Source organism: Pagrus pagrus, assembly GCF_965226575.1.
Source record: "Pagrus pagrus genome assembly, chromosome: 23".
Lineage (NCBI taxonomy): Eukaryota > Metazoa > Chordata > Actinopteri > Spariformes > Sparidae > Pagrus > Pagrus pagrus.
In genome coordinates, this window is record NC_140205.1 from 5,892,944 (window position 1) to 6,162,740 (window position 269,797).

Genomic DNA, 269,797 nt, shown 5'->3' on the forward strand with positions numbered 1-269,797 from the left:
TTTCACTTTTATTCCGTCATTCAGCCGAGATAAAGACCCCACTTCCCGTTCGATTACTTAATGGGCAATCTGCTTTCGCTCTACCTCTTCCATTTACAGACATTGGCACTTGCTCTGTGGAAAAACACAGAAAGGGAGTCGGTGAATATAATGAGATATATGTGATATGATCAAAAGCTCCAGAACAGCTACCGAGCTGACCGCAGAAATAATCTTTCCTCAACTTTTGACCCAGCTTTGAAAGGAAAATGATGAAATTCAGAGTCATTACATCATTCAGAGAGTTAGCCTGACCCCCAGGCAAAATCTGCGAGGTCAAAGTTTCATTTGCTCTGACAGATGCATCTGACCCATGGATGTAAAAAGGGAAATGTGGATACAGCATCGGAGACAGAAAGTTCAACTTCCTTGGTGTAAAATTACCGGGATTTTCTGCATAGCTCCTGTACTGTGTGGCTCATAGACGTACGCCAACCAAGCAGATAACTTCTGGTAAAGCCCTTCATTAACTTGAATGTTAATTAAACTTTTTTTCCCACAAACAAATTTCAGGCAGAGATTCACACTAATCTTTGTATTAACAGTAGTAGCTAGCTAGCTTTGCTAATCTACGATTAAATGGGAGCTGCTGTTCACGTCCTGCTGTCACGTTAACTAGCTCAGCGCTACGTCACACCCTTCGTTGCTCTTTGGTCCGTACCCTTTGATACGCCCCTTGCAAAATAAAGTTCTTGTCTCAGAAACTTGCAATTTGCTTGTAACTACTTCACTGTTTTCCCTCCAGCAGTTGCAACTTGGTAAAAAAACAAGAGCTGAGACTCCGACTCGTCTCAATCGAACCTTACTTACAAACCGCTCTGGTGAGAAGATCTGAGTATGAACACCGGGCACAAAGTTGACCATTGGGGACCATTAATGCTAATGTTTGTCCCTCTCTTTGAATTCATAATGTTGAGTCTCCATCACACTAATGGTTTTTGAATGTGCTTCTGCCTATAAATGACCATTAAAGTATTGAAATGGCGCATTATAATCACATTGTGAGCGGCTCTGAATAGCACCTTAACAATGGGCCCTGGCACTTAAATGGGTTATCTAATAATTATGAGCTTAAGAGCAGAGTTTTTGGCACCATGAGTATTTTTTGTTGTATAAAGTGAATTTGTGCCAGGCCGAGCCAGGAAAGAGCGGCCTTATAAAGTGAAATATACGGCCATTTCTCTGTGTGTGGACTACAGAGAGTTTACAGAGGCGGTCCGACATCAGTATTGTACACAAGGCTTTGTGGACAGAACTAATGGTACTCTTTATTGATCCTGTGTGCTGTAATCTGTCAATCCCGACTCGTCCAGCCGCGGCAGAGTGCCAGGCTGCTCTATAGGGTCATCTCCAGCCATCTGCCACTCCAAACACCCTGAGAGTATCCACAACTTATTACCACACTCCCTCTAAAAGGATATCTGGCCACAAATGAGAGCAAAAATGGATCAAACCAGAACCACGAGAGGAAGAGACAGCCTAACCGGCAGATAGCTGTCCAAATGAGTCTCAGGTTTAATTATTTAAATTCAAGTTTGACGATTAAAAAAGAAGCCTGATTTTTTAAAAAGTTAACGGTTACTGCTGGTTTCTAAAAGTTTTCAGCATTTTTCTGCTGACAAATGAGCCACTCAGGTTTATAATCGAGGGGGAACTGTGGTGTTTTGTTCGGGGGCTGAAAACGATTGGCCAGGTAATCAATTAGCTGAACAAGAAAATCAGTATCGGGCAAGTTATTTACCAAATGCAATCAATCAATGTAATCAATTAAACTAATGGGGTATTCATTGAAAAAAGTAATTACCAAATAATCATCAGCAAAAGTAATTAGTTACTTTGATTACATAACTAGATACTCAACCCAGTCCAAACAAAGGTGCCTTTGAACAACTCCAGAGCCTCCTCGCCCCCAAAACATCTGCTGATTACTGATTGTAGTTCTTCACCAGTGGCTAACATTAGCAAGCCAGCTAGCACACAGCATGGTTTACTTTTCACTATTTTGGAACATTTTTATCTAAATGTTCAATCTAATAACAGATTAATCAACAGTGGAAATAATGGGCATCAGTCCATTAGTCCATCATTTTCAGATAAACTCTGTTAGCAGAGCGGAGAGAGGAACTGAAATGAGGCACTCGAGAACGTGCATAAAGTCAAATCTTTTGGACTGTCATGGAAAATCTGACCTTCACACAGAAATCCAACAGGCTGGCAGCATTAAACAACTTAAAGAAAGACGGGGAAGGTCTCAGTTATTATGTCGTGTTACAATCCGCTCACAAATGACCAATAAAAGAGGTAAATACATTTAAATTGCTAAAAAAATTATTTTAAGTTGTCATAAAAACAAGTTATCTTTGTGATTTGCATGTATAAACTTAGACAACCATTCAATCAACACTTAGTAAAACAATTAAAAGACCACATCATATGATCAGATGTCATTCACTGCACACAGGACGCATGTTTTTGCAGTGCTGTCCATGCACAAAGCTGAAAAACAAATCCAGTGCCCAGCTGGTGCGTGTCAATACTCTATCGATTGACTGTGGCCACACTCGCTTTTCCATGGATCAACATGATATTTTATATAACTCTGTGGTGTGACCGGGCTGCTGCTCACTCTGTGGGCTCATGCGAGGCTCCTACAGCCGCACTTTGTTGTCGTGTTCGCTTGCACCTCCTGAATATCTCCCTCTCTGTTGGCATTTGGATCAGTGTCTCTCACTGTCTCCCTTGTCTTGCTGTTTATATGTATTTGTGCCTCTCCTTTTTTCTCTCTCAGCTCTTTCTCCTCGTCCCCAAGGATCTCCCAGGCACTTTGGCTCTTTACTGCTCTCTCTCTCTCTCTCTCTCTCTGTCTCTCTCATTCTCTTTCTCTCACACTCTTCATCGTCCATCTCACATCTTCTCTCTGGTGTCTCGGTGAGTGCCAGGCAGGGCGTCCCTGGAGTGACCTTGCGGGTAATGAGCTCCTGATCACGAGTCAGGAAACCCGGCATTCAACACCCACCCCACCGCCACCACCACCACCCTCCCCTCACCCCATGCAACACACACCAAAAGGGAAAAAAAAAAAAAAGAAACTACACAGCTATCGTATGCTCAGCCCACAAAGAGAAATAGTATTGGAGAGGCAGGGCAGCGGGGCAGAGGTGCAGATGAAAAGTGTCTAGAGAAACTTCTCCGAGCTCTGATATACAACTACCAGACCTCCAAAATAAAGTAAGTGGATTTTTCTTCTTCTTCTTCTGGGTGCACACTTACTGATGCATGGCTTTTCGTGGGGTAGGTGTGATGTGATGGTGAGGTGGTCACTTGAGCAGCCAGGCAGGCAGAAAAGTTTGGAGCCGAGCGCAGAATTGACTCAGATGGTACGAAGGCCATTTTTTTGATGTGTTTCTTCGTGTGTGTATCTGAGATCCGGAGCTGCAAGTATCAACCCTTGTCGTGCTGAATATAAGTAAACTTTAAGGTAAAGTTGCAAAAGAAAGAAGAAGTTTTTAATCTTTCTTTTTTTTTTTTTTTTGCATTTGTTTTCCTGACAATTTGCCTTTTTTTCGCTTTACTGTTTCATATTTCACCAAAACACTTCTGTAGACATGGTCCTAATCGCTTCTTTGTTGCTCTTCCCATTCTGAGCAGATTTTCCCCCCGGGGCTGTTGATAGGAGATAATAAACATATGAAAACATAAAAGACTATTAAGCTTAAAAATGCTGAGAATTATGAGCGCAGATGGAAAAGTGGCTTGTAGACATATTGGGTAAACAATCGGAAAGTCACAATAATCCAGCAGCCATGGGCTACGGACTGCGGTGTTAAATCATTAACAGGGCCGTTTCCTCAGTGATTAGACTTCAAACATCCATATGTTTTGTTTATTATAGCTATCAGCCAAATATATGCAAGCCCAATTAAGCATGTCTGTGCATGTGCGCTGGTTGAAGTGGGCCACTTTTTGCCCAGGATGTCGTAATTTGGGTCAGGCCTGACTGGAATGACAAACCCCGAGCAGCCGTATTGTATCAGCGCTATGTGGTCCGGCAGACCTTCTTGCTTGCGTTGCCATGGCTTTCTTCAGCACTGGTATAGCAACCCGAGTCAGACCAAACACTGTTCCTCTCTGTCTTATGGGCATTCCTGCTGCGGACAAAAGCCTTCTCCGGCTCATTCTTGCTCGAAATGAGGTGTCCGCTTCATTTCTTTAGAATCAACACATGGTGTGGTCCTAATGAAAGAGCTGGGGGAGATTAAACATGAGGTGGAGATGAGCTTGAGAAACCAGCTTTGGTCCGTAGGAAGTCAGAACACAATGTGGATTAAGCTGGAGGACGGCCAGCGGGGCCAAACTCATAAAACTACTTCATTTCCAAACAGAACCTGGCATTTTCCTTTCCAAGATGGCCACTTGGAGGCCTTTAGTGGAGAGACATTTTACACATTCTGCCCTTTTCTCTTGTTAAACGCTTGCCCCACGGACTTCACCACGTGATTCCAGCCTATATGTCAAGACTAAGCACAAAGCCGGTTCATTTCCGTCCGTGTCTTCACAAATTCTTTGACGAGACTGTTCTCCATGGAGGAGCCGGAGCAATAAGGCATAGAAATGCGCTGTTAGGGCCCTGAGAAGTCCGCTCCAGGGGGGAGGGAAGAGCTGTGAATGGGACCAATTCTGGTCTATAGGGCACAAGTAAGTGAGAGAGGGAGAGAGAGGGAGAAAGAGGGTTTGGGGGGGGGGGGATGAGGACATACACAAAGATCCTCACATTGAGTGGCTGGTTTATTCTTGTGGGGTACGCACTGACCCCTCACATGTGGGATGAACAGACTGAGCCTTGATGGGGTCCGGAGGGCCTCCAAAGAAAAGGGTGGACAGGATAAAGAGAGGAACAGAAGAAAGGAGGAGGGGAGGGATGCCAGGAGAGAGGCCTGTCAAGGAACCGTCCTTCATTGCATCCACTTGTAGACGTCATAGCGCCGGAGTTGCATTAAGCGGAGCTGGATTCTGATGTGTTGCAACATGGGTCTTGTGTTTTTGGTTTTATTGGCCACCATTGCTTTTGGTAGCAGCTTAATTACTGAGATCTGGGAACACGGTGAAGTTTTAACTCACACGTGACAGGTTTCCTGAAATAATTGTCAAAGCAGCAGAAGCTGAGGCGCCAAAAACACTGGATCCTACACGTCCCATAATGCAACTCATAAGTGTTTTTTTGCTGTGTCAACAAGCAGGTGCAACATATGGATATGCTGACACAATTTTATGTTCTGATAGTGTTGTACTTACGCTCTGTTTAGGTTTAGGCACTAAAACCACTTGGTTAGGGTCAGGAAAAGATGGAGGAAGATATATTGGCTTACCTGCTTGTGTCACCGCAAACACAGTTGCAGGAGCAGCTTCATTCGCCAGGCCGCAAGACTCCTGAACTCATCCTCAACACTCCATTGTTTTCGAACCCTCGTTTAAAAAATGACAGCTACATTTACCTTGCACCCTGCAGCTTGTGAGTACAAATGTTGAAACGTCGTCCTGAACAGTGGTCACTGGCTTGAATTGTAGAAGACCGTCCATTTTGTATCCATTCAGCTGAATGTCCTCATATTCATAATGTTAATAGAAGAAAGAAAGACAGCAGAGGACCTGATACGGCTCTTTTCACAGGTCAAGTAAAACTCAATTTGGTGCATAAAATCAGTAGAGTGCCCTCAGGTCGCTCAAACTGCAAACATCAATGAAAAATTGGATTTCCTTGTTCAACTTTGACCTTTCTTTCTTGCCACAGTTGTTTGCACACCCATTTTTCCTGTGCGATGAGGGATTGTGACCTCCATCTTGTTGCCTCCAGTTTCAGTCTTACCCCTGATTTAAGTATTTCAGGTATTCTGGTCAAATTATTGGCTTGTTCACAATCTTAATGATCCTTTTTTCGTGCTTTGCTTTAGAAACGTTATCTCAGGTGAGTGCAGTCTACAAATAATGATAGAGACTTCAAAATAGTGGAATTATCCTTTAACTACAGCTCTTCAGGAGACTCATAGTTGCTCCTAATCTCAGTACCTGAGCTCGCCACTGATATCTCACCTAATCTTTTATTCAGTTGTGGAGATGAGCGGGGACTGCAAGGGGACCGGCACCTGAGGCTGTTGGGTTAATAGTCCTGTGTGGAAATGCAGACGTTCTCATGGAGACGTCAAGCGAGCAGCTATCTCATTATAGGCGAGGGCGAGACAATCAAAGCTGTCTGCAAAACCTCTAAGCCGCTGATGAGAGAATGTTCCTCTTGTGTGGTGTCGGTCCCCATTGTCTGAGCGAGCCCATTGATGGGGCTACTAATGCCTTTTATGGCTGAAGTCGGGGTTTGTGTTCGTGCGTAAGTGTCGAGGCACGTTGCGAGTCCCTCAGTCGCTTTTTTTGATCAGAATCAAAACCTCCACCGTCTCGCCGGCGCCGTGAAAAAGGTGCTCATTTCTTTCCTTCCTTAAACTCACAAGGATTTTTCTACATTTCCCGTGGAAAAACAAATATCTAATTGTGGCTCGCATCTCGCTGCCCTGCTGTTGGCTTGATCTGGTGTTTGATCCTCGGCGAGCTAATGATAACCCGAGGCTTCCCACTGTAATCAGTCCGCTCATTAGTGTCCCACTCGGGCACACAGCCGCCCACACAAACATACACAGACTGTCCCCAGGCCGGCCGATAGGTGACTGAAAGAAGAGAGGGCAGAGGTCACGGGGCTGGAACACAAGTTCAGTATCTACTGAAGAAGTAGAGTGATCCCAGACTGGACTCTGACATTTAATTGGGAGTGTTTGATTGTATTTCTGTGTTCGTCAGTACACACTAGAGGTTTTGCAAGTAACAAAATGTGATCATTCACAGCTATAACTAATCCCATTTGACATATATTCAATTGAAAACAGTACACAGACAATGTATTTAATATTATATAGTACAATATGTATATGCCAGAGCTGGCCCACTCAGCAGGAGAGAGTCGGGTGCAGATCCTCAGACCTCCAGGAGGACTAAACACCCTGAGTCACATCCGATTCTGCTCTGATCTGGAGCCGTTTACCGACGGGAGGAGAGCTCAGGAGTTACTTCTGAACTTTTGAGATTTAAAAAGGTGGATTTATCGTCACTCCCATTTATCCACCTGACAGCCGCAGTGGTCCAGGGAGGTGATCTACGCAGTCGGGTGGTTAAGTGCTGTAATGTCGACTGCCTGCCAGACCTGGAGGGGAAAATGTACTTTCATTCATGAATGTAACTTTACAGAGAGGAGAGAGAACCAGAGTGAAACACATGATCGCATTAAGGATGTTACTACATGGGCTCAGGCACAGGAAATCTGTTTTAAACAGCGACCCAACTTTTTTAGGTTTGGAGTTGTAACATTGTTTTGAAATGTCGACTTATTTGCTCTCCGATTCCACACATCAATTGTGAGATGTGAAAATATTGAAGAGGCAACTAATTAATCCCATTGTAACACAGACAAATATTGATGTAGACTTGACATTTACTGGCGGATAAGCAGGGTTTAATGGTCTGCCAACTGATTTTCTTACCACGCAGACATAAATGTAAATCAAATGCCTGTTAGAGTTGTACAAATACTGTGCAGCTGTTTTGTATTAATTCAAAAATGTTGTCGGGGGCCACTTGGGGGCAGAACAACAAGCTGAAATCACCACATTGAAACATCACCAGCTTATATAGCAAGCAAATGTGCAAGAATAAATAAAACTGTAATGGAATAAAGCTAGCAAACAGTGGTTTATTCACACGCACCAAGCAGAACAGGAGCAACATTAGCATTCATTTTGGGTCATGCTTGTGTACACCTGATGTATGACGGTCTAATATTCATTCTCCTTGGGCTCTGTCAAAGACAACAACAACATCTTAACAACCCCCGAGGGAAATATCTGGCTGTTTAGTTGCAATATGCTGCACTATGTGCTGTCGCTTCCAACTCCAGCATCTTACTGATTGTTGTTGGGCAGGGAGGGTGCAGGGTTTTCGTTTGTTTTCAACATGTTGTTGCTGCTGCAAAAGTTGACGATGAAGCTGAAACCAAAACAAGAGGTAAAAGAGGCTAAAAAGCTCTGAGTGCCGAGGGATTACACGCAGTCATTTGACCGAGGCTTAACGTGATAATATTGATCAGGACAGCTTTAAGCACGCGTGTAAACACAGCGTTAATAAGGAGCTTGCAAATGTGTGTATTAGCTTGTGTGTCAGTCTTTTTTATCCCACAAGCAGCTTAAACAAATCCTGCAGTGTGCAGGATTCTGGACACAGATGCAGTACTTGTGTTTGGCAAACATCATACAGGGAATACAGGTTCTCAGGGTGCTCCCTCGGCCCTGGTTTGTGTGTGCAGGCTTCAGAGTGTGAAGCACGAGGGAGTGGGGAGTGTTTGTATTCCTCTAATGAACTGAGGGACGATCTTGCCGCTCTCACGTACCATGGCATGAATGGAAGAGAGAGAAAGCTGGAAACTCAAAGAGGAGACACACAGTGCAGTTTCAGGAGTACATACTGTAAAAAGGAGGCTAACGCTAGCTAGCATACTACTGTTGACAGAAAAGTACAAATCTTACCTGCAGTTTTCACTGAAGGAGAGAAAGCCTGTGTTGACCGTGTCTCCCCGATCATCCAGACTCATTTAACCTTCTGCTTTTGTTTTTATCTCACAGTTGTTGCTACACGCTAATCTCCATTCTGTTTTCCAGCCCCTGAGGCTAACGTTAGCTAGCATACTTCTGTTGACAGAAATTTAAAATCTCCCCTCCAGCTCACGCCGAAAAATAGAAAACCCATTGGCCTACTCAACCATTACTGCTCCTTTAACCTTCTGCTTTTGTCGCACCACGCTAATCTCCATTTTGTTTATGTCTGCTTCCCCATTAGATCACATGAGAGGGATCAGGATCAGGGCTAATATCAGGGTGAAAAGCCCTCCAGACAGACACAGACTCTTTGCTTTCTTGTTAGATGCAGTATTAGTTAACAGTCTTGTTAAAATCGACCATCTGGTCATTCTTCCATTAGTCCTTCTCTCGGTGAGAACAGGTGCAGCAGAAACAAAAGTAAGTCACATTACAGACTTGTAAAACTTTCCCCCTAATGCAGAGCCCTGCTCAATGGCTCAGAGGCAAACTCTGAGGGGACTATTAAATAACACACAGCCAATATGCCGCCAAAGCTTCAACTAAATGTGGAAATCTATTGTCTCAATCAATGCAATCTCATTTTATTTAGAGCCGCTCTTTGGCTGCCTCGTAGCCGGGAGTGGATTGAAGCCGGCCGGTAGAGTTATTAGCGATATTATGATCATTTTCTACAGAGAGATTTTGATTCTTGCAGCCTGTAAAGCTTGTGTAGGTTATAAAAAAAGGGGGGAAATGTGATTCAGAGACGCGTGGCAGCAGGTCGTTCTTACTCACGGGGATTCGTTGTGATGTGGCCAGTGATGTTGAATGGAAAGTTAAATTGATCGTGAGCCTCGCTGTGGAACACCGTCTACCACTTAGCGTCTCCCTTCCAATCCTGCTGCTAATTGGATTGCTAATGGTACCGTTACGCCGAGGTGACAAACTTCTCTGATTAGAGGGGGTTTGCATAGCGTATCACGAAATTAAATCGCAATTTAAGTGCAGTGATCACCTGAAAGAGGAGATCTGATTTCCTTAGCTCTTCGACTGACACGATTAAAATTTATGTTGCGGATAAAAAATGTCTGCAACTCTTTTTTATTAGGCCAAACAGTGGTTGCCAGGCTGCTTGAAGGGCCAAATCTTCAATACTTAATACCAAAATAAATTTAAACAGTTTATACAGCCTCCTAATGCCAAAGGGGGTGTCTAATCCTTGGTTGCATCTCAGCAGGTTTTAATCTGGCCCAGTGGAGAGTTTCTGCAAACTCTGGGACGCCTTCCTGTTCCTCCCTCGAGGCACGGCGTTCTGGAAAAAAAAGTATGATCTGGAAAGTTAAACACCTCAGATGGATGCGCAGAGGATTAGACAGGCCCACTCTATGGTCACAAACACCAAGGGATGGTCTTATGTCCACCCACCAATAAGTGATTAGAAACCGGGATCAGTCGGGTGGGGGTGTGTTCGACAAAGCCCAGAGGGAGAAAACGTTCTGCCAGACACTCCTCACGTGCATTTAAAAAAAAAGGAAAAAAAAAGGTATTTATGTCACAGCCTTCCTTTGAGTTGTAGCTGAATCCCAGACTCGAGAGTTTCATTCGCATGGAGAAGGAGGGGTGAGAGAAGAGAGTCGAGTAGGAAGGAATCGGCAGAAAGGGAGAAAGGCGAGAGAGAATCATTAGTCATATCCATTAGTATTCCATCCACAGCTTGTGCTGTGAGACAGCCGGTCTGTCCAAACAAACAACCAGCAGAGGGGGGATGCCTCATTATTACTTCCCCTCTTTTCTCTCACCCGGAGTTCACATTCCATCTGACCACAAACACCAGGCCAGGGCTGTGGCCTTGCCCTCTGTCTCCGCTGGAGTTTAGAGATGTTAGCGGGGCTAGTAAAGCAACAATTCACATGCTGTTCAGTACATGACGAGGACAGGACGGTACAAGGCAGCGTCCAGGGAGGGAGGAGGGGGGGGGGGGGAGAAAAACACAATGTGAATTCATGATGTTTCATCCTCCGAGCATTTCAGGTTGCCGCCCTCTACAGCCTGGATGCATTGTGAGGCGGAGGGGGGGCGGCTTTCTACCCTTGAGACGTCCGCTCTTCACACGCCTGCCACCTTCCCCTTCCCGACAGTTTATCACCGAGAGATCCCAGCGCTCCCAGAAGGAGGCGTTTGCACTCAGCTGGCAGAGAAACTGAAACTATAGAGGCTCTGGCAGAAGCCACGCTTCCATTATAATGTTGCGAAAAATCTAAGTCAGTGCACGTTTGCTTTATGTGAAAATATTCATGAGGACATGACAAGATTACATAATAGCGAGAGCATGAGTAAGGCTGATACATGAGGGCATTTCACTGCTGCTTCCCACCTAAGATGGTGTTTGTGTCTTCATCTCTTCTGACCCAGATGTACGCGCTGGTGTTTCTTTTCTCAGCCTTTATGGTTTATGGAGAGCGAGGTGACACGCCGACAAGCCCCCCCTCTGGACTTGAACCGGGGGTTTCTTTCCTCTTTTTGGGCTGAGTGGAGGCATATAAAAGTGAGCCGCAGCACGACATTAATGCGGCAGAAAAAGCAGAAGCGAGAACCGCAGCGGGAATGTGCGTTTGAAAAATCTCTTGCCGTCAGTCTTTGTTGCATATTCCAACTTTTCCACCTCAGCGAAACACTTTTTTTTGGCAGATTTTTGGGCTCTTTTTCCTTTTAATCTTTGCCATTTTCTCACAAATTGGGAAAAATAGGCAGAAATACAGATAGAAAAAGTACAGCGGGATGTCCTCAGACACCAGCTGACCTCTATGCTCTTATAAAAACGCACACTGTTTTAGCACAAAAGCATGTCCCTCAGGCAGCACCCTGAACAAGTGAATTAAAATACACTTTTCATGCAAGTCAGATTGTGAACCCCGAGTGACCTTTCAACATAATCATCAGGGAATATAGAGAAAATCAGTGCGCTGCCTTAATTTAAATGGATAATTCACCCTGCACTGCAGTCCTTGATGCCTCCATCCCGAACTCTTGGCTCGGGGGAGGCTGCAGACTGAACAGTGCCGCAACAAGGATTGATCCATCACCAGCTGCCCACCCACCAGCACTGTCAATTGGAGGTCGAGCAGTGCTGCCAGGGAGTTTAATCCCGGTGTATGCTCTCCTGCATCATCGTGATGAGACCAGAGGAGGTGGACCCAAATGTAGACGAAGATTTATTCAGGATAAACGGCAACGTTAGGACGAGGCAAACGGCAGGATCAGGGAAACTCGGCGGCAGGATCAGGGAAGCAACAGATGACCCGACAGAGACTGGACTCAAATACAAACTAACGAGGGGGTGAGAGGAGAGCAACGAGTGGAAAAACACTAGGAACAGGGAAGGGCTAATGAGACGGATGCAAGACAGGTGTGGAGCCAACGCAGAGTTAAAAAACTCCACAAAAACAGATAAAAACCCAGAAATGAAAGAAGTTCTGAGCGCTGCTTTAACCGGCTTCAATAACATGACTTTTAATAACCTAGTCACTTTTTAATTCAGGTGGAATTCGGCACAAAGTTCTAATCTAAAAGTATTTGAACTACTTTGCCCCTCGTGGTCGATCAAAAGGCCCACGGCTGCTCTCTCGAGAGCCTATTAATTCAAAATCTAATATCTGGGATCAGATTTTTTTTCTCCTGACTCCTGTCATATAAAGGGTGAGAGGATCACAATGGAAATGAAGCTGACTTTTTGTCAACTTTATGGCGCTATCCTCGATAATTGGTGCATTAACTTCTCTAATGTCTATTCAAGTTTTTCCTTTGATTTGTCTGCCATCTTTATGATATTTGTAGAAAACCTAACTGACTAACGATCTGCCAATCATGCTGCATTTCTACCTTTTAGTGTGAAACAGTGATTCCTAAAGCGTGGCCTGCGTCCTTACGGGTGGACCGTAGACGTAACACATTTAAAAAAAGTCTTGACCACTTCAGCGTTCGGTGTTGCAGAGATATCGACTGAAGTTAGGATGCTAACCAGCTCGCCCCTTGCCACCTTGCACCGTACAACAAATGTTAATTTGCTTTGCATTGCCTAAGGCTCACGTTCACAGAGAACTGTTCTGTTTATGATTTTATTCCTTTAGGGATGTACTAGTTGATCAGAGCTGTAATTAAAAGTTCGGGTGGGCCCTAGAAGATTACAAAAAAGGCGGCGTCATTCTTAAGTTTGGGAAATTGTACTTCCTCCTGTCGTTCCTTCGACTGTTTACGCTCTGCAAGGCTCTGCACTTGAGTTACTGAATCGACTGGATGTCAGTTTTGGACACAGGGTGAAGGTGCCTCGACTGCAGTGGCTCGTGTGACACACATTTAAGGAAAAAAAAAAGAGGGCGCCAGCTGAGGCAGAAGCCCCGCCACGCTCTGCAGTGTTCCTACACGAGGACTCGCTGTCTCCTCTGACTGTTCTAATGCTCAGTGGCAAGTTGAAAGGTCTTGTTTAAAGCCCTGGGCTGTGACTGGAGGCAAGTACCACTTCCCCCGCCACCTTACACCCACCTCCCTCTGCTCACCCCTTAACCCTTCATGCACCCGGCCCCACAGCTGAGCACAGCCCGTGTCGTAAAAGGGGCCGCTGGCACTCGCACGGCGGCTCTGAGTTGTGTTTTCATTTTGAAACGGGTATGATTGGATGTGTCCACGCGGCAAAATGGGCTCCCCTTATTTATTTGTAAATCGTGCCGACGCGCATAGTGTCGCCACATTTATGGTTTGGCAAATAAAGCCGGAGCGAGGAGTGTTTTGTGCAGATGAATGTAGACAATGACAGCAGCGGGGACGCGGAAAATCTGGTGGGTTTGCGTTCCTGATGGATGGAAATAGCTTGCCGCAGAGGCAGGAGCGCCGGTGAATAGGATGGATCTGTGAGGTGGACATCAGCATGCACCGTACTGTAAGACTAAATGAGTATGTTCGGGAAATGGGCCGTGTTTTGAAGGGAGTGAATATCTGGGGCCATTCTTGCTCCTTGTTATCACACAGTGCCTACCTTTAGAGCAAAAATAGATCTTTCAACACTCTTAAGTGAGTGTGGCTTATTGTAATATTGGATTTTTCAATGTTCAATTACATAACACCACTGCAGCAGGCAACACAGGAAACGAACCGGCCTTTAGAGGGTAATCCTTTATTCTGCTCTTGTTTTAGCTGCTTAACAAAGAAGCGAACAGAGATTTCTCAGAAGCCTCTTTTCGCTGAAGAATCGGCGTTGAACTTCAGTGACGTTCATCGGCCCCAGCCGTCAACGGAGCCGCAGACAAACAAGCTGCAGCCCATTTTATTGTGGAATAAATTAGTCGGTGTGGATGCTGGGTATTGAATTCCCATCAGCCTCTCCGAGCTGACGTCAGAGGACCTCAGGCGGTGGATCTCTGCGGGGATGCACGTGCCCTCATCGGTGACTGCTCTCCACTTAAAACTCCAACTCTCTCTCATGCACACAGATACACACTGTTTGGTTACCTCCCGGGACCTGGATGCCAATTACATGCCAATTACTACCTTTTTTTCCCCTATTTTTTCGCTTTTCAAGTCAAGGACATCACATATACAAAGTTATTTACATATTTATTAAGTTTGGTGTTAAGCTTTCTTTGGGAAAACAGGTGTTCAATTAACTTCCAGCCAGCTGCTATCAGAGATGTTTTAAAAAGCTGATTGCTTAAGTTGTTATCCTGCCTTTTTTTTTGTTGTGACGCCCATCGGCCTAATGAATGTTAGTCTCAGATCCAAGGCCACGCTCTGAAGGATCGCTCAAGCGTTTTCCGAAACTCTACAGGTTACACGCCGGACTTCATCTCCGTCCAGGAAAATCTAGCAGCGGAGGACAGTGCTAGATGGAGGCAATGCGCCACGTTAGCCTCCCAATTCCATCTCCTCGTGCCAAATGGCCCCAAAGACAATGCAATAAAAATGAAGGATTCGCTTCGGCCAAAAGTCGTGTCCTTGACAGATCTGGGATGTCCAATCTTCCTCTGTCCACCGTTCTCAGTAAATAACTTTCCCCCTGCTTCCTCGATGGCTGGAAATAAGACTGTCACTGGGTCCTGGAATATAGTGCGTCGCGAGCTATGTTTGATTCATTGAGGGTCGCACAGAGCCTGGCAGAGCAGGGGCTGAGTGACACTATCATTGCAAACTGGAGTAAACAAGTTAAAAATAGCAGTGTTTTCTTGTCGTAGAAGGGCTTCAACATGACATTTTCTACAAATTTTTTTTATTATAGAGAAGCAAGATAAACAGCTTAGTTCATTCTAACCACAAGTAATGAACAAAACATTAGGAAAACATCCCGTTAATGATTTGTATCCCCTTAATTATATCCAATTATTCTCTAACTCGTCTTCCTCTTTACAACTCCTCTTTTGTTATTGCTACTGGGGAATTAATAATGGATCATTCGGTTTTTTCCTGATCTGTGTAGCAATAATAAAAAAAGAAGAAGACGAAAGCATAAATAATACAAAATAAATGCTATATTTATACGTGTTAGCTTACAGAGATGATCATAAATTTGAAAAGAAGTTGAATTGAAGGCAGTATAAAGTATATTTTTCTTGCCTTTAGGGGCAGCAAAACAAGCTAGCCTACCCGTTAGCAAACAGTTTACACATCCAGCAAACACAGAGTAACATTTAGACTTGTGGTTCTGTTCACTTGATGGATGTGAGTCCAGTATTCACTCTGGTTTTGTTCTCCACCAGCTCCTGAGGGAAACATCTGGCTCTTAAGATGCTAAACGCTCCATCCTGTTCGCCAGCTAGCAGCTAACGTCCTTTGGCGCTGAGCAGCATAGCATTCATAGCAGGTGTCGTGGTTGTACGTTCCTGATAAACACAAGTCCTACATTTGCTCTCGTTTTTACACTGTTGTGCGCCACACCAACCCCCTAATTAGCTGCCAAAAGCTCCAGTATGTTCACGAGTTAGCTGCTAACATTTTATGTTTGCAATATCGTGCTAAGCATTAATTTGGTGTCTTGTTTGTATAAACCTGACGAACATAAGTGCTATATTTGCTCTCTTTTTAGCATTGTTTCGCTAAATGCTCCACCATGTTCACCAGCTAGTTGCTAACGTTGTGTGTCTGCTGTTTTGGTGCTGGGCAGCCAGTGCAGAGAGGATTTCTCAGAACTTTTTGGCAGATAATAGCTGCCCGCCGGAAACAACGCTGATTAAAGCAACGGAGAACTCAAACTGAAACTCAAAAACTCAAGCAATTAGCTTCAAAGACGGTAACTCTCCATTGAACTAGAGGGCAACAACGGAGTGTGGTGATAAATCTGCGTAGTTTGTCACTTAGAGCAAACCCCTTTCACCTTACAAGTAGTCATTTGACCCGTTGTTAAAATTAAAAGTATTGGTTAGAGCAGCTTTAACTTGAGATAGACAAAAAATAAACAAATCACTTAAAATGACTCATCTCACTAAATGTCTGTGAGGTGTTTGTTGACAACAGACTTGCAGAGAATATATTTATTGGTTTATGTTTGAGCAGGAGAAGAAGACGGCTTCGTGTCTTATATGCGAGCATCTCCCTGTTTTGACACCATATTCTCTGCGAGACAGAAGTGGAGTTTTGACATGTTTGAGAGGCGCTTGCAGTCGGCGGGTATTTCATGCCTGTTTCACTGAATGAATTTTGATGGGCTGCTATGGTCCAGGCGTCTTTAACAGTCCCGACAAGCCTTTGTTCTTTCCCTGTTTTCATGTCTGATCCCCAACAGCCCACAGGGGGAAGCTCTGTCGGCCGTGCGCTCTGAAAAGCCTTTCTGTTTGATCAACTTCTAACATATTTGAACAATTTAGGCAGGGGATGAGTGCAGGTAATTCAAAGCCTGCCAAGAAAGTGTTTTGGGGAGATGAGAAGACGCGCGGGTTCACAAGGAGTAGCGGAGAAAACTCGGCTCGGCTCATTCCGGCGCCGCTGCATACTCCAAAACTACCCATCAACATGAACACGAATGCCTAATGCGGCTGACATCTTCCATCTACAAAAAAGCTTTTGAAATTATCCTATCTCCCCCAAAAAACCACCTCTATCTACCCTTTCTCCTGCTTCCCCCCTTCTTCAGGCAATAACTTATCTCACCCAGTAGAGGCCAGTGTGCAGCTTATGAGGTCATCCTCACAATATGACAGCTGCACTGCCATCAGGGAAAAAAAAAAACAGGCTTTTGAACACCTTCAGTGGAGGTCAGAGTGGAGACGGGTGGTGGTGGTGGGGGGGCTGGGATATCAAATGTGTCTAAACAGGACTGCAAGAGGGAATCAATGAGGCATCGAGCAGCAGGACACAAAGAGACACATGTTTGACTGTGATGTAAGGTAAACGCTGAAGCCATCTCCGCCATTGTTTGAGGTAGAAAACCCGGGAGAAGAGCTCTGTTCGATACTGCCATGAAAGGACATCGACGGCGGGTTGCCATTAAATACAGTTACTGCAGATGAGAGGTCAGGGCCATTGTGGACGGACCGTGAGAGCCCTCTGCTGACAGTTAAATCAAAAAGAAACCAATACCTCCGTCAAAACAAAGCCCCCTGCTTCCAATTTCTAGCACCCGCATTAAGAAGAAAAATAGACTTTGCTGAATAGGTGTGATTATTCTCCGTGGTTGAGTCATCAGAAATAAGCTGCTTTTTTCTCCTCCCCCCCCCCCTTCATGTGGAGAATCGAAGTGGGTCTGGGAAATTGTAATCATCATCATTTAGCACTAAAATCTTATTTCAGACACCCACCTACTGCTGGAGAAGAAATGGAGAAATGATTTAGTGATCAGAGGGGAGGTGTGGAGGAGATGGAGATAACAGTGTGAATATGCTGAAAACTGTTAACAGAGTGACCAGTGATTTATTTTCACATTTTCTGATGAAGCTGTGCAGCCTTGTTTTATTTTACTGGCGCGAGCCGGCACTTCATTTTCGACTAGAAAGAAATCAAATCACTTATTTCTGACTGTTTCTGAACTATTTCGAAATGTGTCGAAACAAGACGGAGTAGAAAACTTTGAGGAAGTATCTTCAAGAGTGAACTTTTCACCCCGTATTGGCGGATTCCTTTCACCTCACTAAAGACAAACGAGATTCAGATATTTAAATTAAGGATTTCAGTTACTTATTCATATTTTTTTCTGCTGAATATCACATGGAGAACCATTTTAATCCATACTCACTGCTGGAAAAGAAATGAAGAAATTGATTAAGCGGTCAAAGGGGAGGCGTGGAGGAGACGGAGTGACCAGTGATTTTCTTTAGCTGTTCAGCCTCATTTTGCAGGTGCGAGAAAAAAATTATGCTCTTTATTCTACAGAAAATATCCCCCACATGGCTTTGAACGTAATTTTTACTCAAATTGTGACAGAGTTTTGACAAGAATGAAGTAAGATCACATATGATACTCATTTCCATGTTCATAATTTTAGGTTGAGTTACTACTAGAATAGGTTTACATGCTTTAATGCTCAAAAAACACATCAGTTTTCTCATACTGTCCAGTGCTGCAGCCCCTCTGTCTGTTTTAGCTCCTGTCTCTTTAAGACCCGCCCCTCCTGAATGACCAGTCTCCTCTGATTGGTCAGCTCACACACACCTGAGTCAGCACCGCTCGTGCCAAACTAGTCACGAGGAATAAATGATGCAAATGTGTGACATGGTGACGTAGTGTGATGTCACACAGTCACGGAATTAAAGGCGGGACTACTGATGAGGCGTTTGAGGAGCGGTGTTTTCTGTCGGAGAGAAGAGCTTCTGTTGCACAACAAACGAAAAAGCACAATAGGTTTCATTAAAAGTTCACACTGTAATTCACAAATGAGATTCAGATAGTTAAATTAACGAGAAATTACTTATTCATGTTTTTTTCTGCTCAATTTCCCAACCTGAGCCATTTTTATATAAAGGAACAAGAGCTTTAAAATGATTCATTATTTCGTCTCATGAGGAAATAAAATCCATTTCACATTTGATATTCCGCCTCAGATTTAGCAAATAATGCGAAGAAGGGCAAAACAAAAACAGCAACTTCACTTCTCACTCGAAGTTCATCTCGACCCCGTCTGGTTATTTTTCAGTTTGAGACAGGCTGCCGGGCGTGTTTGAGTCGGAAAAAGTGCAGGCAGAGAAACAAATCCCCAAACCGAAGCTGCAGAGAAACATCATTATCGAACAGCGCACCTAAAACTCCCGTCTCTCCGCGGGTCGTCCACCTGGGAGCGGCGCGCGAGTGAATAATAATCAGGCAAATATTTCAAACTTGAGTCTAAACGGGGAGTTTGGATGCGGAGGCACTAATTGACAGGGAGTCCACATGAGTCGGGGGGAACATGTAGTGCAGACTGAAGGGTCACTGACTGATGTCCTTGGGAGAAAATAGTTGAAAACGACCACTGATGATTGCCTCCCTCCAAATCGCACAGGTTAGTGATTAAAAGGCCCAAACTCGCTCGGTTGCAGTCATCCCTGAAATTGGACGGATATCGAGGTAATGCCGCGACTCACAGAGCTGTAGGGAGCGACTATTATTATTATTTCAAAATCAATAGGCTTTTTTTTGTGTGTGTGAGTGGGGGGGCCCGACTGGTCGAATCGAGGGGCAGCGTGACTTGCGTCTCGGAAGATGTTGAACTGTAACTACTTCTCTCCGGCGCTGCTGCTGCTGCTGCTGCTGCTGCTGTGTGATCTGAGGTGAGCCCCAGCCTGGAGGGAAATGTACAACTGTTTGCCTTTGTGAGGCTTTCGTAATCTGTAGTCGAGCTTTGTTCCGCTGCCACACCGGCTACAGGGGCACCAACGGGGCCGCGGTGCTTCAGCTATACAAAGACACCATACTGTATCTTTGTTATTCCACTTTGGAGACCCTATAGACCCGCCGCCTTTAATACCTATTTCAAGAAGGCAGAAGGAAACGCACATTAAAGCGCCTCTGATTCACAGCATGTGGGCTCAGGAGAGCTGCAGTTTAAAAAGTGATAGGTAAATATATATATATATAGCGTATACTGTATATATTCTTCAGTATCCATGCCTGCAGTGTGACACTAATACTGTAAACACAACATCACATCTCCACAAAATGGTGGGAAGAGCTGTCAAAACTGTCCACCACGATTTGTTTTGCTAAAGTGAGTAAACACGATCCGCCCACGCTTTCTTCTCAGTTTATTGTCTTGCGTCAATGTCAGACAGTCAGAACTTCTCATCTCCGGCGCGTCTCGGCGACAGCGCAGCTTAGCGCGCGCCGCGCAAGCTAATGCCGGCGCGCCACTGTCGCCGAGGCTTCCCCCCTTTTCTCGAGATGCAAGATCTGCAAGCAGAGCGCGAGAGGAGGAGGAGGAGGAGGAGGAGGAGGAGGGAGAGGAGCATTAATGATGCCTCTCTCACATCTTCCCTCTCAACTTGCACACAAAAACTCTCTGGATAATAAAACTAATTCAATTAAGTGGATTATTTTGTCTTTGAATCTGCCTCGAACCACAAACATATTTTAGGTAACAGAAAACAACCTCCTGCGTCACATTCTTTAACATTATCGTGCACGAAAACGATGCATAAACCCGTTTTTAATCACCCCGCCTGGCAGAATGTGGTTGTTACCGTGCTGAAATACACTTTGGATAAAAATATCCTCAAATGACGTAGGTTATATTATGTTCTGACTGCAGGGAGCAGCACACGTCCTGCATCCACAGGCTTCTTGGCACTTGTCAATCTCCAGCCACTGACCTTGAAGCTCCATGTACTTTAATAAGTGAACAGTGGCGGCTGGTTTTTAATTGACACAGATCTTTAGACGACGTGGGCGTCGCACCGCAGAGCAGGCTTTCCCTTCACGCTGACAGAAACATCTGGCTTCTGAGGATGGTTATACTTTCCTGAATATACCGCGGCTGTGCATATTTCCAGCTTCTGTCATTAACCACATTTTAATGCGTCTTATTCTCATGCAGGATTTTATATTGCAAAGTACCGACTGCTGTTATTTTGCACTGCACTATTTGTACATCTCATTCCTACTTCTAAATGTTACCATCATGTAAGTATCATAACTGCGGTTGGAATAAAGGTCACGTAAATTACATGCACTGTGTGTGACCTGATTTTCATATCAGGAGGCGGAGAGGATGGTGGTGGAGTCAGTGGCCGCTGCTCAAGACCGTGTCTCAACATTTGTGTATAGAGTTTTTGTTTGTGGCAACAAATATCAGATACATCAGGACGTCTTCAGCCACGTATGTGGCAACAGAACCAGGTGTTTTCTAGTGAGATCTGAGGACATGTGACCATCACAACAGGTATCTTAAGCCAAGTTTGTGACGTTTTCCAAACCCTTACCAGACCATTGTCACAAGATATCATAGAAAATTGAACCTAAAGAAACAAATTCATTTAGATTTAGCTCTTTATCTCATTATGAGCTCATAAAAGCACATATATGCCACTCCCAACAGCAGATGTCTATTGCAGTAGTTCTTCAGGTCTGCAGAGCAAATGAAAGTCACCTGCAGGAGCTCAAACTTCAAGAGGAAATGAAGAAGAGAAAAAAAAAAAGCATCTGTGAGAAGTGAACAGCTTCTACAACTGTCGTATTCCTACTGTATGTGGCTCTTACAGCACACGCTCTCATTCTGGTGTAAATCCCGGTCATGTGCTCTGCTGTTGGGCGTGTTGCTGTGTGTGAGAAGCTGGTGTGGGATTACAGGTAACTGAAGGCTTTATCTCTCCACCGGCAGCTGCAGTCGTGCTCCCTCTCAGCTCCGCCGTGTGACGCCTGGTTTGGGGAAAGTGGGTGGCGAACCTCTGTTGGGAAATGTTGGCGTGTGTGTAGGCGGCGCATGTAGGTTATCTGAGACCGGAATCATGTTTAAATCCAGGGGATGAGCAACATCTTGCTTTGGTGTGAGGTGCACAATATAGACTCCTAAGCTGAATCCGAGGTCGTACAAAACACTGAGCCTTTTTCAGCCTGCTGTGATTATTATTCAAATCAGCGCCAGAGTCAGCCAAAGGAAACACGTTGTTTCTTAGTGTCCCACAGCCACCAGTGGGCTCCCATAATCCGATTATCCCTTTGTTCTGTTTTTTTGTCATAATTTCAGTTTGCCCAGATTTGCCTTGTTTTGCTGGGCCAGCAAATATTTATTTTTTTAATATGAGATTATAACAAATCACTTTAATTTGGGGTGCAGTAGTAGTAACAAACAAGAAAGTTAGTGCGTGTGTTATACAATTTGGGGGTTTTGTACACAATAATAAACATTTAGAGACTAAAAAAAAAAAAAAAAAATGGATGTCACCATACCAAAATTGGGGATTTGTGCCAGAACATTACAAATTTTGGACCATCGGGGTCCACAGGAGGAACGTGTACGACTTCCATGCTAAATGAAAGGTTTGTGGGCACCATAATGACATTTTTAGATAAAAAAATAGACCCAAAAACGTTTTATGGTCGCCTTGACAAATTTTAGAAGTTGTGGGAGCTGTACCAATTTATACCGCCATACTAAATGATGAGGTTTGGCAGCTTCTCAGAGTCGGCCTGCACTGGTTGTTTACTCCTCCAGAAAGTCTGACTCTGCACCCAACTTCTTCTTCTGCAGAGTCACCTTGGATTTTGCTCTGATCCGGAGCCATTTACCGACGGGAGGAGAGCTCAGGCGTTACTTTTTACGTTGTGGGATTAAAAAGTGGATTTATCTTCACTCCTGTTTATCAACCTCACTGCAGCTGCAATTCGTGGAGGTGACCCCTATGCGGGTGTTCATGCTCTGTAATGTTGGGTGACGACTGAAGCTGGGGTGGGAAATGTACTTTACTACATGAAGGACATTGCAGAGAGCAGAGGGGAAAATGAAGAGAGAGAACCGGAGTCTCTGGTGAGTGCTGAATTCAGTGAGAGTGGACCGCTGCTGACTAGCTTACAGCTAATGTACAGCAAAGTAATTGGGCTGTAGGAAGTGTTGGAAGCATTTGGGATAATGCAAGTACACAACTCCACTCATATATAAGAGAAGTCTAGTTGTCTTTAGGCATTTTAATGCAGAATTCTTACATAACATATCCTTAAAGCCTTTCTAGCTACTTTAAATTATAAATGTTGGGACTCGCTACAGGACATTGATGTATGCGCCAATTAGTGTGCAGTATGACACGGCCGAGATGCTTCATGAACACGTCTTGAAGTAAACCTTCAAACATCCCTTTAGGCTATGTAACTTTGTAAATCAAAATGATATTCATATATTTTGTTTTTACTGTCTTATTCAAAGCGCACGACTCATGACTGGCAGGGATATCTGCTCCCGCGTTATTTACCTTAATCCACGGCACATTAAGCACATTCTCACTTTCAAGAAGACTGTGGTTTCTGGGCTCTTTAATAAGCTGTCACTGCCATTCCACTCCAAATATGAAAATCCACAGTCTGTTTACAAGCAAAATTAAATACACAGAGATACGAGCGGCAGCGCTGGAGTGGACAGAAATACAACTTCTCTGCGTATCTCTCGGCTAAACACTTCTGAATAAGAAGAGGAGAAAGAAGCAGATGGCGGAGAGAGGCAGACATGATGGTAAAGAGAAAGAGGATGGCTTAATACAAAGGCAGACAAAACTGCCCACGCTCTGTGCAAAGGCTTTCTCATCCAGCATACTTTAATGAACAAGTGACTCAAGGTGCTTTCAGCGGGTTCCTGAGAGGAACACACACACTCACATAAAGATAAATGTTGCCTATTCAATTAGACAGACACCTCTGAATTGGCGCCTTTGGAGAGGGAGGCAGGAGAGCGAGTCTGAGAGGGAGAGGGGAGAGAGGGGAGACGGTGGCCGTTGATGCTAACAGCGTCGGGCTTGAGGGACGGTGCCTCGTTTCTGGCCTGTCAGCGGCTGCCAGCGGGTTTCAGACTGCACGGGTCCGGTGTGTAGACGGCCCGGATCTAAAGGGAACAGCTATTTCTGGCCATCAAAATGCTCCCAAACTGAGAGGGAAGCACGAGGATGAGGGGAGGCGATAAGACGTCCTCTGCAGCCGGGCTGTACACGGGTGATTCAGCTGTAGCTATCTTCAGCGAGAGGAGCGGAGATGAATGGTCGGGATCAAAAGAGGCGACTGTATGAATACAGCGTGCCAGCAAGATCTGAAATTGATCAAACTCCTGACTCAACGCTGCACACTGTGAAGCCCTTTTTAGCATGTTCTGTAAACGTGAGGCATCGATCAGTTTTTAGCCTGCAAACCCTTTTAGCTCTGACATTTCATACATAGGGAAGACACTATTCAAAGTGGAAATAGTTTGAAATGTCTTCTTTATACCTTTGTTAAGCTTTACGTGTTAGCGCCTAACTATAAAGCAAGGCATCTCTGTCAGTCTGTCTGTGATTTGCATATCTCAAGAACCTATAACCCAATCTATTTCACACTCGGCAGGTTTGTAGATGAGTATTCACTGAAGTGCAGTGTTGAATTTAGTGCAATTTGGAGACACAACACATTCAATATTAATAGGCTAAGTTTTGAATAAACAGCGGACTTCACTTCGTGCACATTCGGAGACATTGCTCCATGGGGAAGCAGACATAAACAAAATGGAGATTAGCGTGGTGCAACAACTTGCTGTAGAAACCTCTTGCAGTGAGAAGTGCGGTTTGTTTGGTTTGGTTTAGGAAGACATCATGCTTTGGGTTAGAATAGCTGTTCAGCTTACATAACGTAAGTTTCATGCATGTACATTAACTTACTTACATAACTTCTCCTAAAAACAAATCACCCCTGACTCTTGGTCACAAACAGGAAATTAATTCCGGTCTGTGGAGGGAAAGTTCACTGTATGACCCATCCAACCACCCACTGACTCATACTATTGCACCAGAGGGGCGCTTCGAGAAGCTGCTGTAGCCTATGTGACTCGTTGTGACTGAGACCAGGCCGTAACTGAACTGAACTGTATTGAGTTCCACTTGTTAAAGCCGAGAAAACTTTAAAAATAACTGCAAACATTGGCAATCTTTCAAACTTTTCTGCCATCGTTCACAGCGTCCTGAAGTCGAACACTCTCTAATATTTGTTTGAAATGTTTACCCCCTGAGCCAGCGCTCACAACATGTTGTTTTTTTAGTATTTATCAACCTGTCTCCACTGAAAAGAAACCCTTAGTGAAAGTTTAATCCACTTGTGTGGCCCCCCTGGCTCTCTTTTTGCAGCCTTCTTTTCATGTGAACACATGGCCAAAAAAATTACAAAGCTGAATACACTCTGATATAAAGAGAGCGAGGGAGCGGAGCAGCGTTTGCAAAGAGAGCTGAATACTTCATTTGTGGCATTGCAGTTTTATAATCCTGAAAAAGGAGGGTAGTTGATAGCTACTGGAGTCTGTCACACCAGCATGGGACCTCGTATGAGTGCTAATAATGAAGAAAAAAAGGGGGCACGGAGATGAGCGGGAGGATAAGCGACGGAGTGGGTGTTTTGGAGGCGTAGATATAATATGATCAGCGTAATGGAGGCATTCATGCATAAACTCAAGTCTTCAATTTCAGCCGTTTCAGCTCCGATGCTCTCACTGAGCCATTGTTTGTCATCGTTATTATTGTGTTTTTATCATTAAACAAGAGCGTCATTCTGCACCGCTGTTCAAACTGAGCTCTGTTTTCAGGACTTGGCCTCAAACTCAACACACACACACACACTGACACACACACAGTGCCACACATGCTGTTTTTGCTCCGGAGCACGGCTCCCTGGGGGCTCCTCTGGGGCTGTTCTCAGAGATAGCAGGGACCCCTCTCCACACACTCTCCCCCCCTCTACTGCCTGACCTTTACAAAACACAAGTCAGAAAATGTGTGGCATTTCCCTCTAATCATCTTCACCTAAACGCACCGGAAACGGCGGCGCACTTCAATTAAAGGAAATCCGACGACCCCGTTAGAGATGATTCACTTTTCTTCAATGGGCGTCGCTATCGGACCCGCAGGTATTATTGCTCCGAGCGGCTTCTTCTTATATGACTTAACATATATTTATCTACACTCCTCCTCCTGTGAGCCTTCACTCAAGTGTTTATGCTTTTCTCCCCCTGTAATCTTGTTTTTGTTGTTTTTTTGTGGCTGCTATATGGTCGACTTTACATGCTTGTCTGCTTGTCTCTCTCCTCCGAAAGCCCTTCTTTGTCCTGCAGTCAATACACTCCTCATTTCATCTGTGCTGGAAACCTCTCAAAAGCTCAGCTCAAGGAACACGCGGACCGAGAAACTCCTAAATAAATCCTTTCAATATGCCCTGTGTCTAGGTGAGGCATTCGCTTCTCTTCTGAATCACAGCCACTGAGATGGGAAAGCCACTCAGAAGTGGATTTTTTTCGTCCTGACTTTTCCCAAGGACATACTGCTGTATTCTCTGTCTGCTGCTAAAGATAAACAAACAGTGAACCGTACAGAGAACCTGTCAATAAAAATAAAAATGTGTTTTCTTCTGTTTTCTCATTTTCTAAACATCCGAGGAACGGAACAGAAATGATCCTCCAAGTACAGACGTTGCTGTGTGAGATCATTTAAATTCAATTTCTGTATAAATTTGAGCTTTTTTTTTTTATTCTTAGCAGGTAAGGGTCATCAATTTTGCAAGAAAATGGACCGGCACAGCTCATGTGTGTGAACACACAGTGAGAACTTTCCAAACGGCAACAACAACAACACTACCCACACCAAAAATAGTTACAAAACTGGAACAAAAGCAGCAAGATCGATGATGTAAAGTCTATTTAAAGTAAACCTGTAACCGGGCCCAGCAGTGATGTCACAGTGCACTGATCACACCCTGAGCACATCACCCTGGGTTAAGCCTGAAGTTTATGAACAGGTTAAGAAAGTGTATCAACGATAGAAACACTTCAGCTGCATCCACACACGTCCTGTAGTGTTGAGAGTACAGCGACAGTGAGCAGCTTCCTTGCCTGTTTTATGGACTGTGTCTGTTGTTTGGTGAACTCCTGCCTCAGCAGAGCTTCATTTACATAACTGTTATGTCCTTACCTCAGCTGTGTGTGTTTCTGTTTTCCTTCCGGGCCTGTGCTTCATACTGGGACAAAGACCTGTGAGTCAGATGCTTTCCCTCAAAGAGAAGGGATAGGTGGAGATCACTTCTTTCTTCTCAAGGTCCATGTTTGCACTTAAAATAGACCTATGCGCCCGGGGTGACTTTTTCCACACGGGACCAGTGTTTACCACTTGAAAAAGAGAGCTGTGGGTGGAAGACTTTAGATACTTTCCTTCCGATTACCTCCAAAACTGAAAGAGGCTATGAAAAGACGGAAAGACCGGGGGGAGAATTGTGGGGGAAAAGCTTATTGCACAGGACAAAACGTGCTTATTGCAGCATGTTTTGTCTTTAACTTTCTTCTTTGCACAGAGTGCACATGGGGTCGTGTTTTTTTCACGTTGTTCGGCGTTGTGCCATCGATCAGCATTGCGTCATGGAACATGTTTGGCTGCCATCCCTCTCCTCACTTTGCAGATGAGACGGGAGGAAAACGTGTCGACTTGTCCCCGTCCGACCAGGCTGTGTGAAACAGAACATTAGTTATGTATTGTAAGTCTGATCAGTGCTCAACCCATTACATGTTTACCTGCCACTCCATTAGTCACTGAAGATGTAATGAATTCATGCGCGCTTTATGATTGGCTGACCATGTATATATGCAAATCCTGACACTGAGAGGTGAGCGACTAAGCCCTGAGAGCACTTGAAGAGGGCTCCACTTGTAATCGAACTAGAGCAAGAAAAATATGGCTATTGTCAAACCCAAGATTTGAATATGCACCACACTTCAAGAGGTGGGATGTATGTATGGAAGCGTCTCAGTGCTTATCTAAAGAAAACATGTTTATATAACCGTCTGGAGGTCAGGTTCGTTTGGCATATTCATTTTTCTTTCAGCACCAATTCAGCTGACTTCTAATTTAAAATGTACAGTACACATCTTCAGGAATAATAACTCACTTTGCACACGATAATTTGCATTTATGAAAAATGTATTTTCTGAAACATTTCTATGGTGTACAGACATACGTGAGTCAGTTTGTGAAAACCCCACAGCAGCACTTGTGACGGGGTTTCTCAGCTTGTACATGGGGTTATGAGAAGTTAGTAAAGTACTATAAAGAAAATATGTTCACCAATGAACAGACAGACTCCAAAGGGTTAAAATGATTTAAGATTGATTTAAGTTTAGACATCATTTTTTACTTCTCGGCCACATGGGGGCAGCAAAAACATGTTGTTACAAATCATATCATCACCTTTTAAGTTTATAGTATATGACAAACTTTCTTGGGAAACAGTTTTGCACATCATTTACATCATCCAGCAGTTACGTGGGGCGACATTATCATTCATTTGTAGTTGATGATCTGGCAAATGTGAGTCCAATGTTCATTCCTCTTTTAGCTCCGTTTTTGGTCTCCACCGACTCCTGAGAGTGAACCAATAGTAAAGTTGCAGGTTGAGCAGCTAAACAATGAGCTAAAACTTGCTATTAAACTACATGAAACCAAAGCGAGCTGCAGATTCAGGTGATAATTCTCTGTAGGTTCATCCCTACGAGCTCTTACATCGTCACATTTTATAGTTAGAATAAAAATATAGATAAGAGGCGTCTCCTAAAACCATATATGCATATTTATGTATTTTAAATAACGTAGGCAGCTTCGTTACATTGCTGGAAGTGTGTGTTAATGCACCATATGAATTAAGCCAGCTAAAATATATACTTTCATAATCACACAGCTCTATGTATTGCGTGATAAAGTCAGAGAGTCTGGAGAGACTTGCCTTGGGAAACTACATTCTTTGATTTGTTACCCCCAGGGGCAAAGAGTTATTAAAAAACATGTATAATTCATGTGCGACTAAGTGATATTAAAAGCATACATGTGTGTTATGATAATATTTGTGTTCATCATTAACACGCCACAGAGGGGCTGTTGCATATTTTACATGCTCCCCATATGCATTAAGACAAGTTCCCCAATTAAAAACTGGGTTTTGGAAGGTTAATGGTTTAAATGAAAGAAACTCAGTAGTGGAAATCGTTTTCGCTCAGCCAGCACAGCTAATAACCCAAGTAATTCACCTTTTCGCGGACCTTAAAATTGATTCATTAAAGTGCTCTCTCTTTTATTCCTGCACTGTCGACTCCATCGCCTCACTGCCTTTGTATCAGATGCAAACGAAGGGGACCTGATATGTAAACACATTCTCCTTCATGCACTCGGCAGGGATTACGTCAGCCCTAATGAGACCGAGAAGAGAGAGCATTTGTCTGCGCTCCAGAGTGGTGGAGTGTCTTGTGTTTATTCGCTGGAACACACAAGGAGTCACTGAAGGTCCATCGATTTGTGGCCAGTATTGGCTTTCCTCCTCCATTCCTTTCGCCAGGAACCCGCAGCTCAGTCTGGATCAATGGGGCAAATTGAGGGTTTGATAAGACTAATTCTCACTGGCTCACGAGCCACATTGGCCACTGGATGCTACTGATGTTCCAGCTCAAGTGACCCCCTCCGTGTGAGGTTTGCAAACATTCAGTTCTCCTGTTCCCGTCGACGCTCAGTGGGGAACTCTATTAGATTTCTACATTTGGACTTCTACTGTGGTTCTGACTTTAATTGCAGTTGCTAAATGTGATCTCATTTGGATCACAGTTCAATCTTTTTTTCTTGTTCTCTCTCTCTCCCAGCATGCTTTCATTGCCTTTGTTGGCGCCTGTAAAGAGACAGAAAATTAATTTGGCAACTATTTTGATCATCTATGAATTTGTCCAATCATTTATCAAGCAAACATACCAAACAGTCTCTGGTTTCAGTCTAAAAGTAGTTTTTGAATGTGTGGTGGGCTATTTCTTTTGTAATTGATATGTATGTTCAAAAAAGACCTAACAGCCCCAGAACCAAACCTTTCATCTTCATTTTCACAATGAGTACCGTGTATTTAATAACCAATTTAAGAGCCAGTTATAAAGTTTAAGAAAAAAAAAGTCTTTCTACAACTCGTGACACATTTAATGGCTTTCTTTTATTTGAATTTCACTTCACATAGCAATATCCTGCATGAAATATCCAGCTTAGAATCTGGGGACAAGTTGAACAATGATGGATGGCTCTTTTTCTCTTGTGTCCGGCCGTGTGGGCATCAGCTTTAGCAGAACATCGAAATATGTCCAATAATTTTACAAAATTCATCAGCCATACTGTGTAAGGAAAAATGACACATCCTCGAAAACATGACACCACAGCTGCTTTCCAAATTGCATACTTTTTCTTTTTACTTTTGCTGCAGCTACCCTTACAAAGTACATACTGTTGCATGCAGTGAAAGCATACGATTGGGACACTATGACTTCTTTGTCATAACATTGTCTCTTGAATTTTGACCTTCTTGGGTTGTACATCTGTTACAGGCTGTATCATATCCAAACAAGAGAAAAGGTAGATTGCCAGTGGTTGGTTGGGTCATACAGTGGACTTTCTCTCGGTAGACTGGGCTCACGGTGACCTCCATCACTTATGTTACATGTGAGTTACGTCACTTACATCTGTGACATTAAGAGAACGAATGTAGTTATTTACTCCAAAGTATGATCTCTTCTTAAACCTAACCAAGTGGATTTGTGCCTAAACCTAACCAAGTAGCTTTTGTGCCTAAACCTAACCGATTGGTTTTTGTGCCTAAACCTAACCGATTGGTTTTTGTGCCTAAACCTAACCAAGTAGTTTTGTACCTAAACCTAACCGATTGGTTTTTGTGCCTAAACCTAACCAAGTGGTTTTTGTGCCTAAACCTAACCCAGTGGTTTTGTATGCCTAAAACTAACCAAGTGGTTTTGTATGCCTTAACCCAACCAAGTGGTCTTTGTACGTAAACCAAGCCAAGTTGTTTTTGTGTCTAAACCTAACCAAGTTGTTTTTGTGTCTAAACCTAACCAAGTTGTTTTTGTGTCTAAACCTAACTAAGTAGTTTTTGTGCCTAAACCGAATCGAGTTGTTTTTGTTCCTAAGCCTAACCAACATGTATTTGATGAGTTGGGTGAGAGAACGTGTTGGTAATGGTACAGACTACATGTTTGTCTGGCATTTTAACGGTTTGGTAGTGTGGGTATTACTGTACAACACAGCCCACCTCTTTGAAGTGTGCCGGGGGATGGTGATGAATTGAAGCAATATAAAACCTCCACTTCTTACGTCAAATTATAGGGGTCTGAGTAATGAGAGTAAGTGACAAGCCGCGGTCAGGTTGACAGGGGCCGAGACTTGGAAGGAAAAATTGTCAGTTGGTGAGTTCTTTTATCCTCTCCTCCCTGTCACGAAGTGTCTCGCTGTAAAAGTGGGGAAGAGAATTTATGGAAAAGCACAAGTAGACATCCTTTAAGTTGGAAATCCCCAGCGCTTCTTATCAAACCCTTACACAGGCAGCGCACACGCCTGCCGAATGACAGTCAAACGCTCCGATCCACCCGGCCATCCATCATAGGTGCCGTCATTCTCTGGAAATAGGAGCTACATGGTTGGGAGAGACTTCCATTTAATTTATTGACCTCAGGAGGAGGAGATAGTTGTCGTCTCAGAGGATTCTCCAGCTACACAGGAAATGGTTAATTCAGTTTAATTCCCGAGACTTATTTCTTCCTTTAACCTACTGTATGGAGTGCTCAGTCAAAGTCATCCCACCGTCTCCTTTCAATGCCCGCACTGCACCAAGAGCCCATCACTCTGCGTGTGACTAACTGAGGAAAAGTCTTTCTTATCTCTTAAAAGGCCACAATGCCTTTCTCTTGGAAAAAAATGATCTTTATCAGGAAAGCTTTCATTGTTTGTTTTTTTTTTTCTCCGAAACTCTTAGAACTCATTGTATGCACTTCTTACAGTTTGGATTCAATGACTTTTTTTCTTTCTTTTTTGGGTTATGGAGATGAATAGTTTGGAGAAAAAAAAAGATTTGACATGAGAAAAAGAAAACTGGGAGACGGGAGTCTGAAGTATTTAATCAAAACGGGGTTTGTCTGCGTGCTGCCACAGTCGGAAATGTATAAAATCAAATCATGTGAAGGATTCAGGCGACTTTTCCTGGCAGGCAGATTACATGCGCTGCCAGTAGGCTCGTTATGAAAGCGGGGAGACATTAAATCCTAGGTGAAATGCACTACAATAACATCCAATAATTAAATATAAAGTTTGAATACCTGATTTAAATTTCAGAGGCTTTCGCCGTCCTTGAAATCAGTGATTCCCAACCAGGGGTACTTGTACCCCAGGGGGTATTTCTTCTGTTTTCAAAGGGGGATGTGGAGAGACTGGAGAGCAGCTCAGCTAATATATAAAAAACTTGAATTATTATCTGATGGCAACAATACACCCACAAATTGAAACAGATATTTTAAAGTGGAAATAACTAACTTTTCAACTTTCCCTGTGGTATTACTGGTGGTCACAGCACGAGCAACACGGCTACCGCTAATGGCCGGGCTACTGTCCTAAGCAAGAAACAACCGATTTGACCTAGAAACCCCCGATCTCAGGGTTTGTTACCTACTGACTTGTAGAAAGGATGCCGGTTTTGAACATTCCTGGGTCCCGCTGGTAAGGTGGAACATATATCAGCGGGGGAACAGACTTTGACACGACACCTGCGCTCTCCTTTGAGCGAATGTCCATTCGTTTTCACTCTTAACTCTCCCTCTTCATCCGTCGGCATTTTCTTTTGCAGTGTAGAGTTTCCACGGTTGTTTCAGTTCTTCCAACGTAACCTGTGGATAGCGACCAGGGAAAACAATGCCTCTTCCTGTTCTGGTTGCGCAGTGGCAGACCTTGCTTCCTTTGGGCCGTAATTGGTCCATCTGGGAAGGCATGTTATTTAAAAAAATACGTGGCAGGTGATCGGACAAACTGTCTGTCTATCTCGGGCTAAAAGAGCGATACCAACAGCGGAGCCATCGAGAAAAGTCTTCAGTGCTGTTCTTTGCTCTTCTTTCAGTCAAATATACTTTACAGTTCTGGTATAACTGATCCTATAACAGCTACGCTAACCATTTTAGGGAGCCGTCGTTGAACAGTTGCTTCTATCCCTGGTCACCACACCAGTCAGCAGTACTTCCTTGTAGGACGCTGATTGGTTCGAACCACTGTGATTCGGTCCCAAGAGCATCGCCTGAAGCGAGATTGTGTGCGAACTCTCAAACCATCTGCTTGCATAGTAATCTATTATCTCCACTTTGATATGGTTGTCATCCAACATCAAGTTTGAAATGAATTCAACTGAACACATGGAAGATAATTAGTGGTGCTGAAGAGTTCATCGGAGAGGGCTTTCGGAGCACAACTTACAGAAAAGGTTGGAAACTTCTGACTGAGACTTAACTTGTGTGAAGAGTGAAACAAAAGTTGGGAATGTATGTTCATCCCGCAACTGGGCGAGGTGCTCGGAGCAAGCTCGTGATTAATTAAAAATGCCAGACTGAATCTTTCAACGGGAATTTGAGTGCAGGAGCGTTTTTTCTTTTTTTTTGGCATCAGCGAGGTAATTGCCTTGGACTCATGCTGTCTCTCCTCTCGGAGAGCGCTGAGAAAAAGAGGGAGAACGCAGGAAAGTGGAAGAGAGGTGGGTTTTCTGCAATAATTTCATCACAGCGCATTAGGCAGGTGATAGTGACAGTGGCAGCTTTCTGCTGTTCGAGAACCAGCTGGAGGATCAAACAATAAAAGGAAGTTCAGATTCTGATAATAAAGAGTGCTTTTGGGATTTTTTCAAACAAACATTAAGCACATAAAAAAGTCACAGCAGCTCTGTGGAAACAAGAGAGGACAAAGAAACAGAAGACCAGTGTTTTTTAATAGAGATCTCCCTGCTCTTTTCTTGCTTTTTTGCAGCAGGTGTAATCCTGAGCAACTGCCTCAGATTAGTACAAGTCTCTTTATCTTCTGGCAGCTTAAAGTGTGTACTGATGTTGGAATAGCCGTTATTTACTTGTGACTTCATATACAGCCGAGTATAACTTCCTTAAGGAAAGAATCCCACCAATCCACCTAAATTACTCTTCAAACATTTGTTTTTCCAACGTCACAGGTGCCAAGATCCAACGTTTCCTCTCCTGATCCACACAGCATTGATCTAATACCCCATACTCTCTTTTTCCAAATTAAAATCTACTCTAGTGAAGTCATTTTTGTCGAAGGCAACATGAGCCGAGCGATTACTGTGGTATTCAGGCTGCCATTGGTAAATTAATTCAATTCACCATGACAGTTATGTAGAAAATATGACCAATACCCTTAAAAATGCCCTGTTGGATGCACACAAAGCTTGTTGCTAAGTAGCAAACGTGCTGGATAGTTTTCCTTCCTCGTAAATCATTAGAAAAGATGATGTTTTTGAACATTTTAAAACTTTTTTGCACCCATGTTCACTTCAGCGCAGTCTTCTTATTTTCCTTTTCTGGGCCCATGCTACTTTTCTTGGGTCTGTTACTGCCACCTGTCGATTGGTTGAAAATTGTGAAACCATGCGTCCCTTTCTGTCGATAAAACAATAATTAACACACTTTCTCCTAAATGATTAGGATGATCACGATACTAATTTTGAATCTGTCAGACCTCTTGCTCCGGACCACAGGGGGGCAGAGAGTATTGAGCGTTGTCAAGTCAAGCCTGTACGGCGGCTGTATCTACCAGTGACAAGCTTTCACAGAGATTGACAGCAAACGCGGCGGTGACTGACAGCGTACTGGCAGCGCAGACAATCAAAAGGTTGATATTGGAATCCGGCTCTGTAGAAACGACACCAGATGAGGAATGGGAATTCCCCAGGCTATTCCTTCGTCTCGGAGGACAATTATTGCCTTTTTTCTCTTTTCCTCCAACAAACAGCTCAATGCGTCAAGTTCAGAAAAGTCACGAGTTCTTCTCTCACGTCTCGTCTCTCTTTCAGAATGAATGGACAGAAGCAGTGGACACGAGTGGTCGTGATGGCGCTCCTGATGCTAACGGTGATGGCAGCTGAAGGAGGCAAAGCAGAGAAACAAGGTGAATCTTATAAAGCTCAGGGAAGATTAATCAGCTATAGAAAAATCTATAGCGTTATATAGTTAATCTATCGAGACCCCTATGCTGTTTAGTATGAAATGAAATCCATATTAAATATTAAGTTTAACATACCAAGAAGACAGAAATGCATAAAATGGAGCTGATGCTCCCCCTGATGTCAAAGTATGACTTTTCTTTAGTGATGGGGAAGCAATGTGTTTCTCCAATGAAGTGACATACAGTACACTGCCATCACTCCCCAAAAGGCTGCACTGTGAGAAAGATGTCCCTTTAACAACTTATTTAGTCGGACACAACTCTTAAAAATGGATTAAAAAAAAAAAAAAAGCCTTTGGGGCTAATGCAATTTGTCTCCTTTGAGAGTTACAAACAGCCATATCTTGCAAAGGAGGCAAAATAAGTCAGATAACTCCCACTTGGGTAAAGAAAACAAGATTTATCCTCATTTAAATTCAAGGGGAAAAAGTTCATTTGCATTGGAAATTAGCGCAAGCACCTAAACCCATTACATCTGAAATAATTTGAAAAAGCCCAAGAGGGACTAAATACTTTCACACAGTAAACACTGCAAGTTGCAATTCCCACTTCTTGTTTTTCACAAAGACGACAATTTGAAGACGTTTCATATAATCAGATCTGCTGATGTAAGACGATCGTGTCTCGTCGGACCTCAAACTCGACTCCTGAAACACAGAACGCAACACTTTTAGGCAACAAACTTGAAGTCAGAAATTCTGACCTGTTTAAAAATCCTCGCATGGCCACAACTCTGTCTCTAACTTCAACTGTGGTGAAAACCTTGGTGTGTTTTTGGTCCTGTAGGAAAGAAGGAGCGCAAGTCGGACTGCGGGGAGTGGCAGTGGAGTGTGTGTGTAGCCAACGAAGGCGACTGTGGACTGGGTACCAGGGAGGGAACACGCACCGGCACCGACTGCAAGCAGACCATCAAGACCCAACGCTGCAAGATCCCCTGCAACTGGAAGAAGAAGTTTGGAGGTGAGGGAGGACAGTTGAGAATTCACCACGTATTTCTTATTACCAATCTCAAAGTGATAGTCCAACTCTGTATCACCGGGCAGAAGGAAGCGTGCAATTACTCAGTGACAGTGTCTAAGCTAGCTAACACCACGGCATCTCGTGCTGTCATGACTTCGAGCCTCTCGTCCATGAGGAGATGCACACAATAGTTATTACATGAGACTGCTCATACCGAGGTTCGTGGGTTATCTTGGGTAACTAGGTCATGATTTCTGGAAAGAAAACCCAGCAACTCGCATCAAAACACTCTAGATGGATAAATAGCACTACAGGTAAGGTCATTTTGGGGTGAACTGTCCCTTTAAATATCTACTTATGGAAAGCATGTAAATAATCTATGACCACTGAAAGATCAGGAGAACTTCCCTCTATTTGTACAGTTGCATGGCTCCCAACTCTCTCCACCCCACACCCTCCCCCCTCCCCCATGATGTATGCCGACCTGTCACTCAAATGAACAATGGTCCCATTTTCACAATAGGAATGAGTAAGCAAGCTAATTAGAGGTACAACAGAAATGTCTGCTGCGGACGTGATGCATCGTCATGGAAAACACAGGAATAATCATTCCGCTTTGTCATTTGCTTTTTTGGGATTGAGACTGTGCAGCCCTTCACAGCTGAAACGTCGTACAGTGACAAGCCTCGGGGAGTTGCGCTCCCCCAGCAAGGCCTGTCAGGCAGGAACCTGGTGCTCTGCAATGAGCCTGTCACGAGTGATGAACACACTGCAGGAAATAATGGTGCTGCTAACTGGCTATATAGATTATAGCAGCCAAAGTTTTGGGGACATGGCAATAAGTCACATGCCTCTGGCCTTTAAATCGTAGAGAGATATTTGAGGGAAACGACAGAAAATAGCCCCTCATGTGTTGCAGAGGCTGCAGACTGAGCCAGAGTCTATTTCATTTTGGGTATTTTTGCAAATGAATAAATAAATGAATACTGTAACATTTGGTGCCTACGCAAAGTGCGTCAGAATTGGTGTGAAAAGACCCTGTAATCTAACCCTGGCAGCCATATCCTGGTACTGCTCATTTAAAATGTCTGCCATTGATGTAAAGACCATTTTGAGTTGTAGGTTAAGTACTGGTACATAACATATTGCATGAAGGAAAAACATTATGTGGCCTTATGTACTATTAGAGGAACCTTGTATAACAGCCTAACCTTGGATTACTGCCAGTCGTTGCAGGAGAAAGAATTGGCATCCCGCTTGGCAAAACTGTTACGTCTGATCACAATATTAAACTCTCAAAAGATCCTTAAAAATATGAGGGGAAAACTAGGTTAACAGTCAGTCTGCAGCACATGGCCCAAATAGGTTTGTAACTCACAGGAGTGCGACACAACAAAGCGAGGAGAGAATAAATGTGCACAATAGTGTCGAGTCGCGGTTGCCAGAAGCGTGACCCCAAAAAAAAAAGAGGACAACAGTGTACGGCAGGTGATGTGGGTAACCAGCGCTACAGCTAATGGGCGTCTGTCCAATAGACCATAGAAGTATTCGCACAGTGAATGCGTACAAAGCCCGGAACAGGAGTGATGTTGAAAAGGGAACACTATTAAATCTGACAGATTTTATCTGTTTCTTCAACACTTTGAAGTCCAGATCCCTCAGTGAAGGGCCACATCACCTGTTCTACACATCAAAGTCAGTCCACGTGTCATGACAAGCGCTGCTCAGTTTGTCAGAACAGTTTTATGACGTCTTCAGTGGATTTTGGAGGAGCTTTCACGAGTCTGTAAATATGGTGAAACAGTGTTGTATTAGCTTGGGCGAGGAGACAACAAATTTGAAAAGCTATACTCTTATTATGTGTCTGGTCCAGGGGCGTAAAGAGTGTTTGCTGGAGGTGGGGGGGGGGGGAGCATCTTCAAACTCGGCCTTCATTTCGATCCAAGCGACTCACCTGTAAAGTTTCATGACAGACAGATTGACAAGGAGGGATCTGATCTGGGTTATAGTGATCTGCCGGGGCTGTGGAGAGGGCCTCTTTCCTTCTTCCTACCCCCACCTTCCAGCACCCTCGCTCTGATGACACCCACCTTCGAACTCTGCCTTCATTTTATCAAACTAAACTGCACCCCATCAAGTTTTTAAGACAGACACATAACACCTGGCAAAAACACTCGCTCCCGCGTTAGCTCATGCGACAAAAGGTGTCTACCAGTGTCAAAATGCAATGAGTTTTCACTTGGCCCGTGCTACCTTCCACTAACTTTCACGAAATCAGGCCAGTAGTTTTTCCATCATTCTGCTGAAAAACAGAAAAACAAACTAAAAACATAACCTACAACCCCATAATCCTTCGGGGAGATCATTATAGTAATAAAGCTGTGTCATCTTTGCACAAACTGGCGCTGTTGCAGTCTTGTGGACATCTTTTCCATCCTGAAAATATTGCAAATGATCTCACTAGAATTCCCAATTTTCAGCTCACCCACCGCTACACACATATCTGCTGCCTGATTTTAAGATTCTTGATCAAACTTCTTCCAATCAATCTGACATCTCATCGCACGTACAGGGCTCAGGTTGCATGTAGGGCTACTGACGAGTAGGCGTGCACAACCAGTTTTTCTTTGCCACCTTGAATGTGACACCTTAAAGGAGGACGTGGGCTGCCTGCCCAACTCCCATGAGCCGGCGAGGAAGCCCTCTCTCTCTTTCTCGGAGACAAATTATGGAGGCGCTGGGTTTTTAAAGTTGGATGCTCGGAAAGTCCCTGTAGGATTCTTGCAACAATGGCCCTGTCACTCCCCTCTCTCCGCTCGCAGTCCCTCCTCTCCTCACCCCTTCTCTCCCCTCTCCCCTCCTCTGATGAGCACCCTGGGATCTCGGAGGCAGTGACAAGAGGGTCCGACGCTTTCATGTGAGAGGAAGCCGAGGAATGAGTGTCACGGCCTCGAGGGAGCCCGGCTAGAGTGGCAACAAAATAATGGAGGGAGATATGAGAGACACGGACATACAGTTACACAAACACACACTCGCGGGCACACACATGGCGCTTCTTCAAACACATTTCTATAATAAACACCGAGCACTGCTGCTATTTTCCCGGAAGCAATCTCGCATCCGCTGGGGCTTGAGTTTAAGGTGGGTTAAATTTGATATCAAATGAAAACACGTATGTGAAATTTATTTGAGGTGCTGCTGAGAGTGCTTTCACTTCCACGCTGCTCAGATTGTATCTGTTCATTATTTCCAGGATGAACAGGAGCCCGGCTGTTTTTGATTACATTCATCTGTCAGCGGGCTTCATCATATAGGAAAATATAAGGTCAGAGCTGTGAAGCATCTGCTCCTCTTAGCAAAGAGGTTAAAGCACCTTCTATTTTGTTGTTAATAAGAGCGTCTGGTGACAAGCTCACTCTGTAATCTCGGACACTTTCTATTGATAGAAAGGAGACAATAGCCAAGTAAATTAAAACCGCTCATCAAACAGCCATTCTCCTCAACCTCAAGGGGCTTGTTTCCATGACTGATTGCGAGCGACTGTCTTTTAAAACAAATATCGGCGCTGCATTGTGTCATTTTTTTTAACCGGGGTGTCTGCTCGATCGCTCCCGGTACGAAGCCACCTCGGAGCCACTTCACCAAACAAAGGCGTCTAATTAAGTATCTGATTTCTTTGTGTGCGCTGTAGGGGAATGCAAGTACGACTTCCAGGCTTGGGGGGAGTGCGATCTGGCGACGGGCAAGAAGAACAGGACGGGCGTGCTGAAGCGAGCGCTTATGGATGCGACCTGCGCCACCACCGTCACAGCCACCAAGCCCTGTGGGAAAGTCCCCAAGACCAAGCTGCAAGGTAAGCCGAGAGGAATTTATCATCGCTAGATAAAGTGTAACTCTCGCTGGACGCGCCGAGCCTGCGGGCAGCAGCGGGGTACGCTGAAGTCCTGTTGATGGATCACCAGGTGAAGATACATTTTACCGGTCGGTCTCAGAGGCATAAACAATATGTGAATTTTAAACAGGCACTTCAAGCACTCAGGGCTTCCTTTGTCTTACTCCTTACTGTACACATACATCATATATGATTAGTTTATAATTTTGATAAGAATTTGCAAAAAAAACCCTTTAATGTCAAAGTATTGTCAATTAATTATAAATATATGATGTAAAATAAGGGGGTGTATACTTTTTATAGACACTGTAAGCGCTAACTCCTTGGAAATATGTCATTTTCTAAAATTCCTTTAACAATGTGAAGTTTGTCAACACATTTGAGAGCTCTGACCCCTTTTATGAGTGCGAGGAAGAGGACCTTTTCTTCTAAACCAGCTAAAGTTGTTGAACAAATGAATGAAATATCTGTTTTTTTTACTAAAACCTTGATTCAATTCAGCCCAGACAAAGTCAAGTCTTTTATGAGACTTGTTCAGGGACTTTAATCTCGACAGGACTGTTGAAACACACCACCCAATGTGTACTACGGTAGCTTGTTTAAAAGACGGAAATGTTATTTACTTTCCAGAGAAATCCCGCGTCATGCGGTCGGCTTGGATCAAAAAGCGAGGCCCGTGCAGAAACAAACTCGTGATTTAGGAGAAGCATCGTTCCAGTTCTGTCTCGCACCGTCGAATCACTGTAAACAGTTACGGGGAATGTTAGATCAGTCGGTTTGTTTAATTAACTATAGCTGAAGGGATGTTTACCAGTTCTGTGTCTCTGTTTCTTCAGCCGAACTGCTGATGTTCCTCCTGACAAGCTTGTGTATTTCTGTGCCGTTTTTGGAAGATCGCCGTGTTTCAGCTGCAACAGCGCAGGTCAAAACCTGAAATAAAGGTTCCTGCGTTTCATTTTAATGATGATAAATTAGCGTCGGTATACATCAAGGTGTATTTTGAACCTCCGCTATCCTCTTTGTGATAATTACCGTGTAAGTTTGACGTATCTTGTCTCGTGGCAGATGTCAGGCTGATTGCATCATTGCTAAACGGCAAATGATTTTTTTCTTTTTTCTCAGGCAAATCCAGCTCTAATTCACATTCACAGTCAATCCACCACCGGCGTGATGGAAATCCAACCTACTTAAGTGCTAAGTTGAAGCTGTGAGTGACAGTGTTAAAGCAGGGGTGAATAGGTTAACTCACTATTCAGCTGTAATTACATGCTTTTAAGCTTTTGCTTCACTCACGTCAAAGCCGGGGAGCTCGTTCTGCTCCTACACTTCCCACAATCTATGGAAATGGCCAGACATCGGGGGAAAAAAACTCAAGTTGGCGCAAGATTCGAAGTCATCGGAGAGCATTAATGTGGACGCATGGAGAATATATTATCATCCTCTCGGAGAGATGGGTGTAAAGCTGCCGATAAGAAAGCGCCCGATCCGTTCCAAGTGAGTCCGTGCCCTTTTGTTAATTATGTAAACAAGGATGTAACTGACCCACTGTGGATGTCCCATTGTCCAAACAGGATTATAATGAGTGCAGAATCGCTGCCAACGGTCGTAAACTGCGCCCTTATCACGCTCAGCAGATGACATGTGTGCACACAAGGTTTGCACGCGGAGTTTGCTTAACCTTAACGTCACTCCGATCGAACGGCCAGTCAGGTGCGGTTCGTATTGACGTAAGACAATGTGAGCACTTCTGAGACGGTTTGCTGCAGCTGTAACACATCTGTCTGCTTGTCTGTTTGGCTTTCAGCGGAAGGAATCTGTTAAACTTTTCTCTCGGTAGTGAATCATTAATGCATTGTTGACAGGAAGTTTCTTGAGGAGCTACTGTACTCGCTATCAGTGTTCTTCCATGTTTTCCTGTGAATATATGGTACCGGACGCCACTGTTAAACATACAGGGATGTATGGATTTATAGTAGGAAGGTGTGTAGAAGTGTGGGTGATTTTTTTTTTCATTTATTTTGTGAGATGATTCATTTTCACTGTAAATAAGTGACTTTAATTTGAAAAAAATCGAGGAAACTATTACCTCAAAATGACCAAGTAGACTAATAATTTTAAGGTGTTAAAACTTTTTAGCTCTTACAACTTAAATTAAATATACTTTACTTTACTTCCTGACTTTTTTAAAGTAAAGTCAACTTAAAAATTCAGTGTTTCAAGGCAAAACAACAGCAGCCGTCGTTTCAGCAAATGCCCAATAATGACACGGTTATGCTAAAATGATAAAGACCTCTTGAATTATCACTCTTGTCCGTTACAAATGACTTCTTCTTCTGACCTGAACTCGACTCAAGCCTGACACGGGTAATGTAAGCTGAAGTATTGAGTTTGTGCTACGATGTCACACCTACCTGCTGCAGCCAGAGGCGTCCATGTGTCACTACAAGGCTGAATTCCTAGTTTTCTTGCTGTTGTAGAGTCACACAAGTTTTTATATAACCAACAACTTTGTTATCATTCGCAATGACATCTCCCCGCCAGGGTTTTCAGTGGTCGGTCCATCACTTAATATCAGTTCTCACTTGCCAAGGAGATTATGTCTTCACACGTGTCAGTTTGTTGGTTGGTTTGTTGGTTTGTGATCAGGATTACACAAAAACTACTGAACACATTTCTACGAAACTTGGATGGAGGATGGGCCCCGGCCTAGAATGGACCCCATTAACTTTTGGTGGTGGTCCTGGAGTTTTTTCTCACTTTATTTAACTTTGTTACAGGGTGTTTTTGTCATTTTCTTCAATTTCTTATAGGGAATAATGTAGAGATGTTGATGAAAAAAATCATGCATATTTAGGTGGTGGAGTACAAAAGGGGAGTGTTGGGCCTTGGAGGAGGTATGCGCTCTACTGGGTGTCATTGTAGTTTACACTATATTTTCACTAAAAGAACTTGAAAGCACCACGTCAGCTATCATGACTGAGCCTAAACCTTTGCTTTTGCTATCTTGTTATCAAATGTTATTTATGTAAATATAAAGAACCTGACACCGAACTGATTAACTTAATCACTAGATCCTTTCAGGTGCTATTGTACAGCGTAGAAATTCAGGAAAAACCTAAATAAAAGTGTAAAATCAAAATGTAAATACCTGTAGAAGATGCATGAATGCATTCACATTACACTTTGATTATTCTGCTTCGCAAATGTAATCCATCACGCTCCATTATGCAAAAGTATCGATGTGAAGATTCATTTTTAACGTTATGAAATGCAAATTAAAATGTATATATTCAGGTGCATTCCTGTGGACGTGTGTGAATGCAAAGGGGAAAATGTGTTTGGTTTCCAGCCATGTGTACCTGCGTACCTGCGCACATCCATTCCAATGAAGGCCAGATGTGTGGATGTGGAGTGACAGCCTAAGAGGTGTGAGAGCTGTGGGCAACAGAGAAGCGGTGCGAGGTTGACAGTGGCCAAGATGAAGGGAGACAGTCGGGAAGAGAGACCTCGCCATGTGATTGCAGGATGTGCGGTGCGATTTCCCATGTCTGCCAGTTGGAAGATAAGCCCTGGGAAGCAGAGAGGTTACTGGGAAAAAGAAAGAGGGGCTGCTGTGCACAATGAGGTGTGTACGGGAAGGGAAACTGTGGATGCCTTTCTGTGTCAGGGGATGGCAGAGATACAGTCCACAGCAGCGGGATCAGAGGGCTTATGGAAAAAAACCAAAAAAAAAACCATAAATGTTTGGCTTCGGAGTGACTGAGATGGAGAGAGGGGAGGCTATCTAACCCCCCCGGCTGGGAGCAGAGATCTGCCTGGCCGAATCTGCAATTCTGAACAGCCACCTTGGGTATGGGAGATAGGTTTCCCCTGACTGCGGCAGGTTCCTGTGACGGAGGTAGCATCTGTCATTTGCAGATTCTGGAGGAGACAATGCTAAGAGGCGCCTTGGGAGCGATCTGAGATTCAGAGTTGCGTGTCTTTGCTGTCTAGCCCAGGTGAAACACAGACCCTGCGGAGCGAAAGAGAGAACAAAGAGTGACAGAAATGAAACATTATGAATGCCTGTAGAAACCTCAAGGTCCCCGCCTTCTCTTTTGAGCAGAACAGGAGTGAGAAGCTGCGTGAGGGAGTGTTTGGACGCCAGAGTTGATTTCAGGCTCAACAAAAGGCTCTGTTGAGATATTTCTGGCGTGTCTGAATTTGGTCCGAGCCGTTTTTGTTTGTGCTATTGTTTCTGGACGGACAGGCGGTGTTCTGGGGTTTAAACGAATTTTAATCAAAGACATTCATTCAGAGACACACTGAGTGTAATATTATTACACTCACTCCATATTTCTGTGACACAAAGGCTGACAGTAATTGCAGAAACTGTAAATTTAAGACAGGGAGGTTGAAAGTTTTCAGGCTGGCCAGCCAAACTACGTGCCCTCACGCCAGGTTATGTCTTTTTAGGCTGATTTGTCCGACCTTAAATATACCTGACACACCATCAATCTCCGTCTGATGACCTCCTTGAAATTATCCAAAGACATTTTTGGGATTTAATGACAAAGTGGAAGGAAAATGCAGTACTTTTTTTTTTTGTTCCAACTAATTTATTAGTATAATAAATGAGTATATGAATCCTATAATTGAGATTAAAACACCTCTCTTGTATTAAATGTGTAAGTGGCTGTCTCCTTGTGACAGCTTTTAATGCAGTTTGCTGCAAATATGACTTTTTTTATTTTTTATTACATATTTAAAAAGAAAAAAAATATTTTTGGGGGCATTAATTCTGTAATTAGACAGATGACAGTCAAGAAATGACAGTAAATTAACGTAGAAAGAGAAGGTTAGGACATTGATAGCTGGTGGCTTCACTCTAATTCCAATATAGGGTGACGTAATTATATATGTATAGGCCTATATGGTAAAAACAATGTAGAGATAGAAGAAGTTTTACTGTAGATATTTAATTAATTATTAATTGCTCCATTACAAATAAAAATACATTTGACATTATCTTAGTAATACCTAAAGTATAAAAAGTAAAAGTACTTAATGGTCAATGGCCCTTGTCATTGCTGTATTATTTATTATTATTATTATTATTATTATTATTATTATTATTATTATATATTATTGGGTTATTCATGTGGTGTGCAGTGTTCTGATGTTGCAGCTAATTGAGATGGAGATGTAATTTAGGTTTGGCTGCACCAACAAGAATTTAAAATGAAACCCAAACCTTCACTGATGTTGCATCAAACATTTAAAATGAGCTTAAATTAAGAAAGTTTATATTTAAACCTCAGTTTAATGTTTACTCTAAATCTTAATTCAAATTTAATTCTATTGCACCAAAACCGTAAAAACTACGATGCAGCATTTAAACTGACATCTGAGGAAGCGTAATATAAAACGGCTGCTCCTTGGGGATAGATTGAACAAAAATAATTAACTTCCTTGAATAAAGCTAAGAGACGGACTCAACCCAATTAAGTTTCAATCGAGCTGGAGCCGAAAGCGAAGATTGAACCAACTGTCAAACATGGACCTGAAAGAAATGCAGCTGTGCTCCAACTCCTGGTGGCCTTGGATTGCTTGCCACCAGATGTTTCGAGAAGGTGGATGGGGACAAGTTTGGCCCGCACAGCTCCACTGTCTACTGAATTGTTACCAGAGTTAGAAACCAGAGCCTCTGCTGAGCCAACATGCGTAGAGCTAACTTTTTATATAAGGTTTTGTTAAGGAATAGCAGCTGTGTGGTTTCTGCCTTAGCTCCTGACAGGAGGCACATTTATTCTCAGTTTATTTCCTTTTTGACTGTGGGTAAGCAAGCATCTCCATGTTGATTGAACTGGGATTAATTTTGTTTAAGTTCGGAATTAAACTAAATGGAGATTAGTTTTTAAATGTGCAACAGAGCTCTGCTTATTTCTTAAATCTGGATTTACTCACTTTAAACCTGGATAATATGCCAAATTCTGATTAGAACTAATCTTAGATTAAATTAATCTTTGTTGCTGCGACTCCGTCTTAATATGTTTTTGTGTCGGATATTAGTTACTTTAAGTGTCAAATATATTCAGCGCACACTTAATTTTGCCGTTAACTCAGTTTTGGCCCGATACATTCCCCACTGTGGTTTGAGCTCAGGGCAGCTTTGAGCTGGAGGAGACAGAAACAGGACTGATTATGAGTCTGTGTCAGAAGCAGAGAGGAGAGCGAGCGAGTGGCGGCATGTAATGTGCAAATGCAGCAGAAAGCACTCCTGGTATGAGAGTCCCCATCTCACATATGGAGCAGATACAACAGGGCGAGAGTGAATCCTTTTCCTCCATCTCTCTCCCAGGAGAGCAGAATGTGCTGACAAAAACACCAGGAGGGAGGTAGGAAAAACAGAAGAAGGGAGAGAAATATTAAAACAAATGAAAACAGCGAAAAACAGAAGGAATTGGAAGAGCAATATCTGTATTTGCATGGGCGAGAGTGCTTTGCACCTCAAAATCTTTAATGCCCGTTGAAGTTTGCGACCGAGATGACAAGAACAGATTTCTAAGAAGTTTTCCTTTCAGCGCACATGCAGAATGTTAAAAAGGCTGAAACTCGACACCTTTCCACTGTTCAGAGCTACTTGCCGGCAAGTCATTAGAGGATTTGTGAGTCGTGGATGTGTCCTCTCAAGATAATCCATTCACACTAAAAACTAATGCAGGATTTAAGTATTGACAGTCTTTTCATATATTATCACACTTTCATTTCTTTCGAGATGCACCAAGATGCTGTTTTCCATTCATTACTTATCTGTTATTGGATTTTTTCAGGCGTGTTAATCGAATCTGCTTTGATAATGCAATTTTATAGTAGTTTGCCTCTGAAATGGCACCGCTATGAAACTATGCGCTGGTTTTTTATTTCTCGTTTGACACAAATCTCCATTTATATAAAGCTGGTCGAGTTGTGAAATCTAAATAAAAGCGACGTGGGAGGATTTATATTTAGTGTGGGAACTTGATTTGGATTAGGTACATGGCCCAAACAAAAGAGGTGTGGATTAGCTCGGGATGATACCTCTGTTCAACACGTCACAAGCTGAAAAGGTTGCTAGAAAACACCGCTTACAGGGGGAAGATTAGTAGTGCCAAGTGTTGAGGAATACAAACAGATGCATATATTTTGAAAAAGATGATCAAACACACTGAAAAAAACAAAAAATAGTGGGTATATTCACAATTTTTTGAAACATAGGCGAAGTCCCTCCCCTTCCATTGGGCCACCATGAAAAAATATGTATGTCAGTTAATGCGAAAGACAATTTTTGATCCTGTTACAGTTTTTAATAAAACTGTTGAAGGTATAAGACTGTGAAAATACAAAATTAGAAAGACCACAAACCCAACAGACGCGAAAGTGACGTTGTCTCGTTACCCAAAGCCTCGTAGAGCAGGTTCCCCACATTAGTTATCTCACAGAACTGACTTACACTCATTTCATATGGCTGTAGCTGTCAATATGACCAGACTTGTTCTGATTTTCACCTTTTTTGGTAAGCAAGTGAATAAGCTCACCATCAACTTGCGGTTGCTGGTGCTAGCTGTAGGCTCGTAAACACAAGCCGACTGCCGCAAAGGGTGCTTTGTCAAAGTTGGAAACACACGCTGATATTTTTGAGGAAGTCAGATGGTCTGACGTCACCACATCCACCACAGATATCAGATCGAAAAGACAATCTGGTGTTGCAGCAGCAGTTTGATGTTTCTGTGGTGAAACATTTAAAGAGCTCTGATGCTGAACTAATTAGCGCGATGACATGGAAGCTCTTCTCGGCAATGTGATGAAAAAATCATCACAGTCATTATGATTAAAAACATTCGTGAAATAATGACTTACTTATCTTGAAATAATGACTTAGTATTACAAACTAATGACTAAAGCTGGGCTCAGACGAAATCACAACTACTGTGTCGTTAGTTCAAGAAAGTTTCTCATGAATACTCCAGAGGTTTTTTCCTTTTTTTTCCCCATCACGCCGGCAGAAAGGGCATCCACACAATGATGCATGTTATTAAATGATTAACTTCACTCGCATCACTCGTGAGAAAAACCAGCTAAAAATTTGGTCTGGACGTCGATTTAGAAACATGAATACAAATGTGAGTTATAACCCAACTCTGTAATTTATAATAGCTTATCTTTAATGTAAAAAATAATATAAAACCACATCACGGCCACTGTTACTGAACCTTACAATAACATATGGTGTGATTTCCTATAACAAGTGTGGCAGAGTTTTGATTTGAGCCTCTGTGCAGACTGGTAGTGAAAGACAAAACAACTGAAACGGAGCACGTCCTTATGCTGAGAGCCATAAATTAAACACCAGGACCCTGAAATGGAATCCAACCATAGTTAATTTATACAGCTGTGTTTTCCCTGCTGCAAATGTTCGAACTGCCTCCCATGAAAAGGGGCCTATTTGGCCGGGAATCATCTCATTTCACGACGAAAAGCTCTTTCAAAAACGTTGATTTCCATGTAAACCGTATCTATAACAGGCATATGTTCAGAAGAGGAAAAAAAGACGCGAAGAGACGGTGGCGGGTGAGACGGACACGCATGCATACAGACCAGCAAATACACAGAAATAGCTCGGGTGATTGACAGTCCAACAAACAGCTAGCCAGGAGCTAGGTAGCCAAATCGCTGCAGGTTGTGCTCTCTTCCGGTTCACCAGAGCGGAGAGGCCGCAAAGCAGAAAAGGGGAAGCCGTGGACTGTGGCTTCTGTCATGGCTGCCAGGTACCAATGCACTCTTGCGGGAAGTTGATAAAGCTGGTTTTTCATGGGGCACAGACACAGCCACCAAATCAATCCCCAGGAGAGAGCGGGAGGAGGGACCGCATACAGTGTCACGGCACTAAACCTGCACTCTGGCAAATAAAAACTAATTAAAAAGTCCTACGGTTGATTATTGCAATCTGAAGCGGAGCATCTGTGCTCTTCATGGACACAATGGGATTTGTTTATTTTTCAAAAAACATCACCCCGGGCAGAGAGAAAAATGTCTGAGTAAACACTGAGGGTTGTAACTTTTTTTTTTTTTTGTCTCTGGTGTGCTTTTTGCAGATGCAAAGAAGCAGAAGAAGGAAGGCAAGAAGCGAGAGCGCGCCCAAATGGACTGACGAGGTTTGTTTGCACCGAGGAGGGAGGAAGAAGAGGGTGGAAGAGAAGACGTCCACTGCCCTGTTGTCAACACGGTTCCTCTTTATATGTCCTGTAGGTTGACCGTAGGGAGCCTATAGAGCTTTTACAAAAACCAGTGGAAATAAGACTTTTAGAGATGTTTTACTTTTTCTTCTTTCTAGCACCTGATAAGAAACAACTCGTATGTTGCGATAGAAGATATAATACTCAGCCATAGGGGACGAATAATGAATATGGAAGAGATCTGTGTACTAGCGTTCTTACCTAATGATGTTACTTCTAGGATTATTTTCTTCAGAACCAATTGGATAGGATTTGTGATACAGCTGCATAGCCTAACTCTTAATTTGGAAAAGTCTTTGGTCCATGCCCCGACTTAATGAAGCTGTTTGTTCTAAACATTCTTAATTAATTTGAGCAAAAAATCTAAAGTTATGCATTTTGCACTCTGGGCTCAAGTTAATGGTCAGACTTTACCCCATTTACTCTGTGCTATGATATTTCTCCTTTTATTTCTTGTGAGAATAAACGTAAAGCTTGTTCTTTCCTGGGGGGGGGGGGGGGGGCTGCATGAATTAGATATCGTCCAAGTGTGCAAAGCGGTTACTGTTTTTAGTTTGTTTTTCCTCCTGCTGCTCTGTTGTACCTCAATTTATACCCACTGATTTGTATTCTCCAGCTCTTGGCTGTAAAAAAAAAGAAATAAATAAAAAATTAAAGTGCTCAGTATTGTAATCCTCAGTTGGATTTAACATTCCCCTTTGTGTCCTGTTAAGTTTCTGAAAATAAAAATGAATAAAAAATACACTTAGAGGCATGTTTCTCTTTGACGTTGTGCATCTCATCCACTGACATATATACAGTAGGTGGACAATGCAATTGCCATACTGCGTTTGTGAAATCGTTTGGAGACACAGTCTGGGCAGCAGTAATCGGGTGGTGGAGCCACAGTATGGAGTTCCTGCCCATACATCCGCCTGCTCAAGCTGTTGATCATGACGTCACACCCCCTCTTATTGCATCAAATAACTAATTAAAACCAAAAGGATCAGAAATATTGACACTTGACATACGTAAGTGTGAAATGAACTACCTGAAATACATTTTTAGTTCGGCTCGTGACCCATTCAACATGAATTATTGTTGAGTAAGTCACATTAGTGATGTGCCGTCATTTACGTACTTACTTGTCATGTAACTTGTCATGTAACTTGTAATGTCTCATTTCTCATTCTACAAGTTCTCTTTCCCAACTTGTCAAATACGGTAGCTTGGTCAGTGGCCTTAAATTTCAGACTATGACGCTCTCCACAACTAGCATTGGTTTTGCACATGGAGGGCTCCGAGGTCGAGCTAGCAACAAAACTTCATATCCAACATCCAATTAGACAAGAAAACGACTTGGTTAGGTTAAGGCAAGGAGACTAGCTGATTACATTTGGCACCAAAAATACTTGGTTAGGTGGAAAAGCCCAGTGTGTGACCCATCCAACCACCTCAACCGACCCCTGACTTGGACTTTTGGATGTGAGAGGGGTAACTACAGCGTCAAACGTAGCAGCACTGGACCACTGACCGGGCATGAAGATGGGCTGGTCCCATCTGCTAACATGGAGGAGGGCAGGATTTATGACCTGCATCACAGCCAACCACCAGGGGGCGATCGAGAGACGTCGCTGTCACGTCATCCATCGACAGTCCCGACAGTCAAAAACTCTCTTGAACCTTTCAAACACATTTTGATATATATTTATTTGAATTTCATTCTGAGAGAATATGGCACAATGCAACCACTTGACGCAGTTCATCTTACAGTGTTGTAGGTGGCCAGTGATAGTAACACTCAGATTTCATTGTCCAGAACAAATAATCAATCAAGAACGCATCAAAAAGGAAAAATCAATACCATTGTTACTGTACAGGAAGTATCATAGTGGGGGGAGGGGGGGGAGGAGAATAAATGAGGGACTCTTGGGAGAGGGGGAGGGGGGACATTCAGATAGTAGCTATTAAAGACGTGTATGTACATTGCAAATGTACCACATCCCAATTACATATAATGTATTATATAGATATATACAATGCAAACAATAGACTCTTAAATGTATTTTTCCTATTGCAAGAGAAGCCACAAGCCACAGTGAGTGATACACAATGAACATCTACATACAGAATCAAATGAAAAATGAACACTCGTATGTACATTTAACACTTGCAGCAGGCTACTGAGTTTTTTTGTTCTTTTTTTTTGTTGTTTTTTTTTTTGTTTGTTTGCTGATTTCGTTTTAAATCCACACGACCCCGCAAGTTCAGATCGGGTCAAACAGCTCAACGCTTTGGTTGCTCCACGAAAAAAGAAAAAAAGAAAAAGAGGAAAAAAAAAAAAAAAAGAGAAACATCTTTTTCCCCAGGATGTTAAAATTGCAAAAGTTATAAAGTGTGTCCAGTAATATAGCAGACGGGCCAGCTTCTTTGCCAAGGTGAGTGTGAAGCCTTATGAATTTACAGGTGAAAAATCGAAATGAAGCCCTTCCCTCCGGGCCTCTGGGTCACATTGAAACTAGGCTTAGCTTTTGTCCACCTCTAGGTCTTCCAGGTTTGCTCTTTTATTTTTTTCATATACCTCTCTGGCTGCAAAAAGTCACTCTTGAAATCCCCTGGAACGATGCTCCCGAGTTCAGAAGTTTGGATCCGGTCGCTCATTTTGCAAGGCAGGAATCCATTTCATCCGTCCATCGTGCCCCCAGAAATGCACATATATATTTATACCTTCTACTTTTATAATCATATTCTCTTTGAAACTCTTCCATAAACCAAGCTATTCATATTCTTATGGATTTTAAACAACATTTTTAATCTCAAACCAAGAAGAAGAAACTCTGTCTGTACACGGATCATATTCTAATTTTGCAATACTCACATCTGTACTTTGTACAATGATAAACAGATTTTTATAAAATGTGATAGAAAATGTACAATATAATGTATTTATATGTGTTCCAGTACCACGCAAAGCTGTGTCTAAGTGAGTCTTTGGAAGCCTGTTGCTATTGAAAGACTGTTGAAAGAGGAAGGAGTGATGACAGAGAGATAGACAATCACACCGTGTGCATCTTCCCTGATGTGTGCCGTGATATTTTGTCCAATCGGATGTCTTCATGCAGAGAAAAATAAAACGCTGCACACATGCAAGCCGCATGCACACGCACACCCACACCCACACTTACACTCAAACGACAGAGCTGATCTCGATGTAATGGCAGACACGCAGGGTTTGCACAGCAAAGCACAATTTCCCATATGACAACTGTGAATGCACACACCCGACACAAACACACAAACACATACTCGATGGAAAATCAACCAAAACAGCCCGCTGTGCCTTCAGGATATATTGAAATATGTCACTGCCGTGAGTGTGTACTGTACAGTTGTTGATTATTTCAGAAGGCATCGGGATGATGATTTTAGATTGTTCAGTCCAAACTCTCATCGCCTACTGCAATCATGCAGTGACTGTTAAGATGGAAATTATAGTAATGGGAGCTCAGAGCCGAGGAAAACAACATCCTCACCAGAAAAAAAGTAAAAAAGTTCATTCGGGAGGCTGAATAACATGCTGTTAAAGGAGACCTATTATGCTTTTTTCCCGTTATTTTCCTTGTGCATGTAAAAGGCCTTGAAACTTAAAAATCCCAAAGCCTGCACCAACAGGAGCTCCTCTTACCCACGGAAAACACTGCTCCTGAACGCCTCGTCAGTAGCCCCGCCTATAATCCCATGACCTTGTGACATCACACTACGTCACCATATCGCACACTTGAATAATCCACGCCGATATTTACTTTAGAAGTGAAGATTACTTGAAGCTGAAAACACACAACCGAGCGGACCGGAGACAAGGTGAGTGGTGCTGGCTCAGGCATGTTTGAGCTGACCAATCAGAGCAGACCGGGTACTCAGGAGGAGTAAACTTTTCTTTTAGCAGTGGTAACCCAAAATAAAATTATAAACCTGAAAATGAGCATAATACGTCTCCTTTACATGTAGCACCATACACACCTTCCAGCACACACGCACATATGATACAACAGGTTTTACGATAAAGGAGCAATTTGTTTATGTCACTCTGGATAAGGCACTTCAAATTGCTCCGTACAATCTGGCGATATATATGTGTTTTTCCCGATAAAAATCTCGCAGCGTGCACACGTGCTGCTGCGTCTTTTTCTTTTCTGCATGGCTGCACGAGACCGCAGAGATTACTCTCAGCACGAGCGAAGCCAGAGAAACCTTAGATTTTTGAAGTCGTCTCTGATAAACGTTTCATGTCACATGTACTCCGTAAAAGGAGTTTAGCCCTTTGACATAAGCCGTATGAAGAGGAGCCCAGCTAGCTCTGACGGCACATTATGATCTGTTGACTTACAATTGAGACAATGTTTATGCTAGTCATACTAGGACGGATGAACATCAGAATATATGCTCACGAGCACTGATGTGTTACAATGAACTCATGGAGATGGGAAGGTCATAATAACCCTCGAAGCGAGGGGACGGTGGATCGTGTTTGCACAACATGGGAATGAGATGCAATAAAAGCACAGGAGGGATGGTAAACAGCGCCGCATCACACTGTGTTTACACCAGGCGGCAGGTTTCGTCTGGGACGCTCAAATTCCTGCAGCAGAACCCTTGGCTGACCCGCCCAGAACGGCTGTGACTTCTCCAAACATGGTTCCACATGCAGCGTGATCCTCTCGCTGTGGATTTTGTCATTGACAACCCTCCCATCCTTCCCCCCCTTCCTTCTCCCCCCCTCTCTCTCAACCTCCTGTAACCATGACTACAAAGGCAAGCTTATCTGTTTCAAACGTACAGAGTGTACACCTTGGGGGCTATCAGTCGCTTTTTCTCCCTCCCATGCGTGACAGCCGTTCTCTTTCACTGTCACCCAGCGACGCTTTCACGTTCTATCGCATGCCCACGTTCTCTCACATCATCCACTCTCCCCGCCTCACAAAGGGGCTGATACAAGAAGGTTGTTTTGTTCTCGTCTGCTCAACTACTTGGCAACAGGAGCAAGGGGGGGGGGGAGTAAAACGGTTTATGAGAACTTTGCTCCTGGTGTTTGAAGTGCCGGGCGCGGTGATAACTGCAGTGAGCAGCACTGTTTTTTTTTTTTTTAGATCCATCCCGGGCCATCTCCCAGCTCCGGGAGGTGATAAACTGCCATCACCTTCCATCAAACACCCAAGCAGCAGCTCAAACCGGGACCCCTGGACCTCGGCTTGAGCTGCGAGCCACTTACTCTCCTGCTGGTATCACTCAAACGACAGCTTAGCACAGATTAATCAGATATTCCGGACGGCTCTTTACCCACTACTGAGATGTGTGACAGATGTCAGACAGACGTGGCTCGATTTATCACCGTGACGGATGGTTGGATGTTGAACTTGGATGGATGCCTCAGTTCCTGCTTAAACTGCTCGGATAGATCAACACGGACCATCCATGTATGTGCAGCAGTGGTGGAAAGCACATTCACTTGAATACTTTATAGCTTTACTGCCGCATTTAAGAAGAAAGTAAAGTACCTTTTACTTATTTTGACAGCAGCTAGTTAGTTCATAGTATATTTTTCATATTAGGCATTTTACAAGCTCACCACATGATGCATCGCTAGCTGCTTAATTATTATCCCTCAGTAATAACAAATCAATGATAAAATCCTGAATATTCAGCATGTACAGAAGAGTACAATTTGCAAATACCTCGGTCTATTTCACTGTCAACAGTCAAACAAACAGCGAAAACGGACAAAAATTCACATTTAGGGGGCTGGAACCAAAATATTTCTGCCATATTTGCTTAAACTTTTCTTGAATTATTGTTTTTCTGTTTGGTTTTTTAGCGAAGTGTCTGTTCTTCAGCCCATTTTCTGCACGTGTTAGATGCATAAATACACATTTGCAGCTCATTAAGATAAAGTAAAAGATTCTCTGTGGCTGTACATAAACTGAAATCACAGCACAGCTATACTGCTGTTCAACATATTACGAGTGATCACAATTTCCTACAGTGATAAATACTGTAGTCTTCGAGTATAATACCGAGACTTCGCCGGAGCTACAGACCATGTGAGCGGTAAATTAACATGTCGAGTAAAATTCTGAATGCTGGATTTGTTTTGTCTTTTTACGTTGTGATATTGCAATTTTAATTCAAGTTAAGGATCCTTTCACCACTGACGTACGGCTACACGCTGGAGATGCATCCTGAGGTTTGCTCCTGGCATGTTTAAATAGCATTTCACCGTATTGCTTGAGGTTGCGAGCAAAGAAATGTAAATGTCAGCGTGCTGGCTCAATGCAAAAAATGTGATTTATTTCTGTAACTCTGAAATTTGAAAAGCAAGTGAAAGGATGTTTATCCTGCGGTGTCTCTGCACATAAAGGAGCTGAGATACGGCAGGAAGGGAGGCTATAACAAGCGGAGGAAAGAAATGAATGGTAGAGCAAGTTAATGAATGTATACGTGATATTTACATTACATTCATGACCTCGTATATGAGGTAGAGACTATAACAGGATCAGGGCTGAGTGGAGCACTAAGTGGGGCAATGGGCGCGCAGCAAGTGAGCACAAGCTGAGCGTGTAATGGGCAATCTTTAATCTCAAATGTAGGTGTTCCACATTGTCCCGTAATCTGATCAGCCTCATGGTGAGTTTTCATTATAGCATCTGTCCCAGATCTCTCTTTAAGGAGACAGCCTCGAGGAGCTGCTCGGTTTGCGGGCGTAATACCGCGCCGTGCCCCCCTACCAGCAACCGTGGCAGCCTCCTGATGGCAAACGCTCATGCATATTCATCAACTCCTACAGCAGCATACATTAATGTAACTGAGGATTGTCTAATAGGTTGAAATGATGGATGACATGCATGAGTACACAGAACACGTCTTACAGTAAATTGATATTTTCTCATTTCTATTGTAATTAAAATGAGCACAACTATTTATTACTTTAATGATTTACATAGAATTAAATAACTTGTTAATTTTTTTTTTTTAAATAAAGAAGGAGATGGGTTACAAAATGTGTACGGCGAAGACGCAAAATTAGCCCTTGTTTAAATCACGAGGTCGCAACCTGTGATCAGAAGTAAACTCCACTCCTGGAGCGAACACACACGTCGGCACATATACCCACAAGCACCTCACACAAGATAATCCACACACACACACTCTCTCACACACACCCAGGTTTTCACATCGTCAGTACAGTACGTACAGTACACACTCATCAATCCACGAATCAGCAAGATCGAGTGACGTCTCCCACTCATCCACACACACCAAAGATCAAATCAAAAAACACACACCACACAATGCCTTCCCACAGCTCTGAGCTCCGGCCACCTGTTTCACTCGAGGAGTAGGACGGATCCTCGCAGTCGTGAATAACTTTAACATCTTCACAGCAACATCTTTGCCATGAAACATACATCAAACACCTCGTCAGCGGTTGTGAAAGCTGACGTGATGCGATGCGATAAGAGCGGCTGGCGAATCAAAGAGTGCGACTGAACAATCACAGGCCACGTTTTCTTTTTGTGTTGAGTCATAACTCTTGTGTGGTCTTCGAGCTATTTGGTTATTCTTTTATGATGATACATTGCAGGTTATATTCATCGAGTTTTCTCTGATAAAAATCAGAAAGATATGGTTTTTACACGGGTCACGTGAGGGACTATTTCTTGGCCGGGTGCAGCGACTACAAGACTTCAGGATTTTTTTACTCCCTAACAAAAAATAGTACCACACATAAAAACACTTTTTCAATTTTGACTTTGTACGCAGATGGAGGAAATATAAGATGTTAGACGCTGACAGTATTTCTGCTAAGCTAAGCTAAATGTATCCTGGCCTCACCAAGACAGAGGATAAGCATATTTACGAAGTATTTATGTGGAGCTTTTTGGTTATCCTTTAAAATGACACATGGCAGGTTGTATTTAGTGAGTTTTCTTTGATAAAAATCCAAAATGTCAAAACAAGTTGTGGTTTTTACGGAGGTTATGTGAGGGACTATTTCTTGGCCGGGGGCAGTGACTTCCACACAGTGACGACAAGACTTTAGGAAATGATTGCAACCAACCGAAAAAAATAAAATAAACAAAAAATTTAAAAATAGTCTCACACATAAAAAACTTGTAAAACCAGAACTTGGTTTTTGTTTTTGTTCGCATTAAATAAAGGAGATTTAACGTGTTAGATGCTCACAGTATTTTTGCTAAGCTAAGCTAATTGTAGCTTTGTCTAGTGGGATTGTTGATTGATTTGAATGGTTCAAATTAGCGACTGAGTTTGTGTTTATATGTCGGGTGAATGTTTTTCTATTTTATGGTACAAAATAGGTCAACATTCTGCAAAAGAGTTCATGAAAATTACAAAAAAGCACATCACTTCTGCAAAGCTTGCATATGCAAAATTGTAATCACCTCCATTGTTTTGGAGTGGAGGCCAAAAAACTCATATTTCAGTACCTGGCCAAGTAAAACCGCCAGTAGAGGGAAGTGAGAAAATGTTTTTTTGTGATTTGGCTGAACTGATTCTTTAAGTCCTCGATGATTTCTTGCCACTGCTTGGCAAGTTGACAAGTGCGGCGTTAATATATTTATATACCTATTATGTATTAATGGTAACTCATTCCCACAGGGGCTCATGGGTAGATGGGAATCGCATCCGACCCTGATGTGACCATTTCGGAGGCAATCTAACACAAGCTGCCCCACTTTACTCTACATGTTGCTGGTTGGAAGTGCCATGATGAGGATCACAGACGGATAGAAAGAAGGCAGGCAGAGGGGCACACATGGGTGTACGCACATACTCCGAGCCAGCACACACCCAAGTGTGCACTCACATAAATATTGAGTATACACTGATATGTACAGTTATCTACAGGTATCTTCACTGAACTTCAAACTTCTGAGGTTTGTAAATTCAGACAGCCCTATTTTCCCATTTTGAAGTTTTCTTGTGTCTTCGTACAGCACAGATCCTCCGCCGCTCTTTATCTTTTTTTTGTTGTTGTTGTTGTTGTTTTTTCCATTTTTTATCAGCTCAGTGTCACTCCTAAGTGCTCCCTGCTTTACAACCTCGCTCTTTTATTTAATTTTTTTTTTTTCGGCTCACAACACTGAATGAATCTGAATTTTTCACAACCCTCCTTATCTATGCTGCTTCTGCACAACACATCTCGACGCAACTGGCATCATTTGAACTCGTGTAAAGTGCTACAACCGGTTATTGAGAGAGAAATTGAAAAAAAGAAATGATAAAATGATTTAAAAGCAATTCAAAATGTGCTCTTGCGGTCTTTGTCATGCTCACACACCTCTTTCACAGACACGCTAACACACACACACACACACACACACACGGATGGCACACACACACACACACACACACACACACACACACACACACACACACACAAACACACACACTGGCAACTCTTTCTCATAAGTGACCCATATTTATCTGGCTGACCTAATGTTTTTATACTGGCAGAGGAGAAGATGTTTGAATGTCTTTTTAAATGTGACGTTGCACAGAGCGTAGCAGGCCGGGTTGATGGTGCTGTTGATGTAGCACAGCCAGTAGCCAATAGTCCACACTGTGTTGGGGATGCAGCTGGAGCAGAAGGTGTTAATAAGCACCATCACATTATAAGGAGTCCAGGTGGCTACAAAAGCTACCAGGATGGCCATTATGGTGCGGGTCACTTTTTTCTCCCGTGACGGCGGCGCTTTCTTCTTCTTGTTGGGAGGTTGCTTTGTCATCTTCACAATCTTCCGCGCAACGTGGTTCTGCCGCTCTGTGGCCGGGACGATCTCTACGGTGGCGTTGGACGGTGTGTAGCAGTCACCCTTGGGCGATTTCGTCTTGATCTTGATGCAGGTCAGCTTGGAGCCCCCTGCCTTGGCTCGCTGGCGCGGCAGTGGCTGGCTCGTCTCTGCGCTGGAGTTCGCGGTAGAGGGTACCGCCTCATCCTCTTTCTGATTGGACGCAGCCACGCTGCCGGATGTTGAATCATTGGAGCTCTCCTTCTCTTCTCCCGGAGTGCAGTTCTCCTTCGCCATGTCGTCGCCTTCAGTTTCTCCCTCGGCAGTGGTCGAGGAAGGTCCTTTGCCATTTTGCAGTTTTCCATCATGCTGGTTAGCTCCATCCTCAGCATTCTGGCACTGGGAATGTCCTGTGTCTTCCCCTGGTACGTTGTTATTGTTGGGTTTTGGTGTGTTGTTCCTCCTCTGGCCGGGCGACAGGGGCTCTGGATTGGCGCCCGATGGCTTGCGGTTATCCTTCTTCACGCGGCTCTTGCTCGCTCTGGAGATCTGCCAGTACAGCTGAATCATGATGATGACAGGCAGGTAAAAGGCGGCAATGGCGGTGCCAAAAGTGACTGCGGCATTAGAGAAGAACTGGATGTAGCACTCCCTTTCAGGCACTGTCCGCCCACCAACAATGAACTGCCAGAAGAGGATGGCTGGTGCCCAGAGGATGAAAGACAGGACCCAGGCTGCAGCAATCATCATTCCTGCCATCTTGGTGGTCCTTTTGACAGGGTAGCTGAGGGGCTTGGTGACACAGAAATATCTGTCAAAGCTTATGATGAGAAGATTCATGACAGATGCATTGCTGACAACGTAGTCCAAGGCTAACCACAGGTCACACACCACCGGCCCCAGAGGCCAGTACCCGATCACTATGTAGACTGTGTACAAGTTCATAGAGCACAGTCCAATAATTAGGTCAGCACATGCGAGGCTGAATAAAAAATAGTTGTTGACAGTCTGTAAGTTCCGATTAACTTTGATGGAAAGCATGACCAGGATATTTCCAATAACTGTGACCAAACTGAGGGAGCCGGCCACCAACACGATGAACACCACCTCCACAGTCTTGTAGGCGCTCTCTTTCTCTTCCACAACTTCTGTGTCATTGCCTTCGGAGGCATTCCAGTAGGTGAAATTTAATACATCCATGGCATTTGGTCTTGTGTTGCCACCTCCTACTCAGATGGTACCTACAAAAGAGAACAGAGGAGAAGAGAGGATTTGTGATGAGGTGCAAGAGATGATGTATCACCTTCAGCTTTAGCATTTTCAAGACTTTTGAATTGAATATAAACACAGGGTCATGGTTAAAAGTCTGTTATACTATGCTACGTAGTTTGACTCTTCAGGAATACTTTTATTCTTTACAACTCAGAAATAACTCTCTTTTCTTAAAGGCACACACAACATTCAAGGACATTTAGCAATTTCAACATCTGCAAAGCAACAAACTCCACTATATCTTTATATAGCACATAGTTGTTTTCTGCTATATTCTCTCATCTCATCTTTTTTTGTATTACACGTTTTCTGAAAATGAATCTTACAAAAGTCTAAATAAGCCAAAACAAAAAATGCCCATGAATCTAAATTGAAATACCAAATACCATGTGGTACAGTAGCAGCACTTTAACATTCAACATGCAGTTATTTGTTTCAGTCACATCCAGTGTAAATACATTTAATATTACGATTCCATCTTTTTAATGTGTACTGTTTGAGGGGAGAGTGATGATGATCCAGATTATAAAATATAATTAAATATATGTTTCCCTTAACCATCTGCATGTGACCTTTTCTGCCTTCCAGCTTTCAGCTCGTCTAAAAGCAATTCATCAAACAGCGCTGACAATTTTGGCTGTACGCCAATTAAATTGGTAATTACAAGCACGGATATCTGGCACAGATATTTTTCATAATCAGCGCGTAAATAACATCTCCCCATTAGGCACCTGTTTCATTATTGAGAGGAGAGGGGGGGGGAAAAACCCACTAAAAATGGACTGCACAGTGTATATGCACATGAATGACTGATGAAAAATGAGATGAGAGGAAATGAGGCAACGAGTCAAATGAGGATATCGCACAGAAAGCCTTGGCATGGTGGCGAAGCACCGAGCCTGATTCACTTCAACCGAGTGAGGAGAAGAAAGAGGCTGTTTACTCACTGGACAACAGCGTGTCTGAAGGTGGTGGTCAGAACTTTTACTTGTGTATAAGAAGCAATACTACAGTGCAACAGGACTTTACAAGTGAAAGTCCTGCATTCAAAATTTTAATTTACCATCAAAATACACTTAAAGCAGCATCACGTATGAGAACTCATTATGCAGAGTGGCCCATTTCAGAAAAATATATTATCATTGTTTCATAAATATCGATGCATTAATGTACTTATCAATTAAGTATGTGGATGGGGCTGATTTGACCCGCTTCATTAACTATTGGGTATCTTAATGTATAATAATATATCATCTTTTGTTTATAATATTATGCATTGATGATCTGAAAGTAAATTGTACGTATATTGACGTGTGTATAGCAGCAGCAGCATTTTTCTGATTGTGGGAATCAGCCTTTTTTTCTTTTAATTCGATAGCCAATAAAACAAATGAATTGTAAAGCTTTGGCTCTGATGCAGCAGGTTCCTGCAAAGTAACTAGTGACTAAAGTTATCAAATAAATGTAGTGCCTCCAAAATGTGGTGAGGTGGAAGTATAAAGAAGGAAGCATGCAAAGGAATAACTCCAGTACAATGCCGAAAAATTCTAATTTAATAAGTGTGTAGTATCAGAAAATGGAAATACTCAAGTAAAGTACAAGTACCTCAAAATGAACTTCATAACATTCCATAACTTAAGTTTTAAATTAAATGTAGTGGAGAAAGAAGTATAAAGTAGCAAGCAAAGTACCTAAAAAGTGTACTTTAGTACAGTACTTAAGTAAATATACTCTGTTACTTTCCACTTTCTGTTTTTTTAAATGTCTAATCTTGTATAAGTGTTTTCAAATACTGAATTTAAGGTAAACCAGCGTTAACAGATCTCCATGGACACCAAAATAAAACTGGCAACAAACACAGAAATCCATCCATTTTCTGTCCTTTCAAAGCGTGCGTCTGTACTGTTATCAACTCCATATTTATTTTTTATCACGCAGAGTCCTCACAGCTGTTTATTTTTTTTTTCCTCCAGGCTTTTGTCTGCCTGCCCACTCTGATGGATGCATTTTTCCGACCGCACAATGCCTGATAACTACGAATTATTAACAGCTTCAATTACTGTCCTCTAATTTCTTCAGTCTTCTGAATGTGTTCCCCAACCTCTCTACTTGCCGTGGATGTAATAGTTTTTTAAACTGTGCAACGTTAGCGCGTGCATGCTTTAAAAGGCGAGGGAAAAGTGTAATTACACACCACACACACACAGTCCACGCTACCAAGAGTTCAATAAAAACTTTAAAAGGAATTATTGACAAAATTGGCGCCGACGTTTTATCTTCAAAGGTCCAATTTCAAGTCTCACTGAAAAATTCTCTTCATACAGCACTATAAAATTCTTTTGATCCTCAAGTGACCCACTAGTTCTCGCTTCTAACCTTAGACATTTGCCTGCGTTGTAGACCTTGCCTTGATTTATACACTGTTCAGTTCTGTGTTTCACAGGCCTTTGATATGAGGAGTGATGTGGTTTGTCTGCGCACATTTCCGGGTGCAGCGGGTCAGATTTTATGGCCCGCTCGGTCGCTTATCACTTCTCAGTTTGACATAAATATCATCAGGCTGGACGGAGAAGTGCTTCATTTTTTTTTTCCCTCAAGCCTCTTTTTCACGCAGGTAAAAGAAACCAATCAAACTTTATTCAACCTGTGGTGTCCTGCTAGTAAATCAAAAGCTTTTTTCAAAGCAGCCTTCTGTTGTTACTTAAAAGAAAGATCAATATGCTTTCCAATAGGTTTCTTGGCACTGCAGTGGATACAAATCTAGAGCAATCCAACTTAAACCCACCAAGAAAACCACGCACATTCATCATTTTTCAGACAGAAGCTGGGGTTTAATCACCCGCGAAGGAATCAAACTGTCTGTACCTTTAAGCAAGATCAATGATAAAGTTGAAAAGTGTAGACATACTGCAAGTAAATCTGACTCATTTGTCCAGGAACACCTCTGACGATATTTTTCTTTTCTTTTGTCTTCTTTGGACATCACACTCAACATACTGCGTCTAAGTCACTCACTTGATTTGAACTTGATGGTGACGGTACATTGGTCATTGACCATCTGATGAAGTAAAACAAAGTGAATCTGATGTATCACGCTGCAGCCAAAGTTAATGAAGTGTTATGGCTGACGCACCACTGCAGCTGGAGAGCAGTCCTGTCCAAGACTTTGCCATTTCGGCTTAAAGTCTTTAACCGTTGAGCACAGTTGCTGAGTAACTAGTGAACATTCATTTATCTGCTTTGCCAGAAATCCCTAATCATTGCATTAGCCATGGAGCTAAGCTGGCCTAATCCCCATAAAATGTTTAAGTCCACCGATTTATATTCAAAAACACCAACAATACAAATGGGACACACTTGTGGCACGCTTGAGACAAGTGGATTAGAGAAGTAAAGTGGATCAGTATAGATGGTCATAGCACAGTGGAGGCAGTCAAACTCCCCTAGCTGCTCTTAGTCCATCTCCAGCTGCTGTAAAGCCAGCCCCAACACCTGAAATCTCTGCCACAACACAGCGGGAGCTAGAGTCAAATAAAGATGTACAAATCCCTTTCAGCTCAATTTGGACAGCCGTGGTTTTCTGAAAAGGGCTCAGGGGAGCCTCGACTTTGTCTAAAAGCTTCCATCCACATGTTGTGAGTCATGTTAGCATCATCCTACTGAGAAAAGCCTCTCCTGTTTCCAAAGAAAACCAATGGTGTGCTTACGTTCACCCATCAATAAGATGTTTTACAGTCAAGGAAGGATTCCCTACGGCACGCTCATGTGTTTCACAAGGCGGTGGACCTCGCCCCATCCTTGACTGGGAACGACCGAGCCTTTCGACGATGCCCCTTCATACCCAATCATGATACAGCCCATCCTCATCAAAAACTACCATATAGGTCGACAATAAAAGCAGCTTATTCCAACCGGTATTGACATTTGTTGTAAGGTGGAAGCCCTCTAGCCAATGTAGTAATTATTGTGGCAGCAAAGGAGGAAGTCAGGTGGAGTAAAAAATAAATCTGCATAGGGAGGTGGACCAGGTGGATGGTTGGGATAAAGGATCACAGGACTGTCATCCATGAGAGACCAAATGTCAACAGTGACCCAAACCACAATGTTTCCTAACCAACCGTGAAACAAAGGTCCGGTACACCTGTCTCTGCAACGATCATGATGTTTTGGGAGTCGCTAGCATTCGACGTATTCAGTCGTTTATGTATGAGGATGTCATGATACTAGCACCTGTTACCAATTAACCTGTCCCAACTTGTCTGATTGCTGGCATCAAATTCAGAATAAACATATACAGTACCTCAAAGCACCATGTTTTATCTCATCAACTTCATTGATTTGTTTATGGTCTTTGTTCTGTTTTCAGCTGAATATACTGTTCGTCTTTTTTACACAGGGTTCCAACTTTTTTGGGCTCAGGGTTGCATTTTTATCTCGTCTCCCCTGGATGCAGCGAGCAAAAGTCGGGAAGTTGTACTGAACTGAAGGAAAAACATCTTTTCTTTAGTGTTGACTGTTCGAAAATGCTGGCATCGCAGCCCGCTGAGCATGAGTGCAGTTGCCATCGCCTGGGGAGAGCAGCAGTGGCACTCTTAGCATAGCTATCAATCATGGAGCTTACCTGCAAGTCTCAGTACTACTACAGTCAGCACCAGAGCAGCTGACAGAGCCCAATCAGAAAATGAGTGACACATTCATTATTATCCTGAGAGAGATGAATATTCAGATTTTTCTCCTTAATCCATTAAGAAGTGTGATGAGATAAACACTCTCACTGTAGTTGAAGCAAAATATAAGATAGGCTTGGAGTCAAGTTTTATCTGCACCATCTTCATCCAATGCACTGAGTGCATGTCAGTGGAGTGTGGGTCAGTGGACGCCACATGCTAAATTTGCCCTTTCTGTTTAGTATATTAGAAAAAAAAAATGAGACAAGGCAGTTGCTGCCATGGGAGGACGTGAATAAATGAGCTTGAGTATTGTTCTGTGTTCAGATTTAGGTATTCCCAGAGCTGGCTCACTAGAGCTGAAAATTGCTTATGCCCTCTGGGAGGCAGAAAGGGCCGACCTCACCGTTCTGTCTGCAGTGTCTTTTGTAGTGGACGTCAGGATGGTCAGATGACAACTGAGTAAACTCAAATAACTACTGAAGAAACAATTGTAGCATTTTTGTTACGAGGATGCCTGCTTTGCCTTAAATTCAAAGCTAAATAACTACTTACACAGGTCACCGGTTTTGTCAGGGACACACAACAGGTTCCAGCTTTCTGTTGAAGTAGCTCCGAGCAGAAATCTAGGACACATTGCCTCCGAATGTGGCAGCTGCGAGGCTGCTTTTAACCCGATGCATTTGACTGCCTCCCTAGTGTCCAGATTCCTATTCCCCATCTTTGAGTGCTGATCCAAGGTAAAGCCCAGGGCACTTGCCCCCTGCTTTCAATGATTACATGCATTTTCATTGCAGGCCCTCTCCAAGGAAGCGTGCAGGGTTAGGCCTTCGTTTACTTGCTGTTTGCAGGGAAGCATGACTGGAATGCAAAAGCTATCATTGCTGCAGTACGGCGGCTCCGCGGGGGGTGTAGATCCATTCAGCTCTCCTCCCAAAGGTATTACAGTTAATGGATATGAGCAAGTTTGAAAAAAGAAAAAAAAAACAAAAAACGTGCTCGTCTAAAGGCTTCCCCATTGCAGACAAGCATACTTTACAGTTTTCAGACAAGTTAAAGGATAACTGCACCAATTTTACACACATGTGAAAGAAGTATTTAAAGCCCCTTTGTATCTCTAGAGGAAGCTGCATTGAATCTGATAAATAAGGTTTTGAAAAGGTCTTTGGTCTATCATTGGACTCATATAACACTGTTTACAGTTTATGAGCAAATTATCAAAACTGATACAACAGATGTCGTCTTTTTTAATTCACACATTGTTCTTCCTTTTCAAAACCTGGTGCCTACATTACCCACAATGCCACCTAGCCTCTGAGTGACATCACTGGTGGAAATTAGGGTTCGGGGTTAGGGTTAGAGATTACATACAACTTCCTCTGGACCCACAAAAGGTAACTTTTTCCTGTAAACACACTTTAATGTGTAAAACGGGGGAATTGCCCTTTAAGAGAGATGTATTATGACAATCCGGGAAGGTTCCAACTGGTTCATATCAGTGGTGACTGGAAAACACAGAGTGGAAGTAATTTTTCTTCCACTGAGACAATTTCCTTCATCTTTCTGGACTCTACTGTGAGGTTAAGTTCCTGCTTAGGTAAATATTGGCTCATTTTCTCCCAACTGTGCGCAAACTACCCTCCAGTCGAGCTGTCATTCAGCCAGGGAAACTGACAAAGCACTGAGAGACACACTGACACACTTGCATGCAAATATTTGAAGAAATGTTTAGCAGGAAATGAAAAAGGTCCCGATAACCATCCAAACCAACACGCCATCTCTGTGTTCTGATCAAACATGGCGACAGAACAATTCGAATCTTGAGCTGGTGAAGTATAATTACAAATTTGCATTCATTTCCTCAAGCTCTTTCCGCTGTCTCAGGGATATCAGACTGTTCAGGAAAGATCTTGACAGATGCCTTTAGGGATTCAATGTAAATATTTATACAGAGAACGATCAAAGCCATTTATTTGGGTACTGGATCATGGTGTCAGTGGGCTAAATTACGTAGGCCAGACTTCCTCTTCCCACAGCTGCAACCTTCAGCTCTACCTTGGTAATCTTGGGGTGTTCCCTGCCCAGAAAAGATATTTAATTCCTCCAGGAAATTCTGTGAAAGAACTCTTCTCGATCTCCACCTGGCAGGAGACCCAGGGGGATACCACCTCGGGGAGTTCCTGACCATTTCATTCAACTTAAAAGGTTATGTTTAATGCTCCCCTTGGATATCTTGGCTTTTCACCCTGTCCCTGTTGCTCTTTACAGGTGAACCCTGACACCCTCCAAGGAGAGCCAATTTCAATCATATTGCTCGACTCTTAACCACAAGAGGGCCAGGTTATGCTAGAAATGAACTGGTTTGTAAGGCATGTCAGCTGACTGCATCAGAAACTTGTTCTTAACCAGAGATGGGTCACATGACTAGACTTGAGTCACAAATTAAAGGATTTGAATCTTGCCTGACTATCAGAGATATAAGACTCGACTCAAACTGGAGACAGATTACTTTTTGAAATTAAAAATGTGCATTTTCTAGATATTGATAAGTTAAGTTTTGTTTTTTGAAACATGATTGGGCGATTCTAGAGCAACGCACACAAACCTGGCACTTTATCAGGATGCGACAGACCAGTCGAGGCTACCACCACAACATTGGAAACTTGTTCAACAATCCAGCAAACACATCTGAAAAAGTCTACTGGCACCTGTCAGCATGTTGAAGACCACAACATACAAGAAACCCCGAGCCAGCCAACTGACCAGCAGCGAATGGTGATGTCTTTGAAGGTCACAGACAGACATCATCAGCAAAAACGAGGGGGTTTCCTGGTTTCCCTATTCTTTGGAGGCCATTCTTCCCTATTGCAGCTGATTCAAGGGCAACAAATGTTGCGTCCCTACCAGGTGCTCTTGCCCCCTGACATTAGTTGGAGTATCAAACCCCTTTTGATATAACTTGACACTGGCCTTTCATTAGAAGTTAGACAGTGACATTATGCATGAGAGGATGTAATTACAGGAAAAAACCTCTTCTTCACAAAGGTGTGACAAAGCCTCTCAAACCCAAACCTCTCTGGCTGTGCTTGTGTTAAGTGGACCTGAAGCAAGAGACGTTAATGAAGAGTAAACGAGCAGGAAATGACATTCAAGCGGGTGGGAAAAACAAGCTGTGATAATCTGCAAACAGTCAACTACCCGGAGATTCCCCAGAGAAACTGAAGGTGGCCATGTGTCACTGTACGCCAAGTGAGGGGAATGAGATTTAAATGTACACTGGAGAATTTGCCCGCTTTGTGTGTGCACAAAAATAAAGAGAGCGGGAGTATGAATGCAGTTCTTGGCAGGAGTCGCCTCCATCTTTGAGTCCTAATGCAGTCAACCAAATCAAAACCAAGTGACTGCTCCGCTCCCTCTTTATTTCTGTTGATGAATTGTCTGGAGACTTGACGGCAAGAGGCTCATAATTCTTTCACTGTGACCTTTAGATGCCACTTCATAGAAATTATATTCATACTGATTTACTGAATTTATCTTCAGCATTGCAGGAATGTCATTTTAAGGTGCCCTCTATCCAGCTACACCCCCTCCTCCTTACCTCGTCGGAGACTGCTCAGAGATCAGCCTATTGATATTCCAGCTACTTTGCTATAGCAGCCTCTACACCATCTGTGAAAAATGACAGTGTCACATACGACCTCTGTTGTTCCCGCCAGGCGGCCCAGCCAACACGCAACCCAAAAATCTGTTACATACACATTTTGAGGAAAAAAATTACTGGACGCTTGGTTTCGCCTTCTGCTGAGCATAGATTAAAAAAACCTCCAAGAGCCAAGTCTTTTCGTATCGTCAAGTCCTGTTTTGAGCAGATGTAGGTCAATGGAAAGATCTTCTATAGTCCTAACCATAGTTGACAGATCAGAAGCCGCACTTGTCTGGAAAATATCACAAGCCTTCTGGGATGCAAAAACACTGGAGCTCAGCCAGTAATGAATGAAATAAGTCCTGGAGCGAGCTCGGAAGGTGAGGGAGACGAGTCAATTTTCTCCTGTCATACAGGGAGCTGCTACGACCTGACAAACGCCGTCACGCTACGTACTCCAACGCTCGCTATCTGGCTGCTCTCACTTCACATTAAACGTTTTATTTCATACAAATAAAATACCCAGGACTGCAAAAGCCTGCACCATGTATCCTCTGTTGATTTGGCTCTAATTAGCAGATTTCCATATTTCTAATCATAATTGCTTCTCAAGAGTAAAAGCAGTGGTATGAGCTCTTACAATTTCATTAGCACGAATCTCAATGGAGAGTTTTAGTGGCTTATTATAGTTTAAGGAACATCAGCTGCGCTTCAGGTATCAGCACAAATACCCCCTGTTATCAGCAACCTTGATCTAAAAATACCCCGAGCACTATACAGCTAAACCCTAATGCAGATCGTAAAGGAAACGCTCCATGTCGAAGTTTGAGAGTCGCTTATTCTCCGAAGAGTTACAGACTCATTGTGATGAATCAGATCTCTTTTAATTCATGCGGCATGGAGAGAAGACCCACAGCGTTCTCTCCAGACTTGTATACCGTCAGGTAACAACAGGACAACAGACCTCATGGCTTCATCAGTCACACATTCAGGTGCTGATCACGTCTTCCCCAGAACAATGGCCCTTTCATGTTATGCAAGAGAGTGACTGTCAGCTGACTCTCATCCGACTTCCTCACAGAAGAGAATCAGGCAGACGTCACCGAATCTTTGCCATGATTCCTGAATTTCTTAATCTAAAATATTAAATTTTAGGTCCCATGGGGTCCAGCGGAAGGGGGGTGACATTGCATATATATGGGAATTACATATATCTCACTTAATGCTTCCTGTAAACCAAGACGATATATAATGGCTCAAATACTCAGATAAGTATATGTAAGAGAGGTCTTCTCTGGTGAAATGCTGCAGGACTCTGCCGGCCGACAGACAGCCCGCATGTTTGTGCAAGGCCGACACTATGGATGGAATAATGTTAAATATGTGCAGTGATCTAACGCCGTGCATGGAGAAATCCTTTGAGCTGGAATAAGTGTATTGACATTTCCATTCCTTCCGCTGTAAAAATATGCCCATTTTTGATTATCTAATCTGTATCTCGTGTGGGCAGAAATAGAACATCGATGATCGTTCTCGCAAGATACAGTGCATGCCTTTCTCCACGGCTCGTCTTCGACAGACCTGCCGCATTATCAGGCTGTGATTCAGATAAATCCCAGGAAATGGAGCCTCTGCTCAGCTTTACTTGGCCAGGGACACCATCATGTGCAACATTATAGCATGCGGCGATGTGGCGTCTTACCCTATTGTGGATATCAGCTAAGAGCATCTCCCATGTAATGTACACAGCCATTAGAATGACAGTAAAGCCTGTTTCCTTTTCTATATTGCCTCCGGGACTCCCCCGCTGTCCCTGCTTCTTCATACTCTGCATGGCAATGAGCTGGCCTTCTATTCTCTCCTGGCAGTTGCTGGCTCATTACTGATTTCACATGGAGCACAGACATGGATGCACTCTCCACCGGGCCACTACGTTTATGTGGACGCTCAGTAATCGTCTCACGCAGGTGAAGCAGAGCCCTGCTGGTGATGCTCTGGGGCTTCCTCTCCCCGGCTTTGTTCAATTAAAGCCTGCTCTTAGCCGTCGCCACCGAACGAGTGCATGGCTTCACATTGCCCGGTATGGAAATTTAGAGGAAAGGAACGGATGAGTGTGACAGAAATATACACTTCACTTTTGATTTGTTGAAGAGTCCGAGACAGCGCAGACTAAGAGGGGTAAAAATAAAATACGACGCAGCGTCTGCTGCAAACAGAATGGAAAGGTCACCTTCTATTAATGCGGTGCAACGCTGCCTTTGAATAATGAGATTGTGTTATGCAAGCGAGCTCTCAGACTTTGTACAGTGAGTGGCTCCGAGCGTGCCACCGGCTCGCAGTGAAGACTGACTTTATGACCAGACATTTTAAACTCAGGCCGCTGAGCAATTATAACTCACCCTTTGACTAGAGTGTGCTTAGTGGGAAGAACATAATGTCACTCTCAATGTGACACTCTTAAAGGTTTAACTGCTTCTCAAAAGGTGTCGAGCACATAGTTAGTATTCAGCGGTTGAGGATCAGTCAAGAGAAGTTGTGTGATATTACATGAAGCTGGCCTGTAGTACCCGAGTCTCATTATGGCTTGGAGGCCAGTCTCGAGTGCACCTTTTTGAATTACCATTTACTGGAAGTTGACCTTACTTTTTATTCCCTTTTGAAAACATAAAATTGGTAGTTTTATTGACGATTGCGGGGTTTTGTTAAATAGAAATTCCCCCTGTGAAAACCCATTGAAAGCCACTATATTCACAATTTTTATGTTAGGTTTTTTTTATGTAATCGTTGCCGCTTTCAAATTTTACTGGAATTGCTGCTTCCAGCCCGTTTCGTCTCAGTTTCCATGGGTTGGATTTGTGAGTGGAAGGTGGTAATAGCATGAATTTAGGTGTCTTTTTCTGTACTGCCAGTGGAGGATGCTGGAAAAAACTAAATTCAAAATCCCACACGATGGTTTGTACTTCAGTATGTACTCAAAACTTCAAAGTGGAAAGACACAACTTTTTGCCTGAATGTATGATGAAGTAAATATCACACAGTGAAGTGGCTTTGAAGAGATGACACCATCTGCATTCAGACTGGCTCCCTGTAAGCCTACCTTCCACTGTGCTGTTTGGATCTTGCTGGAAAAATTAAAGCTGTATTTATGGCACAAAGAAGGCCATTGTCCCTGCCTACCTGCCTACTTATTGACATAACCATATGTTTTGCTCTACCTGTATCGGGTAGAGATCAGGGTTTTAACATGAAATTGGGATTCTGACGGTTGTTTCTTGCTTTGAGTAGCTAGGCTGCTAGTGGTAGCCATGTTGCTAAAATTTGCAGCCATAAAATGGACCAAGGGCTGCAGAGGCCAGAAACAAAGATCTTGTTTGTTTCTGGCTGCTACCATTGGCAAAGAAGTTGTCTTTATGACAGCCGAAGTAGATGGGGACTCAAAAACAACCCAAAAGACATTAAATGGCCCCACACAGCTTGTCTGGCATAATCCAAGTCTCCTGGAAGCCCAGAGATCCCAAATTGATTTGAAAAGATGTTATTTACAACCTTTATAGAGCCAAAGTCTTCACAGTGGCAGCCAAGCTAAAAGCGTTAGCATACTGAGGCGGGAACATGAGCACGCCGAAGGAGTAAATAACGTCTTTTCAAATTAATTCGGTTTCTCTGGGCTTCCTGGAGACTTGGATTATGTCAGACGACCTATATGGAGCCATTTCATGTTTTTTTGAAGGTTGTTTTTTGAGGTTTTAAAACAAGTCTCCATTTACTTCAGCTGTTTAGGCGAATATCACAACGCTGTTTTGCTGTGAAGCTCCAGAAATGTTTTGTGGACTACAAAACTTCGCCTATATTTCCATCGGCATGGGTGTGAGTAGACAATGACTGAATTTTCATTTTTGGGTGAACTGCTCCTTTAATGCACTGATTGCAGGTAGATTTTAAACCTTCTAATCATCACTTTTTCATTTAAAAATACTATTTAGGCAATAAAACTGAATTTTCACTGGTATTTGTCTCACCCCTTTCTGTCCTGACTCAAACTCAACTGGACTTGGGACATACACAAGTTACACAACATGAAGTCCTTATTATATTTCCATCTCTGGGAGATAAAGAGCGCCTCTGCCATTTTTTCCTGAGCAGGATGTGATGGTGCTCTTTTGCTCACACTCTGAATCAGCATGCCTGTCTAAGCACTCCTAATCGCTCTGCCAGCATCGCTGTCACCCTGCTACTGTCCTGTCCTCGTTCCCCTGTATGTGTCCTGCCTGTGATGTATCACACTGGCACCATCCCTCGATAGAAAGCTGTGGTGCTCATTAAGATAGGGAAAGATAGCAAAAATGGAAAAAAGGCAGGCAAGGCGAAGGGAACGAGATAAAGCATGTGCCTGTTGGATTTGTTCCACTTCATTGTTTCTGTATTTCGTTGCCCTCCCCCCCTCCTCTCGTACACTGTCTTTCTCCTGTGATTCAGAGTTTAGTGATAAAAAGCAGAGCTATGTTGCCCTTGGAGAACTTGCTCTATTTACAGGACCTGTTTTCCATCAGACTATACATTAATGTAAAGCAGCACTGAGTGCGGAGAATGTCCGGCTCGAGTTTGAGTGCTGTACTGTCTGTAAAGTTCGTAAGAGTGATGTCTCCTATCCAAACTCTAGTTTCCAGCGTTCTTTAAATGCAACAGCCAAACCAAAAGCCTGGAGACTCTAACAAACTGTCTACTTCAGTGGAGCGTTATGGGACTTGCGGTCCAAGAACCACTGATGCATGAAGGTTCTCTGTGGTTGTTCACTTGCAGAGGGATCTGTCTCACACTTGTAGAGAGGCAGCTTCAGCGAAGCCAGATAAGACAGGAACACAATGTGCCTCAGCCAGTCACAAGTGGCCATCAGCATCCTTGGCAGTAATCTCCGAAAGCCTACGGTGTCGCTGTAAATACAGCTGACGGATGCTAATCCACGGAAGTCAACCTTGATCCAAATGAAAGATGCGCCATGACCAGAACTCAAAGCGCTCAAACGTGATGGCCTGTCAGGCTCGTGCTGTCACGCAGACAGGCGGTTCTGACAGGACACACTTATGTGGCTCTCCCGAATTGATTACCTTGTCACTGCCTCTCGTTTATCCGCTGATGAAAAGAGATTCAGTAGTGGAGTTATGTGATTCCTGGATTGCAAATTTTGGTAATATCCTTTTCTAGAGTGGCTGCTTTTGACAATTTTCACATAACTTCTACTGAGATGATTTTACAGCCTGGATTTGCACAAACACTCAAAGTGAAAAACTACTGGAGGCCACTTCTTGGCTTCTTTCAACAGTAAAATGATAATAAGCTTCCACTCCTCAAATCTACACTGTACTTCACAGCCGTTATCAATTATACATGTTGTGTACTCCACTTATTTGCATTTGCCTCCAGAGACCATCCATAACGGTGACTGCTTAGTTAAACGGTGAAGTTTAAAAAGATAAATAATGATCACAGGGTTTTCATTTTTCTGAAAAGTGGACCACACAGGAGGAGCTGCGGGGCCGCGCGCCGTGAGATGCATTTTGATTCAGCTGCCGGAGAATGCGTGAAGCGCTCTGAAAGACAAGAGGCATGCTCCTGCATCATGTTTGATTTATTTGAGCCATCTGTCTTCCTAGTAGGCCTCGACACGCAGGATTGATAGCGCTGACACGCGCTGTTCTCAGCACTGCAACGGGTATAACACAAATGGCGAACATTGTGCTTTTTTCTCGCCACATATGTCACATCACTTCTGTCCATCTAATAAAGCAACATAATGAATAAACACATGCTGACAGCGATGCACACCCAAACACGGCCGTCGTCGTGAAATTACCGTGAAATTGTGAGAAAAAAAAAAATGCGATGCAAAAGGATGTTTGAAGGCAAGAGGTGTCAGCTATGTAATTAGCCCTTCTTAGTCTGTCCTCCCCTTGCTTTCAGTATCTCATTCCCCGGTGCTCTTGACTGACAGCTTTATATTTCAGGGAGAGCACGCCACCGGACTTTTGTGCTCGAAAAAACACTCTCCACTGTTCAGACGCGGCTAATTGGTGTTTCACATTTGCTGGAGCAACACGAGCGCACCTAACCTAACATCTCATCAAAACATTGTGCCTGGAGCCAATCACGTCCGTCCAACTAAACATTCATTAGCAGGCCTGACACTAATGACGGCCATGCTGTTGACATCAGAGCACGCAAAGGAAAGCGACCCTCAGGAAACTCGCTGTCATTTCTGATTCTGTTAATTGGAAAATTTTGATGCTGTGTCGCCTCTGGCCAAAATCCATTGAAAAGGCCAAACTTTGACCTATTTTCACCAATGAGAACATCTGCCATTGACCTAGGTTTTTTTTTTTTTATTTAATAATGTGCTAATTATAGGAGAAACTTATAGGAATAAATACACACTGTTACAAATACAAGACAGTATATCCAGTAAATACAGTATAATACTGTAAATGTTGATGTCTTTGATAAACACAGGTTACTTTAAATGTGTTTAAATCATTAGCTTCTAGCAGTGTTATACTGTAAAATTCATATTATAAGCCACTGAAATAGATTTTACAGTAAAAAACAATTTATGGACATTATAGTAGGAGCAATATGGAAAACATGTATACAGCACAGTACTGTAATTCCTTTACAGTAATAAACTGCTGTTGTAGATTACAGTAGGAAAACTAAAATAACAGTTTCATGATAGCAACTGTAGCTTCCAGTATTTTACTGTAATACATATATTCTGTACAGTATTGTCCTGTACTTTCTTTACAGTAATAAACTGTTGTTGTAGATTACAGTTGGTAAACTGTAAAATAACAGTTTCATGCTCACAGCTGTAATTTAAAGTATAAGTAGTAGTAGTAACAGTTTATCATTTAAAACCCTTGTCTTTCTACTCAGGGTTTGGTTTTGTGGGTATTTTTTATACGGTATATTCATCATGCTTGACACATCCCCCCCAGCCACCTCTGTGTATGTCTGTCCATATCAGTGTGATGATTACCTGTTGTTTGTGTGTGCCTGGTTATCTCCTGGTGGGAATTACATTTATGACACCACTGTGGCTGTGACGAATACAGCCCCTCAAACAGCTGCCTGCACTGAAACCTATTTACACACAACATACGATCCACCGACACATGTAATTGATCTGGGATTGCATTCAACAGATACAGTCCATACATGAATGACCGGCAGCGGACTTAATAAAACTAACAATAAGGGTGATAACATGAGCCGTGTAAGCATATTCCGCTGTTGTAAGGGCAAAATCATTTTAAGAGTGGAGTACCTCAAGGTACCTGTCTTGATCCTTGTCTATTTTCACTCACGACGTGCTTTAATTGAAATGCGTCATTTAATGCTCCTATGGTGCACTGCAGGTATCAGATATCACACCACAGAATCAAAACCAAACCTCTGCCTCTGTCTTTACATCACTGACAGCCTCCTCTGCTTGTGCCTCCTCACACCTGCGACAGCAAATTATTACACTGACCTCACTATCACGGGTAAGTATTCAAAATAGCTGAATTTGGTGATGAGAGACTTCACAGCAGTGTGTCCTCACAGGGCGCAGCACCTCAGCTGTGATATCTGTCTCCAGCTCACTTACCACAGCTGCGGACAAGCAGCTACGGTCGCTGGGTCCTCATTTGAGCCTCCGAAATCAAAATGAGGTCGGGGGTACGAGCATCAAAGCAGTTTCAGCCATTTTAAAAAAACAATAGGTGTGCTTCAAAACACTCGTTCAGATGCTTTCAGTGCGTTTGGCCCCTTAACGCTTTGGTAATGTGAGCTCATGGCTGTACTTTACAGATGTCTAACTACTGATCAGTCAGTTACAAAAGTTATTGAACTGGTTAGATTAAAATAGATGGCATTGAAAGTATATTAAAAAAAAAAAAAAAGCAGAAATCATGGTTAAAATCATGTTATATTCTAAATTACAGTTAAATCTCTTCAATAAAGTTCCTGCATTTGACCCCCAACTATGAACTGCTTCAGGCAAATCATATCGATGGAAGTAGAAAGCCCACTGGTTGAGATGCAAGACAAATTTAAAGCAATAAGATACCTCTATTTCATCAAAAAAGAGCAGTTTGCCTTGCTTTTCATACAAGGTAACAAAAAGCATGAGCCTGGACTGATTTTAATTGTGCGTGCTGATTACTGCCTGTTTTGTTGGATTTGGACGAACCCCAGGAATAAACTGCTGCATGAATGCACAGCTACTGGGGACCCCACCGAACCACACACACACACACACACACACACACACACACACACACACACACACACACCAGTATGATTGTAATTTAGAGAATTATGCCCACATTCACCCAAATTATGCTAATTGTGTCAGCCGCTGAGTATTTCAGAGCCTTTCAGCTCTCACTGAATTAACTTTTCTGTCAGTCGAGCTCCAAAAAAAAGAAAAAAAAAGAGATCATGGCACATTACTAGACTCAATCTGCTCTTAATACGGACCGACTGACGCGCAGAGTTTCAGCTCAATTGGTGGCTAAGTTTCAACTTGCTGAGTTATGTGACACCGGAGTTACATTTTCCACCTCGAGTCAGCAAAGCGAGCGCCGTCCTCTCCACCCCCCCTCGGTTAAATCATGTTCCTCGCCCAGCGCTTGTCACTCATGTTGATGAGCTGTCTGCCGAGAAACGCCGTATTCACACATTATTCTGGCGGCTCGACGTGACGTCACCCCGCGCCACAGGCGGCGAGGAGGCACGCTGAGAATTCAGCCAATCTGTAATTACAAAAAAATGCAATGTTGATGTTCGCAGACTCTCTGCTGCCAGATTTAGATTTACTGCTCTTTTCTTACTAGATTTTTCACCGTTGCTGTTACACCCACACCCGTCCGACTCAGTCACAACAAATGGCAATCACCCCTCAATTTCTTTTTCGTGCACATGGGGGGGGGGAATTTAAGCATGCGTATGCAGACTGAGACAGACTGATCCTTCACTCTTCCTATGCTGGAGATTTCACCGATGCCAAAGCTGCTCATAGTCATAAAAACTTAATTGCTATATGATAAGTTTACGCGCTGATAACCGGGCTTTGTTTGCAGAGCTCCTATGTTTGTTTGTATTGTTTCATTCCCTCGGTGTAATTCCCCTTATCTTGATTGGAAATGTGGAAGTTAATGAAGCTAGCGAGGATATAGCGGAGGGATTATTTGCCAGCAAACAGGGAAATAAACATTTCTGTAATCACCAACAGGTAACAATCATTAAGTTACACACGGCAAGTAAATAGATAGACAATGATCACACACATACGTAGTAAATGAGGCTTTGCAACAGAGAAGCGAGGACACACACACTGGCTCGCAGCCACTTTCAGTTGACGTTCGTCCAACAAAGTTGTTTTTTACTTTTTGATTGCAGCAATCGGGGAATCTTAATGCCAAATATCATTTTATTACCGTTTTCACTAATGTATTATTTAAAAGAGGGGAACAACTTCTGTCTCGCAGGACTGAAACAAACATTTCTTTATAGCCGCAATGGAAAACTTTTTAATTAAGAAAAGGGGAAGTGCTGCATAAGAGGAGGGACTGACTGCGCTGCAAATTGGGATCACAAACCTCTGCATTAATAATAAACGTTAAGAGGTGTGCTGTTTCTAAGTGATCCTTTTTTTTTTTTTTTACAAATGTGATAAAGCCTCTTTCCTATCCGCAGCCTAATGGGGCAAATCTGACCTACAAAATTCCAGAGGGAGCCTCTTCAAAACTTCTCTTCTAACAGGCATTGAGCACAGCTTTTTGAGTGTTTGAGTGCCTACGCAAATGTGACAGCCACAAATTCAGATTAATTCCGACGCGTTCAACCCACATTTCTGCTCAAACTTTTTCCACGGTCTATAATTTACAGGGGGTAGAAAAAGGCGGATTTTGATCCCCTTTGTTGTAATTTGATTCAGATGACTACTGATTACGCGAAAAAAGGATAATTGACCCGAGTGAAAAGGGCGAGAGCGTCCTTGTCTCCGGAGAACGGATTCAAATCTGTCTCGGCTCGTCATTATGCTGCAATCATGGTGTCAGTCAAACGGAGAAGGTGAAAGTAGAAGAGCAGAGCGGAGAGAGCCGCAGCATTACGGTCCATTATGGAAAAGGGTAAAAAATGAGCAATGTGCTGCAGCTGAGGAGTCTGGTTTCCTGCACTTGTTTACACGAGTGCAGCGTTTCCTTCAGGCTGATCCCAAATGAAAATATGGCCTGTTTTAGCATGACTCACTCTTTTAATCTTGTTTGATTTTCATTTGCTGCATGTTCACCCATACGTCGTGTCAATAAATTGCATAATCTGCATACAGACTACTAACAAGCAATAAGAGAGCGAGGGCTTTAGGCGGGAGCGCTGCGATGTAATTGCGTCGTCGTTGCAGGCGGTTTCATTCAAAGGCTATTAGCAATCGTTTCTTTGTCTGGTGTTAAAAAAGGAAAGTTGTTTGCAGCAAAGGTAGTGATGAAATTCTGGGAAAGTGAGGATTGCATTGTGTTGAGTTCGGTTAATACAGTTTGCCAGAGTCTCTTGTTCCAGTCAGTTTTACCATTTGGTCTTGAATGTTTTATTTAAACTGGCATTAGATAACTTCTTTGCATTAACTAATCATTCTGAAGTAAATAGTGATTGCACAGTGTGATGGCTGCAGGAAAAATGACACCATCCATGTACAGATTGGTTCCCTGTCACAGGAAATGAAGGACGAAACAGCGCACAGAGGTAGTGTTTTCCCCTGGTTCCTATCCCCAGGTAAGGGTGGAACAACTGGAATAATAATAATAATAATAATAATATTAAACTCAACACTGTAAAAGTTAAAGAACCAACTGATGGAGGAGGCTAAGAAGGCAAAGAGGTAGAAACCGAGGTAAAACAAGAATGAACGGTTGAGCATTCACTCAATGGAGATCTCAGGTGTTGTGTCAAAGTCTGTTCCCTCGCTGATGTATTCCCCTCATAACCGTCATTCTTTCTACTAGATCAGAAAGTAAGAAAACCTGCCTCCTTATTTATACATGTGGGTATTTTACTCCACCTTTTCATAGCACTGAGATCACCGTTTCTAGGTCACATTGGGATTCTTATGGCTGCTTTTTGCTTTGAACAGTAGCCAGGACGTTAGCGATAGCCATGACGCTAACAGTGTTTTTGTGACTTCAGTGCCAACAGTTATACCTCCTGATTTGGGTTTAGGTTTTCTGATATCCTGGTTTTCTTTTGTAGTTGTATCCTCTCGTGTCTCATTTTCACTTTCTACTTTCTGCTCACCTGTGGTCCCGGTGTTCTGTTTCCCTCCTGTGTTCCTTGTGCTCCTCCTCCATCTGATCCCTCACAACAGCCTCGTCAACACCTGCACCTCATCCCACCGTGAATTTGGTTTGCGTCTAAGCCTTTGTCATTCCCTCAATCTGTGCTGGTTTTTCTGTTTCTGTCCTCGTGTGCTCCCCGTGTTCCTCATTTGTTCCCTGTGGTTTAGCGGTTTGTCCTGAATTTTTTGTATTGCTTTTCTATTTTTCTTTGCCTGCCTTTCGTTTCTTGGTTTTGTCAGAGGGAAATAGAGGTGGAAGTAGAAAGTTACGAAAAGACACAAGAGGATATAGCTACAAAATAAAACGGGAAATCAACACACCAAAAGTCCCAAACCATGACGATACGACAGGGAAATGTCGTATTACTAAATGCTTACTTCACTTCTCATAACCTTTTGATTTCTTGATCTGTATTATCTCCCTTTCTGTATCCTGTTCTCAATCTCTTCTACACCACCCAGAATCATTCTTACCTATTTTTAGACTGTAACCTTCACAGTTTTCTATAGCCATGTTCTAGCCATTCAATTGAAATGTCAGCCTGGAACACTGTATCTACCTGCTCTCAAAGAGATTTTCTGATCGAGCTCAAAAATGCACAGGCCAACATAAACTGTTTGAGAGGAGCTTGTGATGAATGGATACAGTTCTCCGGTGTAGCACAGAATCACAGGACTCAAAACGAAAACCACCGAGCTCAAAAAACTCCTCGTGTCAGGTGTTTTCAGCGGAGTGCGTCGAGCTAAACCGACTGTCACAAAGCAGAACAAACGGCTCCGGAAACTCTTCCACTTGGTTCAGTGTGAAGAAGATGGAGTGAACTCAGACCCCCACAGTTATGCCTGTATTCAGGGTAGAAGTGAAGCTAACTGGAAGCTGAACACACGACAGAGGCGACCAGCGATGCGGTGTGTGAAGCTGGCTCGGGCGTGTGTGAGCTGACCAATCAGAGGACGCTGGGTATTCAGGGGAGAGGCCTTAAAGAGACAGGAGCGTTTCAGAAAGTGGTGTGTTTTTTGAGCATCCAAACCAATTCTAGTAACAACCCAAAATAAAATTAGGAACCATAATACGTCTCCTTTTAAGTCTTTAAAGTGTGTTAATATTGAATCATGCACAACAGCACTCCCATTAAAACTAACCACGGTACTGGAGAGCGAAATATGAATTATTAATACTGTGTTTTGCAAAGACAATCTTGTTGGATTCTCAAGTTGTATGCACATTCAACTGATTTAAAAGGAGTTGTTTGTCATTTGGGGAAAATATGCTTATTCGCTCTCTTGCTGAGAGTCAGTTAATTGGACTCATACCGCTCTCTGATGTGAGAATCATGCTAATCTTCTTATCTGACTCTCTACAAAAAAGCGAATAAGCACATTTCCCAAAATGGGAAACAATTCCTCAAAATCAAGCATCTAAACTTTACTGCTTTTCCTCAAAATGATCACAAAATTCCTCGCAAAAGTAGGCCATTTGTCTGCATTTGGGCTTGTGTAATGTCGTCTCTGTTGGTCAGTACATGCCCCCTGTACTGAAAGAAATCTACTAGTAGGTGTAGTCGATTTGCAGCGTCTCTCAGCTCTGTAGGTAGCTTATATCATCTAATTGGATCATCTAATGACTGAGTGCCTGCAGCTGGAAGATGGTGGGTGGGGTCATATAAATATAGACTGGAGGAGGTGAGACATTCACACACACACACACATTGAGATGCTGCGCACACAAGATGGCTTAAAGTGAGAGCGTTTAACTCCTTTTGCTAATCAAAAATAGAGTTTTGGAGTGTAAATATAGAGGAGCCTCTATTTTGGTGGCCACGTTTTCTCCATTCGCTCTAAAAATGAGAAGTAGCGCAAGACAAGATTATGGTCAATATCCACTTTATCTATTTTGAGCCGCCGTTATTGGCAGCCGGTTTGTTTATTCTCTTCTGCAACCTGTGCTTACCATGTTCATACGTCCCTAAAGAACGAGAGGAGTCTACCAAAGCAGACATTTAATTTGAGGTGGATAATGGAGGTTTAACGGCCCTTTAAAAATGCCTCCAACGTTGTCTTTGCTTGGTTTACTGCTTTTGATTTGTTTGTTAATTCTCTCGTCGTGTCTCAGTGTGATTTCCCCTGGCTCCCCTGTGGAGCAGTGCTAAATGAAGTGTAGTCTACGCACACACACACACATCCAAAGTTGCACTCTTGTCTCACAGCAAGGTGGGAGTTGGTATCCATCACTGCAGGTTTCATCCCAGAGGAGATGATTGATTTTGGGTTGGCTGGGTCATATGATAAATTTCACGGCTGAGGTGCATTATTTTGTCTTTTGGATTTTAAAGAGTCAGAAGACGTGACATCTTTTTTTGAAAAATGAAGCAACCTTGCACAGTTCAGGGCTCTCACATAAAACCGCACTTTCTCGAGGCCAAACTGACGCCCTCGAACCGTGGAATTAAGTTCGGTACCTCCTCGACTCCTTTCCTCGCCTCCTCTTCTCGTGTCTTTGTCCACTCCCACGTGAGATGCGAGCGGAGGAAGAGACACGAGGAGAGAGGAGTCGAGGCAACAGGGTGTCGAGAAAACGTCCACGAAGGACACACCTGTGCATCCTCGCTCGCAGCTCCACCGAAAAGGCCTCCTCTGTCCTCGAGGAGCATTTTAGGGAAATGAGACATCCTTTTACGATAGCGCGCCGAAGATCTATTTCCGGGTCACAATCAGGACGGAGGAGTGAGAAGACGAGGAGGCACGAAATAGAGAAATGAGGAGAGCCGTTAGATTTTGAAAACAGTCACATGCAGATAGCGGAAGGGAGTGGAAATCGGCCTGAAATAGGCGCCCAAAGGCAGATTTATACCGACAGCCTACATCCGGTGAGTCAGACTAGTGTAGGCCAGTAACCAGCAGCTTGCCAGTGTTTGCTAATTAATCTGATGGACAGATTCTCTGGCAAAGCCAACAATTAAAAAACATGGTTCAAAGAAGATAAACTACTGACTTTATCCCCATGTGCAGTTCAAGCTCCTTCCTATAATTCACATCAATCAAGCTGATAGCATCCTTACATTACTCTCTCTGTGCACTGGAATCAATCTTTTAAATTCTGAACCCTTCATTTCTAACGAAGAGCTATAAAAGAAAGGGGCGTTCACTGTCACAGTGAACCCAATCTGAAAACACGACTGCGTATCCAAATATAGGATGTCCGAGCCTCTGGGCGTCTGGCGACAGTGAGCGCTCCTATCAGTTGCAGACAGTTGCCTGTCGGTTCCAGCAGCGCACTTAGAAATGGCTTAATGTTCAAGGACACTTCACATGATCATAAACCTCTTACAGATGACATTTAAACATACATGAGTGCGCTGCCAGTTCTTTGCAATTTAGCCTTTAGACTCATGACCAGCAGAAACCTCATCTCTATTAGTCTGCTCCCTCTCTCCGTCTGTTCTGTCCCTCCCGGGCTCAGCTGTGTCCATCTCTTAATCAGATTAGGACATTATATTTGAGGTTGTTGGCCTAATCAGTGTAATAAAGGGTCTCTGAGAGCATTGCTGCCCATTAGCGTCATTAGGCTGCACATGAAAAGAGGGCTTTGTAGAATCTGCTTGATCACCGTGGCTCGGAGGAGGTGAGCATCCATCTCTCAGGTGGGCCTATTGATCTGTTTACTCCCATATGAGCCGGCAGGGCTCGTAGGAGTTAGCCACCGCACAGGAGCTAAAAGAGCTGCTGTTCTGTTGCGTAACGACTTCATTTCTTCTGCTGCCTTCTGGTTTTGGAAAGTAATACTGTGCTGCTCAGGGAATGCTCTGTTAAAAGGGTTCACTTGGTACATTTTAATGAAGAGAAAACAAATAAATGTTAAGGGTATGGCTTTCGTGATGCAATTGCAAAGATTCAACACCTTTCTCCTGCCTTCAGCTTAATCATTTGTGTTATTTGAGACCTAAATGCATGCAAAGGGCTGTCTGTATCTGCCCTGCTTCACTGTGTCACGATTGGATGAGTGTCATTGTTGAAACAGGGACAGCAAGATCAAACAGCGGGGATCAAACTCAGCAAATTTGGATGAGCCGTCAGTGTTTGGGGAGTTTTTTGGTTTCAATTTATTTTTTCGACAGAGGCAAACGGAAAGGAAACGATAATTCCATCTGGCTGTGACCCAGAGCTATGACTTTTGTCAAATCTATTGTTAGAGCGTTGTGCGTTTCTTCTTGCGATGACGAAGCGCTGAGTGGTTTTAATCTGCAGGCCCCACGCTGTCATACTTTCATGGCACAGTGGGTTTGATAAACCACTGCTAAGCGCCGTGTGCCTGCGATGGCAGGAAGCGAGCAGAAGCACTACCAGGCGTCAGTCCAGCTGGACGGCCGCAGCTAGACTCCGGGGACTGGCATCAGCATGCTACACTCAGCTACGCCGCCTTTGTGTGGCTGAGGCTGAGAGGGAGTGGCTTAGCCAAGTTGATTTATAGCCCCCGATTAGCAGCTGCATCGGAGGCTGGAGGTTGTCATCCTCTTGTGCATATATGGAGAGATGCTCTTAGGGAATGTCTTGAACAAACTTGCAGTTTAAATTTCAGCGAAGAGAGATGGTGTATGTATAGCTCTCCATTGAGTCCCTCCTGTGTGTAAATATGTGTATGGAAATGACACGCCACATGGTCCTAAGCACTGGGCAGCTCTCTGCTCTCTGAAAGCGCCATTATCAATGACCCCTGCAGTAATAAAAGCAGCAGCTTTGTGCATGTCAGACTGTAGCGAGCAGCCGGAGAGGCCAGACTTACACACTTTGAGCAGAGAGCTCCTCAGAGCCTTACCCTCTGCCAGCTTCCGTCATCCGAGGATGTTTTTTTATTTTTTTAATTCTCACTACGGATTTAATTGCCACGAGTTCAGAAGTGCTTATTTTGTAAGTTGCAAATTATTGAGGCAAGTTGGTCAGGCATGCGGTGTGATGATTCTGCTGATGGTTTCCAAATAAAGTTCTGGGAAAATGAATTTGTTAAACCTGTTCAATTTATCGAGACAGCGGTAAAAATGTTACAATCCCTTTTTAAAAAGCTGAATGGACATTATATCAAACCTGATATTGAAGCGTGTGAGTGTGGGCTGCAGGACTGAAGATTCACCTAGAATACAAAACCTGTGTATGTCAGTGTAGCTGCATACTGAAAGCAGTATGTCTTTATAGTACTGAGAAATGTTCAAATTCATAGAATATGTATTGCAAAACCAATCTGTCATGTTCAATACTATTCATGCAGGAGGACAATATGCACACCTATAAATATGTATTTGGTTCCTTGCTGCTAAATTAAAATACAGTTTAGAAGCTCTGTAAGTGCTTCTGTCATTGTTCCAGAAGTTTGAACACTGAATTTTTAAATGCAAAAATAAGCCTGTAGATGTCCTGTGACTGCCCCTATTAGCTGGAAAACAAAATGTCCACATCATATACAGTAGTCTTACATGGTCCAAGTTCAAATTGAATAATAATAGCAGTGAAAATGGACACTAAACACATGTTTTTCCAATTACTGTAAATTACCAGTTGCCTGGTGACAAATCTGTGACCTCAAACCCCCCCTGCTTGAGAGTAACAGAAGCATTAAACTCATTGTAGTATATATAGCATATGTGTGTGTGTGTGTGTGTGTGTAGCATATACAATAGTCAAAATAAACAAAAGCTTAGGGGAATAAAGGCAGTACAAGGAGAAAATTGCATAAAAAGTCATGAAACTTACATGAATTCCAAGCTTAGGGCTTTAAAACCTATTTACATTGTATATTCATGGATTTAAAATCTCATTGACTACATGAAGAGAGGGGATGGAACAAAGAGTGGGTCCCCCTTGTCTATGAAATCAGTCGTTGGCTGTTGCAGGCCACAGGGCGGGAACATAAGCTCCAATCTGGTCAGAAGAGGTGTCAATCAATAGTTCAGAGGTCGGCAGCCATCTTGTTTTGCAGTTTAATGGTGCTTTCCTTTCAAATAGTGTTGAAATGTTTTTAAAACAAGTCCCTATCTAAGTTTTTTGGGTGAAATTATCCTTTAAAACATATTTAATTGACCTCTGTAACTTTTAATGTACATTAATTTAGAAGCTTTTTAAGTTTCATTGCAGAATCTTTGGCCAGGTCACATTTGACGATTGACATTTTCTCTAAAACTTGCTGAGATATAAATTAAAGCATGCCAGTAATAGGGCCTGCTATAAGGGATTATTCCATCACTGCTGCTCTGTCAAAGTATAAAAAAAAAAATATGATTTATTACTTCTAATAATACTTTACTCCCTTTGGCACCATTTTGTTATAGGCAGAAGGCAATTTTACAGTCCCATTCAGAACTATAATTTGTAATTATGTGGTGGTTATGATGTTATGATTCTGTCTGTGGCCTCTCGTTCTCATTTGACAGCCAAAGAATGATTAAAGTCACCCTTCAGCCTGTCGTTTGAATTATTCACCGCAGAGACAGCTGCATTACCTCCAAAAAAAGGGTGAAAGCCTTAAAGGTTTGCCTCCATATTCAAACATCCAGTTGGTTGACAGTGAAATATATGGTATCTGAGCTATTAGTGACACAAATAGATGAAAAATGAGCAATACTTTTGGCCTGTTGACAAGAGTAAAACCACTCCATTAGCCTGTATTTATAGCATTTGCTATGAATTTTGGAGTGAACGCTTTAGGAGTAATCTTAGAGATTTAAATTTCTGACGTAAACAAGAATCGCTACTGATGGTGCCAATCAAATGCCAAATGAAAGAGTGTCTGAATTGTACATCTAACCGTAACTTTATGTCCTTCTTGGAATATTGATCAGGTCAAAGATTTTCCTCTCTGCTGGACCCTCGGATTGGCTGAGATGAATGGGGCTGTGGGGTAATGGCTAGTGAAACAGAGTGATTTTCCATTATGCCAGAGTCGAAGAGAAGGGAGGACAGCGTCTGAGAAATGACCAAAGTGGGCTATGCTGATCACATCAAATTAATTCAGCGTGCTCTGCTCCTTCAGCCCTGCTCTGCCTGCATTGGACTAAAAAAAAAAAACGCCCCCCAGCAACAAAATCACCCAAGACACAAGGACATCGCCAAGAGCTTCTAACACAACAGCACTCATCCTCATACACACTTTCTGGTGTAAACATTTCAGCTCAGCTTTTTTGCTTTAGGTCACGGTCCCCTGCAACAAGAGTGCAATTTTGGGCTTAAAGCACAGCAGCTGTTGTGCAGACAGAGCAGGCATTGATAGGTTACTTGTACTGTAAAGCTGCACGCTGTAGCATCCCACTCCACTGCAGAAACTGATGCAGAAAGTTATTGTAGTGGTGGTACGCAATACATTCCTTAAGTGCGAGCTATAATTACAGAGAAAGTAGAGCTGCCGGGTTGTTGACATGCTTGTGACAACACCGATGTTAGCAGGTATAACAAGCTTTTTACAGGAACGCTATCTGCAGAGTGTTGTATTCATTTACTGCTAATGCAAACTGAACGTTTCCTACAGCTGCAGCTTCACATTAAACAGGTAAAAATGTGAGTTGATCTTTAGTACGACGTAGGCTCGTTTAGGGAGTTTAGCACTTACTGCTACTGTTCATCAAAAATGCGTCCACAGAGCAAAACAATGTTCTTTCTCTGCAGTTGTTGATGGTGGATGAGTTTCAAATATGTCAGGGAGCAGTTGTATTCATTCAGTCTGTGGGAGTAATCAAACAAGACAGATCTTGATGAAGAGCTGCAGGCGACGGGATGCACACCTCCAACTTCTCAGTGAGGTAACCAACTCCTTTTCCCTCATTAACAGTATCAGATCAGGTTTAAATCCAAATAGGTACTTTTGCTTTTCACTTTGACAACAAATCCTCCGCCATTAGATGTTTAGTTGACTCTCCCTACTCATTGGGCACCAGCAGAGAAGAATGTGATGTTCACCACCGTGTGTTATACAACCGGTGCTCAATAATTCAAACCCAAAGTTTAGCTACTAGTAAATGAGTCCATATCTCAGTTCAACTCCCAGCAGGAGACACTATTAGTTTGAGACTTAAAACAAAAGTTGTGTGACGCGACGCCTCCTGTGACTCATCAACAAGCCGATTCTCCAGAAACACCAGTTACCTCCCGCGGTCCTGCCAGTATGCTGCAGTGGGCTTCTGGGAATGGACCGGCAGTCTGCTGGAGGATTTTCGCCGTTTGAAGATGATGTTGGGGAATAATCCAGTTCTGTAAAACCGTTGAACTATGAACGACAGACGACAGAAGTGAGTTTGTTGGCAGGGGATAGCAAGATAACTGCTGTCGCTGTGTGGACGTACAGCATGCTGTTTAAGATTTTAAAACCCAGCTAAGATATTCCTGAAAGTGACATGAGGATAAACGCTGTAATATGCTTGTGATGCAAAATCCATTCTGACCTGCCACTTGGAAACCACCAAGTTAATGATTTCCTGCTTTCGCTGGTACACCAAACTCCATTCATCAAACAGGTGTTTTAAGGGAGAACCATATTTTTTTACAGTAAAAAGCGTGGTTACACCATCACAAAGACTCGCTCTGACAGTGTTTGCCACAGATAGACACCTATTGACTGGCAGGTTCCCACAGTTTAACATTTTCCTCCTCTCTCTGGATGGCCTGAAGCCTTTTACTGCCCTTCGTTCATTGAGAAGTAATGGAAATCATAAACTGAGGTGTTTTTTACGTGTTTCTCATGTTTTGCATTTATTTCTGTATCGGCGAATTCCTGCTATTTTTTTCCAGCTACAGTCCTCCCTGTCCCTCCCCTGTGGTCAGAGTTCCTCATATTCCTACATCATTATATCTGCCTTCATTCCTTGAACTAATCAGTTGCTGCTGTTGCTGTCTCCACCCTTCAGGCCGACTATTGCAGAACCCACACCTCCTATTACCATCACGATCTACAGATTGAACCGTGAGATACTGTTTTCCACATATATTGGCTTTCCTCCATCACCACCAGCATCCCAGGGGATATTGTCCCATCTCCTATCTTCATGGGCTTGCATATATTGAAGACACTTCACAGTGATGGAGTGCAAAGTCCTTCTTGTGTCTACCTCTATTGTTTTTACATTAACAATTCATGCACATGCAATACAAGGCATTGTTACACAACATGCTATGTTAATGTGTCACTCTTTTTCAATTTGCGGCTATCAGCTCCACTGCAGCTGCACTGAAAATAATTTGGCAATGGAAAGTATGAATAAAAGACAACTATGCAAAAAAAGCTGGCCCAAACACACAAGGAGCATTAGCATTAAAGAAAGGAAAAAAAAACAGCTGTAAGTAGTGTTTGTCCTTTCTATTTCCATGTGACTTGAGCTGACAACAACCCTTCGACCAGATCAAGGTGAACTGACAGTCAGTAGAAAGAGAGGAAATTAGAGCGGTGGAATAGAGTCATGTCTGGCGCTCTGCCAGCCTAAGCATCTTAGAAAAAGTTCTTGAACAATGTCCTGTTGCTACCATTCAGTAGTGGGATTACTTAATACGATTAACCGGGCCGTCAAATCAGCCGTGGTGAATGTAGCCCATAATTACAGTGAGAAGATGAGGAAGGTGTATGACAGAGATTAGAAAAGGTGAACTCCAGTGAGCCATACAAAATATGCCCCTGCCCCGCTCCAAACACCCCCAGTGGGTTTACAACCATGTTGCTTAATTTGGAAGATGAGTTTTCACAATGCAGGCTGTGTGCCTGAGAAAGTTGAAACAGGCCTTGTATTCTGTATGTTTTTATCCTTCTTGGATGTCATTGAAAATACTTGCAGTGGGTCGGTTCACCCAAGTCAGTTACCACTGGAACAGAGGGCCAGCGAGGTTTAAGGATCGCTCCGAGTAACAAAGAGTTTTTGAAATGTTTTTCAGTGCTTTTAGCACCATAAACAAGACAGAGTATACAGTGATACTGGATGCTTAGATGCAGCAGCTCTTTGAGCTAGATGCTAAAGTCAGTACATGTCAAGGTCCTATCATTTCCGTTTCATTTTATTTGTGTTTTCTGGGTTTTTGTGGCATCTTTTGCCCTGTTTCCCTCCTGTGTTCTTGTCTTGAATCTGTCTCATTAGCCTTTCCTGCTCTCTGGTATGCCCCCGCTCATTACCCTGTGTTTCTCCTTCTCACTCCACCTGCACCTCATCCCCTCGTTAGTTTAGTTTGTATTTAAGTCCAGTATTTTTCGAGTTAGCCTGAGCCTGCTGTTGTGTTTGCCTGTTCCTCGTGTTGCCGTTATCCTGGATAAGACTCTACTGCATTTGGGTCCACATTGTCTGCTTTCATCATGACAACATGCCTAACAATGATAACGCTAACATGCTATTTTGTTTACCATGTTCATCTAACAACAGATTTTTTTTTTTTTAAAGTGTAAAAGCTGATGAGGTAAAACTCTAAAAAAAAATTGTGTGTGCTAACTTTTTTGGAATCGGGGTTGGAGTTTAGCTACAGTTGCTAGCAGTTAGTCGGTTATAAACCAAAGTACTGGACTTAATGTCACAATGGAGCAGAGAAGGTGGACCCAGATGCATTAGACGGCAGGTAGGAAGATCAATGGATGAAGTTTTATTCAGGATGAAGCAAACACGACAGCGGGATCAGGGGAACAAAGACTGAACTAAAGACTGGACTTCAAAAAAAATTAAACTAATGAGGGGATCAGGTGCAGGTGGAGTGAGGCGGAGAAACACTAGGATCAGGGGAGGGAGCCGATAGGCTGGAAAATCACTGGGTGTGGAGGGAAAGCAGACTGGGGAGAAGCAAAAGAAAACGAAAACACCACGAAAACACAAAAAACAGAAATGATAGAAGACAAAAATGACACATATTGGAACTTAATTAACTTAATAATGCTTTATAGATTATTATAGATTTCAAATGAACCTTGCACTTCATTCAGATTCATCCTCAGTCCCATGAACATCGCGACACATTTTTTTTATCCATCCAATACTAAAGTTACATTCTGACAAACACTCTTCTAGGTGGCAAGTGCGAGGGAGAGAGCCCCACAGGTATCACTAAAAAGAGTGAAGTCCTATCTCACAAAACATGACAGTCAACTAGACCGCACTTACTTTTACCCCCCTGCCGCCTCCTCTCCCATGTGGGATGCCATTAATTTTCATCACATGTCACATAGATGTTGACGTTTCATTTACTCCGCTCCACTGGGAATCACCTCAAATCAATCGCAGGCACCTGGCAGATATGGTAAATCTTCCTAACAGGCATGCCCTTAGGGTAAATGAAAGTGAATGTTACGTCCTCTTGAGGTAAATTCGCAGTGACTGCAACATGTAGAGCAGGCACACGGAAATGAGAAAATGTTTATTTGTATTTGTTTATTCTGACGGTGCGAGAGATTTATCCTAATGAAACATGAAAGTGCGCGTGTGATTGCAAAGTCAGGGAATTAGGACGTGAGGAGTAAATTAGGACACATCAGGTTGCTGCACGCTTTATCTGTTTGAACCCGGTGCCCCTTGTAATTGATCTGTAGTCCACTTGCTCAGGCTGTCCTAATCATCATCCATCTAATGTATTGATGAGGTTATATGAAAACGATATAATCGACAGCTGTGATTGAGTTGACATGTATGTCTAAACGGAGAGAGTAGTTCTTCAAGGTGAATACGTTTATTAGAAACTTTAAAGGAGACCTATTATGCTATTTTCGTTGTTTTTCCTCAAATAGCTCAAGGTCTGTGCCAACGGGAGCTCCTCTCTCCCACAGAAAACACCTCCTGAAACGCCTCGTCGGCAGTCCCGCCTTTAATCCCGCGACTTCTTGACATCACTATGTCACCACGTCGCACATTCGCATCATTAATGCCCATATTTACGAAAGAAGTGAAGCTAACCGGAAGCTGAAAACACGACAGAGCTGATTGGAGACACGATGAGCGATGCTGGCTCAGGCATGTGTGCGCCGACCAATCAGAGGAGACTGGAGTATTCAGGAGGGGAGCCTTAAAGAGACAGTAGCTAAGACAGAGAATCTCAGACAAAGAGTTGGACAGTGTGAGAAAACTGATAAAACCTATGCTATATGTAGCCCAAACTAAAATTATGAACCTGAAAATGAGCAGAATGTCTCCTTTAACATAATTTTAGAGTATTTACTCTTCATTATGATGCATATTTTATACTAGACATCTTAAATATTATATTTTTGTGAAATGTCATGCTTTTAATCACGTCTCTTGCTTTTTGCTCGTAAAGAAACCATTTTTTACCCTGAAGACGCTCTACGCCGAAGGAACATTAATTTCGACACCTACAGTAAATGTTAAACGAACCAGTTCTTTATGCCACACAACAAACTGATTAATCATTAATGTGCCCATGTGGCACCTTCGAGGCCTCACTTCACACCAGGCTGCCACTCCGATGAGCCGTCACGTGTGTTTCACTATCAGACATGTTATCGTTGTGCTCGGAAAAATTCAATATGCCTCCGGAACGCTGCGTGTGTCTGAGCCATTTCATGTGGCCAAAGTCAAGGCCATCAAACAGACCAACAGGTAATGAGATCCCCAATGTGATACACACAAGGTCTTTAATGTCAATAGAAATCTCTAGTTTCTGTAATGCCTGTATCCCAAGGAGAGAGAGAGGAGCCTTATCTCGGAGGAAGGTGGCCATCCATCAGCAATTTCTCCCAGTTTATCAGCCTGCCCAAGTCGAATCGCACAATGATGTCAGGCATTAATCAAACGCTGACACCTCACATTCAGGACTGAGACATGTACCCTTTTCTCCCTTGCCCAAATCTGTTTATTGTCCTGCTGAGGCTCTCTGGCTGCAGATTTAAGCCCCTTTTTAGTGCTGCGCGCCAGCATCAGACAGCTGTAGGATTGTGCATGGAAAGTGCAGGGACCATACACTGAAAAATCCAAAAAGCGACATGTTCAAACTCTTGTACCTCAGCCACTTCATTACAGTTTTATTCTCACTAATGTGTTGCAGAAGTGCTCTTAGAGGCTGCCCCCTAGCAGAGATTGTTCCTGTGTGTGTCAGTGTGCTGGGAATAATCTTGTCGCTGTAAATGCGGCAGGACAAGGAGGGAAAAAGCTTCTTGTGGCGGAGTCGGTTGTCTCTTCTTCTCGACTCCCCGCTGACCACTCATTCATTCTGTTTAGAAATTACTGAGTGCTATTGATGTGCCGAATCGAAACCCTCGCAGGAGGGAGGGTTGTCATAAATCGAACATCTTGGACAACGTGCGGCAGGCTGATCTACTCTCCATGGGGCGATATTCATGTCAAAACATTACTCTAAAGCGGGGAGTCAGAGGTTTGTCTATGTAGAGCAAATCTGAAGAAAAACTATGCCAGTGATGTAAGTGTTTGATTCGACCTCGGAGACTACTTCAGCTCTTGTGGTTGTTCGTAGAAACCCTTAGGAGGACTTCAATTTTTCAGATGGATGAATATCTGGATGCAAATAGCGGGGAGCCAGATGTGACCCTGGAACACGTCCCTTCACTCCTCCTCTATTGTCAGAGAAAAAAGGTTTGCTTTTACGTAAGCTATTTGTTGAACTCGATTCTTCCCTCTATTAATTTGGGGCAGAAGTCACTGCAGGACATTTAAACTGACATGACCTGTGAGACAGGGCTAAAAGTCCCGAGTCTAAAATTGTCTCCGTTCCACAAAATAATGTTCACCCACCGACCTGAAGCATGGTTCATACTTTAACATCAGGGAATGGCGGCGCTCCTGCCTGTAAGTTTTGATTTGTAGTTCAGCGTCTGTTGATGGCACAACACTAGACAGACTAATTACACACAAACAGTCATTATGGAGTTTTAATTATGTTCCCCGCAGTAATTGTGCTTACATCTTTCCATTTACTTTTTGATTATAAAGCATCAGAGTTATAGCCAAACAACTTCTATTCCAGTTGTCATGTTTACACTCTTTCATTTACTGTGATGGAGAGCAACGTTAGCAGCTAACCAGAGTCGTGCAGTGGAAATGGCTTTTGAAGATGTGAGGACGTTCACTAAGCTTTTCTTGGCTTTAGCGTCACAATCAATCGCAGATCTTGTGGTCTCAATGTTGATCCACTTGCAAAAGATATTCTTCAAATGAATAAACACCAGTTTGATATTTCTTTGACTGCACAGTAAGAAGAACATAATATAGGAAGTGTTTTTTTTGTTTTTTTTTTGAGATATCTTATCAAAACAACCCAACACCGGTTTGATATTCCTTGGCCTGCAAGTACTATGTCTCAGACTCTGACTAAAATCCTGCCCCTACTTCTTCAAAAACCTTTTATTTCATTGCCCATTGGCTGTCTCGGTGCCATTCAACCCAAAGACTTCAGTCTTCCCAGACAAGAATATTGATATCTGATGATTCTACAAAACCCTGGACTGTGTTTGAGGACAGCATTTATATGTCCGCCAATGTTTCTAAATTTCTAATGTGTAAAATCTGGGTGTAGCAACTACCACGGTAAGGTTAGGGAAAGATCCTGGTTATAGAAAATAAAATATAGGTAAGATACGGTCAGAGTTATGCAACTGAAGCACCTGGTTAATGGTTGGGAAAGATGGTTGTTCTGGTAAATTAAAACACAATGACACCCCAGGTCTGTCACAGCAGGTGAACTCCAATCACCTGAATGGAAGTAGGACATGCTATACATCCATCCACTGGCAAGACCTCAACACTCCCACCTGGCTACCAAGTCTGAACCCAGCATTATGTCACCCACTGGTTTGTGGACTCCCGAGCACACCCAGTGGTAACCACACCCAAAACCATACCTTTCTTTATCAGCTATTTTTCTCTAAATGAGACCTTAATTTAAAAGAAGGAAACTGTTTACTCAGGTCATAAATCAAGTGAGAAGTAGGGTGATTTTCTCATAAGCTTACATACAATCTGACTTCTTTTTGAAACCAGCTGGCTATCAGAAAGACTGCAGGTTAAAGGCACTTTTCAAACCTGGAAGCTCTCTCTATATAAATATAGTCAATGCTCGCGACAAAGGCACACGACTACCTGCCCTTCCTGTACAATTTAAAGAACAGTCCTAAGGTTATTGCGTCGTGTCACTGCAGCAGCTGCCAATAACCTCCGGCAAAATGATTATGCTGTTTTTATGAACATTCTGATATTATTTTTCTGCTATGAAAATAGGTCTCCGGTTATCTTCATTCTCTCTGAAGCTGCCGCTCCTGGAGGCCGTGTGTTTTTACGATTGATGTGAGCACTTTATTGTCCAGCACTCGGGGCTGTGAGGGATGACTGATACAAAAAAACTTTAAAGCTTGTTATTGAAAAGGGTCGAACCCCAGTAAAAGAAATACTTTGCCTTAAACCTGCTGCACCGGCGGTCAAAATCATGAGAAATATCAGCAGCAGTGCAATTACAGATGGCTTGCACACACACACACACACACACACACACACACACACACACACACACACACACACACACACACACACAGGTGCCATCTTGAAGACTGAGAAGTCACGCAGAAAATTGCATTTTTCATGTTACTTAATATAACATGTATGCAAATTTTGGTGCCTGAGAATCTTTCAATCATTGACTTGTGGGAATGCAATATGGCTCATCATCGAAGATTATGTTCAGTATATGATATGTGTGCAAAGAGAGGTGATGTGTGGCTTATGAGAGTATCTATTCTGATGATAATAGCTGTGATGAATGGTAATGATCTGAAAAAGCAGCTTTATCGTGTTCCCACTGCTAATGCTCAGACGAGCAGCCGCCCTTTATGACGGCCCTTAACCCCCCTGCAGACAAACAGTGTACATAGATAATTCAATACCTTTGTCATTACAGTACGACGAGAGTGCTGTGCGGATTGACATTCTGCTAATGTCCTTCCCTGGCTGCTTTAACATCACCCTACCCCCCAAAGACAATCAAGAGGCATGGACTGCAGTGTCTCCCTTGTGCAGTAAAATTAGCAGCTCTTAGGCGAGGCCGTGTTAGAGTCCCCTTCTCTGAAAACAGGAAAATTCACACTGCTGTCTCAAGTGCACTTCAGCTGCTGTCAGAACTCTCTAGAGAAATGGATAAAACTGACAAAGACATATAGCGAAAGGATAAAAAATAGTGGTTGCTTTCCAGAGAATTTCTAAACCAGCCCTCCTTGGACCTTGACTTGAGCGACAACAAAGGATGAAGCGGATTATCATGTACTCAAGGTTCAAGTTTGCAGGAAAGTTGAGTCTTGTTCCCAACTCGCCAAATTCTGATGCTTTGGGATGGCGATCGACCCTACCTGCAATCCCAAAGCGTCACTATTTGACAAGTTGGGAATGAAAAAGACTTTCTTACAAACATATTAGTATAGTGTTTTAGTCACTTCTTTTGCCTTTATTTGAAAGAATAACTGAATAGCCAACAGCAAAGGGGCGAGAGAGAGGGGATGACGTGCAGCAAAGGGCCACGGGTTGGATTCAAAAACCTGGGGTGCTGCGACGAGGACACAGCTTCTGGACATGGCGCCCAAAGTGGGCATCACAAGTTTGTTACAGGACTCCGAGGTAAACATAAAGCAGGTGACTAATCCACACCAAACGTGACAACTACCAAATCAAAGACAGGAAAACATGATGAGGCATATCTCGCCCCCTTGACTTCACCAGTACAATGGTGGGCAATGAACAGAAAGTGTGTTGTGTGTCTCAAAATATTAGCTTCTGACGGTATGAAGCCAAACAAGTCAAGCTGCTCCCTGGAGACTTCGCATCTTGAACACAAAGAGAAGCCTGCTGATTTCTTCAGGATAAAAGCTACTGAACCGTTTTGAACTACAAAGTGGCTTCGGTAAAACAGCATCTGTGCCTTCAAATGCTCAACTCGCCTCCTACAAAGCAGCCTACAGAGTTTCTCAGTGTGAAGAGCTGCACAGTTGCTGAGGAATTGCTTCTGCTATTGAAATGGTTTCAACTATGATTGATGAAGCAACAGACGGCAAACTAAAGGCTATTCTTCTGTCAAACAATACTATAGTAAGGTGTAAAAAGACCTGTATGTAGCTAAAGCTAACGCTGTCAAGGTCTTTCATTTTTCTATGGGTTTTTTCTGGGTCTTTGTGGTGTCTTTTGTCCTGTTCCCACTGTTCTGTTTCCCTCTTGTGTTCCTGTGTGCCCTGTTCCCAGTGTTTTTCCCACTCACCTGTGTTTCTCCGCCTCATTTCACCTACACCTCATCCCCTCATTAGTTTAGTTGGTATTTAAGTCTTTAGTTCAGTCTTCGTCGAGTCATCTGTTGTGTTTCCCTGAATCCTGATGTTCCTTGTGTTCTCCTGTCCCGTGATCCAGAATAAAATGTCATCCATTGCACTTCATGCCTGCCGTCACCTGCATCTGGGTCCAAGTTATCTCCTCCAGCGTGACAAATGTGTGCAGCAATGGTATTTTTTTGCCACAATCAGTCCGGCAGTCACATTTCTGAGGTGAAAATGTGTTTCATATTCAGTCTGAAGACCTTTCTGCAGCAGTGCTACTTTCACCGAGCGGAATGTTAGTAAGAGTGGGTATTTTCCACAAACCATGAGGTTGCTGTTTGAAAACAAACACAAGAAAAATCATTAAATGCTGCCTTTTTTTCTGATGAGGAGACTCTCATACAACCCAAGAGCATTCAGAGAAACACTATTCCTATCTATGTTATTGACCCACACTGTTAACCCACTGTTACTGACCTCTCACTCTTGGATTACGTTTAAATTGTGTTCCAGGTCGGAAAAATTCCCACTAATCAGCTGTTCTCAATCCCATGCTGATGTCTCCATAATGTGCTGGCAGCTTGCGCGATCATGTCTTTCCCCACCTTTTCATACAGAGGGCAAATCTATAGGCCTATGACATGCATAATTCAGGGTGCCGGTGCTGGCACAATGAATGGATTTATCACCACACACTGAATAAATGGTTGAGTTTGAATATATATGTTGAGCGCGGGGGAGGAGTCGTAATCAATCTTCATGTCCGGTTACAGCAGGATTTGGCAACATGTGTGTGTATGAATAATACAAATTCAGCAAGATGAATGGATTTTATTGGGAGTCACAAGCTCGCATTTTGCTATCAAGCAGATATTTGGTGATGCTCCCTTGCCTAGAAATCCCAAAGGGCCAGTCAGAGGCTGAACAGTAATCAATGACCTGGTTCCAGTAATTACTGTTTACTTTAAGCTCATTATTCTCAGGGCTTTGATTAAGCAATAGCCCTCATGTGAAGGATATGTGGCCTTAATTGGTGGTTGCCAGGACGCGTATCTCCCGCTTCTGTTGTGATGCCTATTGGGAGGAATGGTGGGGTCAGGAAGTGAGAGATGCCTCAGGCAGCTATTCTTGGCCCTGCCTTTGAGTCATTCACATTCTCTGTTTGTCCGCCGAGTCAACATGTGACAAAAGACGAACAGCAGCCCTTCGTCCGGCGAAGCAAACACTGCACACATGCTTCACACGGCGGAAGAGAATGGTTCATATGTTGACATTTACAACCTAATTAAAACCGAGCTGGGAAATGATCCGCGCGCGGGTCAGATGCTCGTTGCACGCAGGTGGTTGCACACAAAACATACACGAGTATACAATCATTTGCATTGACGACGACACGATCCTGCACACAGTTTAGCGACTCCCGACACGCATTTAGCCGAGCAGCGCTAATCCCACCCAGCTGGAAAAAACCTGCTCATTTGAATCGCTCAAATCCTAGGATGATTAAAATATATTACCATGTCCGGGGAATCTCGTACTGTTGATATTAAAGATGTATGTATGCACATAAATTCCCCCATCGCCTCCTGCGGTTTGATTAGGAGCTGAGAGAAAAAATGTAGGTAACAAATAAAATGTATCAAAGATGGAATTTTAAACGGACCAAAGTTGTTATTAGAATGTATTTGCATTATTTGTTCACACACCCAAGGCTGAGCAGAGTCGCCTGTCACATCTGACTTGTCAACTGGGAACATGCCTCTCAGCCACCTGCCTTGCAACAGTGGACAAAAGCTGAGCTCTGGTCTTCAGTTTTTTGAGACGTCAAAAAAAAATAATCTGTCGCTTATTCTGCTTTAACCACACCGACACAGTCTTGGCAGCATTATCAGCTCACGGATCTCCTTTTAAATAATTCAGCGTCTACGTGAGAAACCCAGTAAATTCCTCCTTCTGCTATGGCAGCCAATCCTACTGCATTCCCCAAGCTCCATTCATTAAAAAGCGTCCTTTGAGTCCTTCCATGCTGAGAGCAATACCATCTACACCTCGCAATTCAGTTACCACCTCCCATCTCCCCACCGCCACGACCACATGCGCAAACACTTGCCGTGCCATGCTGTGTCTGCTTGTGCCGAGCCTCCTGTTATGACACTCGGGTAAAGCAGGGAGGGGAAAAAAAAGAAAAGAAAAGAAAAATCCAATAAACCAGTTCACCAGTTCGGTGCTGCTCTCATATACTCCTATTCATTTAAGAGGGCAGAAATGTGGAGGTTTGATTGAATGTTCTAATGGAAAATAAAAAGCATCTAAGCTTCATCACTTTTACTATATATTGGAGCACGTTTGTCTTTCCCGTCTGCGTCCACATTTCTGCTCCACAATGCAGAAGGTGCTTGTTGTTTGGTGTGTGTTAATCACTTGCAACCGGCTTTCTCTCTCTCATTTTCATGGGTAATTGGCTAGGCGGCACATGGAACCAGAGACCTGCAGGCGACACAGAGGAAGGGGAACACTGGGATGGAAAGAAAACTGAGATCACTGAAGCATGTCAAACATTTTTTTTCCTTCTTCCCCGCTTCCCTTCCATTCAGCTACTCTATCTTGTTGTTCACTCATTAATTTCTGTGCTCTGCTCAAACACGCCACGCTCCTGCCACATATGCTTCAATATTTTTTTCAGATATCCAAACTATCCGTCTTGAGCCTCCATCCCTCCCCGCGTCTCCTTAATTTTCCTCCTCATTCTCATTCCTCCTCTTGCCTGTGAGTGCGCCCATATCTCGATTAGACCTCTGGAAACGCCCGAGCAATTTCCTGGAAGATTATAGTGATGGATTTACACAATATCAATCAGAGCGAAATGTGGGGCTCCGAATAGCCCTCCACCACTGGCGAGGGATGTTTTTGGAGAGGTTGGTCGAAGAGCCCACCAAGAAACGATGCGCGCGTTATTAATCGCGCTTCCTGCAATGCTTTTCGAATCCTTCTGTGCGGCCTTCCTTTGCCAATCTTTCCTCGAGTGTTTCCCTGGTCAAAATGATGCGTTTTCAATTACGCGAAACATGCGGGTGCAGTGATTAATAAGGAGAAAGAGTCAGAGAAAATGCCGGGCACCTGACAGCAGCCACCCTCGAGGGAGGATGAGCCGTCATCATCCCCCGGTGACTCGTCATCCAGCGCATTTACTTGCCTCCCCTTCAACAAGCGGCTCTGAATGAGGTCACATTCCTCTGACCTCGGGGCATTATTACCCTGTAATCATGTGTTGCTCTGCATGGCTACATTTGTTATTTCTCGTTGACAGCGTAATGTTAGAAGAAAGCAATTTTACCTGATGGATGGTCATAAGAGGGGAAGAGGCTATATCAGCCTCATGCCTCACCAGTGAATTATGCACAACAAAATCCCATAGATGCCCGAACCGGCTGCCTCACAATACCTGCCTCCTCAAATATACTACCAGTCTGCGTGCTTTACACGCCGGGTTATTACTGAGGACTTCTCAGCTTGTCAGAATGTGCATGAGGCCTATTCATTACCATAGTATTTACTTGTCCTCTTAAATCAAACAGGCTGTCAGTCCTTACATTACGGCAGCGCTATGAAAAATTGTTGACTTATTTTCCAGCGCGCCGCGGCTCGGACGACTGATTCATAGGTCTCAGGCCATTCATGATCACAGAAATCAATCGGGCGCTGCTCCTCCGGCCCGCGCTCTGTCTGTTGGCGGCAATAGGGATAACGTGTCAAAGTGGGCCTCCTCAATCTTGTCACTTTAAGTGCAATCGATACTGCTTCCCCACCAACCACCGAATGCCTCTGAATACCAGCCCCCCTCTCCTCTTCCTCTCCTCTCGTCTCCTCGCACACTGGGCTGAACATTTCAATCAATATCTGACTGGAGGCTAAAACCATCTGCAGAAGCAAACACAAAAAAAAGCGAGGCTGAATTAAATGCTTAATATAGTGAAAACGACGACGCACTCCGCGGTAAGAGCAATACAATGAAAAGGAGAAAATGCGTAAGTCATTTCTATAACTCACTCGCAGGGCCGAGCGCCGCGAATCAAACACATAACCTCTCAATTAAGCCACAGTACAATTAACAGAACAGAAAGTGTTTTTCATCTTTAACCACGGCTATTCCTGCACTGTTTCTCCTCCTGTGAAAGTGTTGTCCCCACAGCCCCATACATCACCCAGGACAATTCTCAATGTATGGCCTGCCGTCGGCTTCCAGACGGCTCCAATCCATAAAAGCAAGCCTCTGGCCAATGTACCTGTAAATTAGCCGACCTAAAAAATTCAACAAGCCTCGGGAGAGGTTTGAAATGTGCATCTGGGTGCTTGGCCCTGGAAACGATTGTATTAATTGCCTAGAGGATTATGAGACAGAGACCTCCACTCCCTCATGCATATTTGACACTTCTAGCAGCACGCTCGGGCCCCTGTTGCAGCTAATGGATGATGTTTGGTAGGGTGTTGCATATGTATTAGCTACCAAGTTATGAGTGGGTATGCGGAGAGCGCATCGCAGCTCGTGCCTATCTGTCTGAGCATGTGTGTCGGCTCTGTTATCTCGAGCCAGCCAGGGTTGAGTGCAGGGCCGGGTGGTCTGGTTTGTCGGCTCCTAATTGGTGCGACTGCTCCCACTACTCCTGCCCTCAAAGGCTGGCGCTGCCCTCTCCTGTTAATCTTTGCCAGGAATTTGGCTGGCGTGACACGGAACTGACCTGGCAGTCCTTTGGGGGGTTGTTGTGTGCACAAACACACATTGGACGGGGGGAAAAAGGAAGAAAGATCAATACGCAGTCACTTGGACGCAAGAACAAAAAGAGATATAAACTCTAATGCAAATGAGGGACACAGATATGCAATATCAGTGAAATGAAAGAGCGGCAACTCCATTTGAGATATGGTTCTGGACAGCATCGCTGTGATGAAGAGGGAGAGCTCTTGACAGCAGCATCAAACAGTGTTGTGAGCATATGTGTGTGTGTGTGTGTGTGTGCGTGCAGATGCCATGTCTGTGGATAATATCCACACACACTCACACAGAGAGGAGTGAGGTTGTTGACATCAAGTGCACATTGCTATACATGACGTCCTCTCTGAGTGCAGAGATTGTCTGGCACGACAGAGCGACACCTGAACCGACGGCTGCTGAAACTTCTGACGATGAATCACAAATTTGTAAAAATGTTTGAAGCGGCAGGTCGATGGAGCTGGATCTGCCTCCACCCACTCTTTAAAGGCACATTACGCAAGATTTGGTGGTTCAATAATGAAAGATGGTTGATAGTTGAGTCTCGTTCCCAAGCTGGCGAAAGCGTCAATATTTGACCTGTGAATGAGACTCAACCATCAGCCATCTTTCATTATTGAACACTGTGTTTACAGAAGACAAGCTATTTTTCTCCAAAATGGCTGACACCCAGAAACGCTCCGAACACAGTAAAAATAATAAGAAAATAAGAAAATAAGAAAATACAGGCAGAGAGCAGTGTCTCTGCAGATACAGGCCCAACCACACACCTGTAGTGGGTCATCAGTGATGATTGAGACACATTTGTATGACTCTTAACTGTTTTTGAGGAAAATCCTGCATATTATACCTATGAACCCAATGAAAACAGACCTTGTTGTTTACATGATCCTAGTGAGAACGTACATTCTTTTTACAATAATTTGATTTCTTGTATCGTTTATTATGGTTTGCTGACTTGCATAACCTTTTAGCTTAGGCTGTACAGACTTTAGGCATTATGAAAATACTTTAATACAAAAACACTGTTTCTACACCATGTCTATCACTAAGTTCAAAGTTAAGGAGAGGGTACTGAATCAATAGTGTCTCTGGGGTCTGAAAGCACGATTGTCAGCTCCAAAGAAGTCAAAAGAAGCAATCGTTGTGCAATAACACCGTTGTAAATAGGTGTTTTATGAGTTATTTAACTTTCTGAACCAAACAAACTTTACATACTGAACGCTGCAACAAGACAAGAGAATCAATGCAATCGCCTCACTTAAATAAATACCACTACAAAAAGTGCAATACAGTGATCAACATTTTCCTCATATCATTGATGCTTGGTGCTCACACGCAGTCGAAGTGGATGGAAAGGACTTTTGATAGAAGATGCCATATTATCATCACCATCTTGTTGCTACATCCACCACATTGCAAATTGAAAGAATGCACAACATATTTATGTGTATTTGTATAAAGAACTGTATATATGTTCCATGTTTATGCAGCATGAAGGTCACAAACACTTTAATTTCCTCATGCAACCTCTTGTTGTATGACAAATAAATCACCTTGAACCTTGATCACAGTGCACATAGCCTGTCCCTGACTTCATTCGACACAACCTTCTTTCAGTTCCTGCTAATCCCATCTGTTTTGTAACCAACTTTGACATTTCATAACTCATCTGTGCTTTCCACGTGCTTCTCTCTTATTTCTAGCTTGTTTGAGTTTTGTTCTTCGCTGTATATATTCCTGTCCTCTCCATTAAACTAACAAGGCTGCTGAGCGGAGCTCTGCTTTCTGTTCTCCGAGGGCGCTTGTTGCTTCTGAACTGAACTCCAAAGGGTCAATCCAGTAATTGATGAAGAAATCAATAACAACAGTTGTGGACCCCGCTGAACAACAGACTGACTGACCAACCTCTATTGCCTTCCTCAGAGCTATGCATGGCTAAAAGCCAATTCAGTATGCGTGACCATGAATGCCTACTTACCTGAAGATATCTGAATTTTCCTTATGTATGCAATTAACCCCACCCACTTGGTGCTCTGAAGCCTCCTGACTCTGACCGCTACACGATCTTTTATTCAAGGTATGTAGCAGAATAAATACAGCATGTGAGGATTCACTGCGCTACACTTTACTTCATGGTCAAGTGCTCTTTTGTATCTATTGATGTAGGACAAGCTCTCGTAACACCATTGAAGTACAGGAAAAAAATGTCATACTGTAAAAAATGATCCGGGCATGCAAGCATTAGCATAAAGACATCTTCAGTACACGGTGGGTATCTCTTTACCTGCATGCATAATGACTACATTATTTCATATGCATGATGAATACATTTAATATCATCAATGTTACCTGCCAGGTTCAGTGAAGTGATTTGGCTTTGGGGGAGGTATGCGATATGTAAATATGTCATTTATGCTTGCATAAATTTCGCTCCGTCAAGACTGTGTAGGTAAATTGAAATTCATCGCGAGCGCTGACCCACAGCAAAGTCGCACCCGTATATCAAGACGCACATAACTCTTTTCAGATGAAATTAAAGGAATAATCCATGTGTGCAGACAGTGGGTGTGATGTTTGAACGGAGGGGGCACAATTTGGACAAAATGACTCATTCAGAAGTCGAAGCTGCAGGATGAGTTTATCTCAGTTGGGGTTTGACTTGGTGTGAGTAAACACATTACGAAGCTATCGCTCCAGAGTCGGAGTGCGTTAGTACTTACAGTGGGTGTTAAGCAGTCCGTTGGGCTTTCTCGCACTTGGATGGCATATTCAGAGCGTTTATGTTCAAGGTAGCACCAGAGAGGCTGTTTTAGACAGGAGGAAGCGATGGGCGTGTCTGGCTCCAGCTTCATGGTTAACAGCCATGGCCACTGTTAAAAAAAAAAGGAGATTAAATGAGAATTAGCGCATGCAGGGTGAGTTGTATAGTGCTGCCTTCAAGTCAGCACAAAACCTTTTCCCAACACAACATTCAGTGCATGCTTTTCAAAATCCCTGATTAAGTTCCGTAACAACACTTGGATTTTTGCCAAAATGTTCAAACTCATTTTATCCGCCTTATTGCAGGAAATGTCAGGTTGCTCCTGTAGCAGAATTAACATAATATAATTCCCCTGTAAAATTGAATATGTCAGCTTTTATCTGCTAAAAGTCCAACACACACACACACACACACTTCCTGCAAAGACGTAGCTCTGCTGGCTAATCACTAGCTAATGGTTAAGCACGGTTAAATAAATGTACATAACGGGCCACAAGTTCAGGGTGAGTCTTCAACAATATTTCCGTTTATTTTTCAGACGGATTAAAGGGTAAAGTTTTTTCGAGCATCGCCATTGAATGTTGACGTTGGATGTGGCGTTAATTGTGCGAGACGGATGCCGGGGTGTCTCCCTTGATTCTGCAACCGTGATGCATGATCAGAAGCCGGTGATGCTGTTTAAAGGGTAGAACAGCGACTTGCAGCTGTCCTTCGATTTAAGTTTCAGTCCTCCCTACATACAGTAAATTATACAGTCCTCAATCCCCACAGACCTGTAACCCCCAATATACATAATGAACACATCCCGAACGACAATCAAAGAAGATGATGGTGCTTCTGACCGCCTCTGATGTAAATGACTGTGGCCTGAGTTCACTGTATGTGCCTGTAGGGAAGCCACAGCCCTCTGAGACCATTATCCCCCAAGTGCTGCAGCGCTCTCACTCATACCTCCAGATGAGCCACTAACAGGAGCGCCTCATGTTTAAATGCAAATTTTTTAGCCAGAGCACCTTGCAGGAGCCAAAGCCGTTTAGAAACTTCTTTACCTAAGCCGTGCACGCTTTCTTAAAACAACTCTTAACAAGCTACTGTTTATGTCGTTAGCATATGAAGAGCAAGAGCCAAACAATGTCACACCTGCTTCTGAACTTCAGGCGGAGACATAACTTGAGCTGGAGAAGTTGAGGGAAAGACGAGCGGAGCAGATAAAGGGATAAACCCTCAGGGCAGAGTGTTTAGTACACTAAGTCAGCCGGTGCCAGTGAGGAGATGTAGTGTCACGATAACAACTTGTGTTTACGGCGCGGACGCATTAGCCGTTACCGTCTGCCGCATGCCAATCACTGTTGTGACTAATCACAGAAATCTCAAAGCTGGCGCGTTTAAAGCGAAACAGCTGCCTTGAAGAAATGAAGATTGTTCGGGCCGAATGCAAACAGCAGCGGGGCTTTAGTGAGTGAGTGATTTGGGGGAGGCTGGAGGGTGAGGCATGTTGGGGCCTGTGTGACGCATCGCTGTTGTCTCACAGTGTTAGACAATACATTGTCCAAATGATTTCCCGGCGGTAAAAATCTGCCTAATGATCTTTGTCTCTAGTGCACTAATTCATTTATTATGCTAATAGGAAAAGCCGTTAGTCTGATCAGACACTGCATAAACACAAGTGTTCTTCAATGTTCAGTAATCATGTTGGAAGAGGATTTGAAGGCTCCCAGCAATTCTGGCGCATTATAAGATGATGAAAATTATTCATAAAATTGTCAGATGACGATAAGAGTTTAAAATATCTAATAGGCAGCCTTGGACGTGGATTGCAATCTCCCCTTCGCCGACAGCCGGTTAATTCCCCCGTGAGCAAATGTGAGAAATTCTGAATAAATGTGCGGCAAGGCTTAACATCTAGAGATGAGTTATACTGCGCGCTGATTGGCTGTAGGGTGGCATAACCTAAGATGAGTTTCTCTGCCGCTCCGAGCAGTGGACTTACTGTACAGCATGTGTGTGTGTGTGGCAGTGAAAATGTCCATCAAGGTTATAAAGAACAGTGTCTGTTCTCCCTGGGCGAGGCCTGACCCAGGCGGCTGTTTTTATCCACACTCTATCACCTTAATCTCCCAAGAATTACCTCAGCCTCTGGGGGAGGGGGGGACTCTTATTTAATAAAGTGACCGACCTGCAGAGCAGACTGTCATCACCGAGGAGCAGTAAACGTTTGGTCGAGAACATGCCCATTGAACTGCTCGGACACTACGTGGACCATAAAATCCTGGAATGTGTCTGGCAAAGCTTTGCCACTTGCTGGGTGGTTTGCTGGCTCTGAGCTGAAGAGGGAACCTTAAAGGCCCAGACACATCGATAAACTATCAGGCAAAGGGAAGGCAGCAGGCTTTCGTAGCTGTGTCTTGGCCAAAAAGCTACACTTGAACACACCTCAGAAACGACAAAGTAGACTTTTGGTAGACATTTTAGGATCCACTGACGGGCATTAAAGGTCCCATTTTATGCTAATTTCCAGATTCATACTCTCATTTGGGGAGAATACAAGAAAATATCGAAAAAATGCAGCCCCTTTATTCACCCTCTGGCTGAACGCTCCTGTCTCTTTAAGGCCTTCCTCCCTGGGCAACCCAGTCTGCTCTGATTGGTCAGCTCTCAAAAGCCTGAGCAGGCACGGTCCACAGCTCTGTCAGTGTTACGGCCGTGCTGGGGGGCAGTGACTGTATAACCTTACAGAAGTCCTGATGGCTCATTAAGAGGCACCTAGACCCACTTTATAATAAAGACGGTAAATCTCACTTTCTGCAAAATGGGCCCCTTAAGAATAATTACAGTACTGACAGAAGTAGCCAATCTTCTTGCTAATGGTCTAGTTTGCCTATGTAGGCCACACAGAGGCATAGGTATTAAACTGAGACTGTTTTATGACCGGTTGAAAACTCCTTACAGTACATTTAACTAGTGTTTCTGTGCTATTTCTGCTGTCTTTTTTTAACCACACAAATATGAGAGTTTAAATTGTGTGGCTGGGAACTAATTTATCCAGATGATTGTGTGGACAATCACATTTTGTTCTGTTTTCCTCTGTTTTCACACCTGTAATCAGGTACATTCAAGAGGCATATTAAATTTGATGCCTCAGAGCCGGCTGGGTTGCCGACTAAATCACATCTACATCCGATTACACCTCCGAAAAACAAATATCGCAGATAATTGTCTGCCCCATCTTGAGACTTACCTCCCGTATTCACGCAGCCAGGATAGTCAAATAGTTTTGATAGCAGCTGACAGTCAATTTCAGTTAATGTTCAGAAGATTGGTAACCTGCGGGGGATGGAGGTTGTAAATGAAACCGGGTAAAAGATCTTTAAATTGATTGTTCATCAGCATCAGCGAGTGATAACGACTCTAAAATATGGATGTGGCATCTGTGAATGCGTTATGTTCCTGAGGGGATTTTTAAAGCTGCTTGTTTGCTCATGCTGTCTGTTACTGCAGGAAATGAATCCAAATTTTGGCAACAGGATGGAGAACCGGTGGGATTTTGGATGAACCAATATGACAGGGCAAACACGACACACAACACACTTCTGTTTAAAGGCTCCCTGTGGACTCTTCTTGTGAATAAAGGTTGGTTTACATTCAGTATTACTCATCAAACACATGGTGAGTTGGAAATTGGTGGCAGATATGTGTCACGAACAAACAAATAAACAAACAAACAAAAAGGGGACCCCACTACTAGTGGTCAAAACCTTCACAGTGTACCTTTTAAGTGTTTTTCTAGTGATGGGTTTTTCCCACTCGTTTTACTTTTTATTTCATGTATTAAGTTCAATGTTTTACTGCGCTACTGTAAACACAGAGCAACACTTTTTTGAGGTCAAATTGTTATTTTATTCTACTTCTACAGATTATTTTCTCTTCCTCGTGTTTCAATTGTTGATGTGTTGGTTTGTCAGCAGTATAACGCAAAAACTGCTCAACGGATTTCCACAAAACTCGGATGCGGGATGGGTCTCAGCCCAGAATAGAGCCCATTAACTTCTGATAAAGGGACGGATACAGGACTTTTTTCTCAATTTTGTTTAACATTGCTAGGTAGAGTGTTTTTTCAACATTTTCATTAACTTCTCAGGGAATAAATAATAGATCTTGATGCAAAACTGGTGACTGCAGTGGATTTAAAAATGTATATACACTGGATTAGGCTTGATTGATAAAAGAGGACTGTTGGCCCTTGTCAGAAGAGTAGTGCAATTGTAGTTTAAAGATGGCTATCAGTCCATGAATTGATTGGTTGCTGACAGAAATTGAATTCGCTGTTCTGATCATTGATTTTAGATGCAGTTCCAGCTTCTCAGTTGTGAGGATTTACTTTCATATCTGTTAGTAAACTGAATATCTTTGAGTTTTGGGTCACACCATAATAACCATTATTTATAAATATTAAATTCATAGTCCATTAAAGGTGCTATATGTAAGAATTTAAGTTTAAAACATCCAAGAATCAACAAACAAATCAAAGACGTTGATGTGTTGCAGAGATATCTGCTGAAGTTAGCATGCTAACCAGCTAGCCCCAGTCCATCCTTCGTCCTAATACCACTCTGAGCTCCCAGTCTGGACCGCTAGCTCCACAGCTAACTGAGCTAACCAAACAAAACCTGCATGATTTCACAGAGTACCATCAACAGCAGTCACGTGTTGGACATAAAATAGGGCACACCGAGACAACAGACTAAGAGAATGAAGCTTCCGCCACTTTAAAGCTCTGAAGATGATCTTGCCTGACTGCATGTGGTTCATTGTGGGTTACCTCTGCGTAGCAAATTCACTCTAGTTAGAATAAGCAGAGGACGGTTCACAGAAGAAAGATGTGGCGCCCATGTGACGGAAAATTAGAAAATGTGTTCGCCGAGCTATACGGCCAGAGATGAAACCATTCATATCTCATTTTCTTATCACAACTTCACCTCAGAAAACCCCTCTGTGAAATCGCTGTTTTATGTCTGATGACTTCTGCATTTGCACGAGATCCCCCCCAGAGTGCCGTTTGAACTGTCTTATTACAAAAACATGTTCACACTGCTCTGAACTGTCGGAAGCGCTTTGGAGAGACCTCATCGAAAGCATAAGCAATAAAACAAGCCTTCCAGTGTTTCCATTTTTAAATACTCCAAAGGGAACGTCTGTAATGCAATTTCCTAGTACTCGGTGTCCCCTGACTGCAGCTGCCGGGGCCCTCCTTCCAGTGTGGGCTGCTGCTTTATTGCAACATCAGCATTATGATGGGGAGGAGGGGAGGGGCTGCTTCTCCATGTCTGAACCTGGTCATAGATCTCAGTGGACATCTACACTGGCTCTTCATTATCTGCTCTCAGCCAACATCCCAGCAGGAGGGCATGCGTCTGGATAAAAAGCCTTGATTATGTAACTGTCTGAAAAGGCTGGCTGTCAGCCTACTTACAGGCCCATGCATCAATCTTTTCCCCTGACTCTGCATCTCTTTACAATAACTTCTAATATAAATGATGGATCTATATGCGTGGTCGGCGGGTGAATGTTTTGCATTCAACCATCTGCTCTGATCGATCAAGAAAGCCAAATAACAAGTCACTGAACATGCGTGGACAAGTGCCAGCGTTTATTAAATCAGTGCGTTGACTAATGCAGACATCCATCTTGTTTTCAGAGGCTGGAGGTTTCTCGATGTGCACGTGTAGCCAAACGTTTAACCTCGAAGCACACAGAAACAGTCGGCACAGACGTCCATCGCTCCGGGTGCCGCCTCGGTGAATGCAAAAGCCCAAACCAAACAAAGAGAGTGATTAGTGGATCTGTTTAACCTCAGGGCAGGAGGAGCCGGTTATTAGACCGGAGAGTTTACTTAGCTATTTGCACTGCCGTCTGCCTTCCTCCAGTCCCTCTGCAGCACGTCCCAACACAGTGCCACTCAAAGCTGACAGCGTTAATTAGGGGAACCACCAGTGAATACTTTGGCGGTGAGAGCAGCGAGGTTTTCTCCATCACAAAGTCTGTCTTGATTCCATAAAAGTCATCTGTGACAATCATCCTGTTGAATTTGTAGGACATTAACATGCATGTGAAGATGTAATATGAAAAAATTCTGCATCAAAAAAGGACTATATTTGTTTTATATTTTTTTGAGGTGTGTACCTCTGTCCCAAATGTTTTCGACAATGTTCAAACCTGGAAAGTCAATGAGTTTACTCAAGGCAATGGTCACTTGTCGCTAATTCCGGGACAGGAAAGTCTGAGGACAACGCTCACATTTCACCTCCAGCTCCAGTCAGCAGTCAACATTACAGCTACGTAAAAAACACCCGAAAATGGCGCCACCTCCGTGGATCGCTGCTGCAGGCAGGTTGATAAACTGGTGTGAAGATACAGGTGGTAATATCATCTCTGAGCTCTCCTCTCGTCGGTAAACGGCTCCAGATCCGAGCAGAATGTGATATAATTCTGGGTGTGGGGGGTCTGGCTCTGCATTGTTTGTAGTCCGATGAGCAATTTGGAGTTGAGAGACAACTTTTATAACTTAAATTTATCTGCATATGAGCGCAGATACATTTGAAAAAATCAAAGAAAAAGCTGTATTGTCGTCGGTTGATAGCCGATGGGTTTGGAGGCTCGGAAACCAGAAACCAGAATGTCTGACAGCGAAATCTTGTCTTTTGCTTACAGATTAGACATCCATATGCAGAGATTAAGTTGCCACATGTACACTGTGGTATTGCTCCTTTGAGCAAAAAATGCATATAGATCGTCCGCCACCTGTAATCATGTTCCCTAATGCAGCATTCTCATGACGTGCATAATCGTCCTGTTCATCCTCGCCATGTTTATTCATTTCGTTGAATGACACCGTGCGGTCTCTGTCCAGACATCATCATAAGAATATAATGATCTTTTAATGAGTTTGAGGCTTCACTGCACTCAGAGCCACTGATCTTTGTCACCAGGGCTGCAGACCAGACGTTTACCCCTAACAAGGGAACCACTGAGAAAGTCTCTTTGACGTTACCGCCGACAACATCGCAATCAGGTTTTCCACCAGTTGTTGCTCCTTTTTTTTTTGTAGTTGAACAAACCCATGTTTATTTTGTTACGCTGAAATTGAAGAAGTAGAGAAAATAACATGATTTGAGAGATTAGGTCAAAATGTGCAGATTGAAACGTATTTGCTTGAGATTTATGCTTCGTGTACGTGTCCAAATTAGTTTTAATCTAAAGGGTAAACATTATAGCAAAGATTTCAAATGAGGCAGAAAAATGTTCGAGCCTCAGATGTCTGTTTATTTAACTTTTCACAGAGCATAAATGATAAGCAGTCCAATTTACTCCTTTCCCCCTTTGACAAAACCACCACCTGCATATTTATAGGATTTCATTCTATCAGCTTTTCAAATCCACGCTTTAGAAAAATGTGCTTCTACACCGTTCATCCTCTCTTCAGCTGAAAATCACTTTCTCGGCTTGGTTCAGGAATTTACACAAGGATGAAAAAAGGTCTGGGGCTAAAAGTTCAAGGCCCTGCTTCAGGGAGAGAGGATAATATTTGAATCAACACATGATGAGGATCATATAAAAGGGTATCTTTGCACATTACAGCCAATCAGATGTTCCAACGAATTCCCTCCCAAGGAGATTAGATGAAAATCCACCATGCTTTTGATTTGACAATAATCTTGATGGCAGCTGACTGAACCTTTTTATACAATGCCATCAGGGTTTTTTAATCATACGTGTCTGGGACTGCGTTTGAAAGCTCCAGTCAAGAGGTGGAATTGACAGAATCACATGGCGGCTTTGTTCGAGACTTCACTGGTTTTTCTTCACCCTAATGTAAAAGACAGAGGTGAAGTGTGCACGATATTCTCTGCTAGGATTGTAATTAAATTCACAATGGATGCTTTATTTCTTTTTAGGGGAGACTTGAATTACACTCCTTTTACAAGTTGTTACCTAGCAGGGAATATTTCTACAGAGAATAGCACAGAAATATGGGCTAAGCAGACATTAGTGGAACTTATTTGCTCTCTCTCAAAATGTCTTTCTTTTGTAAATTTGACATCCTTCTTGCTCGTACTGGCTTTAATTTTGTGGGACATTGCATGGGGTTTTAGGCTGAAAGGTACTTTTACACTGCTCTTGATCACCATAATCCAATTTGAGGATTATGGGTAACATTTTTGAGCAAGTATGAACTTGACGTGATTTCAGCAGCTTTTTATATCATTCGAGCCTAATACCAAACATTAAGTCCCTGATTTTTTTTTGCTTTGTAGGGCAGGATTGCTAATTCTATCCCAAGTGGTGTATCATTAAATGCACCTGTGAGTGCGGCGTTACCCTTTGCATGGATATTTTTGCAAGTCATCCACACATACAGCCTCTACTAACCAGTAATTTAAAGGTAAGACAGAGTTCACATTCACCGCAGAGTGACGATAAGGAAATTTAGGGTTGCTTTCGTTAATGAAACTGGTTCTCCAGCACATCAAAGATAACATCCCTGCCCGCCTGGACCCTCACCAGTATCCACACAGAGGATGCCATATCCAGTGCCCTCCACTCTGTCTTCACACACCTTGAGAATAAGAACAGTCACATCAGAATCTGTTTATTGACTTTAGCTCAGGATTCAATATAATGTCACCCATGAAGCTGATTAGAAAACTTAACACTCTGGGCTTGAGTACCACACTCTGCAACCAGATATTGGACTTCCTCACAAGCAGACCCCAGACAGTTCAGATTGGCAATCACACCTCCTCTACTTTAGTGCCCAACACTGGAGTCCCCCAGGGCTGTGTGCTCGGCCCCCTCCTGTTCACACTGTACACCCATGACAGCACTCACAGACATCAAGAGATCACTATTGTGAAGTATGAGGACGACACCACCACCATTGGCTCTATTACAAACTATGATGAGAGCTCATATCAGGAAGAAATCAACGATCTTGCAGAGAGGTGCACAGAGAACAATCTACTGCTCAACGTTAGCAAAACCAAGGAGCTGATTGATTTTAGAAAAAAGGAGGCACCACCCTTGTAAAAAACAATGCACAGAAAATCCTCTTCTTAAGAAAACTTCTCATTCTTGTCAGAAGAGCAATAGGAAGCATCCTGACTGGAAACATCACAAACTGGCGTTGTTTGTGCACGGCCCAGGACCGAAAGGCTCTACAGCGGGTATCCACTGCCATACCCACAGACTCCGGAGCAACTTCTTTCCCCAGGCTATAACTTGCATTTTGTTGTACAACCATGTGTTGTAAAATAACAAATGAACCTTGAATGTAGAGTAACACAAGTTGTGAAAGACAACAAGTTATCCTTCAGGTTCAAACACTTGGCCTGTCATGTCACACGGTCAAAAATGATTAGTCTGTGATCGCCTGTTCTGACATATTAATCATCTCAAAAGAAGAAAAGATCTTATATCGCCTTGCCAGTTCCTCTATTTTGTCTTTGATCATGATGCTGAAGCGACATGGCAAGAGTACAGTGATAGTGACTGAAATAGAAGAGAATAATTCCTCCCATTTGCAGACAATTTTACTTTATAATTATGAACAAAGCCTAGAGGCTGCACATATTCACTGTATAGATTTAACAATGAATTAAAAACCTGATGGAATATTTGTATTTTAGAAAATATTGGTATATAACTTTTTCACAGGCTGCGAATCATCTTCTAAATCCCTCTGCAAATCATCTTGCAATCCTCTGGGAGGTACCAACCCGCTCTCTGCTCTAGATTAATACCAAGGCATTTCTTTGGAATTGATTATTTAACTCTTTTTTTTCAGTGTTATGTTTTATCTCGGCGCAGCAGAATGGCTCCGCGCTGTCATACAGGGCTTTGCCGGCGAATTGAAATCCTCCAGCGCAGGTGTGGAGAGCGGCGTGGTGAAGAGGCTCCTTCACTTCTGCACTCGGCTGATAACTTTAACATTTGACCACGTATTGTGCTCAGGCGGCCGGTCTTATGAAAGCATGCAGCGGTGCTTTCCTCCAAACGCATTCCCATATTTTTTTTGTTCTCGCACGACTTCGAGTTTTTAAAAAGGGGAGCGAACTCTTGAAAAGCCAATAGATGGTGCGCGGGTTCAGTTGCTGCAGCCCGACTAGATTAATGAGCATTTCTTATCAGCAATCTGCTTATTTTGGTCGCTACTTTGGTGGAAGCTTCTGACAAATTGAACCGCTCATGCTAAGTGGGAAGCGGGGATGCATTTTCGAATTTAACTCCACTGTGGTCAGGTTTGAAATTATTATTTCAAAGAGTCAGCAGTTTGTATTTCTCAGATTCAGGTTATAACAAATGGAGAGTTTCAGGCGCTCAAAATGGCTTTTTAATGAATTAGTCAAGCCTGGAAATGAAAACTTCTGCTGTCAGCTGGATGGCAGTCAGACCTGTTCTCTCTGCTGCTACGAGAAGAAAAAGGATGAAGTGCTTGCATGCTGATTTTGTAACTAGGTTATTGGTCACTCTTCCCCTCACTCTTTCTACTTATTCCTCTTTTTCTCCTCTGCCTTAAGTCTGTTAGATTTCCGTGGATGTCGTGTTCATGGAGTGCTTTCACATTTTCAGAAACTTTAAAAAAATTACAGGAACAAACACATTCCCTCACAGAAACATGACATTTCGGGGGGTAACCTTGCTCTTGCTCTTTCCTGGTTACATGCACAAGCAATGAACCATTTCCATGCAACTGACCGATCCCCGAGCCCCTCCTCCCGTCACCGATTCCCCCGTTTTCACACTGCAGCCATTTTCCGGAGCGATTTCAAGGGATAATAGCACTCACAAATCATCCGCCGGGCAGTGGAGCCCATGAAATTGATGTGCCTTCATTTCAAAACAATGGAGGTGCCTTATGAGGGGCCTCATGATGTCATAACTTTAGTAGCTGACAGGCCCGGGCAGGTGTGTTTTGGCCCCAGGATGGGCACAGGGCCAATGAAAATTCAGGACAGCTTAATCAATCCGCGGTATCGAATGAGGTGGCAGGACTGTGGTGTAAGCAGCCACCAGACACGCTCAATCATGCTCTCTGCACTGAGCGAAACCGACAGCTTTTACTTAGAAAAGCAGGCCTCCTTATCTCCCTACAGTTGAGTAATGCTTCACTGTCTATCTGTCGGCATCGCTCCGCAATTTCCAGTCCAAACAATAAGAGCGATAAACAACTCGGGAGACCATAAAGACTGAAATTGGCTGGAAAACATGAGACCAAAGCAGATATATCAACAACCCTTCCTCTCTCATACAGAGGAGTGTGATGCCAGTAGGAGTTGAGTTTTGTTCGAGGGATTGGGCAATAAATTATTCACGCGTCCGAGTGAAAGGACGCCATAAATCTCGGGAGGTTTTTGAACTGTAAATGAGCGGGGTTGGAGCTGTCGGCCTGATTTCAACGTATTAATTAAATTAAAACAAACGGACGATATTTTTCACAGGGAAAAAACGTCCACAGTATCCATGAGACGCTTTGCTTCTTTTAATTAATTCCTCCCGTGCTCGTTGACATTTCTCACAGAGGGTGCATGGGTTAGGCACGGCTCCTGTATGAAAAGATTAAAAAGCCACTTACATGCCAAAAAGAATTACGGATGACGGAGGTGCATGGCTTAATTGGAAATTGATTGACTTGGCCGTGTTACACCTGGTCTCATAACATTTCACATCCCTCATGCGTCGGGGAGCTTGATGCATTTTTCAATAACCAGCAGCAGCATTTCACACTGGTGCCTCTCTGCGGAAGAAGTTGTGTGGATGAAGCCATGTTGCCTCAACACATCCAAGCCAAGCACTTCAAAGAGAGCGGGTGGGGATGATCTTTGCATGACGGATGCAGCTTTCCAGGCTGCGAGTGCCGGGGAGCGAGCCGCACCTCCGTATCTGAGTTTCATGAGCCGTTGCCCTGCAAGTGCTACAAACAAAAAACCACACTGGTGTCGAGGAAGCGGAGAAAGATCAGCTCCGTCCTTTTCCAAGATGGATGCCTGGTGTCATTTTGTGGAGCCGCTGATTGTTTCTGCTCATGCAGCACAAAGCAAGCGTGACGATTCCTGACATCTGATGGGCGAGCCCACACATTCTGACCCGACGCTGCCACCGTTTTCAAATCTGCATGTAAGTGCCGCTCGCTAATCGCTTTTGTGGAACACGCCCCAGATGTTTAACCTAATTTCCATCAGCTGTTTTGCAGTTTTGTCTCTGGATCAAAGATGCAGTGAATTACATTTATAGCCAACTCCTCTGCTGAGAGATAATCACATAAAGCCGCCGTAGAACACTTTTTAAGGCCGTTGTCTCTCTGGCAGACGTGTTTCAAGGGTTTAAACTCCAATACCCCAAAAACCCATTAACAGAGTTAGGGAACAGCACACAGCATGCAACTTTATCAGCTTTGGCAGATAGTAAAGGGTTGAAAGAGGCAAACGCTCCAGGCAGAGAGCCCCACAGCTGAATATAGAAGCAACTGGAGAAGATGAATTTTTATTAATGGCCGCTACATGCAGCCTCTGAAATACTCTTACTGTACCGAACCATCTGGGATACATTTAACCAAATTTGCCATGTGAGATAACGTCTTCCTGCTAATTCTGACGTTTTTGCTCACTTTCACATTCAACACTGTGCTTTGGACCTATGCATGAGTATGCAAGAACCCGGCTGGACTGAGATGGAATTTATGTCCAATTTGTGAGAAACAAGCAGAAATTGTCACCATTTGACAATCTGCATGGAAGCAGCTTTCACAAATTGCTTTTGTGAATAAGCTCCTGGGTAGTTTTTGGGCTCGTGGCAATTTTTCCCTGCTTCTCATGCAGAGGCTCCCAAAACCCTGAGCTGCGGATGGACGCAGGTCCCGGGAACATTTTATGGTGGACCCAAAGGAAACAAATTGATCCGGCTAAAAAGGCTGGATACAATTTACATAATTTTATGACCTATTAGAGGCTATTTTCTACATTTAAGAGCATATTTTGCTTGTTTCTACTGGTTGCTGCACGAACCTTTCCTTCACCGAGGCTCCACCTTGTTGGCAAAACTTTGTAGAAGACAAAGAAGACAGGAATTTACTGAAGGACAGAGGACATGCAAGTATAGTAAGAGACATGTGATACAGGGAGCCGGAGTCACACCATGGGACCTTGTTCTGGAAAAGCTTTGTACAGTAGTGAAAGGAGAGGGACAAATGCCATGAATCACACACGTTTGTCATTTCAAAACATTTTTAACCTGAGTTTGCATCAAACCAATGAAATATAAGACTGTAAATACATAAGCAGCTCACAGAACTGACCAACTCTCCCTTCTGTGTCGAGCTGGCGGCCATGTTGGTGTTGGTGACGTGTTTTCTGCTTCACTGAGCGGTTTAACACAAAACTAGATGATATTTTACTTTATTTACAACAAACTGCAACTGTCTTGACTTGGAAAATTATCTTTCAAATAGACAAACATCAAATGTGTAGTTCATGGCACAATTCAAACAGGATCAAAACTTTATTTCTCTCTCCACATTGACAGTTTTTGTACTAAATACTCACGGCAAAAAAGTTATAGGATTTAGGTGTTCGACTGTGTCATGTGAAAGGATAAGTTCACCCAAAAATGAGAACTGAATCATTCTCTACTCATACTGAAGGTCATGTGAAGTTTCATAGTTGAGCTTCACAGCTAAACAGCGCTGCAGCATTCTCCTAAACAACTGAAGTAGATGGAGAACAAAAACACTTGAAAGAAACATAAAATGGCTCCAAACAGCTCGTCTGGTGTAATCCAAGTCTCTGGAAGCCCCGTGATCCCAAATTGATTTGAAAGGATGTAATGTACTCTCGCACGAACGCTTTTAAGTTTCGCAACCACAGTGAAGATTTCCGCTTTATGAAGTGGGTTTATAAAGGGAGTTGACGTGTTGGAAACGATTCCCTCAGTACAAAAAGAGATGAAGCAATTGGTGTGCGCGTTGCCTTCGACTCATCCCGCTGTGAAGCTCCGGAAATGTTTTGTCAACTATGAAACTTCACCCGACTTTTCCATCGGCGTGGGGTCGAGTAGATGATGATTGAAGTGGCAGGGAAAAGTTTTGAAAAAGTTGCCACTGCGAGTATATTGAATTGTTTGAGTTTTACTTTCGGGTTTTTATCTCGGGGAGAAACATTTAAAACCGAGCTAACACAGTTTGCGGTACTTAAACAGATTACACATCAGGCTACGGCGGCAGACGGAGACCATCTTCGTGACGGAGGGAAGGCACGCACGGCTGCCTCCTCGGGCTCGAGACAGACGCAGACTGACAGGAGCTGCGTGGGGATGGCGGACGGAGGAAACTCCTCTCGTCTGCCCGTATGTACGTCAGCCGGGGTCAGTGGCACAGCGGTTCTCGGATGTAAATGCAGCTAAGCACAGTGGCAGGCAGACACATGCACACACCTCTCCATGAGCAGAGCACATCTCTGGCTGTCAGATCGGACCGAGGAGGTTAAGGGAGGTCAGCGTGGCAGAGCAGGAGCAGCCAGACAGCTTGTCAATGCTGTTGACAACCAGATGGATGAACCAATACGTTTGGGAGCCGCAGCTCTACTTCCCTTTTTTATTAACACATGCTACCACTGCACTTGGACATGCCCCAAAATGTTCATACTGGTTAGTCATTTACCGCGAGCACATCTGAACAGTCCCCGATGGGTAAATCTGCAATTCTATTTTCTCGTATCCATAATCTGTATGCAAAGCATCCTCGGCTCGCAGTGCTCATTCGGAGCCGCGGATCTATATGTGCTGTTTATCGGGCTCGGTTGGCTCAAGCTGGCACATTCATTTGTCACCGCTGTGTGTCTTGGAGCAGAATCTGATCCCAGAGTCAACATTAACATGGCTTTTCTAGGGCAGCAGCTTCATTACGGAGCCGCAGCATGGTGAACCAGACCATTACTGCTCTGGCGAAAGAGAGAGAGAGAGAGTGTGAGCGAACACGGAGGGGGGAGATGGGAAAGATGAGAGCGGCGAGGATATAGGATAAGCAGAATGATGAAGTGGGGAGAGGGAATGAGGGGAGTGTGAATGAAGGATGCTAGGAAGGAGGAAAAGAAGTGACCAAATAAATCACCAGCCAACAGATAATTGGACGAGCTGCACTCGAGGGACGGTCGCGGCACCATGAAAAGTGACACCGTGATTTGCAATTAACTTCCAAGAGGAGGAATGGGGATTTAGTTCCCTTTGGATTAATTCCAGGAATGTGATACCTGACAAATTGTCGCCATAATGAATCTGTTGGGCTGCAGGAATCATTACCATCATTTAACTCGCATGATGGCGCCTCCTCTGTAGGGAGCAAAACGCCTCGATCTGAGAAGAAGAAAAACATCAAATTAGCACCGGAGGCAGACCTGGACGTCTGATGACCCGCTGTGATAAACATGTACGACCATGACGAGGCTGCACCGCACCGGCTGTCGAGGCATCGCGCGTCACTTTTGCAAGTGCCGTACGGAGAAAGTGAAGTGACCTCAAGGACGAGATGATTCAGTGGACATGGCGATAATTAAGCCCGACCACACAATCACACTCTCGCAGAGGTGTAATTTAAAGATAGGATCGCGTCCGAAACAAGGTTAGACTTCGTTTATCTGCAAAAATAAATGCGTTCCCTAATAAGGCAGAAAGTCTGACGGCACGAAACTTTCTTGTTCTCACTTCAATCGAGACACAAAGGAGTGGACTCGTGAGTGGTTTCAAGTGTTAAAGTACTGCGCTGGAACAAAATGTCAAGGTCAGATTGTGTTGTGAGAGTGTTTCTCTCTCTTCTTTCTTCGGGCTAATTTTGGCACTTTCTGTTTTACTAATTCAAAAGCTGACAAGTGGCGAAATGACAAGGAAATCTGAGGAGGGAGGGAGAGAGAGCGCTGGGTCCACACAAACAGCCAGTGTTCTCACCCCTTACAATAACAGAGCAGAAGGTATGGAGGCCCTGAGAGGCAAGAGAGAAAAACAATGGTGATGCATTTTCAACTTTAATCTTTTTTTTCCCATCTGACAAAACAGGTGGAAACAAAGTTTTTTGGAGGATAATTAAAGGTATCATTGATCCCATCCCATCTCCCTCCTTCCATTGGATTCACATCACCACACACTACTGTTGTTCGAATCATCTGCTCCCTCAGGTGGTGGCCAGTTGCTAACGCTAGCCAGCTACTGTTAGGGCAATGCCATTTTTACATGTTTTTTTCCCACAAACTGGCAACTACCAACGCTGATGAAAACAGTGTTGTACTATTGGCTCAAAAGCCTCGTTAGAAACAGGAACTAACTGTCCGAATTCTTACAAAGAAGTAAACAGAACAATCATTTTGGACCTGACGACTTTTTTAAAATGATTAATTCACAATCATCATAGCGTTTTGAAGGAAGATACTTTTATTCTGCACCTTTCTACAAGCTCTGTGGATGACAATATGTCAATGACAATGATTTGTCTACATAAAATGCGTCAGTATGACCTTCACAGACTGACAGGTGGAATCTTTCTTTTGTCAGGATCATTTTTCTTAGAGTTTGTTTTTGTAATACTCATTTTTTGACAGAAAAGGACTTAAAGCAAGTTTTCTTGTTAGCTGTTAGACCCATTTGTCTTTTTTTTTTCATCAGCCAAAAGTTTCACAGATGGGAAAACAAAAAACAGAACAAACGATGATCTTGGCAAAACTTTTTTTTAAAAATCTGAAAATGGATCACGACACTTTTTTTTTTGAATGCTTCTCAAGGCTTCCCTAACAATGCCAGCGTAACGTTTCCTGCATTTTTGCTCAACTCTTACTGAAATTTTTGCCTTTGCTTGACCTGAACTTGTCCCAAATTAGAAATCACCTGGATCTAATTGAACATGGACTCCACCTTAATCACTCTGATTAGCCACCTGTGGCACATATGCTTTGTATTATTCTGGCAATGGCCTGTTGTCACCGTCTGTGTTTGAAGAAAACCGGTTGACCTTTTGAGCAAATCTTCCTCTACTGAAGCACTAATTACAGTAAGAGTCTCATTAGGGGCCGAGCGATTGCCAATTAATGGGTCCTCAAATGCAAAATAAGATACTCAGCACTGATCACTGGAGGCTGCGTCAGCTCACGACCTAAAAAGTTAATATTACTTTGAGAAGTGAAAGGTTGTCTTACAGAGACATTAGCCCAAAATAAAAATAAAAAAAGGGGGGAAGCATCTTCAAAGTACCTCTGATCACAGAGATCACAGTTTGAAGAGTCACCGAGAAACTGGGAACATTTCTGATTGAATGAGGTCTGTGAAGTGCGAAAAAAAAGTCAAAGAAAGTGTGAGCTGCTACAGGTGCCTCCTTAAAGCAACTGAGACTCAATGAATTGCCACTTAAAGGGCAGCTCCACCAATTTGACCCCTTAAAGTGTGTGTACAGGTCGTGGGGAGTGCTACTAGATCTGTGAAGAAAGCAGTTTAAAGCCTTTTTTTACTGCAGAGGAAGCTACTTGTAATCTGATAAATTGCCTCCAGTGATGTCACTCAGTGGCTCAAAATTGCATTGTGGGTAATGTAGGCGCCGGGTATTGAAAAAGGAAGAAGAATGAGGGGAATTGAAGGACGTGATATCTGTGATTCTGCTGTGTGGATCATTTGTTTTTAAACTAACGAGTCCAACAATGTTGTAAAATGCAAACTGCTTTTCAAAACCTGGCGCCTACATTACCCACAATGCATCAGATTCAGATTACATGCTGCCCCCTCTGGAGGCATTTATACTACTTTTTTCACAACTCAAATATTACTGAACTCATATTTGGCCTAACGTGAAACAGATTGTTCACTCCTCCTTTAAGAGCAGAGTTTTTGAGTCACGCGTCTCGGCCAAGTACACTTTGCAGAAACTCCAGAAGCACTGAAGGCGTAAGATTGATGATCTCCCTAATAAGAATTCAAGGATTCTCAAACCTGTGACTAACCACAGTGGAGAATGATGAAGTGCCAAGCTCACTCAAAAACATCTGACACTTAAGTTTCAGCTCAAAGTGAATCATCCGCAGTATGATTCCCACAAATGCAGAGAGTGTATTGATACTCCTGTCCCGGCTTCAATGCTAACAGCTTCCAATTGTCAGGGGACCGGGGGGATTGAGACCTCTCTGATTTAGCTATGTTGGCCGGTATCGATTGGACTGGAAAACTGTGTAAAATCGGAGAGAAGTGCGATGACCTTGTCTCTCGCACTCCTCGCCTGATTGACAGACAAAGTAGAGACAGCTGTGGAGATGTACCTGCATAACAATGCTCTCCGTCTGAGCTCTCCGGTTGTCCAGCTGAATAGGAGACACAGTGAGGCGGCAGTCGGCACGTCTTCGGTTGTTGTAAAGTGATGCCTGTCTGAACAATTTGATCAAATCCCTCGAATCATACCCCGAGCCAAATATTCGCTCAGAGATTTGATTTAACGGCTCTTAAATGGACGTGACGCAGCTCGCACTGTTTAGTCACTACAGTTACTAATCAAAGAATTGTGTCGTTACTCACGTTGTATACGATTTTAATTACCAGGTGGAAAGAGGCAAAATCAAATGTGTCTTTTCATGCGCACTTGTGGGAAAAACAATTGCCTCGTCTCTGCTGGTATCCAGGCAATTTAACACAGCAACGACGTCTATTGTGCCCGTCAAGAGGCTCTTCAGCCCAGGCAGTCTCCGAGGGGGAAAACACGGTTTGAGAGGCTCTTCATGAAGTACAACCACTGCTTTAGTGATAAATAAGTCAAATAAGCTGAACTCGTCGGCTATAAAGTCAAGAAATGTCGAGCGAGTGACTCGAGGAAGTTCGGTCGAGCGTGTTTGGCCTGTTAAATGTGCAGTTTGGCACATTTTGAGGCAATTTTAGTTAATCCTAGCTCCCGCACCCTCATATTGGTACTAAGCGGTGTAAGGAAGGCCAACCTCTTTTTTATATTGTTTTATATAAAACAAAGGGCTGATGTGGACATATGTAAGGTTTAATAATGTATTCCTAACTGGCAATTACACGACAATCTCATGACGTAGCGCAAACAAATTACTTCCTACAGTACCTCATTATTTCTGGCTAACTACCGTGTATTTTTCTACATGGATACTATTTTCCCAAGTTTCTGCATCTGTTGGTCCAGTGCTGAGTGAGAATGCATCAGCCTGCAACCGCAAAACAGGCTGCGATGTAGTCCAAGGAGGCCAAGTAGGAGAGGAAATAAAAAAAATAAATTTGATTTCTCTGTAGGGTCTCTTCCATAATGCTGTCAGATATTTAGAATAATGATTTTAGCCTGTCAGCTGCAAAAACCTTGAGCGGACGCACATTAGCGTACATTGATTGCAGTGGTGTGCAGTTGCCCCAAAGGCTTACACTGCAGCCTGTTTTCACGGCTGCCGGCTGCAGCGCTCTCGCTCAGTGCAAGACCAGTTTGAATAATTGTTGTCCCCAGGAGACAAAAAAAAACATAGTAAAGTAGGGTCAGGTGGAAAAAGTGACCTTTTAACAAACTAAAGATGGTATTTGACAAGTACAAAGTGGAAGAACAATTAGTTTAGCCACACAGGATAAGAACTTGGAAAAGTTCTTGTTTCACTGTTTGTTGAAGCGTCTTCATGTGATCGGACATGTCTTTTCTCTGCTCTGACTGCTTTGTTTGTAAGAGGGCTGTCAAAAAGGGCCATCAGAGAGTGTGAACATAGGGCCGGCCAGCGCCTCACACAGTGAATCTATCCCACAGTCTGTTTGTGTTCCACTGACACAGTGTAGTCTCTGGACTCTGTCGGCAGTCCTGTTCCTGTCAAGTCAAATAACAGCATTTCAGATGGGCTCCTCGCTCCGACAAGGCTCATGGCTGCGCAGCTGGAGGCCAGAGGGGTTAAAAAAAAAGCTGTTTGGGAAATGTACAGACCTCGACCGTGTACCTGCTGCAGAATGCAAAGACGAAGCCCGAGAAGTTCCTCAACTCACATGAACACAGAAACTCGGATAACCTAGAAGTGCTCACTTTGCTTCTCGCTGGCATTTCTTTCAAATGTCAAAGCATTCACCTGGAACAAGTTACACAGACCTTCAGGGATCTTCTTGGAGAATGTCAAAGCGAACTGTGAGTCTGTACAAAGCTTTGGGTAAAGTGCAACGTCCACTGGCTTCTCATAGTGAAGCCTGAGGGGGAGGAAGTGAGACATCCAGGTCTCAGACGACTTGGTCACGCTGCACTTATGAAGTATACATGTAATCTCGGGCTTATGCGTTGTCTCTTAAATAACCCGGTCATGTTTATCCTATCCGGGAAGAATCCCATGACCCCGTTTCCTGTGCAACTTGGAATAATACTGCGGGTCTACATACTCCAGTGATTTCCTTGATCTGTCGCCCAAGGCCCCGCAAAAACAGGACAGTTGTCTGTTCTGAGGATATAAAAAACAAAGACGTCCACCAAATGCCAAATCAAACGAGACGGTGGTATTTACTACCATTATCTGTGTTTCGTCTCACGTTTACTTTTAAAAAGACAGCGTAGACAGAGTCAATAAATTGCACCGGCTGACCACATAAAAGGAAACTACAGTTTACAATGCCTCGGGGCATTAAAAAAAAAAAAAAGGACACAGGATGAACCCTGTTACACCCGAGGCAATAAACAGCTCTTCACTTGCAAAAGCGCAGGAATAAACCGAGAGCTGACACACAGCCCAATAACAATAACAGACAATGATTGTCACTGGACTTAATAATATCGGCTCAGGATGGGAAACACAGCAGCCACTCTTCCACCCCCTCGCTGCTGCTGTAGTGTCTCTCCATGGCGTGGAGAGAAGAATGTTTACCTTTTGATTTGATCCGCACTATGAAGGGTCAGGACCTGCGTTTATCTGTTGAGTGTGTACACAGCGGCGAGCTCCGTGTCAAGCCGTCTGTCTCCGCGGCTGCTCTAATTCTCTCTCTCTGAAGATGGTAATTGCTTGACACAGATTTCTGGACACGTTTTTCTGCATAAAAATAATTTCTGAGCCTGATGAAGACCCCTGAAGCCTCTCCGGCTAATGTTTTCTTAAATGAATGATTGCCAACACTCTGGCAGGGGGCAAAGTCAGAGTTCTTGGGGGTTTTAAATAGCCTTCATTAAAGTGAAAACATCCTCCTGTTGCCCCCGTGGACAGATATCTTTCATTGTGAAATGAACTGAGGGTGAATCTGGTGGTTTCGGGTGAATAGACTGATTGTCACAGGGGAGCAAATTTCTTTTTTCAAATTCTCAGGAAAGCCCAGGGACACATTTTTGCGAGCAGAGAATAACGATTAAGATTGTAATTACAGAAAGCAATAAAGCACAGACTTATCTTGTTTATGAGTATCCGTAACCTGATGGATGAATGTGATTCACAACACACAATTGTAGTTTTTCTTGCAAAGCGTGAATCGATAATAATCAAGCACAGGCCTTGGGCCAAATCCGAACTTTAGAAAACCCTTCATGCGCCACTAAAAGTGATATTACAAAGCATATTTTGGAGCAACAATCACGTAAGTCAGACATTAATGCTGAATTATGTGATCCCCTATACGCTTGATTCAATATCTAGCTGTGATACCTCTGGGGAGAACAATAGCTCTAGCTGCTTGTGGAGGCTAACTGTCTTGTTCAAAGTCTCCAATCATGCTAGCAGCTCTGTGAAGCCATACGTAGCCTGTACATAGGTCCTTTGAGCTAAATGCTAACATTGGAAGGCAACATGCTCTCAATTTCAATGCTAACGTACTGGAGTTTAGCAGGTATGATGTTCACCATGTACACCATCTTGCTAATTAGCACTAAATACATGTTCACCACCTTTGTTTACTGTCTTGACATGCTAAAACTTGCTAATTAGCGACAAACACCTGTTTAACACCTTTGTTTACTATGTTAGCATGCTAAAACTTTAGAATTAGCATACACAGATGTTTACAATATTTGTTTACAGTGGTAGCATGCTAAACCTGGCTAATTAGCTATAAACACATGTCAACAATGTTTACCACCTTTGTTTAACTTGTTGTCATGCTAAAACATGCTAATTAGCACTGTAGGAGGGAAAGTCAATGCTTGCACCAAACTTTGTGGCTATCTAGCTGCTGCGGCGTTTCACTCAAAAGCGTGAATGCTAACATCATGGTGGCGCTAGTAAACAAGTCATGGGATCACCAAGGTCATGAGGATTTATCATCCCGATGTTCACAGCCATCCTTTCAGTATTTGTTGAGATATTTCAGTAAAGTGGTGGACAGGCTGACAAAGTGTGTCCAGGCAGAACAACGGAAAGACAAAGACAAGAAGGCAGTGATTCATTATTGATGTCAAGTTCAGTACATGGTGCCTCCATTTGGCCATTATTCCTGTTTATCAGCTCCAGGCAGGTCTGTAATTAGGACAGCAATACCTTCAGGAGTACAGTTAGACTTTTATTGCCTATTCAAATGAAAGTCAGCTGCCAGCAGCTCATTGACTTGCACTGAAAAGTGGACGGATTAACGCTTTTACTTCTAATGCATCAGACATACTGACGTGCAATCTGCGGTAAATCTACAAAACTCTCAATGGGATATAGATCATATGCATCCATTCAGGAGTTTGGGCATTTTTAGCGTCCTTTTTGGAAATGGTCAAATGTTTCCCTCGGTCTTGTTTGTCTGCAGGGATAAAAATGGCTTGAAATCATTTCGACAGTGGCTTTTGCTCTGTGGAACAAGCAAAACCTCCCGTCGAAAACAAAAAAGAAAGAAAGCAGCCTTCGACTGCGTAAGCTTGGATTTTGCCCCCCTGAAATACCAAGTACTCTTCCTGTTGGCTAATTGCTTGTTAGTGCCCCTGGCCCAAGAGAAGAAAAAGTCACACAGGGCTACTTCAAAAACACCCACACAAGCAACATCTGCTGCAGCACAGTGAGATATTAAGGCGCCCTGTCATGTTGGTGCCGAACACAAGAACTTGTGACAACAGCCCGGGCTGTTTCCCCCTGCTGCTCGAGCTGCGGCACAACAATTAGAGAGGAAAAGTAATCAGAGGAACGAAAATGCATTCCTACTTTCTTTCTCTTCACCCAACTCTCTTCAAAATTGTTTGCTTTGCTGTGTGTGCACCCCGACAGTGCGTGAATGTGTTCGCTCCAGAGGAGAAGCTCGATTCTAGCTTTCTTTTTTTGGTCTCATGTCTTACAATCTCCCATCATGGAGGAATTAGGCCTGCTGGCAAGTGCAGTAACCCCTCCCTGCCAAGGTCCGATGAGAGCAGACGAGCGCACTGAATGTTTTATGCAGCCAACGATAATGGCAGAGCCAGAGCTTGAAGTAGCTGGCTGGAATTATCTGGTACTGAAGCTTAGAGTAATTAAGAGCAGGGAATGGCCGCCCGACATTATTGCTGGATGAGCAGCAAGACTGTGGAGCACCTGGGGCTTTTGGAAGCAGAGTCAAAGGGATCTCTGGAGATTTTTTTTTTTTTTTTTTGTAAAGTAGTACATCTGCTGCTGCTACTGCACAGATTTTCACAATGACAGAAATGTATAGTTCTTCTAGATGCAGACAAACAAACGCAAGCTAGCATTAATATACAGCCAGCTTGATCGAAAAGAAAATGAGATGAGAGCGATGACGGAGAGGAAGAGACTTTTTTACAGCGTTTTGAAAAGCCTGGGTTAAATGTCATTGTCTGTGCTATTCAGAGGTGCCTTTTAACGTGTAAACAAATCTTAATTTTCCTTTTCTGATTGCAATTGTGCAACACCGTGGTGACCTGCTGTGGTGAAAAGCCCACCTGTAGAGATATTTTCTGAATTTGCCAATTTGTCATTCCTTAAATGGGAACTGTGTAGTTTTTGGAGAAGAAATTCAAACCCTGAGTTTTAATATTTACAACATTAATGAGGTAATAATACAAACTCATAAAACTGAATAAACAAGCTGTTCTCAGAGGAAAATAAGTTGGCCCACTACACTGTTCGAAGCTAGAAAGATGGCAGGGTCCGCCACATATAAACAAAGTAAAACAGTATGAAACTGTGTTGTCCTTTTGAGGTCAGTTTCTTTATTCACTCAATGACTTGACTCAAGCCAAGTCAATGGAGACCTTTCTCCAAAACTACATACTGCTCCTTTAAAGTCCCTCCTGTTGAAACATACATATACTAGAAGTGTGATAATATATCATGGCACACTATATCACAATCCAAAACTGTGACTATAATGCATGACAGGGCTAAAAATGGAGGGTAGTATTAATTAAGTTCGTGGAGTTAATCCCAGTTCAGACCAAAGACTCACGACGAACTGAACCCGTCTGAGCTCGACTCGGGCCGGCTGGTGATATTTGCCGGCAGCTCAGCTCATCAAGTCGCTGGTGGCTGGTTTTAATGCACGTAATCCGGTCAGCTTCTCGTAGCAGAGTCAGCTTGTTAAGTCAGTTACAAACAGCCAGCTGGTCGAAACAGGCGTTTTTGGAAGGAATGAGAGAATCTCCTCATTAATTTGTCTGAGCAACAGCCGTGACTGTATGACACAAGCCTTAAAGTTTAAATTTGGCCTACAGCTCTCTTACTCATCCGCTCTCTCGCTTCGCAACACACCTTTTAGTGTCACCGTGTCATCGCTACCAGAGATGCAACTGTAGCAAGTTACTCACTATCACTGTGCTCATTCATATTTGAAGGCGCTACAGATGATGCTACACAAAAAAGCTCGAAAAGCCAGCAGTTAGAACCGAAGTACAGAGAGCCGTTGCGTTTGAGGTGATGCACCGCCTCGTCAGGTCGCATCGGTGTGAACTGGCAGGTTTTTCAGAGCACAAACAGGCACATCGGAAGCAGTTTCTGGCTTCGACTTTTTGGTCTGAACAGGGGAAAAGGTGCTGTTTATTTCCACGCAGGGAACAATTAACTGTCATCTGTTAACAGCAGTCAGAAGTTTCAACAATTTGCTGACAATGTTGACAAGTGTGTAGTTAAAAAGCTGTCCCCGTCCTTCTCCAGACATCTAAACAGTTTGTGTGAAGATGTTTAAAATGAGTTTATGACCCGGGGAGGTGTTTGGATTAGAATGTCCTCAGAAAGGTGAAGAACAAACGTCTGAACTTGGACAGAAGATTCTCCCGAACGTTTTTATCCTTCAGTTTATGTGAATGTAAACACCTGCTCGTGAGACGTTCAGGTACGTGAATGTCTTTCTAAAACAACTTTTATCAGCAGGCGGCTGTTTTCAGCGATAAATCCGTTAACTGTTTAACATATTCGACGTTTCCAGGTCTGAAAAGTGAAACCGATGGCTCTTTCTAATGGCAACACCACTGGTTGCAAAAAAGAAGTCGGATTGTATGTAAGCTTATGAGAAAATGACACTACTTCTCACTTGATTTATTACCTCGGTGAACAGTTTCCTAATGAGATTATGATCACAATCTCTAGTTTCAAGTCTTTTTCAATACAGCACGATGTTCATTTTGTAGATTAAGGTCCCATTAAGAGTAAAAAAGACGATAAAGCAGGTTGTGCTTTCGGACGTGGCTACCTTGTGATTGACAATGACGTGCCTTTCAGTTCATGGTCAGATACAATCAGGAAATCCTCTCTGTTGTCTGCATATGTTGCTCTTTTTATTTCTCTTTTTTGTTCCTCATCATCTCCTCTCCACCGTCCTCCCGCCATTGACCCAGAAATCGATCCCAGCTCACTGTATTGAGGAGGATGCACAGGTGTGTTCTTTCACGGAAGTTGTTCCGGCACCCGTGAACAAAAAAAGGTGTGACACAAAGCCAGAATATATAAACCATGGTGGGAATTTCAGCCTGTAACAGTTTGTGTAGCGCCTCGCAAGGCGCTGCTCAAACCGCTTTCCTTAATGACATTTCGCCTTGATGTTATTTATGTCACATTACGCCACGTTGTTAACTGAATTCAACGTTGTCATGAACACTGTTATCCTCGTCTGACAGGGACGATTAAATACAGCCGTAGACTATAAGGAAACAACGGACAGATGATGCAGCTGTGCCACATGTCACATTTAATTGATGTTGCTTTGGCTCCGAAGCACAGATGTCTCATTTTGTTAAACGCATGTTGCCTCGTCTGCTCTGCTCGCATCTCACGTGGGAGGGACGGAGATACAGAAGTTGAGAATGTACAAACTGGGACATGAGAACAGAGGGCGGTCACTTCTGGCTCCAATATAAAAAAAAATAAGATGGTGACAGCCATAAAGCCAAATTCAGGGCTTCAGAACAGAAGATCATAAAACAATGGGTGACATCATCACACCAAACAGCAGACAGACAAAGTCAGCAACCAGGTTATGCATGCACAAGTTGAGCATTTAGCAGCCTAAGAGCCGATATTCTTCCGTTTGTTTGTTGGTTTGTGACCATTATTACACAAAAACGACTGAATAGATTTCCACGAAACTTTGATGGAGGATGGGTCTCGGCCCAGAATAGACCCTATTATTTTTTGGTGCAGATCAAGATCAAGGAACTTTTTTTTCACTTTCCTTAACTTTGAGAATTTTTTGTCAGTTTCTCAGGGAATAATATATGGATCTTGGTGGAAAAAAACAGGCATGTTTAAGTGGCTGGTATCTATGAGTGAGTACAATTTAAAATCTGATTCTAGCAGATTTAAATATGTTTTATTTTACATCGGATTAGGCTGGATTGAATTAAAGGGGGCTGTTGGGTTTTGGCGGAGGTATGCGCTGTACTGAGTGCCATTCTAGTTCCTAGAATCACAAAATCAGACCTTAAAGGAGAGTAAATATTACACTTTTAACTAATTATGCTTTTAAAGGTGCAATATGATATAATTTTAGGTGAAAACATTCAAAATTGATCAATTGAATGTGAGGAAATAACAGTTTTTAGTTGAGTCTGTGTAATGTGCTGCAGAGATAGCTACTGAGGTAAGCATGCTAACCAGTTAGCCCTGGCCCTGCCTGGTCTAAAGCTACTAGAGGTGTAAAAAATGACTCTTCCCTGGTGCTCAGAGCCGCCAGATACACAGCTGGAGACATGTCTTCACTGTAAATGACACCTATGGCTCGATGTGCAAGCAGGCAAGATTTTCCCCATAACTACAGCTTGTTTCTGCTGCCCCCTAGTGGCCAATCAATCAGTTAACGCAGCTTTAAAATAATCAGGTGGCCTAAACAGTGAGTAAAATTAACTTTATTTAAAAGCCCTCATTACAGTGATGCTGAGAAACAGCTTAAAACAACATATAAGACATTTTTTCTCACACTACTGCTACTGCCTTTGTTCGAACTGACATAAAACATGTTCTCCTGACGCTGCGTGAGTTCTTTGATCCGCATCCTGACAATGAATCATAGCTTAACACCGCTGGAATGTCTGCAAACGACTCCCGCTTTCATATCTCACACATGTTAAACGTGAGCTATGTGGATCAGCTTTCAGGCTGTCACATGCATTCTGAGTCACATTTAAAAAACACACACGACGGACTTCGGGGGAAAAAAACTGAACTGATTTCACAGAATAGACTTTATAAGCAATTAGAGAGTCACTGAATCCATTTATATGTTGATGAAATATGCTGACACAATGCTGTAAGTAGTGCTTAGGCCATTGATTCTTAGTCTTTTGTTACAAATGCAATTACACTGGTTTGTTTCGTCTAACTCTCTCTGTCTGCTGGATAATGACCTTAAGGAGGAATCTCCCTCCTCCCATCCTTTCCAATCAATGCCACTCCGTGCTGTGGTTTAGTGGCACTTCATATTGTAAAGCTCTGCAATCACTCAGCATCTGATAAGAAGCGCCGTTAAAGGGTACACTCGCCATTTGTCCCGCTGGCTGGAGATACAGCGGCAGCGTGAGGAAAATCTGCATGTAGATAGTTTAAAACAAGGGAAGCTTATGAAACCATATTTATATAATTCAAACACATCCTCACGCTGTCAGTGTTTTCACTGACACAGCCTTCATCCACTCATACATTTACACACTTTGTCTTCACTGTTATGTAAAACTCTCTTTACACAATCTCCCTTCATCTCCTCCACAGAATTTCCACATATTAGCAGAGACAATCTTCTGTTTCTGCTCAATTAAAAGCTTCCTTTAACGCCGGGTGGACTTCCTCATCCACACGGAGCAAAGATAGCAATTTTAATTGCGTAAAAATAAAATAAATAAGTGTGTAATGGCAGAAAAAGAAAGCGATTAGAGCAGGAGCTCAGTGCAAATAGAGGAGCCTACTGCGGTTTGAAAGCGTGATAATTAGACATTCCTTTCTGTGCACGCCAGCTACACAGATCCACTAATGTGCACGGTGCAGCCGCTCTACAACCGAGAAGCTTATGTCCATGGAATGAGGCACCCCACGGGCTAAATTTAACTTTTTACAAAAACAACCTCGCCTCTAACACTGTTTTTCGCCGCTGCCAAAAACACAGATTTAGGAATATGTGTGCAATGTGCATTCATGGTCGGTAGGAGCGTTGGCATGAGCCTCCTCCTTCATCACTCCTCCTCCTCCTCCCTCGCTCCGTCCTCCATGCGAGGGAGATTTTGTTTGTGTGTGTGTGTGCTCTTATAGAGCATGCCGTTCTTCATTTTAATATGAAAGAAAACGGCGAACAATCAATCGAGGGTCGTACCTGTTCACGTCTCGTTTTCACCACAGGGGGCGCCAAGCGTCACTTTTAGACACTATTGCAAAGATCTGTAGCTTGAAATCCTCTGACTTATTTTAAAGGAGGCACAAACTCAGAATTAATGAGCTTATAATACAAACTCAGAAATATTAATGAAGAAACAGAGGTCCCCAGAGCACTGGTGGCAGGGTCCGCCAAATATAAACAGAGTAAAACAGCATGTAATTGTGTTGTCCTTTAGGGTCAGTTTGTTTATTCAGTTTATTCAGTCATGAAAACAAAGAGAGTTTGTTTATTTAGTTTGTTTGGACATAAAAAAAAAAGAAACAGTGAAGAAGATGATTAAAATATCTTCCCCAAATCTACATACTGCACCTTTAATGACTGTGCTCCCTTACTTACACACAGTAAGTCTCTTCACTCTCATCTGCATTAACCAACGTGCCAATGGGCAATGTGCCTGCAGAATAGCTGACCCCAAGCAAGATCCAGTAGTCAATGAACGCCATCATTTGCTATCACAGTCAAGCGCGTTGACACCTCCAGTAGAAAGTCTATAATATCTGCATCGCTAATGTAATATCAATACTTTTAGGCAGGGACGTTTAGGGGGGAAAAAGCCACATGTGTGACCTCGGTAAACCTCAGCGGGCTGGCAGAAATTGCAAAAGCCATCAAATGACTGTTCAGTCACGGTGCATCCAAACCTCATCCATCAACATCAGGGCGTCAAACAGAGTGATGAGTGGAGGTGGGGAGCAACAAGTCGGAGAAAGCTCTGCAAACTTCGGCCCAGCGGTGACGCAACACGTTGGTAAGATTGAGAAACGCTGAATTATGAAGCCCTCTTCAAGATCGAAGCGCTAAAATGTGCCTCAGTACTTTAAATAATACAATGGACGCTACAGCTGATGACATTAAAAAGTGTCTAATGATACTGATAAAGTCTGAGTGGCTGCAGAGGCAGTGGAAAAGCCATTAGTTAAGTAGTTACATTGCAATTCTGAAAGAAAATGGACTTTTTTTAACCACATTTCCTATAATAAAAATATGATTATAATGTCATTGAGATAAAAATATGAGCATTCAGAGACAGACTTGTCAAATGCTAATTCTGTAATTGGCTCTTTGAGGCGTGTATCCATATCAAAAGGATTTGCTCTTGCTTTAAGTGATCGTATGGAGCTATTTATGAAGCCTTAAAGGGTAAGTTCATCCAAAAATAAAAATTCAGTTATTATCTTCTTGCGATTATCATATGGGGGTGCACGCTAGCCCTTTTAGCTTAGCAGCTACAGGGATGATTTTGGATTAAGAAAGGGTGTAAATAACGTATTTTCAAATCAATTTGGGATCTTGGGGCTCCTGGAGACGTAGATTGTGCCATTTTGTAGCCATTATATGTTTATTTGTGGTTGTTTTTTTACATTTTAAAACAAGTCTCCATCTACTTTAGCTGTTTAGGAGAATCCTGCGATGCTGTTTCGCTTTAAAGCTCCAGAAATGTTTTGTGGACGACGAAACTTCACTCAACTTTCCATCCACGTGGAGGCGAGTAGATAATAACTGAATTTTCAGGTTGTCAAAACTCTTCATCTACAGGTAAATGAATGGCTTTGTGTCATGCATTTGGTTCTAGTGTTGTAGCAGATGAGTTACGATCAAGTATCCACTGAAAAGGAACATTTTCAACATTCTCCTTAAAAAACACAGCAAAGTCTGCACTTGTTCCAGTGTGTGGCAGCTGGAGTGATGGAAAGTTTCTCCTGGATTCCAGTCAGAAGCAAAATGCAAATCCTCAGCTCCTCTATCTCCTCTTCTTGTTTCTTTTTTTGGCAAGACACCAAAAAAAAAACATTGAATTCCTAATTGGAGATCTGCATGAATGTGCAAGAACAAAAACCACCAGCGACCCACCTCGAGGAAGGCGACACGAGCCCTTTGTGTTCAGATGACATGTCTTCAAACAAAACCAATTACCTCCAGCGACTTCATCAAGGTCAAGCCACAACACTCAGTCACACACTGCACAGCCAAGTGTCACATGAATATGAAATCCACGCACAGGCTGGTGCCACAAGTGAGCTGCAGTATTATTTGGGACCCGGTCCACTTTAATTTGGCAAATAATTAGACAAACAAGATGTATTCTGTCTCATCACAGAGTCCTAAAAATCACAGCCACAAGGAGGCTCAAACTGACCACATTTAGTCTCAGAAGAAACATCAGATTTTCCTTTTCCTTTTTTTTTAAGGCTCCACTGTCGCTCTCTTGTGAATGTCAGAGTGAAGCCAAATGATCCGAAACTAAAACCTACCTCCATCAATCACAAGTACACCTCGACCCCACTGCACTGCTTCATCCATCTACAGCTTCTGTCTTCCCTTTTCATTCACACTCAAACTGCTGTAACTGTAATCATCACACAGTCGCACATCCAGCCTAGAAAATTGTGGAAGGAATTGAAGAAACCCAGCTTGATAATAACAGCTTTCTTTACCTTTTTTTTTATTTAATTTTTTTTAGAAACCGAGAAATCCTGAGTCCTCCGCTGGATTTTTATGGCAAAAAGCTCACTGCACGTCATTCAAAGCCTGATTTGGGGGAGATCCACTCTGTGCGTCAAACAGCTCAACTATAAGACCCGGAGTCACAAGATCCGACACAAACCTGCCGTCTCAGGTCTGCTCCGTATGGTGCGTTGCGCTTTTACGCACGTAGGCTGTGGCTGCGACGCCTTTTTGCAGATCTCAATGCATGTATGACAACACCGCTGGTTGTTTTGTTTTTTTTATGTCAAACTAAAAACACTGGAGGCTTAAAAATGTGTGTGTGTTTTCCTCCAGATGTGGTGATGAGAGTGCGGAAATTAAATCAAGAATGGCTGAATTGAGGAGACACGAGAGCCTTGTGGCTAAATGAGGCTCACACCGATCTGCATCTGCGCTATGCGTGGAGGATAAGTCATGAGATGAAATATCAAAGGAGGAGGACTGGGGAGGAATGAAACGCTTTCATCCAAAGCGCATTAGAGTTCCGTGAGCGCACATTACTATGAAACCGGCAAAATAATCAGGACATATTTAGTAAGAGAAAATCGTTTGAAGACACAAAACAGTTGAGAAAATCCCGAGAAATGAGGGTAACGGTGCTTATTGTGCCGGATATTGGATGAGACAGCGCGCAATCTGCCCTGAGTGCGGGCTGGTTGGATGTATTCGGTTGAAAAAAGAAGAAGAAAAAAACGATTAAACGATACGACAGAATGATTTGGTGCTCAGACAGTTTCATCTATGGGTGCAGGAAATAAAAGACAAATAAACTTCTGTTTTTTTCCGCTCCCTCTCTGCGTCCAAGATGCGCCAGATGGCACAGGCAGCTGTGGATCAGGCGTAAAAAACATTTCGTTGTCCTTGTGCTCATCGTGCAAAAGCGTCCCCGGCAGCACTGTGGATATTCACAGCCCTGATTTGTACACGGCAGATTGCATGGCATTAAAATGTTATACAGCAGCCGCACAGATCTAATAAAGTTACACACTTTTGCCTCTCTGTCCGACAAAAACAACTTTAAAAAAATGTCTGAAATTGTGAAGAAAACACACCCAGAATGTCTCTGGGATGACCGAGTTCCATGTTTCAGCTTTTTTACGCGCTGAAGGACCGTGAGCACAGGTGTCGACGTGTGTGAGCGGCCAGTACAGACACTGAGCAGTATCTATAAGGTCCCTAGTTCAATTCCCAACAACCAAGTCCCTCATGGTCGGAGTGTCCTTGAGCAAGACGGCTTCGTGAAACCTCGCTCAGAAGGAAGAAGCGCCCGAGAATCAGGTAAACCTGCTTGAGAAATATCGACTCCTTTTGGGTTTTTTTTTTTTTTTATCAAAAGGGGAAAACAGAGGCTGAAATAAAGATAATTCAAGCTTACCTGCTTTCATGCTGTCAGGCTGGTGGCGTCTCTTGGTCCGCTTCATCGCACCGTGGCTGCATGTCTGAGGACATGCTTCTGGAGACAGGCTTTGGAGACGAGGAGCGCCTCGGCTGCTGCACGGGAGAAAGTGGGGAGGTGGTGGAGGGAGAGGGAGGGAGAAGCGCGTGTGAGAGAGTGTGTATGTGTGTGTGTGTGTGTGTGTGTGTGTGTGTGTGTGACAGAGAGAGGGAGAGAGAGAGCTATAAGAAGTAGGCTGGCATTTCTTTGACGATAACGACAGTCGTTATTTGCCTTTTAGATTCGTGGGGGGAGAACCAAGCTGAGCGTTTACCACCAAGTGTAGCAACACGTTATTTAAAAACCGCCCAAAGCTTTAAATTTCATTATTCGACCAAAACACCAATTAAAGCTCATGCCAGCAGCAGGATCAGACATATACGCCACTGGTGTTTTCACAGGAAATCAGCTCATTTAGCCTATTAAGGCTTGGCACTGACACTTTATCACGTTTATTAAATGTATTTGCATTTATTTTCTTTTTAAAAAAAAAGATTTCCCCTATGGATACAAAAAAGTCTGGCTTCATTGAGAGAGAAGAAAAAAACAAAACAAACGCAGCGATTAGCGCAGCTTTTTACGCACAGTTTCCACTTTCAGCACCGCGGAGAGCGCAAAATTTGGAGATTTGGAGAAGGAGGGGGGGGGGTTCGAGCGCGCTCCCGTTGTTTGCAGATTTTTCACCCAGTGAAGATCAGATGTGTGTCGAGTATCTTCAGCCTCACACCAAACTAAAGCCCTTTTTAAAAACGTAATAGTCTCCAGTCAAACAGAGGAGAGGAGGGGGGGATCCGCCTGTGGGAGGGAGACAAATCATCTGGAGCGAGACAGAATAAACCCACTAAACTGTCTCACTTCATTTGATACGTTCCGTGAAACTAATTAGAAACGAGAACAATTAAAAGTAGACAAAAGAAGAGTTTAATTTGAAGGATCACACCCCTCCACTCCCTCTCTCTGCCCGTGAACCTGTTGCCTGCCTGAACACATGGCCGCGATGAAGATCTGCTCTTCGTCACGTTGTGTACATTGCTGCTCTCCCTCCTCCTCCCCTCTCTCTCTCTTTCTCTGTATCTCAGCTGCTCCAGCCTCGATGACTCGTTTCATCATAACTGACTGGCACTTATTGAGATTTAGCCGCTTAAATCTTGTTTGAAAGGAGAATTCCTGTCTGATTTACTGCCGCGTTGCGTTTGGAGGAACAGGGCCGCTGGTATTAAAGGCTTAGTGTGATTTGACATTATTTAGTGTTTATTTCTTTTTTAAAAACCTGCACACAGAGCCAAGATTGGTATGGAAAATAAACAGAGGATGGGGATGTTTTACTGACATCTACTGGGGGAATAATCTCAAAAGACCTGCTCTCCCACTGTGTGTGTGTGTGTGTGTGTGTGTGTGTGTGTACGTGAATCTCTTAACCCTCAAACGCAGAGAACATTTGTTTGGCCACCTGACTCTCCTGTACTTTTTCCTACCCTCTTCTGGCAGTGGCCATTTTGTGCCATACATTATTTGATTGAGGAGAACCTCAAAGGAGAAGTTCACCCAAAAATCAAAATTCATTTGTCGATATCTTCTCGCCCTCCTGCTGATGGAGTCAGGTGAAGTTTCGTAGTCCACAAAGCGTTTCTGGAGCTTCACAGCAAAGCGGTGTCGCGGCATTCTCCTGAACGACTGGAGTAGATGGAGACTTGTTTTAAAATGTTAAAAAATAGCTGAAATAAAAACATAAAATGGCTTCGTCATTTCCTGTCTTATTTTATAGATCAAATCCTCATGTGTCATGTTTTACTTTCTACTTCCTGTCTTTGTCTTTTTCCTGCTCGTCTGTGTTCCACTAGTTAATCACTTCCTGTGTATTTGAGACAGGACATCGAAGCAAAAGTGACTTTTTTTCAGAGAAAGATATAATCCATTGAACATGAACAACAAATGTAGCTCGGCTACAACCAATGCCCGATGGCCTAGAGGAAGAAAAGATGACTCCAGCCGAGAAACTCCACTTTACATTAGTTTTTAAAGCATATTGATAGGATTAGTGGTGCAAAAGTTATTTGACTTTTGAAAACAACAGTTATTTTCAGCCACCGGTGGCTGTCGAGGCCTTTCAGGGTTAAGATATCAGCTGTCTGCCCCCAGGAAGTTAAAGTTAACGCCCAATCATACACAATCAGCCCTCTCCCTCCAGGTCCTCTCACCACACTGACAGACAGGTAACACCAACATTATTTTAATGAATATGCTCCTCGAAAGTGAAAAAAAAAATATTGAGAGTTCCTCCTCGGCTTCGCAACACTACCAGTCCAGATTTCATCCCATCACCGTTAAGACTTTTATTGGTTTTAAATTCAGTGAAAGAAGCCATTAGGCACAGTTTGAATGGTGCCATCTTGAACCTCAGCTGTCAATTAAAAGATATCAGTTGTCAGTGGTTTGAGAAAAACATACATAATGTACTTGAATTATTTAACAATGTGGCTGGTGTAGTGACTGAAAGTATAAATTGGTATGCTGAAATGCAGAAAGGTTGCATACAAAGCAGGAAGGCTCTGGATATAAAGGTACATAAAAATAAGATACAGGAGTTACTGTTCTCATCTGGCAACAGATGTCAGACATAGTTTTACATATTTTAACTGAGAGACGTTGACTCATGTAAGTAGGTGAGGCAATATATTATTAGCACCACAATTACAATGTTCACATGCACACCCTCTACAGTGTGGGGAGTGGTGAATAACATGTAATTAATTCTGCTGTAGCCTGCTGGTAGTTCAACTACATATATATTTATAAGCAGTTATATCGGCTTTATGCTCATTTTAGTATTCTAATAAGATGCAAGTTAGCCTTATTATTTCTTTACTGTTGTAGTGAGATACAAAATCCAGGTTTGTTTACCTAAAATATAACATTATTTACAATTTTGTCCTCGCAGAAACGCCCAAATGGGATTTGTCAGTTCAGGACAGATTCAGGTCTCTGGGGTTTTCCAGGAAGCTGGATTGCAAGAAATATATTCAGATATGGTTTTTAGTTTAGTTTATTTATTTGGTGCTGCAACATACAACCATGCACAATCCCCACAAGTGCTTATGACAAAATGCTGATTTACATCTGTCCACAGGAGGCTTTTTAAAAGTAAAAAGCTAAGAAGAGGGAAAGAAAAGCAAAAAAGAAGAGTAAAAGTACGGTTAAAGGTTAGGTAAAATACAAGACAGGTATACAACTACAATACTACACTGATGTAGTACTATTGTTTTGAACTTTTAAAACTAAACTTGGATCTATTAGCTGTCAATTAGCCATTAAATGGTAAATGGACTTCATTTCTAGTGTTTTCTACTGACCACTCAAAACAATTTGGTGTTCAGTATCTTGCTCGAGGGATACTTCGACATGCTGCCAGGGGAGCTGGGGAATCAAACCAGCGACCTTGTGATCGCTGGACGACCCGCTCCACCTCTCGAGTTACAGCCGCCCTGCTAGTGCAGATCATTGCTATTCATTAACACGTGTTAAGAAGTTGAGCTTCACAGAGAAGTTGTTGCACGCTCTGCTTTTTTACAAGATAGTTTGAACTACGAGTTCAGTAGCTTTTGATCCCTAAACTATATTTCTCCCCAGGTTAGGTCAGCATCCTCCAGTGCAGCCCAGAAGGAAATGCTTGCAGTCAACGCTTCTGAAAATCACTGACATGTTCATATTTGTACGTGTCAAAGGCTACGCGCCATACTGACATTCCTACAATACGTGTCACATCAATAAGGCATGTTGCATTTCAACATTTGTAAGCGTGACACCCCCGGAGACCTTAGGACAATTTTTCTACCTTTGTTCATGCCGACAAACACAGGATATTGTTAACGAGAATCTCTAATCATGTTTGTGGTTGACCTTAGGGGGGATTTTAAGCCAAAACTTGACATTTTCCTAACCCTAACCAAGTGTTTCTCACGCCAAAACCTAACCAGAACGTAAGCACAGGGTTGTCACAGCATAAAATAGAGATTTAAACCTGAAGAAAGGGTTTAAAGATATCCATAGTTTTCAGAGACGGACATTGTTTTATTCTGGTGATTTGGGTTAAAACAGCTTAGTGAGAATGTAGTTTTGTTTTTCAAAATGATGGCACATGTAGACGTAGTCACTGAGGCTTGTCTGTTCTCATTACTAAATCCCATCTGATGGCCAGAGCCAGCAAATGTGTTGGGTGCCAGTCGGTTAAAACACCCACCACATGCTATGGTTGTTCCTGCTCACAACACATGACTCACAGTATATGCTTGCATTGCTGCTCATTGCTTGTGTGTGTGTGTGTTTGCGTGTGTGTGTGTGTCAATCTTTTCCCTCTTAACAGGCACCTAAATTGCCATGGGCGGATCACGTGTTGCTCATGCACCTGTGTGATGCTGATGAACACCAGAGCCTCAAAGGCCGGCTCGAGTGCGCCGCAATTAGTTGAGGAAAATCCCAGTTGTTTAATGGATTCGGTGTTGCGAAGTAAGAGACGCTGAACAAAGAGTTGTCTGATTCACTGCCTGTAACTGGCGAATACATCAAAGTGCATTATAGAAAATTGAGTGTAAATGTATTTTTCTTTTATGGCTGCAGAGAGCTGCCAAGACCGTTGCATGTTCCCGCTTCAACCTGTCGCAGCTGTGATCGCGTGTTTAGTTCCTGTCCTCGTCTCAGAGCTCAGCTGCTGCTATATATGAGTTCTTACATCGCATAATGTATGATACCTACTTGTCAAAGCGTCTTCTGCGCCCGTCTAACATCTGGTGTTTGCACAGTTGGTCTCGTGCAATCGAGTCACACGAACATGACAAGGAGAAGCAAGAGGCAATTCATATTTCTTAACGTTACACTTTAAAATGCATTAAAACGAGACGTTTAACATTAACACATAGGGTTGGATTTCAATCATTCCTGACAGAATACGCTTAACTCGAAATAAATGTTTGATGATCCAAGACAGAATATTTTAAATGGAAAGATTAACCTTGATTTTACAGAAGGATCAAAAATGCCCCTTTTATGATTCCATATATTGTGCATTCAGTTTGGCGTAGCTTTTTCTTTGACTCTTAAATGATTGGCGAGCTTTTTATTCTGCTGTATTAAATAAGCAATTGTATGAAAATGATCAGGGCGGGGAGGTGGTCATGTTTCATTTCCTAAAAAGGCCCAGGTGGGGGTACAGTGATTATTGGCCCCATTATCAGGGCCGATATTTAGCATTTTCCGCTAATTGGTATCCGTGATTTTTCAGTCAGATTTTGCAGATAAAAAATGAATTAAAAAATGTAATACTTTGGTTCTGATTAATCCAACAGTTTTGCTAGACCAGTGGACCGCGTTTCAAAACATGGTGCCTACATTACCCACATTGCCACCTTGCGACTGAGTGACATCACTGGAGGCAATTTATCAGACTACATGCAGCTTCCTCTGGAGCCACAAAAAGCTTTACACTACTTTTTCACACATGCAGTTGCACTCTTGAGACCCATAAACACACTTTAATGTGTAAAAATGGTGAAGTTACCCTTTAATGTGGTTGCACTATTGGTGCCAAATTCATGTTTTATGTGGCAATGAATGACAAGATCAATTTGAATTGATTTCTCTTTATTACATTTGTATTCTATATATTGGGGCTACAGTATGCGAGTTAACTAGGTTGTATACATCACAATCATCATCATATAGCTACTTTACATGCAATCAATGCAGTTGTAGTGAACTAATTAATAGCTCAATTTATTGAAGAAAGTAAAAGTGTAAAAGGTCAGTGATGTTAAGTGCATTCATTGATTTAGCTCATGTTGGTGGCAAAGCGGGTGCTTCTCTTTCCACCTCCAGTTTTTTGGACTGTCGAGTGCTCTCCGTCGTCAGTAGGACCTGATCGAGTTCACTGAATGCTTATTGATCGCTGGCGTGTCAATCAATGCGAACAGCTGTCGAGAGACTTCTACCTGCCGTTGAGGAAACCTGAAGTGCCACTTTATTAAACAGAAGGACAGAATAATCCTCTCGGCGTCTTGGAGCAACTCTCTACCACGGATTTCTTTGTAAAGTCTTCTGGAAGTCTCCGAGCTGGGGAGGATAGAGCAGATGTATTAAGGTACATCCTTTGATCGCTTGCTAAAAGATGAGAAAGAAGAAGGTGAGGATGGTCCTAGAATATTTAAGATATCGAATGTTTGGATCCGCAGTTGAATTCTGAATTGAATTTCGTGTTTAAATGTGTTTGAAACAGGTCTAATTATAAAATAACCTCCACCGTTCAACTTAATTACATAATTTAATGTAAGTTCAGCTATCCAAATTCAATTGTGAAGCTTCAGGTGGGCTCTGGTATTCCCAAATCTTCCTGAGTAAGACACAAGAAGATCCCTCTGCTTCATAACTACAGTTTATCACAGCTGCCTTGACACTTGACCTAAAAAAAATAATAACTTGGCATCGCAGGAAGTTATGTAACATGAAACTCTTTATTATTCTATCATGCAGAGACAGAATCGGTGAACCACTCCTGTGGTGAGTCCATGACCCAAAATCTAGGATGTGCTGTGATATAAATGAGCTCGAGTTGGACCAGTTTGTCTTAATCAGGTTTGTCACTGACAAGCTGGTCCCGCAATTCTCTCAGGACCGCCGCGACAAAAGAGAGAAACAGAGGAGAGAGGAAGCAGCGAAAGAAATACAATATGTACGAATCAATAGAGAGGAGGGGGAAGGCGATGTACCTGCAGGGAACAGACCCAGCATGCTGTCACAAGGTGTTTGAAATGAGGACTAATGAACTGCTCATATGAGCGAGTACGGACAGATAACATCTTCCTTTTCCATGTGTTCGCATTCAAAAGTTAGATGGTGTTAGGTATTATAGTGTGTATGCTCATTTCGTGTACTCCTGTTTACAGTTTGGCACCATAGCGAGTGAAGGGACTGAGCTGTGTGCATTAGCGTTTTGAAGTATGTTTCACTATAGTCTGGTGACCTGCCTGCTGCTCTCTGTGTTTTGCTGAGGCATTAGTCTTTGCATTTGGCAGTGCCATTAGTATGGCAAATCCATGGCTTCAGCATTATCCAACCCACTGATGGACACACATGGATGGAAACCCTGACATATTTGCCTCTGCATTAATCTGTCTTCTGTATTTTTTTTTTCGGCTCTCTGTTGTGACGCTTCACTTTATACCAGCTTTCATATTTTTTCCCCCAAACCTATGTTTTCTGAACTTTAAAGCTCTGACAATCAGGATTTTAAATGGTTGTAACGAATCACTCAAACCTACCAAGAATTATCGTCAAACAATTTTAGGCACCACACTACTTGGTTAGGTTTAGGTTCAGGCACAAAAACTACTTAGTTAGGTTTAGGCTCCAAAACTACTCGATTGAGTGTCGGGAATCATCATGGTTTAAGTTAACATAACTGTTAATTACATAATGGTGCAGGTTAAGTTACGTGCATAAGTATGTAAAAAATGGTGAGCAAAGGGCAAATATGAGGTTGGGATGAATGGGTGGGTTATGCAAAGAAAACAATCCCCAGACTTCATGTGAAAGTCCTGTGTGGAATAAAGTTGTTTTAACCCAAACCATTATATTATTCATCTCTTCATCATCAGTGAAATTAGAAATTAATTAATAACTGTACCGTGTTTTGCAATAGTTACAATGCGAACCTTTGCATACTAATTAGGTACAATTAAAGTGTTGTGGCTCTTAAGGCCGCTGGTGAATGAAATTGAGTCGTGTCGTTTGTACCTAATGGGAGAAAAATAATTGCTGTAGACACTGTGAAGAGAAAAGGGAAAGGCAGGTTTTATTTGTAAATGGACGCAGTTTCCAGTTGACATCTCTCATCAAACTTATGTAGCGAGATATGAAAGCACAAGCACGTCTAATCCACAAGGTTGCGCACCTATTCATGGTCAACAGAGCGGATATTAATCTGCAAATATTGATTGAGTTGTCTCCTATTTCAGGGTGGATTTCTGCTTTAAGCTCACATTTTCTCCCCGTATAAAGAGAGGGGATAAGGGAGTGAAGAGGCTTATCTATCATGCCTGGGGTTAATTGCCCTCAATCCAGGATCCCCCTTTGAATGTTTCCACGTCTCCAAATTGGTTCATTAGCAATTCTTTGCAATTCTTCTATAGTGTCTTAATTGAGGGTAATTAAGTGAAGTGATGGCATTAGTGGATTGGTGGACAAAGCATCAAAACCTTTGCTAGGGGTGTAGCATACATGAATATGTCATTAATGGTGACACTCAAGACTAAACCCCACAACCTCTTATTGTGCCAAAGCTTTAGATGAGCAATGTGTTCATTTGCCTGAAACGTTTTTTGTTATTTAGATAAGTGGGATAATTGAAATAGAGATGAATGCTGCGGTACCAGAGTGCAGATGTACAATAGAGCTGGGTTGATTTTGTGCAGACCAGCGGGATTTGGCGCTCTGGGTCACGCCTCAGGGACCCAAACGTCCCCTCAGTGAACAGGCTCAATCCTCAGAGGAAAAAGAGAGGATGCACTGGTATTAAAGGTTAAAAGCTTAATAAACCTCACATTTCTCACTTACCTGGTATTGAGCCAAACAGGTTTGGTTTTACGCATTAGAAAAAACATTACTTCACTCTTGGCCTGTACATTAAATTTCTTTAAAACTTTATACAAAGTCTCTTGAAATCCTTTCGGGTTCTACCACTCAGGAGCTACAGACACACACCGAGGAAGTCAGAGCATGAAGCGTCCGTGAGTCCACTGGACCATTGCTAATAAGGTGATAAAAAGTCAAAAGGAAGAAGGAAATGTGTGAGTTCTTGCCCCGTGTGAATTCAGCAGTTTTAGTTTTACTTGTCCTGATTATGAGACACCCATCTCTAATATTTCTCTGAGTTTCTTCTTCTTCTTTTTTTTTTGTTAATTTCTGCAGTCGACCGTAGTTCCAATAAAAACTGCTGACAGTTCTGGTTTCTAGTGTAGATTTTTTGACGCAGTGAGCTCTACAAATGTTGGTATAGAGTCACAAAGTTTACAGGGGGAGGTGTTTGGATGGGTCAGGGGGACCACTGTTCCCTTCCTGTTTCCCAACAACAGTCAGCGTTGATTTTCTTACAATTATGACGACAATTGACCCCTTCTAAGTCCCACCATTTTAGCTCTGTGCTCCAATAACAGTTGAGCAAGCTTGGTACCCGGATATACCTCCATCAAACGTTCCCGTTTCCTGTTGAACTTACTGTGCTAGGCTTGTCTACCAGGCGACACCCGATACCCTGATCGTGTGGAAGGCGTTGTGTTTGTTCCGTTCCGTCACCAAAACACTACGCTAGCGTCTAGATTGTAAACTAACCTCTAGCCAGGTTTGCTCTGTCCTTATTTCTGTGGTAAAGTTAAAAAGGTTTGGAAGAGGACAGATAGGTTGGTGCTGATATTTTTTTAAAGATGCAATGAATAATTGGTATCCAGAAAGATCAAGACTTCTCTCGTTCCATTGATCGCATACTGTAGTCATTGCTGTTGGCTTCTTAAAGTTATATTGCCTGACTCCCCCCATAAAACTACATAATGAACACCGTTGCACCCGGCTAAATGGAACCAGAGACAAATTACCACCACTGTAACATGAACAGTGTTTGTCTTTAGAGACTCGATTATGCTGAAAGAAAAATTACCAACAAATATGGGCATTGATCATTAAAGTACACACTTCTTTTATTTTTTAACCTTTCAGCTCCAAAGGCTGCATCAAACAAATGGATGCGGTCGGTCATCCTTTACCTGCAACCCTCACCTTGCTATTACAATAAAGGAAAGAGGAGAAAACAGCACTTGTCTTCGCTAAACAGGCCCTTGTTTTGGCTTCGCTCCGGGTCTGCCCTGTTGGAGATACCTTCTTGAAATGGTGCCTCCACCTGTGACAGCGTTGAAGGGGAACATAAGAGCTTGCTGCCTTTGTGTTTGTGCAGAGGTTCTTCCTCCGAATATCTTACCCACAGCGAGCGCTCTGTGCTGCAGTGACTCACCGAGACAGTTGTTTTGATATAAAAATGCACCGTAAGAGGCAATTTGGCCTTTTGCTACACGAAGCCGCGAGACAAATACTCAGATAACATGTTTAAAATCTGTCTGATTCTGGCAGCTGTTGTGCCCATAATGGAAACCCCGCTCTCTGCGAGCAGACAGGGGATATTTAAAAGTTAAATCTCTGTGTGTTTCTTCTCAGAGTTTTTATTCTTCCCCTATCCCCTTCTGTCTTTAACTTTTAAATTGTCTTCAGTTCAGATAAGACTGTGCTATTTCATAGGGCGACAACTGAAAATCACAATAACTGCCCCCGAAGAAGTGTAACTCGCAGAAAAAAAGCAAGGCCCACTCGTAGCTGTGTGTGTGATGTGAGCACAGTGCCAAGAACATTGTCTAATTATTAGTTAGAGATGATTAGAGCAAAAGCAAACGCTCTGTGACAATGCTGTAAAGCCATCAGAATGGGAAATTGCCTCAAAACTTTTATACACAGACTTTGTGTCCAATGCGAGATGTGTGCAAGCAGCAGCTGGAGCTGTGTCGGAGAAGTTTTTGTCCCTGAATTATTAACTGAATAAAGATCTCATAGGGACGTTTCTGAAAAAAGAAAAGCTCCTGTTATATTTCTGTCTGAGCGGTTGCGTAAACACTTGTATTTGCTCCTGGTGTGTCATTATATTACAATGCAAAATTCAGAGTGATTTCATGGGAAATGACAGACAGATAGCATGAGTCATAAAAATGCAAATGCTTTTTTTTTTTTATTATGGGCTCTTTTTTTTTTTTTCTTCATTTGCTTCCATACACTGCCGGCTCATATTGTGTGGACAACAACAGGCCAGAAATTGGAACTGCACAGTATATCGTCAGAAAATGGCCAGATTGTATAGCTGTGTTCACAGTTGGCACAGGTCCTCTCACTGTTGTAATCAAATCTGACCCCAGATGAGCTCCATCAGTTGAGGTAACCTCACAGAACGAAGTGCAGAGTGAAGCTCAGAAGGTGGTGTATACTTTAGTAGTCCAAATAATGAACGATTGTGGAGTAAACTGGTGCCAGATCAGAGATTCTCAGAGCCAAGCGTCGCTCCCTCTCGTCTCTAAATAATAAGAAATTGAAATTGATTACGCCGAGTGGAGCCAGACAGTGGAAAGGAAATTGGAAAGTATGAAGAGTAAATGTTGGAGAAACTTGGTGGGAAAAGAAGGGAAGTAATTAGCCTACGCTGATTTCTGGCACTGATTTGGATCCCCTGTTGCGATGGTGGATCTGTAATGATCCCTCCTTCTTTGAAGAAAGAATCTGAGGCCGTCATTTCTCAACATCGTGTAGAAATGGTTTTCAATTCTGTCTTAGCAATAAAATATAGCAAAGTGCTTAAGTAGCCTATACAAATCCCATATGTTTCAAATGACTCGTGCAAAAACAGCCCCAAATTAATCAGATATGGTAACAAAACATCCCTTTCCTGATCTACCACTAACCTGGTCATAAACCCCCGGGGGTAACAGGACGTGGATGTGCACAGGAATGACTTTTGTGGGTTTAGTTTAGTGTCCAACAAAAGCCCTAAATCATCGAATAAATGTGGCAGTATCTGTTTTGAGAAGCCACTCTTTGCTCTCAAACAAACACATAAGTGCGCTCTCTAGAAACACATGCATAGTTTACTAAATCTTGCAGTAACGCAAGATGAGCCATGTTAAATTTTAAAATACCTGTCATAGATGTCTTTCAGAGATTTTGGCACCAATTAGGCTACATGTCTGTTTTTCACAAGACAAAATTAATAATTTAGCAATTATTAATCGAAGAAGATATGTTGATATGATGTTGAGATTGTTCAGTGCATGCTGTGACACTTGCAATGTGTCATGGTTTAAGTTGTGGTTCTGTCATTTCCTACATCCTCGTGTGTCGTCTCTCACTTTCTACTTCCACCCATTGTCTGTTTTCCCACCCTAACCATGGCAAAATGCTTTCTGTTTGCAGATTACACTCAGAGTAAGCCTGTTCAGAGCTGTGCTTATATTTACACACATTCTTAAGTACTTTGCATAGGAATTATCTAACAGACAAAACGGCTGCTGAGCTAGTGACCGCGGTTCAACATTTGTAAGTGTGAAACCACTGGCTGTGAAACCGGGTGTTTTTAATGAGACCTCCAGCCGAAGCAGGTATTTTAGGACAAAACATGATCTTTTCTGAACCCTAACCCTGCCTCAACCTAATCAGAACATAAGGACAGGAATCGACCCGAAAGAAACATAAAGTTGCAACGCAAAGAAATGTGAAATTTCAACACATAAGTGGTTTTGCATTACATTGGTCCTCATTTGAAAAACAGACTTTCAATTTTGATTTTAAGTGTGACTGAAACAGAAAATCATGTTGCTTTGCTTGGATGTTGAAACGATGCAGTGGCAACACACTTGTGTGTTACGCTTGTTGCTTGTCAGCCCAACTAATAATACATGATGCCTGGCTTCAATCTACCATCACCGTCTTGTCTTCCAAAAAAGTTTGGTTTTCTCCTTTGGTTCATTGCCATTTCTGTTTAAACTCACATTTGTGTTGGCACTGTGCGAGAAGAAACTGCAAGGCAGGTGCTGTCAGTTTTATTTCATTTGAAATTCATAGCTCACAGATACGTAAGTTACAAATGTGATCCTTATAACCTACTTAACCAAGGTTTTTTACGCTCTGCATCTTTTATGAATCGACCTGAAGCGCGCTGGAAAGGATCATAAGTTCAAGTATAAATCTAAGAACATTTTTATGAATGAAGACCTTGATTTCCTATGTGATGTGATGGTTTAAAGATTTAGTACAGGGGTTTCCAGACTCTTTTATTTCATGATCACAGATGATGGCTTTACAAACCCAGCTTTATACACCTTTAAATGACGTCTTTACACCGCTAATTTCGCTCCCTCTAGCAACGTGTGTGCTGGTTGGAGACCGCCCAGAGTTTGCGTCCTGAAAATCTGCATGTGGGTAAATTTAGTCAACAAAAGCACTTTCTTTAATCTTAACCACCTGCTGCGAGCGCCTGAGCAATAACCATTAAAAAAGATGAATCATGCTTTAGTCGCTACAGTATTGTGTTTCAAAAGCAGACAACTTGACCGATGCATTGATTAACGATGTTTCCTCACTATGCTAATGGAAAAACATGAGGCAGGAGGCATTATTATCATTATTGTTATTATTGGAAGATATTACAAGAAAAAGCTTCATTTCAGTTTAATTTGAGTGGTGAAAGTATTGTTTATTCCACAAGGAAAATAATACTGAAGAAAAGTCAAATATCAACATAATTATGTCCAACGATTTTCTTTTCTTTTCAGATTCATCTTCCTTGGAGGCTCCCAGGTTGGGAAGCACTGAATCTTTGGTCCGCAAATGTACTGACAACAATTAGATGACACATACTACTTTCTTATTATTTTTATCTAGGAAAACAGCCAAACATCACCTGGTTTCAGCTTTGAAACCTGAAAGATTTGCTGCTTCTGCTCCTTGTTAAAAGAATATCTTTGGCTGCTGCTCCTCCCTGCAAAAGTGTTTAAAATACAGCCGACACAAGACAGAAAATCCATTTACAGACAGCATTTAAGTAACACTTAACATTCACGACCTGCTGCCTTCTTCTGAGAGTGCACACTGATCTTTGCATCTCTGGTTATTTTTAGGCGGGTATACAGCAAATCCAGCTGCCCAGAGGCAGGTATATACCATTACCTCTGCAACATCAGTTCAACGAAAAGTGATTCTTAATAATTAACCGGTTTGCTGAATAACAATCCCCAGAGTGATCAATACTTAAAATAATTCTCAGCTACTGCAGCTATAGCCAAAATGGTTAGCAATGTGATGTAAGGAAATATCTCTGTACCACTCATCCCTGTTCTCATTATGTGACGCTTCCTGTGTGGAGAGCACTGTTGGTTTTATGGCCACGGGCGAAGTCTAGCAGTTTGGACAGTGGCGGTGTAATTGAAAAAATGGCTGCTCAGAGGTGCTGCTGCATTGAGTTTAAATCACTTGCTGTGATGAGGGTAATAAGAAACCACCAGAGGTAGAATGAGAGATGGGAGCGCCTTTTGTTTTACACTAATTACAATGTAAATTTGAGTGGTATCATTAAGTATCGCTGGGCAAAATCTGTAGGGAAATTATGTGGCACAATTAATTAGGAATCAGGGAGATGGTCAAGATCTGTACTTTATATTTATGGGTGGATTTTAATTCTATTGGATTTGGTTATTACCACCAGGAGGGTATAAAAGTCGAGGGGGCCCAGCAGTCCTTTCTTCTCTCTCTGGATCACTAAATGGGTTTACACAAAAGCACTGGTAATTGGGAGATCAAAAAAACCCTCAGAGGACAGGCAGCTAAGAATACTGTCTTTTGTACACTAAATATATTTTACAGTAAGAGAAATGGATGTATTATGCTAAAAAAAGTGAGCACTTATCAGCCCAGTTGCCAGAAGAAATACTGGCAGGTAACGTTAATGCAAACCACTGATACGTTAAAAATTGCACGTTTCATAGGCTACTAACCATATTGACATTTCTAGTGTCACATTACATGTTTATGATATGACTTTCATATCCTGAGGTGGAGGGGATGGTGGTGGAGTTAAGCGAGAAGGCTGCCAAGCCAGTGACCACAGTTCAAGACTGCGTTTTAACAATTGTAAGTATGAAATGGAATATTTATAAGACGACCTGTGGACATCTCTGGCTGTGTTTGTGGCAACAATACAGGTATTTTAAGCCAAAACATGATCTTTTCCTAACCCTAACCAAGTGTTTTTTAAGCCTAAACCTAACAAGAACACAACCACAGCGTTGTCACAACATGACATAGAAAATTCATCTTAACAACATAAAGTTGCAACATAAAGAAATGTAAAGTCTCAACACGTCCATGGTTTGCAGAAGCGTACATTGCCAACATTTATTCTTACGATTGGGTTGCACTAATCCCCATTTTCCAAAAGAGAGTGTATTCTCCCTGCTGAGAGTTTTACTCAGGTGGGTGACTTCTGATTTCTCATTAGGCCACAGAGACTGGATCCTATTTGTTATGCCTATGAATAAGTTCCCCTTGGATGTCTGGAGGGGAAAAAAAAAAAAAGGAAGTTGTGCCCATGATTACAATCTCCCTGAGACGTGGAAGGTGCACTGTAGGAGTCCATCGATGCTCTTTCACAGCTCATCAGAAGTCCCTGGGAAAGGAAAAGAGGAGAGGCAGAAGTGAGGAGTGCTGACTGGCGAACAGCCAAAACACCGACTGTGGCTTAGAGAGAAAAATCAACTTGTATTTTTGGCAGACAGATGGGGAAAAAGCAGTCGGATGACATTGGCAAGCAAGAAAAAGTGCTGTAGTGATGATGTGAATAAGTAATTTATATGTGAGAATGATGCATTTTAACAAGGAACAAGGTATTTATGGGTTTACCTTTATAAAATTGAGCTTTCTTAGTGTTAAGAAAGTATTTTATATATGTTTTTATTGATGGCTTTCAAGCATGATTTGTTTTTAAGTTACGCTATGTATGTAAGTTATGTACGTACTATAAATAAACCTAGCCAAGTAATGTCGGTGCCTAAACCTAACCAAACTGATCTTTGCCTCAACCGAACAAAAAAGGTTTTTGTGCCTAAACCTAACCCAGTAGTGTTTGTCTCTAAACCTAACAAGTCGTTTTCTTCCCTAAACCCAACAAGTGTTTTTTTTGCCTAAACCTAACCAAATAGTTTGTCCCTAAACCTAACAAGTAGTTTATGAGCCTGAACCTAACCAAGTAGTTTAAGAGCCTGAACCTAACGAGTAGTTTTCATCCTTAAACCTAACCAAGTATATAAAATGCAATATTTTATTATTATATGTTAACTGCTTGAAAGCAAGTCAAATCAGACATAGCATTTAAAGTCGCGTCGAAAAACTGACGAGCGAGGGGGTTGTAGTAGCAGATAGTATTTTGAAGAAGCCCATATGGAAATCTTAAGTAAGTCAGTAATTAAGTCTTTTCAGACTAGGACTAAACCTCATCTTCACAGAGTGTTATTACAATTTAAAATGCAATAGTTCAGATGTTACTTTTGTCAGACAAGTTGGAAAGAAAATTATGTATCTGAGGAGAAGCTTAACGACATTCGACAGTTCTGATGGGTTTTCTGTTACATAAAGAAGAGAGAGACATTTTCATTGTCTCATGAGTGGACTGTGTGTGTCTCATGTGTCCCCAGGACATCATCATCTCAGACACTTCAGACGGTTATCACTTATCATCCTATAAACTGAGAAGGTACCAAGACACAACATAATTTAAGTGCACAGAAGTTTGAGTGAAGTCTGGTGCTGAATACTCAGGACCTAATCGGCTATCCACAGCGGATCTGGTGTGAGTAATCACACTTTGACGACGCGCGTCACTGAAATTAGACACTGCAGATGGAAAACATACCTGCCGCCTTCACAAAGCTCAGTTAATCAGCTCAAAGAGAAAGACGTCACACAGGCAAGCTGTTGTTGATGAGAGTTGCTGTAAGGAGAAAAAGTTGATTAACTTTAAGTTTTTCTTGCTGGAATTATCGCCAAAGCGGTAGTTATACCTTTTTTTATCTGTGAAGTTTATAAATCATCCAGGTCATGAAATTGTATATCTGGAGGTGCTTTGAGTGAAAAGGCAACTGAAGAAGTCTTCTGGATGAGCAGCGAGACATCCAGCTGTCTTCTGACTTGGCACTTAAAGACATTAAAACGTGTGTGATTATGTGAATATTACGATCTGTGAATCAATAATCAGAAGTTGCAAAGGAATGGCACAAAACGTGAGACATTTTGATGCTGAAAATGCTGGATGAGGAAACAATACAGGGCAACATGGTCTCACTTTATCAGCCATTGTTAGCTAACGCCATCAATTTTGTGTGTTTTGACGGTGCAGGAAAGGACAAAATCAGGTGACCTTCACAGTCATCTTTGCGTAACCTTCACCCTCATGGTAACATAAATAAACATGTGGTTAGCATTGTGACAAAATCAACAAATCTACTTGGTTAGGTTTAGGAAAGATCATGGTTAGAGTTAGATAAGTGATGAAATGTGATGTACGTTGAATAAAGTTAAATTTTAACTTGAGCTTTTCACACCGTGAACATCTATGTAAAACCATCATAACCAGCCACATACACAATAGTGTGTCTGTCGAAGCTGTTGCAAGGAGAAATGTTCAGCTGAGTCCTTCATGCTTCATGCTCAGAGCCGCCGCCTCCTCCCCCCCCGACCTAAGCTTTGAATACTAGCAGCTGATTAGTAATGTGGCGTTGGAGGCCACAAAATGGTATTCGGGACAGCCCTACTGTCTAGAAAAAACATGTCTGTATGGAAAATACTGATGAGTAAGGATGGAAAAACTCAAGTGTTACGTCGGCTCCATTCTCTTCAAGTGTTCCAGTAAACACGGTGAAACTGAAGCAGCTAAATGGAATCCAGCCATCATTCATTTCATTATTTACACTGTCTAAATGTCCTTAATGGACAATGAACATTAAAATGGATAAGGAATTCAAGCTATGGCTGCTGTTTCATGTGCAGGAGTTAAACAAGCTTACCGTGCATTTGGGTGGATTACAGTTTTAACATCAGTAATGGCTTTTCCTGTACTTTTGGAGACGAGCCAGGTGCCGATCGTTACGTAGTTATCAGATGTTGAAAGATAGGAAACAGCTGCACATCCAACCGGCCGTTCTGAGAAAAAAAGTTACTGTTGATTGTGAAGAAGTCATGAATATTTAAGGCAATTATAATGAGAGCTTACTTTTGTGAGGCACTTAATGGTCTCTAAGTTATAGATGAGCGGTCAAAAGGTTGAAGCCGATGCGAGAGCTCAAGAGAAAGTCGTAACTCTTGGAGCAAGTTAATTGGTAGCGCCTGTTGTCTCTTGGTACGTCTCCTGCTCTTTTTGCTTCCTCGTTTTCCTTTTTTTCCTTTCTGTCATCAATGTCTTCCTTTTCCTTGTTTTGTGCCGTCTTCTTCTTCTTTCCTGCTTTCTTCTTCTCCTCTTTCACTCACGCTCACCTATAATCGAGGGTGTGTACATCGAAGCATACAGTGCAGCGCAAGCCCGGGAAGCCTGTGTTGTCATAAAAAACAGGAACATTGGCTCTTAATGAGCTCGTGTAGTGGCTCTTAAAGCGGGGAAGAGGAGGCACCCCCATACATCAATGTATGAAATGGTTGTAAATTTATACAAGAGTTTTGTTTGCTCCCGGACCAAAGGGAGAGATAACAAGGCTCACTGACTTTGTGCTGACTCTGCAAACTGCTGACAGGAAAAAAAAAAAAAAAAAAAAGTCAAGCCAGTCGATTCTCGAGACACGAAACACGGATCGATCACGTTCACACTTTTCTCTAAAGAGTGGACGTCTCTGAAAAAGCACAGACGTCTCCCTGAGCCAAACAAGTCAATATTATCTCTTGAATGCATGTTTTCTACCATGTTGATCAGCATATTTTATTTATTAAAAAAAGTGGGGGGAAAAAAAAGTGTTTGGAGCTGTCTCTTTGCTATGGTGCATTCCCAAATCATCATTAATTATTTCTCGATTCAACTGTTTTTCCCTGTGTTTATTGTTTTGTGCTGGGAAAAGAAGAACAATACTTACAGTCCTCGTTGGGCTGTCAGGAAATAAAGCCTTGGTGCTCAGCCAGTGAACCAGCTCTTTTAATTAAATGCTTCATGTCTGAAGCTTAGTTTGTTCTAGATGTCTTTATAATCATCATAGTCATGTCCTGGAAATTCAAGGGTTTTTTTTGTTTGTTTTTTAACCTAGGCCTTGTTTTTTTAGGCACTGTGACTATATAGTGTTATTTCTTGTTTGTCGAGGGTTTTTTTTAGCCCTCAGGTCTTTCTTAATTGTTCCCAATGAGTCCTGCTAACAAGAACTCCTGTTGGACTGTATCCCTTTAAGCAGCTTTGTAATCCAGCCTTGAACTGCAGTTTCTTTTTGAAGATTAAATTTAAAAAATTCAAAACACTGAATGTCTTTGTCTGTGATTATTTATCAGTTTTCCATGTGTCATGGTCACCTCATTTCAGTTTCATTATAGGCGTGCTCTATGTGTTTTTTTCCTCCACACCTGTGCTAGGTCTTCTTCGTTAGCCCAGCACTGTTCCTCGTGTTTTTCCCAAGCCGCCAGAAAGAGCACCAGACTGTGAAGCCAACTTTTGTAGTGGCCGGACCGTGTAATTACATCGTCACGCGATGCACTGGGGCCCAAAAACACTTTCCCCCATAAGCTAACATTGTGAAAGAAACGACCCCTGCGCAATGACTCGTTTAACCGTCAGAATTTGAGCCATTCGGTTTTTATCGCCGGGCAGTCGAGTCATTTTGGCTTCATGCGCCTCTGAGCAGCTTTCACAGGAATGAACCGGGCTCCGTCTCCATGGCTGTGTCCAGGTTTTAATGTAACGTCCTTGGTTTGTCCACTTATTAAACTTCATCCATTGCACTTCCTGTCTGGCGTCTCCTTTGGGTCCACATTGTCAGCTCCACGGTGCCAACTTCATGACTCCAGCTCCAAAAATAAAACATCCATAAACTGCTTTTTTGGCCTTTTGGGGACGGCACACAAAGCTGTGAACACAACATTGACACATTATCACATTTTGAAGTTGCATGTGAGCAAACAGATGTATATTTACAAATCTAACAGATATGTTGCAGCATTAGCACTCATTTGGATTCCTGTTTGTAGCCATCTGGTGAATTTAAGCTCTGGTCTCCAACAACTCCTGAGGGTAATATTTGGCTCTTTAGCTGCTAAATACATCACTAGCAAGTTGCTAACCTTCTCTGTTTACCATTTGGAGCTGGGATGTTGGTGCACAGTGGCTTTTATCGGTGCTTAAAACAGCTGCCTGCTGTGGATAGACACAAGGTTGATGAGAGCAGTGAGAATCAATACAAACAGTTAATTTGAATGTTGAAAAGATGCTAAGTAGAGCTGAGAAAAGCTGCAGTTCAACGATAATTCACTGTGGGTTTGTGACCAGGAGTGATGCCTTTCATATTGCACATGCTCGTTTAGCTCATCGCTAATACAAGGATCATGATTACTGCAGCTTTAATCACAATAAAAACCACCACTGAGGAAGATTTGCACCATAAATGAGCCACAGCAGATGCAAAATTTTCTATTTTTTCAGAGGAACGGCTAATTACAGTACATATGAATGAATATTAGATGGTAAGTGTGACATTTAGGATGTTCCAGTTGGCGATTTCATGTCTGCTAAACATCTGCAGTGAAAGCAGCATCAGAGCACTTGAGCTTCTTAAGTGTGTTATCATCAGAATATACACAAGTTAAAGTAAATCATAAGAATAAGAAAGACTTGAGAAAACTTTGCAAAGCTCTGCAGTTAAGTGAAGTAAGAAAAAAGCAAATATGATCTGCTGTCAAGATGGCTAATGAAGCTCCTCGGTGAGTTATTTGGCTAATTATTAATATCATTGAGTATTTTTGTCCGTGGCTTTATCTGCTTCCCAGCGCTGTGAATCAGTTTTTCCTCTAACCGTGTCAAAAAGGGTATAACGGGTGAAAAAGGGCGTCTGTTTGCATGCTGGGTCTGTTTGCATGCTGTGTCCCTCTAGGTGTGTGTGGTGTGTGTGCCCGTGTTTGTTTACTGTAGATCAACACATTTCAAATGAGCCACTCAGCCTCTCAACACTTGATAGAACGCCAATTTTTTACTGGCGTCTGCAAAAAAAATAGCCTCTTTTGTCGACCGGAACGCGGTTTCAAAAAAGTGAAATTTTGCGACTGTAACCGCTCAGTTTGAAACAATTATGAACCATTCACTGATTTATTTAGATTGTGTCGATGCACAGACCCCTTCACCCTACATATTTTACCCCGCAGCTGGCTCACTGAGCAGCATTTTATTTCTCATAATGTGTGAAATTACACTGCTTTTCATCTGGATTAAATCCAGGGGAGCCTGCAGTGTCTCCACCTGAGTGTTATTAACATGTCCTTTGCATGCTGCTCGTGTCAATCGGCTTAAAAAGGGGAAACCCTTCCTCTGGGTCAGCAACCGTGTCTGATGATTAATCTTTTCTCTCTCTTTTGGCGAGCGCACAATCTTCACTGTTGCATTGTTATTTTCTTCTTATCTCTCATCCTTTATCTAAGTCCCGAAGGACACATTGCTATCATTAATATCACTATTTTTGTTGGAAAAAAATTGTATTGTAAGATAATTCAACACATTTATCCAACCAGTGTATTGCTTTACCTCGGTGGGATAAAGTGCTAAGGCGTGAAAATGCTCATCTAGCTCCATATTTCTTCAATAAGTGCTGATTTCCAGCAGCAAGTGTCCAAATGCCATTTTTCCACCGTTCACACTTTCCATCTTTGGTGTTTTTATGAAGTTATTTCTCCTGCCAAGCCATAAAAACCAAAGAGAAGCAGTCATCTTGCGGAGTTAATGCTAAAGTCCTGCTTAACAAAAGGAGTCAACACTCTGTCTTATCTAATTTCGACGTGTGGAAGTCTCACTTTCTCCTGCACACGCCCACTCATCATACCTCTCAGGTCTCATTTAACAAGTTAGAAAGGAAAATTGTTGTGATCCACAGAGACTTTTAGCTTCTCGGCAGAGCCCTTGGCAGAGCCGCGGTCCCATCTGCAATCATGCGTCTCTATACTTAGATGCGTACCTTACTCTCCGGTGCAGGATCCTACACAGCAATTAAAAATGTACTATAGTTTCGTTTAAACATATCCATCAAAGGCAGTTTCAGGAATGCTGTATGTACACCTTCTGAGGTTGGTGCTCTTACATAAAACAACACAGGTTTACCCTCTGGGGTTTTCACACTGGAGGTCCAAATCCACACATGCTTTGCATCGAAAAACAAAACCTTACTTGAACTCAGCCAAGGATAGGTTTACTTCAATTCCAGCTGAATTCATCTGTAATATGCTTTCAATCCGAACTCATTCAGGACATAAACAAGTCATTCTGCGTCAGTGTTGCCAGGTTGTTGACAGACCAGAATAGAGAGCTTTACCTTCGTCATCAGCGGGTAACATTAAAGCTCAACAAGCACAGACTTTATTTATTTTTTATTGAGAAAATTCAAACACAGGGCTGTAAACAGGAGAAGTGAAGACGAAATCTTACAGTCGACAGTGTTGTTCAGTGTTTATTCTACTAAAATAAAATAAACACCAAATGAAAAGCTGCAGAACCTGGCTAAAAGCTTTCATTTCAGGGTTAAATATGCATATTCATTGTGAGCAATAGTGAGTAAGTAAGTTCAGACTGTCATATGTAGGATGCTTTTTTTAAATCAGTAAGAAAATCTCCCCCCAAAGCACTGTGGTGTATATTAAACAACCTCGTACACAGAAATAATTAAAGGAAGGTCAGAAAATTGAAAAAATCAAACTTTCACTAACTTTAATTAATGACAAACAAAAAGTGTTGTAGGCCAGGAGGCTGCGTCTTTTAATACACATAAATAAACGTAAATAAATAAAAGAAAATCACCACATCATTTGTACGTCCCTAGATTATGATACAAACAACAATTACAAGTATTTCTTGCCACAACGTTTAGTAGATCATCGTTCATCATCGTAGCTCGCTCATTAAAACAGCAGCCTGGTTTCCAATCGAAATGTATCTCACATTCCAAAATCTGTAAAAGAAAGTGCAAATTAATGCTCGTTTCCCACAGTAGTGTTATGCATTGTGCCACTATTTTTCATGTCATCTCTCAGAGAGGAAACAGCTGATCAGTCATGTGAATTAAAAAGATGTCATTTATAAAATATGGCCAGAATTTAAGGCTAGCTCCAAATCTATAGGGAGCAGCGTAACCATTAACTGCTGCAGCTACTGTCAGCTAGTTAGCTTATGGCTCAGTTAGCCTTTGAGTTGACCTGGACCAATCCTCGGATCACAGGAAGAGTCAGCTCTGTAAAATAAAGAAACTTGAATTCAGACGAGAGAAAGAGTTACATTTTTTATTTTAACTTTTTTTGTTCGAGTTTAGCTGAAACCATCCAACAAGGCAGGATGGCCTGCAGCTAGCTGGTTAGCATGCTAATTTCAGCGGGCATCTCTGCAACACAGCAAACAGACGTCATTGACGTAACGTCGGTACTGTCGTGTCTTCACTTTCTGTTAATATCGTTTATTTTTTGAATGTTTTAGACAAAAAATCCTGTACTGTACCATGTACTATTTTGTCAATTAGTGCTGCTGACGGCGGGATGAACACTGAGTCTGCTGAGTCCCCCCCCTTTTGCTTTTCCTCCCTTTTTCTCTCTTGTAGTTTGTGGCGATAAGAATGCAGGGAGTAATTATGAGCGAGAGTTTTTACATCAATAGCTCTGCTGGGCTGAATAAAAGCTAAACAGCGGCATGTTTTCTGGCTGATTAAAATTCCTTTGGTCCTCACTTGACAGACTTCTAATGCATCAGTTCCAGAGATGGCTGATTCTTGTGCAAAAAAAAAAAAAAAAAAGAGGAAAGGGACAAATTCAGTTATAGATGTAGAGGGAGGGTGTTTACAGAGGCTAGTGAACAAACTGCTATAGTTTGAATTCACTTGCATATATTTTTGTTTGAATATCCCCCTTGGCGTGTTAGTAGAAGCAGTTTTAGCTGCAGTAGTGCTTTAATAAACCAACCGAGGGAATTTAACTGTAGAAATGTAAAGAAAAATCACACACAGAACATGAACAACCATTCGTGTCTACATCTACTGAACAGGAAAGCCAGGTTACGGTCATTACCCAGTTCCATCCCACTGGGAGCAAATGCACGATTCAGTCTGGACACATTTTGAGGTGTAATAAGTATTTCTTAGTTGTAGAAAAATCAAGATTACATTTGCAAGTTGGCCCCATAGCTTCCAGGAAATGGAATAATAAGTCAGAACACAGAAAGTATCATGTTTGTTGATATTCTGCAATAGAAATGACATGTTATTGGAAAAGAAATAGTTCGTTTTTATCCACACGTGATATTTAATAATGGCTGTTTAACCGCTCTCACTGGTCTAGGACCATCACATTTCCAGAAAACCTCACCTCCCCCAACAACATCATCCGATGGGTCACCAGCCTTCGCATACCCAGTGCTCTTGCATTAACATTGTTCCAAACCATTAAATGAATTTTCACACAGCACCGTACAAAGGAAGAGCACACAATGTAAGACATGATTCAATTACTTGGGAGACATCTCGCGCTGGGCAATATTTTCATATCAGGCCGGAGTTTCCCTGCGGGTCACCGTCTGTCATGAGGCTGGATAATATCACATTAATGCATTTCAACATTTACCATTATGGGCCTCATTGTGCTGCAGCCACTCAGCGTGAAGCACAATAAGAAAAAAAAAAATGGAGGGAACATGTGCATATCAAGCAGCTATGATTGAATCCCCAGCAGCTGAAACTTACCGGCTTCCACAGCAGGGAATCTAAAGGGAAGAAGGCTCTATTTAAGTGTTTTTACTCACATTTATTCTCACAGAGCTCAGGGAAAAAACCTGATCCCAGTCAATGTTTATAATTTATACTTCCACCTGCCAGTGTTTCTCTCAGAGGCCTACAGCAAAACACTGCATCAACACATATAAAGGAATTTTCATAAAAGACTAAATGAGTATCTGTTATTAAATTATATGTGATATGAGTTGTTCTCCCTCGTGTTCGACACCAGTACATTTATAAATCCATGTATTTTAATGGTTTTAGCGCTACATGCTTCATTACGCTTTCTCTTGGAGTCCGTACATCACAGTGGGTAATTGCGGGAGTAACTTTTGTCTGGGTTTTCGTTGAACTTGAGTTGGGGACAGGGCGCGTCCTTCCTCTCCAGCAGTGTGAATGTACACAGAGGGCTGATGGGAATCCACTCATGCATATTGTCCTGTTGCGACAGCTACTTGCACAGACGCTGGCGAACAGCAGAGGCAGTGATTAAGCTACAAGGTTTGAGCTGATGATTAATGGTGTATACATTTTGTTCTGTGCAGGGAAAGAATATATTTTATTTTTCAAGAATAATGAAAACAAAAGCGCAAAAGACACAATAAAATTATAGGTTTCTTGTCTCCAGTAAAAGGAGATACATGAAACTCATTTGTTGTTCCTTGTGAATGACGTGTTTTATAGATTGCTCTTGACTGGCTGCTGCTCAAAGCAGAAAAGATGCTCCACCAAGCTCAAGACAGCTCAGGTGTTGAAGGCACCGATACACGTTATTAATCAAAATTGTTACAATAGTAACAAGCAAGAAAGCCCATTCAGGTTCTTGACACATCATGTATGTGGGTAATCCATCATAGTTATTTCAAAATGGTAATTAGTCTTAACAGCGTTAATGTATTCAGAATGCAACGTTAACGTCACAGAAAGATTATAATGAGTTTTCATATGAAAGAAATTTCAGAGGAAGGTAGAAAAACATCCTGGTCCACATGACAAATACCTTCTTTATTATGGTTCGGTTATGGGCGGATTACGGAGCAGACACAAAATGACCACAAAGAGATACAAACTGATTTGAAAAAGACACAAACTGACTACAAAGACATGCAAAACACCTACAACAAGACACAAAACAGCTACAAAGCGATGTGAACCAACTACAGAGAGACAAAACATGACTGTAAAGAGATGACAAACAACTACAAAGAGACACAAAACGACTACAAAGAGACACAAAGTGACCACAAAGGGCTGCAAAACTACTACAAAGGGACCCAGCGCATCAGAAAAAGACACAAGACGAACTACAAAGAGAAATATAATGATCACAAAGAGATTTCAAAAACAACCAAAAGGCCAACTAATAAGTGATATGAAGCGGCCGCAAAAATATTTTAAAAAATGGCTACAAAGATAATAAAAGTGACCACAAAGTGACACAAAAAGCTACCAAAAAAGATGTAAAATGGTTAAGAAATGACACAATACGACCACAAATAATCCAAAAACTAGTACACAGCCACAGATAGAACACAAAGAGTGAAATGACCACGAGGTGATATAAAATGATCACAAAGAGACACAAAACAACCAAAAAGAGATTAAAAAACCCCACAAATGCTCAAATCAACCACATAGAGACATAAACAACCACAAAAGATGAGGAGAGCTAAAAAAACACAAAATTATCACAGAGAGACACAAAATGACCACAAAGCGATGCAACAAGCAACAACAGGACAACATCATTTTAATAAAAGGCTTTAGTCTGGTTGTCATTTCCTTCTTTAGAGAGGTTAGGGGCCTTTAATATGTCTGTGACCTGTCCATGCTCATAGCGTTTCATTTCATATCTCTCTACTGTCTTTGTTTTCAATTTTATCCTCACTGTCCAGTTCCAGATGATTTATGTTTCCTGTCAACTAAAATTTAACCAGCACTTTGACTTTTTGTTACTTTTATGTATAAACTTACTCCCGTCAACTCGGTGGATAGCTGCTGTGCCAAGAATTTAGGCACCTCAGTTACCTGATACTTAAAAGACTGATGTCTGGGAGAAATAACCTGAAAGCAATGTAAGAGGCTTTAAGGTTTTATTGATTAAAGTGCTAAATCTCTGACAAGCTGTGGGCCCGGTGCATTTTCTCCACGGTGTTGACATTAGTATGTGTTGCTCACGACTGTATATAAACTGTTGGCGGTTGTGAATGTGTGTATGAAGGTGTGATAGAGGGAGGCAGAGGGAGAGTAAAACTGTGTTAATATATTTATTGTTTTAATAAATGGACTTCAACTAAAAGGCCAATCTATAATGTGGTAGATGTTCCTTTTTACATTCTTTATACATCAATACACACCATCAGAGTCCTGTGGAGCTCCATTTACAAGACTGATGTTTATGTGAAGTGTACATGGGGGGAATGTAAGGGCCCTCGTGTACACATGTCCATACTAAGACTGCCTGACGCTGAGAATCGATATTGAATTTCACTCTGCCGGACGAGAAAACATGATAATGTTTTGGATCACTTCTCTTGATCACTTGGTTGGCAAATTATGAAGCCACAAGAATCGGAAGCAGCTTACATTGATCTGTGAAGTCTTGCCCCAGGGTTACTTGTAACCTCCCAACCAGGAGAACCTAGGTCCGCTCAATAGGGCTCACTGGCTCAGCAATCAAATTATACAGATGCTGCCTCAGTGGGACCAGCGCTGGAGCAGATGTGAGCTACGAGGAGTCGTGTTTAAAAGGGGGAGCATCCCCTCCTAAAAGAGAATTCCCATTATGTATCTAACACAGGTTAATCTGTACTGAAGCAAACATAATATAATCTTCACCAAGGGACAAATTTAGCAGCTCTTCCATTGGGAATGAATTGACCTTGTGCACTAATAAAGCGTTTGTTTGAGCTTTTAAATCAAAATGACCTTCATTTTATTATATTGGCAACAGTTACGGACCATAAAATGTGACCGTATCATATAAAATCCCGGAAAGAGTCGGTGTGTCCGCAGCCTTTGTCCTTTGCACAATAAATGGCCAAAGCATTTGTCTTTACAACCGGTTTGGAAATTTCCAGCTGTCTTCCAATCAGTGTATGGAAGATTACACAAAACCTAAAAAAAAAATGCAGATGAAGGTAGAAAAACACTGTGGTCCACTTCACATATACGCCTTAATATTGTTCATAGTTATGGGTGGATTATTGAACAGACCAACTACAGACACAAAACAACTACAAAGAGATGCGAACCAACTACAAGGAGTACAAAGTGTTCATGACAAAAATGACCGTAAAGAGTCACAAAACAACTACAAAGAGACACCAACGATCAGAAAGAGACACAAAACAAGTACGAAGAGGTGTAAAACAACTACAAGGAGACATAAAACGACTACATATGGAAACAAAATGACTACAAAAGAACACACAATGAACACAAAACTCCAGAGAGGTGTGAAACAACTACAAAGAGACACAAAATGACAACAAGGGGACACAAAACAAGCAGAAAGAGACACAAAATGAAATAATGAAAATAATGAAAGAAATGTGAAACAACTACTGACGTTAAATGTTCAGAGACAAAACTTGGCTGTAAGGAGAGACAAAACAACTACAAAGTGACTACAAAGGGATGCAAAAGTACTACAAAGAGACACAAAGTGACTACCAAGTAATCCAAAACAGCTACAAGGTGACACAAATGGGCTTCAAAGAGATGTTAAACAACTACAAGGTGACATAAAATGATCACAGGACTATAAAGAGAAATTCCCAGCTCTCTTGCACTCAAATGTATGGAAAGATGAAATAAAAGCTGATGGTTGCTGACCAGATATTTCTCACAAAGTGTGTTAAAACTGGAAGACATGAATGTCCTTGTTGTGTCGAGTCCAATATGAGCAATAATGATGCAAGCACAGTGTACACTGACATTTCAAACTGCGCTTTTGGAGTTAAATTTAGAAATGTATTCACTGTGAAGCCAGACTCAAAACCCATCAGCTAATCATGCATGATTAGTCTCTGGGGGAATGGGCAATGCAATGGGACTGCAGTGAAATGATTAACAGTAATCATTTTTTACACCCACACATAAAAAAAAATCTAAATGTAAGGTGGAATCAAACATAAAGATAAATATTAAATCTACTGCAGATATCTCTTTGGCCATATTATGCAGAGAATTGAAAAACTTTAAACATAAAAGTGACATAAGGAGATAAGTCTCCCACACTGCAGCCAGACATCCCAATGTTTTAGGCCATGAAGTCTGTGTTTTACGGTTATTGAGGTAGTTACACCACTGAGGAACGGAGGAGATGGCGATAAAGAGACTTGTGCCAAGAGAAGCTTATTGGATACATCATTTAAGAAACTAAACTTGCTGCTAACTTGTTTTGTTTTTAATGTGTTAATGCAGAGGGGCATTTCAAACATTGTAATTTTATAAGATTGGATACTGATGTGATGATTCAAGGAGGCAGAGGGCTCATTAGACTTTGTTGCTGATGTACTGATTGAATATTCACAACAATATCTGCTGTGTGGCGGCAGGGTAAGGCATAATTGAAAATTATTATAATTGAAGTTGAATAGGATAAAGAGATTCTACACCCCTGATCCCAAAAGAGTCGGGATGCTGTGAAAAACATGACATGGTACCGTCCTTTCTTTGTTTTATGTGTTTTCTGTCTGCTTTCCTTCCACACCTGCACTGCATCACCTTCCTCAGCCCAGTCATCCTCGCAGCACTCCATACCAAGAGCAATGTGAACTGACACTTGTTGCTTTGCTTGTATTGGTGTCCTTACTGTATGATATCATCAACACAATGCTACAATCAGTTAACATGGTCAATCGTTGAACCGCAACACTGACCCTTGCCTTATAAAAGTCAGAGCAAACTTTTAAATTAGGCATGGTACATCTAATATGTGTGACGATTTAGCATATTTGTTGCCTCAAATTTGCTTAGAAACACATTTTGGTGGACTGCTAAGGGCTAGCCTGCTTCTTACAATTGAAACCTACTGCTCATGCTTTAAAGGCATGGGCTCCCAGAACATTGTATCAGTGTAAAGTCAATCAATCAAACCCGTCCCATATAGTAGATAAACAGGGAAATCTGTCTGAATGAAAGGCGGGCCAGATGTATCTGCCAAAACAAATGAAACATGAGCTCACAGATTAGTCTGGTTCCCAGACTACCGATGAACTGTCCCATTTGTTATGTTGATATTGAGAGAATGTCCCCAGGTTTAGAGGCTGTTGAAAGTCTATAAAATGGATAAAAACATCAGTTCATCGAGGCATCCAGAGTTTCAATGCACACAGATAATTCTGTTCCTGTTGTCAGGGCTGTGTTGACTGTACGTGAGCTACTATTTTGTTTCAGTTGTCATCTTCCAGCCTCACTCCGCGTTAATTGAATTGAATTATAACAACAGACACTGTCACACAGGATGCTGGGGACCCTCATGAGCGTTAAACACCTTTAGCTTTTCTTTCAACCAGCTGTTACAAATTACTTAGATCTCTCCAGTGTTCATTAATGGAAAAAGGGCGATAAAATATTCATGCAAGTTAATAAAGCTAGCACATAATAAGGCATAATTAAATGTGCTAGCTTGTTTGTGTGAACCTGAGCGACTACAAACTTGAAGGATACATTTATGACTTACAACTGATGTTTGTATTATTCATAAGAGGGAGTTGAGTCGGAAAAGACGCCCGCGATTGAAAGTGACAGGAACCAGGAAATGTATTTAACAGGCATAGTAGGGCTACCTTATGAAGGCTGTGGAAGGGATCTACACTGAAAATAGGAGTGGTACATCAACACTTAACAGCAAAAACATACAGATCTTCTTGAATACATTAGAGCGGTGGCTGGATGAAGAGGAAGAATTAAGAGCTTCATTTGTCCAGAATCTTACACACTGTACAATCATGGTTGTAAACAGGACGATTTGTTTACGCAACACAAATAGATGACTGGATTTATTAACAACTGTCTGGAGTAGATAAAGTTGACAAATAACATAATCTAAAATGACAAAAAGACAATGGAACTGAAGCGGGGCTCTGAAAGATGTTACCACTTGCGTCTGACAAATGAACGCGATGCAAGAGAAATGTCAGAAATAATGACAAACACTGCACAAGACGCACCAGGCGCTTAGGGAAATTATGGCCACGGCAAAGAAGAAAGGGAAAAACAGTTCTGGTGTAATGGAATTGTCAGGGGCACACATCATTGATTTAATGCATGCAGTTACATTCGCCTCATTCAAAGGTAATAGGCAATGAATAAAAGGCCCCGGTCATGACTAAATACCAAGAGAGCAGAGAGGTGACAGGAATGAGGATGTGCTGGCCCACTGGATAGAGGTTAAAAGGTGTAGTCGGCCTCTTAGCACATTATACTGTGTGTGTCGAAGTTATCTTACAGCACAATTTGCTGGTTTCCACTCTTTTCATCTCCGTCATTTGAAATGAATCAGAAACATTTGCATAGCTGAATTGGGTTTATTTTGTCGCCCATCTGTTCCTCCTTTGAGTCAGAACATTTTTTGTCTTTGATTGAATATGCTGTTTTATCCACACTCTCTTAAATTTTAATTATTCCCACGCTCTACCTTTTCATACACACTATATTGGAAAGTATCCTGTAAAGCTGAACTCACTGGAGCTTCTTCAGCGGGCTGTTAAAACAACAGTAGCCCAGAGGGAACAGGCACTGAGGACCATTTATTCGGTGAACAGACCATAAAAGTGGATCTGCACATTAACTGTTTCCACCCTGTTGGAGTTAAAGCTATAATATGTTGAAATACCTTTGTTATATATGAGTTATGTACTTACATTATCCCAAATGTTTCCAACAATTTTCAAACCCAGAGACATCTACAAGTTTACTCAAGCTAACAGTGCATTGAATTTGGTCGCCAATCGCTACTTCCAGGATATGAAAATCGGAAACCACCAGCGAAGATATCTTTTGTGTTTACAGATTACTGTACATTAGCTGTAAGCTCACATTAGCAAGCGACGGCACAAGGACATTGCCAATGGGAGTCATCGATGCTGATCGCTGCTGTAGTCAGGTTGATAAACAGGAGTGAAGATAAATCCACTTTTCCCGCCAAAAGATAAAAAGTCATCTCTGAGCTCTCCTCCCGTCAGTAAACGGCTCTGGTTCAGAGCTGAATCCGATGTGACTCTGGGTGTTTATTCCTCCAGAGGGTCAGGCTCCGCACCATGTCTTTTTTCATGTTTTGATAGAGAGCCTCCTAGCAGAAGCAGACCTCCTGATTTCTGCACATCAGTATTCAAGTAAAGATTCATTGGACCTACAGTGTTCATAAAACCTCCTTTCCCTCTTCTATTACTTGTTGTCTCATGCAACAATATGGTTAGGGACTGTAGAACGGTAATCAGATCCACAAAAGCAGCAACAGCATTCATTCTTCAACACCCCAAGGAACGAATTTCCAGTCGCTGGTACTTCGTCCAGAGCACCATGTGTTCCTGAGATCAGTGGCTTCTGAGAGGGACAGTTAAGAGTGATGACAAAACTGAATAGCTGTGTGTTTTCTCCTGCTTGCCAGTGTCATCTCCACTCCCTGCCAATACATAAGGATTTCTCTGCAATGCCCTGGGCTCCGTTGTTACTTCTTTAAAAACTGCGTATGCGCAAGCGGCGAGGTTCAGAGGGCTTTTGAGGATGCAATCCAATTCTCAAGGCACACATCCACAGTTTTCTGTCTGCTCCTGTTTTGTGCAAAGAGGCGGGGAGGTTTCAGTCTGAAAGCATGGTCGTTTTCTTGTTTTTGTGTTATTACAGGACACAAGGTTAAGTCACCCCCTCTCGCTGTTTGTCTCAGCCGCTGACATTCCATTATTTTTTGTGGAGGAATATTCTGTCTTCTCTGGGACTAAAATACTGTTACTGATCAGATCACTTCCTTTTCTCATGTCACCGAGAAACAGCTCATTCTCTATTTTGAAATGTTTCATAGGTCAGTCCTGTGGAAATAAGATGCTCATTTTCTTCACGTCAGGCTGGCAGCAGTGCATTCATCTCTGGGCTTGTCTTGGAATAATGTCACCACAAAGACCTGTTTTTCTCAGAAGAACGCCAGCCTCAGTAGTTTTAGTAGTGCCCCAAAACAATGTATGTTTACATTGAAGTGCCAAAGTCCACAGATAGAAGAGGTCGGGCTGGATGGCTAGGTCCAAATATAGTTATTTGTTTCCTGTTCCCAACAAATTATGAACTTTTTCCCCCCAAGTATGACAGCAATTATTCTAAAACCTTAACCCTCTGTTTATTGCTAGAGGATTTTCAGGTCTTAGCTGACTTTTTTAAACATGGGAGAACACAGAAATAATAACAAATGGAACCACATTTCAATATTTTAATCCTAAGAATAAACACACCAGATGTTTCAGTCAAGACCTTGTTGTTTAAACTCAGGAAAATAAACTGTGGATGAAGTCATGGCTGAGAAGATGGAGTCAGCATTTGAAGCACGAGCTGGTCAGTTGCTGTTCTACTTCTACATGCTTCCTCGATCACTCAGTCTAATTATCTATTACAGGTTTGTGCTCAATGTTCGGTCATTGTTCCAGGATGAATTTAAAATATGTTGAAAGCACTGATTTTGGATTAAGAGCAGTGGACTTTGAGATGACCACTGCCCACGGCATCTTTCGACCATCCAACCGCATCCTGTCCTCCTTGGGGGACTGCCTCAGGGAGGAGAGGAGAGGTAGATTTAAGGCTGCTCCTGGCTGAAGTTAAGTCACAGGAAAAAATAAAATGGACGAAGTGGGACTCAGGCCAAACAACAAGAAATCAGAGAATGTTGTGTCCACATCTTTACAGAGACCCGTCTCCACCACAACACCCCAGATGAAGCTGTTGCAGTTGACCTCGTTGAACCTTGAACTAAACGGGACAAGAGTAGAAGTGGACTCTGTGTTTACGTCATTGATGCTTGGTGCTCAAACACAGTCATAGTTGATGGACAGTGTTTGCCTGATGTTGAATGTATAATGTTTAGTTATACCATGCTATCGTCTGTTCAGGCAAGCCCAATTGGGAACACAATTGTCAGAGGGCTGAATCAGATCCGAAATCTGCTCAATTGTCCTTTAGTGTGGGTCCACTGACAACATCTAGCCCCCAAAAAAGTAGAAAATTACATACTCAAGACTGTAATACCATCTGAAATCATGTATCTACATGCACTTCTTGCTTTTAACATTTCCTTGCTGTAGAGTATATGAAGTATATAACTTTTAACAGCAAGTGAATCAGGAAAATGTGTCTCTGCTTCTATATTCGCTGGTGTTGTGGTGTTTGAAAAATTGCTGATTGGCCTGATTGAGATGCTAATTTTAATTTTAAAGGCCCCTTGCTGCTCCGCCATGCTCTGATTTGGATGTACCTTGGAGGGATGATGCATCTTGTTTCTGATTTATCAAAGTGGTACATAAATGCTTTATTTGTGGAGGATTACATGTTTCCTCTTAACTTGTGTTTTGCGCTGCCCTCGTTTCTTGAGTAACAGTGTTTTGTCCCAGTTGTCGGGCTCTTATTTCTGAATGGGTGAAAGATAAATACCTGTTATGAAAGCTGATATTAATTTATTAGGAAACAAATTCTATTGCAGGAATGCAAGTGTTGTTTCTCTCTCTTCTGCAGCCAAGGGAGTCTGGTTATTTCTCACTGTGAAACCTGTTTCCTCTGATATGCACCCGTTGCCTTATCTTAGTTTCTCGCCCCAAAACAGTGTCTATCATTGCTTTCCCTCTCCTGACTCTCCCACTCTTTTTCTCACCTACATCTTTTTGTGTGCTTTTTTATCTTCGCTGCCAGCCCTTGCGTCAATCATTTCAATGTCGCTACCACTGAATAGCTCTCCACTACATGCAGACACCCCTGGTGTCTTCAGTGGGCCAATTAGAAATGCATCTATATGTTCATCTCCAAACACAGTATGTACTTCCCTTTGTAAATACTGATAAAGCGCCTCCCCGTCCTTCCTCTTATCGCCTGCCGTACTGTAGCTTCCACATCGTCCTTCAGATGTAAGGAATGAGAGAGCGACTTGCTTTGCTAGAATGTTCTCTTTAAAATCCCCCGGCCCTGTTTATCTGAAAGAGAAGCTGAGTAGATATATGATGCTTCCCCGCTGATGTTATGGATACGCAGGTCTGAAAAAACTGCTGATCTGTAATCTTTAATCTGAAAATAAGGAAATAAGCTTTGGTGAATATCTCAAAGAGAGAGAGAGAAGACTAGAGGAGCTTTCATTTTCCTGTTTCTTCAAGGGATCACACGATTTTGTTTAAAACGGTCTGATATTAAATAAGATATTAAATAATGCATAAGATGTCAGAAGTGACAGTAAATTAAAATTACGAGGTGAGTCTTAAAATCTGTGATAAAAATGAAGAATTAAATCTCCTGCGGCAGGATATTAACAAAAGCCTTTTCTTTTGTGTCACTAACATTCCTTCAGTTGTAACGGAGGTACTTTGCTTAAAATAAAATCACATTTTCTTATCTATTTTTATTACTTTATTTGACACCAAATGAGATAAGAGATCACAACAAAATTAATAAGATCGAGCTTTAAGATGTTGGTGAGGAGAAAAGGCACTCATCAAAAAAAAAGTTTAGGATTTCATTGGACAACAGTATCTGAGTCAAAAATCAGCAGGGCCCGTCTTAAAAGACACATCATCACACAGGCAGGTGGTACGGCGTTCTGCTAGCAGCTATGTTAATTAAATGCTAAATAAAGCCACACACTATGATATTTAAATAACATCATTCTACATAAGCAACTACTGGTTAATGAAATAAGTTACTTGGTGGGGTACCTGATTGACTGGCTGATGAAGCCTGTTGTTGGCACTTTTGGGTCCCAACTTTGCAATGCAGGGATAAAGTAGGGAGTAAGTTTGTCTTCAGTAAGTTTGTGCGTGTTGTTTTTCTGCAAGACATGAATTTATAACAAACGTCACCTGCAAGCGATAAAAACTTGTGTTCCCAGCCCTCATCCATAATGTTGACTTATTCCCCCCCTTGGTTTTTTTCTCTCCAGTTTTCTGCCAGTAGAAGTGCCCGAGGATGGTGAGTCAGCCGGTCACTTTCGTCCAACAACTGGTGGCCACACACTGTCTTCACAGTCCTCAGAGGATGATTCATAATTCCTTATAATATCCAACTTTGCGGTCTGCGAGAATGTAACTGCTGGAATTTCGTAAAAAAATCTGTGGATACACAACATTTTTCAGTGAAATATCAAACTTTTACAGAGCACGTTCCCACTCCACAGAGGATTAACACTTTCCATTTTGGAAAGTACACTCTCAGGTTTCAATATGAAACTCCACACAAAAGAGAAGACAGTCATGTTGTCAAGGGGTTAAAAAACATTTCTCTAGTGAAACCCCTCACATTCAGATAAGATGTACATGACAGGACGATTGTGGCATGATGGCGAGGTGACACTGCCGCCGAACAAGAGACCGCTGTTCGAGATGGCGTTTAAACATTTGAAAGCGTGAAACCACTGGATATTTTTAACACAACGTTGAGACAATTTCCAGCTGTCAACCAGGTAAGCCAAAATATGATACTTTCCTAACTCTGTCAAACAAGAGAGGGTTGAGAAAAGACAGCAGTTTGAGACAGCTTTCAAGCAATTGTAAGCGCAAAACTGCCGGATATCTTTTTCGAGACGAGATGTTTTTCAGTCATGTCTATGGTGACAAAACCAGATATATTTGACGAGACATGGAGACGTAGGAAACTTTTCCTCACCCTGCCAAACGAGAGAGGGTTAGGAAAAGACACCTGCTGAGATAGCTGCCGAATAAGAGATCACTGTTTGGGCCCGTGTTGGACACACTGGATATTTTTAAGAAGACGTTGGGACATTTTTCGGCAACAAAACCAGGTATTTTTGACAAGACGTTGCAACAATTCCCAGCTGAGTCCAAGCCAAAACATGATCTTTTCCTGGCCCTAACCAAGCGTTTTCTTTGTGCCTCAACCTCACCAGACCATGAGCACAGTGTTGTCACAATGTAAAATTGAAAAATTCATTCACAAAAGCGTAACATAAGCATTTACTCTTCTGACTGAGTTTGACAAACTACCACTCTTAGAATTACAAGTCATATTTATTCCTCATATTAAATCATTCTTTAAAATGGTTGTGTTGACTTCCCTTGGTGTAGAGGTCAGGACTAGTTTATTTAACTGTACAGTCACCACTAAATCTGCATTTCATTAAAATGATTAATGCGTGTTATAGGTGTGTAATGTGGTTTGTTGACCTTTATTTATGCACGTGTCCCTGAAGCAATTTACATAAAGATGTAACGACTTACATAACTCTTAGTCTGCTGCACAAAGACTGATGCTCAGTCGACAGTGACCTTGACAAGCTAAATGCAAACAACTCTACTTGTGAGGGGTGAGGAGTCTGAAAGGTAAAATCTCAACATAGAGCATAAGAATGATTGCTATACCACACAGCCTTGGACCGCGATTAAATATGACAACAGTAGTATTGTGAGTGCTGCTAAGGCTTTTGAAAACCTGAGCGATCTACCATTAGATAGACAGGACCAAACACATACAACAGTGGTCCAATAGTGCTGTTGAGTTTGTTTTTCAGATATGTCAAGTCTTTTGGTCCAAGTCTCAAGCAAGTCCCAAAGAAAAGATTTTTGTAAGAAAAGTTGATTAAAAAACAGATGCTGTTGGGAATGAGACTCAAAAATCAACTTTTCTTACAAATGGCACCTTTAAAGTCAACATTGACACTGTTTAACATTTTTAATATCTTATGTCTAAAATATAAAAATGGAAAGATAACATCTACTGGCATAAAAATAGAATAAAGTCAAGTCACCAGCTGTTAACTTCTAATTGTAAAAGTTAAGTAAAAGAAAAGTAAAGTTGCGAGTCATCAAAACAGTGACTCAAGTCGACTTGGGTCAACTTCAGTCCACATCTCTGGTATTTTCTGATCAAGAATGTTTAGTTTCATGTTGTTTTAATGGTAAATGCACCAAAAATCTCTGGTTATTATGATGAAATGATACTTCTTACACATGCTTTGATTAATAGGGATAACATTCGAAAAAGATATAAATTACATAAGTGTCGTATGGAAGATAAGGTTTTATTGAAGAATTTCTTAATTGACAGGACCAGCCATCCTCAGTGTCCTTCAGTATTGTGTTCTCAGTGGCATCAACTCTATTATGCAATCTATCAATTGTAATACTTTGGCTTAAGTGCAATTTAATGACCTTCACTGTACTTTTAATTACTACAGTATAATGCTACACTCGTTATCATATTAGCCAATTAATAAATAATGAGCTCATTCTGCTCAGTCTGTTGACTGCACAGTCAGGGCTCTCTCTCTTTCTGCCTCTTCGTCTCCACCAGCTCCATCGTCCTCCCTCCCCCACTACGTACATCAAGCCCCATAACTATCAATTAAAAAATGGAATTAAAACAGAAAGGGTTTCCAAAACTTGAAGAAAAAAAAAAACAACTGTAACTTTTCCATCATTGTTCATGAGTTTAAGAATTGGAGCACTTCAAGTGCACTTTCTTTTTCAAGGTGTTATGTGGTCTAGGCTGAAGCATAGATGTAGTGTGCCTTTATTATTTCCCCCCACCCTCCCCCCAGACTATGGAAGAGCTTCCAAAGGCCTGAAAATCTTCAAGGTTTTTCTCAAACTTGAGAATTTTGAGGCAAGATCAATTCAGCAAGCAGAGGATTCACTCGTGTCAAGTTCAACTTTGGCAAACATTGATCTGCAAATTTGTCTCCTTGACAGTGATGGCTTTTTAAGGAACTGAGAGCCGGAGAGTCCAAAGCCGTGCTGCACCATCCAACTTTCATGAAAGCCTCCACTACTAAAATGAACTGCTTTACCAAAGAGGAATGGAAGGAATTGGAGGAATTAGAACGAAACAAATATGTCTTTTGAATTAAGTGAATTTTCAGTCATTATCTGTTAATGACCAAGTTTACATGAAATCCAATGAGAACAAAATGCTGGGGGGGTAAATGGTACAGTTCAGAGAAAACAGCAAGAAGCTGAAGGGGGGTCTTATGACTCACTAGTGGTAGCGTCCTCTTGGCTGGCTAGCATGTTAGCTGTTAGCCCGGCAGCGACAGTGGGTCACTAAATACCCCAAAGCTTCTGGAAACAAATATTTATACACATGCACACATTTCTCCATGCCACCACAAGTGGCAGTTTAAATCCACAATTAAAACCCATTTCTACATTTTTTGGGGGTAATAGCATACTTCTTTGTTTTTTTTAAATTTTCCAGTAGTATGCATTTATAGATAAAAGTTGTCTGGTTTTGTATTTCATTTGATGAACCTTTATGAAATCCTGTACAGCACTATGGTCATAGTTTACTGGCGTAATCTGTATGCTGCTGCTTTTTGCCCGCCATCATTTGGCCTTAGCTAGCTTCCATTAGCTAATTGGCTTTGTTAATCCTATTAGCTGACTGGAGTTTGCAGACACACTTGAATTTGTGACTGAATTGAGGATTTTATTTTGACCAAACCGGAGGTGATTGTGGAAAGACAAACCAAGACTGTTTTGCTGCGTTTTGTTTTCTTTGTTTGACTGATTTGTGTTTTACGATGAGGCAGTTTAGCTCGTCTTAGTTCGGTTAAAGAGAGAAACTTGAATTCAGACAGTGTAAAGTTGTATTTTTCTGTTTTTGAATGGTAAGTATTTCCTTTCTTGACATCTTAGGAGTTTGCTTTTTGTTCATTTATTACACTAAAAGCTATGAGAGCTTGTGAAATGTACCTAAGTCGCTGCTACCATACATCTCCCTGCTGAAACTATGGGCTATCGGACTACACCTCATGCTGTACAAGCTGGTTAGCATGCTAGCTTCATAGGCTCCTTAGTTACATAACGTCAACACTGTTGTGTCTTTACATTCTGTTGATGATGTTAGTTATTTTTTTGATTTTTTTTAAGCAAAATTCTGGCCATATCTCACAAATTGCCCCTTTATATATACTATATGTATACATCTATTGTCCCACTCCTAGTACTGGATGCACATCATGACATATCTTCAGAACTAAATGCTAAACTGTAAATTGTTCATGTCATCTTGTCCACTCTCTACATAATGTTTAATGCATTAACAAGTGCCACGTATACATTACAGTCGCTCATGCTGATAATAAACCCACATCTCGGTGTTACACAACATCCACTCCCCTCCCTCCCGTCTTCCCTGAGCTGATGTGTCTCGGAGTTGCTGCGTCTGTGTTTTGTTTTTTGTTTTTTTTTGTCTTTTCCAGGTGGAGGAGAGGAAGGAAGGCGCTGAGACAGAACAGTGTTTGGCAGGTAGTTGAGAGTGAAGGAACAGTGGCATCCCTGACACTTCCACTTAATTAGCAGCCATATTCTCCTGCTGCACAGATACCTGCTGCTGTTGTCAAAACTTTTTCCTCATGCCTGGTAACCATTAAATCAAGACGTTCATGTAATGTTTGAGCTGCTCCACCTTTTTTTTTTCTTGCTGCATTGATGTTAATTTTTCAATAAACAGGGTTGGAGTTTTTTTCTCGCTGCTGTGCTTTGATTTTGAGTTACTGTGAATGAAAAAGATGTCCCTGCGACATGTGAAAGGAGCGACGTTCTCTCTCAGCTGTATGTAGCACAGCCTTTCACAGCTTCTTCGTGAAAGAACTGCAAACAAAATAAGACTGTAACATATCGCATGTTTGTTAATCAGCAAATAAGCCAAATCAGTGCTGAAATTCAGAAGTTTTCAAAGTGAGATCAATGAGCCAGAACATTGTTATTGACGTCCAATGGCATAGAAAGCATCCATCTTTGTAGAGGAGGACTTAAAGTCAGGCCAGGTGCGCCGATTTAACAATGCATGTCGAAAAGATTACAAAAAATCAAGTTCTTTGTATTTTTATATCAAAATCCGGTTGTGTCTTCTTCCTGTAAAACTAAATGTCAAGCGTGTTTACAAAAGCTTGACCCCAATATTATTATGCCGTCCACTCATCAACCAATCTCCAACCTTAAGCGGTGAGCGAGTGGCACAGAGTATACAGGGAATCTGATATTGAGGCGGTTACGGAGTTAAGAGGCTGTTAGACAGTTGCTGCTTGCTCATTTAGTCATGCAGCTAATGTTAGTGGCCCTATTAGCTGACTAGGCCCCAGGTTGCCAGGAGCCAAACACAGAAAGAAAACTACCTCGGTACTGTTTTCCCGGCTACTTCAGCATGTAGCTGCATGGTTGTAGCTGCATTTTTCAAGGTACATAATAAAAGGAGGGTTTGAACATGTATTTTTTTTATTAATAAAGAGTGAATTGTCCTAAAGGAACCACAATCTGTGAGCGCTGAACACCGTCGCACTGAATAATGATTGAATTGTTAGTGATAGTGTTAGTAATGAGGTGCAAAAAATATTCATTAGGGGTTTTTTTTTTTGTGTGTGTGTGCGGCACATTTGGATAATTAAACATCAGTGTCACATTGACCCACGTATATTCAAGCTGTTTCTGTCAAACATAACATGTTAAATACAGTCGGGAAAACAACAACATGCAAAGTAGCGAACAGCAAAGACAATTAAAACATCAGCCATCTGCCAACACTTTTGTTTTCTAAAGAGGTGATCAGCTCTATCATATTTCTAGTTTTGACATAATGTAGGTCTCATAATCCCCTTTTTCAACCAAGGCGGTTTAGAGGCTGGTTCAGAGCCAGTGCCTACTCTGGAAGCAGTTCTTTGCGTTTCAACAAAAAACTGGTTCCAGTGCGGCACAAACTTTTTGCAGGTCTAGGACAAAGAACGTCAGGGGCTAGGGGGCGGGTGTGACCAAGATCCAACTAAAACTGCTCATGACCACCATTTAAAAAAAAAAAAGTGACTAGGACCAGTCATGTTTGGATGACAGTGTCGACGTGCAAAGTAGTTTGCTATAATTGTTCCTATGATGCTGGTAAATTGGAGTCGTATGGTGGCTCTCGTACCCATGGAAAAGCAAACCGGTTCTTAAAATGTTCACAGATTGAGCCAACTCTGAACCAGCGCTAGCACCAGCCCAGAACCAGCACATGGTTCACTTTAGTCGGATGGGCGATATGAGTGGTGCAAAACAAACAAACAAAACACATTCACTGCTAAATGTAGCCAGTATAGCTGCATTACAGACTCATTCATGTTTTATTTCAATGATACTGAGAGTGACTTGACCATTTCACATGTGTGACCCTCAGATATACAGAGATAATACCAGCAGGGAAAGCCTCATCAAAGCAACCCATTACACCAAGGACGCCGCGTTTTCTGAGGCTGAGAAACCTTCTCTCTGAACTTTAGTAAATTCATTATATGTATTACATTTTCATACCAGTGCTATCGCTGGTATTATTCAGCTGAAGTGTGTTAAGAACCTCTTACACTAGTCCTATAAATTCAGTATATTTGATGGAACCTGTATGAATTTCTCCTCGCTGCCTTCTGAGGCTCAAAACTATGTTTGTTTTGTTTCTCCTTCTCCAACAGCCAAATCACTCTCGCAGAAAATCTTGTCATGTTTTTGTTCAGTTATGATATATAGCGCTCCAAAGATAAGTCTGTTTCTTCTGTTTTCTCCCTGAATCTGAACCAGTCACTGTGTGACGAATGAGATGAGAGCGTTGGCAGAGAGGAGCGTACACGCTTGCTGGTCGGCTGATGTTTAGACAGACGCCGTGGCTGCTTTTTTAACAAACTAATTGTCCCGAATGTTTACAGTTTAGAGATCCTCCTAATCTCATAATTCCATTAATCTCTGTTTGTTTTTCATTAGGAAATCCCAGAAAAATCCATCAGTGTAACAACTGAACAATCAAGGCGTCGACGACTCTGATAAGTGATGCATTCATGTTCATAGACAAACTGGCCAAGTTTCCTCATAGAGGGGAAGTTATTTTCACCCATCGGAGCACAAAGATAGGGGAGAAACTCATTAAATGATTATGTGTGAGTTGTTTGGCAACACTGAATAATTCATGCTTGTTTGATTGCCGTGTATGAAGGATTTATTGGGAGGTGGCGCATCAAGGGAAGAGATGCTTGTCTGGGTTGCTGAAGTTCAAATTCCAAAGGAAGAGTAGTATTTACGTGACGCACAGAGACGTTAAACAGCCACCGAGGTATTTGAATCTGCTCATTCTCTTCATTATTTTTCATTAGGTATTTTCCGTCGCCGTGTTCCACATACTTTCCCTCCGTCTATCAAATCTTTTCCGCTGCTCCTTCACACTGCTCGCGATACTGGTCTGAATTCAGCGCCAGCACTCATCCGCCTGCCTCCTATCTGTGGACCGGGACTGGTGTCTCCTAGCAACAGCATTTGATACCGTTTCAATTGCATCCCTTTGCAGAACAAAAGGAGAATTAGCTTTGAAACACTTACATTAAGCTCTCCCTATTTGAATGATTAATTTTCTGTTTTGAGGAGGCACATCCTCCGCACGCAAACATTTGTTCCTCCCAGCAGGGCTGTGGGATCCTCCTGTTGTTGATAGCCCTGCTAGCTTTGTTACTGTAGTGAGGCAGCAAAAAGAGCACACAGTCTACATGTAAATAGGAACCGACTTGTTTTTATTAACTGCATTTTCTATTTCGAGCTCTTCAAATTATCTGGTGCCAGAAAAGACAACATTGTACTTACAGAGGAGTTGCTGACGGATGCCACTCTCTGACACAACAAATGTAAGGCACATCCTCTCCTCAGCCGGGAGCAGCAGGGGAGGAGAAGCAGAGTACACCTGTCGGGAGGTCACTGGACATCTGGCAATTACGGCAAGTGGTGAGGAGATAATGGCCATTATCTTTATTTCACCAACCTGCTGGCTTAGTCCACCATGCAGCTCCTTTTCAAGACAGGCCATCAGCTCGGGCAGAAAGAGACAACGCCTCATCCATTAGTTTGTCAGCATGGGGTTACAAGCATAAACCTGACATAAATTGTTGAAGTCAGACAGTGGCTCAGTGCAACGACAAGGGAGGCCATTAGGTAAGAGGCTTTTCCTGGAGAGGTGTATGAATAAAAGACAGCGGGCCCACCAGTCCAGTCGCCAGAATGAAATATTGGCAGTTTCTGCAAATGACTGATATGTGTACACGATTAACATTTGTATAATACGTGACATATCGTGTTCACATTACATGTTTTTACCCTGATATTAATATCTGGAGGTGGAGAAAATGATAGTGGAGTCCCAGCTGGTGTTTCATTTTTTTTAAGTGTGACACCACTGGTTATTTTTAAGGGGGACCCCAGGACAATTTCCAGCCGTGTTTTGGCTACAGAAATGTTGCGTTTTTGACAGGAAGTCTGGGCATCTCCAACCGTGTTGGGTTCAGGTGTATCTGATATCCCTGTTGGTGTTGTTCCTAAAACATCATAAATCATGTTGTTCCAGGACCATCATTGTAACTGAGCAATCACACTGTTATGATGTGGTAGCTTTGCAACTGGTGTTGTTGTTTCTGAAACATCATCGTTACTATTGCTCCAGGACCATCAATTCAGAAGTCAACATCTAGAACAGGCTGTCATGGCTGAAAGGGTTGAGTACAGGGCTGGGGTTTGTTTCCCGTTTGGATCAAATGATGACACTGTTCACTTATTTTTTTATTATTACTTTTACACAAAGTCTACATATTACTTTCCATTTCTAATTAGTTTTCTAGGGAACAAGACTATGACATTACCAAAACATGATTGGTCAGTTGCAATGATTTATCCTAGAGCAACATTAATTATGATGTTCCTGAAACGACACCAACGCTGGAATATCAGATCGTGTGTATTTTTCAGCTTTGAATTACGTGAAATATTGAAGGGATCTGACAAATCTTTTTAGTCTTTTTTATTTCCACTGTATTTATTCAGATTTCTTCATGTGCAGCTGTTTCTTTTGGTTGTTTTTGTCCTGCACACGAGCTATCTGTGATGTGCCGAGTAAAGACTGTGAGGAACAAAGTGTTCAAAGTTCTTTTTTTCTTTCAGGAAGGTGTTTTCAGAGAGTCGGAAAGCCGAGCTTTGATGGATGACCTGTATTTCTAAAGGAGGAAATCGACAAAAACAAACCAAGATAAGTAGAAGATTTCCAGATGATACCTCAAAAAGCTGAAGTGGCACTCAAGATGTGGGCCCTCAGACTTGTTTTATGATGCCGATGCATAAAATCTTCTGGCAGGTGTTTGGAGGGTGGTTTTAGGTTTCTACCCACATGTTGATGTTAAACCTGCCTGCTGTTCAACAAGAGCCACATCAGAAACCAGCTGCAGTAGCTTTCTTCCACTCAGCTGTGTGCAATTTCAAAATTAGGCCGCCACATAAAAAAAGACAAACATGGCACATTCATCCCCCTGAGGCTTCTGCTTTGACTCATATTTGTCTAGTTTTGTAAGCTTGGTATAGCGATTGGTAAAGTGCAGTGACAGCTAGAAATTGGCATCCGCGTCCAAAAAGATCCCAAAACAGTTTAGGCAATAACTTACAGAGAATCTCTCTCCGATTCCCTTGTGGACTCCCCTAAAAATTGAGCTCTCTTTCACACATACACACACCGGGAAATATAAAGCTCTGCTAAACCTTTAAACAGCCTTTTTTCCCCCTCTTATCTGCAAGGCTTTTCTGCTGCTTATCTTTTTATCCAGCCTGAAACTCTATGATACTTTGATGCAAGCTGAGGCTCACCTTTCTAGGGGCGCCGTGCATGATGCTGTTTTAGCTGTGTCAGCAAGCATCGCCTGAACTAGGAACTCTATAGGAACACTGCAGAAGAAACACACACACTTCATAGGAAAAAAAAGTCATGGGTGAGCGAAAGACAGTCCAGAGGTGGAGCTACAAAGGCACTCTTAGTCCTTGGAAGTTTCTCACTCCACTCTAAGGAACAGGCTATTGAGTATTTAATGGGCAGACGTTCTGTAGTAGAATAGGCACTGTCCTTAAGGTACATTTCCAAGAGGTCATATTATGCTAATTTTCAGGTTCATACTTTCATTTGGGGGTCCTGGTAGAACAGGTTTATACAGGTATTTACATTATTTTTCTCATATGGTGCATTGCTGCAGCAGCCCTTTTCACACTGTGTCTTGAACGCTCCGTTTTAGCCACAGAGTGAGACATCTCGCCTCTGTTCAATCTTTGTTGAGAGTTGCATGTGCGCATTACTTAACGGGCAGGGTGTAGCCAATCAGAGGCAAGAGCAGGGCGGGTCATGCCAGGCAAGGTAGTGTGATCTAAAATAACGCCGCTTCAACATTAGCAACTGTATATCTGCTGACTGACTGGACTGTATATATTTTATAATAAATATATAAAAATATATATTCATATAACGCCTGTTACATAGTGATGCACATACGGGAGTAAAGGCTCGAGTCCAAACCAGGCGTTTCAGGCAGTGCAGGATTAGTGTCTTCAGTGGGAGAGAGAAACTCACTCTGGCTAACCCTAACCCATAATACAATAAAGGAAAGGCAATAACCCAAAAAGCATAATATGACTTCTTTAACATATAAAAGGTGTTAAATAAACAGAGATATATTAAATGTGCATCTTGCCTTTCATGAGAGAACTGTAATTCATTCGTCAATTATCATCTTTATGCACAAGGAAAACAAAATCAGTTTCATAAACCACAAAATACCGTGAGTGAGACGAGTTTTAGTTGTCAAGGAGATTCTTTTCATGTCAGATCAGTCTGTAAAGATGAGCTGACGTGCATTTTCCTCCCCATGCAACGCAGACAAAAGAGGGAAAAACCAACTCCACAATACCACAATAACCACGAGAATCCCACATTTTCAACTTTTGTCGATGCCTACATGCTTACACTGTGAATATTCTGCAAAACACTTCCAGGCAAGTGACAAATACAGATCAAGTTAGGAGTTACAATCTAAATCATTGTTTTCTAACTGAGAGGCCATTGTCAGACTGTACAGAATAGCAGTGTTGCACGATAAGGCAGTACTTACAAGCATCTGAAAGGGATTTAACGTTGAAATGTACCAACTACATTACATTTTCTAATCCCCACTTAATTTAATATGTTAAACACAACTTCTGGTTAGACTTTCAGAACAAAGGCTTTGCAGTCAAGGTCCAAGAACAGACAATGTTCTTGTCAGATTTATATTTATAGCTTTATTTTGTAGAGTTATTGGACATTGAAGTGGACCATGTAACACAGATGAAGCTCTGCTAAGTGAACGTTCCTAGCGTTCTGTTTTCCAAAGATCCTATATTCACCAGCTCAATATACCCTCTAAATATGACACATCCGGAAAGACCTTTCAAAGGGTTTGATTTTCTCAGCAATGTTTCTTCTCTAGGTCAAATGTTCAACATACGTTTCCTTGGGTTCATATGTTGAAGTCACCCACTCACCATTTACAGCCTACTGATGTTATCCTCTCTGCCCTCACATTTGACTTACAACATTTATATCTCCACAGATTCTTACATTGAAACAACATTTGAAAAAAGTCTATTCCCTTTCCGACCTTAACACATAGAAGACGCCAGCAGTTTTATAGATTCCCTGCCTGAAAAGGGCTCAAATTGCAGGAACTTTGCAGCCTGTGATCATGTTTGTGACAGCAACCCAGAAAACACATGTCCTGCGCGATAACACTTGTTCACCTGTGTTCGAAGAGTGATGGAGTGCTCTTCTCGCTGTTGTCTCTCTTCCAGCAGGGACACCAAATGCTTTTTATCAGCCCGGTGCTAGCAGCAGAGACGTCAGTGACGAGCACTCCAGCCCTAAAGGCTCACGTGGGGGGAAGCCAAGTGGTCAGGGAGCTTCATGCAGCTCCGGCTCGGTTTCCATTTATACCATCTCTTGCATATTTAGGCCCAGGTTGATATAGTGACAGTTGACATATTAATCTCCATGCCTGGATGCTGCAGGGGACTGCATTATGTAGCAGGAGCAGGGGACTGTACAGAGCCCATTTACAGTGATGGCAGGAAAGCATCACAAATGAGTCAAGGGTGTGTTTTCAGGCGATATTTCAAACATTATATACAAGAACTCATCAAAACGAACCAAATGCTAGCTGTCTCAAAGGTGGTGGCATTTCTGCACATTTTAATGGTTGTAGTGCTGTAGCGAGTCTTCATTTGTCCCCCAGGTTGTTTGCAAGCACTGCAGACTCTAAGAAATCTAAGTCGGTGTGAGCTGTTGAATCATTCATGGCTGAGGGCGATCACATAGTTTTCTCCTTTACCCAAGGGTTCAGGGACGGAGCAGGGTGGTTTTTGAAAGTGAGACCGAGCCTGATCCCTTCCTCGCTGGCAGGCTTGAAATTGCTGGCCTTTTAGCTGGCAGCCGACAGTTCCTTAGCACCTAATAGCTGCAAATAAAGCTTGTATACATTGTCGGGTGTCCTTGATTTAGCTGTGACAGGCGGTGTTGCTGTGGAGATTTCAATTTTAATGCTTTTTTAAAAACTTTTTACATGGATATACATTGAGTGTATCCCCACATGGCTGATGGTGTCGCACTTGTTGGATACGGAGAAGGAGGCTATACTTTCAAAAGCTTCTTATTTATAAAGTAGTTTCAGCGCAGGCTTGCAGCGAACACACAAGTGTAAAGTGTAAACACAATAACAGTTGTTAAAAGTCAGAATCTGAAGGCTATGGCCATGCTTTGGTACAGAAATCTGAAAATCATGGTGGCATTTTCTCCTTCCTTTTCTGTCTACAAACAGGAAATTGTGCATAACAGCCGTTTTTGGGTGAAGAATGGGACTGGACAGGCTGATAATCAATAATAAAATGATAAAACATTGGTCGTTTATGTTTCTGCAAACCACTAATACGTTCACATTTGTAAACGTCATGATTCAGTGTCTTGTTCTTGTGTTCTTTTATTATGCCCTCTGTCATGATTCAGTGTCTTCTTGTTTGTCCTGTGTTATTTTGATATTATGCCCTCATGTGTCTCTTCTTGCTTTTCAGTTCCTCCTGTGTGTTTTTCCCTCCCAGTGCTTTTCCGCTCGTTTCCTCACCTGTTCCTGATCCCCTCGTTAGTGTCTGTGCATATAGTCTTTGTTCTCCCTCATGTGTTTGTCAGTTCATTCTGTGATGTTCCCTGTTACGCCGTCCTTCTTCCGTGTCCTGTGTAAGTCTGTGAGTTCTGTGTTGTTTAATGTTACTCTGTCTTGGTCCTTCTTCCCCTGTGTTGCCTCCCAACATTTCTTCCCAGTGTTTCCTCCAGTGTTTCCTGTGCCTTCCGTTTTGGTTTCTGAGTTTGGTTTCTTGTTTTTTGTTTGATTTGAACTTTGTAGTTGCTACTTTGTTTTTGGTCCTGGTGACTCATTTTTGGTTTCTCCTGGTTTGTATAGATTTCTGGTGTTTTGTATTTTCAGCTTTTATTTTATTAAAGCTCGCTTTTCTTTCTACCTATCCTGCCTCCTGTGTGTTGTCTGCGTTTGGGTCCTCTTCTCTTGTGACAAAATGTAACATGATGTACCATGTTGACATTTGAGGGGGTGGTGGTGGAGTCACAGGCAAGACTTTAGTTTCAACATTTGTAAGTAGGGCTCCAGACTAACTTTTTACACTGGTTGCACTGGTGTGCCTAAATTTTTCATTTTGGTGTACCAGCACATAATTTAGTTGCTCCAGATAATACATTTTCATTTCCTAACAAATATGTAAATGATTAACAGGAATAAAGGCGCTGATAAATGTTTTTACTTTTATGAATCGCAGCGCATGCAAAAAATTGTGATAACCTCAAAGATATTTTTCTTTGATCAGACCTGTGAAATTTTGGGCACGCCAGTGAGATTAATGAGCAGTTTTTGTCACACATCACAGATTATCGGGAGTAATTGGGACAAAAACAGTCGCACCCTGGAGCCCTGGTAAGTGTGAAACCACTGGAAACTTTTAAAGGAGGGACCACAGCGATTCAACACTTGTAAACGTGACTTTGGGACAAGTCCCAGCCAATTTTGTGGCAACCAAAAACGTATAATTTGATGGCAAGTAAGGATCTCTCTATCCATGTTTGTGGTGACAAAACTAGTTGTTTTTACCTAGACCTTGGGCATCTACAATCACGTTTGTGTCTTCGAAAGCAGGTATCTTATGCCAAAAAATGATCTTTTCCTAATCCTAAGCAAGTGGTTTTTTTTTTTTTGTGCCTATACCTAGCAAAATGGGATATTCCACATGTATCATTCCATATCGATTTACAATGAAGGCAAGACTTTTTTTAATGAAGCAAGAACGTTGGCGTTGGATGCACATAAGTCACGGGACATCAGCTGAGTGCGGCAAAATCATTGGCTGTCACCATTTTTCATTCATTTGATCCCCACAGATCCCACCACCTTCCATGCAGTCGCCCAAACCAGCCAGTAGGAGAAGCTAGTGCGGCAACGCTGACACGATCCCTCACTGGCTTCCCACCCACAAAGACTGACGTAAATGAAACCACAGGAGTTTTGCTTCTGTTTGAGTTGAGTGCTGAGTGCCCCTCTACAGTTACTTAGACTGTTTCACGCTCTTAATGAAATATTTTTGAGTTTCTTTAATCAGAATGTAAAACTTTGATTTGATCACAGCTCATAAAAATGTACCCATTTTAACCAAGGCACACAGTAATTCCTGTGCTGCTCTACTGTGACGGCTGTTCAAATCATTATTTAATGCAACATGCTCACAAAATCATCTCACAGCGTAATAGGAACTGTGTTGTGTATAGTTCTGTTGTATTTGCATGCAAAGTGAGCAATCGCTGAACGTACTGAAGGAAAAATACGTCGGTTTCTTAACTTTTGTGACTACACAGTGGACTCTGTGGCATACAGGTCGAATATTGTTTTGGGAAAACTTTAACTTCTTAGTTCAAAGTGTAACACATGACCTTTCAAAGCAAATGAAGTTGCTTTGTTGTGGAAAGTACATCTAGAAATAGATGATGGAAAGAGGAAACGGCTATGGCTTGTAGGAAGAATAAAAATAAAGATTCGTTCTGGATAAGTCAGCATTATTTGTATTATGTTTCAAACTTTTTGATGTTTGTTTTCGTCTTAAATGGAACAAAAGTTCTACTAACAATATTAATGGCCGAAGTTCCTGATTCTAGAAAGTTTGGATTCAGACGCTGTCCAAACTGACACTGTTAATAGGTCTCAGCAGGGCCGCGACGCTTTATTCCCCCAAATGCAAACAACTCTTGCATTGGATGATTGGTCATTTGAGTTTTTCGATGCTTTACTCATTAATTCATGCCCTGTAACACTAGAAATGACCAGCCACCCACCGCACGCTTTGTTTGGAAGACTCCTTTGTCAGCTATTGGGGGATGAGTGAGCCCACTGGGATCCATTAACAATGACATTACAGAAAAAGCTGCACACTGCAAGCTCTCAAAACTTCAGTTTGGGCTGAGAAAAAGAGGTTCGTGTGGATTCCTTCGTACCCAGCAGAGTCTGATGTCAGAAAATGTAAATACAGTTGGCTTATTAGTACGTTGTATCAGATGATTTTTTCCTGGTTTCTGGTGTCTGCGCTCAGCCAGAAGAAATTAATGAACAGTTGAAGTCTGAAATCTGGAACACAGACACAGCACTGCTGCTGTTTTGACAGATATTAACTTGAATAACCCGAAAACATTTCTGTCCGTCTCTTTTGCAGTTCATGAATTTCAGTGACTGAGCACCATACATGATTCATCCTGACACACATTTAGACATGAGGGCAGGTGCAAGGGCAGCCAACATGTTTCTTTGAGTCCAGTTTTTGCTCTTTTTAATTACTGCCATCACGAGTTCTGAGCAAGTTTGTGTTAGCTCTGACTTTCTTAATTCCCAAACTTCCTCGCTGTGGCGACTCACTGTGTTCCACTGTCAGTGCCAAACCCAAAATAGTCGCCAATGTCCTTTTCAAGTGGAGCGTCAGAGGTGAGGTAAACTGGTGTGACAAAAAACTGAAACAACAGACATGTGGAATTATTTCTTTCAGGAGCTGCTCTGAAGTCACTTTGCATTGACTTAATCACACATTGTGCTGCTATAAACTCTCAAATTCACAGGAAAAGGGCAAGGCTGACATCTTTCACCCTATTCAGGAGGATATTTGGCTTGGTATTATCAGCAAATGAAGAAGAGAAGGAGTTACTTTGACTTTTATTACTGCTAACATTTATCTCATTTTGTGACCGTTATATTTCTCTGTAGGGACACTCATAAAATCTTTGTCCAGGCAGCTGGCCCATAACGTTGTGTCTATTAAATCAAAGTTTGTAGGAACATTTCCCAGATTCTGTGTAAAATAGCTCTTATACTGAAGCATATGGTGCCTTTGATACAGGAAGACAAGGCCTGGCTTCATGGATGACAGCAGCAGATGCTTGTTTTATGGCGGCAGAGAGGGCACGACAGTTTTATGGTGAGGTTTGTTATACTGCCCGCAAAGTTAACAGGTAGAAGTTGATTTAGATGAATGGCAAGAATATATCTTCATATAGAAAAAAGAGCTCTCAGTAGGGTGTTATTAACCTCATAGCATTATGGCTCTTCAGTCCAGACTGAAATATTACTATTGGATGGATTGCCATAAAAGTGTGTACAGACCTTCAGGGTGCCCACCCCTGACTTTTCCTCCAGCAATGCCAGAAGAATTACTCATTTTGTTCTTTTTTTTTTTTTGGTTAAAGTCCTGACGACTGTTACAGCACGAGTAGTATTGTTAAAACGATTTTCTCTGAGGTCCAGAGGAGCATAATCATCTATCGTGTCTCTACTATTTCATATTAGATAAGTCCACCTTCTTTTTGTTGTCTGGCAACCAATCAAAGTGATATATGGCAACTTGTTACTGAGACAGTATTTATGGCACCCAGAGGGCAAACTACTGTACACAGACTTTGGTGATCTCTGGATGTCTCGTCTATGACATTAAAAGTCTTAAGAGGATGAAGCCTATGGACTTTATGGTTTCACTTGGTGTTCCTCTAGCACCACAATTAGGGTTTGATTTGTAGTTTCGTGTGAAATGTCTCGAAGGGACAACTATGGCACTTTAAATGACAGAATGAGTTGTACTAACTATTTCAAGATTTTGTCACACATTAGGGCGTGTGGCCAAATAATTACACTGTAAGGCCATTCATGGCAGCCACAGCTAGACACATTTGTTGTGTTAATAATTAAATGTAAGCATGGATTTGGATATTGGTAGAATGAGACACAGCTGTTTTTTTTATTTTAGTAGAATTTCTTTTTTCGTGTGAATATTTTAAAGAAAAATGACCATTTTTAGCAAATACACCGCCCGATTTCTTCAATGGCTCCAAGGTCATTTGAGCCATCGACTCAAAATCAATGGCCAAATGTCCTGTTATACTGGTAGAATGAGACGCAGCTGTTTTTATTGGATTTTAGTGGAATTTCTTTTCTTCATGAATATATTAAAATATTCACCAAAAATACCAATTAAACCAGAACCCATTGGGAACTGCTGTGTCTCGACCATGTTTGGGAGAAATTTCGAGTCAATCGGTCCAAAGACCTGGAAGCTATTGAAAAAATCGCCATCGGTTTTCATGAAAAATGGCACCCTTTCACTAAAATATTCACCAAAAATACAGATTCAACCCAAATCCAATGGGGACTGCTGTGTCTCGTTCAGCCAGTATAGGACCACGTTTGGGAGCGATTTCGAGTCAATCGGTCAAACGACCTGGAAGCTATTGAAGAAATTGTCTGAGATTTTTCATTAAAAAGGCGACTTTTTTCATTAAAATATTCACCAAAAATCCAAATTCCACCCGAATCCAATGCAGACTGCTGTGTCTCGTTCAGCCAGTATAGGGCCACATCTGGGAGAAATTTCGAGTCAATCGGTCCAAAGACCTGGAAGCTATTGAAAAAATCGCCCGACGTTTTCATGAAAAAGGCGACTTTTTTCATTAAAATATTCACCAAAAATACAAATTTTACTAAAAATCAATAAAAACTGCTGGCCTTTCTTTCGCCAATATGGACAACATTTGTGTGCAATTTCGAGTCAATCGGTCAAAAGACGACCGTAACCCTAACCCTAGCCCCATAACCCTAACCCTAGCCCGTAACCCTAACCCTAACCCTAACCCTAGCCCCAGCCTTAAGCCAGCCTCATGAAACATTGTCCCTCTCACTAAAATATTCACCAAAAATCCAAATTCCACCCGAATCCAATGCGGACTGCTGTGTCTCGTTCAGCCAGTATAGGGCCACATCTGGGAGAAATTTCGAGTCAATCGGTCCAAAGACCTGGAAGCTATTGAAAAAATCGCCCGACGTTTTCATGAAAAAGGCGACTTTTTTCATTAAAATATTCACCAAAAATCCAAATTCCACCCGAATCCAATGCGGACTGCTGTGTCTCGTTCAGCCAGTATAGGGCCACATCTGGGAGAAATTTCGAGTCAATCGGTCCAAAGACCTGGAAGCTATTGAAAAAATCGTCCGATGTTTTCATGAAAAAGGCGACTTTTTTCATTAAAATATTCACCAAAAATCCAAATTTTACTAAAAATCAATAAAAACTGCTGGTCTTTCTTTCGCCAGTATGGAGAACATTTGTGTTCAATTTCGAGTCAATCGGTCAAAAGACGACCGTAACCCTAACCCTAGCCCCATAACCCTAACCCTAGCCCCGTAACCCTAACCCTAACCCTAACCCTAGCCCCAGCCTTAAGCCAGCCTCATGAAACATTGTCCCTCTCACTAAAATATTCACCAAAAATCCAAATTCCACCCGAATCCAATGCGGACTGCTGTGTCTCGTTCAGCCAGTATAGGGCCACATCTGGGAGAAATTTCGAGTCAATCGGTCCAAAGACCTGGAAGCTATTGAAAAAATCGCCCGACGTTTTCATGAAAAAGGCGACTTTTTTCATTAAAATATTCACCAAAAATCCAAATTCCACCCGAATCCAATGCGGACTGCTGTGTCTCGTTCAGCCAGTATAGGGCCACATCTGGGAGAAATTTCGAGTCAATCGGTCCAAAGACCTGGAAGCTATTGAAAAAATCGCCCGACGTTTTCATGAAAAAGGCGACTTTTTTCATTAAAATATTCACCAAAAATCCAAATTTCACTAAAAATCAAATATAACTGCTGGTCTTTCTTTCGCCAGTATGGAGAACATTTGTGTTCAATTTCGAGTCAATCGGTCAAAAGACGACCGTAACCCTAACCCTAGCCCCATAACCCTAACCCTAGCCCCGTAACCCTAACCCTAACCCTAACCCTAACCCTAGCCCCAGCCTTAAGCCAGCCTCATGAAACATTGTCCCCCTCACTAAAATATTCACCAAAAATCCAAATTCCACCCGAATCCAATGCGGACTGCTGTGTCTCGTTCAGCCAGTATAGGGCCACATCTGGGAGAAATTTCGAGTCAATCGGTCCAAAGACCTGGAAGCTATTGAAAAAATCGCCCGATGTTTTCATGAAAAAGGCGACTTTTTTCATTAAAATATTCACCAAAAATCCAAATTTCACTAAAAATCAATAAAAACTGCTGGTCTTTCTTTCGCCAGTATGGAGAACATTTGTGTTCAATTTCGAGTCAATCGGTCAAAAGACGACCGTAACCCTAACCCTAGCCCCATAACCCTAACCCTAGCCCCGTAACCCTAACCCTAGCCCCAGCCTTAAGCCAGCCTCATGAAACATTGTCCCTGTCACTAAAATATTCACCAAAAATCCAAATTCCACCCGAATCCAATGCGGACTGCTGTGTCTCGTTCAGCCAGTATAGGGCCACATCTGGGAGAAATTTCGAGTCAATCGGTCCAAAGACCTGGAAGCTATTGAAAAAATCGCCCGATGTTTTCATGAAAAAGGCGACTTTTTTCATTAAAATATTCACCAAAAATCCAAATTTCACTAAAAATCAATAAAAACTGCTGGTCTTTCTTTCGCCAGTATGGAGAACATTTGTGTTCAATTTCGAGTCAATCGGTCAAAAGACGACCGTAACCCTAACCCTAGCCCCATAACCCTAACCCTAGCCCCGTAACCCTAACCCTAGCCCCAGCCTTAAGCCAGCCTCATGAAACATTGTCCCTGTCACTAAAATATTCACCAAAAATCCAAATTCCACCCGAATCCAATGCGGACTGCTGTGTCTCGTTCAGCCAGTATAGGGCCACATCTGGGAGAAATTTCGAGTCAATCGGTCCAAAGACCTGGAAGCTATTGAAAAAATCGCCCGACGTTTTCATGAAAAAGGCGACTTTTTTCATTAAAATATTCACCAAAAATCCAAATTCCACCCGAATCCAATGCGGACTGCTGTGTCTCGTTCAGCCAGTATAGGGCCACATCTGGGAGAAATTTCGAGTCAATCGGTCCAAAGACCTGGAAGCTATTGAAAAAATCGCCCGACGTTTTCATGAAAAAGGCGACTTTTTTCATTAAAATATTCACCAAAAATCCAAATTTCACTAAAAATCAATAAAAACTGCTGGTCTTTCTTTCGCCAGTATGGAGAACATTTGTGTTCAATTTCGAGTCAATCGGTCAAAAGACGACCGTAACCCTAACCCTAGCCCCATAACCCTAACCCTAGCCCCGTAACCCTAACCCTAACCCTAACCCTAGCCCCAGCCTTAAGCCAGCCTCATGAAACATTGTCCCTCTCACTAAAATATTCACCAAAAATCCAAATTCCACCCGAATCCAATGCGGACTGCTGTGTCTCGTTCAGCCAGTATAGGGCCACATCTGGGAGAAATTTCGAGTCAATCGGTCCAAAGACCTGGAAGCTATTGAAAAAATCGCCCGACGTTTTCATGAAAAAGGCGACTTTTTTCATTAAAATATTCACCAAAAATCCAAATTCCACCCGAATCCAATGCGGACTGCTGTGTCTCGTTCAACCAGTATAGGGCCACATCTGGGAGAAATTTTGAGTCAATCGGTCCAAAGACCTGGAAGCTATTGAAAAAATCGCCCGACGTTTTCATGAAAAAGGCGACTTTTTTCATTAAAATATTCACCAAAAATCCAAATTCCACCCGAATCCAATGCGGACTGCTGTGTCTCGTTCAGCCAGTATAGGGCCACATCTGGGAGAAATTTCGAGTCAATCGGTCCAAAGACCTGGAAGCTATTGAAAAAATCGCCCGACGTTTTCATGAAAAAGGCGACTTTTTTCATTAAAATATTCACCAAAAATCCAAATTTCACTAAAAATCAATAAAAACTGCTGGTCTTTCTTTCGCCAGTATGGAGAACATTTGTGTTCAATTTCGAGTCAATCGGTCAAAAGACGACCGTAACCCTAACCCTAGCCCCATAACCCTAACCCTAGCCCCGTAACCCTAACCCTAACCCTAGCCCCAGCCTTAAGCCAGCCTCATGAAACATTGTCCCCCTCACTAAAATATTCACCAAAAATCCAAATTCCACCCGAATCCAATGCGGACTGCTGTGTCTCGTTCAGCCAGTATAGGGCCACATCTGGGAGAAATTTCGAGTCAATCGGTCCAAAGACCTGGAAGCTATTGAAAAAATCGCCCGACGTTTTCATGAAAAAGGCGACTTTTTTCATTAAAATATTCACCAAAAATCCAAATTCCACCCGAATCCAATGCGGACTGCTGTGTCTCGTTCAGCCAGTATAGGGCCACATCTGGGAGAAATTTCGAGTCAATCGGTCCAAAGACCTGGAAGCTATTGACAAAATCGCCCGACGTTTTCATGAAAAAGGCGACTTTTTTCATTAAAATATTCACCAAAAATCCAAATTTCACTAAAAATCAATAAAAACTGCTGGTCTTTCTTTCGCCAGTATGGAGAACATTTGTGTTCAATTTCGAGTCAATCGGTCAAAAGACGACCGTAACCCTAACCCTAGCCCCATAACCCTAACCCTAGCCCCGTAACCCTAACCCTAACCCTAACCCTAACCCTAGCCCCAGCCTTAAGCCAGCCTCATGAAACATTGTCCCCCTCACTAAAATATTCACCAAAAATCCAAATTCCACCCGAATCCAATGCGGACTGCTGTGTCTCGTTCAGCCAGTATAGGGCCACATCTGGGAGAAATTTCGAGTCAATCGGTCCAAAGACCTGGAAGCTATTGAAAAAATCGCCCGATGTTTTCATGAAAAAGGCGACTTTTTTCATTAAAATATTCACCAAAAATCCAAATTCCACCCGAATCCAATGCGGACTGCTGTGTCTCGTTCAGCCAGTATAGGGCCACATCTGGGAGAAATTTCGAGTCAATCGGTCCAAAGACCTGGAAGCTATTGAAAAAATCGCCCGACGTTTTCATGAAAAAGGCGACTTTTTTCATTAAAATATTCACCAAAAATCCAAATTCCACCCGAATCCAATGCGGACTGCTGTGTCTCGTTCAGCCAGTATAGGGCCACATCTGGGAGAAATTTCGAGTCAATCGGTCCAAAGACCTGGAAGCTATTGACAAAATCGCCCGACGTTTTCATGAAAAAGGCGACTTTTTTCATTAAAATATTCACCAAAAATCCAAATTTCACTAAAAATCAATAAAAACTGCTGGTCTTTCTTTCGCCAGTATGGAGAACATTTGTGTTCAATTTCGAGTCAATCGGTCAAAAGACGACCGTAACCCTAACCCTAGCCCCATAACCCTAACCCTAGCCCCGTAACCCTAACCCTAACCCTAACCCTAGCCCCAGCCTTAAGCCAGCCTCATGAAACATTGTCCCCCTCACTAAAATATTCACCAAAAATCCAAATTCCACCCGAATCCAATGCGGACTGCTGTGTCTCGTTCAGCCAGTATAGGGCCACATCTGGGAGAAATTTCGAGTCAATCGGTCCAAAGACCTGGAAGCTATTGAAAAAATCGCCCGATGTTTTCATGAAAAAGGCGACTTTTTTCATTAAAATATTCACCAAAAATCCAAATTTCACTAAAAATCAATAAAAACTGCTGGTCTTTCTTTCGCCAGTATGGAGAACATTTGTGTTCAATTTCGAGTCAATCGGTCAAAAGACGACCGTAACCCTAACCCTAGCCCCATAACCCTAACCCTAGCCCCGTAACCCTAACCCTAACCCTAACCCTAGCCCCAGCCTTAAGCCAGCCTCATGAAACATTGTCCCTCTCACTAAAATATTCACCAAAAATCCAAATTCCACCCGAATCCAATGCGGACTGCTGTGTCTCGTTCAGCCAGTATAGGGCCACATCTGGGAGAAATTTCGAGTCAATCGGTCCAAAGACCTGGAAGCTATTGAAAAAATCGCCCGACGTTTTCATGAAAAAGGCGACTTTTTTCATTAAAATATTCACCAAAAATCCAAATTCCACCCGAATCCAATGCGGACTGCTGTGTCTCGTTCAGCCAGTATAGGGCCACAGCTGGGAGAAATTTCGAGTCAATCGGTCCAAAGACCTGGAAGCTATTGAAAAAATCGCCCGACGTTTTCATGAAAAAGGCGACTTTTTTCATTAAAATATTCACCAAAAATCCAAATTCCACCCGAATCCAATGCGGACTGCTGTGTCTCGTTCAGCCAGTATAGGGCCACATCTGGGAGAAATTTCGAGTCAATCGGTCCAAAGACCTGGAAGCTATTGAAAAAATCGCCCGATGTTTTCATGAAAAAGGCGACTTTTTTCATTAAAATATTCACCAAAAATCCAAATTTCACTAAAAATCAATAAAAACTGCTGGTCTTTCTTTCGCCAGTATGGAGAACATTTGTGTTCAATTTCGAGTCAATCGGTCAAAAGACGACCGTAACCCTAACCCTAGCCCCATAACCCTAACCCTAGCCCCGTAACCCTAACCCTAGCCCCAGCCTTAAGCCAGCCTCATGAAACATTGTCCCTGTCACTAAAATATTCACCAAAAATCCAAATTCCACCCGAATCCAATGCGGACTGCTGTGTCTCGTTCAGCCAGTATAGGGCCACATCTGGGAGAAATTTCGAGTCAATCGGTCCAAAGACCTGGAAGCTATTGAAAAAATCGCCCGATGTTTTCATGAAAAAGGCGACTTTTTTCATTAAAATATTCACCAAAAATCCAAATTTCACTAAAAATCAATAAAAACTGCTGGTCTTTCTTTCGCCAGTATGGAGAACATTTGTGTTCAATTTCGAGTCAATCGGTCAAAAGACGACCGTAACCCTAACCCTAGCCCCATAACCCTAACCCTAGCCCCGTAACCCTAACCCTAACCCTAACCCTAGCCCCAGCCTTAAGCCAGCCTCATGAAACATTGTCCCTGTCACTAAAATATTCACCAAAAATCCAAATTCCACCCGAATCCAATGCGGACTGCTGTGTCTCGTTCAGCCAGTATAGGGCCACATCTGGGAGAAATTTCGAGTCAATCGGTCCAAAGACCTGGAAGCTATTGAAAAAATCGCCCGATGTTTTCATGAAAAAGGCGACTTTTTTCATTAAAATATTCACCAAAAATCCAAATTTCACTAAAAATCAATAAAAACTGCTGGTCTTTCTTTCGCCAGTATGGAGAACATTTGTGTTCAATTTCGAGTCAATCGGTCAAAAGACGACCGTAACCCTAACCCTAGCCCCATAACCCTAACCCTAGCCCCGTAACCCTAACCCTAACCCTAGCCCCAGCCTTAAGCCAGCCTCATGAAACATTGTCCCTGTCACTAAAATATTCACCAAAAATCCAAATTCCACCCGAATCCAATGCGGACTGCTGTGTCTCGTTCAGCCAGTATAGGGCCACATCTGGGAGAAATTTCGAGTCAATCGGTCCAAAGACCTGGAAGCTATTGAAAAAATCGCCCGACGTTTTCATGAAAAAGGCGACTTTTTTCATTAAAATATTCACCAAAAATCCAAATTCCACCCGAATCCAATGCGGACTGCTGTGTCTCGTTCAGCCAGTATAGGGCCACATCTGGGAGAAATTTCGAGTCAATCGGTCCAAAGACCTGGAAGCTATTGAAAAAATCGCCCGACGTTTTCATGAAAAAGGCGACTTTTTTCATTAAAATATTCACCAAAAATCCAAATTTCACTAAAAATCAATAAAAACTGCTGGTCTTTCTTTCGCCAGTATGGAGAACATTTGTGTTCAATTTCGAGTCAATCGGTCAAAAGACGACCGTAACCCTAACCCTAGCCCCATAACCCTAACCCTAGCCCCGTAACCCTAACCCTAACCCTAACCCTAGCCCCAGCCTTAAGCCAGCCTCATGAAACATTGTCCCTCTCACTAAAATATTCACCAAAAATCCAAATTCCACCCGAATCCAATGCGGACTGCTGTGTCTCGTTCAGCCAGTATAGGGCCACATCTGGGAGAAATTTCGAGTCAATCGGTCCAAAGACCTGGAAGCTATTGAAAAAATCGCCCGACGTTTTCATGAAAAAGGCGACTTTTTTCATTAAAATATTCACCAAAAATCCAAATTCCACCCGAATCCAATGCGGACTGCTGTGTCTCGTTCAACCAGTATAGGGCCACATCTGGGAGAAATTTTGAGTCAATCGGTCCAAAGACCTGGAAGCTATTGAAAAAATCGCCCGACGTTTTCATGAAAAAGGCGACTTTTTTCATTAAAATATTCACCAAAAATCCAAATTCCACCCGAATCCAATGCGGACTGCTGTGTCTCGTTCAGCCAGTATAGGGCCACATCTGGGAGAAATTTCGAGTCAATCGGTCCAAAGACCTGGAAGCTATTGAAAAAATCGCCCGACGTTTTCATGAAAAAGGCGACTTTTTTCATTAAAATATTCACCAAAAATCCAAATTTCACTAAAAATCAATAAAAACTGCTGGTCTTTCTTTCGCCAGTATGGAGAACATTTGTGTTCAATTTCGAGTCAATCGGTCAAAAGACGACCGTAACCCTAACCCTAGCCCCATAACCCTAACCCTAGCCCCGTAACCCTAACCCTAACCCTAGCCCCAGCCTTAAGCCAGCCTCATGAAACATTGTCCCCCTCACTAAAATATTCACCAAAAATCCAAATTCCACCCGAATCCAATGCGGACTGCTGTGTCTCGTTCAGCCAGTATAGGGCCACATCTGGGAGAAATTTCGAGTCAATCGGTCCAAAGACCTGGAAGCTATTGAAAAAATCGCCCGATGTTTTCATGAAAAAGGCGACTTTTTTCATTAAAATATTCACCAAAAATCCAAATTTCACTAAAAATCAATAAAAACTGCTGGTCTTTCTTTCGCCAGTATGGAGAACATTTGTGTTCAATTTCGAGTCAATCGGTCAAAAGACGACCGTAACCCTAACCCTAGCCCCATAACCCTAACCCTAGCCCCGTAACCCTAACCCTAGCCCCAGCCTTAAGCCAGCCTCATGAAACATTGTCCCTGTCACTAAAATATTCACCAAAAATCCAAATTCCACCCGAATCCAATGCGGACTGCTGTGTCTCGTTCAGCCAGTATAGGGCCACATCTGGGAGAAATTTCGAGTCAATCGGTCCAAAGACCTGGAAGCTATTGAAAAAATCGCCCGATGTTTTCATGAAAAAGGCGACTTTTTTCATTAAAATATTCACCAAAAATCCAAATTTCACTAAAAATCAATAAAAACTGCTGGTCTTTCTTTCGCCAGTATGGAGAACATTTGTGTTCAATTTCGAGTCAATCGGTCAAAAGACGACCGTAACCCTAACCCTAGCCCCATAACCCTAACCCTAGCCCCGTAACCCTAACCCTAACCCTAACCCTAGCCCCAGCCTTAAGCCAGCCTCATGAAACATTGTCCCTGTCACTAAAATATTCACCAAAAATCCAAATTCCACCCGAATCCAATGCGGACTGCTGTGTCTCGTTCAGCCAGTATAGGGCCACATCTGGGAGAAATTTCGAGTCAATCGGTCCAAAGACCTGGAAGCTATTGAAAAAATCGCCCGATGTTTTCATGAAAAAGGCGACTTTTTTCATTAAAATATTCACCAAAAATCCAAATTCCACCCGAATCCAATGCGGACTGCTGTGTCTCGTTCAGCCAGTATAGGGCCACATCTGGGAGAAATTTCGAGTCAATCGGTCCAAAGACCTGGAAGCTATTGAAAAAATCGCCCGACGTTTTCATGAAAAAGGCGACTTTTTTCATTAAAATATTCACCAAAAATCCAAATTTCACTAAAAATCAATAAAAACTGCTGGTCTTTCTTTCGCCAGTATGGAGAACATTTGTGTTCAATTTCGAGTCAATCGGTCAAAAGACGACCGTAACCCTAACCCTAGCCCCATAACCCTAACCCTAGCCCCGTAACCCTAACCCTAACCCTAACCCTAGCCCCAGCCTTAAGCCAGCCTCATGAAACATTGTCCCTCTCACTAAAATATTCACCAAAAATCCAAATTCCACCCGAATCCAATGCGGACTGCTGTGTCTCGTTCAGCCAGTATAGGGCCACATCTGGGAGAAATTTCGAGTCAATCGGTCCAAAGACCTGGAAGCTATTGAAAAAATCGCCCGACGTTTTCATGAAAAAGGCGACTTTTTTCATTAAAATATTCACCAAAAATCCAAATTCCACCCGAATCCAATGCGGACTGCTGTGTCTCGTTCAGCCAGTATAGGGCCACATCTGGGAGAAATTTCGAGTCAATCGGTCCAAAGACCTGGAAGCTATTGAAAAAATCGCCCGACGTTTTCATGAAAAAGGCGACTTTTTTCATTAAAATATTCACCAAAAATCCAAATTCCACCCGAATCCAATGCGGACTGCTGTGTCTCGTTCAGCCAGTATAGGGCCACATCTGGGAGAAATTTCGAGTCAATCGGTCCAAAGACCTGGAAGCTATTGAAAAAATCGCCCGACGTTTTCATGAAAAAGGCGACTTTTTTCATTAAAATATTCACCAAAAATCCAAATTTCACTAAAAATCAATAAAAACTGCTGGTCTTTCTTTCGCCAGTATGGAGAACATTTGTGTTCAATTTCGAGTCAATCGGTCAAAAGACGACCGTAACCCTAACCCTAGCCCCATAACCCTAACCCTAGCCCCGTAACCCTAACCCTAACCCTAGCCCCAGCCTTAAGCCAGCCTCATGAAACATTGTCCCCCTCACTAAAATATTCACCAAAAATCCAAATTCCACCCGAATCCAATGCGGACTGCTGTGTCTCGTTCAGCCAGTATAGGGCCACATCTGGGAGAAATTTCGAGTCAATCGGTCCAAAGACCTGGAAGCTATTGAAAAAATCGCCCGATGTTTTCATGAAAAAGGTGACTTTTTTCATTAAAATATTCACCAAAAATCCAAATTTCACTAAAAATCAATAAAAACTGCTGGTCTTTCTTTCGCCAGTATGGAGAACATTTGTGTTCAATTTCGAGTCAATCGGTCAAAAGACGACCGTAACCCTAACCCTAGCCCCATAACCCTAACCCTAGCCCCGTAACCCTAACCCTAGCCCCAGCCTTAAGCCAGCCTCATGAAACATTGTCCCTGTCACTAAAATATTCACCAAAAATCCAAATTCCACCCGAATCCAATGCGGACTGCTGTGTCTCGTTCAGCCAGTATAGGGCCACATCTGGGAGAAATTTCGAGTCAATCGGTCCAAAGACCTGGAAGCTATTGAAAAAATCGCCCGATGTTTTCATGAAAAAGGCGACTTTTTTCATTAAAATATTCACCAAAAATCCAAATTTCACTAAAAATCAATAAAAACTGCTGGTCTTTCTTTCGCCAGTATGGAGAACATTTGTGTTCAATTTCGAGTCAATCGGTCAAAAGACGACCGTAACCCTAACCCTAGCCCCATAACCCTAACCCTAGCCCCGTAACCCTAACCCTAACCCTAACCCTAGCCCCAGCCTTAAGCCAGCCTCATGAAACATTGTCCCTGTCACTAAAATATTCACCAAAAATCCAAATTCCACCCGAATCCAATGCGGACTGCTGTGTCTCGTTCAGCCAGTATAGGGCCACATCTGGGAGAAATTTCGAGTCAATCGGTCCAAAGACCTGGAAGCTATTGAAAAAATCGCCCGATGTTTTCATGAAAAAGGCGACTTTTTTCATTAAAATATTCACCAAAAATCCAAATTTCACTAAAAATCAATAAAAACTGCTGGTCTTTCTTTCGCCAGTATGGAGAACATTTGTGTTCAATTTCGAGTCAATCGGTCAAAAGACGACCGTAACCCTAACCCTAGCCCCATAACCCTAACCCTAGCCCCGTAACCCTAACCCTAACCCTAGCCCCAGCCTTAAGCCAGCCTCATGAAACATTGTCCCTCTCACTAAAATATTCACCAAAAATCCAAATTCCACCCGAATCCAATGCGGACTGCTGTGTCTCGTTCAGCCAGTATAGGGCCACATCTGGGAGAAATTTCGAGTCAATCGGTCCAAAGACCTGGAAGCTATTGAAAAAATCGCCCGACGTTTTCATGAAAAAGGCGACTTTTTTCATTAAAATATTCACCAAAAATCCAAATTCCACCCGAATCCAATGCGGACTGCTGTGTCTCGTTCAGCCAGTATAGGGCCACATCTGGGAGAAATTTCGAGTCAATCGGTCCAAAGACCTGGAAGCTATTGAAAAAATCGCCCGACGTTTTCATGAAAAAGGCGACTTTTTTCATTAAAATATTCACCAAAAATCCAAATTTCACTAAAAATCAATAATAACTGCTGGTCTTTCTTTCGCCAGTATGGAGAACATTTGTGTTCAATTTCGAGTCAATCGGTCAAAAGACGACCGTAACCCTAACCCTAGCCCCATAACCCTAACCCTAGCCCCGTAACCCTAACCCTAGCCCCAGCCTTAAGCCAGCCTCATGAAACATTGTCCCTGTCACTAAAATATTCACCAAAAATCCAAATTCCACCCGAATCCAATGCGGACTGCTGTGTCTCGTTCAGCCAGTATAGGGCCACATCTGGGAGAAATTTCGAGTCAATCGGTCCAAAGACCTGGAAGCTATTGAAAAAATCGCCCGATGTTTTCATGAAAAAGGCGACTTTTTTCATTAAAATATTCACCAAAAATCCAAATTTCACTAAAAATCAATAAAAACTGCTGGTCTTTCTTTCGCCAGTATGGAGAACATTTGTGTTCAATTTCGAGTCAATCGGTCAAAAGACGACCGTAACCCTAACCCTAGCCCCATAACCCTAACCCTAGCCCCGTAACCCTAACCCTAACCCTAACCCTAGCCCCAGCCTTAAGCCAGCCTCATGAAACATTGTCCCTCTCACTAAAATATTCACCAAAAATCCAAATTCCACCCGAATCCAATGCGGACTGCTGTGTCTCGTTCAGCCAGTATAGGGCCACATCTGGGAGAAATTTCGAGTCAATCGGTCCAAAGACCTGGAAGCTATTGAAAAAATCGCCCGATGTTTTCATGAAAAAGGCGACTTTTTTCATTAAAATATTCACCAAAAATCCAAATTTCACTAAAAATCAATAAAAACTGCTGGTCTTTCTTTCGCCAGTATGGAGAACATTTGTGTTCAATTTCGAGTCAATCGGTCAAAAGACGACCGTAACCCTAACCCTAGCCCCATAACCCTAACCCTAGCCCCGTAACCCTAACCCTAACCCTAACCCTAGCCCCAGCCTTAAGCCAGCCTCATGAAACATTGTCCCTCTCACTAAAATATTCACCAAAAATCCAAATTCCACCCGAATCCAATGCGGACTGCTGTGTCTCGTTCAGCCAGTATAGGGCCACATCTGGGAGAAATTTCGAGTCAATCGGTCCAAAGACCTGGAAGCTATTGAAAAAATCGCCCGACGTTTTCATGAAAAAGGCGACTTTTTTCATTAAAATATTCACCAAAAATCCAAATTCCACCCGAATCCAATGCGGACTGCTGTGTCTCGTTCAGCCAGTATAGGGCCACATCTGGGAGAAATTTCGAGTCAATCGGTCCAAAGACCTGGAAGCTATTGAAAAAATCGCCCGATGTTTTCATGAAAAAGGCGACTTTTTTCATTAAAATATTCACCAAAAATCCAAATTTCACTAAAAATCAATAAAAACTGCTGGTCTTTCTTTCGCCAGTATGGAGAACATTTGTGTTCAATTTCGAGTCAATCGGTCAAAAGACGACCGTAACCCTAACCCTAGCCCCATAACCCTAACCCTAGCCCCGTAACCCTAACCCTAACCCTAACCCTAGCCCCAGCCTTAAGCCAGCCTCATGAAACATTGTCCCTGTCACTAAAATATTCACCAAAAATCCAAATTCCACCCGAATCCAATGCGGACTGCTGTGTCTCGTTCAGCCAGTATAGGGCCACATCTGGGAGAAATTTCGAGTCAATCGGTCCAAAGACCTGGAAGCTATTGAAAAAATCGCCCGACGTTTTCATGAAAAAGGCGACTTTTTTCATTAAAATATTCACCAAAAATCCAAATTCCACCCGAATCCAATGCGGACTGCTGTGTCTCGTTCAGCCAGTATAGGGCCACATCTGGGAGAAATTTCGAGTCAATCGGTCCAAAGACCTGGAAGCTATTGAAAAAATCGCCCGACGTTTTCATGAAAAAGGCGACTTTTTTCATTAAAATATTCACCAAAAATCCAAATTTCACTAAAAATCAATAAAAACTGCTGGTCTTTCTTTCGCCAGTATGGAGAACATTTGTGTTCAATTTCGAGTCAATCGGTCAAAAGACGACCGTAACCCTAACCCTAGCCCCATAACCCTAACCCTAGCCCCGTAACCCTAACCCTAACCCTAACCCTAGCCCCAGCCTTAAGCCAGCCTCATGAAACATTGTCCCTCTCACTAAAATATTCACCAAAAATCCAAATTCCACCCGAATCCAATGCGGACTGCTGTGTCTCGTTCAGCCAGTATAGGGCCACATCTGGGAGAAATTTCGAGTCAATCGGTCCAAAGACCTGGAAGCTATTGAAAAAATTGCCCGACGTTTTCATGAAAAAGGCGACTTTTTTCATTAAAATATTCACCAAAAATCCAAATTTCACTAAAAATCAATAAAAACTGCTGGTCTTTCTTTCGCCAGTATGGAGAACATTTGTGTTCAATTTCGAGTCAATCGGTCAAAAGACGACCGTAACCCTAACCCTAGCCCCATAACCCTAACCCTAGCCCCGTAACCCTAACCCTAACCCTAACCCTAGCCCCAGCCTTAAGCCAGCCTCATGAAACATTGTCCCTCTCACTAAAATATTCACCAAAAATCCAAATTCCACCCGAATCCAATGCGGACTGCTGTGTCTCGTTCAGCCAGTATAGGGCCACATCTGGGAGAAATTTCGAGTCAATCGGTCCAAAGACCTGGAAGCTATTGAAAAAATCGCCCGACGTTTTCATGAAAAAGGCGACTTTTTTCATTAAAATATTCACCAAAAATCCAAATTCCACCCGAATCCAATGCGGACTGCTGTGTCTCGTTCAGCCAGTATAGGGCCACATCTGGGAGAAATTTCGAGTCAATCGGTCCAAAGACCTGGAAGCTATTGAAAAAATCGCCCGACGTTTTCATGAAAAAGGCGACTTTTTTCATTAAAATATTCACCAAAAATCCAAATTCCACCCGAATCCAATGCGGACTGCTGTGTCTCGTTCAGCCAGTATAGGGCCACATCTGGGAGAAATTTCGAGTCAATCGGTCCAAAGACCTGGAAGCTATTGAAAAAATCGCCCGACGTTTTCATGAAAAAGGCGACTTTTTTCATTAAAATATTCACCAAAAATCCAAATTTCACTAAAAATCAATAAAAACTGCTGGTCTTTCTTTCGCCAGTATGGAGAACATTTGTGTTCAATTTCGAGTCAATCGGTCAAAAGACGACCGTAACCCTAACCCTAGCCCCATAACCCTAACCCTAGCCCCGTAACCCTAACCCTAACCCTAGCCCCAGCCTTAAGCCAGCCTCATGAAACATTGTCCCCCTCACTAAAATATTCACCAAAAATCCAAATTCCACCCGAATCCAATGCGGACTGCTGTGTCTCGTTCAGCCAGTATAGGGCCACATCTGGGAGAAATTTCGAGTCAATCGGTCCAAAGACCTGGAAGCTATTGAAAAAATCGCCCGATGTTTTCATGAAAAAGGCGACTTTTTTCATTAAAATATTCACCAAAAATCCAAATTTCACTAAAAATCAATAAAAACTGCTGGTCTTTCTTTCGCCAGTATGGAGAACATTTGTGTTCAATTTCGAGTCAATCGGTCAAAAGACGACCGTAACCCTAACCCTAGCCCCATAACCCTAACCCTAGCCCCGTAACCCTAACCCTAACCCTAACCCTAGCCCCAGCCTTAAGCCAGCCTCATGAAACATTGTCCCTGTCACTAAAATATTCACCAAAAATCCAAATTCCACCCGAATCCAATGCGGACTGCTGTGTCTCGTTCAGCCAGTATAGGGCCACATCTGGGAGAAATTTCGAGTCAATCGGTCCAAAGACCTGGAAGCTATTGAAAAAATCGCCCGATGTTTTCATGAAAAAGGCGACTTTTTTCATTAAAATATTCACCAAAAATCCAAATTTCACTAAAAATCAATAAAAACTGCTGGTCTTTCTTTCGCCAGTATGGAGAACATTTGTGTTCAATTTCGAGTCAATCGGTCAAAAGACGACCGTAACCCTAACCCTAGCCCCATAACCCTAACCCTAGCCCCGTAACCCTAACCCTAACCCTAACCCTAGCCCCAGCCTTAAGCCAGCCTCATGAAACATTGTCCCTCTCACTAAAATATTCACCAAAAATCCAAATTCCACCCGAATCCAATGCGGACTGCTGTGTCTCGTTCAGCCAGTATAGGGCCACATCTGGGAGAAATTTCGAGTCAATCGGTCCAAAGACCTGGAAGCTATTGAAAAAATCGCCCGACGTTTTCATGAAAAAGGCGACTTTTTTCATTAAAATATTCACCAAAAATCCAAATTTCACTAAAAATCAATAAAAACTGCTGGTCTTTCTTTCGCCAGTATGGAGAACATTTGTGTTCAATTTCGAGTCAATCGGTCAAAAGACGACCGTAACCCTAACCCTAGCCCCATAACCCTAACCCTAGCCCCGTAACCCTAACCCTAACCCTAACCCTAGCCCCAGCCTTAAGCCAGCCTCATGAAACATTGTCCCTCTCACTAAAATATTCACCAAAAATCCAAATTCCACCCGAATCCAATGCGGACTGCTGTGTCTCGTTCAGCCAGTATAGGGCCACATCTGGGAGAAATTTCGAGTCAATCGGTCCAAAGACCTGGAAGCTATTGAAAAAATCGCCCGACGTTTTCATGAAAAAGGCGACTTTTTTCATTAAAATATTCACCAAAAATCCAAATTCCACCCGAATCCAATGCGGACTGCTGTGTCTCGTTCAGCCAGTATAGGGCCACATCTGGGAGAAATTTCGAGTCAATCGGTCCAAAGACCTGGAAGCTATTGAAAAAATCGCCCGACGTTTTCATGAAAAAGGCGACTTTTTTCATTAAAATATTCACCAAAAATCCAAATTCCACCCGAATCCAATGCGGACTGCTGTGTCTCGTTCAGCCAGTATAGGGCCACATCTGGGAGAAATTTCGAGTCAATCGGTCCAAAGACCTGGAAGCTATTGAAAAAATCGCCCGACGTTTTCATGAAAAAGGCGACTTTTTTCATTAAAATATTCACCAAAAATCCAAATTTCACTAAAAATCAATAAAAACTGCTGGTCTTTCTTTCGCCAGTATGGAGAACATTTGTGTTCAATTTCGAGTCAATCGGTCAAAAGACGACCGTAACCCTAACCCTAGCCCCATAACCCTAACCCTAGCCCCGTAACCCTAACCCTAACCCTAGCCCCAGCCTTAAGCCAGCCTCATGAAACATTGTCCCCCTCACTAAAATATTCACCAAAAATCCAAATTCCACCCGAATCCAATGCGGACTGCTGTGTCTCGTTCAGCCAGTATAGGGCCACATCTGGGAGAAATTTCGAGTCAATCGGTCCAAAGACCTGGAAGCTATTGAAAAAATCGCCCGATGTTTTCATGAAAAAGGCGACTTTTTTCATTAAAATATTCACCAAAAATCCAAATTTCACTAAAAATCAATAAAAACTGCTGGTCTTTCTTTCGCCAGTATGGAGAACATTTGTGTTCAATTTCGAGTCAATCGGTCAAAAGACGACCGTAACCCTAACCCTAGCCCCATAACCCTAACCCTAGCCCCGTAACCCTAACCCTAGCCCCAGCCTTAAGCCAGCCTCATGAAACATTGTCCCTGTCACTAAAATATTCACCAAAAATCCAAATTCCACCCGAATCCAATGCGGACTGCTGTGTCTCGTTCAGCCAGTATAGGGCCACATCTGGGAGAAATTTCGAGTCAATCGGTCCAAAGACCTGGAAGCTATTGAAAAAATCGCCCGATGTTTTCATGAAAAAGGCGACTTTTTTCATTAAAATATTCACCAAAAATCCAAATTTCACTAAAAATCAATAAAAACTGCTGGTCTTTCTTTCGCCAGTATGGAGAACATTTGTGTTCAATTTCGAGTCAATCGGTCAAAAGACGACCGTAACCCTAACCCTAGCCCCATAACCCTAACCCTAGCCCCGTAACCCTAACCCTAACCCTAACCCTAGCCCCAGCCTTAAGCCAGCCTCATGAAACATTGTCCCTCTCACTAAAATATTCACCAAAAATCCAAATTCCACCCGAATCCAATGCGGACTGCTGTGTCTCGTTCAGCCAGTATAGGGCCACATCTGGGAGAAATTTCGAGTCAATCGGTCCAAAGACCTGGAAGCTATTGAAAAAATCGCCCGACGTTTTCATGAAAAAGGCGACTTTTTTCATTAAAATATTCACCAAAAATCCAAATTCCACCCGAATCCAATGCGGACTGCTGTGTCTCGTTCAGCCAGTATAGGGCCACATCTGGGAGAAATTTCGAGTCAATCGGTCCAAAGACCTGGAAGCTATTGAAAAAATCGCCCGACGTTTTCATGAAAAAGGCGACTTTTTTCATTAAAATATTCACCAAAAATCCAAATTCCACCCGAATCCAATGCGGACTGCTGTGTCTCGTTCAGCCAGTATAGGGCCACATCTGGGAGAAATTTCGAGTCAATCGGTCCAAAGACCTGGAAGCTATTGAAAAAATCGCCCGACGTTTTCATGAAAAAGGCGACTTTTTTCATTAAAATATTCACCAAAAATCCAAATTTCACTAAAAATCAATAAAAACTGCTGGTCTTTCTTTCGCCAGTATGGAGAACATTTGTGTTCAATTTCGAGTCAATCGGTCAAAAGACGACCGTAACCCTAACCCTAGCCCCATAACCCTAACCCTAGCCCCGTAACCCTAACCCTAACCCTAGCCCCAGCCTTAAGCCAGCCTCATGAAACATTGTCCCCCTCACTAAAATATTCACCAAAAATCCAAATTCCACCCGAATCCAATGCGGACTGCTGTGTCTCGTTCAGCCAGTATAGGGCCACATCTGGGAGAAATTTCGAGTCAATCGGTCCAAAGACCTGGAAGCTATTGAAAAAATCGCCCGATGTTTTCATGAAAAAGGCGACTTTTTTCATTAAAATATTCACCAAAAATCCAAATTTCACTAAAAATCAATAAAAACTGCTGGTCTTTCTTTCGCCAGTATGGAGAACATTTGTGTTCAATTTCGAGTCAATCGGTCAAAAGACGACCGTAACCCTAACCCTAGCCCCATAACCCTAACCCTAGCCCCGTAACCCTAACCCTAGCCCCAGCCTTAAGCCAGCCTCATGAAACATTGTCCCTGTCACTAAAATATTCACCAAAAATCCAAATTCCACCCGAATCCAATGCGGACTGCTGTGTCTCGTTCAGCCAGTATAGGGCCACATCTGGGAGAAATTTCGAGTCAATCGGTCCAAAGACCTGGAAGCTATTGAAAAAATCGCCCGATGTTTTCATGAAAAAGGCGACTTTTTTCATTAAAATATTCACCAAAAATCCAAATTTCACTAAAAATCAATAAAAACTGCTGGTCTTTCTTTCGCCAGTATGGAGAACATTTGTGTTCAATTTCGAGTCAATCGGTCAAAAGACGACCGTAACCCTAACCCTAGCCCCATAACCCTAACCCTAGCCCCGTAACCCTAACCCTAACCCTAACCCTAGCCCCAGCCTTAAGCCAGCCTCATGAAACATTGTCCCTGTCACTAAAATATTCACCAAAAATCCAAATTCCACCCGAATCCAATGCGGACTGCTGTGTCTCGTTCAGCCAGTATAGGGCCACATCTGGGAGAAATTTCGAGTCAATCGGTCCAAAGACCTGGAAGCTATTGAAAAAATCGCCCGATGTTTTCATGAAAAAGGCGACTTTTTTCATTAAAATATTCACCAAAAATCCAAATTTCACTAAAAATCAATAAAAACTGCTGGTCTTTCTTTCGCCAGTATGGAGAACATTTGTGTTCAATTTCGAGTCAATCGGTCAAAAGACGACCGTAACCCTAACCCTAGCCCCATAACCCTAACCCTAGCCCCGTAACCCTAACCCTAACCCTAACCCTAGCCCCAGCCTTAAGCCAGCCTCATGAAACATTGTCCCTCTCACTAAAATATTCACCAAAAATCCAAATTCCACCCGAATCCAATGCGGACTGCTGTGTCTCGTTCAGCCAGTATAGGGCCACATCTGGGAGAAATTTCGAGTCAATCGGTCCAAAGACCTGGAAGCTATTGAAAAAATCGCCCGACGTTTTCATGAAAAAGGCGACTTTTTTCATTAAAATATTCACCAAAAATCCAAATTCCACCCGAATCCAATGCGGACTGCTGTGTCTCGTTCAGCCAGTATAGGGCCACATCTGGGAGAAATTTCGAGTCAATCGGTCCAAAGACCTGGAAGCTATTGAAAAAATCGCCTGACGTTTTCATGAAAAAGGCGACTTTTTTCATTAAAATATTCACCAAAAATCCAAATTCCACCCGAATCCAATGCGGACTGCTGTGTCTCGTTCAGCCAGTATAGGGCCACATCTGGGAGAAATTTCGAGTCAATCGGTCCAAAGACCTGGAAGCTATTGAAAAAATCGCCCGACGTTTTCATGAAAAAGGCGACTTTTTTCATTAAAATATTCACCAAAAATCCAAATTCCACCCGAATCCAATGCGGACTGCTGTGTCTCGTTCAGCCAGTATAGGGCCACATCTGGGAGAAATTTCGAGTCAATCGGTCCAAAGACCTGGAAGCTATTGAAAAAATCGCCCGACGTTTTCATGAAAAAGGCGACTTTTTTCATTAAAATATTCACCAAAAATCCAAATTCCACCCGAATCCAATGCGGACTGCTGTGTCTCGTTCAGCCAGTATAGGGCCACATCTGGGAGAAATTTCGAGTCAATCGGTCCAAAGACCTGGAAGCTATTGAAAAAATCGCCCGACGTTTTCATGAAAAAGGCGACTTTTTTCATTAAAATATTCACCAAAAATCCAAATTTCACTAAAAATCAATAAAAACTGCTGGTCTTTCTTTCGCCAGTATGGAGAACATTTGTGTTCAATTTCGAGTCAATCGGTCAAAAGACGACCGTAACCCTAACCCTAGCCCCATAACCCTAACCCTAGCCCCGTAACCCTAACCCTAACCCTAACCCTAGCCCCAGCCTTAAGCCAGCCTCATGAAACATTGTCCCCCTCACTAAAATATTCACCAAAAATCCAAATTCCACCCGAATCCAATGCGGACTGCTGTGTCTCGTTCAGCCAGTATAGGGCCACATCTGGGAGAAATTTCGAGTCAATCGGTCAAAAGACGACCGTAACCCTAACCCTAGCCCCATAACCCTAACCCTAGCCCCGTAACCCTAACCCTAACCCTAACCCTAGCCCCAGCCTTAAGCCAGCCTCATGAAACATTGTCCCTCTCACTAAAATATTCACCAAAAATCCAAATTCCACCCGAATCCAATGCGGACTGCTGTGTCTCGTTCAGCCAGTATAGGGCCACATCTGGGAGAAATTTCGAGTCAATCGGTCCAAAGACCTGGAAGCTATTGAAAAAATCGCCCGACGTTTTCATGAAAAAGGCGACTTTTTTCATTAAAATATTCACCAAAAATCCAAATTCCACCCGAATCCAATGCGGACTGCTGTGTCTCGTTCAGCCAGTATAGGGCCACATCTGGGAGAAATTTCGAGTCAATCGGTCCAAAGACCTGGAAGCTATTGAAAAAATCGCCTGACGTTTTCATGAAAAAGGCGACTTTTTTCATTAAAATATTCACCAAAAATCCAAATTCCACCCGAATCCAATGCGGACTGCTGTGTCTCGTTCAGCCAGTATAGGGCCACATCTGGGAGAAATTTCGAGTCAATCGGTCCAAAGACCTGGAAGCTATTGAAAAAATCGCCCGACGTTTTCATGAAAAAGGCGACTTTTTTCATTAAAATATTCACCAAAAATCCAAATTTCACTAAAAATCAATAAAAACTGCTGGTCTTTCTTTCGCCAGTATGGAGAACATTTGTGTTCAATTTCGAGTCAATCGGTCAAAAGACGACCGTAACCCTAACCCTAGCCCCATAACCCTAACCCTAGCCCCGTAACCCTAACCCTAACCCTAACCCTAGCCCCAGCCTTAAGCCAGCCTCATGAAACATTGTCCCCCTCACTAAAATATTCACCAAAAATCCAAATTCCACCCGAATCCAATGCGGACTGCTGTGTCTCGTTCAGCCAGTATAGGGCCACATCTGGGAGAAATTTCGAGTCAATCGGTCCAAAGACCTGGAAGCTATTGAAAAAATCGCCCGATGTTTTCATGAAAAAGGCGACTTTTTTCATTAAAATATTCACCAAAAATCCAAATTTCACTAAAAATCAATAAAAACTGCTGGTCTTTCTTTCGCCAGTATGGAGAACATTTGTGTTCAATTTCGAGTCAATCGGTCAAAAGACGACCGTAACCCTAACCCTAGCCCCATAACCCTAACCCTAGCCCCGTAACCCTAACCCTAGCCCCAGCCTTAAGCCAGCCTCATGAAACATTGTCCCTGTCACTAAAATATTCACCAAAAATCCAAATTCGACCCGAATCCAATGCGGACTGCTGTGTCTCGTTCAGCCAGTATAGGGCCACATCTGGGAGAAATTTCGAGTCAATCGGTCCAAAGACCTGGAAGCTATTGAAAAAATCGCCCGATGTTTTCATGAAAAAGGCGACTTTTTTCATTAAAATATTCACCAAAAATCCAAATTTCACTAAAAATCAATAAAAACTGCTGGTCTTTCTTTCGCCAGTATGGAGAACATTTGTGTTCAATTTCGAGTCAATCGGTCAAAAGACGACCGTAACCCTAACCCTAGCCCCATAACCCTAACCCTAGCCCCGTAACCCTAACCCTAACCCTAACCCTAGCCCCAGCCTTAAGCCAGCCTCATGAAACATTGTCCCTGTCACTAAAATATTCACCAAAAATCCAAATTCCACCCGAATCCAATGCGGACTGCTGTGTCTCGTTCAGCCAGTATAGGGCCACATCTGGGAGAAATTTCGAGTCAATCGGTCCAAAGACCTGGAAGCTATTGAAAAAATCGCCTGACGTTTTCATGAAAAAGGCGACTTTTTTCATTAAAATATTCACCAAAAATCCAAATTCCACCCGAATCCAATGCGGACTGCTGTGTCTCGTTCAGCCAGTATAGGGCCACATCTGGGAGAAATTTCGAGTCAATCGGTCCAAAGACCTGGAAGCTATTGAAAAAATCGCCCGACGTTTTCATGAAAAAGGCGACTTTTTTCATTAAAATATTCACCAAAAATCCAAATTTCACTAAAAATCAATAAAAACTGCTGGTCTTTCTTTCGCCAGTATGGAGAACATTTGTGTTCAATTTCGAGTCAATCGGTCAAAAGACGACCGTAACCCTAACCCTAGCCCCATAACCCTAACCCTAGCCCCGTAACCCTAACCCTAACCCTAACCCTAGCCCCAGCCTTAAGCCAGCCTCATGAAACATTGTCCCCCTCACTAAAATATTCACCAAAAATCCAAATTCCACCCGAATCCAATGCGGACTGCTGTGTCTCGTTCAGCCAGTATAGGGCCACATCTGGGAGAAATTTCGAGTCAATCGGTCCAAAGACCTGGAAGCTATTGAAAAAATCGCCCGATGTTTTCATGAAAAAGGCGACTTTTTTCATTAAAATATTCACCAAAAATCCAAATTTCACTAAAAATCAATAAAAACTGCTGGTCTTTCTTTCGCCAGTATGGAGAACATTTGTGTTCAATTTCGAGTCAATCGGTCAAAAGACGACCGTAACCCTAACCCTAGCCCCATAACCCTAACCCTAGCCCCGTAACCCTAACCCTAGCCCCAGCCTTAAGCCAGCCTCATGAAACATTGTCCCTGTCACTAAAATATTCACCAAAAATCCAAATTCGACCCGAATCCAATGCGGACTGCTGTGTCTCGTTCAGCCAGTATAGGGCCACATCTGGGAGAAATTTCGAGTCAATCGGTCCAAAGACCTGGAAGCTATTGAAAAAATCGCCCGATGTTTTCATGAAAAAGGCGACTTTTTTCATTAAAATATTCACCAAAAATCCAAATTTCACTAAAAATCAATAAAAACTGCTGGTCTTTCTTTCGCCAGTATGGAGAACATTTGTGTTCAATTTCGAGTCAATCGGTCAAAAGACGACCGTAACCCTAACCCTAGCCCCATAACCCTAACCCTAGCCCCGTAACCCTAACCCTAACCCTAACCCTAGCCCCAGCCTTAAGCCAGCCTCATGAAACATTGTCCCTGTCACTAAAATATTCACCAAAAATCCAAATTCCACCCGAATCCAATGCGGACTGCTGTGTCTCGTTCAGCCAGTATAGGGCCACATCTGGGAGAAATTTCGAGTCAATCGGTCCAAAGACCTGGAAGCTATTGAAAAAATCGCCCGATGTTTTCATGAAAAAGGCGACTTTTTTCATTAAAATATTCACCAAAAATCCAAATTTCACTAAAAATCAATAAAAACTGCTGGTCTTTCTTTCGCCAGTATGGAGAACATTTGTGTTCAATTTCGAGTCAATCGGTCAAAAGACGACCGTAACCCTAACCCTAGCCCCATAACCCTAACCCTAGCCCCGTAACCCTAACCCTAACCCTAGCCCCAGCCTTAAGCCAGCCTCATGAAACATTGTCCCTGTCACTAAAATATTCACCAAAAATCCAAATTCCACCCGAATCCAATGCGGACTGCTGTGTCTCGTTCAGCCAGTATAGGGCCACATCTGGGAGAAATTTCGAGTCAATCGGTCCAAAGACCTGGAAGCTATTGAAAAAATCGCCCGACGTTTTCATGAAAAAGGCGACTTTTTTCATTAAAATATTCACCAAAAATCCAAATTTCACTAAAAATCAATAAAAACTGCTGGTCTTTCTTTCGCCAGTATGGAGAACATTTGTGTTCAATTTCGAGTCAATCGGTCAAAAGACGACCGTAACCCTAACCCTAGCCCCATAACCCTAACCCTAGCCCCGTAACCCTAACCCTAACCCTAACCCTAGCCCCAGCCTTAAGCCAGCCTCATGAAACATTGTCCCTCTCACTAAAATATTCACCAAAAATCCAAATTCCACCCGAATCCAATGCGGACTGCTGTGTCTCGTTCAGCCAGTATAGGGCCACATCTGGGAGAAATTTCGAGTCAATCGGTCCAAAGACCTGGAAGCTATTGAAAAAATCGCCCGACGTTTTCATGAAAAAGGCGACTTTTTTCATTAAAATATTCACCAAAAATCCAAATTCCACCCGAATCCAATGCGGACTGCTGTGTCTCGTTCAGCCAGTATAGGGCCACATCTGGGAGAAATTTCGAGTCAATCGGTCCAAAGACCTGGAAGCTATTGAAAAAATCGCCCGACGTTTTCATGAAAAAGGCGACTTTTTTCATTAAAATATTCACCAAAAATCCAAATTCCACCCGAATCCAATGCGGACTGCTGTGTCTCGTTCAGCCAGTATAGGGCCACATCTGGGAGAAATTTCGAGTCAATCGGTCCAAAGACCTGGAAGCTAGTGAAAAAATCGCCCGACGTTTTCATGAAAAAGGCGACTTTTTTCATTAAAATATTCACCAAAAATCCAAATTCCACCCGAATCCAATGCGGACTGCTGTGTCTCGTTCAGCCAGTATAGGGCCACATCTGGGAGAAATTTCGAGTCAATCGGTCCAAAGACCTGGAAGGTATTGAAAAAATCGCCCGACGTTTTCATGAAAAAGGCGACTTTTTTCATTAAAATATTCACCAAAAATCCAAATTCCACCCGAATCCAATGCGGACTGCTGTGTCTCGTTCAGCCAGTATAGGGCCACATCTGGGAGAAATTTCGAGTCAATCGGTCCAAAGACCTGGAAGCTATTGAAAAAATCGCCCGACGTTTTCATGAAAAAGGCGACTTTTTTCATTAAAATATTCACCAAAAATCCAAATTTCACTAAAAATCAATAAAAACTGCTGGTCTTTCTTTCGCCAGTATGGAGAACATTTGTGTTCAATTTCGAGTCAATCGGTCAAAAGACGACCGTAACCCTAACCCTAGCCCCATAACCCTAACCCTAGCCCCGTAACCCTAACCCTAACCCTAACCCTAGCCCCAGCCTTAAGCCAGCCTCATGAAACATTGTCCCTCTCACTAAAATATTCACCAAAAATCCAAATTCCACCCGAATCCAATGCGGACTGCTGTGTCTCGTTCAGCCAGTATAGGGCCACATCTGGGAGAAATTTCGAGTCAATCGGTCCAAAGACCTGGAAGCTATTGAAAAAATCGCCCGACGTTTTCATGAAAAAGGCGACTTTTTTCATTAAAATATTCACCAAAAATCCAAATTCCACCCGAATCCAATGCGGACTGCTGTGTCTCGTTCAGCCAGTATAGGGCCACATCTGGGAGAAATTTCGAGTCAATCGGTCCAAAGACCTGGAAGCTATTGAAAAAATCGCCCGACGTTTTCATGAAAAAGGCGACTTTTTTCATTAAAATATTCACCAAAAATCCAAATTCCACCCGAATCCAATGCGGACTGCTGTGTCTCGTTCAGCCAGTATAGGGCCACATCTGGGAGAAATTTCGAGTCAATCGGTCCAAAGACCTGGAAGCTATTGAAAAAATCGCCCGACGTTTTCATGAAAAAGGCGACTTTTTTCATTAAAATATTCACCAAAAATCCAAATTCCACCCGAATCCAATGCGGACTGCTGTGTCTCGTTCAGCCAGTATAGGGCCACATCTGGGAGAAATTTCGAGTCAATCGGTCCAAAGACCTGGAAGCTATTGAAAAAATCGCCCGACGTTTTCATGAAAAAGGCGACTTTTTTCATTAAAATATTCACCAAAAATCCAAATTTCACTAAAAATCAATAAAAACTGCTGGTCTTTCTTTCGCCAGTATGGAGAACATTTGTGTTCAATTTCGAGTCAATCGGTCAAAAGACGACCGTAACCCTAACCCTAGCCCCATAACCCTAACCCTAGCCCCGTAACCCTAACCCTAACCCTAACCCTAGCCCCAGCCTTAAGCCAGCCTCATGAAACATTGTCCCTGTCACTAAAATATTCACCAAAAATCCAAATTCCACCCGAATCCAATGCGGACTGCTGTGTCTCGTTCAGCCAGTATAGGGCCACATCTGGGAGAAATTTCGAGTCAATCGGTCCAAAGACCTGGAAGCTATTGAAAAAATCGCCCGACGTTTTCATGAAAAAGGCGACTTTTTTCATTAAAATATTCACCAAAAATCCAAATTCCACCCGAATCCAATGCGGACTGCTGTGTCTCGTTCAGCCAGTATAGGGCCACATCTGGGAGAAATTTCGAGTCAATCGGTCCAAAGACCTGGAAGCTATTGAAAAAATCGCCCGACGTTTTCATGAAAAAGGCGACTTTTTTCATTAAAATATTCACCAAAAATCCAAATTCCACCCGAATCCAATGCGGACTGCTGTGTCTCGTTCAGCCAGTATAGGGCCACATCTGGGAGAAATTTCGAGTCAATCGGTCCAAAGACCTGGAAGCTATTGAAAAAATCGCCCGACGTTTTCATGAAATAGGCGACTTTTTTCATTAAAATATTCACCAAAAATCCAAATTCCACCCGAATCCAATGCGGACTGCTGTGTCTCGTTCAGCCAGTATAGGGCCACATCTGGGAGAAATTTCGAGTCAATCGGTCCAAAGACCTGGAAGCTATTGAAAAAATCGCCCGACGTTTTCATGAAAAAGGCGACTTTTTTCATTAAAATATTCACCAAAAATCCAAATTCCACCCGAATCCAATGCGGACTGCTGTGTCTCGTTCAGCCAGTATAGGGCCACATCTGGGAGAAATTTCGAGTCAATCGGTCCAAAGACCTGGAAGCTATTGAAAAAATCGCCCGACGTTTTCATGAAAAAGGCGACTTTTTTCATTAAAATATTCACCAAAAATCCAAATTTCACTAAAAATCAATAAAAACTGCTGGTCTTTCTTTCGCCAGTATGGAGAACATTTGTGTTCAATTTCGAGTCAATCGGTCAAAAGACGACCGTAACCCTAACCCTAGCCCCATAACCCTAACCCTAGCCCGTATCCCTAACCCTAACCCTAACCCTAGCCCCAGCCTTAAGCCAGCCTCATGAAACATTGTCCCTCTCACTAAAATATTCACCAAAAATCCAAATTCCACCCGAATCCAATGCGGACTGCTGTGTCTCGTTCAGCCAGTATAGGGCCACATCTGGGAGAAATTTCGAGTCAATCGGTCCAAAGACCTGGAAGCTATTGAAAAAATCGCCCGACGTTTTCATGAAAAAGGCGACTTTTTTCATTAAAATATTCACCAAAAATCCAAATTCCACCCGAATCCAATGCGGACTGCTGTGTCTCGTTCATCCAGTATAGGGCCACATCTGGGAGAAATTTCGAGTCAATCGGTCCAAAGACCTGGAAGCTATTGAAAAAATCGCCCGACGTTTTCATGAAAAAGGCGACTTTTTTCATTAAAATATTCACCAAAAATCCAAATTCCACCCGAATCCAATGCGGACTGCTGTGTCTCGTTCAGCCAGTATAGGGCCACATCTGGGAGAAATTTCGAGTCAATCGGTCCAAAGACCTGGAAGCTATTGAAAAAATCGCCCGATGTTTTCATGAAAAAGGCGACTTTTTTCATTAAAATATTCACCAAAAATCCAAATTTCACTAAAAATCAATAAAAACTGCTGGTCTTTCTTTCGCCAGTATGGAGAACATTTGTGTTCAATTTCGAGTCAATCGGTCAAAAGACGACCGTAACCCTAACCCTAGCCCCATAACCCTAACCCTAGCCCCGTAACCCTAACCCTAACCCTAACCCTAGCCCCAGCCTTAAGCCAGCCTCATGAAACATTGTCCCTGTCACTAAAATATTCACCAAAAATCCAAATTCCACCCGAATCCAATGCGGACTGCTGTGTCTCGTTCAGCCAGTATAGGGCCACATCTGGGAGAAATTTCGAGTCAATCGGTCCAAAGACCTGGAAGCTATTGAAAAAATCGCCCGACGTTTTCATGAAAAAGGCGACTTTTTTCATTAAAATATTCACCAAAAATCCAAATTTCACTAAAAATCAATAAAAACTGCTGGTCTTTCTTTCGCCAGTATGGAGAACATTTGTGTTCAATTTCGAGTCAATCGGTCAAAAGACGACCGTAACCCTAACCCTAGCCCCATAACCCTAACCCTAGCCCCGTAACCCTAACCCTAACCCTAACCCTAGCCCCAGCCTTAAGCCAGCCTCATGAAACATTGTCCCTGTCACTAAAATATTCACCAAAAATCCAAATTCCACCCGAATCCAATGCGGACTGCTGTGTCTCGTTCAGCCAGTATAGGGCCACATCTGGGAGAAATTTCGAGTCAATCGGTCCAAAGACCTGGAAGCTATTGAAAAAATCGCCCGACGTTTTCATGAAAAAGGCGACTTTTTTCATTAAAATATTCACCAAAAATCCAAATTTCACTAAAAATCAATAAAAACTGCTGGTCTTTCTTTCGCCAGTATGGAGAACATTTGTGTTCAATTTCGAGTCAATCGGTCAAAAGACGACCGTAACCCTAACCCTAGCCCCATAACCCTAACCCTAGCCCCGTAACCCTAACCCTAACCCTAACCCTAGCCCCAGCCTTAAGCCAGCCTCATGAAACATTGTCCCTGTCACTAAAATATTCACCAAAAATCCAAATTCCACCCGAATCCAATGCGGACTGCTGTGTCTCGTTCAGCCAGTATAGGGCCACATCTGGGAGAAATTTCGAGTCAATCGGTCCAAAGACCTGGAAGCTATTGAAAAAATCGCCCGACGTTTTCATGAAAAAGGCGACTTTTTTCATTAAAATATTCACCAAAAATCCAAATTCCACCCGAATCCAATGCGGACTGCTGTGTCTCGTTCAGCCAGTATAGGGCCACATCTGGGAGAAATTTCGAGTCAATCGGTCCAAAGACCTGGAAGCTATTGAAAAAATCGCCCGACGTTTTCATGAAAAAGGCGACTTTTTTCATTAAAATATTCACCAAAAATCCAAATTCCACCCGAATCCAATGCGGACTGCTGTGTCTCGTTCAGCCAGTATAGGGCCACATCTGGGAGAAATTTCGAGTCAATCGGTCCAAAGACCTGGAAGGTATTGAAAAAATCGCCCGATGTTTTCATGAAAAAGGCGACTTTTTTCATTAAAATATTCACCAAAAATCCAAATTTCACTAAAAATCAATAAAAACTGCTGGTCTTTCTTTCGCCAGTATGGAGAACATTTGTGTTCAATTTCGAGTCAATCGGTCAAAAGACGACCGTAACCCTAACCCTAGCCCCAAAACCCTAACCCTAGCCCCGTAACCCTAACCCTAACCCTAACCCTAGCCCCAGCCTTAAGCCAGCCTCATGAAACATTGTCCCTCTCACTAAAATATTCACCAAAAATCCAAATTCCACCCGAATCCAATGCGGACTGCTGTGTCTCGTTCAGCCAGTATAGGGCCACATCTGGGAGAAATTTCGAGTCAATCGGTCCAAAGACCTGGAAGCTATTGAAAAAATCGCCCGACGTTTTCATGAAAAAGGCGACTTTTTTCATTAAAATATTCACCAAAAATCCAAATTCCACCCGAATCCAATGCGGACTGCTGTGTCTCGTTCAGCCAGTATAGGGCCACATCTGGGAGAAATTTCGAGTCAATCGGTCCAAAGACCTGGAAGCTATTGAAAAAATCGCCCGACGTTTTCATGAAAAAGGCGACTTTTTTCATTAAAATATTCACCAAAAATCCAAATTCCACCCGAATCCAATGCGGACTGCTGTGTCTCGTTCAGCCAGTATAGGGCCACATCTGGGAGAAATTTCGAGTCAATCGGTCCAAAGACCTGGAAGCTATTGAAAAAATCGCCCGACGTTTTCATGAAAAAGGCGACTTTTTTCATTAAAATATTCACCAAAAATCCAAATTTCACTAAAAATCAATAAAAACTGCTGGTCTTTCTTTCGCCAGTATGGAGAACATTTGTGTTCAATTTCGAGTCAATCGGTCAAAAGACGACCGTAACCCTAACCCTAGCCCCATAACCCTAACCCTAGCCCCGTAACCCTAACCCTAACCCTAGCCCCAGCCTTAAGCCAGCCTCATGAAACATTGTCCCTCTCACTAAAATATTCACCAAAAATCCAAATTCCACCCGAATCCAATGCGGACTGCTGTGTCTCGTTCAGCCAGTATAGGGCCACATCTGGGAGAAATTTCGAGTCAATCGGTCCAAAGACCTGGAAGCTATTGAAAAAATCGCCCGACGTTTTCATGAAAAAGGCGACTTTTTTCATTAAAATATTCACCAAAAATCCAAATTCCACCCGAATCCAATGCGGACTGCTGTGTCTCGTTCAGCCAGTATAGGGCCACATCTGGGAGAAATTTCGAGTCAATCGGTCCAAAGACCTGGAAGCTATTGAAAAAATCGCCCGACGTTTTCATGAAAAAGGCGACTTTTTTCATTAAAATATTCACCAAAAATCCAAATTTCACTAAAAATCAATAAAAACTGCTGGTCTTTCTTTCGCCAGTATGGAGAACATTTGTGTTCAATTTCGAGTCAATCGGTCAAAAGACGACCGTAACCCTAACCCTAGCCCCATAACCCTAACCCTAGCCCCGTAACCCTAACCCTAACCCTAGCCCCAGCCTTAAGCCAGCCTCATGAAACATTGTCCCTCTCACTAAAATATTCACCAAAAATCCAAATTCCACCCGAATCCAATGCGGACTGCTGTGTCTCGTTCAGCCAGTATAGGGCCACATCTGGGAGAAATTTCGAGTCAATCGGTCCAAAGACCTGGAAGCTATTGAAAAAATCGCCCGACGTTTTCATGAAAAAGGCGACTTTTTTCATTAAAATATTCACCAAAAATCCAAATTCCACCCGAATCCAATGCGGACTGCTGTGTCTCGTTCAGCCAGTATAGGGCCACATCTGGGAGAAATTTCGAGTCAATCGGTCCAAAGACCTGGAAGCTATTGAAAAAATCGCCCGACGTTTTCATGAAAAAGGCGACTTTTTTCATTAAAATATTCACCAAAAATCCAAATTTCACTAAAAATCAATAAAAACTGCTGGTCTTTCTTTCGCCAGTATGGAGAACATTTGTGTTCAATTTCGAGTCAATCGGTCAAAAGACGACCGTAACCCTAACCCTAGCCCCATAACCCTAACCCTAGCCCCGTAACCCTAACCCTAACCCTAACCCTAGCCCCAGCCTTAAGCCAGCCTCATGAAACATTGTCCCTGTCACTAAAATATTCACCAAAAATCCAAATTCCACCCGAATCCAATGCGGACTGCTGTGTCTCGTTCAGCCAGTATAGGGCCACATCTGGGAGAAATTTCGAGTCAATCGGTCCAAAGACCTGGAAGCTATTGAAAAAATCGCCCGATGTTTTCATGAAAAAGGCGACTTTTTTCATTAAAATATTCACCAAAAATCCAAATTTCACTAAAAATCAATAAAAACTGCTGGTCTTTCTTTCGCCAGTATGGAGAACATTTGTGTTCAATTTCGAGTCAATCGGTCAAAAGACGACCGTAACCCTAACCCTAGCCCCATAACCCTAACCCTAGCCCCGTAACCCTAACCCTAACCCTAACCCTAGCCCCAGCCTTAAGCCAGCCTCATGAAACATTGTCCCTCTCACTAAAATATTCACCAAAAATCCAAATTCCACCCGAATCCAATGCGGACTGCTGTGTCTCGTTCAGCCAGTATAGGGCCACATCTGGGAGAAATTTCGAGTCAATCGGTCCAAAGACCTGGAAGCTATTGAAAAAATCGCCCGACGTTTTCATGAAAAAGGCGACTTTTTTCATTAAAATATTCACCAAAAATCCAAATTTCACTAAAAATCAATAAAAACTGCTGGTCTTTCTTTCGCCAGTATGGAGAACATTTGTGTTCAATTTCGAGTCAATCGGTCAAAAGACGACCGTAACCCTAACCCTAGCCCCATAACCCTAACCCTAGCCCCGTAACCCTAACCCTAACCCTAACCCTAGCCCCAGCCTTAAGCCAGCCTCATGAAACATTGTCCCTCTCACTAAAATATTCACCAAAAATCCAAATTCCACCCGAATCCAATGCGGACTGCTGTGTCTCGTTCAGCCAGTATAGGGCCACATCTGGGAGAAATTTCGAGTCAATCGGTCCAAAGACCTGGAAGCTATTGAAAAAATCGCCCGACGTTTTCATGAAAAAGGCGACTTTTTTCATTAAAATATTCACCAAAAATCCAAATTCCACCCGAATCCAATGCGGACTGCTGTGTCTCGTTCAGCCAGTATAGGGCCACATCTGGGAGAAATTTCGAGTCAATCGGTCCAAAGACCTGGAAGCTATTGAAAAAATCGCCCGACGTTTTCATGAAAAAGGCGACTTTTTTCATTAAAATATTCACCAAAAATCCAAATTTCACTAAAAATCAATAAAAACTGCTGGTCTTTCTTTCGCCAGTATGGAGAACATTTGTGTTCAATTTCGAGTCAATCGGTCAAAAGACGACCGTAACCCTAACCCTAGCCCCATAACCCTAACCCTAGCCCCGTAACCCTAACCCTAACCCTAACCCTAGCCCCAGCCTTAAGCCAGCCTCATGAAACATTGTCCCTCTCACTAAAATATTCACCAAAAATCCAAATTCCACCCGAATCCAATGCGGACTGCTGTGTCTCGTTCAGCCAGTATAGGGCCACATCTGGGAGAAATTTCGAGTCAATCGGTCCAAAGACCTGGAAGCTATTGAAAAAATCGCCCGACGTTTTCATGAAAAAGGCGACTTTTTTCATTAAAATATTCACCAAAAATCCAAATTCCACCCGAATCCAATGCGGACTGCTGTGTCTCGTTCAGCCAGTATAGGGCCACATCTGGGAGAAATTTCGAGTCAATCGGTCCAAAGACCTGGAAGCTATTGAAAAAATCGCCCGACGTTTTCATGAAAAAGGCGACTTTTTTCATTAAAATATTCACCAAAAATCCAAATTTCACTAAAAATCAATAAAAACTGCTGGTCTTTCTTTCGCCAGTATGGAGAACATTTGTGTTCAATTTCGAGTCAATCGGTCAAAAGACGACCGTAACCCTAACCCTAGCCCCATAACCCTAACCCTAGCCCCGTAACCCTAACCCTAACCCTAACCCTAGCCCCAGCCTTAAGCCAGCCTCATGAAACATTGTCCCTCTCACTAAAATATTCACCAAAAATCCAAATTCCACCCGAATCCAATGCGGACTGCTGTGTCTCGTTCAGCCAGTATAGGGCCACATCTGGGAGAAATTTCGAGTCAATCGGTCCAAAGACCTGGAAGCTATTGAAAAAATCGCCCGACGTTTTCATGAAAAAGGCGACTTTTTTCATTAAAATATTCACCAAAAATCCAAATTCCACCCGAATCCAATGCGGACTGCTGTGTCTCGTTCAGCCAGTATAGGGCCACATCTGGGAGAAATTTCGAGTCAATCGGTCCAAAGACCTGGAAGCTATTGAAAAAATCGCCCGACGTTTTCATGAAAAAGGCGACTTTTTTCATTAAAATATTCACCAAAAATCCAAATTTCACTAAAAATCAATAAAAACTGCTGGTCTTTCTTTCGCCAGTATGGAGAACATTTGTGTTCAATTTCGAGTCAATCGGTCAAAAGACGACCGTAACCCTAACCCTAGCCCCATAACCCTAACCCTAGCCCCGTAACCCTAACCCTAACCCTAACCCTAGCCCCAGCCTTAAGCCAGCCTCATGAAACATTGTCCCTGTCACTAAAATATTCACCAAAAATCCAAATTCCACCCGAATCCAATGCGGACTGCTGTGTCTCGTTCAGCCAGTATAGGGCCACATCTGGGAGAAATTTCGAGTCAATCGGTCCAAAGACCTGGAAGCTATTGAAAAAATCGCCCGACGTTTTCATGAAAAAGGCGACTTTTTTCATTAAAATATTCACCAAAAATCCAAATTTCACTAAAAATCAATAAAAACTGCTGGTCTTTCTTTCGCCAGTATGGAGAACATTTGTGTTCAATTTCGAGTCAATCGGTCAAAAGACGACCGTAACCCTAACCCTAGCCCCATAACCCTAACCCTAGCCCCGTAACCCTAACCCTAACCCTAACCCTAGCCCCAGCCTTAAGCCAGCCTCATGAAACATTGTCCCTCTCACTAAAATATTCACCAAAAATCCAAATTCCACCCGAATCCAATGCGGACTGCTGTGTCTCGTTCAGCCAGTATAGGGCCACATCTGGGAGAAATTTCGAGTCAATCGGTCCAAAGACCTGGAAGCTATTGAAAAAATCGCCCGACGTTTTCATGAAAAAGGCGACTTTTTTCATTAAAATATTCACCAAAAATCCAAATTTCACTAAAAATCAATAAAAACTGCTGGTCTTTCTTTCGCCAGTATGGAGAACATTTGTGTTCAATTTCGAGTCAATCGGTCAAAAGACGACCGTAACCCTAACCCTAGCCCCATAACCCTAACCCTAGCCCCGTAACCCTAACCCTAACCCTAACCCTAGCCCCAGCCTTAAGCCAGCCTCATGAAACATTGTCCCTCTCACTAAAATATTCACCAAAAATCCAAATTCCACCCGAATCCAATGCGGACTGCTGTGTCTCGTTCAGCCAGTATAGGGCCACATCTGGGAGAAATTTCGAGTCAATCGGTCCAAAGACCTGGAAGCTATTGAAAAAATCGCCCGACGTTTTCATGAAAAAGGCGACTTTTTTCATTAAAATATTCACCAAAAATCCAAATTCCACCCGAATCCAATGCGGACTGCTGTGTCTCGTTCAGCCAGTATAGGGCCACATCTGGGAGAAATTTCGAGTCAATCGGTCCAAAGACCTGGAAGCTATTGAAAAAATCGCCCGACGTTTTCATGAAAAAGGCGACTTTTTTCATTAAAATATTCACCAAAAATCCAAATTTCACTAAAAATCAATAAAAACTGCTGGTCTTTCTTTCGCCAGTATGGAGAACATTTGTGTTCAATTTCGAGTCAATCGGTCAAAAGACGACCGTAACCCTAACCCTAGCCCCATAACCCTAACCCTAGCCCCGTAACCCTAACCCTAACCCTAGCCCCAGCCTTAAGCCAGCCTCATGAAACATTGTCCCTCTCACTAAAATATTCACCAAAAATCCAAATTCCACCCGAATCCAATGCGGACTGCTGTGTCTCGTTCAGCCAGTATAGGGCCACATCTGGGAGAAATTTCGAGTCAATCGGTCCAAAGACCTGGAAGCTATTGAAAAAATCGCCCGACGTTTTCATGAAAAAGGCGACTTTTTTCATTAAAATATTCACCAAAAATCCAAATTCCACCCGAATCCAATGCGGACTGCTGTGTCTCGTTCAGCCAGTATAGGGCCACATCTGGGAGAAATTTCGAGTCAATCGGTCCAAAGACCTGGAAGCTATTGAAAAAATCGCCCGACGTTTTCATGAAAAAGGCGACTTTTTTCATTAAAATATTCACCAAAAATCCAAATTTCACTAAAAATCAATAAAAACTGCTGGTCTTTCTTTCGCCAGTATGGAGAACATTTGTGTTCAATTTCGAGTCAATCGGTCAAAAGACGACCGTAACCCTAACCCTAGCCCCATAACCCTAACCCTAGCCCCGTAACCCTAACCCTAACCCTAACCCTAGCCCCAGCCTTAAGCCAGCCTCATGAAACATTGTCCCTGTCACTAAAATATTCACCAAAAATCCAAATTCCACCCGAATCCAATGCGGACTGCTGTGTCTCGTTCAGCCAGTATAGGGCCACATCTGGGAGAAATTTCGAGTCAATCGGTCCAAAGACCTGGAAGCTATTGAAAAAATCGCCCGATGTTTTCATGAAAAAGGCGACTTTTTTCATTAAAATATTCACCAAAAATCCAAATTTCACTAAAAATCAATAAAAACTGCTGGTCTTTCTTTCGCCAGTATGGAGAACATTTGTGTTCAATTTCGAGTCAATCGGTCAAAAGACGACCGTAACCCTAACCCTAGCCCCATAACCCTAACCCTAGCCCCGTAACCCTAACCCTAACCCTAACCCTAGCCCCAGCCTTAAGCCAGCCTCATGAAACATTGTCCCTCTCACTAAAATATTCACCAAAAATCCAAATTCCACCCGAATCCAATGCGGACTGCTGTGTCTCGTTCAGCCAGTATAGGGCCACATCTGGGAGAAATTTCGAGTCAATCGGTCCAAAGACCTGGAAGCTATTGAAAAAATCGCCCGACGTTTTCATGAAAAAGGCGACTTTTTTCATTAAAATATTCACCAAAAATCCAAATTTCACTAAAAATCAATAAAAACTGCTGGTCTTTCTTTCGCCAGTATGGAGAACATTTGTCTTCAATTTCGAGTCAATCGGTCAAAAGACGACCGTAACCCTAACCCTAGCCCCATAACCCTAACCCTAGCCCCGTAACCCTAACCCTAACCCTAACCCTAGCCCCAGCCTTAAGCCAGCCTCATGAAACATTGTCCCTCTCACTAAAATATTCACCAAAAATCCAAATTCCACCCGAATCCAATGCGGACTGCTGTGTCTCGTTCAGCCAGTATAGGGCCACATCTGGGAGAAATTTCGAGTCAATCGGTCCAAAGACCTGGAAGCTATTGAAAAAATCGCCCGACGTTTTCATGAAAAAGGCGACTTTTTTCATTAAAATATTCACCAAAAATCCAAATTCCACCCGAATCCAATGCGGACTGCTGTGTCTCGTTCAGCCAGTATAGGGCCACATCTGGGAGAAATTTCGAGTCAATCGGTCCAAAGACCTGGAAGCTATTGAAAAAATCGCCCGACGTTTTCATGAAAAAGGCGACTTTTTTCATTAAAATATTCACCAAAAATCCAAATTTCACTAAAAATCAATAAAAACTGCTGGTCTTTCTTTCGCCAGTATGGAGAACATTTGTGTTCAATTTCGAGTCAATCGGTCAAAAGACGACCGTAACCCTAACCCTAGCCCCATAACCCTAACCCTAGCCCCGTAACCCTAACCCTAACCCTAACCCTAGCCCCAGCCTTAAGCCAGCCTCATGAAACATTGTCCCTCTCACTAAAATATTCACCAAAAATCCAAATTCCACCCGAATCCAATGCGGACTGCTGTGTCTCGTTCAGCCAGTATAGGGCCACATCTGGGAGAAATTTCGAGTCAATCGGTCCAAAGACCTGGAAGCTATTGAAAAAATCGCCCGACGTTTTCATGAAAAAGGCGACTTTTTTCATTAAAATATTCACCAAAAATCCAAATTCCACCCGAATCCAATGCGGACTGCTGTGTCTCGTTCAGCCAGTATAGGGCCACATCTGGGAGAAATTTCGAGTCAATCGGTCCAAAGACCTGGAAGCTATTGAAAAAATCGCCCGACGTTTTCATGAAAAAGGCGACTTTTTTCATTAAAATATTCACCAAAAATCCAAATTTCACTAAAAATCAATAAAAACTGCTGGTCTTTCTTTCGCCAGTATGGAGAACATTTGTGTTCAATTTCGAGTCAATCGGTCAAAAGACGACCGTAACCCTAACCCTAGCCCCATAACCCTAACCCTAGCCCCGTAACCCTAACCCTAACCCTAACCCTAGCCCCAGCCTTAAGCCAGCCTCATGAAACATTGTCCCTGTCACTAAAATATTCACCAAAAATCCAAATTCCACCCGAATCCAATGCGGACTGCTGTGTCTCGTTCAGCCAGTATAGGGCCACATCTGGGAGAAATTTCGAGTCAATCGGTCCAAAGACCTGGAAGCTATTGAAAAAATCGCCCGACGTTTTCATGAAAAAGGCGACTTTTTTCATTAAAATATTCACCAAAAATCCAAATTTCACTAAAAATCAATAAAAACTGCTGGTCTTTCTTTCGCCAGTATGGAGAACATTTGTGTTCAATTTCGAGTCAATCGGTCAAAAGACGACCGTAACCCTAACCCTAGCCCCATAACCCTAACCCTAGCCCCGTAACCCTAACCCTAACCCTAACCCTAGCCCCAGCCTTAAGCCAGCCTCATGAAACATTGTCCCTCTCACTAAAATATTCACCAAAAATCCAAATTCCACCCGAATCCAATGCGGACTGCTGTGTCTCGTTCAGCCAGTATAGGGCCACATCTGGGAGAAATTTCGAGTCAATCGGTCCAAAGACCTGGAAGCTATTGAAAAAATCGCCCGATGTTTTCATGAAAAAGGCGACTTTTTTCATTAAAATATTCACCAAAAATCCAAATTCCACCCGAATCCAATGCGGACTGCTGTGTCTCGTTCAGCCAGTATAGGGCCACATCTGGGAGAAATTTCGAGTCAATCGGTCCAAAGACCTGGAAGCTATTGAAAAAATCGCCCGACGTTTTCATGAAAAAGGCGACTTTTTTCATTAAAATATTCACCAAAAATCCAAATTTCACTAAAAATCAATAAAAACTGCTGGTCTTTCTTTCGCCAGTATGGAGAACATTTGTCTTCAATTTCGAGTCAATCGGTCAAAAGACGACCGTAACCCTAACCCTAGCCCCATAACCCTAACCCTAGCCCCGTAACCCTAACCCTAACCCTAACCCTAGCCCCAGCCTTAAGCCAGCCTCATGAAACATTGTCCCTCTCACTAAAATATTCACCAAAAATCCAAATTCCACCCGAATCCAATGCGGACTGCTGTGTCTCGTTCAGCCAGTATAGGGCCACATCTGGGAGAAATTTCGAGTCAATCGGTCCAAAGACCTGGAAGCTATTGAAAAAATCGCCCGACGTTTTCATGAAAAAGGCGACTTTTTTCATTAAAATATTCACCAAAAATCCAAATTTCACTAAAAATCAATAAAAACTGCTGGTCTTTCTTTCGCCAGTATGGAGAACATTTGTGTTCAATTTCGAGTCAATCGGTCAAAAGACGACCGTAACCCTAACCCTAGCCCCATAACCCTAACCCTAGCCCCGTAACCCTAACCCTAACCCTAACCCTAGCCCCAGCCTTAAGCCAGCCTCATGAAACATTGTCCCTGTCACTAAAATATTCACCAAAAATCCAAATTCCACCCGAATCCAATGCGGACTGCTGTGTCTCGTTCAGCCAGTATAGGGCCACATCTGGGAGAAATTTCGAGTCAATCGGTCCAAAGACCTGGAAGCTATTGAAAAAATCGCCCGACGTTTTCATGAAAAAGGCGACTTTTTTCATTAAAATATTCACCAAAAATCCAAATTCCACCCGAATCCAATGCGGACTGCTGTGTCTCGTTCAGCCAGTATAGGGCCACATCTGGGAGAAATTTCGAGTCAATCGGTCCAAAGACCTGGAAGCTATTGAAAAAATCGCCCGACGTTTTCATGAAAAAGGCGACTTTTTTCATTAAAATATTCACCAAAAATCCAAATTCCACCCGAATCCAATGCGGACTGCTGTGTCTCGTTCAGCCAGTATAGGGCCACATCTGGGAGAAATTTCGAGTCAATCGGTCCAAAGACCTGGAAGCTATTGAAAAAATCGCCCGACGTTTTCATGAAAAAGGCGACTGTTTTCATTAAAATATTCACCAAAAATCCAAATTTCACTAAAAATCAATAATAACTGCTGGTCTTTCTTTCGCCAGTATGGAGAACATTTGTGTTCAATTTCGAGTCAATCGGTCAAAAGACGACCGTAACCCTAACCCTAGCCCCATAACCCTAACCCTAGCCCCGTAACCCTAACCCTAGCCCCAGCCTTAAGCCAGCCTCATGAAACATTGTCCCTGTCACTAAAATATTCACCAAAAATCCAAATTCCACCCGAATCCAATGCGGACTGCTGTGTCTCGTTCAGCCAGTATAGGGCCACATCTGGGAGAAATTTCGAGTCAATCGGTCCAAAGACCTGGAAGCTATTGAAAAAATCGCCCGATGTTTTCATGAAAAAGGCGACTTTTTTCATTAAAATATTCACCAAAAATCCAAATTTCACTAAAAATCAATAAAAACTGCTGGTCTTTCTTTCGCCAGTATGGAGAACATTTGTGTTCAATTTCGAGTCAATCGGTCAAAAGACGACCGTAACCCTAACCCTAGCCCCATAACCCTAACCCTAGCCCCGTAACCCTAACCCTAACCCTAACCCTAGCCCCAGCCTTAAGCCAGCCTCATGAAACATTGTCCCTGTCACTAAAATATTCACCAAAAATCCAAATTCCACCCGAATCCAATGTGGACTGCTGTGTCTCGTTCAGCCAGTATAGGGCCACATCTGGGAGAAATTTCGAGTCAATCGGTCCAAAGACCTGGAAGCTATTGAAAAAATCGCCCGATGTTTTCATGAAAAAGGCGACTTTTTTCATTAAAATATTCACCAAAAATCCAAATTTCACTAAAAATCAATAAAAACTGCTGGTCTTTCTTTCGCCAGTATGGAGAACATTTGTGTTCAATTTCGAGTCAATCGGTCAAAAGACGACCGTAACCCTAACCCTAGCCCCATAACCCTAACCCTAGCCCCGTAACCCTAACCCTAACCCTAACCCTAGCCCCAGCCTTAAGCCAGCCTCATGAAACATTGTCCCTCTCACTAAAATATTCACCAAAAATCCAAATTCCACCCGAATCCAATGCGGACTGCTGTGTCTCGTTCAGCCAGTATAGGGCCACATCTGGGAGAAATTTCGAGTCAATCGGTCCAAAGACCTGGAAGCTATTGAAAAAATCGCCCGACGTTTTCATGAAAAAGGCGACTTTTTTCATTAAAATATTCACCAAAAATCCAAATTCCACCCGAATCCAATGCGGACTGCTGTGTCTCGTTCAGCCAGTATAGGGCCACATCTGGGAGAAATTTCGAGTCAATCGGTCCAAAGACCTGGAAGCTATTGAAAAAATCGCCCGATGTTTTCATGAAAAAGGCGACTTTTTTCATTAAAATATTCACCAAAAATCCAAATTTCACTAAAAATCAATAAAAACTGCTGGTCTTTCTTTCGCCAGTATGGAGAACATTTGTGTTCAATTTCGAGTCAATCGGTCAAAAGACGACCGTAACCCTAACCCTAGCCCCATAACCCTAACCCTAGCCCCGTAACCCTAACCCTAACCCTAACCCTAGCCCCAGCCTTAAGCCAGCCTCATGAAACATTGTCCCTGTCACTAAAATATTCACCAAAAATCCAAATTCCACCCGAATCCAATGCGGACTGCTGTGTCTCGTTCAGCCAGTATAGGGCCACATCTGGGAGAAATTTCGAGTCAATCGGTCCAAAGACCTGGAAGCTATTGAAAAAATCGCCCGACGTTTTCATGAAAAAGGCGACTTTTTTCATTAAAATATTCACCAAAAATCCAAATTCCACCCGAATCCAATGCGGACTGCTGTGTCTCGTTCAGCCAGTATAGGGCCACATCTGGGAGAAATTTCGAGTCAATCGGTCCAAAGACCTGGAAGCTATTGAAAAAATCGCCCGACGTTTTCATGAAAAAGGCGACTTTTTTCATTAAAATATTCACCAAAAATCCAAATTTCACTAAAAATCAATAAAAACTGCTGGTCTTTCTTTCGCCAGTATGGAGAACATTTGTGTTCAATTTCGAGTCAATCGGTCAAAAGACGACCGTAACCCTAACCCTAGCCCCATAACCCTAACCCTAGCCCCGTAACCCTAACCCTAACCCTAACCCTAGCCCCAGCCTTAAGCCAGCCTCATGAAACATTGTCCCTCTCACTAAAATATTCACCAAAAATCCAAATTCCACCCGAATCCAATGCGGACTGCTGTGTCTCGTTCAGCCAGTATAGGGCCACATCTGGGAGAAATTTCGAGTCAATCGGTCCAAAGACCTGGAAGCTATTGAAAAAATCGCCCGACGTTTTCATGAAAAAGGCGACTTTTTTCATTAAAATATTCACCAAAAATCCAAATTTCACTAAAAATCAATAAAAACTGCTGGTCTTTCTTTCGCCAGTATGGAGAACATTTGTGTTCAATTTCGAGTCAATCGGTCAAAAGACGACCGTAACCCTAACCCTAGCCCCATAACCCTAACCCTAGCCCCGTAACCCTAACCCTAACCCTAACCCTAGCCCCAGCCTTAAGCCAGCCTCATGAAACATTGTCCCTCTCACTAAAATATTCACCAAAAATCCAAATTCCACCCGAATCCAATGCGGACTGCTGTGTCTCGTTCAGCCAGTATAGGGCCACATCTGGGAGAAATTTCGAGTCAATCGGTCCAAAGACCTGGAAGCTATTGAAAAAATCGCCCGACGTTTTCATGAAAAAGGCGACTTTTTTCATTAAAATATTCACCAAAAATCCAAATTTCACTAAAAATCAATAAAAACTGCTGGTCTTTCTTTCGCCAGTATGGAGAACATTTGTGTTCAATTTCGAGTCAATCGGTCAAAAGACGACCGTAACCCTAACCCTAGCCCCATAACCCTAACCCTAGCCCCGTAACCCTAACCCTAACCCTAACCCTAGCCCCAGCCTTAAGCCAGCCTCATGAAACATTGTCCCTCTCACTAAAATATTCACCAAAAATCCAAATTCCACCCGAATCCAATGCGGACTGCTGTGTCTCGTTCAGCCAGTATAGGGCCACATCTGGGAGAAATTTCGAGTCAATCGGTCCAAAGACCTGGAAGCTATTGAAAAAATCGCCCGACGTTTTCATGAAAAAGGCGACTTTTTTCATTAAAATATTCACCAAAAATCCAAATTTCACTAAAAATCAATAAAAACTGCTGGTCTTTCTTTCGCCAGTATGGAGAACATTTGTGTTCAATTTCGAGTCAATCGGTCAAAAGACGACCGTAACCCTAACCCTAGCCCCATAACCCTAACCCTAGCCCCGTAACCCTAACCCTAACCCTAACCCTAGCCCCAGCCTTAAGCCAGCCTCATGAAACATTGTCCCTCTCACTAAAATATTCACCAAAAATCCAAATTCCACCCGAATCCAATGCGGACTGCTGTGTCTCGTTCAGCCAGTATAGGGCCACATCTGGGAGAAATTTCGAGTCAATCGGTCCAAAGACCTGGAAGCTATTGAAAAAATCGCCCGACGTTTTCATGAAAAAGGCGACTTTTTTCATTAAAATATTCACCAAAAATCCAAATTCCACCCGAATCCAATGCGGACTGCTGTGTCTCGTTCAGCCAGTATAGGGCCACATCTGGGAGAAATTTCGAGTCAATCGGTCCAAAGACCTGGAAGCTATTGAAAAAATCGCCCGACGTTTTCATGAAAAAGGCGACTTTTTTCATTAAAATATTCACCAAAAATCCAAATTCCACCCGAATCCAATGCGGACTGCTGTGTCTCGTTCAGCCAGTATAGGGCCACATCTGGGAGAAATTTCGAGTCAATCGGTCCAAAGACCTGGAAGCTATTGAAAAAATCGCCCGACGTTTTCATGAAAAAGGCGACTTTTTTCATTAAAATATTCACCAAAGATCCAAATTTCACTAAAAATCAATAAAAACTGCTGGTCTTTCTTTCGCCAGTATGGAGAACATTTGTGTTCAATTTCGAGTCAATCGGTCAAAAGACGACCGTAACCCTAACCCTAGCCCCATAACCCTAACCCTAGCCCCGTAACCCTAACCCTAACCCTAGCCCCAGCCTTAAGCCAGCCTCATGAAACATTGTCCCCCTCACTAAAATATTCACCAAAAATCCAAATTCCACCCGAATCCAATGCGGACTGCTGTGTCTCGTTCAGCCAGTATAGGGCCACATCTGGGAGAAATTTCGAGTCAATCGGTCCAAAGACCTGGAAGCTATTGAAAAAATCGCCCGATGTTTTCATGAAAAAGGCGACTTTTTTCATTAAAATATTCACCAAAAATCCAAATTTCACTAAAAATCAATAAAAACTGCTGGTCTTTCTTTCGCCAGTATGGAGAACATTTGTGTTCAATTTCGAGTCAATCGGTCAAAAGACGACCGTAACCCTAACCCTAGCCCCGTAACCCTAACCCTAGCCCCAGCCTTAAGCCAGCCTCATGAAACATTGTCCCTGTCACTAAAATATTCACCAAAAATCCAAATTCCACCCGAATCCAATGCGGACTGCTGTGTCTCGTTCAGCCAGTATAGGGCCACATCTGGGAGAAATTTCGAGTCAATCGGTCCAAAGACCTGGAAGCTATTGAAAAAATCGCCCGATGTTTTCATGAAAAAGGCGACTTTTTTCATTAAAATATTCACCAAAAATCCAAATTTCACTAAAAATCAATAAAAACTGCTGGTCTTTCTTTCGCCAGTATGGAGAACATTTGTGTTCAATTTCGAGTCAATCGGTCAAAAGACGACCGTAACCCTAACCCTAGCCCCATAACCCTAACCCTAGCCCCGTAACCCTAACCCTAACCCTAACCCTAGCCCCAGCCTTAAGCCAGCCTCATGAAACATTGTCCCTCTCACTAAAATATTCACCAAAAATCCAAATTCCACCCGAATCCAATGCGGACTGCTGTGTCTCGTTCAGCCAGTATAGGGCCACATCTGGGAGAAATTTCGAGTCAATCGGTCCAAAGACCTGGAAGCTATTGAAAAAATCGCCCGACGTTTTCATGAAAAAGGCGACTTTTTTCATTAAAATATTCACCAAAAATCCAAATTCCACCCGAATCCAATGCGGACTGCTGTGTCTCGTTCAGCCAGTATAGGGCCACATCTGGGAGAAATTTCGAGTCAATCGGTCCAAAGACCTGGAAGCTATTGAAAAAATCGCCCGACGTTTTCATGAAAAAGGCGACTTTTTTCATTAAAATATTCACCAAAAATCCAAATTCCACCCGAATCCAATGCGGACTGCTGTGTCTCGTTCAGCCAGTATAGGGCCACATCTGGGAGAAATTTCGAGTCAATCGGTCCAAAGACCTGGAAGCTATTGAAAAAATCGCCCGACGTTTTCATGAAAAAGGCGACTTTTTTCATTAAAATATTCACCAAAAATCCAAATTTCACTAAAAATCAATAAAAACTGCTGGTCTTTCTTTCGCCAGTATGGAGAACATTTGTGTTCAATTTCGAGTCAATCGGTCAAAAGACGACCGTAACCCTAACCCTAGCCCCATAACCCTAACCCTAGCCCCGTAACCCTAACCCTAACCCTAGCCCCAGCCTTAACCCTCTAGGCGCCAGAGTTTATTTAGCAATATATTCCGTTTGGACTTTAAGATTTCAAAAGGCTGTAGCTTGGAAGTGGTGAGAGATAAATCCATACTGTAAATGAGAAAAATATTCATAATGACCTAAAGTTTGTGATGGGAGTAAATTTACTCATCTAATTTGCATATTGTGACGTCACCAGGTGACTGGATGTAACTTTCAGTAAAACTCATTTTTGAACATATTTACACAGAAAAAAAATATTTATATTGTCATCTCATCCTCAAAATAAAGGAACAGAAGTTTGAGTGGAGTAAATTTACTAATCTAATTTGTATATCACCAGGTAAAATTCAGTAAAACGGAATTCTGAACATATTTACACAGTAGATTTTTTTTCATTTCATTTCATTTTTTCATAGATTTTTTTCATTCTCTCATTCTCAGAGTAAATGAACAGGAATCTGATAGGAGTCAATTTCCTAATCACTCACTCTCGCCGTGATCAGTGCGTGTTGCTTGTGTGACAGTGTGTGCAGCTGCAGCATGATCAGAGTCACTCGTCTCTGACGAGCGATCGTCATCAGCGGGCAGATCGTCCCTTTCTGAATCGCGATCAGCAAAGATCTGTGCAAGCACCTCATCCGCACTGTAAAGTCTTTGGGGCATTTTGTTTTTTATTACAAAAATCGCTATCTGTGTCTCTATCTGTCCAGCACACTTCTGCCACCGCTCCGCGGCTCTCTCCTCTCCCACTCTGCCGCTTAGCCGGTGCCGCTCTGACAGCCGGTGTCGGGTTTCAAACTTTTTTTTCTCAGGTATTTTGCATAGAAACACACCCACAAATGACGTCAGGATTGAAGCTGAATCTAGTGGCCATCTAGTGGTAGCAAGCAGTAACAGCACAGGGCAGTAGATTTAAAGATATGGGCTGTTTTATTCAGCAATGCTGCCTGTCGCAATAATGCGACTTTGGCGCCTAGAGGGTTAAGCCAGCCTCATGAAACATTGTCCCCCTCACTAAAATATTCACCAAAAATCCAAATTCCACCCGAATCCAATGCGGACTGCTGTGTCTCGTTCAGCCAGTATAGGGCCACATCTGGGAGAAATTTCGAGTCAATCGGTCCAAAGACCTGGAAGCTATTGAAAAAATCGCCCGATGTTTTCATGAAAAAGGCGACTTTTTTCATTAAAATATTCACCAAAAATCCAAATTTCACTAAAAATCAATAAAAACTGCTGGTCTTTCTTTCGCCAGTATGGAGAACATTTGTGTTCAATTTCGAGTCAATCGGTCAAAAGACGACCGTAACCCTAACCCTAGCCCCATAACCCTAACCCTAGCCCCGTAACCCTAACCCTAACCCTAACCCTAGCCCCAGCCTTAAGCCAGCCTCATGAAACATTGTCCCTCTCACTAAAATATTCACCAAAAATCCAAATTCCACCCGAATCCAATGCGGACTGCTGTGTCTCGTTCAGCCAGTATAGGGCCACATCTGGGAGAAATTTCGAGTCAATCGGTCCAAAGACCTGGAAGCTATTGAAAAAATCGCCCGACGTTTTCATGAAAAAGGCGACTTTTTTCATTAAAATATTCACCAAAAATCCAAATTCCACCCGAATCCAATGCGGACTGCTGTGTCTCGTTCAGCCAGTATAGGGCCACATCTGGGAGAAATTTCGAGTCAATCGGTCCAAAGACCTGGAAGCTATTGAAAAAATCGCCCGACGTTTTCATGAAAAAGGCGACTTTTTTCATTAAAATATTCACCAAAAATCCAAATTTCACTAAAAATCAATAAAAACTGCTGGTCTTTCTTTCGCCAGTATGGAGAACATTTGTGTTCAATTTCGAGTCAATCGGTCAAAAGACGACCGTAACCCTAACCCTAGCCCCATAACCCTAACCCTAGCCCCGTAACCCTAACCCTAACCCTAGCCCCAGCCTTAAGCCAGCCTCATGAAACATTGTCCCCCTCACTAAAATATTCACCAAAAATCCAAATTCCACCCGAATCCAATGCGGACTGCTGTGTCTCGTTCAGCCAGTATAGGGCCACATCTGGGAGAAATTTCGAGTCAATCGGTCCAAAGACCTGGAAGCTATTGAAAAAATCGCCCGATGTTTTCATGAAAAAGGCGACTTTTTTCATTAAAATATTCACCAAAAATCCAAATTTCACTAAAAATCAATAAAAACTGCTGGTCTTTCTTTCGCCAGTATGGAGAACATTTGTGTTCAATTTCGAGTCAATCGGTCAAAAGACGACCGTAACCCTAACCCTAGCCCCATAACCCTAACCCTAGCCCCGTAACCCTAACCCTAGCCCCAGCCTTAAGCCAGCCTCATGAAACATTGTCCCTGTCACTAAAATATTCACCAAAAATCCAAATTCCACCCGAATCCAATGCGGACTGCTGTGTCTCGTTCAGCCAGTATAGGGCCACATCTGGGAGAAATTTCGAGTCAATCGGTCCAAAGACCTGGAAGCTATTGAAAAAATCGCCCGATGTTTTCATGAAAAAGGCGACTTTTTTCATTAAAATATTCACCAAAAATCCAAATTTCACTAAAAATCAATAAAAACTGCTGGTCTTTCTTTCGCCAGTATGGAGAACATTTGTGTTCAATTTCGAGTCAATCGGTCAAAAGACGACCGTAACCCTAACCCTAGCCCCATAACCCTAACCCTAGCCCCGTAACCCTAACCCTAACCCTAACCCTAGCCCCAGCCTTAAGCCAGCCTCATGAAACATTGTCCCTGTCACTAAAATATTCACCAAAAATCCAAATTCCACCCGAATCCAATGCGGACTGCTGTGTCTCGTTCAGCCAGTATAGGGCCACATCTGGGAGAAATTTCGAGTCAATCGGTCCAAAGACCTGGAAGCTATTGAAAAAATCGCCCGATGTTTTCATGAAAAAGGCGACTTTTTTCATTAAAATATTCACCAAAAATCCAAATTTCACTAAAAATCAATAAAAACTGCTGGTCTTTCTTTCGCCAGTATGGAGAACATTTGTGTTCAATTTCGAGTCAATCGGTCAAAAGACGACCGTAACCCTAACCCTAGCCCCATAACCCTAACCCTAGCCCCGTAACCCTAACCCTAACCCTAACCCTAGCCCCAGCCTTAAGCCAGCCTCATGAAACATTGTCCCTCTCACTAAAATATTCACCAAAAATCCAAATTCCACCCGAATCCAATGCGGACTGCTGTGTCTCGTTCAGCCAGTATAGGGCCACATCTGGGAGAAATTTCGAGTCAATCGGTCCAAAGACCTGGAAGCTATTGAAAAAATCGCCCGACGTTTTCATGAAAAAGGCGACTTTTTTCATTAAAATATTCACCAAAAATCCAAATTCCACCCGAATCCAATGCGGACTGCTGTGTCTCGTTCAGCCAGTATAGGGCCACATCTGGGAGAAATTTCGAGTCAATCGGTCCAAAGACCTGGAAGCTATTGAAAAAATCGCCCGACGTTTTCATGAAAAAGGCGACTTTTTTCATTAAAATATTCACCAAAAATCCAAATTCCACCCGAATCCAATGCGGACTGCTGTGTCTCGTTCAGCCAGTATAGGGCCACATCTGGGAGAAATTTCGAGTCAATCGGTCCAAAGACCTGGAAGCTATTGAAAAAATCGCCCGACGTTTTCATGAAAAAGGCGACTTTTTTCATTAAAATATTCACCAAAAATCCAAATTTCACTAAAAATCAATAAAAACTGCTGGTCTTTCTTTCGCCAGTATGGAGAACATTTGTGTTCAATTTCGAGTCAATCGGTCAAAAGACGACCGTAACCCTAACCCTAGCCCCATAACCCTAACCCTAGCCCCGTAACCCTAACCCTAACCCTAACCCTAGCCCCAGCCTTAAGCCAGCCTCATGAAACATTGTCCCTGTCACTAAAATATTCACCAAAAATCCAAATTCCACCCGAATCCAATGCGGACTGCTGTGTCTCGTTCAGCCAGTATAGGGCCACATCTGGGAGAAATTTCGAGTCAATCGGTCCAAAGACCTGGAAGCTATTGAAAAAATCGCCCGATGTTTTCATGAAAAAGGCGACTTTTTTCATTAAAATATTCACCAAAAATCCAAATTTCACTAAAAATCAATAAAAACTGCTGGTCTTTCTTTCGCCAGTATGGAGAACATTTGTGTTCAATTTCGAGTCAATCGGTCAAAAGACGACCGTAACCCTAACCCTAGCCCCATAACCCTAACCCTAGCCCTGTAACCCTAACCCTAACCCTAACCCTAGCCCCAGCCTTAAGCCAGCCTCATGAAACATTGTCCCTGTCACTAAAATATTCACCAAAAATCCAAATTCCACCCGAATCCAATGCGGACTGCTGTGTCTCGTTCAGCCAGTATAGGGCCACATCTGGGAGAAATTTCGAGTCAATCGGTCCAAAGACCTGGAAGCTATTGAAAAAATCGCCCGACGTTTTCATGAAAAAGGCGACTTTTTTCATTAAAATATTCACCAAAAATCCAAATTCCACCCGAATCCAATGCGGACTGCTGTGTCTCGTTCAGCCAGTATAGGGCCACATCTGGGAGAAATTTCGAGTCAATCGGTCCAAAGACCTGGAAGCTATTGAAAAAATCGCCTGACGTTTTCATGAAAAAGGCGACTTTTTTCATTAAAATATTCACCAAAAATCCAAATTCCACCCGAATCCAATGCGGACTGCTGTGTCTCGTTCAGCCAGTATAGGGCCACATCTGGGAGAAATTTCGAGTCAATCGGTCCAAAGACCTGGAAGCTATTGAAAAAATCGCCCGACGTTTTCATGAAAAAGGCGACTTTTTTCATTAAAATATTCACCAAAAATCCAAATTCCACCCGAATCCAATGCGGACTGCTGTGTCTCGTTCAGCCAGTATAGGGCCACATCTGGGAGAAATTTCGAGTCAATCGGTCCAAAGACCTGGAAGCTATTGAAAAAATCGCCCGACGTTTTCATGAAAAAGGCGACTTTTTTCATTAAAATATTCACCAAAAATCCAAATTCCACCCGAATCCAATGCGGACTGCTGTGTCTCGTTCAGCCAGTATAGGGCCACATCTGGGAGAAATTTCGAGTCAATCGGTCCAAAGACCTGGAAGCTATTGAAAAAATCGCCCGACGTTTTCATGAAAAAGGCGACTTTTTTCATTAAAATATTCACCAAAAATCCAAATTTCACTAAAAATCAATAAAAACTGCTGGTCTTTCTTTCGCCAGTATGGAGAACATTTGTGTTCAATTTCGAGTCAATCGGTCAAAAGACGACCGTAACCCTAACCCTAGCCCCATAACCCTAACCCTAGCCCCGTAACCCTAACCCTAACCCTAACCCTAGCCCCAGCCTTAAGCCAGCCTCATGAAACATTGTCCCCCTCACTAAAATATTCACCAAAAATCCAAATTCCACCCGAATCCAATGCGGACTGCTGTGTCTCGTTCAGCCAGTATAGGGCCACATCTGGGAGAAATTTCGAGTCAATCGGTCAAAAGACGACCGTAACCCTAACCCTAGCCCCATAACCCTAACCCTAGCCCCGTAACCCTAACCCTAACCCTAACCCTAGCCCCAGCCTTAAGCCAGCCTCATGAAACATTGTCCCTCTCACTAAAATATTCACCAAAAATCCAAATTCCACCCGAATCCAATGCGGACTGCTGTGTCTCGTTCAGCCAGTATAGGGCCACATCTGGGAGAAATTTCGAGTCAATCGGTCCAAAGACCTGGAAGCTATTGAAAAAATCGCCCGACGTTTTCATGAAAAAGGCGACTTTTTTCATTAAAATATTCACCAAAAATCCAAATTTCACTAAAAATCAATAAAAACTGCTGGTCTTTCTTTCGCCAGTATGGAGAACATTTGTGTTCAATTTCGAGTCAATCGGTCAAAAGACGACCGTAACCCTAACCCTAGCCCCATAACCCTAACCCTAGCCCCGTAACCCTAACCCTAGCCCCAGCCTTGAGCCAGCCTCATGAAACATTGTCCCTGTCACTAAAATATTCACCAAAAATCCAAATTCGACCCGAATCCAATGCGGACTGCTGTGTCTCGTTCAGCCAGTATAGGGCCACATCTGGGAGAAATTTCGAGTCAATCGGTCCAAAGACCTGGAAGCTATTGAAAAAATCGCCCGATGTTTTCATGAAAAAGGCGACTTTTTTCATTAAAATATTCACCAAAAATCCAAATTTCACTAAAAATCAATAAAAACTGCTGGTCTTTCTTTCGCCAGTATGGAGAACATTTGTGTTCAATTTCGAGTCAATCGGTCAAAAGACGACCGTAACCCTAACCCTAGCCCCATAACCCTAACCCTAGCCCCGTAACCCTAACCCTAACCCTAACCCTAGCCCCAGCCTTAAGCCAGCCTCATGAAACATTGTCCCTGTCACTAAAATATTCACCAAAAATCCAAATTCCACCCGAATCCAATGCGGACTGCTGTGTCTCGTTCAGCCAGTATAGGGCCACATCTGGGAGAAATTTCGAGTCAATCGGTCCAAAGACCTGGAAGCTATTGAAAAAATCGCCTGACGTTTTCATGAAAAAGGCGACTTTTTTCATTAAAATATTCACCAAAAATCCAAATTCCACCCGAATCCAATGCGGACTGCTGTGTCTCGTTCAGCCAGTATAGGGCCACATCTGGGAGAAATTTCGAGTCAATCGGTCCAAAGACCTGGAAGCTATTGAAAAAATCGCCCGACGTTTTCATTAAAAAGGCGACTTTTTTCATTAAAATATTCACCAAAAATCCAAATTTCACTAAAAATCAATAAAAACTGCTGGTCTTTCTTTCGCCAGTATGGAGAACATTTGTGTTCAATTTCGAGTCAATCGGTCAAAAGACGACCGTAACCCTAACCCTAGCCCCATAACCCTAACCCTAGCCCCGTAACCCTAACCCTAACCCTAACCCTAGCCCCAGCCTTAAGCCAGCCTCATGAAACATTGTCCCCCTCACTAAAATATTCACCAAAAATCCAAATTCCACCCGAATCCAATGCGGACTGCTGTGTCTCGTTCAGCCAGTATAGGGCCACATCTGGGAGAAATTTCGAGTCAATCGGTCCAAAGACCTGGAAGCTATTGAAAAAATCGCCCGATGTTTTCATGAAAAAGGCGACTTTTTTCATTAAAATATTCACCAAAAATCCAAATTTCACTAAAAATCAATAAAAACTGCTGGTCTTTCTTTCGCCAGTATGGAGAACATTTGTGTTCAATTTCGAGTCAATCGGTCAAAAGACGACCGTAACCCTAACCCTAGCCCCATAACCCTAACCCTAGCCCCGTAACCCTAACCCTAGCCCCAGCCTTAAGCCAGCCTCATGAAACATTGTCCCTGTCACTAAAATATTCACCAAAAATCCAAATTCGACCCGAATCCAATGCGGACTGCTGTGTCTCGTTCAGCCAGTATAGGGCCACATCTGGGAGAAATTTCGAGTCAATCGGTCCAAAGACCTGGAAGCTATTGAAAAAATCGCCCGATGTTTTCATGAAAAAGGCGACTTTTTTCATTAAAATATTCACCAAAAATCCAAATTTCACTAAAAATCAATAAAAACTGCTGGTCTTTCTTTCGCCAGTATGGAGAACATTTGTGTTCAATTTCGAGTCAATCGGTCAAAAGACGACCGTAACCCTAACCCTAGCCCCATAACCCTAACCCTAGCCCCGTAACCCTAACCCTAACCCTAACCCTAGCCCCAGCCTTAAGCCAGCCTCATGAAACATTGTCCCTGTCACTAAAATATTCACCAAAAATCCAAATTCCACCCGAATCCAATGCGGACTGCTGTGTCTCGTTCAGCCAGTATAGGGCCACATCTGGGAGAAATTTCGAGTCAATCGGTCCAAAGACCTGGAAGCTATTGAAAAAATCGCCCGATGTTTTCATGAAAAAGGCGACTTTTTTCATTAAAATATTCACCAAAAATCCAAATTTCACTAAAAATCAATAAAAACTGCTGGTCTTTCTTTCGCCAGTATGGAGAACATTTGTGTTCAATTTCGAGTCAATCGGTCAAAAGACGACCGTAACCCTAACCCTAGCCCCATAACCCTAACCCTAGCCCCGTAACCCTAACCCTAACCCTAACCCTAGCCCCAGCCTTAAGCCAGCCTCATGAAACATTGTCCCTGTCACTAAAATATTCACCAAAAATCCAAATTCCACCCGAATCCAATGCGGACTGCTGTGTCTCGTTCAGCCAGTATAGGGCCACATCTGGGAGAAATTTCGAGTCAATCGGTCCAAAGACCTGGAAGCTATTGAAAAAATCGCCCGACGTTTTCATGAAAAAGGCGACTTTTTTCATTAAAATATTCACCAAAAATCCAAATTTCACTAAAAATCAATAAAAACTGCTGGTCTTTCTTTCGCCAGTATGGAGAACATTTGTGTTCAATTTCGAGTCAATCGGTCAAAAGACGACCGTAACCCTAACCCTAGCCCCATAACCCTAACCCTAGCCCCGTAACCCTAACCCTAACCCTAACCCTAGCCCCAGCCTTAAGCCAGCCTCATGAAACATTGTCCCTCTCACTAAAATATTCACCAAAAATCCAAATTCCACCCGAATCCAATGCGGACTGCTGTGTCTCGTTCAGCCAGTATAGGGCCACATCTGGGAGAAATTTCGAGTCAATCGGTCCAAAGACCTGGAAGCTATTGAAAAAATCGCCCGACGTTTTCATGAAAAAGGCGACTTTTTTCATTAAAATATTCACCAAAAATCCAAATTTCACTAAAAATCAATAAAAACTGCTGGTCTTTCTTTCGCCAGTATGGAGAACATTTGTGTTCAATTTCGAGTCAATCGGTCAAAAGACGACCGTAACCCTAACCCTAGCCCCATAACCCTAACCCTAGCCCCGTAACCCTAACCCTAACCCTAACCCTAGCCCCAGCCTTAAGCCAGCCTCATGAAACATTGTCCCTCTCACTAAAATATTCACCAAAAATCCAAATTCCACCCGAATCCAATGCGGACTGCTGTGTCTCGTTCAGCCAGTATAGGGCCACATCTGGGAGAAATTTCGAGTCAATCGGTCCAAAGACCTGGAAGCTATTGAAAAAATCGCCCGACGTTTTCATGAAAAAGGCGACTTTTTTCATTAAAATATTCACCAAAAATCCAAATTCCACCCGAATCCAATGCGGACTGCTGTGTCTCGTTCAGCCAGTATAGGGCCACATCTGGGAGAAATTTCGAGTCAATCGGTCCAAAGACCTGGAAGCTATTGAAAAAATCGCCCGACGTTTTCATGAAAAAGGCGACTTTTTTCATTAAAATATTCACCAAAAATCCAAATTCCACCCGAATCCAATGCGGACTGCTGTGTCTCGTTCAGCCAGTATAGGGCCACATCTGGGAGAAATTTCGAGTCAATCGGTCCAAAGACCTGGAAGCTATTGAAAAAATCGCCCGACGTTTTCATGAAAAAGGCGACTTTTTTCATTAAAATATTCACCAAAAATCCAAATTCCACCCGAATCCAATGCGGACTGCTGTGTCTCGTTCAGCCAGTATAGGGCCACATCTGGGAGAAATTTCGAGTCAATCGGTCCAAAGACCTGGAAGGTATTGAAAAAATCGCCCGACGTTTTCATGAAAAAGGCGACTTTTTTCATTAAAATATTCACCAAAAATCCAAATTCCACCCGAATCCAATGCGGACTGCTGTGTCTCGTTCAGCCAGTATAGGGCCACATCTGGGAGAAATTTCGAGTCAATCGGTCCAAAGACCTGGAAGCTATTGAAAAAATCGCCCGACGTTTTCATGAAAAAGGCGACTTTTTTCATTAAAATATTCACCAAAAATCCAAATTTCACTAAAAATCAATAAAAACTGCTGGTCTTTCTTTCGCCAGTATGGAGAACATTTGTGTTCAATTTCGAGTCAATCGGTCAAAAGACGACCGTAACCCTAACCCTAGCCCCATAACCCTAACCCTAGCCCCGTAACCCTAACCCTAACCCTAACCCTAACCCTAGCCCCAGCCTTAAGCCAGCCTCATGAAACATTGTCCCCCTCACTAAAATATTCACCAAAAATCCAAATTCCACCCGAATCCAATGCGGACTGCTGTGTCTCGTTCAGCCAGTATAGGGCCACATCTGGGAGAAATTTCGAGTCAATCGGTCCAAAGACCTGGAAGCTATTGAAAAAATCGCCCGACGTTTTCATGAAAAAGGCGACTTTTTTCATTAAAATATTCACCAAAAATCCAAATTTCACTAAAAATCAATAAAAACTGCTGGTCTTTCTTTCGCCAGTATGGAGAACATTTGTGTTCAATTTCGAGTCAATCGGTCAAAAGACGACCGTAACCCTAACCCTAGCCCCATAACCCTAACCCTAGCCCCGTAACCCTAACCCTAACCCTAACCCTAGCCCCAGCCTTAAGCCAGCCTCATGAAACATTGTCCCTGTCACTAAAATATTCACCAAAAATCCAAATTCCACCCGAATCCAATGCGGACTGCTGTGTCTCGTTCAGCCAGTATAGGGCCACATCTGGGAGAAATTTCGAGTCAATCGGTCCAAAGACCTGGAAGCTATTGAAAAAATCGCCCGACGTTTTCATGAAAAAGGCGACTTTTTTCATTAAAATATTCACCAAAAATCCAAATTCCACCCGAATCCAATGCGGACTGCTGTGTCTCGTTCAGCCAGTATAGGGCCACATCTGGGAGAAATTTCGAGTCAATCGGTCCAAAGACCTGGAAGCTATTGAAAAAATCGCCTGACGTTTTCATGAAAAAGGCGACTTTTTTCATTAAAATATTCACCAAAAATCCAAATTCCACCCGAATCCAATGCGGACTGCTGTGTCTCGTTCAGCCAGTATAGGGCCACATCTGGGAGAAATTTCGAGTCAATCGGTCCAAAGACCTGGAAGCTATTGAAAAAATCGCCCGACGTTTTCATGAAAAAGGCGACTTTTTTCATTAAAATATTCACCAAAAATCCAAATTCCACCCGAATCCAATGCGGACTGCTGTGTCTCGTTCAGCCAGTATAGGGCCACATCTGGGAGAAATTTCGAGTCAATCGGTCCAAAGACCTGGAAGCTATTGAAAAAATCGCCCGACGTTTTCATGAAAAAGGCGACTTTTTTCATTAAAATATTCACCAAAAATCCAAATTCCACCCGAATCCAATGCGGACTGCTGTGTCTCGTTCAGCCAGTATAGGGCCACATCTGGGAGAAATTTCGAGTCAATCGGTCCAAAGACCTGGAAGCTATTGAAAAAATCGCCCGACGTTTTCATGAAAAAGGCGACTTTTTTCATTAAAATATTCACCAAAAATCCAAATTTCACTAAAAATCAATAAAAACTGCTGGTCTTTCTTTCGCCAGTATGGAGAACATTTGTGTTCAATTTCGAGTCAATCGGTCAAAAGACGACCGTAACCCTAACCCTAGCCCCATAACCCTAACCCTAGCCCCGTAACCCTAACCCTAACCCTAACCCTAGCCCCAGCCTTAAGCCAGCCTCATGAAACATTGTCCCCCTCACTAAAATATTCACCAAAAATCCAAATTCCACCCGAATCCAATGCGGACTGCTGTGTCTCGTTCAGCCAGTATAGGGCCACATCTGGGAGAAATTTCGAGTCAATCGGTCAAAAGACGACCGTAACCCTAACCCTAGCCCCATAACCCTAACCCTAGCCCCGTAACCCTAACCCTAACCCTAACCCTAGCCCCAGCCTTAAGCCAGCCTCATGAAACATTGTCCCTCTCACTAAAATATTCACCAAAAATCCAAATTCCACCCGAATCCAATGCGGACTGCTGTGTCTCGTTCAGCCAGTATAGGGCCACATCTGGGAGAAATTTCGAGTCAATCGGTCCAAAGACCTGGAAGCTATTGAAAAAATCGCCCGACGTTTTCATGAAAAAGGCGACTTTTTTCATTAAAATATTCACCAAAAATCCAAATTTCACTAAAAATCAATAAAAACTGCTGGTCTTTCTTTCGCCAGTATGGAGAACATTTGTGTTCAATTTCGAGTCAATCGGTCAAAAGACGACCGTAACCCTAACCCTAGCCCCATAACCCTAACCCTAGCCCCGTAACCCTAACCCTAACCCTAACCCTAGCCCCAGCCTTAAGCCAGCCTCATGAAACATTGTCCCCCTCACTAAAATATTCACCAAAAATCCAAATTCCACCCGAATCCAATGCGGACTGCTGTGTCTCGTTCAGCCAGTATAGGGCCACATCTGGGAGAAATTTCGAGTCAATCGGTCCAAAGACCTGGAAGCTATTGAAAAAATCGCCCGATGTTTTCATGAAAAAGGCGACTTTTTTCATTAAAATATTCACCAAAAATCCAAATTTCACTAAAAATCAATAAAAACTGCTGGTCTTTCTTTCGCCAGTATGGAGAACATTTGTGTTCAATTTCGAGTCAATCGGTCAAAAGACGACCGTAACCCTAACCCTAGCCCCATAACCCTAACCCTAGCCCCGTAACCCTAACCCTAGCCCCAGCCTTGAGCCAGCCTCATGAAACATTGTCCCTGTCACTAAAATATTCACCAAAAATCCAAATTCGACCCGAATCCAATGCGGACTGCTGTGTCTCGTTCAGCCAGTATAGGGCCACATCTGGGAGAAATTTCGAGTCAATCGGTCCAAAGACCTGGAAGCTATTGAAAAAATCGCCCGATGTTTTCATGAAAAAGGCGACTTTTTTCATTAAAATATTCACCAAAAATCCAAATTTCACTAAAAATCAATAAAAACTGCTGGTCTTTCTTTCGCCAGTATGGAGAACATTTGTGTTCAATTTCGAGTCAATCGGTCAAAAGACGACCGTAACCCTAACCCTAGCCCCATAACCCTAACCCTAGCCCCGTAACCCTAACCCTAACCCTAACCCTAGCCCCAGCCTTAAGCCAGCCTCATGAAACATTGTCCCTGTCACTAAAATATTCACCAAAAATCCAAATTCCACCCGAATCCAATGCGGACTGCTGTGTCTCGTTCAGCCAGTATAGGGCCACATCTGGGAGAAATTTCGAGTCAATCGGTCCAAAGACCTGGAAGCTATTGAAAAAATCGCCTGACGTTTTCATGAAAAAGGCGACTTTTTTCATTAAAATATTCACCAAAAATCCAAATTCCACCCGAATCCAATGCGGACTGCTGTGTCTCGTTCAGCCAGTATAGGGCCACATCTGGGAGAAATTTCGAGTCAATCGGTCCAAAGACCTGGAAGCTATTGAAAAAATCGCCCGACGTTTTCATTAAAAAGGCGACTTTTTTCATTAAAATATTCACCAAAAATCCAAATTTCACTAAAAATCAATAAAAACTGCTGGTCTTTCTTTCGCCAGTATGGAGAACATTTGTGTTCAATTTCGAGTCAATCGGTCAAAAGACGACCGTAACCCTAACCCTAGCCCCATAACCCTAACCCTAGCCCCGTAACCCTAACCCTAACCCTAACCCTAGCCCCAGCCTTAAGCCAGCCTCATGAAACATTGTCCCCCTCACTAAAATATTCACCAAAAATCCAAATTCCACCCGAATCCAATGCGGACTGCTGTGTCTCGTTCAGCCAGTATAGGGCCACATCTGGGAGAAATTTCGAGTCAATCGGTCCAAAGACCTGGAAGCTATTGAAAAAATCGCCCGATGTTTTCATGAAAAAGGCGACTTTTTTCATTAAAATATTCACCAAAAATCCAAATTTCACTAAAAATCAATAAAAACTGCTGGTCTTTCTTTCGCCAGTATGGAGAACATTTGTGTTCAATTTCGAGTCAATCGGTCAAAAGACGACCGTAACCCTAACCCTAGCCCCATAACCCTAACCCTAGCCCCGTAACCCTAACCCTAGCCCCAGCCTTAAGCCAGCCTCATGAAACATTGTCCCTGTCACTAAAATATTCACCAAAAATCCAAATTCGACCCGAATCCAATGCGGACTGCTGTGTCTCGTTCAGCCAGTATAGGGCCACATCTGGGAGAAATTTCGAGTCAATCGGTCCAAAGACCTGGAAGCTATTGAAAAAATCGCCCGATGTTTTCATGAAAAAGGCGACTTTTTTCATTAAAATATTCACCAAAAATCCAAATTTCACTAAAAATCAATAAAAACTGCTGGTCTTTCTTTCGCCAGTATGGAGAACATTTGTGTTCAATTTCGAGTCAATCGGTCAAAAGACGACCGTAACCCTAACCCTAGCCCCATAACCCTAACCCTAGCCCCGTAACCCTAACCCTAACCCTAACCCTAGCCCCAGCCTTAAGCCAGCCTCATGAAACATTGTCCCTGTCACTAAAATATTCACCAAAAATCCAAATTCCACCCGAATCCAATGCGGACTGCTGTGTCTCGTTCAGCCAGTATAGGGCCACATCTGGGAGAAATTTCGAGTCAATCGGTCCAAAGACCTGGAAGCTATTGAAAAAATCGCCCGATGTTTTCATGAAAAAGGCGACTTTTTTCATTAAAATATTCACCAAAAATCCAAATTTCACTAAAAATCAATAAAAACTGCTGGTCTTTCTTTCGCCAGTATGGAGAACATTTGTGTTCAATTTCGAGTCAATCGGTCAAAAGACGACCGTAACCCTAACCCTAGCCCCATAACCCTAACCCTAGCCCCGTAACCCTAACCCTAACCCTAACCCTAGCCCCAGCCTTAAGCCAGCCTCATGAAACATTGTCCCTGTCACTAAAATATTCACCAAAAATCCAAATTCCACCCGAATCCAATGCGGACTGCTGTGTCTCGTTCAGCCAGTATAGGGCCACATCTGGGAGAAATTTCGAGTCAATCGGTCCAAAGACCTGGAAGCTATTGAAAAAATCGCCCGACGTTTTCATGAAAAAGGCGACTTTTTTCATTAAAATATTCACCAAAAATCCAAATTTCACTAAAAATCAATAAAAACTGCTGGTCTTTCTTTCGCCAGTATGGAGAACATTTGTGTTCAATTTCGAGTCAATCGGTCAAAAGACGACCGTAACCCTAACCCTAGCCCCATAACCCTAACCCTAGCCCCGTAACCCTAACCCTAACCCTAACCCTAGCCCCAGCCTTAAGCCAGCCTCATGAAACATTGTCCCTCTCACTAAAATATTCACCAAAAATCCAAATTCCACCCGAATCCAATGCGGACTGCTGTGTCTCGTTCAGCCAGTATAGGGCCACATCTGGGAGAAATTTCGAGTCAATCGGTCCAAAGACCTGGAAGCTATTGAAAAAATCGCCCGACGTTTTCATGAAAAAGGCGACTTTTTTCATTAAAATATTCACCAAAAATCCAAATTCCACCCGAATCCAATGCGGACTGCTGTGTCTCGTTCAGCCAGTATAGGGCCACATCTGGGAGAAATTTCGAGTCAATCGGTCCAAAGACCTGGAAGCTATTGAAAAAATCGCCCGACGTTTTCATGAAAAAGGCGACTTTTTTCATTAAAATATTCACCAAAAATCCAAATTCCACCCGAATCCAATGCGGACTGCTGTGTCTCGTTCAGCCAGTATAGGGCCACATCTGGGAGAAATTTCGAGTCAATCGGTCCAAAGACCTGGAAGCTATTGAAAAAATCGCCCGACGTTTTCATGAAAAAGGCGACTTTTTTCATTAAAATATTCACCAAAAATCCAAATTCCACCCGAATCCAATGCGGACTGCTGTGTCTCGTTCAGCCAGTATAGGGCCACATCTGGGAGAAATTTCGAGTCAATCGGTCCAAAGACCTGGAAGGTATTGAAAAAATCGCCCGACGTTTTCATGAAAAAGGCGACTTTTTTCATTAAAATATTCACCAAAAATCCAAATTCCACCCGAATCCAATGCGGACTGCTGTGTCTCGTTCAGCCAGTATAGGGCCACATCTGGGAGAAATTTCGAGTCAATCGGTCCAAAGACCTGGAAGCTATTGAAAAAATCGCCCGACGTTTTCATGAAAAAGGCGACTTTTTTCATTAAAATATTCACCAAAAATCCAAATTTCACTAAAAATCAATAAAAACTGCTGGTCTTTCTTTCGCCAGTATGGAGAACATTTGTGTTCAATTTCGAGTCAATCGGTCAAAAGACGACCGTAACCCTAACCCTAGCCCCATAACCCTAACCCTAGCCCCGTAACCCTAACCCTAACCCTAACCCTAACCCTAGCCCCAGCCTTAAGCCAGCCTCATGAAACATTGTCCCTCTCACTAAAATATTCACCAAAAATCCAAATTCCACCCGAATCCAATGCGGACTGCTGTGTCTCGTTCAGCCAGTATAGGGCCACATCTGGGAGAAATTTCGAGTCAATCGGTCCAAAGACCTGGAAGCTATTGAAAAAATCGCCCGACGTTTTCATGAAAAAGGCGACTTTTTTCATTAAAATATTCACCAAAAATCCAAATTCCACCCGAATCCAATGCGGACTGCTGTGTCTCGTTCAGCCAGTATAGGGCCACATCTGGGAGAAATTTCGAGTCAATCGGTCCAAAGACCTGGAAGCTATTGAAAAAATCGCCCGACGTTTTCATGAAAAAGGCGACTTTTTTCATTAAAATATTCACCAAAAATCCAAATTCCACCCGAATCCAATGCGGACTGCTGTGTCTCGTTCAGCCAGTATAGGGCCACATCTGGGAGAAATTTCGAGTCAATCGGTCCAAAGACCTGGAAGCTATTGAAAAAATCGCCCGACGTTTTCATGAAAAAGGCGACTTTTTTCATTAAAATATTCACCAAAAATCCAAATTTCACTAAAAATCAATAAAAACTGCTGGTCTTTCTTTCGCCAGTATGGAGAACATTTGTGTTCAATTTCGAGTCAATCGGTCAAAAGACGACCGTAACCCTAACCCTAGCCCCATAACCCTAACCCTAGCCCCGTAACCCTAACCCTAACCCTAACCCTAGCCCCAGCCTTAAGCCAGCCTCATGAAACATTGTCCCTGTCACTAAAATATTCACCAAAAATCCAAATTCCACCCGAATCCAATGCGGACTGCTGTGTCTCGTTCAGCCAGTATAGGGCCACATCTGGGAGAAATTTCGAGTCAATCGGTCCAAAGACCTGGAAGCTATTGAAAAAATCGCCCGACGTTTTCATGAAAAAGGCGACTTTTTTCATTAAAATATTCACCAAAAATCCAAATTCCACCCGAATCCAATGCGGACTGCTGTGTCTCGTTCAGCCAGTATAGGGCCACATCTGGGAGAAATTTCGAGTCAATCGGTCCAAAGACCTGGAAGCTATTGAAAAAATCGCCCGACGTTTTCATGAAAAAGGCGACTTTTTTCATTAAAATATTCACCAAAAATCCAAATTCCACCCGAATCCAATGCGGACTGCTGTGTCTCGTTCAGCCAGTATAGGGCCACATCTGGGAGAAATTTCGAGTCAATCGGTCCAAAGACCTGGAAGCTATTGAAAAAATCGCCCGACGTTTTCATGAAAAAGGCGACTTTTTTCATTAAAATATTCACCAAAAATCCAAATTCCACCCGAATCCAATGCGGACTGCTGTGTCTCGTTCAGCCAGTATAGGGCCACATCTGGGAGAAATTTCGAGTCAATCGGTCCAAAGACCTGGAAGCTATTGAAAAAATCGCCCGACGTTTTCATGAAAAAGGCGACTTTTTTCATTAAAATATTCACCAAAAATCCAAATTCCACCCGAATCCAATGCGGACTGCTGTGTCTCGTTCAGCCAGTATAGGGCCACATCTGGGAGAAATTTCGAGTCAATCGGTCCAAAGACCTGGAAGCTATTGAAAAAATCGCCCGACGTTTTCATGAAAAAGGCGACTTTTTTCATTAAAATATTCACCAAAAATCCAAATTTCACTAAAAATCAATAAAAACTGCTGGTCTTTCTTTCGCCAGTATGGAGAACATTTGTGTTCAATTTCGAGTCAATCGGTCAAAAGACGACCGTAACCCTAACCCTAGCCCCATAACCCTAACCCTAGCCCCGTAACCCTAACCCTAACCCTAACCCTAACCCTAGCCCCAGCCTTAAGCCAGCCTCATGAAACATTGTCCCTCTCACTAAAATATTCACCAAAAATCCAAATTCCACCCGAATCCAATGCGGACTGCTGTGTCTCGTTCAGCCAGTATAGGGCCACATCTGGGAGAAATTTCGAGTCAATCGGTCCAAAGACCTGGAAGCTATTGAAAAAATCGCCCGACGTTTTCATGAAAAAGGCGACTTTTTTCATTAAAATATTCACCAAAAATCCAAATTCCACCCGAATCCAATGCGGACTGCTGTGTCTCGTTCAGCCAGTATAGGGCCACATCTGGGAGAAATTTCGAGTCAATCGGTCCAAAGACCTGGAAGCTATTGAAAAAATCGCCCGACGTTTTCATGAAAAAGGCGACTTTTTTCATTAAAATATTCACCAAAAATCCAAATTCCACCCGAATCCAATGCGGACTGCTGTGTCTCGTTCAGCCAGTATAGGGCCACATCTGGGAGAAATTTCGAGTCAATCGGTCCAAAGACCTGGAAGCTATTGAAAAAATCGCCCGACGTTTTCATGAAAAAGGCGACTTTTTTCATTAAAATATTCACCAAAAATCCAAATTTCACTAAAAATCAATAAAAACTGCTGGTCTTTCTTTCGCCAGTATGGAGAACATTTGTGTTCAATTTCGAGTCAATCGGTCAAAAGACGACCGTAACCCTAACCCTAGCCCCATAACCCTAACCCTAGCCCCGTAACCCTAACCCTAACCCTAACCCTAGCCCCAGCCTTAAGCCAGCCTCATGAAACATTGTCCCTGTCACTAAAATATTCACCAAAAATCCAAATTCCACCCGAATCCAATGCGGACTGCTGTGTCTCGTTCAGCCAGTATAGGGCCACATCTGGGAGAAATTTCGAGTCAATCGGTCCAAAGACCTGGAAGCTATTGAAAAAATCGCCCGACGTTTTCATGAAAAAGGCGACTTTTTTCATTAAAATATTCACCAAAAATCCAAATTCCACCCGAATCCAATGCGGACTGCTGTGTCTCGTTCAGCCAGTATAGGGCCACATCTGGGAGAAATTTCGAGTCAATCGGTCCAAAGACCTGGAAGCTATTGAAAAAATCGCCCGACGTTTTCATGAAAAAGGCGACTTTTTTCATTAAAATATTCACCAAAAATCCAAATTCCACCCGAATCCAATGCGGACTGCTGTGTCTCGTTCAGCCAGTATAGGGCCACATCTGGGAGAAATTTCGAGTCAATCGGTCCAAAGACCTGGAAGCTATTGAAAAAATCGCCCGACGTTTTCATGAAATAGGCGACTTTTTTCATTAAAATATTCACCAAAAATCCAAATTCCACCCGAATCCAATGCGGACTGCTGTGTCTCGTTCAGCCAGTATAGGGCCACATCTGGGAGAAATTTCGAGTCAATCGGTCCAAAGACCTGGAAGCTATTGAAAAAATCGCCCGACGTTTTCATGAAAAAGGCGACTTTTTTCATTAAAATATTCACCAAAAATCCAAATTCCACCCGAATCCAATGCGGACTGCTGTGTCTCGTTCAGCCAGTATAGGGCCACATCTGGGAGAAATTTCGAGTCAATCGGTCCAAAGACCTGGAAGCTATTGAAAAAATCGCCCGACGTTTTCATGAAAAAGGCGACTTTTTTCATTAAAATATTCACCAAAAATCCAAATTTCACTAAAAATCAATAAAAACTGCTGGTCTTTCTTTCGCCAGTATGGAGAACATTTGTGTTCAATTTCGAGTCAATCGGTCAAAAGACGACCGTAACCCTAACCCTAGCCCCATAACCCTAACCCTAGCCCGTATCCCTAACCCTAACCCTAACCCTAGCCCCAGCCTTAAGCCAGCCTCATGAAACATTGTCCCTCTCACTAAAATATTCACCAAAAATCCAAATTCCACCCGAATCCAATGCGGACTGCTGTGTCTCGTTCAGCCAGTATAGGGCCACATCTGGGAGAAATTTCGAGTCAATCGGTCCAAAGACCTGGAAGCTATTGAAAAAATCGCCCGACGTTTTCATGAAAAAGGCGACTTTTTTCATTAAAATATTCACCAAAAATCCAAATTCCACCCGAATCCAATGCGGACTGCTGTGTCTCGTTCAGCCAGTATAGGGCCACATCTGGGAGAAATTTCGAGTCAATCGGTCCAAAGACCTGGAAGCTATTGAAAAAATCGCCCGACGTTTTCATGAAAAAGGCGACTTTTTTCATTAAAATATTCACCAAAAATCCAAATTCCACCCGAATCCAATGCGGACTGCTGTGTCTCGTTCAGCCAGTATAGGGCCACATCTGGGAGAAATTTCGAGTCAATCGGTCCAAAGACCTGGAAGCTATTGAAAAAATCGCCCGATGTTTTCATGAAAAAGGCGACTTTTTTCATTAAAATATTCACCAAAAATCCAAATTTCACTAAAAATCAATAAAAACTGCTGGTCTTTCTTTCGCCAGTATGGAGAACATTTGTGTTCAATTTCGAGTCAATCGGTCAAAAGACGACCGTAACCCTAACCCTAGCCCCATAACCCTAACCCTAGCCCCGTAACCCTAACCCTAACCCTAACCCTAGCCCCAGCCTTAAGCCAGCCTCATGAAACATTGTCCCTGTCACTAAAATATTCACCAAAAATCCAAATTCCACCCGAATCCAATGCGGACTGCTGTGTCTCGTTCAGCCAGTATAGGGCCACATCTGGGAGAAATTTCGAGTCAATCGGTCCAAAGACCTGGAAGCTATTGAAAAAATCGCCCGACGTTTTCATGAAAAAGGCGACTTTTTTCATTAAAATATTCACCAAAAATCCAAATTTCACTAAAAATCAATAAAAACTGCTGGTCTTTCTTTCGCCAGTATGGAGAACATTTGTGTTCAATTTCGAGTCAATCGGTCAAAAGACGACCGTAACCCTAACCCTAGCCCCATAACCCTAACCCTAGCCCCGTAACCCTAACCCTAACCCTAACCCTAGCCCCAGCCTTAAGCCAGCCTCATGAAACATTGTCCCTGTCACTAAAATATTCACCAAAAATCCAAATTCCACCCGAATCCAATGCGGACTGCTGTGTCTCGTTCAGCCAGTATAGGGCCACATCTGGGAGAAATTTCGAGTCAATCGGTCCAAAGACCTGGAAGCTATTGAAAAAATCGCCCGACGTTTTCATGAAAAAGGCGACTTTTTTCATTAAAATATTCACCAAAAATCCAAATTTCACTAAAAATCAATAAAAACTGCTGGTCTTTCTTTCGCCAGTATGGAGAACATTTGTGTTCAATTTCGAGTCAATCGGTCAAAAGACGACCGTAACCCTAACCCTAGCCCCATAACCCTAACCCTAGCCCCGTAACCCTAACCCTAACCCTAACCCTAGCCCCAGCCTTAAGCCAGCCTCATGAAACATTGTCCCTGTCACTAAAATATTCACCAAAAATCCAAATTCCACCCGAATCCAATGCGGACTGCTGTGTCTCGTTCAGCCAGTATAGGGCCACATCTGGGAGAAATTTCGAGTCAATCGGTCCAAAGACCTGGAAGCTATTGAAAAAATCGCCCGACGTTTTCATGAAAAAGGCGACTTTTTTCATTAAAATATTCACCAAAAATCCAAATTTCACTAAAAATCAATAAAAACTGCTGGTCTTTCTTTCGCCAGTATGGAGAACATTTGTGTTCAATTTCGAGTCAATCGGTCAAAAGACGACCGTAACCCTAACCCTAGCCCCATAACCCTAACCCTAGCCCCGTAACCCTAACCCTAACCCTAACCCTAGCCCCAGCCTTAAGCCAGCCTCATGAAACATTGTCCCTGTCACTAAAATATTCACCAAAAATCCAAATTCCACCCGAATCCAATGCGGTCTGCTGTGTCTCGTTCAGCCAGTATAGGGCCACATCTGGGAGAAATTTCGAGTCAATCGGTCCAAAGACCTGGAAGCTATTGAAAAAATCGCCCGACGTTTTCATGAAAAAGGCGACTTTTTTCATTAAAATATTCACCAAAAATCCAAATTCCACCCGAATCCAATGCGGACTGCTGTGTCTCGTTCAGCCAGTATAGGGCCACATCTGGGAGAAATTTCGAGTCAATCGGTCCAAAGACCTGGAAGCTATTGAAAAAATCGCCCGACGTTTTCATGAAAAAGGCGACTTTTTTCATTAAAATATTCACCAAAAATCCAAATTCCACCCGAATCCAATGCGGACTGCTGTGTCTCGTTCAGCCAGTATAGGGCCACATCTGGGAGAAATTTCGAGTCAATCGGTCCAAAGACCTGGAAGGTATTGAAAAAATCGCCCGATGTTTTCATGAAAAAGGCGACTTTTTTCATTAAAATATTCACCAAAAATCCAAATTTCACTAAAAATCAATAAAAACTGCTGGTCTTTCTTTCGCCAGTATGGAGAACATTTGTGTTCAATTTCGAGTCAATCGGTCAAAAGACGACCGTAACCCTAACCCTAGCCCCAAAACCCTAACCCTAGCCCCGTAACCCTAACCCTAACCCTAACCCTAGCCCCAGCCTTAAGCCAGCCTCATGAAACATTGTCCCTCTCACTAAAATATTCACCAAAAATCCAAATTCCACCCGAATCCAATGCGGACTGCTGTGTCTCGTTCAGCCAGTATAGGGCCACATCTGGGAGAAATTTCGAGTCAATCGGTCCAAAGACCTGGAAGCTATTGAAAAAATCGCCCGACGTTTTCATGAAAAAGGCGACTTTTTTCATTAAAATATTCACCAAAAATCCAAATTCCACCCGAATCCAATGCGGACTGCTGTGTCTCGTTCAGCCAGTATAGGGCCACATCTGGGAGAAATTTCGAGTCAATCGGTCCAAAGACCTGGAAGCTATTGAAAAAATCGCCCGACGTTTTCATGAAAAAGGCGACTTTTTTCATTAAAATATTCACCAAAAATCCAAATTCCACCCGAATCCAATGCGGACTGCTGTGTCTCGTTCAGCCAGTATAGGGCCACATCTGGGAGAAATTTCGAGTCAATCGGTCCAAAGACCTGGAAGCTATTGAAAAAATCGCCCGACGTTTTCATGAAAAAGGCGACTTTTTTCATTAAAATATTCACCAAAAATCCAAATTTCACTAAAAATCAATAAAAACTGCTGGTCTTTCTTTCGCCAGTATGGAGAACATTTGTGTTCAATTTCGAGTCAATCGGTCAAAAGACGACCGTAACCCTAACCCTAGCCCCATAACCCTAACCCTAGCCCCGTAACCCTAACCCTAACCCTAGCCCCAGCCTTAAGCCAGCCTCATGAAACATTGTCCCTCTCACTAAAATATTCACCAAAAATCCAAATTCCACCCGAATCCAATGCGGACTGCTGTGTCTCGTTCAGCCAGTATAGGGCCACATCTGGGAGAAATTTCGAGTCAATCGGTCCAAAGACCTGGAAGCTATTGAAAAAATCGCCCGACGTTTTCATGAAAAAGGCGACTTTTTTCATTAAAATATTCACCAAAAATCCAAATTCCACCCGAATCCAATGCGGACTGCTGTGTCTCGTTCAGCCAGTATAGGGCCACATCTGGGAGAAATTTCGAGTCAATCGGTCCAAAGACCTGGAAGCTATTGAAAAAATCGCCCGACGTTTTCATGAAAAAGGCGACTTTTTTCATTAAAATATTCACCAAAAATCCAAATTTCACTAAAAATCAATAAAAACTGCTGGTCTTTCTTTCGCCAGTATGGAGAACATTTGTGTTCAATTTCGAGTCAATCGGTCAAAAGACGACCGTAACCCTAACCCTAGCCCCATAACCCTAACCCTAGCCCCGTAACCCTAACCCTAACCCTAACCCTAGCCCCAGCCTTAAGCCAGCCTCATGAAACATTGTCCCTGTCACTAAAATATTCACCAAAAATCCAAATTCCACCCGAATCCAATGCGGACTGCTGTGTCTCGTTCAGCCAGTATAGGGCCACATCTGGGAGAAATTTCGAGTCAATCGGTCCAAAGACCTGGAAGCTATTGAAAAAATCGCCCGATGTTTTCATGAAAAAGGCGACTTTTTTCATTAAAATATTCACCAAAAATCCAAATTTCACTAAAAATCAATAAAAACTGCTGGTCTTTCTTTCGCCAGTATGGAGAACATTTGTGTTCAATTTCGAGTCAATCGGTCAAAAGACGACCGTAACCCTAACCCTAGCCCCATAACCCTAACCCTAGCCCCGTAACCCTAACCCTAACCCTAACCCTAGCCCCAGCCTTAAGCCAGCCTCATGAAACATTGTCCCTCTCACTAAAATATTCACCAAAAATCCAAATTCCACCCGAATCCAATGCGGACTGCTGTGTCTCGTTCAGCCAGTATAGGGCCACATCTGGGAGAAATTTCGAGTCAATCGGTCCAAAGACCTGGAAGCTATTGAAAAAATCGCCCGACGTTTTCATGAAAAAGGCGACTTTTTTCATTAAAATATTCACCAAAAATCCAAATTTCACTAAAAATCAATAAAAACTGCTGGTCTTTCTTTCGCCAGTATGGAGAACATTTGTGTTCAATTTCGAGTCAATCGGTCAAAAGACGACCGTAACCCTAACCCTAGCCCCATAACCCTAACCCTAGCCCCGTAACCCTAACCCTAACCCTAACCCTAGCCCCAGCCTTAAGCCAGCCTCATGAAACATTGTCCCTCTCACTAAAATATTCACCAAAAATCCAAATTCCACCCGAATCCAATGCGGACTGCTGTGTCTCGTTCAGCCAGTATAGGGCCACATCTGGGAGAAATTTCGAGTCAATCGGTCCAAAGACCTGGAAGCTATTGAAAAAATCGCCCGACGTTTTCATGAAAAAGGCGACTTTTTTCATTAAAATATTCACCAAAAATCCAAATTCCACCCGAATCCAATGCGGACTGCTGTGTCTCGTTCAGCCAGTATAGGGCCACATCTGGGAGAAATTTCGAGTCAATCGGTCCAAAGACCTGGAAGCTATTGAAAAAATCGCCCGACGTTTTCATGAAAAAGGCGACTTTTTTCATTAAAATATTCACCAAAAATCCAAATTTCACTAAAAATCAATAAAAACTGCTGGTCTTTCTTTCGCCAGTATGGAGAACATTTGTGTTCAATTTCGAGTCAATCGGTCAAAAGACGACCGTAACCCTAACCCTAGCCCCATAACCCTAACCCTAGCCCCGTAACCCTAACCCTAACCCTAACCCTAGCCCCAGCCTTAAGCCAGCCTCATGAAACATTGTCCCTCTCACTAAAATATTCACCAAAAATCCAAATTCCACCCGAATCCAATGCGGACTGCTGTGTCTCGTTCAGCCAGTATAGGGCCACATCTGGGAGAAATTTCGAGTCAATCGGTCCAAAGACCTGGAAGCTATTGAAAAAATCGCCCGACGTTTTCATGAAAAAGGCGACTTTTTTCATTAAAATATTCACCAAAAATCCAAATTCCACCCGAATCCAATGCGGACTGCTGTGTCTCGTTCAGCCAGTATAGGGCCACATCTGGGAGAAATTTCGAGTCAATCGGTCCAAAGACCTGGAAGCTATTGAAAAAATCGCCCGACGTTTTCATGAAAAAGGCGACTTTTTTCATTAAAATATTCACCAAAAATCCAAATTTCACTAAAAATCAATAAAAACTGCTGGTCTTTCTTTCGCCAGTATGGAGAACATTTGTGTTCAATTTCGAGTCAATCGGTCAAAAGACGACCGTAACCCTAACCCTAGCCCCATAACCCTAACCCTAGCCCCGTAACCCTAACCCTAACCCTAACCCTAGCCCCAGCCTTAAGCCAGCCTCATGAAACATTGTCCCTGTCACTAAAATATTCACCAAAAATCCAAATTCCACCCGAATCCAATGCGGACTGCTGTGTCTCGTTCAGCCAGTATAGGGCCACATCTGGGAGAAATTTCGAGTCAATCGGTCCAAAGACCTGGAAGCTATTGAAAAAATCGCCCGACGTTTTCATGAAAAAGGCGACTTTTTTCATTAAAATATTCACCAAAAATCCAAATTTCACTAAAAATCAATAAAAACTGCTGGTCTTTCTTTCGCCAGTATGGAGAACATTTGTGTTCAATTTCGAGTCAATCGGTCAAAAGACGACCGTAACCCTAACCCTAGCCCCATAACCCTAACCCTAGCCCCGTAACCCTAACCCTAACCCTAACCCTAGCCCCAGCCTTAAGCCAGCCTCATGAAACATTGTCCCTCTCACTAAAATATTCACCAAAAATCCAAATTCCACCCGAATCCAATGCGGACTGCTGTGTCTCGTTCAGCCAGTATAGGGCCACATCTGGGAGAAATTTCGAGTCAATCGGTCCAAAGACCTGGAAGCTATTGAAAAAATCGCCCGACGTTTTCATGAAAAAGGCGACTTTTTTCATTAAAATATTCACCAAAAATCCAAATTCCACCCGAATCCAATGCGGACTGCTGTGTCTCGTTCAGCCAGTATAGGGCCACATCTGGGAGAAATTTCGAGTCAATCGGTCCAAAGACCTGGAAGCTATTGAAAAAATCGCCCGACGTTTTCATGAAAAAGGCGACTTTTTTCATTAAAATATTCACCAAAAATCCAAATTTCACTAAAAATCAATAAAAACTGCTGGTCTTTCTTTCGCCAGTATGGAGAACATTTGTCTTCAATTTCGAGTCAATCGGTCAAAAGACGACCGTAACCCTAACCCTAGCCCCATAACCCTAACCCTAGCCCCGTAACCCTAACCCTAACCCTAACCCTAGCCCCAGCCTTAAGCCAGCCTCATGAAACATTGTCCCTCTCACTAAAATATTCACCAAAAATCCAAATTCCACCCGAATCCAATGCGGACTGCTGTGTCTCGTTCAGCCAGTATAGGGCCACATCTGGGAGAAATTTCGAGTCAATCGGTCCAAAGACCTGGAAGCTATTGAAAAAATCGCCCGACGTTTTCATGAAAAAGGCGACTTTTTTCATTAAAATATTCACCAAAAATCCAAATTCCACCCGAATCCAATGCGGACTGCTGTGTCTCGTTCAGCCAGTATAGGGCCACATCTGGGAGAAATTTCGAGTCAATCGGTCCAAAGACCTGGAAGCTATTGAAAAAATCGCCCGACGTTTTCATGAAAAAGGCGACTTTTTTCATTAAAATATTCACCAAAAATCCAAATTTCACTAAAAATCAATAAAAACTGCTGGTCTTTCTTTCGCCAGTATGGAGAACATTTGTGTTCAATTTCGAGTCAATCGGTCAAAAGACGACCGTAACCCTAACCCTAGCCCCATAACCCTAACCCTAGCCCCGTAACCCTAACCCTAACCCTAACCCTAGCCCCAGCCTTAAGCCAGCCTCATGAAACATTGTCCCTGTCACTAAAATATTCACCAAAAATCCAAATTCCACCCGAATCCAATGCGGACTGCTGTGTCTCGTTCAGCCAGTATAGGGCCACATCTGGGAGAAATTTCGAGTCAATCGGTCCAAAGACCTGGAAGCTATTGAAAAAATCGCCCGACGTTTTCATGAAAAAGGCGACTTTTTTCATTAAAATATTCACCAAAAATCCAAATTTCACTAAAAATCAATAAAAACTGCTGGTCTTTCTTTCGCCAGTATGGAGAACATTTGTGTTCAATTTCGAGTCAATCGGTCAAAAGACGACCGTAACCCTAACCCTAGCCCCATAACCCTAACCCTAGCCCCGTAACCCTAACCCTAACCCTAACCCTAGCCCCAGCCTTAAGCCAGCCTCATGAAACATTGTCCCTCTCACTAAAATATTCACCAAAAATCCAAATTCCACCCGAATCCAATGCGGACTGCTGTGTCTCGTTCAGCCAGTATAGGGCCACATCTGGGAGAAATTTCGAGTCAATCGGTCCAAAGACCTGGAAGCTATTGAAAAAATCGCCCGACGTTTTCATGAAAAAGGCGACTTTTTTCATTAAAATATTCACCAAAAATCCAAATTCCACCCGAATCCAATGCGGACTGCTGTGTCTCGTTCAGCCAGTATAGGGCCACATCTGGGAGAAATTTCGAGTCAATCGGTCCAAAGACCTGGAAGCTATTGAAAAAATCGCCCGACGTTTTCATGAAAAAGGCGACTTTTTTCATTAAAATATTCACCAAAAATCCAAATTTCACTAAAAATCAATAAAAACTGCTGGTCTTTCTTTCGCCAGTATGGAGAACATTTGTGTTCAATTTCGAGTCAATCGGTCAAAAGACGACCGTAACCCTAACCCTAGCCCCATAACCCTAACCCTAGCCCCGTAACCCTAACCCTAACCCTAGCCCCAGCCTTAAGCCAGCCTCATGAAACATTGTCCCTCTCACTAAAATATTCACCAAAAATCCAAATTCCACCCGAATCCAATGCGGACTGCTGTGTCTCGTTCAGCCAGTATAGGGCCACATCTGGGAGAAATTTCGAGTCAATCGGTCCAAAGACCTGGAAGCTATTGAAAAAATCGCCCGACGTTTTCATGAAAAAGGCGACTTTTTTCATTAAAATATTCACCAAAAATCCAAATTTCACTAAAAATCAATAAAAACTGCTGGTCTTTCTTTTGTCAGTATGGAGAACATTTGTGTTCAATTTCGAGTCAATCGGTCAAAAGACGACCGTAACCCTAACCCTAGCCCCATAACCCTAACCCTAGCCCCGTAACCCTAACCCTAACCCTAGCCCCAGCCTTAAGCCAGCCTCATGAAACATTGTCCCTCTCACTAAAATATTCACCAAAAATCCAAATTCCACCCGAATCCAATGCGGACTGCTGTGTCTCGTTCAGCCAGTATAGGGCCACATCTGGGAGAAATTTCGAGTCAATCGGTCCAAAGACCTGGAAGCTATTGAAAAAATCGCCCGACGTTTTCATGAAAAAGGCGACTTTTTTCATTAAAATATTCACCAAAAATCCAAATTTCACTAAAAATCAATAATAACTGCTGGTCTTTCTTTCGCCAGTATGGAGAACATTTGTGTTCAATTTCGAGTCAATCGGTCAAAAGACGACCGTAACCCTAACCCTAGCCCCATAACCCTAACCCTAGCCCCGTAACCCTAACCCTAACCCTAACCCTAGCCCCAGCCTTAAGCCAGCCTCATGAAACATTGTCCCTGTCACTAAAATATTCACCAAAAATCCAAATTCCACCCGAATCCAATGCGGACTGCTGTGTCTCGTTCAGCCAGTATAGGGCCACATCTGGGAGAAATTTCGAGTCAATCGGTCCAAAGACCTGGAAGCTATTGAAAAAATCGCCCGACGTTTTCATGAAAAAGGCGACTTTTTTCATTAAAATATTCACCAAAAATCCAAATTCCACCCGAATCCAATGTGGACTGCTGTGTCTCGTTCAGCCAGTATAGGGCCACATCTGGGAGAAATTTCGAGTCAATCGGTCCAAAGACCTGGAAGCTATTGAAAAAATCGCCCGACGTTTTCATGAAAAAGGCGACTTTTTTCATTAAAATATTCACCAAAAATCCAAATTCCACCCGAATCCAATGCGGACTGCTGTGTCTCGTTCAGCCAGTATAGGGCCACATCTGGGAGAAATTTCGAGTCAATCGGTCCAAAGACCTGGAAGCTATTGAAAAAATCGCCCGACGTTTTCATGAAAAAGGCGACTTTTTTCATTAAAATATTCACCAAAAATCCAAATTCCACCCGAATCCAATGCGGACTGCTGTGTCTCGTTCAGCCAGTATAGGGCCACATCTGGGAGAAATTTCGAGTCAATCGGTCCAAAGACCTGGAAGCTATTGAAAAAATCGCCCGACGTTTTCATGAAAAAGGCGACTTTTTTCATTAAAATATTCACCAAAAATCCAAATTTCACTAAAAATCAATAAAAACTGCTGGTCTTTCTTTCGCCAGTATGGAGAACATTTGTGTTCAATTTCGAGTCAATCGGTCAAAAGACGACCGTAACCCTAACCCTAGCCCCATAACCCTAACCCTAGCCCCGTAACCCTAACCCTAACCCTAACCCTAGCCCCAGCCTTAAGCCAGCCTCATGAAACATTGTCCCTGTCACTAAAATATTCACCAAAAATCCAAATTCCACCCGAATCCAATGCGGACTGCTGTGTCTCGTTCAGCCAGTATAGGGCCACATCTGGGAGAAATTTCGAGTCAATCGGTCCAAAGACCTGGAAGCTATTGAAAAAATCGCCCGATGTTTTCATGAAAAAGGCGACTTTTTTCATTAAAATATTCACCAAAAATCCAAATTTCACTAAAAATCAATAAAAACTGCTGGTCTTTCTTTCGCCAGTATGGAGAACATTTGTGTTCAATTTCGAGTCAATCGGTCAAAAGACGACCGTAACCCTAACCCTAGCCCCATAACCCTAACCCTAGCCCCGTAACCCTAACCCTAACCCTAACCCTAGCCCCAGCCTTAAGCCAGCCTCATGAAACATTGTCCCTCTCACTAAAATATTCACCAAAAATCCAAATTCCACCCGAATCCAATGCGGACTGCTGTGTCTCGTTCAGCCAGTATAGGGCCACATCTGGGAGAAATTTCGAGTCAATCGGTCCAAAGACCTGGAAGCTATTGAAAAAATCGCCCGACGTTTTCATGAAAAAGGCGACTTTTTTCATTAAAATATTCACCAAAAATCCAAATTTCACTAAAAATCAATAAAAACTGCTGGTCTTTCTTTCGCCAGTATGGAGAACATTTGTGTTCAATTTCGAGTCAATCGGTCAAAAGACGACCGTAACCCTAACCCTAGCCCCATAACCCTAACCCTAGCCCCGTAACCCTAACCCTAACCCTAGCCCCAGCCTTAAGCCAGCCTCATGAAACATTGTCCCTCTCACTAAAATATTCACCAAAAATCCAAATTCCACCCGAATCCAATGCGGACTGCTGTGTCTCGTTCAGCCAGTATAGGGCCACATCTGGGAGAAATTTCGAGTCAATCGGTCCAAAGACCTGGAAGCTATTGAAAAAATCGCCCGACGTTTTCATGAAAAAGGCGACTTTTTTCATTAAAATATTCACCAAAAATCCAAATTCCACCCGAATCCAATGCGGACTGCTGTGTCTCGTTCAGCCAGTATAGGGCCACATCTGGGAGAAATTTCGAGTCAATCGGTCCAAAGACCTGGAAGCTATTGAAAAAATCGCCCGACGTTTTCATGAAAAAGGCGACTTTTTTCATTAAAATATTCACCAAAAATCCAAATTCCACCCGAATCCAATGCGGACTGCTGTGTCTCGTTCAGCCAGTATAGGGCCACATCTGGGAGAAATTTCGAGTCAATCGGTCCAAAGACCTGGAAGCTATTGAAAAAATCGCCCGACGTTTTCATGAAAAAGGCGACTTTTTTCATTAAAATATTCACCAAAAATCCAAATTTCACTAAAAATCAATAAAAACTGCTGGTCTTTCTTTCGCCAGTATGGAGAACATTTGTGTTCAATTTCGAGTCAATCGGTCAAAAGACGACCGTAACCCTAACCCTAGCCCCATAACCCTAACCCTAGCCCCGTAACCCTAACCCTAACCCTAACCCTAGCCCCAGCCTTAAGCCAGCCTCATGAAACATTGTCCCTGTCACTAAAATATTCACCAAAAATCCAAATTCCACCCGAATCCAATGCGGACTGCTGTGTCTCGTTCAGCCAGTATAGGGCCACATCTGGGAGAAATTTCGAGTCAATCGGTCCAAAGACCTGGAAGCTATTGAAAAAATCGCCCGATGTTTTCATGAAAAAGGCGACTTTTTTCATTAAAATATTCACCAAAAATCCAAATTTCACTAAAAATCAATAAAAACTGCTGGTCTTTCTTTCGCCAGTATGGAGAACATTTGTGTTCAATTTCGAGTCAATCGGTCAAAAGACGACCGTAACCCTAACCCTAGCCCCATAACCCTAACCCTAGCCCCGTAACCCTAACCCTAACCCTAACCCTAGCCCCAGCCTTAAGCCAGCCTCATGAAACATTGTCCCTCTCACTAAAATATTCACCAAAAATCCAAATTCCACCCGAATCCAATGCGGACTGCTGTGTCTCGTTCAGCCAGTATAGGGCCACATCTGGGAGAAATTTCGAGTCAATCGGTCCAAAGACCTGGAAGCTATTGAAAAAATCGCCCGACGTTTTCATGAAAAAGGCGACTTTTTTCATTAAAATATTCACCAAAAATCCAAATTCCACCCGAATCCAATGCGGACTGCTGTGTCTCGTTCAGCCAGTATAGGGCCACATCTGGGAGAAATTTCGAGTCAATCGGTCCAAAGACCTGGAAGCTATTGAAAAAATCGCCCGACGTTTTCATGAAAAAGGCGACTTTTTTCATTAAAATATTCACCAAAAATCCAAATTCCACCCGAATCCAATGCGGACTGCTGTGTCTCGTTCAGCCAGTATAGGGCCACATCTGGGAGAAATTTCGAGTCAATCGGTCCAAAGACCTGGAAGCTATTGAAAAAATCGCCCGACGTTTTCATGAAAAGGCGACTTTTTTCATTAAAATATTCACCAAAAATCCAAATTTCACTAAAAATCAATAAAAACTGCTGGTCTTTCTTTCGCCAGTATGGAGAACATTTGTGTTCAATTTCGAGTCAATCGGTCAAAAGACGACCGTAACCCTAACCCTAGCCCCATAACCCTAACCCTAGCCCCGTAACCCTAACCCTAACCCTAACCCTAGCCCCAGCCTTAAGCCAGCCTCATGAAACATTGTCCCCCTCACTAAATATTCACCAAAAATCCAAATTCCACCCGAATCCAATGCGGACTGCTGTGTCTCGTTCAGCCAGTATAGGGCCACATCTGGAGAAATTTCGAGTCAATCGTCAAAGACCTGGAAGCTATTGAAAAAAATCGCCCGACGTTTTCATGAAAAAGCGACTTTTTTCATTAAAATATTCACCAAAAATCCAAATTCCACCGAATCCAATGCGGACTGCTGTGTCTCGTTCAGCCAGTATAGGGCCACATCTGGGAGAAATTTCGAGTCAATCGGTCCAAAGACCTGGAAGCTATTGAAAAAATCGCCCGACGTTTTCATGAACAAGGCGACTTATTTCATTAAAATATTCACCAAAAATCCAAATTCCACCCGAATCCAATGCGGACTGCTGTGTCTCGTTCAGCCAGTATAGGGCCACATCTGGGAGAAATTTCGAGTCAATCGGTCCAAAGACCTGGAAGCTATTGAAAAAATCGCCCGACGTTTTCATT

General features: G+C 42.6%; 2 protein-coding genes and 1 long non-coding RNA gene across 5 annotated transcripts; 2 read left to right on the top strand and 1 right to left on the bottom strand.

Annotated features, from left to right (window-relative positions):
- Positions 1-3,097: 3,097 nt before the first annotated feature.
- ptn (pleiotrophin) lies at positions 3,098-49,715 on the top strand. Of its 2 annotated transcripts, XM_084346239.1 has the most exons (5): positions 3,098-3,267; positions 34,716-34,810; positions 35,654-35,827; positions 39,519-39,680; positions 48,833-49,715. In XM_084346239.1, exons 2-5 carry the CDS (start codon positions 34,717-34,719, stop codon positions 48,886-48,888), a joined length of 486 nt encoding a protein of 161 aa, XP_084202365.1. In that variant the 5' UTR covers positions 3,098-3,267; position 34,716; the 3' UTR covers positions 48,889-49,715. The 2 variants fall into 2 exon arrangements, with proteins under 2 accessions (XP_084202365.1, XP_084202364.1); XM_084346238.1 differs by lacking the exon at positions 3,098-3,267.
- A 928-nt stretch (positions 49,716-50,643) lies between these two features.
- On the bottom strand, positions 50,644-137,294 carry chrm2a (cholinergic receptor, muscarinic 2a). The gene is made up of 3 exons (XM_084346568.1): positions 137,136-137,294; positions 104,457-104,606; positions 50,644-60,002 (listed from the first exon to the last, which is right to left on the bottom strand). The coding sequence occupies exon 3, from the start codon at positions 59,959-59,961 to the stop codon at positions 58,453-58,455; it is 1,509 nt and encodes a 502-aa protein (XP_084202694.1). The 5' UTR covers positions 59,962-60,002; positions 104,457-104,606; positions 137,136-137,294; the 3' UTR covers positions 50,644-58,452.
- Positions 137,295-186,006: 48,712 nt separating this feature from the next.
- LOC311252516 lies at positions 186,007-187,929 on the top strand. 2 transcript variants are annotated; one of them, XR_014621536.1, is made up of 3 exons: positions 186,007-186,058; positions 186,760-186,806; positions 187,268-187,929. It is a non-coding gene; the product is annotated as an uncharacterized lncRNA (long non-coding RNA). The 2 variants fall into 2 exon arrangements; XR_014621537.1 differs by having other exon boundaries at positions 186,017-186,066.
- Positions 187,930-269,797: the final 81,868 nt, after the last annotated feature.

Bases quoted from the DNA above. Each gene is read 5' to 3' on its own strand.
- chrm2a (XM_084346568.1), bottom strand. From the start codon at position 59,961: ATGGATGTATTAAATTTCACCTACTGGAATGCCTCCGAAGGCAATGAC.
- ptn (XM_084346239.1), top strand. From the start codon at position 34,717: ATGAATGGACAGAAGCAGTGGACACGAGTGGTCGTGATGGCGCTCCTG. The intron at 35,828-39,518 runs GTGAGGGAGGAC...TGTGCGCTGTAG, and splicing joins CTGGAAGAAGAAGTTTGGAG to GGGAATGCAAGTACGACTTC. The intron at 39,681-48,832 runs GTAAGCCGAGAG...TGCTTTTTGCAG, and splicing joins CCCCAAGACCAAGCTGCAAG to ATGCAAAGAAGCAGAAGAAG.